This window comes from Anomalospiza imberbis, chromosome 4 (genome assembly GCF_031753505.1).
Source record: "Anomalospiza imberbis isolate Cuckoo-Finch-1a 21T00152 chromosome 4, ASM3175350v1, whole genome shotgun sequence".
Classification (NCBI taxonomy): Eukaryota; Metazoa; Chordata; class Aves; order Passeriformes; family Viduidae; genus Anomalospiza; species Anomalospiza imberbis.
In genome coordinates, this window is record NC_089684.1 from 16,694,506 (window position 1) to 16,955,146 (window position 260,641).

The window sequence follows — 260,641 nt, forward strand, 5'->3', positions numbered from 1 at the left end:
AGGAACTCCTCCAGATGGGTTTTGAAGGTCTCTAGAGAGGAGGACTCCCAGATCTCCCTGGGCAGCCTCTTCCAGTGCCACCAATCCGGTTAATTTGCCTCAGTATTCCTTTACTGCTTGGCAGCACTATATGTTGAGGGTCGCTGCTGCTGTTCAGATCCATTTTGGTCTTAAGCAACTCTTCAGGTGCCTGTTGGATCTCTCATGGAATTACACGGTGTTTGCAAAAGAGAAGTGTAGAGCAGAGCCCAGAGACAGTTGTGAGGGTCACACGGTTTTAACATGTATGTCACATACCCTTCTAACTGCATTTTAAAGTGCTTTTTTAAAAGTCCCTTCTGCTGAAAAAAAAAAAAAGCCCCCTCAGATGCCTTAATTACAGGAAAAAACAGTTGTTAAACTAGTTCTGCAAACCTCAAGGAGAAAAATAAAGTAAATACTCTGCTAACAAGGTTTGCGCAGGCCCCAGATTGCATCTGGTTCTCCCCTTAACAATCATACATAGTAACTCACACAAACACTGGCAGCATGGGACTTGGTCAGCAAAGGCTCATAAATAAAAGCCAAAGAAATGACAAGAACCATTTTTAGCCCTGCACTGAGATAACACATGAGGACATTTGGGACCTTCGTCCCCAGCAGCAGTGGGTCACCTGCCCAATGCCCTTTCTGCTCAGCGCTTGGAAAAGCTTTTCCCACCAGAGGCCATTCAGTTTTGACTGGAGGTGCAGGTGGGTCTCCACAAAAGAAGTGCCGACTCCCTTCCTAAAGGAGAAGACTTTGGCATTTGATGTTGCACAACTGCCAAAGTATAGCCGGCAATGCAGCCTTGTCTCCTGCCCACATCCTACTCTTTCTGTCTTCTCTTCCCTCTTTTTCCTGCTCCCTAATGGTTAGATAGGTCTTTTGTTTTCCACACTGTGTCCCCCTGTGTCTTTAATCTTATTGCCTGGGCTTTCCCATACATGGGCAGACGAACACTGTGGCACCCCTCCACCTGTGTCCCAGAGCACCCCAGGGCTTGCAAAGAAACCCAGCCTTTCAAAATAGGAATGGCTGGATGTTTCTCTGTTGGCAAACATGCGTCTGTGCTTGGACAGGTGCCTGAGTACCTGCTTTAGAGAAAAAGAACAATACAATGGTGTAAACCTTATATGACAACCCCACCCAGGGGCTGCATGGCACCATGAACATGCTGTGCATTCAGTAGGGAACAGTTCCCATTACATCTACAACTGGTTCCAGTTGGAGTACTCGTTAGAGCTGTAGACTAATATTATTTTAACTTACTAGCTTTTTCTTGGTGAGTTTTTAAAATGTTGTGCCAGCATGAGCTGATGATTTTTTGCCTGTCTAAAAGTTAACTTCATTTTCAGTGCCTACAGGAAGGGATCTGGCTGGACATAGGTTGGGGTTTAAAGGGAAACGCCTAGACAGTCTTGGCTTAGCTAAGCAGGCTTAAAAATGTTAGGTGAGAGAGTTGGCCTGAGCTGCAGTCCAGGCTCGGACAAGACTCTCCCCAGAAATGCTTCCCCCTTGCTCTCTGTAAAGCAAGGAGCATGCTTTTCAGCTGTGGAAAGGGCTGGGGAGCAGGGGAAGTGAGGCTTTCTACAGTCATGGCAGAGCCACTTCTACCAAACAGCCCAGCTGAACACTTTGCTTTCTGGAGGCTTTTTCAGATGCAATGGGCAGGACTGGGAGGAAATCAGGGCCGTGATGCAGATGGTGTGATTGCATGGGGAGATACTTGTTGTGTAACAGACATCAGATGGGAGCAGGCAGCCTAAATTACATCGCTGCTCTTGTGCCTCTGTGCATTCCTTTACCAGCAAAATATGCCCAAGACTCTTCCTCATATGTGAGATGGGATGTACATGATGCCATGTACATGGATATGCTCCTCAGGCAGCCTTGGGAATGTCACCAACCACTGAGAGCATGGGTGCTCGGCAGCACAGGGCAGGGCAGGGTGGGTGGGCAGAGCAGGAGAGAAGCAGAGGTGGAAGCTTTTCCTCTCAAGTAAAGCTCCAAGTGACTTTGTAATCGTGAGAGGGATGTTTGGGCTCCTCTAGGCTGAAATACCTGCATCTCTTGGCCTCGGTTGCTCAGCAGGACACTCGAGAGCCCCGTGTCTCACAGCACCCTTTGCCCATTCTTCTCTCGGCCAGCTTGGCGGGTGCCAGTCCCAACCCGCCCAGGGAGGGTTTGCCTCGCTCCGCAGCCTGGCGGGGGCTGCGCTGCTCCTCCTCCTCGCCCACAGCGCTGCCTGCAGCGAGCGGGCTTGTGACACAACTGTGCTCCCTGGCAGCTTGGGCATTCCTCACACCGCATCCCTCGTTGTCTGGTTGTGTGCACACCAGCACCAGCAGTTTTCGAACTGCATCCGACCTACATTTAACACCTGCTTGCTCCTCTAGTCTGACTGCAGACCCATGGGTGAGAAGCAGCTCGGTGTGAAAGGGGAAACAAAGGCTGCCGGCAAGTCCCCGCCGGCCCTCTTTGATGGGCTATCATGGTACTTTCCTGTTCCTCAGAAATTTCTGACTAATCTGGAGCGAATGGATTCACCCCACTCGCCGGGCAAAGCAAACAACTGCTAAAATATTTGGATGAGGAACTTCGACGATGCACTGGGCGGGGGGGATGGTCCAGCTTGTGAACCTGGTGCAGCACCCCCTGCTATCGGCAAACGTGACAGTGGTCTTCAAAGCTCACAGACCTACTGATGATGCTGTTTTCCGGCTAGAGATTTTTTTGAGGCTGTAGACATACTTAGTATTCATGCAAAACAAATCCCTGTGCTGTCATACTTTAAAATCTTTGACTTGTTTTTTCAGGAGTAGGATGTGCTGCTGAAATATTTATTTTTACTGTTTACCTTGCCCTTGAACTACAAGGAAACAAACTACAAGGAAAAGGAGCTGAGTTTTACCTACAGCAGTCTGGAAATACTGCTGTAAACTTCTGCAAATCATAAAGCACACAGAAATTAATCCAGCCATTACATTGCCATTAAATGCCATTACAAATCCCCATTACTTGCAGCATGGGAATAGTTACTTGCCTTTCAAAAAAGATGTAAGACTTTAGAGAAACACTAGGCAAAATCAATTTCTGGGGGAACTGAGCCCAGCAGAAGACTTTATAGTATGCAATCATATAATTTGCAGCCATGTATTGTACCATATGCAGTCAATGCTCAACGTAAGTTGAGCATATTTAGGTATTTCAATTAGGTGCAGTTTGAGAGACAGTATGCACTGAAGGTGGTATAGTTTTCTTTTAAAAGCCCCAGGAAAGTGGTCAGCTCACTCTGGAGTGTTACCTTCACCTTGCCATCACCAGCAAGGAAATCAGCCGTGACAAGCCCTACTGGCATGAGCTGATATGCCCATCCTGCGCTCTGCATCAGGCTCCAGTGGAGCTCAGGGCCTCTCCTCACCCTCCCCAGTGGCGTCCCTCCCCTGCCAAGTTCCTCTTTATCAGCCCCATGGCTACACATCCCCACACCCGCTCCACACGCCCGAGGCCAGCCCTATCAGCAAGCGCAGCACTGGGCAGTCCCTCCCGATAGAGCTACAAATCCCAAAGAGAGATTGAGAAGTGATAACGCCTTGCCTTGGCTCATCTCCTCGCCCAGCTAGCTCATTCCTCCCCAAAGGGCAGCCTTTCCCCAAACACCCGCTGCTGGGCCACCAGGCCGTTCACCAAGGGCTCAGTCCCACGCAGGCACAGCCAGGTCCTTCAAACCTGAGCACACACCTATGTGCTCCAAACACCAGCTCATGGGCGAATGCACAGGGAGGGGAAAACAATTAGCGAGAGAGGACCTGGCAGAGTATAGCCATAAAAGTGTGCTCGGTTGCCCGCGGGACAGCTGAAGATAAGCAGCCCTCCCTTTTCTTCCCGGCATTCGCTCCGCTGCCTTGCTTAGCCAGCCGGCGTTCTGGGAGCAGCACTCTCCCTCCATCTCAGTGTTTGTGTAACTCCCAGCAGAGCGGGGCTGCGATCTCCGCCGGGGCCCCTCTGCATCATTAGAATAATAAAACAGTACGGGAACAAGAGTTTCTCTCTTCCTTCTGGTGACAATTACTGTCATGCGCTCCACCACTGCATGCTCCCCCCCGCCCCCCCATTCCTAGCAAAGATTCTTAGCGCAGATTGTGAGTGCGGCTCGAGCTGGGCTGAGCCTAATTCTTTTAAAGACTAATTCAGCCTGATAAGAGTGTCTGGGACAAAGCCTGCCCTGGCAGCGTAATTAAAGAAGTACAAATTGTTTCTAAAACCACACGCTGGAAGAATTTTTACAATTAATGACCAGTTGTCTCTGCTGGGGCTTGTCAGGGAGGAATCGCTCTCGTCTTAGGCGCCCGATCTGGGTCAGCAGCCCATCCATCGCCTCTTTGAGGACGGGAAAGCGAACAGGCAGCGGCACTGCCCCAATAAGCTGTTAATGACACCGCACTCATTACTGCGGATAACAAACATCTTGTTTCTAAGCAGAATTTTTGCCAGCTCGCTTTGACTTTCTAGGCTGTGATTAAACACAGACAGAAAAATAGGGTGTGCTTACCTGGCCTACTTTTATTCGTTTTCCCTCTTCTCATGCATTTTTGATTGAAAAAATCTGCATGGTAAAAGAAGCATCTATGTGATCACACAGAAGGCTTGATGAACATAGGACAATATTAAGTTATTTTAATGGTGCAACTTCTGAAATATTGACAAGAAAAGTAGCATGGTTGAGTGATCTATTAAAAAAAACCCTGCTTGCTCTGGAATCTCGAGTATACATACATATATATATATAGATATCTCCCAAACTCCTCTGTGTACTGAAGAAGAAAGGGTCGTAAATATTTTTATTTTAAAAAGCAATGTTACCATTGTGGTATCAATCAAATGCTAGGTAATTTAAAAAATATGCTGATGTGCTCTGTCCTTTCCTTGCCCTGCTCTGCCTACATTTTTTAGCACATACACTGCATCCACTTGAAAGCGTGGTGGATCCTTGCACACAGCAGGATTTTGCAGTCTCCTGCGGGACCCACCATGTTACAATAGCGTTCAAAGCTTTATAAGCTTCATTTAGTTTCAGCAAGCCTGTTGGAGCATTGTCTGTGCTTAAAGAGGCATTTAAAACTAAAGCAAAGCTTTGAAAGCTTCAGAGACAATGACGCTGGACTCCCTAAACCCATGAGTTCACTGCACGGTTTGAAGTGATGGCATCATGTAGAAAACATGACACGCTGCTCTGAGAGCCTGGCAGTACCTAGGCACAAAAGAGGAGGGGGAACAGAAAATCCAGGGTGCACACTCAATTTCTGCCACTGAAGGTCACATGCCTAGACTAAAGGGAAGAAAAACATTCTAAATTATTTTCTGCCTTTGAGATTTGTACCTATGTATATTTATTCTCTCGTTCTGGAATGATTTCTAAGCCGTTGATACGTGTGTTTCTAAGCTGTTACAAATAAAAGAAAACAACAGCCAGAGCACACAGTAAAAACAAGGGAGGATGCAGCAGCCATGCTTCTACAAGATATCCAGCTTTTGGTCTAGGTGGTTTGCACATCCCTGGACTGTTCAAAAGGCAGCATTTAATGCAGAACTACACTACCTACAAGCTAAGGGAAAGAACATTAAAACGGGCATCAGTAAAACTGTGGTTTCCTGAGCAGGCACTATTTTTTCAATGTACAAGCCTGCTTGTCACCATTTCTAGGCAAGGGCATGCAGTGAGAAACTGCATTGGTAACATCTCAAGGCAAGAGGAAAAGATCCTCTTGAATCCCAAAATTAAGCATCCACCCTACCCATGCCACCTCATTCAGGTGGTGAAGGTTCCAGGTCTTCTTGGGCTGCAGTGGCATGAAGTCCCCATTCCTGCCTTGTCAGGCTTCCCTGGTAAAACCCCTAGTGCTCTTGATCACCAGGGAAAATGACAAGGAGAGGCAGACCCCCACAAAAATAGCCATGATCTGTGTAAAAACAGCACCTTGTGGATCAAGTCAGCTACAGGATGCCCATAAGTAGATTGAAAGGATAGTCTGTAGCAAACAGGTGTAATAAATACCAGCTTTGTGAAAAAGCCGTGGTGCCTGAGCAGGTTTATAAATGAAAGAGTAAAATAGGATTTCACAGCATGATAAATGCTGTTCAGTAATGGCTGGGCACACCTCAGCAGCACTCAGAGACCATGTCATGTCTCGCAGGCTGCATCTCATTCCTAAGACCACAGTATTTCATTGGGGCACAGCTGCAGGCAGAGCTCGATGGGCTGGAAAAGGACATGGCATGAGCCATGGCAGAGTTACCATGTGCCTAATTTTCAGTTTCGATAGCTATAGAAGGTTTTAATGGGGGTAAAATATAGTCTTGTTTAACCTCAGTCCTCAGCCCAGCAGAGCCATTTTTCACTGCAATTGAAAATAATGAAAATAAACTAGTTGGAGGCAGATAACGAGCATGGGAAATTTGAGCTCAAAGGGTTGAAGGCTGGACAAAGTGTAAAGCAACTGGAATCAGTTCAGTACCTCAGCATGTCAGAAGAAAAGCATAGCTGTCAAGAATGCAGCACTTCTACATGTGTGCAGATGCTCTTAAGGGAGGAAGATGCACTGATGACATTGAAAAAACATAGCAGAAAAGTAAAGCACATTTCAAAATACACCCAAATTGGAAACAGTACTGTTAGAAGCTTACTAAAACACAGTAAAATATTGCTGTAACTCTTTTTTAAGTCCTGAAGTGTTACTATAACAAAAATAAACATGCTGATGAAATATAAGAGAACAGCAATGTCAAACTCCTGGAGAAGTGAATGGCAAATTTGCCAGAGCTGTGCTTCCAAAACTGCCTGCACAGCCCGGGATCCAATGGTAATGGGTCACAGATGTTTTCCTTTCACAAAAAGAAGTTGAATGTGTTTATTTCTTTCATGGTACCGGCTAGAGGGCAGTTAGGGGAGCAATTGGAAACCTGTGAGTTGCAGTTATTTGATTGAATAATCTGTTTGAAAAAAAGATGTTGCCGTGCAAAATTATCCTCCCCCCTCCACCACCTCCCTGCCAGTTTTGACAGCACATAAGAGTTTCACTTCCATACAAAACTGAGAGGGAAATTTAGGTAACCCAGAACTATGTAATGTGCACAGTCTGTGAAGCACCAGGGATTTTTCATGCCACAGACATAAGGCCACCTTTTTTTTTTACACACCCAAAGAATCCAGAGATCGGGTTGCTGCCCAGCTCAGTGCCAGGGCACCAGGATGCACATGCAGGTCAGGCTCTCCAACTGGAGCCAGGTTCCCTGCCTGCTAAGTGAGAGTCGCCATGAGGAGGGATCACCTCTGGGCATGGCCAGACTTCTTGGCTCACCTATCTACAGAAAACTTGTGTGGCTGCAGCCACCAGTTTCTCACCAAGTGCCATCCCCCAGCACCTAGCTCTTTCCTCCTTTAGGGAAAAGAAAAGCCACAGTATGACAAAGGAGAAAAGAAATCCCTCCCTGAGGACAAGGGGTGCTATTACAAAGCCTTCCTGATCAACCCAAAGCACTGGCGTTTAAGAGCATTCAGGTCAGGGGTGGTTTTAATGTGGGATGAGGAGAAGCACTGCCTTGCACCCAGGCTGAATGGACAGCACTGGCGGGTGACAGGGTACTTAGAGCAGTACAACTCAAATGACATGAGGAGAAGAAAGCTGATGGTTCCCATACTCAACCCACAGCATGAACAGTCCTTTCTGGATACCTACACCGCATCTCATAGCACTTCTGCAATACAGGATACTGAAGTCCCCTCCAGGGGCCCAGCTCCATCACCACTGAAGTCAAGCATCATGTGTAAATGTGGGATGCTTCTTCAGGGGTGGCAGGCATGGCTTACAGACAGTAACAGACAAGCTTTCCTCCAAGGCACAAAATAGATATGAACCCCCACCCTGCTGACCTGGAACTGAGTGGTACCCACAGACACCTCAGCCAAGGGTGGAGAGGCAATGCTGGGACAGGAACCACCAGACTCCCCTCACCTGAAATGGTCTGGTTGCTGAAGTAGTCTCTGCAGAAGACCTTGTCACGTGGCAGACCCCAGAGCACCTTGGGGAGAAGGGAGGCCCAGGCTGTCCTGGGAAGAGCTGAAAGAGTAATTTTTTTCTCTTATTCCTATAGCCAGGAATCAGCTTAGATATTTACAAATTTCTAATCCATTTTTGAATGCTGCTTAGAGAAGTGCTGCAGAGAAATCAGGAGATCTGGACATTTTGAAGACTTATTTTGTTTCCCAGGGAGCAACTTTAGGCTTGTCCGTTTCTTTTCACAGAACATCTGCAATTCCCTGCAACTGTAATTTCTATCATTGTCTTTTGAAAATGACACTTGTACAGCCTCCTTCCAAATAATTGCAGGAACTTTCTGTTCATTAGGGGAGCATATTTTCATTGCACAGGTCTTCACCTCACAGCAGCTCTGCCCTTTCCCCAGGGATGTGCAAGCATTCAGCTGCTGTACTGACAGCCCAGGGGCTGTGGCCCTTTGCTCACCAGCTATTCCCAGTGGCATGGCTCTCACAGCTGGACAGGAAGCAGTTCAGCTCCAGCACAGTCTGGATGAGAGGCCATGCACATCGTTACCCACAGAAGCTGGATGCCTCATTCTCTGCCTGCTGTGCCAAAAATGTACTCTGCCAGGTGCCTGAAGGCCATGCAGGGTGTTGCTTTTCCAAGCCTGTTGTATATGCTGAGTTACATTCAAATGAAATGCAACTAAGCTGCTCCTCTACAGGCCTTGATAAAACATCAGACCTCTGAAAACGACACATCTGCCCTAGGAAATACATTTTGGTTATTGCAATTAATTACATTTTTACATCCAAAATCTATTTAGTTTTCAGCAAGAAATCAGAAGATGGCTAACACGAAGTATTTCCTTAGATTCTGCCATAACAGCTATCTGGTGGCTGGATAAATGCACAAGGATATGGACTTTCTTTAGGACATTGAAGACAGCCCTACAAAGAGGTTACCAATAATAAGTTGTGTTTCTATGTAAAACTGTTAGTCTTTTAACATTCAGAACTCCAGCTTTGCTCTCAGCTTTCTGGAGCATTATTCCTTATGCTGCTGACTGCACACTTGCACTTACATGTTTTCTTATTTTTTTGGCTCAGTGGAGCAAGCAGTCAGCTTTTCCCTCATTCCTGAGGGATATCAGGTTACAACGAATGTTGTTCTGCTATTATATACTTACCCAGTGGCGTATTAAAAATGCATATTTTCCATTTGATTTTTCTCCTTGCCAGAGTCAGGTTTAAGGCCACTTTTCTTTTCCCACTTGCTAGGTACTGTTAACAAGCAACTAGCTTATTCCCAGAGGTAAAAAGGCAGGCAACAATACATGCCCTGTTTAACCCCAGCTGGGGCTATAGTCCCTGCACCAATTCATTTAGACTAAGGAAATTTACAGCGCATCCCTGCAGCTAAACTACTTTTGAGTGTATTAATTTTTGGAGAAGTGGCAGAAAGATGTACATATGGAGTCTGCCTGGTGGAGAGCCAGCCTCCTGCAGCTGTGTGCACTCCTGCCCTGCCAATGCACAGCACACGCTCCCACTGCAGGTCCCAGAGGGTCTCAAGTCCCTGCTGGTGGGTGCCATGTCCCATGTCCCCCCTCCACCCTGCCCCTGGGCCACGTGGGAGCAAGCTGGCAAGTGAGAGGCCATGGATGAGCACTGCTGCTGAAGCTCTGGGCCACCTTGAGGGCCCTGTCACTTGCAGACTTGTTCCAACTTTGAGATATATTCAGTCATTAAAATTGAGCAGCAAATTCAAAATAAATACAGCCAGAAATACAGCGCAGGCTTGTTAGAGCTGTGTGCTGGAGCCTGTGGGACAGGGATTTTCCTCACCCACCACTGATATTGTTCAGTTTAGCAGTTTCATCTAAGTCCCAGAAGAATAAAACCAGGATAGAATCCCAGTGGATGGTTTAACTCCCCACAGGCATTATCCAGCACTGTTCCAGCAGCCTGCACCGCCACACAGAGCCCCATCGAGGAGAAGCCCAAACGCCACAGTGCCAGCATCTGCCCATGTTTTCCCTTCGTGTGATTCCTGCTGTGGAGGGGTGGTTCATCAAACTCACATTCCCAGGTCAAGGTACTGAAAACACATGGGGCAACCCCAGTACCTCCTTCTCAGCTCCAGGCTCTTAATGTCCAGGAGCAGCTATGTGTGCACTCATCAGTACGATAAAAACCCCAAAACCTTACCAACTGACTTTTTTTCCTGGTTCACAATTAGGTTAAATACCTTGAATAATTAAGTAGAGCTGATGCTAAGAATATTCTTTTACAGATAATGCTAGAAACTGGTAATATAGGAATCTCAAGAGGCAATTTAATCGCTATCATGATTCCCTGTAACACCAAAAGGAGGGATGCAACTGTTTTTCCTACAGCAAAAAAAGGGCGAAAGGTTCAGCCTGAAAATACATTTGTGGTATGGTAATTGCCATGTGTAAAGAGCATGAACTAGAGGATTACAAAGACAGAGAGGGACAGTAAATCACATAGATGTAAAAGCATGTTACCACTCAAGCTAGAAATACTCCTTAAAGGAATTACATTGTCTGTTGGCATATTTTATTTCCTCTTAATTGAGCATATCAAGAAACAGATCACTACTCAATGCAGACTTCTGATTTGGTGCCTCACTGCTTGGATTTGTCTGTGGCCATACAATTATGGATTATCAAAATCAATTAAATGTCTTCACTAAATAATTACCTTAGCAACAGTAAAAAAAATCACCAAAAAAAGTCATAGAAGAAAATGTTCTGAAATTATTTATATATTTATTCTAATATGACATACAATAGCAAGGAGGACAGGCTGATATTTCTAAAAGGATAGTTTTTTGTGCAAATAACCAGAAAAACATGAAGTAAAAAGCTAGAATCTTATATTCCCCACAATTCATAGTCCTAAGAACCAGAGGTTAGGAGTTTGCATAGACATACTCTAACTCAACCCACAAAAGGACTCATCTAGTTTTTATGCCAACTCATCAGTCTTCAGCTGGAGAGCTGGGCTATCTTCCTTAGCTTTATCCACACCTAAGCATCCAATTCTACCCACTTGGGAAAAATTCAGAAGATTTTCTTTATTATACTTAGCATGACAAGCATGTGAAAACAGAGGATGCTTTAGGCTTCTTTTCTCTAAGTCTCCTAGGAAACACTCCCATTCCAATCAAGAAAATATGGGGAAAGCATAATGGATTAAATTTGAAATCTAGTTTATTTCAATTTCTGCTTTTAGTAATTGAAGGTTATGCATCCATCTTTCCAAAGCATTAAACTAATTCTCAAACTGGAAAAAGATATGACACTACTGTCAACTCCAAAAACAGTTATTCTGAAAAAAAAAATCTACTGCTGTTGAGACCTCAAATCCTGCCCAATGTATTTTGGGCCCTAGAAACAGTAGTAAGCAAAATTACATTCATCTAGTTTGCATATCCCTGCTGTATTCTGAACCAGGCTCAATTGCTCCTGCAGAAAATGATGATTTACAATCCTGCTGTCCTTAACAACAGAAAAATGGGGAAAAAATCCCTCACAAAATCTCCCTTATCTATTTTAATCCATCTGGTAGGGAAGAGACCTGAGACTAACTTACAGAGATTTTTAGGCTCCCCATGAGTTCAGTAGAACTTGGTCTCCTGAAGAGCTCTGAGGAGACACAGATGCCCAAATGTCTCGCATGGCACTTAGCACAGCTATACTCTGAACCCCCAGGGATGTCCAGGGACAGGAGCAAAAGATGCTATATTGTGCTTAAAGCATGCCAGGAAAACTTTAGTTGAGAAACTGCACTGAGGGGTAAGATCTTTCTCTAAGTTTGCAGGTAAGACTGAGGTATAAGTAAAATGCAATTAATTTCAAGAAAAAAAAAATTAGCAAGACTTCTTTATGGTGTTCATGGAAAGATATGTTCAGGCTGGGTGCTTCCATAGGCCAGGCTGCAAAGCAACTGTACTTTAAGTGGCATTTGACTGAAGCACATTTTCCACAAAAGCTATTCAGTCTCGAAGCCACCTGATGCTAAAGAGGCTACCTTTTCCCACAGCAAGCTAAAGCTAAAGCTAAAGCTAAAGCTAAAGCTGCCTCTTGTATCTTGCTTTGACACCGAAAGCTGTTTCTGCAGCAAGACATGACAACACATGTAGAGTTCAAGACTTGTTTGCAGTCTCTGTGTGACTGATCTCTGATCACAGGTTTTCCTCAAGAGAAGCTCCACACTATAGCACAGATCACTGGGCTGTGCCTTGGCATCCAGTGCTCTGGCTGAAAGGCATCCTGAGGCCGAGCTGTGAAAACAAGTCAGCAATAAAAAGGGAAAGGTGAGAAGCTCGCTATCCCACAGCATCCTGCATAACACAGCCTCCCACACCTGCTGCAGAGAGCACTCCAGCCAAGTTATTCTGCTTTCATAAAAATCAGGTGCAACTCAAGAAGCTTTGGCCAAAAGGTTAAGATAGAAGCTACATGTCAAGGAATTCTGGAGCACAAATGTCACAGATTTTTATCTCTGACGCAAAAAGTAATGATTTCAACTCGAGAGGCAGAAAGGAGTGGAAGAAGGAAATTGTAGGGGTGAAACCTTGAGCACACTTGGTGGAGGTGAATGGAGATAAGAATCCCAATTCCCTAGAGGCAAAACAGGGTTCAAGCAAAAAGGGAATTTTACTGAGCAGAGGATGCCTAAAAAGGAAATTATTTTCCTCCTTTTCATCAACAGAAAGATTGTTCCAGCGACCGAGTTACCATGGAAACCAATTTTGAGAATAACAAGAAAGCATTTATGGTACAGAGCTTATTTTAAAGGATGGCGAACCATCAGCATCCCATACCCCTAACGGAACGGATAACCTGACCTGATGACCCACAGAACTAACACGACACATTTTAAAGTGGCATGGAATGGCAGGGCTAAATGTAAGAGTCACAGCTTCCAATTGCTGTACTTTGATGACCTTCATAGCCATGAATATGGGGCTCAAAAGCTTCTCCCAGGTTTAGCCAGGCTGAGTAGCACCACATCTCTCAGCATACGAAAACCAGAGACAGGTGAGCGCCTCCTTTCAAGTTAATTCATGCAGGCTGGCACTTTCTTCTGTCATTCAGTTCTACTATGAAGGAACAAACTGAAAATTCAGTTGTCAAATTCAAGGGCACACGGAACTGGCTGAATCTAGGAGGGCAGCACTTCTGGTGCCTTTACAGTCACCAGTTTTGCTTATTCCTGCAGCTGCCACACAGACCGAGCAAACTCAGAAATGCCTGCTACCCAAGGTAGGGCAGGGAGAAGGCTCTCTCTCTTGTTAAAATGTTGACTTCAGAGTAGAAGTCATGAGGCTTTTTTCTCCCACTCATCTTCAGTCTTTGGTTTGCTTTGCATTTACTTTATATTTTACTTTTATTGCTTCTCCTTGCACTATGGAGGCTGAGGGATGGGAGGCTGGCCACAGACTTGAAAAAAGACATAAATGAACAGGAGCTCTAAAATAAAGGGAATAAGGTTCTACTGGCACTGCCACAAATATTTTTCATGCAAGGCTATCAAAATCTTTCCAGCTTCCAGATAGGAGGCTGTTCTGTGCACACAAGCAGCCAAGGAGCAGTATCTCTGCTCACAGCCACCCGCAGCACTGGAGAACAACCTCGCTGCCCCAAGTCTCGGGCTAGCCTCTAACGGCTCAAGCCCAAGATAAGATGACACCTGTCAGGTGGAGCAAAGACAAGAGGCAAACCCCAAGCTTGATGAGAAAATACATTCACTTAATCAGATCTAGATGTTTTTTGAAGTACTCAGAAATCAAGCAAGCTGTCAGGACTTCAATGCAGCAATGTTTCTTTTTCAAGAGGACAGAACCTTCTGAGCAGAATCATTCTCTGCTGGCTTCTTGGCAAAACTTCTTTAATTTTGGTAAAAGCTAAGACCACGTGTCCCACTATCACTGCTGCTGTTCGTACAAGAGGTGACAGAACTGTGCAATTAGCACTGGCATGGTGTATGAAACAAAAGCCTCTGAAATACATTACCTTGAAAAAAATTACATGATAAAGTAGACAGCTTGACACCAAAGGGTTTCTTTCAGTAACTCCATAATACACCTGCAAGCCTGGTCCTCAGAATTTTTTTTTTAAATTTAATTGTAAATTATTGCTTCCACTATTGCATACTAGTTTATTACGCAAAAGCACCTATATTAGAGTATGACTATTCACCACTCACTTGCCAAGATCAGCATTTGTTAGGGTAAATTTGTCAAAAATAAAGCTGTTCTAGAAGGGCAGAGAGGGGAAATGCCATCAAAGGTGGATCTAAGCATAGATCTTGTGCTTTTTAAGCAGTGAACCCTCCCCCCTCTGGCCCTATTCTAGGATAGAGACATGCTAGGCAATAACAGTAAAAAGCCAAAAAACCTTTGCAAAAACTCATTGCGATTGTTTTTTCTTCTATCTGCTCCCTATCAAAAGCTGAATGATGCAGTTGGGGAGTTGGTATAGAAAATCAAGTCAGGAATCAAAACTTTTCATTATGGTGTTGTGATTTGGGAAGTTAATTCAAACCAGAGGTCAGACGATGCCCACTCTGTTGGCTCAAGACTGACAAGGGAAAAGTCTAAAAAGAACCAAAAAATTTGACATTAAATTTCCTTTTTTCATTTCCCCATGTTCCTATCCAGTTATCAATCAAATTTGCATAGCAGTAAAGGCAATGTAACAGAAAATTCTCTTAGTTCCAGTATAAGCATTGAAGAAAGAATAAACATGAAAACACACAACCCCAAAATGCAGATTTTAGATCATACCTGTGAAGTGTAAGACACCTTATATAAGACACCTTACCCTGTGACTGAAGACATATTTCCTACTCAGACATGCATGGTTCTCTTAGGTTTGTACAATCTTCTAATGATTTAAACAGTTTATGACAAGGAAAGGGCTCCTAGATTTTTTTGTTGAACAAAAATCTTCAACAATGTGATATCCAATTTTGAACACAACATTTTAAATTTTGAAGTTTTGATTGTGAATCTGTTTTCATTTTTATCACCTCCAATCTAAGGTAGCTTCTATAAACAGCTTGAAAGTACCAGAAAAGGTTGACGGATTACAAAGATGGATTTGAAGCTGCTTTGTCCAATGCTTTGTTTGAAAAAAAAATTACTTATTTGCTGAACCTCTGGATGGTAGTTACACCAAAAATGGAACACATCATCCAGGCCTTCTAAAATCCTCCAGAATGCTAGGATCAGCCAGAGGCATTATTTTGCATAGCTAGTAATGATGATACAGGAAAGCATGTGATTGACTTTTTTACTCTCCTTTTTTTTCTTAGCAGGAAGGGAAAGAAAGAAAACATGATCATTTTTCTCACTATAGACTGCAAAAAATGAGAATTTTTTTTTCTGCATCTTAACATAAAAATCCCATCTCCAGAATGCCAATGAGGTGCAGCCTGAAGGAAGGTGACATGATCAAAGGTGTCCAGGTAGAGTGGGATCCCTGTAAGACACAGCTTCAGTATGCAGATGGTAACTCAGGCCTTTTTCAACTCAAACACAACCTCTTCCATCACTGGCTTTCTCTAGAAGTCATAATTTTAAACAGCTTTTTCTTTTGCTGCTTCAGCAGCAGCAGCACAGCAGAAGTTAGTAATCTCACCTGGAAAAATGTGCCCCTTGGACCAGTTACAGGATTTACTTTAGCACTGGCTGCCAGACCAGTAAGGTTTTTTGAAACAAAAGGGTGGAGTATATTTTAAAATTAAGTTTTTCATATGGAAAGGCTCATCCTTTCTCAGAATAACTTGGGTTTTCGTCAAATACTGGAAACGTAAAATTGCCCAACAGGTTTTGCTTAAAAACTGTTCCTTATAAACACTTCAGCAGGAACATTTTTTTGTAAGGAAAATTTTTCTAACTAGGTTAGGTGCGACCACCACATAGCATAAAAACTGTTCATTCACTTGTGAGGCGTTATAAATGAGTCTGAAGTGACATTGAGAAGTTCAGTGGTGCTTGTGGTGGTGTTCACAGATCCTTCTGCTCCCTGGTCTTCTTGACATGCAACCTTCTGTGCATACAGTTTAAAGAGACAAGTCTAACACAGAGAGAGAGATGCTTCCCTTCCCGTATGCCTGTGCACTGGAAGGTGTGTGCTGACAGCAGTGTCAGCAGGAAGAGGAGTAAGACAGACAACCATCTGTACAGACTGCAGCGCTTCGCTTGTTCAGCCTACGTGGTTGCCACAAGCAGATCTAAAAGGGAAATGACAGTGGAGGGGTGGAAAACACCAACGGGACAAGGAGAAAAAGAAGCTGAAGAGAAAGGCTATCCTTGTTGCGGAGGCAGACTCCTTAGGAACATTAATATTTACACAGGAACTGTGTCTAGCTGGCAGTTACCTGCTGCCATCATGGAAGAACCCAGTCACAGGTGTGACACCGAGGATTAGTCGAGGACTTCACTTGTTGAAGTCACCTGTTCCTTCCCATTGAAAGGATGCACACACCATCCCATCTCAGGCCCAGCAATGCTACCAGACCCTCACATAATATTCCATCACCATCTTTGATATCTTTCCTTCCTTCTCCCACCCCCAGCATGTTCTACCCCTTCTCAGGTCCCAGAAGTGGTAGGTGGGAAAGGGAAAGCCTGTATTTACCAGGCAGGCAGCCAAACAGAAGAGATAAATTGTGAGTTTGTACAGGGCCCCTCAGAGTAAACTTAGCTGAAATCACTGGGTAATTTAAGAACAGTGGGAGGGAAAGGGAGAAGATAAATGACAGAAATATATGATCATACAAACCTTACCTCTAAAAGAAACAAGGTGAAGATAAGCACCAACCAGATCACCTGACTGGTGGAAACATGCCTGGGTGACGGAAGGACTCTCTAAGGAGCTCTTGCATTGAAGTTCTTAGTCACCATCACAAACTGGGTTTCTTTTCCCCTCATTCTCCCAAGAAGTTTCAGTTCCACCTCTGTCACGTGATTACAGCATCACTGTGCCATTTGTGTCAGAGCCCAGATTTTCCCTTTTAATACACCCCCAAACAGCCATGACACTTTACATGATGCATTAATGAACAGTTTAGCAACTGATTTGTGTCAAAACCTAAACTTTTGTGACTGCTAACATTTAACACTCTACAAGTACCATAAAGAGAGTCTTAGACCTGATGCTTGGTGTTGTATAGAGCACGTGACTGGCAAGATATAAGACAAAGAAGAATGGGATGTTTCAGGGCAGATACAATCAGCACCTTTCTTTAAGTAAGGTTTCCTAGTAGATCAGGTAGACATAAATATTTTCTCCTGCATTTATCTTACTTCACAGTGGCCAACCAACATCAGTCCCAAAGAGCAGGCCTATCCAACACCTCAGCCTAGCACTGTAAAGATAAACTCTCATGAGATTTTGAAAAGCTGGACCCGGTACTGTTCAGAGCTACAGACTCTACTAAAAACAGGTCTGATTTTCACCCATTGCACTAGTAACTGCTTTAATTATAAACCTGAATTGTAGCAAGGGCTTGACCTTCTGACTTAGCTATAACAGTTGAAAACATTTACCTTACATGGGCAAAAAACCCTATAGGGCACAAGAAAGAGAAAAGAGGAAGACATATACATAAAATAGCTGTGACGTAACCACAAGAATAACAGTAGAAGTAAGCACTTAAACTCCATTGTTTTCTTGCTAGATTCTTTAGAAATATCTCTGATTCTATCTCATGAAAACTCTGAAAATACAACTTGGGACAAAAAATCAGCTTGAGTGTTTTCATTTTTGCTATAGGCTAATAGCAAAAAATTCTCAGAAAGAAAATAATTTTAACTGTTACTGACTTTTAACTCAGCAGATGAAAGTCCCAGCTTCTCCTAAAAACAGAAGTGAACACACGTCTCAAACCACACAATCCTACGTGGTTCCATATTGTGGGATTTAACAGTCTGCTGTATATCTTTTTAAGAAGCTTCCAAAAGTGAACAGATGCAGCAGGCTCAAAGTATCTTGGAATATACAAGATACACAAATTGTCTCTTTTTCTCTCAGAAAGGATCTGGCTTGGCTTGTCCTGTTGAAATCCACCTCTGCTAAAAATCCAGAATAACGAAGAGGTAGAACAAAATAAATCTATTCCACTAGAGGAGTAAGAATCAATTTCTGGTAACGTATCACCTCTTCCGTTCTTCTCTTCAGCTGAGAAATTTCTGTTCTGACTGTTCTAAAATTGTGTCCTTAGAGAAGCGGACATAATCTCCCTCCAGGTTTGCTAACCAACACTAAGGAGACAGAACAGAAAATAAACTGCTATGGCATGTCTACGTCTGTTCTGCACCTGTAAAACAAACTCAAAAATCTAGAGAAAATTACATTGCTAGAAATTCCCTGCAATCAAACCACCTAAGTTTTGTGTCCAAAGCATAATGGCTGTGTTTGACATTTTTAAAGCCAGCTCATTCTGGCTAACTGTATTATCTCTAGGCAAATCTACCTCAAGTACAGTTATTTAGATGGTATTTATTAAATTTAAAGGTTTTACTACAGTCCACAATGCCTCTACCCTACAGACAGGAAGCCACAATATTGCAGCTAAACTTACATAGCTGGTCATATTCGTTTCCCTCTTGAATTTGGAAAGGAGCCAAAGCAGTAAAGTCAGTAAGAAACCCTCATCCCCACAGGTACCAGAGGAAGTCTTGGTGCACAAGCTGCAACGGACCATAAATTACCTGAGGCTCCTTGACAAGTAGAAGGTCAGCCACATGAAAGTGATTCTAACAGGCAAAAAACATGAGTAAGTTAATGCGCTCAATGCTCCTTCATACAAACAAGCCTTTTGAGACGTCATCATCATCTTTACTGTATGGCAGTTATGCGCTCTTGAACACACATGTGCCAAGGAGCTTCTCACACCTGTTAGGTGGCACAGAATAATCACTCCAAGCATTTAGCAAAACCAAAAAAAAATACTCACTTGAGAGAAATCTCCTAAAAAGAACCAAAAAAATGTGCCTCTTTACAGTTTCACAGCACAAAATTTGAGAGCAACCCAACCACCCAAGCTACAAGTGCATCAGTAGTTTGGCTTGGCACCACAGGGAGCTTTGCTGCACAGGACCCCCTTCCTGGGGCAAAATCCAGGCCTGCTCAGGAACACTCCCACACTGCACTCAGCTCAGCACTACCTACTTCCCTTACGCCTTTACCAGTCAGCAGCTGTACTCAATGTTCAGCATTGCACAAATTAGGAATAAAGTCCTTCCAAACACATAAAAGGAAACATCTCCATTGCAATTTTAAGCATAATGATATCTTCTTATGTGCCAGGCATCCCATACATTTTCCTTAGGCAATGGATAGCTTGCTATGCTATCTCTATGAGAGGAAATCTTCCACCTGTTATTTTCCCAGTAACTTTGCTGTCTTCATAGACATGAGATGGCAATAGCCAGGGGCATACCTGAAATCCTTGGATTTTAACTGCTAGGAACTTTTGCTTGAACTAGCTTGAACTGCTAGGAAACTTTTTAATTGAAAGGTCACAGGAGACAGATTTCTGGGCACATTTCCAGATAAATGCCACATTTTCAGCAATGCTCTCTCATCAAATGTTACATAAAAGGTGGACAGACACTTTTCAGTGACAGCTTGCAGCAGGCCCACCTGCCTCCTAAAGGTAAAGCTTAAATCCTCCAGAGCTGTACAGCAGAAATGCCATCTTGCAATCCAAAGCTATGGAAGGTGAACACGAGTCTCCACTGTCTACCTCTCTTGCTGCAGCCATGCTCTGATCAGAACTAGAAACCTGAAGCTGATACAAAGTGAGGTGCTTTCAGAAACTTCACCAAAAAAATGAGGTGCTTATAATCCGTTATTATTTTGGCTGGCTGCGCTTTTAACCTGAAATTGAAAAATGTGCATAAACCCAAAAATGCTCAGTTTTTAACAGTAAATTGAATTCAGTCTCTCACATTCCAGATAGACATCCTAAATCTTGGTGCACAGTGGTGTGAAGGGATTGGTGCTCTTTGCTCCCCCTTCTATGCAGACACACTCTTGACCAGATCACCTTTCTCAGTGTCAAATCCAATATATTTTCTGGAACAGATTCAGCTCCGTTGAACTAGTATTTTCCAACAACAAATATAATTTTGTCACTAAACTTACAAGCAGTTCTAGCAACACAATAAAAAAATTACCCGAAACCAGACGTCAGCCTTTCTACTCACCTCCTTACTGCCTCACTGTTTTCCATTAATGGATTATGCCTCTTTTCTATTTCATTGGTGAGATGAGGGAAAAATTCATCCTACTCCATACTGTTCCCAGTTATTCCCATTCCAAAGCCTTCAACATGTTTAAACATAAATCCCTGGAGCTTCTAGCTCTTAGTACTTATTACTCCCAGTTAAGCAAAGGAAGAGTTAAATCCAGTCTCAAGACTTTGTAGTAATTATTCCCTATAACCTCTGTCCATGCTAAGTCTGTCTCACAGAAGAAACCAAGAGATTTACTATCTAAAGAGTACAAGAAAAAAACACAGTAAAAAATATTTTTAGTACTTTATTAACATTAAGAAAACCAGCAAATTGAAGGATGGTCACCTGTGGAGAGGATTCACATTTTAATAGCAGCTATGAATATAGAATAAACTATGTACAACTGTGTCAGCCATCAACTGTACACTAATCAATATAATCCAAATCTTCTGGGATTCCAAAACCTTTATCTATTCTGCTCTCTTCAAATCCAAATTTACGCTTGGCCCAGGACTTTATTGAAAAGATGTTATCTGTAAACAGAATGAAAAACATTCATGTTGAGTATTTAGAAAAGCATGAATTAAAGTCTTGGCTACAACAAAATCCTTCCATTCGCAGTGTCTCTTTGTGTAATGAAAAAGGTACATCGTGGGGAACGTCATTATCAAGTAGATTTAGAACAGAAAATATGAGGCTTTTGTTAATAACCTCCAAAAAAGAGGAAATAATTTACTTAGCACTGAATAAAAATTTGTTATCTTTATCTTTTTTTGCTCATCTTTTACAGGGAGACTGAAAGCTACAATTACAGTGTAAGCCTGCTATAGTGATGAGGTAAGTGTGAATATGCCTAATAAGTATTTTATAAGTCCTTCTTCAACTAGACACCTACTATGTGACTGTCTACAGCTATAAAAATTTGATTTAAATTTATTGTAAGGTCCTTTCTAGTCCTTACAGTGTTTCTTCAGACACTGTATTTTTTGAAAGTTAAAAAAAAGACATTCAAGAAGCTTTATTTTAGTCAGCACTTCTCTTTTAGCATCACATTACTTTAACATATACATTTTGTTCAATTTAACATGGTTTTCACTGCAGCATTTACTGAAACTCATTATGTCATTTTTAACACCCATAAATCGCAGCATTCCTTAGGAGAGGAAGCGTTCCCTGTCTCTGCACAGCTTAGAGATAGTTTTCTTTTCTTTAACCATCACACATTTGGTTTTAAAACTGTCTCTTCAAAAGAAAAATATGCTGCAGCATATAACGAAATTGTCTAATTAAAAAGCAAAGTACTTTCTACAGGCTGAGGCACAGTTCCTTTACCTCATTCGAGGCCTTGCGAACAGCCTGTCACCAACGGCAGAAAGCCCTGACAACTCCCAGAATACATAATTTTATTTCCCCATATGCAGTAAACAACCCAGATATAAAATAATAGTCCAAAGACTAAGACAATGATATCCTGCTGCACTTGGCACAACCAGTGATAGCAAGCAGTCCATCAGTAGGAGATCTACTCTAGACAAATATTATAAACAGTAGTCTAAATGATTTTTAAAAACCATAAGGACATACAAGTTGTTTGCTTTGCAAAATGGGAATGAATACAGCAAAGCTAAGCAACAACAGAAAATTGAGTTAAACTTCCACATGAATGTCATCACAGTAACATTCCTTAAAACTATGCATCATTTTACCTGTCAAAACTGATCAATTAGTTTGAGAAATACCTACTTTGTATCAGCATCCATCACATGGTAGCAGCAAAAAGATTCCACAAAACATTCTACTCTTTAGAAAGAAATGAACATTCAGAATAGAATTACACTCTTTGAATATCTGGCCTTGACCATTTCCAACCTCTATTGCTTTCCTCATCTTAAGAGATTTTAACACATCCAAGGAAACGAGTTGTAGGATTTAACACAGTGTACAAGACAGCACCAGAAGGACAAGTCTGTTATGGCATATGAAGTATATTCAGTAACTAAAGTGAGAAGACATATTCTTTTTGTTGAATCATAATAGCTTTATAAGTAAAATATATTTCTCTATGTTTTTGTAAGTGAGGACTATCCTATGTCAAATCCTAATCAAATTTAAAGTTCTTAACACTGAGTAGGTCTTTTACTGAAACTGCTCTAGTATGAAGCTGTGTCACTGCAATACACACCAGTCCATCTGTTGGCTGCCTCCTTGGCCACTTGGTTTGTTTGGCCTGAAACAGAGAAAAACACCAACAACAATAAAACATACATCACAGTAAAATCGTAACATAGTTTCAAGGCACAGAGACTAAATTTTTTTGATGTCATTTTTATGGAACCACACAATGTAAGGAAGTTATTATACTGCTTCCAAACACTTGTTTTACACTTTTAAGATTCCAGCAAGCACAAAGCTAAGTTAAAGAAAAAGAGGAGCAGAGAGCATAAAAGACACCATATGAACAACTATAAGTTTTTAAAGTGTATTTTAAAATAAAATAACCCCAGTTTGGCTTGCCTAGGGGCTTAACTGTCTTCACCAAGATGGGAACTAGATACATGGCCTGAAGATACCAGAGGCAACAGAGATGGAAAATATTTCATAATCCTCTCTCTATACATAAGTAAACCATCACAAGGGTATGCATGACTCTATATAGATAAGGAAAATGACAAGGCAGCAGTCTATCATATGAATCCAAAAGTTTATCATATAGCTCTGGAATGCCTCCATGGCTTTGAGAACTCCCTCAATGAAATTAAGACAAAAAAATGTTTCTGGCTATTAAACTTGGCTTATGTCCCTTAATGCCATTCCAGAACTAATCACATAATAGTAAATTACCATTACTACAAGGAGGTTTTGTACTGTTTCCACAAGGCAAAACAATCAAGAATAATTCCTCTTAGATCACCTTGCTCCCACTAAAGTAAGTACTGAATTGAATCAAGCCAGTTAGGCTGTAACGTGGGAATTTAGCAGAATCATTCTGGCTCTCACGCCTACATGTAACTTAGTTATTCCCAGTCAGTCTTGTTAGTACTTGCATGATAATACTCATTTGAATGGTCAGCATGAAACTTGTCTCCAGGGTACTGAGATACGAATACATGATCAGGTACCCATTGTTATACACATTAAACTTTAAGCAAAATCAAATTATGTGGAAAAAGCATCTGCTAGCACATAGGAAGGGAAGTACTCATTATTCCAACCTTAATGCTCCTGTAACTGATATGAAAAATATTTACATTGGAGTAATATACTATTTGAAAACCAATACAGTTTCTAAAATTGGCCTACAATTAGAAAGTCTGAGCACAGCACGAAGAAAAGCAAAAAAGATGAGCAAAAAATGAGTGGGAGAGAAAATGGTATTTTTGCTTGCTTGCATGCATCAGAAATTCAAGTTGTTCCTAGCCTGAGAGAGATATTTTTTATTTTCTTTGTTGAGTGCTTGTTGCCATCCCCACTTGGTCAGTTCCACAACTGGCAGCACTGACAACAAACTTGCAGCTAATGGCATTTGGGACAGTACCTAACTTAACCCTACTTAAAGCAAGTCTGCAGAGTAAGAGTTTCCACTCATCAAGACTTTGTGTGTGTGACCCATGACACTTTCCTCAGCATTTTTCTAAAATTCTACTGTAAAATTTGACAGCTGTATTTGACTCCAAGTAATGAAGTCTGAAATGAAGTGGAAGAAACTGGAATGGCATTAAACTCCATGGATCCAGAGTTGTGAGGTGACAACATCCTGGTGGTGGGTGAGCCAACCTATTCCACAGCACCTGCAAGGTCTCAGCAGAAAGCTCAGCTTTCCTGGAAGCAGCTGACCACCACAACAGTGGCAGTATGGTGTCCTGACACCCTGCAAACACTGCTCACGTGCGGTAAAATATACATACGTGACCATGCGCTCTGAAAATGTGACTTCACACCTCTGTCAAAGAAAAGACTGAGGTGACGACAGACATAGGCTGGACAACAAGTTAGAATGGCAGTCACTGCCTATAACCAAGTTGTGGCTAGAAATGAAAACATGGTAGTGAGAGCAGGAAACTATAATGGGGAAATACACACAGACAGACAGACATATAATCCCCAGTGTTTCATGGCTACAGGTGAATATTTAGCTATCTGAAGGCAAGGTTTAAGTCCCTTGGGATCAGTCTTAAATCTTGCCTATGATTCCACTGCATGATCTTGTGTGTGCTGAAACCAATGCCATGCCTGGAAGAGGAACAAGAGACAGGCTTTGATACTTATGGATCTGCATCTCCTGAAGACACCAGCACCATCTGCATCATGGCCAGAACCTTCCAGAGACCTCCAAATCCATCACAAGAACTGACAGAAATGAAGAAACCTGCACCTTCATTGCTTTCTGGAACTCTTTTATAGTTGCTTGTTGGGACTTTCATTGGTTGCATCATCTGTATGTATACATGCACAGAGGATAAGGGAAAGCAGGAATAGTAAAGCAGACAACCCCCAGACACAACTACTTTATGTATGGGTGTAGCTAACTCAAAGTCATGCTACTTCTGACTGCCTGTTCTCTAGCTCCAGGGAATCACACAGCCAGGTTGGTTTTCAGACTGCACTGAAAAGAAAGCTGAAGATCTAAAGATAGCAATAGCATGGGAACTCAAAAATGCAGACTCCAAAGCAGGATCAGGACACCAACTGTGTGAAGCTGTAAAAAGGAGAAACTCAAACACAGCACTAAGAGCAACTGGCTAATTGCCAAAACCATCACAACCACGGAGTCCCCAGCTTGGCTGGAGTCCTTCTGATCCTCCTGCTCACTACAGCTGCTCTAACTGAACTTGATTTTTGGCAGCTACTAAATAGTGCTCCAGTACTGAATCTGCACAAGACAATGAAAGGCCAAATATGCAGTAGAGGTGAGCAACAGCGGAGGCAACATTTTCCAGATGCTTCCAGATGTTCTCATTATCATTAGGCTCTAGTTACAGTCTGTATCTATACATCTGCATATAGGCTGACAATGTATGTGATTGCTGTCTGGAACCATTTGTTCTGGACATTACATATTTATTTCACCTATGTGACAATGAATCAATAGACTTTCCCACTCCCATGTCTGCAGGACACAAGTAATTTATTTGGCTGAGGCACATACCTGTATCCTCTGCTGACTAATTTCAGGCACATTTGGCATTTTCTAAGAAAGAAAATGGAAGCTTGCATTTTTTGTCTCCAAAACTGAACAAAAGCAACCACTGTATGTACAGCAATGCAAGGCCCAGGAGCAGCAAGACTCAAAATGCTGGTCTGCTATGTCAGCAAAACACAGTTGGAAATATGCCCAAAACAGTGAAAGGCTACAGGACAGAGAGTTATTTTGACCAGTCCTCATTAAAGTTTTTTTTCCCCCTCAACCTCAAGTATCTCTGGAGAACTGCAGAGAACTCAAAAAGCCCAGATTCTGGGAGCTGAACCACTATCCCAAGCATCTGTGATTGTCCTTATCACAGGGACAATCCCCTCTATCCCCACAGTGGAAAGTAAAGGTATGGAAAGGAAGGTCCAGCCACAGTGAATGTCTAAAAAGAAAATGAGGGTGGGTTGGAAACATGCTTTTCAATGCAGGTAAGTGGCATTCTACCAGTGACCTGTAGGTATTTTGGAGCAGGCCAGGAGACAGAGTTGACAAAAGGGCATGTGGCAGCTGTCAGAGGTGCACCAAGAAGCTTCTAAAGCAAATGGGAAGCACCTGGTGAGGAGTCAAGGCCAGCAGCACAGAATGTCAGCACAGCAGTGTTTCTAACAAATCTCAGTAGGCATTATATATTGACTCAAGTCACTGTAAGGCCACAATGTTTCTGATCTGACTCAGGAAGCCCCTACAGTCTTTCTCAGCATATTGCGGAACTACAACCTCCTCTTTCTTCTTCCCCCAGATTCTCTCACTTTTTTCACTGGAAGGGGGAGATGGTTGAAATAAAAAAATCCTATTTTCATTCCAAAATTGAATGGCCAAAAGCTGTAGAATTCTCAAATACTTCCACATGGCAAAAATCAATTGTGATAGCAACAACCACCACCATCTCCTCAGAAACATTTTCCAAATGTACTTTAGGTTCTTCCTAAAACCTTTTTAAGTCTCACACATATCATTAAGGGAACACTAAGGATACAGTCATGGAACAGTACTCAAATTCAGACTGTAAAGGCAACATATTATAGTTCCAGTAGCTATAGTAAAAGAAACAAAACAACAACAAACAAATGGCCAGAACCAGCTCACAACCACCTGAACTAGTAGAAATTTGTTAACAAAGAGCTGTTCCTTTCTTTGATCTCCTAGATCCTACTCTGGCATTTTCTGGATAACTTTAAGGACTTCTAGGTCCAGGAACCTATACTTGCCTAGGATAACAAAAGCTAATTGTATTTATAAAGCTTACACACTTTGGTGCCAGTTTTGACCTACCACAACTAATGCCACAAGAAAATTGTATGGACTTCCTCACTTAAAAGGCCCCTGACTGCAGTGGGAATTAGCACCTTACCAAGGGGAGAGTCACCCATCAGCCTGTAGGATGTTAGCAGATACATGCAAAATACAACTGCAGTCTTCAGCATGTGGGTGAGGGAGTAATTTTACAGCATGGATCACAATTCCTCTGCATGAAACACAGGGAACAGCTGCAACTGTTCTCAGGGACCAGGGAGAATTATTAGCCCAAAGATTCCCAATCTCTCTTGTGAAACTGGTCAGGGTAAATTAAGTGCATTAAGTGGATTTGAATTCCTGTAATAAATATGCATTCATTTAGACTGAATTCAAAGATGAAAAATAGCAACTACCATAGGAACTGTGTGTGAACTTGAACCTCCCATGACTCTGGATAAGTCTCTGCAGAAGGCAGTGGATAATCATTCTCCTGCACATAGGTTGCCATTGCTTTCCGGAAACATTACCTTGTCATCATGACAGTGACAGACTTGTTTTTCTACTTCTCCTGGGGCAGCATCTCTATAACATCCTGTGACAGAGTTTCCAAAATTTTTCCACTAATGAAAACATCTCATGCAAATAAAGATCCCATCACCAAAGGCCAGGGTAGAAGGTGAGCATAGAAATTATACACTTGTCATCCATAGAAAGTACAAAAGGTTATTGCCTAGTAATTCCTACCCACATGTCCATTCACAAACTGACACCACAGACTCTGATCAAGAGCCTGTGGCTTGCCATTGGAGACTATTTATGGCAATGATGTGATGAAGTGGCTTCTTAAGGTCCATATTTAAGTATCCTTGAGAATAAGTAATCTACAACACTATCAACAGGCTGAATTGCAATGTGGCAAGAAGAGCTTTAAAAGAATGTTTTGTAACCCGGTACCAGGCAGATATCCCTACACTACTGGAAATCTTTATCCTCCTTCATGCTTCCCAAAGAGGCATTTCCTCTCACAAACAGAATAAAGAGCTGTCGTGTAGAAAAGTGATAGCACATCAGAATTCTGTCAACTCCTTTGAATCCAAAATAACACATTACTCTTCCCCCAGACTCCAGTATCCTTCCTACACAACACTTTTCCTCATGATATTAATCAACAGGTCACAATGCTTCAGAATTCATGACTAAATTCAAGTCAACGTGTAAATATGATTTCTCATTTAAATGGCATCACAAACTCAACACAACTTTTTATATTGACTTACTTTAGACACTGAATAAAGTTTCAGCACTACAAGAAAAGGCACTGACAGTTATGAATGCTACCTACTGATCTACAACTATTCTGAAAAACACAAAACACAATATAAGCTATTTGAGATAGAAAAATACTCAAGAATATAGATATATGAATTAACTAAATCAGCATTTCTGCTGCAACATCAGTGTATATATGCTTGAAAATGAACCTGCAAATAGTTACCACAGTGCCAGTCTTGTCTACCTGGTGAGACGCAGCAATGCACAGTAAAGCCACTAAGAAGCTGATCCACATTGCTGAGAATATGCTTTTAAAGGGTCTGCAATCTCTGTCAGTGTGTTTGAAAAAAGTGTCAAGTCTCATCAGCAAAAAACTCCCTCTGTCCTGCATGAAAAGGTCACACTGTCAAATTTCATCAGTCCGTACACAGGGTCTCCTTGGAAAATGTCCAAGAGAATTTGTCAGAATTGCTACCAAAAAATTCCTCTACGCAAGACATGCTCTTGCACTTAAGTTTACTGTGTTCATGTATCTACAGAAAAAGACCATTTACCTTTCAGGTGTTGTACTTGAAAACCCACGCTGAAATCTTAGTTGCACAACTAAAATACATCAATTTTCATCCAAAGAGCAGAGGGAAGCAAAGAGCTTGCAAAACAGAAACAAGCACACCAACTTGATTCAGGGCGAATTCAGGGCTCCCTGACACCACTCTGTTTTTCTTGTACTGAACAACCCTTCCTTCCCCATTCCATTCACTAATAAATGTCACACCTTCAGCACAGCTAAAGGAACTTACACACTTCTGAGCTGCTTAACTGTATTTCATAACTGTATTTCACATCCCAGGGCACCATGGTTTTTGGCCAGATGTGGATTGCAATCTGCTATGACCTCACGTGTCACAGCCGTTGTAGAGAAGAGTCTGGAAGGCATTGCAAGAGGTTCTCTGGTCTTTGTCACCACAACTCAAGGCATGTTCAACTTTACCTATGCCATTTCTGAGGTATTTGCTGCCTGTTTTTAAGGTTTCCAATTTTCTGGCCCTACAATTTGAGGCTATTACTTTTTGCCATCTTCTCCATGAACCCGAGTAACAGGCTATTCCTTTTCTTTTCTTGAGGAGATACAGATATGCAAAACCCACCAGGAACCATCTTCTTTTGAGCCCCATTTTTGTAAAGTTTTTTTGTCTCTTAGAATGTGATTGCTCAATGTCCTTTTGCTCTACTCTGAGCACTTAGTTACATGAATATATGAATGCTCTGAAATAAATTGGGTTATATGCAGGTCTTCCCCAACAGGTAAGATATCCAACACTGACACTGTGTTACAGCTGAAGCCATGCTAAAGCCTTTAGTGCCATACTTTCTGCCTTGAGCAGAAAGATTATCTCATACATCTAATTTGTATCTTAGTATGGGAGTTTTTCTTGGCACAATAAAAATTCTTATATTCAACCTGTAAACTATTATAACTCTGACATCTTTTTTCAAATCCTTCTCCCTTAACCAACAGCCTCAGATAATTTGTGTAGTACAATATCCTTGAATACAGGTAACACCCTTCCACTTGCCACTACTGAGTGCTCTCCAGTGTTTATTAGACCATCTTTGCAATTTGTCATGATCATTTTGAAATCACACTGTCTTTTGTCCATGCAGTCTCTCCTAGTGTCATCATCTGCAAATGTAACAAAAGAACATTCTCTATTGTATTATCCAGCTCAATAATATAAACACTGAGCAGATGCATATACATGACAGACCATATTACAAAGCTTCATCAATTCCACCTCCCTTTCTGATACTGAATTGCTCACGAACTATAAAAAGTAGTTTGAGATTTCACACTACTGCTGTTTCATCAGGATTGTATTTCCCTACTTTCTGTAAAATAGTGTCATGCAAAACTGAGTCAAAACACCAAAGACAAATTTCCCTCAATTTACAAAGATCTCATACAGTGGCAGAGAGAAAAACTGTTGTTCTGGGTGTTTCCAAATTAGTTTTCTGTTCTGAATTTTTCTCTGATATCCTGCTCTTTTCAGTGAAACTAGCTCATATGACATTAAAGTGAGAAGGGAAGAAAAACCATTGGAAATACTGTCATATGTGCCAACATTAGTCTTGCTCTTATACAACCTACCCTGCAAAATCTTCCGTTAAATAGCACAGAACAAGGTATCTATATTAGGAATATTCAATCATAACCCAGATAAACCCATAAGGAAAACATAACATACTATCCCATAAAATATGGGAGATATTTTAACATAAAAGATTAGCAACACATTTTTTTAAGCAAGGCCAGGGAGACCTCAATTTAACAGTTCTGCATGTAGCAGTAAAGACTATGAACTAAAATCCACAATACCCTTCCTGACCTAATTTTGCATGTGAAAGTCATGAAAAGATATAGACCAGTACATTCCTATGAATATCACCATAACTTTATCAAAACAATCTGAATGAGTGCTACAACTAACCTAGCAGGTCTAACACTAGAAGACAAGCAAAATACTTACTCCACAAAAGCCTTTTTGTTTCATATATAAATGGATCTATAGATTAGATGCGTTCATCACAGCACTCCTAAATAGAAGACTGTCATAAACGTAGCCATAAGCCAATTCACTCCTAAATAAAAGAGTGTCATAAATGCAGCCATAAGTAGCCATTTTCCACATCACAAATTTTATCAAGTGTCTACCATTCCCAAGCAGCTCAACAGCTTTTGCCATAAGGATTTACTGGCAGAGACAATAAAGCTATTCCTACATACTTCACTTATGAGCCTCTCACTTTAAATTTTTTTCTGTCATTCCAATAGAAGAAATAAGAAACAAAATAAAGAAAATTAACATAAACATGTCTTGTGAGTGTTCTCATTTGATTTAAAGAAAAAGTAACCTCCCAGAGTGGCAAATTCAATTAAGTAGGGTGTTTGCTACATATATTATCTAAAGATTGGTCCTCCAACTGCATTCTTTCTGAGTGTCCAAGAAAAGCCCCACTGACAAAACACAGCTTTTTGCTTAACTAGCTAAAATGCAGCTTCATTTTAAAGCAAGTTGGCTTAAGTTGACACTCCTTAAGAATAGTCTGGCTAGAATGCGTTTGAGGTATAAAACACAAGTATGCATGAGCCTAAATATTTAGGACAATTTCTCATTGCAGAGTAATCTCTTATCTGAAGACCAAACACAGAGGCATTCTCTGAAACGCAGAGAATAAAGGCCTTTCGCTGAAAGCCAAATGACTCTTCTGGACTTTAGCTTTCCAGCTTCAGCCAAAAGCCCCACATTTTACTTCAAGCTTTGTGCCTTAGGTATGTATGTACGTACAGACACTTCTTAAGTTGTCCAGTTTGACCTGGTGGTCCTTCATTAATTATTCTTCATGGCTCTTATATTTTCCTTTCTTTTTAAGTGCCAAAAGCTACTCACTTATTTACGTAGTCCTGTTGCTTCCTCATTCAGGTTTTTTCAAATCCATTTTCTAGCAGTTCAATTAATTGCAGAGTTCATGAAAATGCCCTTATGAATACTTGTCACCTGTTCCTAGTTGATCAGAAGATCCCTGGTGCTCTTTTGAGACACTACCACACAACAGACAATTCTGTGAGGTACATGACAAATGACCACTTGTATGAAAGTCTTGTGAAGAAGGCAGTGAAATATTTCATCAGATTTTCTGGATAGACAGATTTCAAAGACCTCGGGAGAGTCCATCACAAGACACGGGCATCTACACCATCAGTTCCTAACTTGAGCTGACAACTTGCTTTTATCACTGGTGAACTTCAGCACTGGAATGAATGGCCAAGGTGAGAACTCTTTAACTTGCTTTTGTCAGGGAAGGTCCTTAAACCACTACATTACAGCCTCTGGCAATCACAGTCAGATTCTGCTTAGCAATTGTTTCCTTAGTCAAGGACCAGCCTTTTCAATAGCTTAAATGCGAACAAGTCTCCTTTGATTTTCAAGATTAAAAAAAGAAAAATAGAAGGGCTGAAGATAAAGGAGCAGGTACTCTGCTTAAACTGGCAATTCCATCCAGTTTCCTATGATTACCAAAGAAGATTGGATCAGTAATCCAAGTACACATTTGTAACTCCATTCACTAAGTACCCTGTTCCTTTTCTCAACTTTATTTAACAGCTAAAATTTTAGCATTGTATGAAACTGTATGTTCATAGCACTGTATGAAACTATGTTTACACAAGTACATTATGTTTATACAAGTACATTTATTATTCCTCATTTTTCCTAGAAACTAAGTTATGTTTAGTTTTCATAAGTTTGATTTATCTTTTAATGTAGTTTTTGAATAGAGTAAACCATGTCCTTTTGTTACTGATGCACATCTATATGTATTCTGGTACTTCATGATGAAGAAGGAAAAACAGTGTGGGTGTGTGAGCTGTGTAGTTTTGTTTTGATTAGTAGCAGATAGCCTGCAAGTTACATACATGAACATCCATTGTCTATTTCCTATCACATTCTCACCCAGATTCTCTGAAGATGAATATACTAAATAAACAATACTCTGAAAGATGAGACTAACTAAAAAAAAGGAGTTCTTGCTTTTATAACTATTATTTTTCTACGTACTTTTAAGTAAGTGTCTGTATTCGCTTCAAAGAAAGCTTAGTTTAACCCACTAAGATGAACATAAGTGTGAGTGAAGACACAAGTCTAACATCAGCAGAATGACTAATTTCCAACTTCAGGCCTTTGTTAACGGCACTGCTGCACAAACTGGAAAAAGCACAGCTTGTCTCTCAGATGCCAGGTGCATATTTCATGGTCAGTAGCTAGGAAATATCCTCCTAATTGCAAACTGAACATACTGCATCTAAAGGTGATTAAAAAACCATTTTCTCTAAAGGCTTCATCTGTACACTATTGGTCTTGGTGGCAACTAGAGCATTCTTAAAATTATTTGTAGACTTCCACTTTTCCAAGTGGAAACATTAAATTTTTAAAAATAGATACTTAATAGTTCATTAGCTGATATTGCTGACAAGGCTTTTTAGTTTAAACCACCTTTCTGACACGATTTCTGAACAACAGTCCATCTTTGAACAACAATCCAGTAAACTCCTTTGTAAATTATTGGCATTTTGATGCATCTTGAGTAAAACTGATGCAACTCATTTTAAAGTCTCTCCATTAGCCAGGATAGTCCGATCTTCATTTCATTTCTTCACTACTTTTTCTCTTCTGAGAACAGGAACTATTCCCAGCATTAGTAAGAATCCCCACTAGAATCTAACACTTGGTACTAAAGTTTTTGCAACATGAAGTACATCTGCATATGTAACATATTTTCAAATTGATTTAACATAAGAGGGTGTACAAACAAAAAAACCATCCCCCAAAAACAACCCCCAAATTAGGCACGCCAAAGAATCCACTAGCTAAATCAATGCTAACTTTTCAGCATTCACCCTTCAGATATTAAGATGGATGAAAAAACTGAACAATACAGAACTATTTTTTCATACTGTCTGTATACCCTGACAATTCCTCAGTTTGTCAAGCTAAAATTTTCATTGTTTAGAAAAATCAGAATTAGAAATTTTTGAAGGACCTAAAAAGGGAAAAAAAAAGACGCTTTCAAGTACATATTACATATAACATGGTATTTTCATGGTAATCATGTAAATAAATGGTATATATAAATAATAAATAAATAACAAATAACATGATAAATAACATAACATAAATAACATAACATAAATAAATAACATGATATTTTCATGGTATTCATGTAAAGTCTGGATGTTTTACCCAAATTTATTTTCACAGAATCATGTAGGTATTATTTTTAGAAAATTATCTAGCCCTGAACTGTACTGGCAGTGATGCCACTGAGATCACACATTCAGAGACCCAAAAGAATAACTATGTGGATATCTGTAGACTGAAACCGTGTCCATTTGAACCACTTGTCTCTCTTCTAACAGGATAAAAACAAACAGAGAGAGCTAAAGTAAAAAGGTTGACACCAAAACTGCTACATGTGTTGTATCTGGTAGTTTGCTAATTTTTCAGAAAACAAGTTTGCCTAGACATGTTCAGATCACTGTTTTAAAGGTAAAAGCCTAAGACATAAAAGTTATCAGTAACGAGACATTCTAAAAACATGCTAAATCAAAAAGGAATGCTGACAGGCAAGATCCCAGACCCCATAAACATTAGCAATCATACCACACAGAAGTCACTGCAGTCAGTATGTAACTATTTCTGAAAGAGCTGCCCTATCCAAAGGCACACAGTAACAAAGCATGGCTATTGTTAAAAAAAAGCAAAGGCCCAACTTTGTTTTAATAAAGCATAAACCAACATTCCTCTTATTGCAGTGAAAGAACAAGAAGTTTGAAATGCTAGAAATGTTTATTTTACAGTGAGCACTGAAAGTGTTTAGTTGTTTCCAATTACAAGCTGACCAGCAACTCAGAGGAAAGTCCCTACCATTTATACACTTATGCTGCCAGACAAAATTTTCTATAAAATTAATTACAAAAAAATTTTATTAGCTCCCTAACACCTTTCTCTGGTGCGCAAAAAGAATTAAACATATGCAGCAGGGTAATCTTGATGTTAGGTGGAGTTTTTTATTTTTCTGTTGACTTTATGAAAATCTGCATAAATTATGGACTATTGTAAGCTTGCACTCTCCATGGCTTTGTCATCTACCATAGCCTTTAGAGCATCTAGCAGCATCACGTCTCCAGCTCTGCATACATGCATGCCATGCCACATAAGAGACAAATCTCTCTACAACGGCTGCTCCTCCATGAGAATATATTCCAGCCTACATAGGCATGCCTCAAAGGTGAGAAACAACGATCTTGTCCTGCACCATCTGAAGTAGGATCACAAGGTTAATAGAAAAGTATAAAATCCACTATTTGTTTGGCTTTTTTTACTTCAAACGATTCTTGTCAGTTTTACTGCCTTTGAGAAATAATTTATTAATCAATCCTAACTCACAGAATGTGTCTTAAACAACATCACCAAGTGGCAAAGAGAAATTTCTGAAATGCAGAGGTCATTAGAAAAAAATTCATATATTTTGCTGTTCTAGATATATTTTTACAATATTGTTCCTGTAAAATGGAATTATCTGAATATACCCACAAGACCAGACTATTACGTAGCTTCCTCTAGTGGTCAGTCCCTAAATCTTGTTGCTTCTGCTATTTACTCTAGTTACTTGTTACACACAAATTCTGTGTTCAAATGCTGTAAATTTGCGAAGGCATTAAAATTTATACTGCAATGTACTTCTAATACAAAAGCCAAGGAAACTAAGCCAAAACATAGAGCAAAACATTTCTTAGTGACACTAAAACAGTGAACTAGCTGAACAGCGAATTCAGCAAAAATCAGAGTTATTAGTTTTCCCATTTGCTCCCTTGTGAATATGCATTATAATATATTTTGTTACATGGTCAAGCTTGACTTTCCCACCATGAGATTCAGGAAGCAAAGACAGATGTTCACTTTTTAGCTGAGTCTCAGATATTTGCTATGAATCATTCAAACTTTTGTTTTGACCCTGAAAATTATGTATATGTGTGTGTGCACGTGCACATTTCAGTGAGCCTTGCTGCTGTGCAATTGGTTTGAAGACACAGCAAAGCATTCACCAAATTTGGAAGCTACGGAAAACAGACAACAATTTGATATAGCCCTAAAATACTGCAAGAAGAATCAAGGCAGCTCTGTCATATGGGACGAGAAATTAACAGGATGAAGTTTTACACTGAGCAACAGGGAGATTTCCTTATAGGTTGAAGTCATTAAGAAGGAAGAGAGAAAACCCAAAGGTAGAAAGTGACAACTGCCCATTACAAAATATATTTTACTGAACAATTCCACTGTTAAAAAGAGTGTGATTACATAACGCAACAGACATCTGTGACTCTAAAATAAGGTAGTTAGAAATCTGCTCAGGTGATTTAACTGAAAATAATCCCAAGGGTTTTGTTATTTAAATTGTACAGAAGTAGAAAATTTGTGAATGAGTAACTTTTATAATAAGGTTTTCTTCTGTGAAACAGCAGCAATAACTTTTATGTCTAGCTGAATGCATTCCATTGCCTGAGATTACTGGCTTCTTACTTTTGCCTTTGTACTTTTCTGCAATCTGGAACCAAAAGAAATGCCCCTCAACTTTTTTTTTTTTTCCTCTTCCATAAAGCCTGTCAACTTCCATTCAGCTTTGACAAGGACATTAACTCCCCAAAACTGACACCACCATTTATTCACTCATACATTGCCAGCAAGAATGCACACTGCCAGTGTAGCAACGCCTGACAAAACATATAATGAAAGAGAAACTTTTAAAATTAAGTTCAAGGACAAATTAATTTTGAAACACTACTGCATATTCCCCTGGGAAGCCTACAGGTAGCTCAACAGTGCTAACCTCACAAGTTCCTTAAATGCTCATCCCTCCATCACAGAAATTCACATGGAGCTTCAACACACTTGGACAAAATAACCCAAACCCACAACATACAGACAAAAGACAAGGGCACGACTGAAGCAACTAAGTATTACATTTCCTTCCTTTTCTCTCTTTCTTTTCAGGATACTAGTCTCCATGTTGCCAGCTAATGCAGCTTGCCCTAGCATTGCAGCTGTGATTTGCTCCCTCGTGCTGTATTTAGGAACATGCTCACTGTGACTGTTTCAAAAAAGAGGCTCTCAAACCATTCTGTGAGATGCTGACTGTAAGTGTACCTCAGCAGTTAAAATACCCGATGCTACACATCCCTCTGCTGTTGGTATCTGCCTAACCTCATTCATTTTTACAGCTGGAATCAGCTGGAATGTGTCTTCTCCTCAGGAGAGCAGGCAGCAAGGGATTTACAGCACAGTAACTAACCTCAGGTCTCAAGTTTGCTTATTCCCTGGCATACCACTACATCCTTGGGGAAAGATAACACAGCTGACAAAAAATGCCACAGCCCCTCAAAATAAATAATATCTGTCCAAATTTGGAGAATGCTGCCGACTCTGTTTATGTTCCTGGCTTTCTCTCAGAAGAGCTCTAAAGCTGTGGACTTTGTTAGTAAAATAAGGAAGGAGAAAGATTTAGCCACATCTCTTTTCAGAAAAAGTTTTGTGACTGTTTCTTGTCACTTTGTAACAGCATTTTGGCATTGCAGCAACCTGAATATGCAGTGGTGCTCGGGTAGCAATGCAAGAGCCTAATAAATAAAACATGAAAGCTGCAGTAGAGAAAATTCAATAAAATTTCATGCATGCTTTTCATTTTTCATGCTAAGGATCAGAATATTAAGTGCATTTCAGTGCCAAATTCTGTATTAAAATCACTCATCATTCTCTATATTCCATTAGAGTTAGAAACTCCAACCAAAACCCAGCATGTCAGAGACAGTACAGTCAGTCAAGAGTGTGATAACCTACATTTGTGTAAGTGACAATTAAGTGTCTCTAATGAAATGCTTATGTTTTAAATAGGCAAGACAAAGTAGAAAGATACCCCTCTTAACAGCATGGAACTGAATGTAAATGGGAGCTAGAGACTCCTCTTCCTAGACACATTCTAGAGTACAGCACAAGTTATAGAATTCATATGGTTCTGGAAAGGATGATCCTGATGTTAATTCTAAAGCATCAGAGTATTTTAATTATAGGATTGTTTCTTGACTGCTTAGGTGGTGGCAGAGTAAGTATCAATAAACCTCCTCAAATATAACAGAACAGAACCTGAAAATAAATGGTCAGTGTATCTGTTTTGTATGCTCAGCTTTAAAAAGAAAAGCAGTTATCCTTTGACTAACCTCTGAATACCAGATTTTAAGCTAAAGAAGTGCAGACCTTTTCAGGCAAAGGATCACTTTAAACAATACACAACTTACGCATCTCTTCAACCACATCTGGATCACATTCCCTGTATTTGTCTATTTCTGTCTTTAGCTGCTCTTTTTTCTGCCGAAGGGCAGCAAGTTCCTTCAGCAGAGCTGCACGATCCACCTGAGGATTCAAAGGATGTTGGGAAATACAAAAAAAAAACCCAAACATTAAATATAGTAATTATCACACAAAGTTTTTTAAAAAATAAAAACATACAAATTAAAAAGCTGCTTTCACAACTGCTTTCCATCTATAAACCACTTGAGCATTTTATTTTATTACATAGAATTCTCAGTGACACTAAATAATACTGAACACCAACTGGAAAGAAAAAAATTGTGGCCAAAATGGATCAACAAAAGAACAATTTTCTACAATCGTTGAACCATGTTTTAACAAACTCCAAAGAGATCTCTTAATTATTTGGCTTAAAGGTTAAGCAGTATTTAGGAGTGCTAGTCTTGCAATTAAAGATGGCATTACAGAAAAACCTACCGCCCACTCTTCTACAAACTGAGATGCTGTGTATGAACACCCTCTGAATTTAGTTGTCTTCTTTCTTTTTCCACACCATTGAAGAGCAATGGTCTCAAAAATAAATTCAGACATTTACGACATGGTAGTCTTTGCTAGGATTGTACACAATATTGACCTCAAAGATTCTATCGATCAGTAAGAATCTACAGACACTGACTCAGCATGAGCTCTCCCACAGCCAGCTCAGCACATACTTCTAAATCAGTCTGTAGTTACAAACACTGGAACTGGCTGATATTCAAATAACTCAAGCTAGGGTAGCCTAGAAGGGCCAGATTGCATGAGTTGGTAAACCACTGAGATTTTACCAGTGGCAATCTCCATGGTAACCCAGCAGCAGTCTGAGATGTTTGTGGATTTGGGGTTTTGTTTACAGTTATAGGGTTTCTTGCCCCACCTCAAACTTCCATATTCCCAGTGCTTTTGCCAACAGCTCAGATTCAGCATGTTCTGAAAATGCAGAATGGAAATCAAGTTTCCAGATCCTGAGGTACAGAGGTGAGATGCTTGGAGACCTACATTGCAATCTAGATTTTTTAGGACTTCTTCCTGATGTATAATCAGGAAGGAAAAACGTTGGAAAAATCAGCCAGAACAGGATTTCCAGACCAATAGCTTTCTGTAGGGCAGGCCACATGCTGGAGAAGCCCAAAGCCGAAACAGTTTGTTTGAAAACATGACAAGCACAACTATATGAGAAACCTGCCTGTGATTCCTGATTACAGATTGTTGCAAATGAATGAATAAAGAATCCCCATTAAAGACACTGCCAAAAAGCAGGTTTTAACTGAATTTGTGGAACTGCAACTTTAACAGAGTTTGATGGTAAGGTTCACTCTATTCCTTACTAGATAAATGAAACATACGTAAGGGAAACCTAGAGTGTTTCTACAAAACAGTTTGGATGTGAAGATTTGGCACTTTCCTACAAAATTCAATTCCTCCAGAAAGCTTCTGGCTATGCGTGTTTATTGGAGGCTTAAATAGTTTTAGACTGAGCATCTCAATGCAAGTCAGCAACTCAGAATACCATACAAAGTATTTCTAACTAGTATGTTGGTTATGACAAATATGAAGCCTAGATATATTTTTTGCAGTATTATCAGCTTCAGCATGCAAAGAGCACCGGGCTTACATGACTGCTCAGAACAGTAATTTAGGAATCTATATTACAAATAAGTTGAAAAACACCCAAACCAACATTTAAGTTTGTAGTTACCAGATTTGGCAGTTCAGCAACTATTGGCAACTCTGGTACACACCTCTGGGTAGTTCAAGTTTAAAGATATTTTTAAATCTGAAAATACCTGGAAGTACTCATTAGTATTTACAAGAACTAAATACTTGTAGCACTATTTCCTTGTAGGATTAACTCCCCCCAAAGCAACTTACAGTATCTTCACGTCCAATTTTTGATTTTTCAATGCTTTTTTGTAAAGCCTCTTTTTTCTGACTGCTTTCAGCAAACTGATAAAACAAAGAACAAAATCAAACTTTTTCAGTAACATATTAAACACAGCTATAAAATGTGCATACATATTAATGTATTTAAATAAACAAGTGGATATGTATTTTTTAAATACATGTATTTAAAATTTAAAATACATGTATAACTTATGTAATAAAAATAAAGACAAAATAAATACAAAAGTGCCCAAATATAAATCTGAGGCTCTGAACTGCAGAGAAGAATTACAGGAAACAACTTCAGGTCTAAAAAATTTTCTTTCTTGTGGCACATAATCTTGTTATATACTGCATGTTCAGCATGGGACTAAAATCCTATTTCATACCATAATCTGGCATCTCTATGCAAAGGACCCCGTAACACAGAGGCTTTGGATCTGATGATCTCCTTTGGTCCTATTCCAGCTGTCGCTATTCAATGGAAGCAGTGACAAAAGCTGCAGCAGGTCCACCTGCTCAGCGGATACCGGTGTTCCCAAAGTCTGGTATGCCACTGGCACGGCCCCAATCCCTTTTACATGCTGATGAACAGAAGCCTCTGTTCAAAGGCATGTAAAGCTATGGCCCCCTTTTACTGTGTGGCCCTTGCACTGCTAGACCTCACAGAGATCCCTTCCTTCAGGCCTGAGGCAGAGGAATATCACAGCACTGGTGTGAACAATCCTTCCATTTTTCTGTTGTATCAGGAGAAATATTTTGCCAAGAGACATCTCTCTCCATTAACCTGACACCCATCTTGAACCAGGCCTTTCCAGTTTGGTTGGCAGTTTTCCAGAGATACTTTGGAAACTCTTAAGCTGAGCAGGAGTAGGACTCGACCCTCAGGGACACCATACTCAGCATCAGACAAAGCACCTTGAAATATTAAATGAGATTAATAAGAATGAAAAAAAAATCTAATAAAATATAGTTGGGAAACCAGTTACTGCATTGAAACCAACACAAAAGAAAAAAAAATAAACAATAGCATGCTTTTTGAGTACCCTTTGTTTTAGTTTTAAAGCTAAAGCACCAATCAGTATACCAGTATATCACATTAATCGTGAAAAGAACAGCTGTCAGAGCTCAACTTTTACTCTGCTCTACCCCAAGATCCCACACATGAGTCCTCCACTTCTACATTCCCTTTCTCACTGAGGATCCCACTGAGTGCAAAAGCATTCCCAGATATTTCTTGCAATCCCCAGCCTTGATAATTTAACCATATTGTTAAAATCATGCAGCTGATATAAATACATTCATGCAACACAACTCCTTTGGAGGTATAATCACATCTCAATTTCAAACGTTTGGTCCATATTTTCAGAATATTAAATGTAAATGTATGATAAATATCAGGCAGAGCTTACTGCCAGGTCTTGGAGATCAGTCATAACAGTAAAAAGAAACTCCATACTGGTGGTCCATAAAGATTAGGATACAGCCCAACTGCAGCTCACTGGGTTTAGTGGTTCCTTTCACAACTCAATTTTTAAAAATAATTACTCTGTGTTCATGCATGTGTGAGCATGCATACAGACAAGAAAGTCTCCTTTCTAAACGAATGCTTTAGTTTTCTTCAATTTATATAGGAATTATACTAATGGTAAGGCATACTTCAAGGAAAAATATGTCCAGCTGTTTACTTGGTGCTCTCAGTGTGAGAAACCACAGAGGCAGCATAGGTTTCACTATGTGGCTTGAAGTACACCAACATCTTAATTCTGGTGGCTAGTCAAGAGTACTCCTTCCAGGCTTTCCACAAAATTCTTAAAAGAGGTGTGTTAGTCCCCACATGATGCCATACTAAACAGAGGTATACAGTTCAGAAGAGGGTAAGTACTTAGATGCAGTTTGCAGTTCATTAAGTCCAAAGAAGACAAACCCCAGAACACATCATTTGGCATCTCTGAACACAGGATTTTTCTGGAACAAAACCCACAGAGGAGACAGAGAAGCCAAGGAGCTAACCTAGACCCTTATACTGCAAGTGCAAAGAAGCCAATGCTGTCTGCAAGAGAGGTCATAAAGGTGTCACTTTTTCTGGTTTGTTTTTTTTTCATACTCATTAAGTTCTTAAAGAATGTTTCTGCTTTCTCTAAAATGGATGTACAGAAGGAGCTCTCAAGGCAGTGCAAATCATAGAAGCTGGTTTCCAGCATGGAAGCACCCAATAAAGCATCTTATAATTTTCTTGATCCTTTATATTCCACATTATTTACTAATGCAAGAGACACTAATGACAAATTATGGGAGATAAAGGAATTTCTTAGATTCTGTCCTACACAACATGCAAGGTTGCCGTGCCATGAGATTAGAAGACCCTCCTTTGCCTAAAAGCAAAGATGATTTTTACATAATCTCATTTAAGATACTGCTTTCTTAACTCACAGATTTTAATTGCTTGGGTATTTTTAGATTTTTAAAGTATTCTTTAATTATTATTTCACATTAAAAAATTTCTGAAATAAATTGACACCTCAGCTTTTTGTGTATTTCTATGTCATGGTGGTTATCCCCTATAACAACAAATAAAGGCTGAGGATACAGAAAGGAATAGCACAAGGAGGCAAGATATAAAAAAAACCCTAACACAGGACAAGGATTCAAAGGGTGAAGAACAGATGGCCAGAGTTTGTACAAAGAATCTATGACTACGGGAGAAGTGGAAAGGCTTGGATAGAGAGGTGGGAGCACAGCTGAAAATAACTATAATGAAAGAAGGAAAGATGGCAAGGATAAAGGAGTCAGAGGAAAGACGGATACACATGATACAATAATTGAAAGGCAAGTGCAAATGGCAAATGACAGTTTATAGGGCATTAAAAAGAAAAAAAAAAAAGCAGAACATGCAAACATTGCGTATGTATGATAGCAGACAACCACATCTGGACAAATACAGTGACTTATTTTCCCACTCACCAGCTGTAGAAAAGCCTGATTGCAAAAGAAGCACAGTAGCAAATGGAATATTTCAATCCCTGGAGCAACTTTGGGGACATTTTTCAGGGGAACTGGCAAACAATTTCTCAAGGAACATTAACCACTCCCAAAAGCAGAAGACTGGTCCAGAGATAAAGATACTGTGTCCCCTCTATTATTTCTTGAGAGATCTCTGGGCTGACACAGGAAAAACGTTCTGCCACAAGTGTAACTGACCACAAGTGTAGGTGTGGTGATTAAGTACAGATATTCTACTCCACTACAAAGTTTCGTGTCTTCAATATGACTGCTCTGAATCAGCACATGATTAAGCAAGATGCAAGAAAGCAGCAAAAACATCGTCTAGGGGAAAGAAAAAGGAGAGGAGACTAAATAATTCAAAATTAAGTTAAAAATGTTCTCCACAAGAGCATTTTCCTGTTTTCAAAACACAGTTGGAGCCTGCAAGAAGACAGTTTAATGAAGAAAGTAATTAGCACCTATAAAATAGGAGAGTTGGGGAACAATTTCTTTAGTTTACAGACCAGTGTGATCAATTAAATGGCTAGCCTTAGACATTAATTCAATCCAAAGTCCCCCAAAAATCCCCAAAAGGATTTTTCCTACTCTGCAAAGGCATCACAATGTTTAGCTATACATGTGTGCAGCAGTTTGGGTGTGCAAAGTGCTATGTGCTGGTGACAACCACCAGTTCCATCACAGAACCTGGAGTCTGGTTTGTATCAAAGAACACAGATTAGACATTCTCACATAATTTATAAACTACTATGAACACATTAATACCATGGCTCCACTTCAGCAAGCCACTGATGTACATTTGGAAGAGGAACGTTTAACCCCAGCAAACAACAGCAGCAGGTTTCAGTTCCATTCCTTCTTAAAACCTGCCTGATAGACTTTTATTTTAGAATAAAAAACAACCTTTTTTCCTCCAGCAGAAGTTTTTGTTGGTCCTATGCCTTCTGATTCCCTGTTTTTAACCACTCTAACTAACCACAAGTACCCCACCAAACATGTAGCTTGTCTCACCAGCATATTAAATATCTACAAACCTAGTATAAGCCATGCAAACCCAGCCCCTGGGTATGTTCACTGGCCAAGAATCAAGCCAAGGTCTCACATGCTAACCACCAAGAGTGCTCACAGCTGTTAACTCACTATCATTATGGTCTGAAAGAGAAATACCATCCGTTTGGTTTTCTTTCAGCCAAACACTCAACCAAAAATGGTATTAAAAACTACTGCTCTTGTGATCACCACTCACTGTGGCACTACAGAAGAACTAAAGACATCCATTTTTAAATTATTTCTAACTTGCAAAGTTATTTGCTTTAGGTTTGAAGCTCACTGTGCCTTGTTTCAGGCTAAAGGCAAGGCTAGTTTGCTTTCGGCTTAGACAAAAGCAGCTCAAGAAGTTTAGGGTAACATTAAGCAGTAGATAGGTATATTTCTTTTCTATGTGAAAACTAACTCACTACTGAAAAACTTAAGTAGAATTGACAGAAGACATGTAGAGAAAGTACTTCAAAGCATTCCTCTAGATTTTAAAGAAAGAAAATATTGAAGCTAAAAACAGACTAATAATATATAGAGAGGAAAAAGGCAAAGATCAACAGCCAAAAAATAATCTGAAAATATTGAAAACAGATCTTTGGGTTAAAAGAAAGGCACAGAACATTACTAAAAGAAATCACTTAATAATTACTGTTGACTAAAACTTAAAGAGGAAGAAAAAAATCCCGAAGGGCAGAACACTGAAGTGCAGAACTGCTTTCTTAAGTACTACACTAAACAAACATACAGCTACTCTTTTTACACACACAGTCACAAATCCATGCTTCCCAGTTTCCAAATACATGCAAGCAAACTTTGCAGCCAGCTAATCACAGTCACAACAGCTTGGAGAGCCCTCCTGTGACCTGCAGTACTGTGGCTTCTGCTGTGACCTTGGGATGTCCCGTATCACTCATGAAATGCCATTTCTCCATAATGCCATTTCTCCATATAACCCACCCAGTGAACCGAACTACAGTAGGAGCAGCCACCAGGCCCAGTGGGACCTCAGTCGGGGATGTGATAAACTCTTAGTGAGGCATAAACAGCAAACACACACTCACCACATAAACACAATTAAGATCTAAGATCTGAGTCACTCTAAGTCATTTCAGCAAGTAGGGATTTGTATTTGGTGGGACTTAGAAGGAGCAACTAGCAATAGTTCAGGAAATATAGGTAAGAACAAGAGTAGAGACCAAAGCAAGATAGGGTAAGAATTTTTTACTCATAAACTGAAGAATAAATGAGATTTTTTTCAGCAAGAGAACATCTGAAAATGGAAGGAAAACAGACTATAGAAAAAGAGAACAGAAAAGTTAGGGCCCACCATATTTCTGTATTCGTAAGAACTTTTTTTTTTTTTTAATACTGCATTATTGGAAAAATGTTCAATTCAAGAACTCTCTTCTCTTTATACATGATATAAATTTTACCATAAAAAGATTTTTAATGCAATCTTTGAAAGAGTCAATTCAAAAAGTTGGTAGAGGATAGGGAATAAACTTGATTTTCTGGACAAAAAGGATCACAGAATTGTTCAGGTTGGAAAGGACCACAGTGGATCATCTGGTCCAATCTCCCTGGTCAAGCAGGGTTGTCCTAGAGCATATTGCACAGGATTGTGTCCAGATTGCTCTTGAATATCTCCAGTGGGGGAGGCTCCACAACCCCTCTGGGCAACCTGTGCTGGTGCTTGGTCACCTGTACAGAGACCTTCTTCCTCATTTCAGGTAGAACTTCCTGTGCTGCCTCGTCCTACTGCTTTGCACCACCAAAAAGAGCCTTGATTCATCCTGTTGATAGCCACCCTTTAGATATTTATACACATTAAGGAGGTCCTCTCTCAGTCACCTCTTCTTGAGGCTGAATCAGCCTGGCCCCTGCAGCCTTTCCTCGTAAGAGAGATTCACCAGACCCTCACCAACTTAGTAGCTCTTCACTGGACTCCTCCAGGAGCTCCATAGCTCTCTTGTACTGTGGAACTCAGAACTGGATACAGAACTTCAAATGTGGCCTCACCAGGACTGAGTAGAGGGACAGGATCACTTCCCTCAACATGCCGTTCCTAATGTACCCCCAGGATACCACTGGCCTTCTTGGCCACCAGAGCACACTGCTGGCTCAGGGACAGCTTGCTATCCACCAAGTTCTCTGGGTCCTTCTCTGCTGAGTTGCTTTCCAACAGGTTAGCCCCTAGCCTGTGTTGGTGCATGGTGTTTTTCCTCCCTGAGTGCAGGACCCTGCATTTGTCTCTGTTGAATTTCAGGAGATGGCCAAATGTAATTTTGGATGGGACTTGGCCTTCCAAGTCTCATTTCTACTTCTCCTGACCACCTCTCAATACGCACTCCAAGTGGCCTGGCCTTGTTTCTGTCTCTGGTGAACTTCTTTTACTTGAGTAATGACAGCAGTTCTTTATTCATCTATGGTGGTTTCTTGTGCCCTTGGCCCAACTTCTTTCTCATTAGGATGCATCATTCTTGAGCCTGGAGGAAGTGAGCCTTGATGATAACCAACTCTCCTGGACCCTTCTTCCCTGCAGAGCCTGGTTCCCATGGGATTCTTCCAAGAATATCCCTAAAGGGGCTAAGTTAGCTCACCTAAAATCCACGGTCATCATCTTGCTTACTGTCCTGCTACCTCTTCATCCAACATTGAACTCTACAATCTTGTGGTCACTACAGCCAGGGCTGGCCCCAGCCTTCACATCCCCACAAGACTTCCTTGTTGTTTACTATAAGGTCAGTCAGCACATCATTCCTTGTGGGATCCTCTACAACCTGTGGCAGGAAGTTATTGTCAATGTTTTCCAGGAACCTCCTGGACTGCTTGTGTATTGCTGTACAGCTTCTCCAGCAGATATCAGGGTACTTAAAACTCCCCCACAAGAGTCAAGGCCTGTGACTTTGAGACTTGCTGCTAATTGCCTGTAGAATGCCTCATCCCCCTCCTCCTCTTGATCAGGCAGCCTGCACCACATACCCACAATATTGTCACTCTTTCTACTCCACCCTTTTATCCTGACCCATAAACTCTTGACTCCATCATCATGCTCATTAAGACAAAGCTGAACACATTTCCTTTCCCCCATAACACATCATATTTGCTATTCAAAATTAAAGGATGACACACTGATTATTTTAAGTAAATAACACTTGCTCCAAAATATCATACTACTAATCCTGCCAGTGTGCAACTTCTGACTTTTTTAAGAGGTACTAAAGAGATAACAAATGTGAATTTTTAGTTTAGTACTGTAAAAAAGTCAGTGATTAAAAAAAAGTATCTGACACTCATGCTAAGCACGTGAAGGTTTTTTTCAGGGGACTAAACTGAAAAAATATCTGACTCACCATACAACTGTTTGACAAAGCACTGCAAAGACTCAAAAACTATTGTTAGATCTCTGCACTTATAAGCAGTATTTCTACGTTTTGCTAGAGCATCTATGTGGGAAATACTGATTTAATTGACCCTCCCACAAACACAATTCATTTCATATTAAAATATTAAATTTAGGTCTATCATCCTGATTTACTTAACATGCTAACAGATGAGAGCAAGATGAAATATCATGCAGTAAATTAGGCACGGCTCTGTTCTCAGGGCATGTTGAATATGAGTCCTTTTCCTTTTGGCAAATAAAATAAAACATGGGGTATTCAGAGGAAACAAATGAGAAATTCCCCCTCCACAGGAATCTTCACCCATCCACATGGGTAACAAACATGATGACATTACCTGCAATTATTTTAATACTATTACTATACAGCAAATGCCTCTACATTAAAAGTATTTTAATTCAATTATTTTCCATGTTTTTAGACTTGCCATAATAACTAAGTTAATTTAGAGAAAATGTCTTGCCAAGAGCTTTTGTTTTTGCTTCATTCATTTGCAACACCATTTGATAAGTAGTGGTTACGCAACAAAAAATAACTGCTCAAGGCCAACCTCCTTAAAAGACAAAAGGTGAAAGAAACAGTTGTGCAGACTCAATGAAAGAACTGAATTTCTGTGGCTGCTTTCAGAGTTGGCGTAATTGGCACGACCTGAGGGACAGATGGCCGTCTACTCAGATACAAATATCAAGTATGCCCCAATCAACTTAAAAAAACCCCAAACCAACAAAAAACCAGCTGAAACACCTCATTCAACACTGTTTCACAAATGCAAGCAACCTAACAAGGAAAGCTGAAAGAACTTCAAAAGACATTCACATGACTGACAGAACTACAGAAAATTTTCATACCTGGACATGAAGGATATGCTTGCTACTGAATATTAGGGTATAAACCTACAAAGTCCAAGGTGGTAGTTAATAGCTCTGTTCAAGACAGGAAAAACACAGAAAGATATTTTCTCTTTGGGAGAGAATGAAGAGAAGTTTTAATTTTTCCCTAAAGGGTTTTTAAAGACTGCTACCTGAAGCAGCTGGGCCATACACTGACAATGTCTTCAGGGACTAACTGGAGATAGGCACAAGTTAAAACACAATATTCATGCAATATTCCCCAAGCTCACATTCTGCTTAAAGACTTTAAAAACCAAATCAAACTTTATTCCACAGCCTTCTAGAAATGCCCAAATTCCACACTGAGATATTATCAGTAAAATAATAAACCTCAGTAAAATACATCTATCAAACTTCAGAGTTTTGACAGCAGTTTTACATACTCATGCTTTATGCCAATTTTGTCATTTTTAAGTAATGCTTAGACAGATCACCAGTCATATCCAATTCTTGATACAAAGAAGAGTCTTTCATGAAACTATCATGTGTTCAAAAATAATGAGCTGTTTGGCTGTGACAAGAAAGACCTTTTCCTCTACAGCCTCCCTGCATCAAAATAGCTTAGCACATTTTGGTTTTATACTGTTTTTTTTGTTTGTTTGTGTTGGTTTGTTTTTTTTGTTTTTGTTTTTTTTTTTCTTTAATTTTATTCCTTTCAGAAGAGGAAAATTCTATGAAGTGAGACTTCTATAATTACTTGCTGGTAGCTCATTTGTGTATGCATGCTAATTTTCTACAATAAAATACGCTATATTAATTGAATTAAAAGATTTTAAGGTGAAAGTCAAAGTTTGCATTAAATAGGACTACGATTCACTGTCTCCAAACCAGCTTTGAAAGTAGTATTGTCTGCCTATCATCAGGCTGGAACTTTCTGGCATTACAGTACAGGCAAACTTCCAGACAGCACAGAACATTTAAGCCTTTAAAGTTTCTTGGGATGCTGGTTTTCTGCTGATCTGCTGAACTGTCATTCCCACCTGCCTTGCTGATCATGGAGCACGGGGAGATATGCAGGACTCCGTCTCTGCCAGACCTGACTGCTTCTGCAGTGAGAGCCCTGTTTTTACTTCCAGTTTCTTTTCCTTTCAGATTAACAATTTCACTGCAATGCCAGGAATTGAGCCAGCAGCCAGAGTGCAAACCTCTTCAAAAAGGTAAACTGTGTGATGATATTACCAAAAAAATTCAGTGTCACACACAACCCTGTTTGAAAAGCCTAGTGGTTTTCCTGCAATATCAGAATAAATATCAATCTATTCTTTTTAGTATAGTAGGAATCCTCCTTCAAACCTACATTAAATTCTTTAGAGTTATTACAGAGAGAGTTTTTTAAAAAACTGATCTTAAATCATGCCGATTTTACCTTATGCTCATCAAGGAGAGGAAAACCTACACTTCCCAGTTGCCATCATGTTAGATACATATTAAGAGTAAAAGGAAAAGCATGAAATTCAACTAATGAACACCAAATTATGAAGTTTCTTAATTCCAACAGAAGCCTCCAGAGCACTGGTATTTTTAGAAATCTGCCATGACAGCAGTAACTAAGCATACTCTCCAGGGCTTTGTAGCATGCCATAAAACATAATTCCAGAAGGCTCTAACAAGCTACAGCATTAGAAGAGTCTTCTCTGACGGTTATTTTAAGACACAGTAAATGCAGAATCATTTTAAGATAGCACCATTTTTCAAGTGCAAGATGTAGAAGTAACAAAAATTGTGGACTATTCTAATAAAATTGTATTGGCATTTTCCAGGGGACTAATAGAGGGAATAAGCCTTACAGGATCAACGAACAAATGGGCATCGATGTAACCAACATATCCACAATGTTTAAATTATGCAAATTCTCAGCCTCTTGCTCTTATTGTTACAGCTCCCCCTGGATGGTTTGAAGAGAGTTAGTCATACCATACCAGCTCTGCAGTAAGCCATTTCCTTATGAGTCTAGTCCTTCAGTTCAAATAAAATGTACAGGTCAGTGAAAGCCAGAAGGCTGAACATGGAAAGAGTCACTAATTGTTTGTTGGGAGAGTAATTACTATGCAAGAGAAATAAAAAATGTGACCCAGCACAGAATGGAAATCACCCGGCTCACTGGGGGTGCAGACTATCAAAATGGTCAGGGCAATCCAAGAAAGAATATCTAACTAAGTAGAAAGCTAAATAACATGTCCCCAAATAAGAGGGGAAAAAAGGAGGCCCAGCATGTATATGGGAAGACTGCTCTAACAGCTTAGTCAACACACTGGGATCCTGCCTACACATTACAGAATAACAGAATGGTAAGGGTTGGAAGGGATCTTAAAGACCATCCAGTCTCAACTACCTCTGCCATGGGCAGGGACACGTTCCACTAGACCAAGTTGCTCAAGGCCTTATAATGGCATTAAAAGAAAGACCTCTTCAGCCATCAGAATTTTATTTTTCCTGGAAAGGAACAATTTATTACATTTTCTGCAACCTAATAAAATTAAATTGCAAGCACACATATGACTAAATTAATGAATGAGAGAAATGTCTAAATAAGTAATTCCTAACATAAGTCACACATTATTTGCAAACGTTCTGACTTCTGGTTCTGCAAACATCGTTCTCTGGTTTAGAGGACAATTCTTTAACCATGCTATCTACTCACTAAAAAAAATAAAATATATATGAAAAAGATAGTGCTAAGCTTTCTAAATGTATTACAGCAAAGCCTAAGATAATGATAAACCTTAAGACATTTTATGCTTGCAAGTCCTTTTTTTTGATAATAGACAAAGAATTTTTAAAAACACACTGAATACAGCTTTTCAATGGATAATGTGAAAATATCACACTGCAAAAATAAACTTTCTATCGAAAGCATTAAGCCATGGATTCCAAAGGTATTCCACAGGAACAGCTCATTACTGCTGAGAGGCAAAAAAATCCCAAAACAGTGAGACCCTGCATTCAGAACTATCAGAAGCTGAAAACTGCAAGAGACCTGAGGTGCGTGAGGACCTCTGCTAAGAGCTGGTGCTGTACCATCTGCTGAGGACATTTCTACAAAGCAATGCCAAAAGCTTGCTCCACAGAACTAGGTCCCACAGGCTCTCTCTGCTGATGCAAAGCTCCATCCAAGGCACAAAACTTGTCCAGTATCTACAGCAACATCACCCAACTTCAAGCACCATCAGGCCTGCTACTCTTCACTGCACATCTGTCATGTCCAGGGATTTGTACCTCAGTTCAGGATTGGTTACTTTTAGTCAGCCACTGCTGAGCACTTGCAGTTAACTGCAGTCCAGGATCAACCTCCAAACCATGTGGAAATACCCCGACAATTGAGTGAGTCAATAGGATGAAGGAGGAGGCTGCTCACACTGAAACAATGAGACAGAAGAAGTTTCCTGAGCTTCAGTCAGTAGTAGAAAGCAGATACATTCAGCAACTTTCCAGTCACAGTATTTAAGGAGTAAAAATATATCCAAAAGGATAGAAATAAACCAAGCTGCATCTTCAAACAACTTTCTGATGGTTAAAACGCAAATTTTTTTGGTGTGCATTCTAAACAAAGGCGGCTCTCTACTTTTACTTATGTTGTCAGATACCTTCAGGAGGCTTCAAGCCAGATTACTCACAATACGAATATTTTTTTCCATTAACTATTTTCAAACAATGTGCTTTCTTAATATAAGCATTTCCTAATACAGCATTCCCTTCATTGCTTTTTTGCTAAAATAAATTCTTTCACTTTTCATATTTCAATGCTCATTAGTACAAACAATTTAATACATATGAAGTCACTCGACTTCAACAAGTTCATTCCTGGCTGGGGGTGGGGCGGGAACACAAGGTTGTTGGGGTTGTTTTCTTTTTTTTTTTTTTTTTTTTTTAAACCAGATAGCAAATGTGAGCCAAGATGTACCCAGTTCAAATTATCCCTTTGGTTCAATATATGAGTCATGAGAAGTGAAAATCCTCCTTTTACCAATCCCTAGGGCAGGGATTTAAGGAACAAAACATCAACTAATCTTTCCTATCTTAACTAACACTGGCCCAATGCGATGCTTAGTGAGAAAAAAATTGCTATAAACTCTCAAGTCTCTTGGTCATGAGTATGTTGAAGCAAGCACAGGGAACAGCACAAAATGTGCATCCTGTATCCTGCTGTAAAAAAAAATTCTGTTCCATCTTTGTTGCAGTACAAGGTGACACCATTTTGTTCCCAGCTGGAACAGCAGCTCTAATAGTTTTATTAAACTTTCCCTTGCAAAAGCCTCAGAACACAAAGGATTGACTCACAAGAAAGCAACACCATGAGAAATGAGACAAATAACACAGTGAAATGAACAACACCACACTGAGGAAAGGAAACTAACTGGTTGTTTTCTCAAGGTACTGGACTGCAGAGTTCATAGTACTGTCAACAGTCACGCTAACAACCACATCTTTCAAGTGCTTAGTATTTCAGGTCCCTCTCAGCACAGATACAAGTGTTTTGCCCAAGACACAGATGAAAAAATGAGAGAAAATCTAAGCTGAATCTGTTTATACTAAGGCTACATCAAAAAGATTTCTCTTTTCCTCACTCACAACTGTTATACCAAGAATAAACATCTTATTTTGTCAAACTATAACTGATTATAGTTAACTCCAGGCTTCTGAATCCAACAGCCAGAAAAATATCAGAAGAAGATCTCATCATTTCACCTTTTCTTATGGAAGGAAGACTAACCCCCCAGTAAAGCACCAAAAGTTCTCTGACAGGTGAGGTTGCATTAACATTTTCTCCATTTATAAACATTGTTAAAACATTATTTCTCAGTCCACACCCTCACACTTGCTTCACCCTCTGATACCTGCACCAAATCTAACCAAATGCAACTTCCACATGCAAACAAATGTGTGTATAAACCCATCTCACCAAAATGCAGCTTCCAACATTTTTCACTTTTTCAGTGGTCCTCTTCACAGATGCATAAGCATAACCAAGAGGTGAAGAACAAGCACCTGACAGAAGGCATAAACCTTGAGGAGCAACCACGCCACTGCAAAACAAATCAGTACAAAATCCAAAGGGACCTACTTAGCAATTCTCACTGTGGGAGCTATTGGAGGAAATAGCTCTAGCAGATGCTACACAAACTAAAGACATTTGCTATCCTTGCTTTTCAGAAAAACAGGAAGAGCCCCATGTAGTAACTTGGGGTTAGAGGGTACCACCAAGATCCTAATTAGATCAGCCTCATATATAAGTCAGGGATTAGTGCCCCTTTCCAAACACCTGCCTCCACAAAAGCAAGCCAAAACATGGGTGAGGAGGAGCAGCTGTCAAAAGAAACTTTAACATTGTTTTTAATTGTGGTATCTCCGCACACTGATCATGTAATAAAGCCTTCCGGAAAAAGTCTGGAGTATACAGAACCCCTGTGAAGTGCAACTTAAAACATCCAGACATAACTGGCTTGATCTTCATTATGAATACCAAGCCAGACTTCTTTGCTTCTGCATCTCCAAGATGGGGTGTGGCTTAATAATCACTAAAAAATCTGAAACAAAAAAAATGCATCAAGAACAGCTCCTTTAACAGCCTCCCACAATCACAAGTTCTGTAAAATGCAGAATGCTACGAGCAACCTGGCTGTGACATTTGGAAGCACCAACACATGCAGGCAAAAGCTCCTTGTAGCAGGCCCAACTTGTCAAACATAAGTCTCAGTGCTGTGAATTAATAGGGGAATTTGCATCATGAAGAAGCCTGTTCTGTTCCTCCACATTATTTTCTAGTGACAATTCAGCATTTGGGACCATTCCTTTCCCTTGACTATTTACCCATGCCCTCAGGAAACAAAGATAATGCCTTCTGGGAAAAAGCCTTAATTGCAGCATGAACTGAAATGCTGAATTTTTAAACATGCTTTAAGTAAGGCAGCCTGATTCTGGCTTTTAACTGCTAAACAAAGAGACCGACTCATGTAGTTAACAATCAATCTGGACAAGACACAGAGAAAACACATCTCTCAGCATGCCACAAGCTCTATATGGAAATGATCAAAGACAAGAAGCATGCAAAAGAAATGGTACAATAGCTGACTCTTTTCCTCTGCTTTGTATGTTCTGACAAGAAGTTTTGTGATAGTCAGTACCTAGATTTAGAAGCCCTTAAGAAAATCTCTATGTGTGCACATCAAGAAGAGTACAAACACCGAAAGAGCTAATTTGAACTCACAGACAGAACCTGTTATCATCTTGTAAAAACGTTCAGAGAGCTTTTCATTGAAAATGCCACCTTTCCACTGTGTCAACAGAGAAGTTATTTTCAGCTAGTGAAAATGCTTTTCCCTAAAATACTGAAACATTTCCAGTCTTATCAGAAAAGCAAGGTAATGAAGAGAAGTACTTCTGAAGACTCATAACATCATCTAAAGAGAGCTCTCATACCAATAAGCCCATATGTCAGGGGCAGGGCTTGGTTTGCAAATAAGGTTCCGGTAATGAAATTATTTCTGGAACAGTTTTATATTACAAAATTGTTCATATCAGAATAGTATATTTCTACATAAAAATAACATCACAAATCAATAACTACATGCCTATTACACTTTCACAATAATAGATATGTTTGTGTAAGTGAAAGTACACTTAAAGCAGTTCAGCATATTTTTGCAGCCAATTCCTGGATACTTACCATGGAGCACACTAGGCAGATTCTGCAAGACATTCCAAGGAAGATATTCATCAGGGTATGCCAGAGATCTGCTTGACCAATTATGTTCAAAATTCACAATGGGACTAGGCCCAAGGGCAAGGACAACAAATATCAACTCCTTCTTTCAGCTACTTGGTTATAATATGGAGCATGAGCAACAACCAAAAGGATCCAAGAGCAAATCATTTGCGTTCAATGAAACAGTGGCACCAGAGAGTTTGATGAACAAAGCAGGAGTTCTGGAATGTATTTGCTCAGTTTCTCAGGCAGCAATTTATGTGCTGGCAGAATAAGTAGTCTTGTCTAAAACTTGTGTGAATGTACTAATAAGTTGAGTAATTTTACTAGGAAGTTCAGTTCCAACTCAGTGCAGAGTTAAATGAATTTGTTTTAGACAAATAAAACTCCACTGGACTATGAGCCAGTGCATTGCTACTACCAGTCTATAAAAATTAATTTAAGTCCAGTTGTGCCAGGTTAAGTCCATGCCTGAAAATAGTAAAACCATGGTCAGCTAAGTCAAACTCCCTTTTCAATTCAAGGCAGGGAACAAAGCAATCTTCTTTTGATTATTTTGATATAACTGTATACATATAAAGAAATAGCTGAAGTTGATAACACTGTACATAAGACAGCAATGCCTGAGATTCATTCAGAGCTATGCCTGAATAATGGCTGTAAAAATGTTCAGATGCTACCAGTAAATCTGCTTTAATTCAAATGATTCTTTGAAGAAAGAACATAATGCTGAATAATCACAGGAAGAGCTGGTAGTGCTGTGGTACAATCACACCACGTGGTCTCAAAAAGCTCATTTGTTCATCTTGTTATCATATACTCCCATGGCAAATAAACTGATGAAAGATGCTTTTCAACTCCCATTAGAAGCAGAAAGAAAGACAGCTCCCAAAAAGTAGGAAGGAACCAGATCCACAGAACAGCAATGTTGCAACAAAAGAAGCCCTCCTCTTCTGAAGAAGAGACTCTCCTCCCCCTGTCCTCTGCCCTGGCAAGGTCTCCTCAGGAACGGTCCAGACTCCTGAGTTCTGGGCCTGTTCTGGGCTCCCCAGTTCAAGAAAGACAAGCAGCTACTGGAGAGGGTCCAGCAGAGGGCTATGGAGATAAGGAGGGGACTGGAGTATCTCTCTTATGAGGAAAGGCTGAGGGAGCTGGACCAGTGCAGCCTGAAGAAGAGATGACTTCACAAAAGACAGGGGAGCTTATCAAGGACACCACCCTTAAGGACACCACCTTAAGAGCAGGTGTCCAGAGGATGGAGCCACACTCTTTACAGTGAGGGCCAGCAAAAAGACAAGGGGCAACTGGCACAAACACAAAGTTCTATATAAATAAGAGAAAAAACTTCTTTCCTTTGAGGGTGACAGAGCACTGGAACAGGCTGCCCAGGGAGGTCATTGACTCTCCTTCTCTGGAGATACTCCAGATCCACCTGGACATTATCATGTGCAACCGGCTCCTGGGTGAACCTGCTTTGGCAGGGAATTGGACTAGACCTCCAGAGGTCCCTTCCAACACCAGCTATTCCTTGATTCTGTGATTCATGACCAACTTACTCTATCGTCTGTCTAAAAGTGCAGTATAGGATTACAGAAGTGCTCACAAATTAAGCCACCAATAAAAGCAGATGAAAACACAATGGCCTAAGTAGAAACCATTGCCTCACCTACTCAGGTTATGCATTCCAGCTGTCATCACTTTTAAGGTATTACCTTATGATAGCCTACATTATATAAAAGACACAAAAACATGCTACCTTTGAGTCCTTACATGATACATTGCATCATGACTAGTATGCTCTCAGCAGCAAGTAGAGAAAAAGTTTTCTCAAGCTCCAATAAGAACCTCCAAAGTTTTCCTGAGGTAACAGTAAGATAATGACAATGCCCTACCATGAGTGACAGATAATTCCTATAATAAAATCTGTGTGTGTGGACATGCACATTTGAACATAAGAGAGATATAAACAAGAATGACAAGGGGGTATAAGAAAAAGCAAACCCATTAAGATGGGTATTTTATTCAGACAAGTATTTTTCATAAAACAGATTTACCTGAGACTCTAACTCCTCCAATTTACGCTTCCTGGCATGAAGAGCTTTACTTGGAAAAGCCCAGAAATAATTGGAAGTTCCAATTCTATCAGTGTCCACCATGCCATCATCAACAAGGCTTTGCAGAATCTCCTTCACTGACATCGAGGCTAACAAAAGAAAAAATATAAAATCAGAACTGCATAGCAGTTGGACTATGGAGAATTATGAATACCACAATCATCTGTATTCTCCTCCAGTGTCAGCTAGCTGGAAGATTTCACAAGGACAACATGCCCAAAGTTTCACTTGAAGGGATGAATCTCTCTGAAACCAGCAGTTTGCTCCTAAATGCTGCTATTCTGCACATCTGCTACCAGATGTTTGCAAAACACTGCTCAGGAGTTTTGCACAAAATACATGCATGGTACACTACAATATCATAACAAACCCATGAGAGGTGCCTGAGAATTTGTCTTGCGATCTTAATTCTAACTTGGATTAAACTTGTTTAAGTCTCTTGATTGGGAATGTAATTATATTTCACTTTGTAATGCTTAACAAAGTATTTCATAGCAGCAGAGGCACTAAAGCCATCTGTCTACAGACTGAGGAAGGACAGATTCTGATTGTAATTATATTCACTTCCCATACAAAACATCATTTATACTCACAAGCATCAACATTTCTGAACACAACTGATCATTTCCTTTCAGACCTGTGGTATAATTCACCATTTTAAAAAAATGGTACCTGTTCAACAAAGCTAAGTAGTTATGTTATCCTCAGGTATTGCAGATACAAAGACTTTTGAGCTTAATTATGGGTTTTGGTACCTGATGTACAATTTCAAGACTACAGGGGGCCCGTATCTTTTGGAAGCTATAGGCTGGATGCCAGGATGGGAACAGGTTAGTAATTTTTCTTTTCAGAGTAACTAGGGCTTGGGTTGTGTGGCTAAATGCCTTCATATGCAGAGACAGGATGAATTTGGACTATTCAAAGGTGTTAATGGCTTTAGAAACTCTAAACTCAATTTTACTGCAAATTACAACTAAACATATGCATTGACAAACCAATCAAGACAGCACCACATCTCTTCAGAAGCCCACTAATGCCTCTGTTAGCTGCTGACACAACTGAAAATCTCTGCTTTGTGATATTCACATCTGCAGTTCTCTCAGCAAGTTCATTTACTCTTGCAGTGCAATCAAGATATGCTGGAGAAGGACAGTGGTAACTACACAACATTATGCTTTGCCTCCCTTTTATCAATGAGCATACAAGGAAAACTAATAAGGAACATACAAAACAATCCAAGAACATAGATAAATCCTCTTGGACCTTATCAGGAAGGCTTTTCTAAATAAGACAAACCCCTTCCATTTATAGCTGTCCAGCCATTTTTGGAGAGGAAAAGCTCAAGAGCACACTGTCCATGTATATTTGGACTAGCATTTTAAACATTTGTGATATTACTGGCAGGTATTTAATACCTGAGTACAAACAATGATTTCCTACACTGACAGTCACTGCAAGTCAGGCAGCTCAGAGCCTAAGCAAGCCCCCATCCCATGTCACTTTTAACACTACAGCCCTGCCACTGACCAGTCTCCCATTCTAGCTACATTTTCTGTTATTAAAATTACAAACCTAAGATTGTAGCCAGGAAAATTTACACTGTAGGACCTGTCCCAAAAATGATTACTTGCTCAAGAGAAATAACTTTTATAAACACTTACTAATCCCTTTTTCTTTTGGAGCAATCTTCTCTAGATCCTTCAACTGGAAGACATCTTTCTGTTCAAAACATGAAAGACATTTCAGTTCCAAATGACAGCATCATCTAAGCCTGAGTGTTTTTTACACTAAATCAATGCCAATAAAATCAAGTAGGAAATACACTGTATGTTTTGGTTTTGCTTGGGAAATAGCCTGCATATCCCTCAATAGAACTGGAACATTCTGAGAATTAAATAATAAGAAAAGCACTATTATTGTAATAAGCCCTGCTCTTTCCTTTGGTGATATGAAGTCATCATATTTCATCTAAAGTTAGACTATAAAGCCCTTAAATCCCAGGTTAGACTGTCAGCACAGATATATCATATTGCTCCAGTACTCAAGTGTCACAGTATTTTTTCTAAAAGGCAAAAAACATGGTGTATTACATGTGCCACCAATACAATTGTAGCTCAGCTTTTGGATCTCCAGGTTTCTTCTCCCCAGGGACCCTTTCCAACTCTGCTCTCAGTTTTTCTAAAGCCCAGATGTCTTCCTCCTTCCATAAAAAGCAGTGAGATACTTCCTAATTTCTTGCTGTCCCCTCTTATGGTAACAGACTCAAAATGAGAAGATGTGCATAGGTAGCACATGAAGAATTTAACACCACCTGTGCATCTTCATTCCTTGGCTCCACCTGGGGATAAGCCACCCGATCAGAAGTTAAATGAATGAAGTTTTGCCCCTGTAATTTTCACCCTAATGTCACAGGGCATCAGCGAAATGCCTGCCAGGATACAGAGTTCAGCTACATCCCCAGTTAAGCTCCTTTTAGGACCTATTTCCCCATCAATGTAAATGCAGGACAATTATAAGTTACTTACTGTTTCAAAAAAAATCTCCATCATGCGGGCCCTCTTCTCCTCAAAACTCAGACCTTTTTTCTTGGACTAGAACAGGAGAAAAAAGAAAAAAAAAAAACAAACCAAGACATTCAGCCACTGGAATAATTAGTATCTGCTCAGAATTCAAATCTATTTACCTGTAAGTTATATTTGCCACCCTTTGCTCCTTGATACATACCAATCCCAAAATATGTACTTATACCAAACTCACACAAATGTTTAATAACTCTCACAAACATAAGGAGTACCTTCTGTTTGGTTTGGGTTTTTTTAAGAACTGCTTTCTGTGTTTTGATACACAGACAGTAGTGTGAATTGTAGGCCATTCGGGTATTTTAAGGAGATAAGGAACATTTTAAGGTATGACTTTCTTCAAAGGTCCAAACCAACTTCATAATTTCGAGGTCACATTTTTAAAACTCTGCTGCCTTTATTTCTTTTCTCTCTGGTTGTGTGACCAAGCATTAAATAACTTGGGTTGAACTACAAACAAAAGGCAGAAATGGCTATGCACAAATAGCTATCAACAACACAAAACTGAGAAACAGTCTCCTCTGGTCACTTTCAGAGATGCTATTTTGATATGCCTCTTATAAAATCAGGATATAAAATATTTCACAGAGAATTGGAGTTTTATTAATAGCCTTCAGCATAAGTCTCAACAACCCAAAAGCAGCAGCCACAATGTGGTGCCCCACTCCCTGATTCACACGCTGTGTGCAGCTACAAAAAAGGGAAAGGGGGATAGAAAAGGCCAAATAGGATGTTGGCAGAAAAATGTCCCATTTTAAAAAACAAAACAAAAAAAAAAGGCACATTGTCGCTTACAAATCAGTGGAAGTGGGTAGACTATAACGAGAAACTTTGAGAAAGACACAGTTATGTTTCCAAGTTTCCAACAGAAAGGAGTCAACACCATTTTTACTTTTTTAATAGCTGCTTCCTTCTTAAAAAAGAACACAATCAGGCAGCACACAACACTGAAAACATATACCAAGAGCAAAATAGCCAGACTGATTTACTTTTAAAAAACAAATGTAAAAGCTAGCTTATGCAACTGCAGTAATACAGCAGGAGACAAAAACAGACGCAACTCAGTAATATATTTAACAAAGAGCACCATTAGTACTTTTTAGGTCCTCTCCTCTTTTAGCCAGCAATAGCCTAGGTCAGCACTGCTGTCTCCTTCGATGTCAGTATATTGCAGGATTAGAACCTGGAGCTGCCGTGAACATTCAAGTTGGAGCATGAACAGAAAGCAGACGGATTTAACTTCCACCTCCTGCCTTCTCCAAGAGCCCTGACCCCGCCAGCAGCAGCAGGAACAAAACGCGCAGGCACGACGTGGAATGGAAGTGGCGTTTCTGGAAGCATGTGCTTGTAGCTGCGCCCCTCGGGCGCCAAGTTTCACACCGCCTCTCCAGCAAACAGAGCGAAACAACGAAGCCAAGAGCACTCTCGATGCAGGTTATTGATTTTCACGTTAATTCCTACCTCACTGGCAGGCGTTCCCCACCACAAATATTAACCACACCACGAGCATCCATTTTGCTGCTGCGCCCGCAGGCAGACGGAAGAGTGCGGCGCTGTGAGCGCACTCGGGCACACAGCGATTCGCTCTGCCCGCTCCCACCTCCCCGCAGCCACAGGCTCAGCCTGGCCACTCCTGGGCTCCCGTGTCTCGGGGGGAAGCAGCGGGCACCGTGCCCACCTCGAGCCACAGCCACGGGGTTATGGCCACTCCTCCAGGTGCCGGCTCGTTTACATCGCTCTTCAACAGCCCGAAGGCTGCACCCCCAGAACCTGCACCGTGGGGCCTCCCCGGAGCGGGAGCCGCGCTCCCCTCAGAGCAGGGGGCACAGGGACAGCGAGGCGCGGGCGGCCCTCACCCGCCATCACTGCGGTCGCGGCTCCCCCCGCAGCCTTTGCGGGCGCCCGGGAAGGAAACCGGGGCGAGGCGGAGGGCGGGCGACCCCGCTTACCATGTCGCGGGCGGCCGGCGCGGTTTGATTCCGGCGCCACCGGGCGGGAAGAGGCCGGCGGGAGGGAGGGCAGGAGGGAGGGAGGCCGCGTGCGCAGCGCCGCCTGCTGCCCGCCCCGCCCGGCCCGCACCGCCCGGCCCGGCCCGGCCCGCACCGCCCGGCCCGCACCGCACCACCCGGCCCGGCCCGGCCCGGCCCGGCCCGCACCGCCCGGCCCGCACCGCACCACCCGGCCCGGCCCGGCCCGGCCCGGCCCGCACCGCCCTCACCGCCCTCACGGCGCGGCGGGGGTGGCAGCGGGGTTTCGGCCACGGCGAACGTGCGCGTGGTTTTTGTATGGTGTTTTGTTTTGTTTGTTTGTCTTGTTTTAGTTCGTCCCTTTGGTTTGGGTTGGGTTTTCGTTTGTTGGGTTTTTGTGGTTTGTTTTTATTTTTTTTTTTAACCTGCCGGGTGGTGCCGTAGAATGAAAGTGAGGGCACAGAAAGAACATGTTAACCGTGATCTAAGGCCACGTGTACTTCCTTCCTACCGGCCTGTCACAGGAGCCACGGCCGTGGAAAAACAAAGCCCTCGCCGCCCGTGGAAGGGAAGGGCCTGGCCGCATCTGGTGTTGCTTGCGACAGTAGTTCATGGCAATGGCTGTTCTAGCAGCTTTAATTACTGACGGCTTGTTTCAATTATTATTTGTGTTGTAAATCACTTTCCTTTAGCTGCAGCAAGTTCTGGAAAATTGCTTTGCAACAGCAGTGGCTTCATATCTGCCATACTAAATCAAGAATTTAAATTCAAGCAAATGAAAATGTGCAAGCTGAGATGTTCAGGCATTTTCTGTGAATATTTTCGATGCCTCTTGCAAGGTGACCCCTTCCCTGAAACCTGAAGTTCTTTTCCGTGTAGCCCATGATCCCGTTTCTTCTTGTGCACACCAGTGTATTACTAAAAATGAAATGCAAATTAGAAAAGACATTTTTAATACAAAGCTTTTTGTTCTTTCTCATGTGCATCACATTTTCAACTTGCTAACTCAGGATGAAATCTGTTGGTACACCCCCTCATCTGCTGTTGAGGGCTCATATTGTGTCTCCCTGCCTTCCATTTCCTTTGGCCAGCCCTTAAAGTGACAATGTCCCCACGCTCCCTGTGACAGTTCTTTTCCTCCTGTCACCCTCACCACTGCAGTCCAAGGGTCTGGGCCCCTTCCTGCTCCTTCACAGCCTGAAACAAAACTGAGCTCCGCTGTGTTTTCTACTGCTGACAAGCAAATGGCTGCTGCAACATTTGCAAAGTCCCCATTGCAGCGTGGGTTTTCTCCGAGCGACACGTATGAGTGGCAGGGTGGATGTCAGAGCTGAACATGCTGCCTGCAGTAGAGGAAGAGGAGAGGAAGGAAGCGTTTTCAGACGGGCATTCACTTTTGATGTGGGCTTGGGGCAAGCACCTCGTGTCTTCTGTTCAGTACGCATGAGGCAGCAGTGCTCCCATCTACCCATTACTTGTGAAAGTAGACTGGCAGCAAACACCCAGGTGTCACCCTCAAACACAGCACATGGCTGGAGCACACACCTGGAACCACAGCTGGAATGCATTCCTTGTTTTAGAGGTTGAATGTGATCACAACAACCCAGAGAGCCCATCCACCTCCAAAACATGCTCTTGAATGAGGGTGGGGTGAGTGGCACAGCAGGTTTTCTCTGCCCATGGACCCTGGGTGATGCCTTAAGTTTTAGCTTTCATATTTTCCAGATTCTGTACTGCATTAGTATATAACTCTGCACTTCATATAAAGTGTTAGCAAGTTGGCCTCACAGTTGAATAAGACAAAACAATCCTTTTCCAGCCTGAGAACTAAGGACACCATTGCAGCTTCCATCCCAAAAGGTATAAACAACAGCAAATTGAGGAGAGCAATCTGGGAGGATGGGACTTCATAACCTGAAGCTGTAACTGGTCAGTTAGCCCCAGTATATAAATGGACCAAAACTTATAAAAGTGTGAAAACTTGTGACTTAGTGTCCATCTTGGGTGGAGCCAGGGCCAGGCTCTTGTACTGCCCAAGATGTGTCCTTTGAAGGCCTTTTAATAAATACCTACTTTATTCCTTTAACACTGTCTAGCCTCTGTTCTAGGTAGCCTCTCAAGGTGTCATGGGGACAGCCAAGCTCAGCTGCCTCAAGTGCCCTGGCAGCCCTGAAGCCCTTTCACAGTGTCAGGAAAATCCACAAACACCAGAGGTTTATGTCCAAAAAGGAGACAGAGGAGTCCTGCAACTTTATTCAAATAAAGGGAGAATCCACCGGGGCACACGCCTGTGGGGTTTTCTCTCTGGAGGTTTCAGAGGACACAGCCTCCTTTTATCATGAACTCCTGGCCTCGTGTTGCCTCTTCCTTTCCCCACTGGCTGAGGTACTCGGAAGGTACAGCCTTCCTGAACTGCCTACCACATATTCCCCCCTGTACCTACTATTTCACCCCAAAGCTCAGAAACTCCAGCTTGTGCAGACCCGTGTTTGTTTCAGGAGCTAAGCTGTCAGGGCCATGCAGCAAACCCTCTGCCCAAAGTTAGCACAGACATTAAGACCCATTTCAAACATATTAACACCCATACCTTCACCCAGTAAATTGTTTGTAAAGACATCAGCTTTCCTCTCCACAGCCACATCACTGGGTTCAATTTGCTCTGTAATACGATGTTCCCTAACACCTCCCACATTTTGCAGCACTCAATCAAAACTAATTAGTTGAAAGGCCATGGGGTGAAAGAGGTCCCAAACAAAAGGGTGTATGTCATGCTTTGTCATTTGAGGGATGGTTTTCCATTACTGCAAGAAGTGGAATAAATGACTCCTAAAATAGATGAAGGCCTGGCACTTTTAATGGGCTTCAGAATGTCTAAACGTGGTATTTCACAAAACTGCTAGTCTTATGCTATGATTCTAAAAACAAGACAATGGATGGAAATACAGTGTAATGGAGACTCATAACTGTGTCTTTCTGTTAGAATATTGTTCTCATTTTCCTGTGATTTTCTTAAGCTTTAACAATTTGGGCTACATTTTCTATTCTAGGAGTCTGACTGAGATCTTTAAGTACTGGTCAAAACAGTTTTCCACTATTCCTGAGTTAGAGAAAATACAGTGCTTTGTCAGTGTAATTATGCTTGGATGAGATGAAATTTGTACTCTCCTTAATTTTGCTCTTACAATTGACTGTAGCTGAATTACAATCAGAAATTCTGTTTTGAAAGGACGAAAAAGTGACAATGGCAGAAAGCTTAGCCAGTAGAGAATGAAAATTGTCCTAGTTTAATTTTGTTCTTTTCATGCATATGTGCCATAGCACAGTCTTAATTACAAGAGCAATTTTTTTCATAAGGGAAGAGCTCAAGTCAATTATGTCAGGAAAATTAATCCACAAACAACAGAGTTTTATGTCCAAAAAGGAGACAGAGGAGTCTTGCAACTTAATTCAAACAGAGAGGCCATAGGGCATTTCCCATGGGGTCTCTCAAATTTTTAGGGGACACAGCCTCCCTTTTATCCTGATTTCCCAGCTGTGTTTACCTCTTTTCTTCCCCACTGGCTGAGGTACTTGAGGTACAGACTCCCTGAAACACCTAAGACCCTTTCTAATGTATAACCCCCCTCCATCTTTCTTTTTCTTTGTGTCTCTGTTCTTTTTCTCTAAATCCAGAGATTTAGCAGAGTCTTGAGTGAGTAACAGTATGTGTCAATTTATGGAATTCCTATGGAATTTATGGTTTCCCCCATTGCTTCTTTCACTTCACTGTATCTGGCCTTATGTACCATCAGGCCCACAGTTTGTAAAGACACCTCCTTCTCATTCCTTTCCAATAGCAGATCACTTTTTCTCTAGAAGAGTAAGATCAAGCCTTTCGAGTCCTGTGGCTGCCTCCCACAGCTCCTGTATGACTGACAGCAGTAGAGCTTAAGCATGGAGGACAAGGAGTTGCTCACCCATGGCGGGTGATACCAACTTCTCTGGGATCCAAGTAGTCTGTCATAGGCCATGGCCACACATCAAGGAGCGATATGATCCATGAGTATCCCATATAGGCCAGTCTGTGGCATCTGCTGCCTCATTTCATCCTTGAATGAGCTTTTGGACTGTAAGCAGGTGTTTTCCCTACAAACATTTAACCCTTGAGTGAAAAACCCTTGGTGAGAAATGCTAGCTGGCCCTCCCCCAAAACTTACTGCTTCCATAGCTTTGCTAGGCAGAGCTGCTGAAGTGAGCATCATGGTTATCCTCAAAGTAAGTAGCTCAAACACTAGAATTTTGGTCACAAGGCATTTCTCTGAAGGAACAAGGCATTCATATGCCTAGCTCACAACAAATCTGAGGGCAGCAGCCTTCAACTGCATGTAGCAATGAGCAGCAAGTGCTGGGTATCTCCTGCACCAGCTCAGCTGGGGCCTGCCTACGGAGAACATCTGTCCACAGAAATGACATTGACTGTTCCACTCCACTGAGATAGTTCAGTCTGGTCCAAATTAGAGAGCATTCACATGGATGGTCAATAAAACTGTGGGCAGAGTTAACTGCAGAGCAGCACAGCTGGATGTGAGAGACAACATCAGCTTAAGGAACAAGGAAACGTTTTTGAACATACAGTGGCATGTTAAGGGGTACCACTCTAAAGAGAGAAAGCCTACCAAGGGTGGCTGCCCAAAGTACCTGCTCCTTTAGCTACTTTGGCCCTATTCTCCCTGACATTGTTTCTCATTGGTGAGACTGGGTTCTCTAGTCATAATTACACAATTGCTAAAAGATTCTGCGCCTCATTTAGGTATTTTAATAAGTACCACAAGAGGGTCAAAGAGGAAGTTGGCCATTTACTGCAAATATTTTCTGATAAACAAGTGTTCCCCAGTATTAGTGTTCGGCCTGTCTGATTTTGCTCAGTGGTGAAGAGCCTCTGCTCTAGTACCCCAGGGAACAGAAAACATTTCTAGCCTATCAAAAAGACAAGATTTGGAATGTAACAAGCATCTTACCTACTAAGCCCAGTGGTTTCAGGCTGTCCTGTGCTATTGCTTCTATTCTTCATGACCTTTTTTTACATGGGAAGGAACAAGTGCTCTGCAACTCTGAATGTCAATCCAACACTGCTCGGCTTCAAGATGTGATGTTCTTTTAGCTGGCAGACAAATAAAGCCTTTTGTAATTATTTGAATTTCAGGGCAGATAGACAAGTACATTAGCACCAAGAGTCTATTTGCTGAGTGTGTATTCATCTGGAGACTGACAGAAAACAAAAACTGATCCATTACATTGTACTAGGTTTGTCTTTAGGAGAAAAATGAGGCCTCGAAACATGGCTGCTGACACTCCATAAGACTTGCAAGAAAGAATAAAACACATATTCCTCTAGAGGGTTTAGGGGAAAGATCCACAAAGATGGACAGCTGCTCAGTATTTCAGCTGTCTCATTTCTGACTGTCCTGCCAGTGAGCAAACACTCATCACTGGGGGTTTCACTGACCCTGCTAGTCCCCTCCATTGAGGTTGCATTCAAGCCAAATGATGTATCTGAAGATTCTGTCTTACTTTGTGAGCAAGTTTCCAGTCACACTGAGTTCTCAAATGATTCCGGTTTGATTCAGTTCTCAGATGATTCAGTGACCAAGAAGACATAGGAACTATGTGAAATTGAAGCTTGAACTATGTGAAATTAATACAGGCTGGAAATTTGTTCTTACAGAAACAGAGTCAGACTGAACTCCTAAGGCAAATTTTCTGTTCTCCACAATAATTTAATTTGGTTTTCTGCAACACACCATTGAAAGATTATATCACAGCTCAGCTAAAAGGTACTGTGTACCTGTGATGCAAGCAGAGAAGCTTACAGCTCTTAATCTTACTGCCACCAATGAAAATCTTAATTTTGATTCCTGGACTGAAGAAGGAAGAGAGGAACAAGGAAGCTCCAACTCTGCACCCTCTTCCCAAGAACAAATCAAGTCCCTCTTTGCTCTATGTCAACATAAAAATTTAACACCCATGAAAAAAACACAGTTTCCTTGGATTGTGACCTCTGGTGTCAGGGAAGAAAACTGGAAAAAATTACCTGTCTTCCCTGCATTATGGGGTTACTTTTAGGGACAAGTGAGTATAAGACATATGAAAAATAAATCCTCAAGCATGATAATAACAGAGGAAACAAGCTTTATTTTTATTATTTGAAATTTTTGTGCGTGGTAAAGGTACACATTTGACTCCAGTTTTCCTACATTTCCAAGACAGAGTAATTTTTTTTGTCAGCTAAAGCATTATGAATACCATGGCACACAGGAAGCTAAAACTACACACACGCACACACACGCACACACACACACAAACACTTTGATGTGCATCTTTCATCCTTGACCTTAAGGAGAAAAAGTCTGTATTTAGCTTCATTGGGATTAAAAACAAACAAACAAACAAACAAAAACATCATCATTGACAACAAAAAACAAGTGAGAAGAATATTTCATTATGAGTGTCAAGAGAGTGCAAGGTTTACATATACACAAAACATATATTGACTTACAAAGATGGAATGTACAAAAACTTATAAAAGAACATGAAAAAAAGAACTGCAAATACTCCTAGAACAGGAAAGCTGCAGCATATCGACTGGTAGAGATTTCTATCAGGGGTTGCTGCCATACACTATGCAACTTAGGGAACATTCCCATGTCATAAAGCCAAAGAAAAAAGTGTCAGGGTTAAGGCTGTGTTGCTCACAAACATCGACTGAAGTGCTGTACATTCGTCAGAAATAAAATGACCTGTTAGGAACCTTCCCACTCCATAGTACAAAAGGTATTTTGTACACTTCCCACAAACAGGTCAGAAAATCACTGCTTGAATTCTTGAAGAAAAGTTTGACTTTACATCATGATTTCATAACGAGCTGTCTCCCACAAATGAAAGTCATTTCTTTAGAACAAACACAACATATTGGGCACTTATAGTTCTCATTAGGGCAACACTAGATCCTTATTATAAAAAATACTGACATAAAATCAAAAGCCCTCTAGCTTTTACAGAACAGATGAACATTTACTAGTAAATAGCACTCCATGAGGCAATTGCTTGCCTAAACCATTTTCCTTTTCTGTTTCAATACACTGGTGCTGGTTTAGCCTATGTAAAACTCTCCTATTGTTTATATTGGATTTATCTGAACAGATCTTTTTATTCTATTCACTGAACAATGAAAATACAGTTGGCTAGTTTGTCCTAAAATGCTCCATATGACACAAGATCTAATAACATTTTGAGATTACTTTTGAGTTGAAGATTAGTTAAATGAAGCAAATTCTTTCACCATTCATGCTGTGCTGCTAGTCAATTAGCATTCCAGGGAAGTTAAGGGGACATTTGGTTATACCTGAAATCTGGCAGCAGCGTGCCTATAAAGCCTTTAATAAACGCTAACAACTCAGCAAATCACGTAGTGCAATTCTGACCTTCCCTTAATTGGATGAGAAAAAAGTCTGCCAACTTTTAAGTGCAGAATTTCTGCTTTGGTTGCTCTTTGTAAGGTTTGTAAACCAAGCATTTTAGCGAAGTTGGCTTCAGAAGCACCGTAAAAGCAATGTGTTTCTCAGTGCCAGGCAGATAAGGTCAGACCTTGGAAGGGAATGCCTTATGCCACTAAATTTGAAGTTGAGCATTTGCTATCAGAAATAATTTCAAATTCATGACATTCTTTAGGTGCTGCTCTGCTGATGATGTCTGAAAATCCAAAAGACTACTCAATTTTCAGAAAAAATCCACAGAACTCCTAATAGCTTTGATCTGGGTTGTGAGGGGGGTTATGTGCAGAATTCACTTATTTCATCAGGATGCACTGGGTTCACAAGGGTTATCTAAAATCCTGGTAAACAATGCTGGACCAAAGGACTGAAAAATTTATGAAGTGTATACATGAAATAGCACAGTCTTAAGTATCTTTTCTGATATATGGGTTAGGATCTGATTTTCATGCTTCTCAAAGTACCTGACAACAGAGATTTGGCAATGTTTTCTGAGGGGTAAATGTGCAAGCTTAGTAAAATTGTATTCTAAATATCCATATTTGGAACTAAATATGATAACTGACAGCCACAGCAGATTTAAAAAAAATTTTATCTCAATCTGCGCAACTTCTTCTCTCTATTACTAAATACAGTTCAAATGTTTTTTCTTCAATGATGTGCCATTTAAGGGTCTTCCAGTGTCAGAAAGTGTTATAAGGACACTTAGAATGAAAATTTGATCTACAGCTTTGTTAAACTTTGATAGGACAGTTTATTTGTAATAACTGAGACACCATCTTCAGAATTTTAGGACAAACTCAGTTCAAGCAGAGGATATTTTGTTCTCTTAGTAATAACAAACTTGAGTTTTAATATCCATTAATGTTACCACCAGTTTCTTAGCTTCATTATACAGTCCTTAAGCTTCATGCACAAAATATTTATTCCAATGAACTAAGGAAACTTATATTTGCACGAGAAATTTTAAATTGGTTCTATGTGCAAATAACAAACAAAGGAAAGAAGAGGAAAAATCTTCAGGAAACAGTAATTAAAAACCAGACAAACCCATTTAAGAACCTTGGGGTCTGCATTTTTACAAGTCAAATGCAACTTTAGAAAAAAACCATTAGCTTTTCTCAAATTCATCAGAACAATCACCTTACATTTTAGAAATAAGACAAATACTTATAACAAATTTATCAAAGATTTCTTTCCATTTTGCAAACATGCTTAAAATACTCCCTTGTTTCTGACCCAATGCCCTTTTGTTTAACGCTCTAAAAATGAGAAAATAAAGACAGCACTTCCCAGGCTATTGTAGGCATTGGCAGCAAGCTCACAGCTCCTCAAACAACACTTAAAAGGGAGCACCACTCCATCTATATAGGCTACAGTAGCAACTCAACCTTTGACCACTGGATATAGAAATAAGAATAAAGCCAATGCTACTTTAGGAAGACAAGTTCATACTTAGAAAGCCCCCAACAAACCAAACATTAAAAACAGAACCATGCCTGTAAGAATTTCCAGTTAAATTAATACTTCAACAAAGAACACAGTAGAGAGATCTGGCAGAGGAAGGAAGGTCATTTTTCGGAGTACTGCCATTGTCAAACATCATACATACGTTCCAGTTTGCTGAAATAACCCACATTTACTTTTTTTTATTTTTATGTCAATCGGTCATACATACATACATACATACAAACAAATTGGAACAAATCTCACAGTCCTTGTTTTGTCTTCTAACAAAATTCCCTTTGATGAAGGACTTCAGGAATTGGTTCAAATTCATTTTTATTTGTAACGTATATTTTCTCACATAAAAACGAATAGCTTTGGTAACCCTTGGCTTTCCTATACAACCTCTGTTTACCACAGTTCCTTTGGTTGTATAATGTAGGTCCTCCACAGGGTACTTCTCTGGCTTTCTGTCCTGTGTGAAGCTGCATTTTATTTTAGAGGTTAATACAATGATTTGCCGTAAGGAAACATGGCAATGAACACGTACGAAAGAGTGGCACACATGAGGTTAATTGACTTGACATTGTAATAACCCTGATCCTAATGAACTAGTTTGGTGTCAGAAGGTCTGTGGTTATACAGAAATTCCTCTCCCACTAATGTATCATTACAATTAAGTTTTTCCAGAGCTTTAGAAATGTCAGGTCTCTGCAAAGTCCTTCCAGCACACTGAGCAAGAGGAAGAGTGAAAAACGGCCACATGAAACAATCCTTCATTAATTCCACATGAGTAGGGAATTTGCATTGATTCTCATAGTGCTAAACACTGAGCTGTGTTAGGTCTGACGGTTAGAGCTAGACGGATTTTGTGAGACTTAACCTTATACTAAAAGGATCTACTTGTTATACACAGTAAGACTGAAGAATGTTAAAAGTGTAATACCTACCATGATAATGAGATCTAGAAGATTCCCAGGATCACCTCTGGGTTAAATAACATGTAAGAATGATACTTCTTTAAATGTGGAAGCTCTGAGCAGGAGCTATCCCTTCGCAGTCATCAAAAAGCTTTGGGGACTTTCCCCAAACTTTTCTCATTTTTGCCTTATTATTTAATTCCAGTTTCACAGGATGCAGTTTGTGTTTAATTTCACATTGTCTTTATGAATTCAGTTACAGAGGATTTTTTTTATTAACACTTACAACAAAAATTTCAGTGAGAAACATAAGAGGTGCAAGTCCTATGTAAACAAGGTAAGTTTGGAAATTATGAGAAGTCCACAAGAGATGCCTTTGTTATTAAAAATAAAAACAAAGTAGGAGATATCCTGCACTGGATCTCTAGGACAAGTCTTTTCTTAAGGGTGGGTGATTATCCATCTCCAGAGCTCCTTGCTACTGTAAGTATCGATAGACCTTGAAGCAGTGATTTCCAGAGTCTGCGACTACAACGTGGCCATCTGAAGTAAGAGCCAGACCTTGGGGACCATAAAGGGGGTCAGCAGAGGTGTTAATGTAGGATAAAAATGATCCGCTTCCATCAAAAACCTTTGAGGGTGAGAAAGCACAGAATACATGTTATGAATAAAAAAAGAAAGTAACAGACACAAGTCTATTTTCAGTTAGAGTGTTATACTTCTCATTTCTGAAACAGTTGACATACTATAGAAGAAAAAAGGGTAAAATCTGTTCTGTTCTCATAATATGCAAGACTATATATAAATGTATGTTCTTATTAAAAAGAACTAATTATAGCTGCCAGGATCTTTGGCAAGAATTAACACACAATGAAATAATAAGAATAAAAAATAAGAACCTCAGCTGTTCTTGTTCTAAAAATAGTCAACTACAATAAATAAAACTTAATTGGGAACTCAACCAACACCTTGTTTTCCTAACAAATATCACTGTTGTGGCTAGCCTGATTCTTAGGCTCCCACACAGAAAACCAGGAATTTGTTTATCCTGTTGACAGTGCTTCCTGAGAACAACTCAGAAGCAGCTCCCTCAGTTTTATATTCAGTGGAAATAATACATACACTTTATTAGGTATTCTTTGGCAAACAAGAAGACCTTGTGATTAGCACTTAAAAGATAAAAAGACTGCAACTCTCATAACTTGAAAGCAGAATAATTTCTCAACATTTAAAAAAAGATGATAAAAATCTGCTGCATTCACCTCAAGTCATTTGCATTTTCATATTTTCCACTATGTCTCTGATTTTCTGTTATGGTGATTATAAATTACTATAATCTCAGCAATGCTTGGAAGTCTCCTAAGTCATCAAGGAACTTTTGGGGAACTACATGGTCCCGAAATCCTTGGTCACAGTGGCCGTCAGAGCTGCCAGCAGCCACACTGAAAAGCTGACAATCTAACACCACCAGGTCTGAAAGTGGACAATGAGGCATATAAAGGATGGTGTGAGAAACCACATCACTTCTAATGCTGATGGTGTTTCTTGGGCAGTCTGAAGGCCAGAGTTAGCAACCCATTACATTTTTTTTAATCAAGCACCTTTGAAGTAAAGAAATTTCTACCTGTATTCGGCTGTTTCCCCAATCTGCTACGATAATATTTCCATTAGAATCTACTGCTACTCCAGTTGGTGCATTAAATTGCCCATTTCCTTCTCCATTTGATCCAAACTTCAGCATGAACTCTCCCTCCTGGTTAAAGACCTGTATGGGTTAAAACAACAACCTAAATATGACATGGTATCAAGTATTAGTAATCTAGTACTACCAGTTCACCTGCTAATTAAAGGAGGAATTGAAGAATTCCTAGGAACACACACAAGATGGGAGAAGAGGTGCCCATCTCTCCCTTCACTCCATTACACCATATAGCATTTCTTTTCTCACTTAAGATCTGATTCATCTCAGACATGGAGGCAAAGAGCCCCAGAATTCTTCTGCAGCTTGTGCATCTTGAACTGCAAAGAGCTGAATGCAGATGCAGCACTGGGTTCTTTGTTTCTTTGGAGCTAAAACACAATGGAGCAGATGCTCTCTTCTCTGCTTCCATAATCTAACACACATTGCAATTCATGGCATGCTGCTCTCTGTAGACAGTTCAACAACTGAATTCTCATTGATGGTAACAGGTTTAGACAGCAGAAAGATGGAGCTGATCAATGACTATTCTGTCAGTGACCTGGATGCACCAGTGGGACCAAACAAGATACAAAATGTGTCATTTACATAGTACACAGCCATCTCTAAAATATTTTCGTCCATCTTGGATCCAGCTGCAGCACAAGGTCCAGTGGTGTTCTTAGAGATTTGATTGTGGCTTGCACAAGAAAATGCAAAGACCTGACAAGTGCCAAGTGCACACTGAAGTGCTGATAAGGTGGAAGATGTCAGGGAATTACTGTGTTCTTGAACACCCACAGTGAAAAGAGAAAAAAAACATTTCGGGAAGGAAATTAATGAAGTACCAAGTTAGCGCCTCAGATGATTAAAGAAAATAATAATAAAAAATAGCCAACTAATGAAAAAAATAGACAAAGATATATTGCTCTCTCCCTGGGCTGAAGTGACCAAATGAGAGAGAAGCCTACATTGCACAGGATTTTCCATAAAAGATGCCTGAGGGAAGGAACATCCTTGAAGGTTAATGGGGGCAGGAGAAAAATGTTGCTGAGTGAGCTTGCTTAATTCAAGACACTGGTGGCAGGAAGCAGCTTTGGGACTCATAAGAGTGAAATGAATTTATTTACCTATTTATAAACTAATTTATTATTTAAAAGAAGATGTACTCTCTGCTCTCAGATTATAAAGTCTCCAGAGTGTCAACAGTTATATGTACCAATTTAGAGAACACTACAGAAATAAGAATCTCTCCCAGTTAGTACCAAATTGTAACAAGTAACATTTGTATCCCATTGAGTCACACCAGAGACAGATGGAACACTCTGTTCTCATTAGAAATGTAATAATTACAAATCCTCTAGGATGCCACACTTCTTACATTTCTTCATTTGCTTTTTTTTCATTTCAGTTTGCCCCTTGCTGTTAAGCTTCTCCAGGCATTCTTATTACCAGGCAAACCTTGCTTTTGGAGAGGTAATTTATGGAGTCATAGGTCTCCTGCTGCTTTAGGGCTCCTGCAGCAGTCTTGGTTTGTGTGTTGTAATCCAAACCACAAGCTGCTACTTTCCTCACTAATTCCAAAAGGATACACAAGCAAGGTTACTATTCCAGACCTAGGTGATTCAGCACTGCTCAGGACACACAGGTGTCTATGCTCAGGCAGCAACTTCCTATTTCAGGTGAATATATAAAATTTATTTTTTCAATTAGAAACAGTGAAGAACTAGACTGAGGGTTCATCTGTGTGTTCAGTCAAAATAGGCATTAGGTGAAATGCCAGGGATATTATTTTGTTGGTGTGTGGGACTGACACACATGTCCTGAGAGCCCAGGTAGAACAGCATCCTGCCTCTGTCCTCCTGCTGCTCTCTCCTGTAGAGGGAGGGCACAAGAGCACCTGCCGGAAGTGTAGGAAAGGAAATACCTGAGAACAAACACACACGGGTGAGGCATTTCTGAAGTGGCCTGTATCTCCTTCACAGACATTTGCCAACACATCTCAGCATGTTTCCTTGGTTTAGTTTATTACTGGGACAAACAAACTTCCTATCATACCATGACTTTAACAGGCTGAGAGTCAGGAATTCCCATGGGTGTAAGGACAAGTGGCCAGTTCCTCCCAGTGCAGGAGGCACTTAATGAAAACCAATAATTACATGGGTTTTAAGAGAATCAGGTTGTAAAATGGGTCCAGTACTCTTAAAGCTTATAGGTATGGAATTTAAAGACTGTCATGTATCTTTACTTTGTTATAATTTTACAACTAGAAATGTGGAAAGCTTTTACTGGGAAATTCAAAAGCCAAACTTTTAAAAGACAGAACACAGGGTCAGTAAGAGGTTTGGCAGACGGCTACTAAAAATAAGTGAAGTTAAATTTATTTATGTTTAAGCCATTGAATTAGAGACCATTATAGTGACACCAAAGCAATGCACTGCATGCAAAGTTCTCTGAAAGTGCTGTCCCTATAGCAGAGCTATGTCACACTCCTTATATGGAGTGTGATCTCTTTGGTTTTAACAATGCATTGTTTTCCCCAAGAAAGTATCATAATAAAATTAAAATGGCAACTTTCCAAGTTGCCATTGACAGTACCTTGACAGAATGGTTATGAAAATCTGTTATGATAATTTCATTGTTGCTGTTTACAGCTGCAAAATGAGGACCTGCAATGCAGAACAAGAAGAAAAAATAGTAATGCCATTAAAAGTATTGTAACTATGGTTAAATTAAAAAAAAAAAAATCAGCCTGCCAGCATATTATGTTTGGCTTCTGAGCAATAGTAGTCCAAGTGGGAATACCAATTTCAAATTAAGAGTAATTTTACTTCATGGTTTTTTTAAAAGCTCAGAAGCTTTTTGCAAACACAAATAATTTCTTTTTCAACCAGTTGTCAGCTATTGTTACCAACAGGCATTGTTGATTTCTCCCTCTCTTGTATACATATCACTATGCAGAGATTTATGGGCTTATTAACAAGACAAAACATGAAGTGCTTAAGCATAAAGTTGTGTATACACTGAAAATTGTTATCAAAAACGTTCCTGTAAATTCTTAATTGAAATATTTTATGCACTGTGTGCTCACATCTTACAAGCATTTGAGCTAACAAGTTTTAGGATAAATAAAAAAGTTACTTAGAAGACCACTGTCAGGGGAAAAAGGGCACTTTTTGCTTTACATTGGGTATTGAAATATGTGTGTAAATTTGAGAAAAAAACAAATGGTAGCTTGAAAACAGGCAAGTACCCAAATCCAAACATTTGATGCTATTTTGAGTTACTGAACAGAACTCAGTTTCAGTTTTCACAGTATATCAGGAAAAACTATTAAAAAAGTGAAAAAAATTGCATTGAAAACATTCAAGTATTGATAATTTACCTGTCTTCTGTAGCTTGTCAGCAAGAACAAGTAATGTATTTCTCAAATGCACTGTTAGGAAGTATGTGCCTACTTATTTTCAGGAGGCGTTTTTGCAAATTTTTCGAATGAAAAGAAATTGAGATACCCAGAAAATTTAGATGTGTTAGAGCTCAAGCTCTCATAAATTATATGTATTATGCCATAACACATTGCAAGACATCTCAGGATAAAAACACATTGATGCTATTCCTCTCTTTCACTGTGAACCAGTCAAAACATCAGACCAATGAAACTACATACTAAAAATGACCCAACACCTGTAAAATGACCTGCATACCTAATTTTGCATCTTTATTTCAAATTTTGAAAGAACAGCTATTCACTTAAAATGTATCAGTGGGGTTGCTCTGTTTTTTAAACTTAAATGCATGTTCTACGTGAAAGACAGCATGTGCAAGCAGTCAGTTGAATATAAATGGCAATTTCCCCAAACTTACAATGGCTGTTCCATAACTCTGCCTTCCTGATCTCAATCTTAACACTACCCCATTACACTCATTTTCTAAGAGATACCACTTAGGGCATTGGGATTTGTGTGTCTGATGATTGGAAACACAAAGCACAGCATCTGAGCTGACTGTGGTGAACAGCTTAGTGTGGCAACTACAAAGCACTTATAAAATGCTAGTTAAGATCAGTCTTTCTTGGGTCACTGATCTGGAATGTTTCCAGGCATAGGGAGGTCGATGAAACAATCTGGTTACAGTTACATTTGCACAACAGATGTTGCAGTCTGCCTGACCAATCAAGCAAATAGGAGCTGTATGTCTAGCAGAACCTCTCCCCTGGAGGATAAAGGAGTAGATTACAGCATCTTCAACATGCTCAAACATCATGCAAATGTGAGCAGAAGAGGCAAGAAAAGGGGATTTACATATTACCATCAAGTGTACCTGCAAACTGCTTGTCACCATTTCCTCGACTTCCAAACCTGGTGACTATTTTCCCATTTGGCTGGAAGATGAAGACACAGCATGCTTTATTGTCCACTACAATGATGTGTCCATTACGATCCACAGAAACGCCTTTAGGTCCCATGAGCTTTCCAGATCCAATTTTGGCCTAAAAGGGAAAACATGGAAACCAGGAAAATATGATAGAAATTAGTGATAGAATTATCAAGATAGAAATTAGTTAGTACAGTTTAAAAATTGTATTACAGGCACAGAGAAGAATGGAGAGGCATTTTTTCATAAAAAGTTGGAAGCAATAGTTTCTGTCAGCTCTTACCATGTACTTCATAATTTTTTTCTTCAGCTCAAAAAAAAGTCTGCTTTCTGTATGTTTTTTCTAGACTGAAAAGTCTGCAACCACAGCATCCAAGTCCAAATAAGAAATAGAGTCATCAGATTTGTGTGACTTGATAAACCTGTCAGAAATGCCTGTGTATCCAGCATTAGGGTACCAGCGGGACAGGCAGACAAGCAGAAAGGAATTTTGTCTCCTACTGCATGCTGTTCCCGAGTCCAACAACCACCTTGATGGACAGGGAGACATCTTTATCACTGCCTGCATCAAAGAAGTCAGAGTTCTTGGAGCATCAGGGCTAGGTGGGATATAGGCTATGATGTCCTCTGTAGCCTTTCTTGGGTTAGTAAGACACCAGCACCTTCTGAGTGCTCTCAGAAAGAATTTGAGCAGAGCTAAAGCTCAGACTAACCTCTCTGTCTTCCACTAGATTCCACGTGAGATTGCTTCACTTGCAGCTTAGACACATGAAGTATCAGCTGAAAACTGCAAAAGGGAGAGGATCATGTTGCCAAACAGCAAATGAAGCAATCTTTGAAACACTAAACAAATCAAAGCTTGTTCCTGTCTTAGGTAAATAAAATTATTTCCATCATTTTAAATAGGCCTTGTGATTACCAAAACCATCTGCTGGCATAATCAGCAACAGGAGGGGAATTGCATACAATATTTCACTGGAAAAATGTTCAGTGGACATGAGATGGATTTCTTATTTGGAAAGGCTAGAGACCTGTCAAATCCAAAAATGCTAGAAGCATGCTTTAGGAGATTTAAAAATAAGGGATTCTTAAAAGAGGATCTAAGCAACAGAGCAAGCAGAAACTAAGACCAAGCCTTCAAAGAATCCATGAGCTACCTGGGCATGTACCCAAGAAGACTCTAGGATCACCTCACAATCCAGTCTGCATTTTTCACCATTCAGCTCTTTTTTAGGCCAGGATTCTAGAAACTGTTTTAATCTACATAAAATCAGTTAAGATTTGACCTCTCAGTTAAAAAAGGTTGTAAATACCCAACTGTTTGCATTGGAATGAAGCAACTTGCATTCTGCTTATAGACCTTTTTTTTTTTTTTAATTGATGGACAGATTTGAAAGCACTTATTCAGGCTGGTTTCAAAAGTCTGTACTGGACAGACAATCCACCAGACAGGCTATGTTGAAATTATGGATTCCAGAACTTTCAGATTCTGTAGTAATTTGTGATAGACACATCCTACAAACTGAGGTTCATATCTTGGTGAAGAACATACTTTTCTGTTTGCATTGGAATTTAAATGAAATATATACTAAGATATTCATCTTATTTATGAAACAAGGCCATCTTTCACCTCACTGCCTTTGCAGAGTGAGACAGTTCACCCCCCAAGAACAAGCAATGCTGGGAGTCATAGAATCATTTCAGTTGGAAAAGACCTCTAGGACTGAGTCCAAGCATTAACCTAACACTGTCATATTTACCATTCAACTGTGTTCACAGCTACCACATCTACTTCTGACTTCTCTGCCCCTCTCCCCTCTCTCCTGCAGTTGGTGAGTAGCAGTGGGATCGATTACAAGGCATTGAGAAAAATCCATTGGCTAACTAATTTTTCTCATGTCCCTGATGTTTTCAAAGCAAACAGAAGGAACTCTCCTAGCCTTAAGTAAGTCCCATGCTCCTATTTCACACTACATTCTCGTAGGTGGGGATGCAAGTAAAAAATAGGAATGATCCTAAAATAAAGGCACCTGGGTTCTCTGAGGATGGCTGCTACTAAGCCATTACACAACCTTTTTCAGTCTCCAGTAAAGAAAATACCAGGGAGTAAATCATGCAGCTTCAAGACTATGCTTAGCCAACATACAATCATCCTGCGTCAGTTTTATGTTCGTGTACATATACTGTTATAAACTGCAAAATATTTAGGCAAAATCTACCTAATTGAATCATGCTAAAATAGCCCCAGGAAAAACTATTACAAATTATTTTGTGTTTGCCAGGGGAAAGATATCAGCAGATCTACAAAATGTATTCTGTTTGCAAAACAACAAAGCAGCAAAACCATAAATCAAATGCAAATCTGTAGATGTATTTCCTTTGGGGTAATTAAATCATATTCTCCTCTTGCTTTGGGATGCCCATGTGGTTGTTTGCTTGAGCACTGCACCACCTCCTTACCATCTTTCCAGGATTCCTATGGAAAATGACTCAGACTCTTGAGTAGAGTCTCTTCCTGCCCATATAAACACATATGGAAAAATATAACAAATAAATCATGTACTACATTAATGGGCACTCAGTGCTAGAGAAGAGTAATAAAAATCACTATTCTTGGGCCAGGTTTAAAATATAATTTGCAAGCAGCAATAAAGTATGCCCAGCTAGAGTTTGCAATGCTTTTTAGTAAAAATCTGTTCCCAGTTTAGATCAAAATATGCTGATGACACATTAATGGATCTGGCTGAACATATTCTTTGTATGTTTTTATTTCAGAAAGTTTCTTAGAACTATAGGTTTGATTATTTAGAACAGAACATTATGAAACCCAGTCACTCCCATTAAGTGTATGAATGGAAGTATTTTCAGGCTTTTTTCCCATTAGAAATAAATACAGTATAATGAATTGTGTAAACCCTTAATACAAATAATGTGTTTAATTGAATTCAGTCAGGGACATTATGTCCCTTATTTTATAGGCTCTTAGGAATTTAGACTGGTTTTCAAGCACGTGTTTATAAAAGTCACCCTACCAGGTTGGAAAATATTCTACTGTCAGATATTCCTAGAGGCAAAAAAAAAAAAAAAAAAAAAAAAAAAATCAGCTAGCCTACCTAAAAATTTATGAAGACTTTTCCACTGTAGAAGTAAGCATGTTAGGACTAAGTTTAACTTCACCAAACTTGCTGCTGTCTGAAAGGTTCAAGATTGTCAGGGATTAATTAAAAACATTGAACAAACCATCTTTTCCTGTTTGAGAACCTCTCTAATAAGGAGATACAGCTTTGTCACACTTTGCAATATCACACAGCAAGTGGATTTATTCAAAATTAAACTGTGACTGTTTAACCACACTACCTATTCCCATCAGAACATGCAACCAGCTTCAGACAGCTCCTTCCTTTCCTTCCTTAATTCTACTAGTGAGGCAAGGAAGAAGTCTGACACATAAAATGTTTCCTTTAATGTTTTCGCACTTATCTAAACTTGATCGTAACTTGACTTGCAGAGCCCTGTTTGTTTGATAACAAGCTTGTCATCTTATATATAGCTCTTCAAGACTAGAAAGAAAACAATTCCCGTCTCAGAGGAACAGGAATCATTCTTTTGGCTCTGTTGTTCCTTCACTAGGTTTGAACACCACCTGGTGAGGAGCTGATACAGCTGCTTCACCATGCCCTCTCTCCTTAGCCTAGTGCTGTATCGGCTGCAACAGTTTTCTCAGCAATTTCAGAGTACTTGACAGAGGAAGCCAGCAATGTTATCTGCCTTTTACAGAAGAAGAAAATAAAGCACTGGGAAGTGAAATGGAAGATCACTAGTCACCCATGAGATCTGTGGCCAGAAACATAAGCCCCAAATCCTAAGACCCAATCTGAGTCTATCATATCCAGGATAGTACAGCCCTTCCTGTGAAGAAGCTCATGTTTTGGTGCAACCTTAGACTGGAGTTTGCCCACCTCTGCATTTATGTAAGTTTTACAGCCGTGAGAAAACAGAACTCTGTCTTTTTTGCTGCCAGAACTGAGGAAGGTGACACTTTTCTGCCTGGCAGTGGAAGTTGCCAAGGGGAGTCAGTCCAGTGCTGTAATCAGGGACATGCCTGGGCCTGGCTCCAGGGAAATTTGCCTTATGGCTCACATGACTATTAAAATTCCACTAAGGGAGAGTGAGTATAAGTAGATACAGAAGGAAGGGGACAACATCAAAAATAGTTAGATTAAGCTCAAAACAGCTCCCTGATATTGCTGAGTTAACAACTAGCAGGCCACCTGCATCAGAGGTCTTACACAATGACTAGCAGGCACAGTCCTCTGAAGGCAAATGCCATTATCCCTTTCTCTCTCTCTGTTATTTCAGCAAGTGCTGCCCAATTTAATCTGACAAGGCCCCTGTAAGAATTACCACTGCCAGCACACAAGAAATTACAAGGCTAAAAATAGTATTTTATACCATTGTTGTTTCATCTCTCATTTAATCAGTCTAGTCCCAAGAGCTATGAAGTCTGGTGCATTAATTTGTATTAACCACACAAACAATGCCAACATCACACAGATTTTGCTTTTTTTTTTTTTCAATCCAACAAAAACATTGACTGAAAACAGATCTATGCTTTACATCAGAGGAACTACATTAAAAATTATTTTTTTTTCCAATACCTGTCTCCCTACAGGTAGTATATCACACATAGGGTCCTGGCTTCTCCAGAACTTTTTCCTCCAGAGCTGGCACCACCCAAAATGCTGGATTTCCAGCATATCTTAAGGCAGCAGGAAAACAAGCCCTCCATGCTCTGTGTGTCCAGTTCACATTAAAGATGCTAATAATTATTTAAAACACACCTAGGATAATCAGAATATTTGGATTCTTAACTAAATTACATATTTCTTTGGGTTTGTTTTGGTGTTTTCATTTCATTTAAGGACTTCAGCTAAAACTAAGGTTTTCCGGTGTAGCTGTACATTTTCAAAATTACTTGACAAGTAAAATCATATTCTCTCTGCAAATGCAAATAATTTGTAATTTTTTTTTACCACTTGCATTACATTTTAATATTGTTTTATTTTAGGTTTAAGTCTATATATGATCTGGATACTTCTCGAAGCATACACACTGGTTTCTCAGATGGAGGTCACTGAAGACTATGGAAGCACAATCATCTATTTGCATTTGTCACTTTGCAAAGACTATTTAGAGAAGGGTCATTTCTTGCTGCACACATGAGCAGCTCAGAACCTGAGCTTTTTGGTCATTAGGCTGCCAGAAAATTAGCTAAACAGGCTGTATCTGTCCAATGCCTTGCAGGTCCATTATCCCCATGACCAGTGAATACTTCTTGCCTCTGCCAGAAGTGGCTCTCTCTAATGTGCATCACCAGACTTGGTATTATGCATTCAGAGAACAGCACCAAATGAAGGAAACCTTTAATTCTCTCTAGAACGGCACTCTAGGACTGAACCCAAGCAAAATAAATGTTGCAGGTTGGAAATCATCAGTGTAGTATAGTAGCTGCCATCTTATTTTATTCTCATTAAAGGGATCAGAGTTGCTATGAAAATATGAGGTTGCTTTCCTTAGAATTTCTGATTTCTGAAACCTACAATATCATTACTGTCTTTCAGTTTTTTCAGTGCACAACATACCAGCTGGAACATTTCTGTCTATGCTGTAGCACTGAAACAACACCCTGGGTTACCCTTCCTTGCTTTTATTACCAACAGGATCCTCCATAAATCATACACTGTAATTGCTGAGAAGTATGGAACAAAAGAGGAGGTCATCATCAGTCTGCAACCTTCTTTTTCTCCTCCGTATGTCACTGAAGAGCTTCATGTACTCCTTGTAAGATTTTGTGTTTTCTGTCTGCATACATCTATCTGCACACACCCTTCTGTACAGAGTACTAATGATGTGAAGGTTGTTGAGCTAGTCCAACTAGCTTTCCTGGCACTTGCTGTCCTCGACCATAAGTTATAGAAAGGCATCTAAGCACCCAGTATGGAACATGTTGTCTCTGCTTGATGTAACATTAGCATTACTGCTGTGATCTCCTCCTATTAATTATACCATATGGCTGGGTCAGGGGTTTCCACATCACAACAATGGAATTTAGACTAAGCTACAGCCAAACTATGTAGTTTATTGAAAAATAATGTTACTTTGCATTCCTTTGTAAGACAGAGAAAGCTCAGGAGAATTCACATAGTAACTCGTACCTTAAATTTTCCATCTGATGAGAATATGCTAACCCATTTGTTGTCATAGTCTGCAATAATGATGTCACCACTGGGATGCACAGCCACTCCTGTTGGCCGCTGCAGCTGGCCAGGAGACCTTCCTCGTATGCCAAAACGGCTTTTGAACTGACCATCATTGGAAAATATCTGTAACAGAAAACAGGAATTTTAAAATTATGTCCACATATTACCATCACCTATTTCTTAGAGCTTAGATTTTAGCAAGTCACTAATCAACACTATAGTCAGGAAGAGAGAGAGCCACATGAAAACCACTTTTACACAGTCCATATTTGAAAGTTATATATCTAATTTAAGAAGACCTTAATTAAAAAAAAAAAAGAAAATCTTATTGCACTGTTTTTTCAGTGATCTCAAAGTACTTCACAAACATTAATGAATTAGCTTCTCTCAGGGGGGAGGGAATGGTATTATTCCCTTACTAGAAATGAGGAAACTGAGGCACTGAGTGACTCGGCCACAATCAAACACTAAGTCTGTAGAAAACATAGGAATATGTCCAGTGGTTGTGTCCCCAGACCAGGTAACTAGACACTGACGTTCCTCTGAAGAGGCTGCAAATTACAACGCATGAGGGTGCTGATGAATATTTGATTCTGTCTCTTTGAAAAGGCCTGGAAATGAGTTCTCACAGCATGTGGCTTGCTGGTTCTCCCATACAAGAACAAGCAACACTCTACTGCTGCTGTGTTCATTGCTACCGCATGGCAGCCTGGAGAGTGATGACAAATTGTTAATGGTAAAAAGGATATATGGCAAACAAAAGAAAAAATGCAGCTTGGTTTTCACATAGGTTTCAGAAGCCAAGAAATTATGGGTGTTGGGGTGCTACCACAGAAAAGATTTGATTATATCAGAAAGACAAGTCAGTTAAATAGACTAAAAGCCACTTGAAAATGACATCTACTTTTTTTTTTCATTTGTACTTCCCTAAAAATTGTATTTGTGGCACCTTGCTCTAGATTTACATCTGAAAACATGAGAGTGATAAAATTTACAATGTAAAATTATATTTACAGAAAGGCATTTTTCCAGACTATTGCACAACTTATTTTTTCATTCATTGCCAAACATCATAAGAAAGGGAAAAAACCTCTGATTATATACTAGATATAGTATAGATCTGAAAAAGATAGCTGCAGGTTATGAAGATGGAAAGTTAATGGATGATAAATTAAGCATCCCTTGTATTTTCTATATCTGCCTGAATTGTACAAAATGTGTCTGAGACTAGAAAAAAGGGAGAGGTGTGGGGGCAAGGAGAAAAACACTGAAAGTGGCATATTCTCATACTTGCACACACTGGTTGTTACTGTCTGCTATTAATATTTTTCCATTTGTAGATGCAGCTACACCTTGAAGATTTGTAAATTCCCCTTTGTTTCTTCCTTTGGTGCCTAAAATTGAACACAAAGCACATGAGAAATCAAGTTAGACAGGACTAATCAGTTAGGACCCAAATGCCAACACATGCAATTATTACATTTCTGATCAAAGGATTTCTATTTTGAAGAGTTCTTCTCACTGCTACAACTTCAAAGAATCCTCTCAGTAACAGATACACAATTCTACTGACAAGACAGAATGGTTTAAGGGACTGTTCTCACTCTTCAGCATGTGTCACCCAAGCCCCTATTAACATTAATTGCCTCTTCAGCCTTTCTAAATCAGTGCTCACAAATTGCCTCTTGCATGAGGGAAGCAGTAAAAGGTTTTTACATAAGCAATGGACTTTTTTAAACTGCAGATTTTTATTCTACTGAAAGGGGGAGTACATGGGAACATACAGAGAGGGGCTAAGATAAGAACTTGGACAGATGACATGGTTTTAGCTAAGTCTCCTCAGTGAACAGATGGGATAGAACATATCACTTTGGATGGAGCTGTTTCAAGACAGGGAAGTTTCCTATTCCCTCATATATAGTTTGCAGTCATAGGCTTCAAAGATTCCCTTAGCAGGGAGATTGAGATGAAGAAATAGCTTTGAACGAATGGGACTTGTGGGCCAATGAAGACCAACGCCTGGAGACTGAATGCTTCTGGGGAGACCTTGGATTGTTCTAATAAAGCAGTGTCCACACACACGAAAGTCTCATTTTAACCCAGGATAAATGCACTTGTGAGTTACATAGAACTGTAAGTCTTTTACCCAGTGGCTTAAGGTGATAAGGAGTTGTAAAATGTCAAATTTTCACAAAAGTTCATTAACTTTAGGTGGCTTATTACCTAGATGTTTGTTCTGAGACATTCCAAGGGGCATCACAGAGCAAAATGGTGTCTTTAAAAGATCAGCCCCAAAGTGGCTGGTCCAAATTACACCTGGAACACAGGAACAGGATCCAAAGTCCCTATTTGTTTGTAAAGGAGGCTCAAGGATCCTTAGAAAATACTCCAGTTATGATCTTGGACTCCAAGGTTATTCATAATAAATGAAGGAATCCTGAAACAAACAAAAAAAGCCCACCAAACAACCACCAACTCTCTAAGCTGTCCTTTCGAAGACATGGATACAGTGCTGTTTTTCCCGGTGAAACATTTTTACAAACATTCACTGCCTGTGTATCAGGCATTAATTGGTTCCAATATATGGTTTTAACTGAAAAACTTGTATTTCATTTTAGTCAGTCCAAAATATTCTGGAGCACAGTGATTCCAACTGTTCTGACTGTGACACCTAATATGAGACATATATATCAGCTCTAATCTGTATTTAGCTTTCATCAGGGAAGTGAATGCTTGTAACAACCCTTCTTTCTTCTGTGGTGATGGCTGTGGGATACATATTTCCTGTCACTGGCTAACAAGTAACATTTAATTTCTCTGCACTCAAAGCTGCAGAAATGTCCCTTTGTTTCAAGACTTATTTTCTTCAACTCCATCCGCTTCATCCTCTAAATGTTTCTCAGTTTTTGTACTGCAAGGGAAAAGTACATATTCAGGGAATAGTGAGTTACATACCAATTATATTACCCATACTTGAGTTATTTCTGTTTATTCTTTTAATAAGCAGTGCCTGAGGGATGCATGCAGCAATTTTTTTTTCCACCATATGCTAATGATAAGTTTCCTTCTTGCTTCTTAGCCAAAGAGAATGGATGAAAAGAGAGAAGCATTCCTTTTACTACTGAGAGTAAAGGGAAAACATTTGTTAGAAAAGAGGAGGCATAAGCTAGAGCATCTGGAACTAACTAACACAAACTTTATGGAATGTATGCTCTTTAGCCTTAGAAAAACGTTCTTGGAAGTCAAGGAATTTTGTTTTTAAAGATAAGAGACACCTATATAAAGAGTTACTCAGAGCGTTTTTCAGTGGAACCTTGTAAATATACATCAAAGGAAAAACTGAACAAATTGCCCAGGAATGTCATAGCACAGTGTGTAGATGAAATTCAACTCCATGCAATGTCCTTGTATCTAGCACTCTGCAGGTATTAAACCTATCACCTAGCTCCTAATCTGCATGCAGGCCCTTAGACAGTCCCCTCTGCAATGGCAGAAATCCCTCCGAGGAGAAAACTTACTTCCTAATGTATGTTCAAGAGGAAATCAGATAACTTTGAACTTTCCATTTTGAGTAATTCACCATGCCAGCAAAGATCTGAAGCCAAGTGCAGGCACTTCAGATGATGAGAGGAAAACCTGTAGGAAAGCGTGTCAGCCTCTGGAAAAGCAGGCTTTTGCTACTGACTCTGCAATACCAAAGGATGATAGCTCCCCTCTGTAAGCAGAATTTCCTTCCTTATGAACATACCTGCCTAAGAGAGAGTCTTCAGCAAATCTTTTACTGCAAGATACTACCCCCTGTATCAAGGCATTTCATGTTTTGTCTTTTCTCCATCATGGGCAATCATATGTCCCTCCTTAGCCTAGGGAGGCACCAACATTTCAATTGCACAGGGCTGGAACCAGTAGGAGCCTCATTCCGGTGTTTCCCAAGCAGTCTGGTTAACAGATGAAAGCCTGCATCTTTTGTGCCCATCGTTATCTCCCTGCAGTTCTGAGTTAGTGCAGAGCACAAAGGAGGAAAAGACAGATTTTACTACAAGCTGCTGGGGACTGGGAGAAAACAGGAGAGATTTCAAAAGGAGAAGACTGAACAGAGTTATTGGGAAGCAGATCTGTGGCCTGTGGAATATCTCCTTTTATACCATTTTTGTATACAGATAATGATCAGATTTGTTTTAGCCCTATCTAATTCCTTCTGGTATTACTAAGCATAGCCTGCACAAACCAATTAATTTAGCTTTCAACAAAGAAAGTGTACATTTTCTGCTCAAGACGATTCTAGCACACATAAAATGCTTCATAATTCAAATCTTTTACTCTTGAGCAATAGAGGTTATACTGAGTCTCACCAAAAAGAAGAAAAAAAAAAATCTAAAAGCCCAGTAACAATGATAGGAGATGTTAAAAATAACATCATGTAACTGTAATAAGAATCTGCTCTTGAAGTCCTAGGATTCTGAACAAACTTGTATAATGTATATTTTTGATGCTCATAGTAAGAGAAGGAGTATTTTTTGCTTTCCACATTTTACCAATATGAATAATAACCCCCTGCTTGTTAACCTAGATTCCCCAGCTTCCAAAAACATAAAGAAAAAACATGTCAGTGTGTCCAGGAGGAAGGGAATAGATTTAGAGACAAAATCAAATTGCAGAAATATTACAGATTATTGGGAGACTTAAGAGGTTCTAAGTGGCCATAACCTGTTGTGTAGGTACCATTTCTTTCTTGCCTACAGCACTTCAAATAATTTTTCTTGGACTCTTTCCTATGTGGTACAGAAAAAAATAAAAAGGGTAAAACTAAACAGCATAGAAAGGTCTACATACATACTGCAAAGACAGGCATCAAGGAGTTTTCTTGTTTCCCAGTTTCATTTTTTTTTCCTCAGAGTGCCAAAAGATATTTAATCAAATCTTACACATTATGAGGCTGTGATGCCCCCTCTCATAATAGATGCAGCTGAAACAGAAAAGTCTCTGTAGTAAAACTGCACTGAATTTTTAACCCTATGTGTTTGCTGTAAAATGAATGTCAGTCTTTCTAATCCAAGTTCCAAAATAAACTTAAGTTTTAAAATCACTCTGCTGGTTGAAAGCACATTGTTTGTAGCTTTAAAGAGGAATGAATAATTCAGTAGGAACACTGGCAGATATGCCCACACACTGTTGGTAGTGAAGATGGACTGATTTGTGTTAATTTGCTTTTACATTGCATCAGCCCCTAAAAGCTTGGCCAAGACCACCTCCAAGCCCTGCTTGTGCAGCAGAGCCCCTGTCACCACAGACAGGTACACACAAGCCTAGGGGTAAGAGCAAATCAGAAGTTCTTTGCTGCCACAGCAGCCAAACCTCAAATAACAATAGCCAAATCCAGGCCAGGTCTCTGTTGACAGCACATCAGAACTATAATGGGGGCTTTGCCAGCAATGTGGCATCAAGAGTTCTTCCCTCCCTGTCCAATACAGCTATGACTGCAATGCAATGTAGGTCTGGCAAAATGCCACACTGTCCCATCACAATGCCATAGAGTTCACAATGAGCATCAGAGGGATTGGAGCTAATAAATGAGAAAAGGAAAGTCAATTTTCCTATTACTAGGCATTCCTATTTCTACAGCAGGAAGGCTTGACCAAATGACCCAGTGTGGTCCCTTCCAACCTGATTTCTTTTGTTATTCTGTGAAACACTCAATCAAGAATCCCTTTGCTCCCTCTAAGCCTGCTTTTTAAACTGCACTAAAGCTATGATTACATAGACCTTGTTTGTGATTTTTTTAATGTGAAGTAAATTCACAGTAAGGCTTCTATTTGCTTTCAGCATTTATCACAGACCAGAAGATGACATTCACACCTAGTAAGGAGGCTGACAGAAGTTCTGTTAAAGGCTTTTTTTTTTCACATTAATGTACCAGCTAAACTTAGATGCTCAGCTACATGACTGAACAGACAACTAAACAGTCCAACGAAAAGGAATATTGGAAAATTGAGCTTTCTAGCAGAGGGCCAACTCTCCATCTGGCTGTATCTGATGCCAATTCCAAATATAAGTAAATGAAGAAAAAAAAAAAAACAGTTAAAGTGGGAAATAGCACTACTACTGCTAAATGGTGTCAAAGAACCCAGTCACGAAAAGTGCCAAAAGGGGAAAACTACTAAGTCACACAGCACAGCCTGGCAGAGCTAGAACACAAGATGGGGTCCTGGACAGAGCAGTTGATGACAACCATGCCTCTTAACCCTTCTTCATGGAAGACACCAGGGAAGGGGGAAGTGACTCACACTGTGAATGCCCCTCACCTGCTCAGCATGGGTCTAAGGCACAAAAGCAGGGTAATGAAAGAAAGACTTCCCTCTCACTTTAGTGAGAGGAACTACATCCTACCAGTTGTAGTTGTAGCAAAACCATTGGGCAACAATTATTTTCTAGATTATCATAAGAACATTCTTGTTTGCATTTGTATAGACTTAAGGACATGCTACGCAGATCTGCATGTACACACTCTTAGAGATTACACCTGGTTAAAAAGAATAATAAGTTGAGGATATAAATTGTTGAGAGAAAAAAAAAAGAGAATACAGAAAATACTCTGCTCCTGTAAATAATGAATTACAGAAATGTATGAATGTGTAGTCAATAATTTGACCGTGGAATGTCTGAAGAGAACCACATGCCATTTTAAAAACCACAAATAACACAGCATTGGCAGAAGATACAATGCACACATCCCCATGAACAAAATGCACTAATGTTGTATTAATGCTATCTCTTGTTAATACTAGCAGAACAATCCCCTGCTAGCAGCTGATCAATTTATTTGTGCATAAAAGCCCATACATCAGCATACATACAACAGCACACCCCACAGACTTGGATGCCCAGAGGAATATTACAGTGTGATTCTCCAACACAGCTGTACGAGCTTCTGGCAGGCCAAATAGAAGATTTTTGTTGCCCAGTTTAAAATACAGGGCCAGGGCTGTTAGAGGAATTCAACAATGGGTTCAAAACAGAGATACACAGTAGTGTTGGAGAACAGTGATAAACTTTACATTACCTCATCAACAAACGAACCAAACATTAACTTTTTGAAGTGAACTGAAACTAGAAGTAAATGAACCCCATGAAAGCAATCCTTGTGAAAATATCAGGAGTTTTACCTGCCTCAATAATTTTGCATATTTTCTAAGAGTTTAAAACCTTACAGCATCACAGCTGTGACCTTCAGACAATGAATACATAAGCCCAAAGAAGCCCAGAGGAACATCTCTTATGTAGGGTCATTCTATGAAATGAGTAGCTGAAAACTGAACACAAAATATTACTCTAAGCTCTGTTTTTTCTATAAAACAGTGATCCATATATCCCAAATGTGGACATTCCAAGAGATTTCATGGAGCAAAGCTCTGAGACATGGATAGCTCTTGTTCTAATGAAATACATCTTCCTGTTTTGCGTGGTGAAGAAGGGGAGAAGGTAGAACTCAAAAATAAAGCACATGGTCATGGTTGCATCACAACAGAACTAAAAGGCTCTGCACTTCTGGGAAAACATTTAAGACTTCTAGAGTTCATGGTGTGTTGGAGAGAGCAGTTTAAACAAAACCACCTAACAAACAAGACCACTACCAACAAAAGCCAAACCACACCACTAGTAGCCAAGCCAGAAACTGCTCACTAGAAGCAAGGGTTACAGAAGCAAAATTTATGAGCTGAAATTACTTTAATCCATACCAAAAGCTTTGCAATATGAATATTAATGATTTTTAAAATATCCCAAATCAAATGTATCCATTTCTCAACTGAAATTCCAATTCAATATTTGCTGCAAACTATTTTTGAAGTGTGTACTTCCAAAATATACATATAAACAAAAGTCAAGAGGCTTAATGGTATTATCAAGTTGCTCTACTTACAGCTTTAGCTTTACAATAACTAAACTTCTTCATTCTGTTTCCCTGAACTATTTTTAAGTATGTCAACAGGCAGCCAAGTCACCTACCTATTCTGAAGATCAAATCATCTTCAATGGGATTCTCTTTTCTTTTGCCAGTGCTGTACATGCTCGCAGGTCTTTTCACAGCCTTCTGCTTCACATGACCACTGCCAGGAGATTTAACACGTCTCTTAACCCCTTCAGTGGTAGGAGACACATCTGCTGACCTGACCACTTTAAGTTTGAACGGGCTGCCCTTGATATGTTGATCATAAAGTCTCAGTGACAAAGTGAAGTCCCCTTCTTTCTGAACAGTATACAAAAATTCGTAAGTGCCGTTTTTGTTGTCAAGTATTTCTCCGTCCGCCACACTGCCATCAGGCGTGCTCAGTTCAGCAGTGAGGTAAGCATTCCCAGATTTACAGAGCTCCCCATCTTTGTCCTTGGTCGTGATGGTAACGGACATGGGCTGTCCAATCACCGTCTGCCTCAGTCCCTCACCGGTGGCAACTGTTTCAGAGGCAACAGCGTTGGTAGTTAAAATAGTCCCCAGGTTGTGAATGGACTTCTTCAGGCCTTCTGTTTCCACTATAAAGTCCAACTGATCATTTTCTCGGGGCTGCAGCGGAAAGTCCCGCTCGGCCAGTTCGTTCAGCTTGTCACTCATCTGCTTCTTCACCAGCAGCACTTCAGTTTCAGTGCCATGGTTGAGGGCTTGGGCTGTGAAGTTGCTGCAGCTTTTAATGCTTTCCTGTCCTTCTAGTAAGGTATCCAGCTGTGTCTGGAGGACCTGTGTGCATTACCAAACACCAGATTAGCATCATGTTACAAGACCTATCCCAAGAAGATGTAGCTTCTAAAGGTCTTCGTAGGAACCAAATTTATAAGGTCTTATTCTAGAGTTTAATTTAAACCTTAATTTTAGAAGAAGTAGCACACTGATTGCCAACCTGTATTTAGAATACAATACTGCAACAAAAAAAATACCCTGGTTTGGGCGTTCAAGACTTTACAGGCCCACAGTCACACTAGATTGAATTATTGCCCCATCTGTCTTGTCTTGTTTGGGTTTATTGTTTTTTTCTGTTTTGTTTTGGGGTTTCTTTTGTTGCTTGGTTTTGGGTTTTTTTGAGCAAAAGCCCAGCAACAAATGTAGAAGTTTGAACTCTACCCCATCTAACTCTCAGCAGTCACAGTTAATGAGACAGTTACTAGAAGTGAGTTGTGTTCACAGATGCAGAGATATTTTGCAGTCATGAGGTCCATTAATAAGAGAGGCTGCAAGAAACTTCTTGATACTGTTTCTTGAGAGCCAAGGGAATCTGTGGGTTACTCCTCTGTGGAGATGAAGGCCTCAATACCTGGATGCACATCCATCCTGAGGAAAAGTGGGATTCCTGAACTAAATAAATGAAGAAAGAAAAAAATCTCCCTAGCAGAAGGTAAATTGATTTCTCACTTTCAGCAGGCAGGAAAGCAAAATATACAGAATGGGTTGTGGGTAGTGGAAAGAGCTGGAATGAGTACCCAGAAATGTTGGTGAGCAGCAAGTAGCCACTACATACTTAAGACTATGAAAGAGCTTCTATTATAGGGTCAGTTCTGGCCCTCAGTGTAATATCCTTAAAACAGTATTGACCTCAAAATTGCTAGGTGTGGGATGGGAACGGGGCTAACTTTTTTTTTCTTAAAAAAACAATTTTGCAATGAACTGGAAAAAAGGATCCCTGGATTACAACAACCTAGCAGAGACATTCATGACAGTCAAGAAAACATTGCAGCTGCCCCCAACAATCTCCACTGATAAAATCCCCAAATGAAGGTACTCAGTCACACAGTTGGTATGTTTTTCCTGCACAGAAGAACTATGGCACAGACATGACTAGATTAGAGAAGTTGTTTTGTTAACCATCACTGGAAAGTAAATATTTTTGAAATATTTCAATTGATGTAAAGTAAACTTAAAGACTGGGTGTATTTATTGCTATGAAATACTCCTCCCTTGCTGAGATACTCTATGTAATGACACTGAATTCTAAAGGTATTTTTTTCTGAATTTTCCAAAGCTTTAAAATTTTCATCCACAGGAGAAAATCCAGGCTCATGTGTTACTGCTATAGGAAAGTGATAGCAACACAATATATTTTGCAATTAAAACAGAATGAACAAATTTCAAGACTATACTGAAATTTCAAGTCATCTGCTTTTCTAGGCACACAAACTTCTCAGGATGGAATACAAGGCATTTCTAATCTGTTTGTCTTCATTCAAAGACATAAATAGCATAGAGAGCATAGTCAATAAGGTCCCAGGATGACAAAACCCCATATGCTTCAGATAACAGCCCACATACTAAAAGAAAGACAATTTGCAGCTATGTTTTAAAATGAATACTTTAAGACAGTTTTCTTTCATTGTAAAAATGGAAAATATTAAATCCTAACATAAATAATATTTAAAATGCACGTAGAGTATTTTACATCTTACACTCTTTCAATCCATTGGACAACAAACTGAACTGCCAGCTTTTACTTCGTAAAGGATAGCCTTTTAAATTTTTTATTTTTTAAAAGTATATGATAAGAATGATTGTATTTGCAGAACTACTAGACATTCAAAAGTAATATCCAATTTCAGTTGGGGTTATTTTTACAAACAGGGTAGATGCCTCTTTTACTGCTTATGTACAAGTTCATAAAAATTTGATTCTCTAATGCTCACAGTTATTAAATTATTTTAAATCTCTTTAAATAACAATAAGATAATTTAACATCATATTCTAGTTTTTGTAGACTTTGTACACATAGAGAATATATTTGTTTGCTATGGAAGTAAGTGCGACATCTTGAATACATTGTGACATCACGAATACATTTAGATGAACCTGGGATCTTAGTCAACATTATTGATGCTCTCTGTAAGCTGCTGCTTAGCTCTGGAGTTGACTAAATTCTGTGCCCCAACGGTTTTGGGCTCCCAATGTTCCTAAAAGTATGTATGTTGTGCATGGTAGAATTCCTCCATTTCCACAGGCTCTGCAATTCAGCACCTTTCTAATGATCTAAAAACATCTAATGATGTTTTCAAGCCTATTCAACATCCAGAAATGCAGTATTCCTCCACTTCAGACATCTGGAGATGCTCAAGCTGCTCAGTAATGGCACTCTTGAAACTCCAATTATTGATGGGATTTTCTTTTAAAGGCAACTTTCATGGAGAACTCTTTCTTTATAAAGCAGAGAACTGATGCACAGGCAAATAAGGACTAAATTCTTTCATCATCCTGATTCAGACCTAATGATCCTCAAAAAAATCTCTACCCACCAGGCTACAGGCTTTGCTTTGGTTTCTGTTTTCTTCCTCTGAAGCTTGGTCTACAATATAGAGGGAAAACCATTCAGATAGAAAGTAAAAGAGTGAATACAGCTCTGCAATCTATTACTCTCCTCATTCCCCTAAGAAAGTGCGATGTCCCTCCAATCTTTTTGTATTCCAACAGGTGACATCTAACATGAAATAGCTTACCACGCACTGTAAAGAAAAACAGTGCTTTGAAGCAAAACAGGCAGCCTTACTCAGTTCTTCAGGATAAATTGTTTGGCCTGTATCTTCATGCTCATCTTACAAGGCTGGGCACCCCCAAGTAAGGTTCTGCAGCACCTGATTTCAGGAAAACAAATTTCTCTGGATCTCAGACATGATTTATCAAATTGGCATCCTGCATCATTTGTAAAAACTGGCTGATTAAATTAACAGCTTTGCATTGAAACAAAACATGCATCTTACTTTGTGTTTAAGGCCATAATTCACTTCCAGCTCCATGAGCAGCACACTCTTTCGCACATTTAAAGTCTTCTGGAGTTCATCAAAAGTGGAATGAATGTCATCTACAATGCTAGCCTTTTGGTTGGTTAACTGGTGTATGATTTCAGATATAAAATGAAGTGCTGAGTCAATCTCTGGAAGCCTGAGGGAGGAATTAAAGTACAAAGATTGCTGTTTCAAAGGTCGTTAAACATTGGCCCTTGCCCTGGTATCTTTTGATTAAACTCTCTCAATAGCAGACTGTCTTTAAATTTGGTCATTTCCCAGAATTAAGTTCATTCCTTTTATAACCACACAGTGGGTCTGGTCTGATAAAATAAGGCTAAGCCACAGTCCTCCCCTGTGCAAATCCATTAGACTTTAAGCATTGCCAACAATGAGGCCTTGGATCCTCTGTCCTTTATGCTATATATCTACTCAAGAAGATATAACCAGATTTATCCCACTTATCCTTTTTTTTTTAAGCAATTTTGCACCATAGTGTTTGTACCAGTCTTTTTAACAACCAGCATTATTTATTTAGCTATTAAATTGGACATTAATACTGTCCATGATTGGACAGTAGCTTCCTCCTTCGCATTTTATGCCCCTTCTTTGCACAACACTTGCATTTCTAATGGCCTCTGTTTTGTTAAAGACAGATAGGAATCTTTTGCTCTTTTTGCTCACCCCTCAGTACATCCCACTCAATGGATTTTTTGTCCTTATGTTAGCCTCACTATCCCCATTTCCTAGGTAAATATCCAAGGAACCAGCACATTAAAACATCTACGCCGGTCAGCACAGGAAGCTTGTAATAAAATTGAAAATGGAAAAGTGTCAGTGGGGTCTCCATACCTTTTGTTGACAGCATCCAATTGAACCTGGAGGGAAGCCTTGTGTTGCTCCACCACATCCTTGAGCGGTACCGTGGGATGCTCTGCATGTTCTCCCTCTGTGCACTCCCGGCACATGGCTGTCTCACAGGACTGGCAGTAAAACTCCATCACCTGGAAAAGTGCACAGCTCTTCACTCAAACATGGCAGCAGTAACATTACTCAAAGCACACATTACTGAGTCTTGAACTCATTTATTAGCCAAGCTCTGAGAGAAAGCTTCTGTTTTCTTATGCACCAATAGTTTGCTGCCTAAAAGATGGCCGTTATTCTTACACATTTTATATCAAAATGCTCATTTAAAAGCATTTTATTCTATCATAAAGAGTCAGAACAGCAGCCTGTGAAGAACACTAGACATCATTGCTGGCCTTAACATCATCTTTATACTGTGTAATAGTAAACTTTGGTGTTTCTCTTACATACTCCATGAAACAACTCAAAAAAACAGGCAGTCAACTACCCTCACTAACTCAATCCTTAGTCTTCCCATAGGGTCTGCTAAAGAAAGTGTAAACTTAGGCTGTTTTTCATAACAGGGCCACTCTTGAAACACAAACTCAATGGAAATCACCAAACAGCAAGTTTATTTGCTAGAGGAAAGCACCCTAAGTGAATCAACACGCTGCAGGGAAAAATCGCCATATCCCATTACTAATCCCTTAAAACCATTAAAATCTCATTATCTGAGATTGTAATTGGAGTGCTGATCTACACTTGAAAGAGGAGGAGATTGTTTCAACCTGTTAAGTACCCAGCAAGATGCTCTTTAGAGATAAAAACAGATCTTTACATGTATAGATAACCCAAATTCTAAACATATTCATGAAGGGAAAGAAACAGAGAAGTCCTGTGCCCAAAATCACATGTTAGTCAAAATAATGCACATATATGCAAATCTGGCATGAGACTTTCTTTTACAGCTAGGAAGTCCTTGGGCACAAAGCATTTTAGGCTTATTAAAAAGGATATAAGGAGGTTTTAGTATATCCTTCAAAGCAAGACATTGGCAGCTCTTTTGCATTCAGAGCACAGCATCAGAATCTTGAATAATTCAGCTGATGCTTCTGGCACTCAGAACGTCTTGCACAAAGATGGTTGTGCTGGAGTCGTTGGTTGATGAGATGGTTGTGTAGAACCAGCTGTTTTAAGGTGAGCAGAGGGATTTGTAACAGTACCGTGAAAAATAGCTGGCTGCTCTGAGGCATCTTGAGAATTAAGGAGGGGGAAGCAAGAACCATGAACAAGGCTGTTAGCATTAACAGATATTTTCCTCTGATAAGCTCCTTTCCATCTTATTCCCATTCTTCCCTCTTGTCTCAATTCACAAGATATGGGATTCACATGCAGTGAGGGTTTAGTCATTTGTCAGCCACTCACGTAAGCTGAGAAAACTTAAAAGTTGATTCAAATAACCTGTGTAACATCAAATAGATCAGCAACAGGAAAAAAAAGTAGACCTTCAAAACAATGTCAACCCTCACGAACACTACTTCAGTCACTGTGAATTTAGCAGTCTCATTGTAGTAGATCCTCCGAGGCCTGATAGTTACTTTGGTAGGCACTGTGATGTGATGCATTCTTACAGTGCATAGAGGAAATCAGTTAAACAGAGGTTAGGATTTAAGTTCTTTTCAAAAGCTTCAAAAGTCTGCAATCAGAAGCAACCAAACAGAAGAATATTTTAATAGGAAATTCTGAAATCGTCTTATATGACCAAAAAACTAATTCATTTCTTTTGCATGTGTGTCCAAAATTCATCTTTCTGCCTCCTAATAATTTAATGCTTAGGTTCAAGATATTTCAACCAGCCCTTTATTTGTTCAGTATCTTTATCTTTGGATACAGTGATTAGAATAATTTAGTATTTCTGTTTTCTACTGACCACCCCATAATAAACATCATTATATTTGCAGCCACATATATAAGAAAGGAAGCATCTCATTGGCATAAAGGTTGTTCAGCCTAAACAACTTTCTTCCTCTTTATTCAAGCACCAGGCAAACACAGAAGCTCAAATGATAATAGCAAATATATCACAAAGACCTAATGTGTATCTCTATATAGAAATAGTTGTCTTTTACTTAAATTCAAAAAGTTTTGAGAGAAGCAGCTATAGTTGCTATAACTATAGCAGCTATAGTCTCACTATAGTTTTTGTATTGTGCATAGATGAAGGAGAAGGAAAACCTAATAATACAATTCAGCCTTCAACTGTCCAGATAGGCTGATTTCCTAAGATCTTTTTTCCTAGCATCTCTTAATCAGGCAAGACTGATTTCTAACTACAGACAGACAAGTATCACTGGCTTTTTATCTCTCCCCTCTGTGCCCAATGTGGGCATCGCATTTTGTGACACTCCCAGAAAATTTTTCATTGTGACAGGTTTGCCTTACAAAGCATCTCAGAAAATGACATTTGCCTCTACTTTCCAAATACAAGAGAGCTTTTGGGCAGGATATACTGTTAGCATCCAGCACTGGTTTCAGCTGTATTTCCACCAAACTCAACGAGAACATTCCCATCAGCTGTAATGACATGTGAATTAATACCCACTGGTTCTGAAATCCCATCCAGCAATTCCCACCTTAAACCACACCAGCATATTTCAGCATGATGTAAATAGAGACCCATGCACATCTCACTACTGTAATTCAACTGAATTTACAGAAACTTTTAAAATCGCATAATCAAGGATGCAAGTACTTCTGAACTAGATTTCACAAAGCTAAGACACACTAATTCCAGCCCTTCAAAGTTCAGGTCTTGAACAAAAAGCTCTCACCAATCACAAGCCCCTCTTCTCTAAAATCACATTTGAAAAATCACATTGCTCATCCTCTGCTTTCTATTTGTTTGAATTAAATAAGCAGTCTACAGAAAAAGAATAAGTCAGCTCTTTGCCACCCACCTTCCTCATGTCACACACACACACTTAATTCCTCTGTCCCAGGGCTAGAGTGCACCTTAGCTTTGTATGCTTTGGCTTTCGGAAGAATGTAAGTTTAAATTACCTGAGGGTACCTCCGAGATACTGGATAAAATTTAGAATGTGGGTTTTTCTCCCTCCCTCGTCACAGCTTTTGCCTTACCCACAGATTACACTTTAATGGGATACATGAGTAAATTATATGGTAGGAAGTACAGAGATGAGGAGAAAAAAACAAGGATTTAAAAGGTAAGGTATGAAGTAATTTCATCAGAATAGCAAGGATAGGTAATTTTTTATTTTTCTAAGAGAAGCATACAGACAATAAGCAACAGCTCCAAAAGTTCAGGAAGTGTTTTTTGTAAGCAAGATCTTACGCCTGTCAAGTTGCCAAGCTATGCTATGATCTTTTGAGAAAAAGCTAGTCAGAGTTAAGGCATTCTCTCTTGTTAAAAGGGTTGAATTTAATACTGTGTATCTTCTCTTGTTACACTCTAGAGGCAGAAAATACATTACCCCACCTTCTACATTGTGAAAACATGGATCCTCCACTCTCAGCTGGTTTTCAGTTCAAATTCAAACAAAACCCAAGTATAGACATTTCAGAGGCTACACCACTCATTACATACAATGGAGTCAGAATTTCATTGCCTTCCCTGTGCTGGCTTCTATACCTGCCCCTTAATGATTCTAGATCAATGTTTCAAGTCCAGAATGCTTTAATACACAAGAGCTACAGGTGTTTCATAGCTGAGAATAAAGCCAATTTTATTTAAATGTGTAGGCAAAAGATAAGAATCTCCTAGTAAGTTCAGAAGTTCCATATGTGCCCTATTACCCCGATTTAACAAGAACATACACTTGTGCTCCATGTTGGGTCAAAATGAGAAAGCATTTTTTTATAGTTCAGGCACAGGTAACCATCTTTTGTATTAAGATACTACAAACTAAGTTTCAGTCTTCATAAGATCACACAGAACAAAGATGCCACAACAGAGGATGGGAGGATGTGCACAGAAGGAATAAAGTAAACATACACACATATTGAAAATATGAGTTATGGGAACTGGGAAGGGAAAGTATCTAATCTGCATGGCCTGAGGAAGGTTAAGTTACAAGCAGACAGGCAAGCAAATGATAAAGTATCTCTGCATCAGTTTCTATCTCATTTTAATCAGAGAGGTTTAAGTCCAGGATGGCTGAAATAATTGAAAAAACTTGTTTAATCACAAACTTATTTCCAAGCTAATATGAAGAAAAACTGGTAATAGTCAAAAGAAATATATTTGATGCAAACAGTAAAAACACAATGTGTCTGACCCTACCCAAAGCAATATGTAAAAATAAATGGAGGGTGGATTTAGTGCAGAATGACTGCTGGTTTTGTAAAGGCATTCTCCTCCAGCTGTCAGCTCAATCCTTTTTCACTTCCTGAAGCTCCCAGTAAAGTTTCTAGCTGCCAGGCACTTAGAATCGTAGAATACCCTGAGCTGGAAGGATCCTACAAGGATCATCAAAGTCCAACTCCTGGCCCTGCCAAGGACCACCCCAAGAGTCACACCTGACTTGAGGTGCCTAAAAGCATTGTCCAAATGCTTCTTGAACTCTGGCAGGCTTGATGCTGTGGCCACTGCCCTGGGAAGACATTCTGGATGAAGATGTTTTAGATATTTCCGAATATCTAACCTACTTGCCACACAGCGCTCGTGTCCTGAACCTATGAAGCCAGCATAATCCCATTTCCTCAGGGGGGCCCTGTGTACCCTAGCAGCCAGACCCACCTGGCCAGCCCCAAGCAGCTCTGCCCAAATCTTACCTCAGTTCCTCCCATCACAAGGACTAATGTGTGCATTTAGCTTTTCATTTCTTAGCTTCACAAAGCTTTAAATTTGAGTCACCCTCAGGCTATCCCCAACCCTTCCAGATACTTACTGCAGCGAGAGGATGTTCCCATCACACACTACTCAGCATCCTAAATGGCATGCTGTGTTTCAAGGCAAGCCAAGTTAGTTTAGAGGACTTACAAATGCACCTTTCCCTATAAAAGAGTTCTCAGAGAGGTATAAGGTGGCATGTTTTTGATTGTAGACAAGACAGGTTTTTAAACACACCCAAAAAATAATCAGCTCATAATTTAAAACAAATATCACCTTAATTTTGACCTTTTTCTGCATTTCTCAATCAAATGGCTCCTATCAGAATTGCTATGTCAGAAAACAACTATGATTCATTTTAAAGAGAGCAAATAAAATGCAAACAAAAACTAGGAATGCATTAATCAGTAACCACTACACACACATAAGTATAGTACACATTAAAAAACGTTACACCAGTTATTCATTAATCAGAGAGTCCAACATCAGTTCTACAAGTCCACCTAATTCCATCAGAGAAGGAAGGAACTGAGCTATTCCTCTATTACAGTAATCATTATCTATCAGCTGAATTACTCCTATACAACCAATGTACCTACACTGAGTATCAAATAAAACAGTCCCCAGAAAGTTGTCTTAAACTACTGACATATGTTTCTTGGCTTGCATAGAAGCACAACATTCAGTTTACAATACAGCATTGCTGAGTTTTGTAGTCTCTACTTACATGTTTGCATAAGCTTAGCCATGAGTCAGGAGCTCATAAGCCTATCATGAAGTTACACAGGTTAACACTGAAAATTGTGAAGTAAGCAGAGTTAGAGCTGTTCTTGCAGTAATCTGTGAATATTAACTCAGTTGGGGGTACCTGCCAATGAATATACTGATATGATTTGAGGATGTGTGTGAGGACATGCTAGGTAAAAAGAGTAGGTGGAGGGAAAAACAAAGGAGCCTCCAAGAACTGATATGAGAGAGCCACAAAACACTGCAGATAAACAGAAGCGTTCTGTTTCTAGCCTGTGCTGATACAAAGCATCCTAAGCTAGGACTCACCTTTATTTGGCTCTACTTTAATATGTTCACATACCTTTTGGTACTGCCCCAATGTGAAGGTTCAGTAAATCTCATAAGGTCCTTGTCACATATTGCCAGACAAACATACAGGTACCCACAGCAACAGTTGTTGCTACAAGTACGAGGGCTAAGGAAACCCAACCCAAAGAAGTACAGGCACAAGGTTCAATACTTGCAGGACAATAATTCTGACCAAATGTGCTAAAAGACATCATCATGATGATTGGTAAGATGATTGGTGAGATAAAGTAACATCCTGACTACTTCAAGATGCTCGACTAAAAGTGTTTGAGTTAACTTGAAGAATCACTTGTCTTTTGCTGATTTATTATAAAATCAAAGAAACAGTGTGATTACACTTCCCTTGCTTTCTCTTTAGAAAAAGACATCCATGAAACCCAGACAAGTCAGCACATATCAATACCTGCACATAGCACAGGAGGCCGTCTCACTTACATTTCCATCATGATTGGGGCAGGAGAGCGGTTTGCCTGCAGCAACAGCAGTGACCGTCTCCAAGATGGAGGACTCCTCAATGCTGTTGTCCGGCGTTCGCTGCAGGACATCCATCAGGTTGGTAATAAAGAAGTTGTTCTGGAGTGCAGAAACCCCTTTCTCTGGCAGAATGGAGGTCTGGCGGCACACGGGGCAAGAAAGGGTTAAGCTATGGGCTGGAATGTAATTCTGTAAACACCTATGGGGAAGTAAGGTGGAAGGAGAAAGAAAGGGAAAGTATCATCAAAGAGGGAAAAAAAACCCCTTTCATCAGTTAAAGAGCTAGTTTGAAATAGTACTACCCCTACTTATAAAAGCACATCAAACAGGCTTCTGAAGCAAAAGTGGTTATGGGGAATGATTTTTCTTCTAAATCTTTTTTTACTCTGCCACATTAAAAAAAAAGTTCAATAAGCAGCCATCATTAAAAGAGTTACATGCCTTTTTTTGAGATATTCATGCAGTTGATCATGATTTCAGACATCCTGCTCACAGGACATTTCATGCAGTAAAAATTTTGAATTTATCTGATAAAGTCTGACAGACATGAAGTTGCATCAAATATTTGAGCCTGTGCCTTTAACTGACTAACCGGTGCTTGACCCTTGTCTTTCCAACAGAATCTCTTTTAATAACTTGTGTTTGTGGGTTTAATGTTTCAGAGGTAAAACATGGTCCAAATAAAACCAAAGGAAATTTTTTCATCTATTTCGATTTGGGAAGTTATTTGGCAGCTACCCAAAATCAACAGAGCTTTTTTTACAACACTGGGAACTACCTGCTAGGTTATCAGAGTTTATGTTAAGGGGAGTTTTGGAAGAAATTTTTGTTTGTATTTGATTGGGAGGGTGGTGTTGGTGTTTTTCAGAAAAAAAAAAATTCACAGAGTATAAACCTGACACAAAAGTTCAGCAATCCTCAATATGCACAATATGCAGCAGGCTGGCCTAGGTGAGACTTAAGGCCACTTTTGGCCTTAGAAATTAAGTTAACACCTGGCTGCGCATGCAACATACAATTACATTAAATAATCCATAGTAAGTATGGTCCTGTAAGCAGAAGAAACTTTGCAGAATGCAGTTCTTAAAGGGAGCAGTGCTGCACCAAATTCCTCATAGGATGCCAACTGAGAAAGTGTGACCTCACACAGCTCCACAGCTCTTGTCCTTTTAAAAGGGTTTTGGATGCACCACTCTTCATCTTCCCCTGGCAGCCCTCCTCCTGACCCCCCAGAAAGGGCTCTGTGAAAGGAAAGCTTAGGCTTTGCACATCAGCACTTCACTGGAAGAGTTCTTCCATCTTCTCTCCATATCCAGATCAGCCTAAGAGGATTACAGTGAAAACCAGAAGCTAACCTTAGGTTTTACACATGAACAGAAGTCAGGAAACATAAGACATGATTGTGAAAATCTTGTCTCACTGACTTCAGTAAGAGTTTCAGTGCTGTCTTTCTGAATGCTGGGATTTCCTGTTGTTCTACAAAAGACCAGTTCATCTGATACAGGCAGAGATCTACATTTTTCTTTCACCCTGAGCAAAGCTAGAGATTCACGCCACAATTCTTGCTAAGAGGTGGAAATCTCCTAAATTAAATAAGTGTTCACACCACATACCATTTATAAACATTCTCCTGCCATTCAATAGACAATCCAGAGTTGCATCCCATCATCAGATTAAGAACTCTAACCACTAATTGTTCAGGTAACTTTTATGCAGGTGCTGTATTTTCTCCACAATTTGATGGATAATGCAACATTAAAGTACCATTATGCATATTCAGTTCTTTCAGCTGAATACAGTAAAAGGCAAGTTGCTGGTTTATCACATCTCTTTCCAGAGAGTTTCCCACTTCAGTCAACCAAACTGCAGAATAATGAAGACATTTAATCTCAGGTTATTAATAATGCATATATTATGTCTAACTCTTGGACATTAAAGGATGGGATAATTACTTATCGGCTTAGTAAATCAACAAAGAATTTTTAAAATAGTTTCTAATTATATGATAACCAGAATAAATTTGAGACCATTAACTAGAGGTCCAAATTCTGGCTATCATCACCTTTCACACTGTAGTAACCGTATTAATTAGTTTAATTAGATTTACTTTTTGTTTACTCATGCATAAAGGGAATGTATTCCAAATATGCCACTGCTGTCTCTTCTTCCTGCCTGCCACAAATGTGTTATTCTACACCCCTGCCTCTTCAGCTTTCCCAGACTTTATCATGCCTTAACACCACATTTACAAGTAGAGGGAAAAGTCCCTGTCCACTAAAGGATGCCTTGTCCTCTGCTTGCAGCAGGACACAAATCCAGAGTTACCAGCATGAGGAAAGGACTTACCTCTCACAGAAAGTGTGCAGGCAGGGAAGTACTTTGGGGTTCTTGTAACGGTCCAGGCATATGCTGCAAATCAGAAACTGCTTGTCAATCTGACGGACCACAGGACTTGGGATGTTGGAGCCTTCACTGGCCATCCTAGACCACTGACATATGGGTCCTGTTCCCTTCTACCCTGCACAGTGCTGGAGCAGAGTGAGGAAAAGAAGAAAAGAAGAAAAGAAGGAAAATGGCTTATAAACTCCATGAAATAACAAAATCATTGACTGATCTACTCATGTTTTATCCTTATGCAGGAATTCATACTTCCATATAAAACCAAATCAAGAAAGAATGAAACTTCTAATATGGTTTATCACAGATGACAGCAAGAGAAACAGTCAGCAACATGTACAATACCTCTGCCTGAGCATTCTGGAAAAGCATGCTGACTCTAGACTGAAAGAGTTACGGGGCTGTCTGGTTTTAAAGAAAATCCATGATAAAAAAATTCTTGAGCCAATAGGTTCAGCCAGTGCTAACAAACATCAGATTTCTTACATCTACAGCATCACTGGCAAAATGCTCAAACTGGAACTGCACCAGCCAAATGGCTGCATCACAGAGTTTGAGAATTATTCACCTAACAATTTTTTTCCCTTGTCGGTGCTGGTATTGCCAAAAATATTGTAGATTTTGACTTCAGGAAACCCCCAAGAAGGAAGCTCCAGAACCAGCCAGCCCCCTGAGAAGAGAATGCTCAAATTCAGCATCACCAGTAGGGATGAGGTAGGCACAATGAAAATCCTCATGATAAAAGAAACAGAGCAAAGAAGAGGCAACTGATAGCCACTGAGAATCGGCAGCGGTACAGTGAAGGATACATGAAGCACATCCAAATAATAAATGCAATAAAAATGTCATTCTAGGCAGAACGAGTAGTAAGTATCATGTTTCTAGGACTGAGGATTCTTCATAATCTGGCATACAAAGCATGAAATAAAAGGCTAAGAAAAAAGTCTACTAACTGTTAGAATTAAAATCGCAGGTTAAAGAGATGGCAGCAGGCTTGGAATGCCTCCTGTCCTGGAACAAGGCACAGGGAGAGAAAAATGTAGGTTCTTTTCAGCTGGAGATACAGATTATAGCCAGTAATAGAATAAAATGTGGAAAGAGAAGACAGGAGGAAAAGGATGGAAGCAACCACAGAAAAAAGTAAACTGCCTGCTAAAATAGTTTAGGAAAACCTGGCAAGCAAAGTCCCCGGCAGGGTGGCCCAGCAGGAACTCCTCTCCATCAGCACTTCTAGCAGGCTGAAGTGCCGGGAGGCGCAGGCATGACTGTCGCAGCACTGAGTTCTGCCAGACCTCCCGCACCCACAGCAGAACCGGGCTCCTCTCCTCTCTGAGCTGCAAGCCCAGCTGGGCTTCTTCTCTGCAGGTACACTCCCCTAAGGAGTCTAACTTCTCCCTAAACAATTTCTACCCCTTTTTAGTTACCCATTTCAGGCAATTTGAGATCTAGCTTGAGGGCAGTTCAGGCTTTCCAAGACAGAAACAACAAGCCCTCTGCGGATCATGCTCAAAGGTCTCTCAATTCCAGAATGCTTTGCATGACCTGTGTAGCATTTTATTGTTAGTGTTACATTAGGTCTTCTTCCTGTGCTTGAATGAATGGCACACTAGTCTGTCAGAACCAATGCTGCTCTTCCTGAGCTGCGTACTGAGCCATACCGGTATGTTTTACTTACTACACCGAGCAAGGGGCTATTTCTAGGATAATGACAGTGATTACGGATCATAAGTCAGCTGTGCTGGCTTCCCTGATAACAGGTTCCTGGGGCATAGCCTCGGTGTTAGCAAATACAGCAGCATGAAGTTATTCACACTTCAAATACCCAACAGCAGTAACTGATATTCAATTCAATGGGAAACACTTATGGCAGGCTCTTTTGTTTCCTTTTTTTCTGAGGAAGGGGAAACTGCAATGATAAAAATTGCTCTAATACTCATATCATGTTTGCTCATATCATGACCCAAAAATGCATGATTTGTGGATTGATATTTGCATGTCTTTTTCATCTTTTTTAATACTTCAAAAAAAATTTCTTTCCCCACAGTAAGATAAAATGTATTACATAAACACAAATTTTCTTCCTATTTAAATGCCAAAAATCACACAGAATAAACCTTAGGAGATCTATTAGCAAAACACGTTACTTTTAAAAAGCTTGAGTTAAAGGTGGCTTTAGAAGAAGTGGAACCAAAATATCTGGCTTTTACAAAACAGGGTAGAAAGACCAGACAATCAAATACCCATTAACATATTCATACATTTGGCAGCATAACATGCAGAACATCAGCATGAAATGAACATAAGTGTTTAAAAAGGAAAATTCATTTCACCGCTTACAGAGCTGTGTTTGTCTCCCACTCCCCAAATGTTAGGGGCAGGGACCCAAATAAAACAGGGAAGATAATCAGAAGCAGAAGGATTTCTTATCAAAAGCATGGTTTCCAAACTGGACACACCAACAGTATAATTTTTTTGTTATAGACTGAACACATACTGGGAAAAGCTGTACTTAAGATATGAAAGAATAGGTCTCCAGTGAATGCTACCTGTTATTTAACAGAAGAAAGTCCTCTAGCAAACAGGTATTGTCTGTATTTCATCTTTCCCTTATCAAGTAAAGCTACATCAGTAAATAGTGCTTGCACAAGAAAATCTGCTTCTGGCTGAAAAAAATATTGATTTAACCTGTTTTTCTTCTTAGTTTTGCACATTCCCCCAAAGTCACGACAAAATCAAGTAATTCTTAGCATTTCATACACAAATCTCATGCCAGCTACTTTATTTTTCAAATGCTCGTGCTTTAGGCTTCGCCAGTGAAAGAAACCATTAATGATCCAGAAATAAGTGCTTTTAATACTCTGTATTTTGTCTGAAATGCAGCAGGCCATGACTGTCATTTATCCCCTATGTTCACATAAATCAGATTTAAAACATGCACCTAGAAACAGAATTTCATCTGTACATTTCAGGCTTTGGCCACTGCCTGGTACAACTTCTCACACAAATAGTCCCTTTAAAAAGATCTTTTGAGAATGAGATTTGCAGGATTCTGCAGCCTCTCTAAGGCAATTCCACCTTTGATGTATTCTCGATGAATGTGATGTAGCTATGAGAAGGATGATTTTGCTCATTTCCTCAATGAAAGCAACTGTACAATCAAAGACTATTTTAAGAAAATCTGGAGATTTTAGACAATGTTTTTGAATTTCACCAGAGTATTTTTTCTGATTTACTGCTATGCTTGCAGCAACCTACATTTTAAATGTATTAGCAGTGGAAGATTTTGCAAAGTAACACTACTTTTACAAGAAAAATGTTCCTTTTTTTAGCAGCATCTTCCAAGCTCAAAAACTACCAGACTGCTTTTCAGAGGTTCATTATGTCTCACAATCCAAATAGAGCAGCTAAAGCGTGAGCTTCGAAAACAGGGCTATCACTTTTCCATGTAGTTACACTTCGTAATTTAAACGTGCAGAGCTAAAGGACTAGGAAACATTGCACCAAACAAGACATAAGCCCCCACCTATTTATCTGTGACACAAACATACACACGCTCAAAACTAAATTCGGGTTCGCTAAACCAAGTGCAGTAAAGGGTTCTGAAATTTACTCCCTTTGTCGCCTTTTTGAGGCTCAAGAATCGCGATACTCCCAGCCACTCCAGAGACAGCATTACTCTTTTTCCTTCTGCTTGGAGATACGATTTTCATTTTAAATAAACTGGACCGCAAAGAAAGGATAAAACAATGGCTCTCTAAGCTAGTGGAAAGCTTTGCCCCGCTATGCTATGCATGCATGCCTTCAGGAAAGCCAGGGTGCGGCCCCACCCATATGAAAGGAACTTCCTATAGCACTGGAAAAGGGGTGGAAAAAAATCAAGTTAGGTATAGCAAATAACAGTTCCAGAAGAGCTGTTTCGGGTAAATAGAGACATGTAATAGAAAAATGCACCCTTTCTACAGGTATCCTCAAATGAGCTCCGGAACTCATGACAATTCTCTATTAGTTTTCCAGTCGAGAAAAGACATTGAGGAATCAAGTAACTGTTCACTTCACAGGATTTTATTCCTAAAAGAGCAGAATTCTGTGTTACGATACACTGCTGTCTCTGAAATCTACCCAGCCAGAGCTGCAACTAGCCTGAAATACAGCCTGAGGAGAACAAATTGCTTGCAGCTTATTCATCCTCTTCTTATCAATGGTATTCACAACCTAGAGGGTCTATTCATGTACTATGAATGAATAGGTTTCCAATGGCAACGTTTCCAAAGGAACAGTTAGGCCTCCAGAGCCATAAGAAAGGGTGGGGAACCTCAATAATGTTGCTTCAAGGACTGGGAGAGCTGAGGCTTTAAAGTCCTTAAAACACATAGATCACCTGTCCACAGTCTGTAGGAATAAAGAACAGATTCAAGCCATTTCTAGCAGCAGCCCCCAGATTAGCCAATACAGAACACACTGAGCAAATTAATAATCAGAACAGCCACACAGTCCACTTGTGTAAAAGGCCTGATAAGCTAAATTTGCATTCTTTCTCTCCCACTCTTGCAATCAGCTTAGTGCCTTGTTTAAAACACAGCAACCCTCTTCATTCTTACAGCATGCAGAAATGTAATGAACAATCAGGGGCCAAACAGGAGCAACCCAGCAGCAGCCACCAGGAATAACACTGAGCAAACTTGAGCATTTCAGACCTACCCATCTTTGTAGAAAAATAGCTTAATCAGTGCAGTGCTGAGGATAAAATCCTTGCAGGGACGGAGCTGCAGTTCCGCAGTAATCCAAACGAACAAACCATCATCTGTTAATATTTCAAGTCTCACGCATAAAACTGCTAAGGAATCCCTATCACAGCACAATCATTATTAGATGCACAAGAGATTTGTGCTCTAAGGAATGATGCTCCATTCCATGAAGAGGACAGGTGGAAAGAAAAATGGAAGAATAAGAGGAGGCCCAGTGAAGTCGTCATGAATTTTTTTTCCTCCCTGGGTCATTTACAAGTGGGAGACCCCTTCAGGATTCAAACCAATCAATCTTTATTTAGCACATCTTTTTCTCACTCAGCCTGTGTAGAAAGACTGCAGCAAATGGTGCAAGGGATTGTGGGATGGGGATGCAGCAGAGAGCTGCAACCAGATTCGCTGGGTTCTTTTTTTTTTTCCTCCCTACTCAGCAATCAGCTGTTCCGAGGCTCGGAGCATGGCCATTGAATTTGGTCACCAGAATGTTATTACAGGATTAGCAGGCGGAGACAGCTACCACTGTGCATCTGGCATGTCAATGCCGCTAAGAAATACATATGCAAATACTACTCACAAATCGGAAAAGGATTTAACTCTGAAGGACAGAGTAAATATTACATAACATCCATTACCAGGACAGATGCCAGAGATAAAACGAAAGCACTTTCGTTTATAAAGTTTAACACTTAATGATTCCACTCAGATTTTTCCAGGATTCTGGGTTGGAATGTAATTTTTCCCTGCTCCAACTTTTAGAAGCAACAAAAGACCCCACAAACGCTCTTTGTCTCTCTCCAGATGTTTAAAGCAGAAGCAAAAGCCTCTCCAGAAAAGTGTGCTACTGACACACAAACCAGCAGCAGCTTCTTCTACTACAGAGCCATATATTTGATCTGACTCAGTCTCAAGTCAAATATTCAAGGCAGCAATAGTAAACTCATATTCAAGGAATTTGAGAATCAAGGCTAACAGACTGTTCAACTTTTCTATAAACATGAATGCAAAGGTATATTATCATAGTTAATCTATTTACTTGCTTACATTTTTTTTAATTCACAGATCAACTCTGATTTTACTAGGCTGTTACCAAAGAAATAAAAATCTTGGTGCCTGCTATTTTTCATCTATGCAGAGAACCTTGTTAAAAAGATGCTTGTGAATACACAGACACCACTAAGTAAAGCAACACAGAATTAGCTTTGTCTTCCAGTATAACAGCTGGTGGGTTTTGCAGACAAGGTAGCATTTGCATCTCTAAATACAGTGTATCTTTTCTTTTGAAAAAAACAAATCATATGCAAGTATTTCAGCTAACTGAGGCTAACAAAGCTCCCCACAAATAAAGGAACACAAAGCACCATTTGCATCAATAAGAAAACACGTGGGGCTTAAATACTCTCTTTGCTATCCTGACTTAATTAGGACAGATATAGATATTTTAGAAGTTTAAAATGTTGTCCCAAGCTCTTTAAGCACAGAGTCCAGATAATATTTATTCCATTCTTGAATTTATGCGTTAGGTAGTATTAATAATCATGTAGTGTGACTGAATTGTAATCTAAACTCCTGTTGAAAATACAAATTCGGCACACATCCTTTACTTTGCACTTGGCGATCATTTAGCCAGATCATTTTATGCATCAGGCAGATCCAGCCTGGTTTCCCTGGACAATATGCCCACAGGGTAAAGGCATGTTGTAATCCAGTTTATAACCTGAAATGAAACATCAGGCAGCGTGTGTGCATGTATTAGGATTTGGGGTGCCTGTGCCAAAATACTGCCCCTCTAACTCCCTTAAAATGTGCGGAACTCAATCAAAAAGAGAGCACAAGGTATGTTTCATTTTAGCTCCAACATTCAGGAGCAGCAGGATTCACAGTTTAAAAGAAAGCCAGAGATTTCAGGCATGTTTTTGGAGAGGTAGATTTTTTTATCTTTGGTTCGGGGAGTTTTTTGGTTTTCTTTTTAAACTGTCTGGGGAATCCCTATTGCAAAGAACAAGCAAAAGATTTCACTCCCACAGCAAGAAGATGCAAGGCTTTTATTTCTGCCAGTGGAACAAAGACACTTAAAACAAAAATTAAGTGATAAAATTCAGGAGCGTCACCCCCAGAACTGAAGTGGAAGACTGTCGGACAGAAGCATGCAGACATAATTTAGTCGCTTGCTTTCCCTTGCTCATTTCTAACACTGCATTTACATACACTAAAACAGAATGACCAGTATCACTCAAATTACTATTTCCATTTATAGTCAGTAGTAAGGACTAAATACCCCTCAGAACTGACCCCATAACATACCTCATGGCCAAAGGAGACTGCTGGAGCCACAGCTGCAGCCACTCTGATAGGGAAATACACCTCCAAATGAGAGATTCCTTCAAAGTGCTGTACTCTTACAATTAACTCGGAGAAGCTGCCTGCTGACAATGAGCTGATACTCCACAAATTATCCTGCTTCTTCAATAGAACAAAAACGTGCTACTGTGGCAAGGAAACTGAGACAAAATGCATAGCATTTCCCTGAGATTTTTCTTGTTCCGTGCTGATATGTGGGTTTCTTCTCCTTAGTGAGGAGGAAATTGGTTCAGTCTTGCACTTTACCCCCCATAGCAATTACAACCAGACTCATTCAAATAGGTTTACTGTATGTGTATTTCTTTTGTGCTGGGAGATGGGGGTGGGGGTGGTCATTATATGCTTTGTTTTGTTTGTTGTTTTTCTGGTTTTGTTTAAAAAAATAAGCTACTTTTCCTCAGAAAATTGCTGCATTTTATTGTTGCTGTTGACTTATCTGTGTCACTGCTGACTACAGAAGAAAGGTCTGGAGAAGAAAATATATAGTACATGCCATCTTCATAGTGCCATGGAAGAGTGATCTAACTTCTGTTGTCATCCTCTGTAAATGTCCTGGGTTTTGAATAACTTATGGTTTTCCCTGTTCCAAACACAACCTGAATTCATTTTCTTAGGGAGGCCATGATTAGTAAGCTATCAAAAAACCTCACAGTTAACTTACAGGTAGATACTGATAATATTAAATAAGTCATCCAAACACTCCAAATTAAGATTAATGGTCTGCACTGAAGCCTACACTATAAACTGACTTAAGGGAGAATAATCTAGCTCACCCTGCTGTACAAAAGAGATTTTAAGGTCAGCAGAAAAAAATATTGGGTTAGTTCAAACTAAATGACCAGCTAATATAGTCCTGGCAATTCAGGCTGACTGAAAAGTAAGAGATGTGAGCGACCAGAAATCAATTACCCAAAGCCAACATGTTGGAAATGAGGATTAGTTTAGGAACACAAATATAGGATAGGATTGTCACCAGAGGACACAAGGAAAAACGAAGCACCACAGCTATGGTCATGATGAAGAGACTAATTTATTTCCTCTGACTCCAGTCATTTATAGTTCTCAAAAGGTGCCAATGGATTGGAGGGTGAACGTGCCACCTCTCCAACGACACTGGACAAACTACCAGTACATCAAATTTCTCCACGTCTATGAAAGAATGCAAAATAATAGGTTGTTTACAGAAAGTTGTGTGAGAAAGTTTTCTACAAGAATGTAAACTCAGAAGGCTTTAGAAAATCCTAAGAAATCAGGGTGACATAGGATGGGCTGTTACAGCCATCACACAGCTCCACACATCCCTAATTTGACCCTGGTGCCAGGAGAGCAAGTGGAATGAAACAGCCAAGCTTTGTCATTGTGAAGCCATGCCCACAACCAGGAATCAAGGGGCCTAAGCCTTCCTTAGGAGCCGGTGGCCTTTCCCTTTCACCACTGTGGCTGTGAACCCACACAGACCCAGCAGCTTCTGGAGAGCAAGTGCAACTTCCAGCCCTCACTCCACATTCTCCAACAGTCCAGGCTGTAGCTCACACCATCTGAGAACAGCAACAGCTTCCTCCCACTGTGGGTTTGTAGCCAGAGGGCATGTCTGCCCCAAAAGGAGCTCTGCTAGGTCCTGGTTCCTTCCCATCAGCCACAGCCATGAGCCATGGTCACTCCCTCATCTTATGATCCAGCAGAGCAGATGCTTTTTCCCAAAGCTTGTGATCCAACACAAGGGATTTGTCATAGCCTGGGAGGCAAACAACTTGAAAGGTTTGCCTGGGATGTAATGCTGGCCTGCTGGAAACTTTCCCAGCAGCCCAGCACCCATCCTCCTATGACTCTGCCACGTTCTTTTATTTCCTTCTACCTTCTGCTTATGCCTGGTTTAGCTTGCCAAGGTTGCGGCTTTTGCAGCACAACTGCAGCACGGCTGGGACAGCCTGGCCTCCCTGCTCAGCCAGCCTGAGCCTTTCTGGCAAGACTGCACTTCCTGCCTCTCTCCATCACTGAAGTTGCAAGTCAGGCAGCACCAGACACAAACTGCTTTTCTCCCCTCCGTGTTATTCTCTCTCTTCCCCCTATTGCCATTGATGTGGCACTGCAGCCACCAGAAACAAGCTCTGTATTCTGGCATTCCTTCTGCACAGCAATGGGCTGACCTTCAGTATCACTGTCAGATGCAGATGTCATGAATTAGATTTTTTTAAAGTAGTTTTCAGCTGCTGAAGGCACAGGAATAACAGGAATAGAAGCCACAGCTACAAATTAAAGCCTTGCTTAATAGTATTACACATTTAATGGTTTATTCTTTTTTCTTCCTCCTTTCCCCATCTTGTAATCAAAGCTTACAAAAGGGTGAGACCCTGAAACATGGGTGGACCTCTTAAGACATCAAAATACTAATGCTTCATGGTCCAGTTTGTGGAGGGAAGGTTATGACTGGCATCTAATACCCACGTTTCTTCTCTCTCTTCATCCCCACAACTTGTACCTTCTCCACCCCTGCTTGGAGATGACTAGTCCTGCTTCTATCCCCAGAGACCCCATCTCCCAGCTGTCCTGTCCTTGGATGGAGAGGGGACCTACTGGTGGCTGCACTGCACACACCAAGGGACAAGTCTGGCAGGTTAGAGCTTGTGTGATCACACAGTCATCACCAACTGAAAGGTTATTTGTCTGACTCAGGTTTTCAAGACTTCTTTTTGAGTCAAGGCCTTGCACAATAAATTCCAAAACAGCTGGAACACACTAAATTTACTGCATGTGAGAGGACAATGCATGAATGGGCATCCATGAATCCTCAACCAAATACCCCAAATTCTCAAAAATGAGATTTCAAAGAGAAGGGGTAGGAAATGAATGGAAAGGACACACCAAGGGAAAGAACAGGATAAAAGTATCAGGTTAAATTACAGCATCAGAATTGTAATTTAGGGCCCTTTCCATGTTTTAATAAAATGTCATATTCTCAGGTGAGCTCCTAAAAAAGTCAGCAGTAAGGTATGTCAAAGTAATTATTTCAGGGACTAGATGTTGTACAGTCATAAGTAAAAGAATTTTAGATTGTATACTTGCCACCCAAAGCAGTAAGTCAGAGCATCTCTACTGAAAAAAACCCTACCCTGACTACCAGTACTGTTACTACCACCCTTAGAATTGCACATTTTTGACTCTCTAGGTCTACCTGTTTTGTGAACAGACAGGTCTCTGTTCAGCCTTTATAGGTACACAGGCTCGAATAAAACCAAGCTGAACTGACAAATAATTAAAACTGCATATCAAAACACTACCACTTCCATAAACAACTGCTGTGAAACGTTACTTGAAATAAAAGTGCTTCATGAAGACTCCACAGTAATTACTGTTAACACTTCCAGGTGCAGGAAAAGAGGCAATAGAGCAAAAAGAAGGAGGCTGATCAGGAATCTATTTGGAAAAAGGTCCCTGGTCTTTTCTACATACTGTTAGATATAAGATATGCTGAAAAATGCTCTAGGCATTTTCTTCAGAGTTGCTGAGCAACAGGGAAAAAATGCAAGCAGAAAATGCTCAGTGCTTTTGATACTGAGCTGTGTGATGAAAATTGTAGAGACCATTCCCTCCACTTCCTCCTGAGACTGGATCTGCCCCACGCTGCATGCCCACTGCAGCTCTCACTTTAGCAGAGGTAACACACTTCAGGTGCTGGAGTTTAGTCACATATTCTCTGATGACCACCAGGAAGTTACTCTGCTGTTTCCATTTAATTCAGTAGGATTCTGGTGAACTAGCATTAAGTTCAAATCAACAAAGGAGAAGGTAGCACTCGGCAATCACTACAAGCCATGTAACTTCTTCATAAAATTAACTAAGGAGAGTGCCAACCCTTTAGAATGTTTTTCTTGCAGTCTTCAAAACTCCCACTCCCAATCAAATATAACAGATGAAACACAAACCAGAAGGTAAAGAAACTCAAACCACCTTAGGTGTCTCACAGCAAGAAACAGGAGATAGAATCTAAGTATTAAAAAAAGCAAAAATTGAGGCAGAAAGGGAAGGAATTATCATCTTCTTAGCACAAAAACACATTCTTGGGCTAAGGACTAAGGAGGGAGAAAAAAGAGCCCCTCTCCAGCATGTGAACAGCCCGAAATCAGGTTCACATCCTCTGTAACATTTATATTGTTTAAATACAAAATATTGGTTGCTGCCTCTCCATATTTACCTTAGCTGTTGAACAGTACCCACCTCATTTTCTTGTCCACAGCCCAGCAGCAATGTTAACTTCTGTATCTGCCAAATCTTCTTCTGAACCAAAACAGCTTTCAAAAACACAGCAATAACTCTAAACATGTATATCGTCCTTGGGTTCAGAGAAAACCTTGCTCAAGCATTAAGCGGCAGGCAGAAGTTTACCCAGGCAGGCTCTTTATGTTGGCAAAAGTGCAATGCTGAACTTTCACAGCAAGTAGGTAAACACATAGTTATGTGCAGCAGGTAGTCTGGCAGCACTAGCAGTAGTGAGAAACAATGTCAGGACAACCTTGGCAAAAGGAGCTCTGTGGGTTTTAACAATGGTTGTGGGCACAGGAGCTGAACAGACCAAACAACCACAGCAAAAAGCCATCTACAGCTCTCGGTGGGAGCTCAAAGTGCACAGAGCTCAAGCGTGCCAGCTGTGACGCTGTGTCCTCCACCTCCACACTCACAAGGACACTCTATTTGACTTTCCAGCAGTCAGTTCCAGCAGTTCAAAACTTGGAAACACCCAATGGCTAAACTTCACCCAGTAAACATCCCAGTCCTCAGCAAGGGCACTCATTTGCTGATTGCATGCCAGTGCTCCTATTTAAACAACTGTTGTTATTGGAAATAGCTGAAACCTTTCTACAGCAGGGATTAAGTGCTCCCTGCACCTTGTGCCTTGCCTGCAGGAATGCACCAATTCCCAGCATGTGCTTCCACAGCAGTTCTACCACAGCCACAGTAACATGCGTTATCTGCCTGCAATGTTCACCAAACCCCTGTGTGGGCAGGATCCCCAGACAGTCCTTCCATGCAGCCGCTCTGGCTCAGCCCAGATTTTCCTCGAGCTTTCTCCCCACGGTACAAGATTTTATACATGACACAAAGCTGTCTGCCTTTACCCTTCATCTCCAAAAACAACTCACCTAAGCTTCCTCTTAGACATCTCTTGCAGGTTCAGGCCAGATGCCCAAAGGCCCTTACAGGGCATTGCCAGGATGTTCATAAGCAAATGCTCAGCTCTGATGTAGGTTAGATTTGTGCAAAAATTACATTCTCAGGAGACCTTGTACATACACTCCTGCATGAATGTCAGTCTTTTCAACTGGCACCACAACTTAGGAAGCAACAGCTAATGAAAGAGGAGAAAAGCAGAACCACTCATATGCACAATTTTAAGACTCTCCCAAGCTGAACTGAGATATACAGGACATTCATTTCTACATGAAAACGCATCCACTTTACATTAGAGGAAAACCAGTCCATTTTTGTGTACATGACAAGCAAATTAGGAGACAGTATAGAAAACTATAATATAACAAACGTGAATGCATCTGTCTGTTTAAACAAAAAAAGGCACTTGGGAAAAAAAATCTGGCATCAGGAGAGATAAGAACAATAGTGTCTTAAATCAATCACATTATCACTTGGATTGTGATAGCACCTGGAGATCTCTTTCAAGTACCAGAGCACTGCTGCAATAGGCACCTGTGACACAGCATACAAGCTCCTTTACAAACATAGGTAGCCTGTATCTAGGCCAAAAACAGACTGTCGTTATGTGACTGCATCTGTGACACTAAGTACTTTCTACACTACGAAGTAAGTTTGCATAGCCAGCCATCAATTTAGATAAGGACTATCTTTGTAAAGAAAGAGGCTGAAGACAGTGGCTTATATAGCATGAAACTCTTGCAGTTTCATAGGAGCAGATCTTAGCATACTCTTTCCTTTGCAAACTCTATCAGTGGATATAAACTGCCTGAGATTTTAGAAACAGTCCTTGTGATAACTGTGACAAAATGCACCATGTTTTTTACTGAAACAGATTATACATTGAGAAATCCTAGTGGAAAACCAGTTACAAACAGGACATGAAGACAACCCTACTTCAGGTACTGAAGTTCTCTGTTGGGATCCATCCCCATACAGGCCACCAACTGTTGGCATCAGTGCTTGGCACCAATAGACCATGGATGGGAACTGACTGTCACTGTTAGTTTATTATCTTACTGTAAGACTTCTATACCTTCTCTCTGTGAGCTCTCACAGGCAGCTCCTCACAACACTGACTCCTTTTCTCTTTCTTCTGCACAGCTGCCTGACCCTTTCTGTCCCTATCACTACTGCCTGACCCTTTTTGTCCCTAGCAGACATACTAACCCTTACTGTCCCTAACATGAACACCTGACCCTTTCTGTCCCTAGCAGTACATACCAACCCTTACTGTCCCTAACATGAACACCTGACCCTTTCTGTCCCTAGCAGACATACTAACCCTTACTGTCCCTAACATGAACACCTGACCCTTTCTGTCCCTAGCAGCACATACTAACCCCTGCTGTCCCTAACATGAACACCTGACCTTTTCTGTCCCTAGCAGCACATACTAACCCTTACTGTCCCTAACATGAACACCTGACCCTTTCTGTCCCTAGCAGACATACTAACCCTTACTGTCCCTAGCATGACCACCTGACCTTTACTCCTCACAGCAGCACAACCAACTGACTCCAACTCTCCTCTCACCCAGCTAACCCACCCTTTTATAACACCCATCCTTACTGGACACAGCTGCACCCTATTAAGGGCAGGCCTTATTGGACATAGCTGTGACCTATTAAGGACAGGCTGGTTCCTACTCTTTGGTAATTAGTACAGCTACAACTCCTCAAGGGTGAGATTGCCTTCAGCACTATCTCTGTTCTCCTACAAATCCATCCTCCCACACTTCTCCAACTCAGATTCCACAATAAGCAGCTCTTAGGATGTATTTCAAATAACTTAAATGCTTTTGGAAGGTTGATGAAACAGTAGTCATTAGGTTTTTGGCAGGTGGAGTCCAGTTGAGTTAAATTTTATTCACGATGTATTGTTTCTTCAGTATTTGTATCAATTGCTTCTTACTATTCCTTTTTAAAGACCATAGAGGAGAAGCCTCTTTTGTGGACACCAGTAATGTGCTGGATAATTCTTCACCCTGTAAGCTGTGAATCCCATTGTCCAGGATGCTGCAGTTGTTAATATTTTACAGACATTCCAGGAGAGTGGGACAAATGGAATTTATTAAATACATAAATTTATTAAATACACCACCTCTACCAGGAGCTGAATTGGAAGCACAAATCATTGAAAACAGAAGATCATTCTGAAAAGTACCACGATATCTCTGATTCATTCTTGTGCTCTCATGTAGGCATCTCCTGCCAGCAACCATCCAAATTATAAGGCTAGGCTAGATTTACTTTTGATTTGACCCCGAAAAACCTTCAAATTACTCAGAGCAGACATCACAGGAGCCGTCATAGTAGCCACTCCCTTTTGGCATAGTTAATGGCCATGAATGGCTTTACAGGGCTGCTTCTATCACTTTGCAAAGCTGGGCCATTTAGGGATGTCAGGTGAAATGAATCCCTCAGACATCTGCCTTATTACACCACTGTTGCATGAGGAATGCCTCTCAGGGCCACAGAGTAGCTTCAGCAGGTACACTCATTCCAAGTCATACAAACAAGACTTCCAACAATGGTGAAAGACTAAGCAGAGTCTCTGCTCTCCAAGCAGAGAACCCTTTTATAGTGAAAACAATAATAACCAAGCACTTCTTTTCCCCTTCCTCTTACCTTTCAAAATATACTTCATCCTTAAGAAAAAGAAGATACTTCCAGTGATACTTCCTTTTTCTGGTTTTTCTGTATAAGTACTATTCATGTATAGCTATTATATATTATATAATGTGTACAGGTATTATTAATGTATTAAGCAATGTCATAGAGCTTGGGGAAATGATGCCTTGATCGCAATCCTGGTTCTTCTCATTTAAAAGTTGCCCACCTTCATCATCAGAGGTCCCTTCAGACAGTGCACATCTTCAGAGCAGGCTGTTCAGAGAATAAAGGCCACCATTCAGGAGCACAGATAAAAACCCATCCCAACAGTTAAATATGGAAAGAAATCTTCCTGCTTTTACAATTAACTGTATTCAAGACTGTGTAGTATGTCAGCTTCTGCTAAGATGAACAAAAATTTTAAACTGTGCCAACAGAGGAAATAGAACTACTTTTTTTTTTTTTTTTTGCAAATCCACCTTAATATACACAAACATTTTTGCATGCTCTAATCTAGTCTGGTTTTTAACTAAGTTTTATAGGATGGAATAGTAAAATCTAATTAGAATGAGGAAGCTAAAGGATGAGGAGATTCTCTGCCTACACAGAACAGGTAGTGCAGTTCTTATAGAAAAAGCCTCCAATACTTTGCCTTCTTTTTCTATGTAATAAGGGGTTGCACTTATCTCTACTGAGAGGTTTTAAGTCAAGGATTACTTTTGTAAATTATTGAAAAATTATTTGTCTTTAATTAGGAACTAAGTATCTCAGAGCATGTTTGTATTTTACAATCTAAATTTATTTCCAGCTGTTTTAGATGCAAAACAAAAAGTTATCACTGCTTATTTGATAAATAGAATGAAATCTTCACGGTGCAACACTTTCTTATGTTTTCTGAGCTGAGATACACAAATACCAGTTGTTCCCAAAACTACTCAGAGCCGACTAAGAATTACATAACAAGAGAAGAACCGGTTCTTTGAAGAAACTGGGTCCAATAAAACTTAAAAGCCCTTTGGAAAGACCACATATTAACCCATAATGTGGTACTGTGTCAGAGTAACACTCAAGAGAAAAAAACATCATCAGATGCTATGAAATAATCTGTGGCTCTACCTGACATGTTGGCCCTAGTACAATTCAGCACAGTGTAATTACTTGAATCACAGAATCACAAGGTTGGACGAGACCTTCAAGATCATCAAGTCCAACCCCTTCCCTAACACCTCAACTAAATCGTGGCACTGACGCCACATCCAGTCTTTTTTTAAACACATCTAGGGATGGTGACTCTACCACCTCCCCGGGCAGACCATTCCAGTACTTTATTTTGATATCTAGTCCTTTCCAGTTCTAGATATCAAATTAAATCTGCTTTCAAGATAAAAAAACAACTAAAGAAAACCAACTAAAAAAACCTAAAAACAAAAACCAGCACCTGCAGAGGCTTATCTTGTGGGAGTTAATCCCTGAAGGTTTACATTAACACACCAAAAGAGGGATTACAGGAGAGAAAGTTGTAGAAGGGAATTTCATGAATACTGTTTCCTCACTGGAAAAGGAACAGAAAAAGCAAAACCAAATCAAAAAACCGTGTGCATGCAGAGAAACATGGCAGCTTTTCCTCTTCATGAGTTTATGTATGCTGTAAATGGCTTGTTCCTCAGTCCTGCATTTTCATTCCTGGTGGTCATTTTAGTTCCTGAGGAAATTTTAAGTAGAGGGATTTACAATATTTGCAACTTACAGCTGTTCACAGAAGAACTGGGGGGTCCCAAAGACATCATTGAAACTGCTGACACCTGCTCTTTTGGAAGTCCCATTTCTCACAAAATATGCAAGCTCTCTAATAGTACAGATCATGGGCCAAATATGGTCGGGGCTAAATATGGGACACTTACTGTCTCTCCAAGGACCACTACAGAGATTAATGCATTCAGAGGCATACAAACCCCACAATTGTTGGGACCTTTTCAAGAACATTTCCAAGTTCAGCACAATCTTTTGAGTGCAATCTGTTGTTGCTCTGTAAGTAATTGTTTCAAGTGAATTTGCTCAAGATTCCATCACTGCTTCAGAGGGCTTTTGTTCTACAAAGGTGAAGGAACATTTTGCACTTTTGTGTTTTCATACTATTCAGAGTTATGTAGTTCAAAATAATATGAACACTGTTATTTCCTTGCTAAATCAACTCCTGAGCACTTCACAAAACTGGTAGATATCACACACCTTCAAGCTCACAAATAACCAGGTCCTGCTGAGCTTTGATGTAGGAGGAGGCAGGAACAGTACAGATCCTCACAGGGACTAAAACTTTTTTTAAGCCATCAGTCCAAGCATGACAAATTTCCAAATTACACATTCATTGAAGGAGTATCCTCAAATCTAGCATTCAAAACCCATTAAAAAAAAAAAAAGAAAAAGAAAAAAAAAAGTGGGATTGTCACTCTTTGTTTCCAGAACTACAAGAAAAAAATCAAGAACAGAAGCTCATGGCAGCACAAAACAAATAGCTTTCCATGACAAAAGAACAGAAAGTCACCCATAAATAAACTGATCATACACATGTTTAGGCAGACTAATAACACTTAGACAAATAAATCCATACTGGATTAGGAGCAAGCAAATTGCTGAACAGTCATCTCAAGCATTTAAAATCTGATCAAACATAATTGCATCTACTTCAATCCGTATGTCTCTTTCACAAAGAGCATCCACCTTGGCATAAGGACTGAAAATCACCATCCATGTAATTAACTACTCCTACAGTGCATCCAAAACTGACAATATTCAGATGGTTTTAAAGTGAGACAGAACGAATAATAATTTTACACATAAGTAAAAGTACTGTCCATAAAAAGCAGGGTTGTTTGGAGTTCTTCCAGGGGAATATTAAGTATGTATGTGATTACAGTAAATTTTTAAGTAATTTCTCTTCTCCTAGTGTCAGGGCATATTCTTAAGTTATTACCACCTAGATTTAATATTCAACAATAAATCATCACAGCCATTTCAGCATGAGTTTCTTTTGATGCTTGTGTTAGCAGGGTCACCATGTAATGTAAGAAGTGCCAGAATACAAGCTGCTAACATTTTTCACGTGTCTATGATTAGTCTCTTCTTAATTTAGCTGTGCCTCTTTTAACCCTACTGCAACTAGACAGTGGCCAGATGGATAGATCCAGCCAACATCTACCTGCTATGTCTACCTGTTCAGTACCTCAAGAACTGTATTTCATTTGCATTTCCAATTTCAATTCTTCCTTTTGAATGAGATTTGCCTCTGAGTTTTTGTCCTAAAGTCCAGCTAGCAAGTAGGAAGGCTACCTGGTTGCCAGCAGACTTCTCAGCTGACTAGATCCTTGGCTGTCCCTACACAGAACATTAGTGACAAGTTACATCATCTGTTTCACTGTATGGTATTCCAGTTATAAACTGTTATTTCTGATCAAGCTACATTACTGACTTCCAGCTAAAATCACCTTTCAAAATAAGTGATGTCCAATCTAAATATAACCAGGAACCCCAATTATTAGGAGTGACATGCAATATGTCTACAGATTGTGGACAGAAAATGTTTAGACAGTCTGTGGTAGAAAAGCAAGGCAAATGCCTTTAATGTTACAATTTATACAATAAATATTTATCTAGTTAAACCACAGAAATAAAACATGGTCTTTATAGAAATAAGACCATTCAGAAAGTTTGACATGAAATGCCATTTTCATTTCTCCAAAGGCCAGCCTGAGCTTTGTTCAGTGGAAGGCATTCTTTATTTCAGTTGATCAAAAACAAAAAGGAAGAAAAAAGATCTAGTGCACAAAACAGGAATTCTTCCAAATTTCATTTGTTAAGTGTTTGCAATCAAGCAGCTTTTCCCTCTACAGACATGTTAATACAAACCTTACAACACACCAAGGGACTGCCTGCAACCCATTCATGTCACATAACAAACAGAAGAGCATGTCCAATTCTAACAGAAGGATCATGTCTTGAAAAGTAACTTATCAAAAATGGAGATTTAGAGAGGTGAAGCGCATTTATGTGACTGTTAAGCCCTGTTCTTTTCCCTCCACTATTTTAAAAACCTCTAAATAGTTCTTTCCTTTCCTATATTTCTTTCAACAAATATTGATTTTTGTTTTCAGTCTAGTTTTTTTAACAGCTCATGCCATGCATTTCACATGGTTAGCTCTCCCCACCTTTGGATTTTTATCAGGAAATATTACAGAAAACATAAGAATAACCTGCAGTCTCTGGAAATAGCATATAATTATTGATAAGTATAATTTTGGTTGAAGGTGTCAGCCAAGTGTAGCATTTGCAACAGTGGATTGCAATCTGGCAGTCACTGGATTTCTTCAATAACTGAAAAAGGCAAGTTCCTATGTTACCCATATATTGAAAATATGGATGGGCAGAATTCCAGGAGAAAATTTTTAGGGCTTTGGAATTAGTAGCATTTTATAATAGAGAATACTGCATTGTCTGTAAAACAACTAATTAAATCTAAAGTGTTATTCCTTTATATAATGCCATTGTGTTAAGGAACATTCTTTATAAACTGACCTTATTATTTGCAGTAATATATGCTTGCTGCTGTGTATAAAAAAATAGTACTAACTAGCTGCACTTGTATCCTCAGACACATTTAATTCTGATGAGACAATATGCTTGCCAGCAGATCAAATCAAATGCTTTTACATGTGGCTCAAGGATTTATCCTAACCTACTATACATTGTGCCTTTGTTTTTATAAAAATAGTTCATGTGTCTAGACACAGTATTACATGTTTCTGCAAAACTGTGTATGTTTAATACTTTATGCAGATGATTAAATTTCAGCTTCAGTATAGCAATGTACAGCACTTTGTTCTCTGGATTAGAACACCCAGTTCCTTTCCAGTTAATTTAATTCCTCACTTTTCCTCAAAGGAATCAGGAGCATCGCTGTGTTTACATAAGCTGTCCAAATTCTAGTTTGTTATGAATTAATGAAATTCCATTATCAGGCAAAGACAGGCCCAGCATGCTTTCATGATGGCTTCAAGCACCAATTATCTGGGATTTTCCAGTAAACAACCTCAGCTTCAAGCTAAAACCAGAACTGCCAGAGAAAGAATAGTATCATGGGCTGGGGAAATCCCCCAGCAGAATTATCATCTTTGTCCAGGTAAGGTCTAATGTTCCAAACGTTGTGCATGCTGCTGGACATAGCAGAATTAAGACAGCACCTGCATGTGTCACCAAACCATGGACACTGCTTGTCCCAAATCTTGCCTCAAATGCAAGATTTCATCGAAAATCAATGCCGTGAAAAAGTTGAACGTTTAAGACACACATACCCCCACCACTCCTCCAAAGCCTTAAATGTATATGTACTTCTAATTTTTATTCTGTCTAGAAGGATCACTGTCTCCCTTAACAAATTACATAAAGAAATCAAAAGATATTTCCCAGAAATATCTTGACTGAAATAATTGTTTGCATGATTTTGATCCTTCCCTCTTCCCAGAAACCCTATAATCAAATCTAGAATTGCTTCTGTCATAAAACACAATTAAAAGTTTCCTTCTGGCCCTCAAGCAGTGTTAGAGATGCTCCTTGAACCAAAGTTCTGTTTAGCCTTCTCCCTGAAGAAAGAGGTAATTATTAAAGGTCTATCAAAGCCATTTCTCATGAAAAAGGTAAATCTCAAGAACTGAAATGAACTCTCCACGAAGAAAACACAAACCTGTTCTTCATAACCAAATTGTGGGCACTGCAGGTCCAGATTAGACATGGGAGTGTCTTCCTCACTCAAGTTTGTCAAATGCTTTGCTGAGATGTTTGAGGAAACTTTTAGTTTATGGTAAACAATTCTGGATGAGGGCCAAAGCACAGGAGCCTTACTTCATTTTGTCAGCAGCTAACAGTCTGATTCCTCCCCCAAACTCTCTGAAAACAGGGAACAACCTCCTCTTTCTGCTGCCTTTGTTTGTGAGCAGGATGATGCAGTCCCAAGATCAGGTACAGCAGCTTTCCAGTACCTTCTCTCTAAAACCATGCTTTAGATATCATCCAGAAAATTATGGGACTAACTTGAAAATAAACAAGTTTATACAGATTTTAACAAAACAAACTTTTTAATGTGCTTTTCAAGCCCTACAGTTTATATTCCTAAGTTTATTAAAAATATTCACATTGTCTAGAAGCTCTCATTAGTATTGCTCGTCAATGTCATTTGTTTTCACTGAAGAAGCAATGTGGAATTTGAGGAAAAAAACTTCTGATTATTAGATCATAATAGGTGGGCACAGACTATTTTCTAGATAATAAATTCCTTGCCCACAAAAACAAAAAATCCAAAGCTGGAACTTAAGGAAAGCAACTTTTCTTAAGCTACATCCTTATCTAAGAAATATTTATTTAGTCATTGCACTTTCACAACAATTTTCTCATTCGTTCCCTTGTAAATGAACATCTATGTCATTGCTTTAGCCTGATAAATGTTTTGAGTTCAGGATGATTTTCTTGGTCTGTTTCTTGCTTTATTCTTAGTATAATACCTGGTATATTATCTATAATTATACCCCTTGTTTTTACTTTACTATCAATCTGCCTGACAGTCTGCCTAGACTGCATTTTGAAAATAGCAAACTAAACTAAAAGGAGAGTAATCAACCTACCTCACTAACCCATGGAAAGCTATGAATCAGGTAATGGCTCAAGTTACAATTTACAAAAGCAAAACAGAATATGGCAACAATAATGTCAACTTCCAGCTTCAAAAAAATGAACCACTGTGAAAAGTAAGCTGTCTCCCCTAATTAAACCTTGGCATTGTCCTCTCAGATTTACAGAGTCATTATTTTGCTTTTTATAAACATCACTATTTCTTTCCAAGGCAAAATCCTTGGCTCTGTTTCAATTATTTCTTTTAAATATTAAAGAGCAGGAAACATTTGTTTTCCCTTGTCACATCCTGTCTTCTTTACATAGCATCACACAGTCCCCTTTGAAACGCCTGCTCTTAAGGCAAGCCTGACATGCACAGCTCAATCAAAACATTTGCTATTGTCTTTTACCAGCTACAAACAAATTTCTGCACAAACACTAAAAAGGCTTAAAGGTTTCGACAGCCATCCAAAGCCAAGCTAACACGACTGTCAAAGAAAGGCGGTGTCAAACTGCTCGGCTTCCCCACTACCACTCTGACTTAAGAAAGAAAAAGACAAAACAGCTCGCTCACTCACACAGCAGAGCTCCTGGCAAGAGCTCACTGGCTATAAAGCAGTGGCTTTATAGAGCAGTGGCTCTCACAAAATACTCGAAAGCAGAAACAGCACACGAATATTTAGAGATGAGTGTGAAAGGGTAACTTACATTATTTAGAAAGACAGTGGAAAAGGACTGCTGCAGTTTCTTCGTTATTTTACACTGCTCTCGGCAGAGCAGACAACCAAAAAAGTTCACCTAAAGAAATTCCTCCTTTTAATTCTCTCTCTCCCCGTTCATTTACTCTGGAGTCTCTCAGCCTGAAGTGATCCGACAGTCAAAAGTTTGTCCCCTTGTATTTCCGAATGATATGGCCGACTTTCCTTGGACACATACCAATGATGCAGTAAAAATAGACAAAATGGGGGGGAGGGAAGAAGCAATCTAGCTTGAGCCTGAATCTTCTTAACTCAATGTTTTCTGTAAAAGCTGCTCTTATGTCAGAAGATCCCATTCCTACCCTAACTTGCAGAGCACTCAGTTATCCATCTGGTTTTCATAAACTGCAAATTACAGGCAAACCAGGGAACGTACACGGTCCAGTTTTAGCAGAACTCCCCAAGCATCGGCCTTACAAGTAACCTGAGGTACAAAGGCTTTGAAAATAAACAGCTGGCCCCACGCCGGCAAGCTCTCCCGTCTGCAGATGCCGGCCGCTCCGCCAGGCAGCGCCCAGCAGCCCGGAGCACCACCCAGCACTGAGCAAAGTGGCAGCCGGGTCCCCGCACTCCCCGCTGTGGAAACAAACCGAGCTTGCAGCCCTCCCTCGCTCCCAGCACAAACAGCCCCTCTGGAAAGGGGCAGGGCATTTTATGAAACCGTCAACGGTTTAGCAAGTCATTTAGAACAACCTGGTTTTTATAAAATAGGGACGTGACTGCTGATCCCCTTACATCCTCTAAATGTTTCCAGGTGCGAAGGAAATCTAATGTGTTGGTAAGTTTTGTTGTGTTGTTTTGGTGGGTTTTTTTTTTCTACTAAGACAACTCGGAGGCAGTGAACAGCTGCTGAATAGGGACCTTCTAGGGTGGTTCAGGCCATTCATTGCCAGAATGAACATTTTACCAAAAGTAGCAGAAGCAAAGTTTTGATATGCACCCCATGCAAGTCCATGACTCAAAGCCCCCAAGTCACCTTCAGGCCCTGTTTTCATCTATTTAAAGGTCTAGTGCCCTGATTACATTCAAGTACCAAAGGCTTAAGGAGTCATCTATATTTTTGGATACTTCATGGCTTTTGTGTCAGGACTGAAGAAGATTCTTTTCCCAATAAAAATCAAGAAAAAATTTATGGTGGATAAAAAAAGTTTTGCCATTGCTTAAAATTAAAGTTGTTATCTGTATGTTCTTTAAAATAGCAAGTTTTATTTAGTTGTTAGTTTTAGCAGCGGACTTTTTCAAGCTTTTCTACTGGGAATAATTTACTCTGCTTGAACAATGAGACTCTGAACAAGACAGCTTTCACTAAAGCATCGGTGAATCAGTACAGTGAGTCATTAACAAAATAAAAACACCATTGTAAACACTCTGACTAAAAGTCCTGAGCCTTGTCACTTGCTCAGTTTTTCATCTTGGCACAATCAGGATTGTGTTGATTGTCTGCTCATTTGTACCTGGATCCAGGACTGACACAACTGGATTGTCAAAGCCAAAAGCAACTGAATGATTTAAAAAATCCCAAAAACAAACAAGCAAACAACAATAAAAACAATACCAAACCCAAAAAGCAAGGCTCTCTAATCAGTAGATGCAAAGGAAAAAATTATGAATTACTTTTTTGTGTTTATTTTTGCCTGTGCTGTCACAATTCCTTCCAGTAGTTGCATAACCCATTGAATAATTTCCGTCACATCAGGTACAGATCCCAAAGGTATTATATTCCTACAGCTTTTGTGAAAAAAGGCAGCTGTCCAGATGAGTGAAATACAATCCAGTGATCCAATGTAAAAGGCTACACGTGACCTCAGCTGTATTATTAGGCACCAGGGCACCCCACACAAACAAGAGATCTATGAGAACAGATTCCATGTGCCCTACAGCTCAGCTGCTACCAAAGTTGGACAACTTTGCCTACATTCTAGCATTTTTCCTCTCTTCTGTTCTCCTGTCAAGGTAGTAAGCACCAAAACACACAAAATGCACAGATGTCAGCTAAAGCAAATAATAGCATTTTTTCAAACAGCAATAAGCAGGGTTTGGTAACAGTTGAGTTTTTCTCCCAGTTAGTAATAAACAAGTGGGGTGAACTGACTAACTCATGTTCTTAATAATATTTCCCATGATACCAAAGAACTTGATCCCTGTAGAGCAGACTTACAGGTTTGAGGAGAGAAATTATTTCATGGGCCACAGCAGAATAGTCCTTGTGTGGTTTTCTGGGCATGCAGGTGTCTCCCCACTGTACAAGGGCAAGCTGAATTACTGCTATCTTTGGAGTAAGAACACTTTTTTTGGTGAGACATGGTAATAAAGAGAAGAGTAACTGGAAATAACCACTTTCAGTTTGTGATGCTTTTGCTGACTGAATGGTTTTTTTTCTCCCAAAGGAGCAAATGTTTTAATTCGCATTGATCTCTCAGGTGGTCTTCAAGATATCTGTTCTCTCAAAAGAACAGTCCATTTACATCAAAGGTGATTTTCACAAATAGCAATTCCTGAAGAAAACCTCAAAAAAATTCAAGATTTAAAAACAGATCAGTTTTAAATGACCCATCATTTTCCAGGTTCTGGGGATCATTCTTACTCTATCTCCTTTTTTTTTTTTTTTTTTTTTTGTATTTTTCCTTTCCTCTATTATCTCATCCCTATGAGGTACCAGTATCCTACTGTCCAATACATAGCTCCTGCCTCCAGGCAGGCCAGCTGTGTGTCCCCTCACTGCTGCCTGGATCTAAGGTATTGTTTGATGTTCACATTCTCACACTTGGTGAATTTGGGGGCAGTCAAGCACCATGTTCCTACTGAGCACAGGGATCTTGGTTTTCTGGAGAAATGGAGATGGAAGATATTCATCACTTTAATGGTGAGAAAATTTACTCTAGAAAGCTTCATATCAGAAAGACTGCATCAAAGAACAAATCAGATAGGAAAAACAACTTTCTAGGAGCAATTTGTCTTCTCAGAAAAATGACAGCTTCCATTTAGGATATTTTCAAATGCCTATACAAAACTACCCTGTTATTTTCCATATTAATTTTTCACCAAGATCAACTATCTTAGCAATATTAGCAGGACAAGAGTGGAGTAGGATGCAGCTTAGATACTGATTATGCTGATCATGTATCTTTACATGTAGATGCTTGAAAGGTTTTTTCAAACACCATTACGTGTTCCTTAAAGCAAGGGAAGTGTCCCTCCTCAGTCAGTGACAGGTTGTGACGCACAGGAGATGGCAAAATATGTATCTCTCTTGGTCTGAACTCTGCTTCCATCTAGTCTGGTGTGGTTATACTGGAAGCACAGCTTAAATACTGAGAAAGTGACAAGTGAAAGGTCTTGGTTTGGTCAAGGATGCACCTTCCATTTAATTTGAATCTGTGAAATTACCTAAATGATAGAAGCTCAGGATGGTAGATTAACAAGCCTGGGTCTCACCCCAGGTATATGTTCACCTTTGGTTTTAACACTAGACCACTTGGTGTAGGACTTTAAATATGTTTATGCAGATTTCCAGTCAGTCACAACTGAAGTTCTAGATGAGTCTTCTGATGCAAACAAGCTGGCAGGCTTTGTACCTACTGAAAGGTACAAAGGTCTGATAAACTGAGACAAAACTACCCCTGGAGGAGTTCAAGGTGAAGTTGGGTCTGGGTTCAAATCCTAAACTTGTATTCAGTAGGTCGGGCTTCATGTATTTTATCATAGCACTTCAGCTTGGTGCCCAGTGAGTTGAGTTCAGCAAAAGCCTGTCCCTGTCCAGAAAGGCACATAATTGTTAGCTGATCTTCCAAAGAGATATCATGTGATAATCCTTTGCTGCCTGTGCCAACTCTTAGATGAGAATGGGGCTGTTTCAGTTCTTTTGGTATTTTTTTCATGATGTATCTATATTGCTTTATAATGTATCTCTTCCACAGAAAGAAAAAATGCAGCTCAGACAAAACCACAATGCATCATAACCTTGATGTCATTGTTGGAGAAGCCCCACAGCTGCTGCTGTTTTCACTACTGCCTGCAGTAGCCCCTGGCTGTCCCCAGAAAAAAAAAAAAAAGGAGAATAAGCATAACTAAGCCACTTTTCCCACCAAGTCTCACTATTACTGCAGGGATGTGGGCTTGCCTGGGGCACATGAGCTCATTCTGAGCACACTGGTGATGGAGACATACACAGCCTTTTCCCTTCTAAGTGAGATGAAATGATGATTCCTTTTTCCCACCCAGAAATCCACAGAACAGGAGTTAATGGCTGGATATTTCATATTCTTTAAGCAACTATGCAATGCATATGCCCCAGCTGTTTTCATCAGAGAAGGTCAAATATTAAAAGAACACGATTTCAAAAGACAAACATTGGACTGTTTTCAAAGGCCCCTGTTCGCCTCTGAGTGCACCCTCACGATTCTTACCTCACACTGAGGCACTTGCTGAACTCCCAGTGAATAGATACAGTTCACTGCCTGACAAAAAACTGCCCTGTGAAAAAATGCATCTATTTTCTGCAACCTGAGAGAGGTGAATTAGCTCATAGGTGTCCACTGAGTGCTGCAGACATCATGGACTGGAGCAAGGGAAGAAAGACAACTGCAAACAAATGCTCAAGCTTCTTATATACCATGTAACAGCAGGTAAGCCCCACACTCCTCCTGACTGTAGTCCTACTTCAAGGTCTTCAGTCACACTTTTGTGGCAATCATGTCCCGCCCAGCTCACATTTCTGCTCTGCACTGCTCTGAATCATAGCTTGCTACTCTGAGAAATTAACCATGAGCCCTGGCTCCTGTAAAATTGTACTGTCTCAGTATTACTGGTTTTCACAAACTTCCATTCATGTAAGCTTCCTTTCAAAAGCAAGTATCCTGGAAACACTGATGTAAAACATTTTCATATGTCTGCATTCATGAAAAGTTCTGAACCAAAAGTAATGTGTCCAAATCCCTCTTTTTGTTTGAAAACATCATTCATCCAAGAATCAGAAATGTTACCATGTGACTGGTAACACAAAGAAATGAGCACATGAAGACTCACAGCAAACAGTTCAAAAGCAGCTCTGGGCCTGAAGTTGGTTCACAAGATATTTGCTGAACACTGGACACTTTGTTTACCAAGAAAAATAGAAAAGGCTACATTTCCTAAAGAAAAAAAAAAAAAAAAAAAAGCTTATATATTTCTTGGCTTAGTCTTTCTCTGATCTTGCCTGGAGCTATCCCCCTTTACAGCACACAAAAACTGGTATGTGCCTGGTTTACCCAGGACCTGTCCTACTTTCCTGCCTTCAAGTACAATAAAGAGGAAAAAGAAAGTATGTTGAGACCTTTGCACTGAAGAACCTGAGACTCCAGGGGAAAACAAAGAGCCCCCTGTCTCTCAGCAAACACTGGGCTGTAGTGAGGAAGACAGAGACTAGGAAAAGAATACAGCAGGAGCAAAGAGCTCTGGGGAAGCTCTTGAGGACTGAGAGGTAGGGAAAACAAGCATCTTAAATGGCATGGAACACAGAGGTTCAGGAGGACGGGACATGGGAGGCCAGGGAAAAAAGGTGCCTGTACGACAGGAAAAGAGTTGTGGCAGAAATATGAAGAGCCTGTGAACTTTGTGAGTGAGGCAAGGGGCACAGATGACAGGGAGAAGCTACATGCCCTCTCTACACAGGCATGAGCTGGAGACTTGCACTAAGGATGAGGGGCCTGAGGCTGGAAGACACTACAAGCCAGAGTGAAAGGCTGACAGGCTTGAAGCTGAGCAGAGCTTTGGGGCAGGTAGGGAACAAGACTTTCTCAACTGAAACTATCCTTATCTACATACCTACATGCATATAAAAGATGCTGTCCCTGCTCCATCCACATGAACACCTCTTCCCACTCTTGCATCCTCTCTTTTGCAGCCAGAGCCACATCAGGCCTGGCTCACATTTTTCATCTATGTATTGGAATGTGACAGTGTAAGATCTTCCATAGCCAGTATGATCCAAGGAAATATTTTGATGTAGCTCTGGATCCCAAAGTATATATGAATGTTAAGCATAGATTTCAAAGTGATAGAGAAAAGTGGGTATCAGGAGAAAATTACAGGGAAAATAGAGAGAAGGAGACATTTCTTCAGACGGATGGTCTCAAGAAGGCAATGTCTGAAAAGTGCTGAAAGTTCAGTCATTGCAATGCTGGAGTTGACATTAACCTCATCAAATACTTATCAACTTGCTCTTACACATTTGAAAACTGAAAAGAAGGCCAAAGGTATCATGCCAAAGTTAAACATCCCAGTCATAAGCAGAAATTAAACCACATATATGGGAAAAGACTGTAATTCTCACAGTCCCATTTCAGTCCTTAAGTAATCAGCCTCTCTATCACCTTCAGCAAGAGTTTTGCCAGAATAAGACCTGCAGAATTCCATGCCAGGATATTAGTATAAAAAATGTTAACTTTTGACAGTAAATTAAGGGATTACATTAGGGAGCATTAGGTAAAGTGTCAATTGAAGATACTGCATAAGAAGAAAGATGTCAAGAAGAAAACAAGCCACAGTATGATTTCATTTTGTGAAAGAAACTGCAGTGCACTCCTTGAATTTTAATGGATACAATGCTTCTCAGTTTCATATGCTGTGAACGAGCAGTGATAAGAGGAAAAGGCTGATGACAGCCATGATAATTTTTTTAGACAGCAGCAACGAAGAAGAACACAGCAAGCTACCCTCTTAATTAGGGACATTTTATGCTACAAGCTAAAATTGCTGCTTTATTAGACCTTTGGGCAACTACACAGACAAAAAGAAGGAAACTGAAATACTTTAAAGCTTCTTCATGGTAGAAGAAACCATAGCATCTATAATATTTCCTGCCTACTTGGGCACATACTGGGATACAATTTGCTTTCTGGGCCAGAGAGAGGTGAGTTAGAGAGAGAAATGAGCCATCTGGAGGCTACAATTAATATACCAGTCCTGTATGTACCCTAAAAGAAGGTAGTTTGCACAATATGCCTTTTACACACTGTTAAAGCAATGCAGAGAGCTTGTTCTGTAAGCCAGTAATTCCAGTAAGAAGAAAGTTTAGGGCTTGCCAATGGAGTCCAAGGAAACATCTTTCCAGCAGGAGAGCAGAGCATAGCCAGTGCAAATGCTGGAATGCCACTGAAGGTTGTGTCTTTCAGCATTGCTGGCTAGCACAGAGGCTAGATACGTCAGACAGGAGGGAGATGAAGCAAAGGAACCAGTGTAAACTGGTAGACATTGATGATTTAAAGGCAGCACAGACCTGAAGACAACTGACCCACTGCCATTCACTCTCTGTCACAGGCAAAGAAGGTAGGAAGTAATCCCTTTTTTCTGTCTTGACCCAAGTTTTCTATTATATTTCAGGCAGGCCACCCTACAGAAGGAGACCTGTGGCAAATACCTGGTTGACAGACTTCCTCTATTCTCCTGGGGTGAATTTTGCACATATAACCTGCCTAGCAATCATTTTCTTTCCTAAGGGCAGTACCTTTTTGTGGCAAGCACATTTCTCTCTCTCTCAGGATTTTTCATAAAGGTACATAGAGAGAAATGAAAGAGAAAACAATTTCTATTTCTGCTCCTTGTTTTTCTCTTGTGGAATGTGTTTGGAGAATTGTTTACCTAGAGTGATCGCTTGGTTGGATCACAGTGGATTGTTTGGGCCTGATGGCCAATCGGATCCACTTGTGTCTGGACTCTCAAGAACAGGGTCACAAGTTGTGAGTAGTCAGATATGATAGTTAGAGAAAGTAGCATGTAGTTTTTAATATCCTCTTTTATATAGTATATTAATGTATCATATCATAGTTATAATAAAGAAATCATTCAGCCTCCTGAACTAAGTCAGACATCATCATTCATCCCATTGGGTTTGCCGACATCTACAACACCTTTTCCAAGTAACATCACCAAAATAAAATGCACACATTAGAGGAAGATCCTCTGTTCTTAATGTATAAGTGAGACCTGGGTATTACAGCCCTGCTGCTTTTTTAATAGAAAAGGCTGCATGCTTAGCATTTTTCATTTTTTCTGAACCAACCAGTGTGTTCCACTTTAGTGGTAACAACATCCCTTACCTAGCATCTAATACCTAGGAAAAGGGATCTGGGGAAAAAAAAAAAGACACAATGAAAGATTTTAAAAGATTTCATAGGCATGGGTGAAAACTGAGGATATCAGACAGAGGGTTCAGATTTAAGAGAAAGGACAACTTACCCAAGGAGGCTGAGGAGGCAAATTTCAGCCTTTATCCCTATGGAGACCCGAGTTCTGATAGTGAGTGATTCCCTATAGAGACCTGACTTCTGATAGCGAGTGATTTTACAAGGAAATCTATCCGAACCTGACAGAAGGCTGCCATTGCTTCTGTCAGACCTTCAGACTTTTTCTAGTTACCTGACAGTTCAGTTTCCTGGTCAGACTCAAGAGAGCTGATGGAAGGGAGACACGTACAATATTTCACTCACAGGCTGTCCCTTATCATAACCTTAATTGATGTGTGTCAAGCATATAGGACATATCAGCAGAGCACCTGCTAATAACAAACCTTGAGGCAAAAAGTACCCTTAAAGCCTTCTGCTTTCACTGAAGATTCAAATGCCCAGTGTCATGAATTAGAGCTCCAATAACTCAAAATCCTTAGTAATTTAGAGAGTTGTTCCTTCCCAAGATATTGATCCATTTTGGGAGCCGGTCTGACATTCCCAAGGGCAGTGTAGGGGAAATACAGTGGATCTAATAATCTGGTTACTATATTTGCGAAATACTGGTAAGAAGTCAGGGTTTCAGTCAACCCCAAATTAATACCTTTCTTCCAAGTTTTGAACAACTGAACAATAGCTATATTACAAGTGTGCCTGCAGACCAAATACTCAGCCACAGGAAATTGCTGGCAAATGCACCTACATGAACCAGAGGAAGGAAATGAGCCACAGTAAGCAGTTCTATTTCCAGCTTCCTTGCAGATTTTATATCCTTTTGTAGATTGAGCATGATATGGTTCTTTGCTTGCCAGGCCATCTGAAAGCTTTGTTAATGAGTATTAGTAAATAACTTTGTTTTCGCAAACTGCCTACCAGCTCAGAATCAAAAAGTGCAATTACAGCTTATTCAGTTCAGAGCAGTTCTTTTATGAAGGATGTTGATTCAGCACCTTGTTTTAGCAAGCCCTGTAAAAACATCTTCAAAATTATCTCTCTGGGAGGAAAAAAAAAATCAATTTTAATTTTCTGCCTGTTTACCCTGATGCAAATCAAACAAGCACAGTCTGCCACTTCAGAGCCAGCCATGTTGTGCTGAGCTCGTGATGCACAAGGGATTTCTTTCTTTAGTCAAGAGACAGACAATGTGGTGAGCATATTGATTACTCCTAACTGTGTACTGCGAGGGCACAGCAACAATTCCTAGGTGCGTAGTGTATCTCATGGCTTTCATTTAACTACTGAGATCCTGCTTTCTTAATCTATAGACAAAAAGCATCTTTACTAATCAAGGCTTAGTATCTATCTGCTGCTTAGTGCAACTGACTGAAACACTCTGGCTTGTATTCACAGCCTGGCACAGAAGCAGCTTATTGCAGTAATTAGCTTTAATTCATACACTACCACACATGCACTGTACTGCTGTAGAGAAGGCTCAGACTGAACAACCATCAGCATCAAGACCCACCTAAAATGTACTAAGTACAACAGCTGCCTATAATTTGATGTGTTATTAGAAAGTTTCTGTCTAGCTGTCTCTTAGCTGCTTTCTAAACATAATATTGCTTGACTAGCACTCTGCAATCCATAGCTCATTGAATGATACAGTCATTAAGATCCTATAGGTGAGTAGGATTGTTGTGCCAAAAGTTTCCAGGCTGCACCAGGGCTGTCTGCGGAAGCAGTGCACAGCCCCAAAACACAAGCAGCACAGCAGGGACAAAGGCACAATCCCCAGGGTATTTCCCTATTGGGTCCATCCACAGGGGGCAAGCTAAACAAGCCGAAAGGAACATAGCATCAGGCCTTGCTTTGTTTTTGCTTTTATTTTTTTTTATGAGTCAAGGCTAATGAAGATCTAATTGCAACTTACTTTCCTGTGATTTTGAATAGAGGAATAATGAACATGCTTATTTACAGTGACAGGCACCTTTCTCCCCCTCAGGTATCTTGAACTCACAACCCGAGCCCCAGTTACCACACGAAATCTACACACAGACTTGCCCAAACTTCAGGAGCAGACTAGGTCTGAGATTCTGCATTGTGGCCAGCTCTGACATGGACATTAAGACTTTCTTTGCCGGTGTAAATGATAAAAGACAAACACTAAAAAGTCCATGAACATATCCAGTGCAGGTGTCAGTTGAAGAATACTGCCCAAACAGGCAATATTTTATTTCAAATTTGGAAAATTAGAAAGGGCATACTAAAGATGCAAGAAGTCATGCTCATTTCATCTCTGCAGTCTTTTGCTCTGTGGAGTTGTGAACAGTTCCCAGTAACAGTTCCCAGTAAACAAAGAGCACTGAAATCTCTGACCATTACTTTCTTTTTCTACTGCTAGGTATGTATCTTCAAACATGACAGCACCTAACAGCATTTTGGGGAGCATTCATTTTATAGTATTTCATTTCCAGACATTTCACACTTTTCCAAACCACACTACTCGTGACCTTGCAAAAATCGCTGCTGTTTAAAATGAGACTGGATGATCAAATACTGTAAATGCCTCTAAAAATACGAACTAGATGCAGATTAAATTGTGTATATATATATAAACCTCAACAACTTAGTAAGTTTAAATGGGTTGTGTCCTTATTAACTTCTTCCTTTTTGTCTTCTAGGAAGGTCTCATTTGAGATTGAAATCTTGTGGTCCCTGCAGTCATGACACTGCATACAAAGTAGCTGCTCTTTTACTTCAGACAGAGGAAATGCTTTAATAGCTGCCTCTCTGAATGACAGCACCTACCTGCCTTGCTAAAACATGCCCTTAGTCTTACGAGAAAAGCCACAACAAGACAGAAGGCTACTTACTAGTGTTCCATAGAGTCCAGGCGGGAGAATCAGAGGCTGAAATTCACTGTGCCTCTGATGAGAAGATTTAGTTCCCAGCAGCATTCAGACAGTTGGTCCCATTACAGCCATCGGGCGGCTGAGTTAAAGGGTGGCCGTGCACAAACATAAACAGCTTGTCAGCAGAAGCCAAAGAGGCGGGCCTGCCCTGCCAGCCACAATGCGAGCCAATGATTAGCTCCTTCTTCACATTCTGGGTGTTCAAGATATTGAGTTTCATTCTTAAGCAGGGGAACAAGAGGGACTGACTGGGAAGGGCTAAGGCTTTACGGTTTACTGCTAGGCATTAAAATGCTTAAAGTGGAAGGAAAAACAAAAATCAGTAGATCATTTCAGGAAAAGCACACATTTGCTGTATATTCATACAAACACTTCTAGGCAGGCATCTCCAAGGCACAGTTTCTTTTAGGTCAATCAAACATACAAGCAAACAAAAGACCTCTAAATTAAATTTAGTTCATATTCACTGTATAGAAGTTTCACTTGCAAAGTCTCTAATTTTAATTCTCTCCATCCTTTTTCTTAGTCTCATCCTTCCTAACATGCTTTATGTGCTTTATTTGCTGATAGTGGCATTTCTCACTTCTCTGTCACAAATGTCTTACCCTGACCTTCCTGACCTGACCCTTCAACCTTTATTGATGCTCCTATGATTGCTTCTCTTCACCTCCATCTTAAACTGCTTGTTCTTTGGGTCCTGATCTCCTGGAAAGAGCAGAGTCACAACAGAGGCAACTTCCAGTAAGGTTCGGTGAGACAAATTATTGCTGTCAAAAGAGGAGGTGTCAAGTCTCCCTTCTCTTCAGCACTACACTGTGCCCTCCTTGTCTGTTCCCCCATCTTTCAAGAAAGGCAATGTAGCACAGAAGCAAATGCTTTTCAGTCAGTTTACTGATCTTAACACAGAGACAAAAGAGGTATTGCATGGAGTAAATACTCCCTGAAATACAAGCTCCTTCTGATCTTGCCTCAGTCGTCTATGTTCCCACCTGTCTGCCCAGGTTCCTCTCTCCCTTTGTTGTTTGAATTGAATTGTTCCTAGTTAATTGAATACCCTGCTTACAGCTGCTGATCCCATTTCATCCCAGCTCTGTCCTACTTTTTTATGCCTCTAGTTTGGCTGTAAGGCCTGTCTGCCACCAAAATCTGTCTCATCAAGTGTTCTATAATAACTCAATGCATAAATATCATGTTTTGTGCTCCAAGCCTCAAGCTCTTTGAGCTCTTTTTTGCTATCCTCTTTAAAAACCATGCCATCTTTTTGGCTTTCACTGTTTTTTTTCTCTGACCTTTCTGATTATTTCTTCTCTCAGCATCTACTCCTCCCTCTCTCGCACTCCCAAAGGCACCCTACTTCTCATTATATTCTATCCAGTTTTTACTATTTGCTTGTGCAGGCTCCTGTACCACTTTATGTCAGTGATTTACGAGCATCCATTTGTATTTTTCAGCTTTATGCCTTTCTCCAGTCCCATATTTCACCCTGTGTTTTAGGCATATTGTATTAAATGCCCTGACAGCTTTGAATTTTAAGATCCTTTTCTGGGGTCAAATTAAAGCAGTGCAATCACACTACATTCCGTGTAGTCTTGGCACAGGTCGTTTCTTTCCCTCTCTGCTTTGATAAAGGAGTTGAACTCGCTGCAGAAGCAGATGCTGGAGTTAGCACCTCGTTCAGACGGGCGGGGGTATGGAAGCTCTCCGGCTTCTGCTGACAGGCTGCACGAGAGTTCTGGCACAAAGCGCTGCATCGCAATGTGCTCGGGTCACGTTTGCAAGTTTTTCTTCACAGTGAGACGTACTAGACACGTTCTTCAATGACATCTCAGATTCTGATGCAATCGCACAGCTCCATCAGCTGCCACCCAGGGACATAACATACACTGCCTCTACTTTTGCCCGGATTTCTTACTTAGTCTGTGCTATCCACACCAACACCATTATTTCACCAGAGCTCTTTTCCAGTATTTTTAACCTGTAAATCTCTGCCCAGGTCCACCATGTGATCACAGTATATGATTAATTATTTTGATTATTGAGCCTGGAACTTACTCCCAATGCACCTGCCTTGCTTTCCACAAAAAATTCAGCAACTGAGGTAATCTTTTATTCCATACCACAGCCACATTGCCTACACCTCCATGAAAGCCATGCTTTCATGTCTTGAGCTTCAAGGCCTTTTCAGAATTTCTCCTTTATTACTGATCCACTCCCACATCTCTCTTCATCACAAGGCCTGGCTTTTCAGATTTCTCTCTTCCTTACAAAGCTCTCTTTTCTTACCTTGTCTTCTATGCAGAGAATGCCCTGCTTCATGAAATCAAATTACCTATTTTTCTTTCTCTTCTACAATCTACATGTCACAAAATAATGTATCAGAATGAGAGCAGGAGAAACAATTAATAGGTGAAAAGTCACTCCAGAAAGAGAGATGTTTCATCAGTGTATATAAAATATATGTGCTACAAATCTTCTACCATCATCTGCATGTTATACCATGCACTGCATATAAACTACCATATAAACTGCATGTTATGCACCATACACTGTTAGATTTTTTTTATGGAACAGGATAGGTATGAAAAGCCCTTGATGGATATGGATCAAGTGCCCAAACACTGTACATGAAATTGTGAAAAGACTGCTATGAAAAGACTGTTTGTAGATGCACGAGAGAAAGCAAGCTAGCTATTGCATTTCTGATTCCCATGGAAATTTATTTAAGATGCTAATTCAGTGTAGCCACAAATAAAGAAACAAAAGAAAGAGCAAGAATGAGCTGATTTAGTGGACTTTGTTGAAAAGGCACACTTTAGACAAAGTCACCCTGGGTACAACTCCTCTGACTCCAATCATAGCATTATGCCAAGGATGAAGCTGCCTGTTTATCCTTAAGCCTGGCATGACACAGGAAAAGTGTTACCAGCACTGCCAACAATACTAACCCAGGCACCGGCTAAGTGTGATGGCCAAGCTGATTTAATAACTTACTTTTATCAAAAAGGTTATCCCTCTCTCTTTAACGCCATTCCTGCTGCACAGGCCTGTGTCTCTCTCACACGTGTTGCAGGAACAGTGTGAAAGCTCACAGCCCAAATTTGTCTTGCTGGATATGTTTTTCAGATAGGTTAATGATCTGACTCAATATCCCTGCCATGTTAAGCACCCAAAGCGCCAGTGGAGGGAAACAGTAAACATGTGGCTGAAGATAAAGAGGGAAAAAGGTGGAGACCAGAATCACCACCTTTTTTTTCATATGCAAAAGATGGCTGTCATCCCCCCAAGAAGCTTCCATCTATCCTGGGGTGAAACTTAAAACCATGACCCCCAAATCCATGCCATTCTTGAACACAAGATCCCAAAAGCTGATTATTCCCTTCCAGCTCAGCATATTCTATGATTCTATGATATGATTCAGCAAAACTTTGCCCATTCCCTCAACTGCAGGCTCCATGGGTGTCATTTTGGCTCTGTCCCTTTCATATTACCATCCATGCATCTGGCTTCTATTATTTATTGTTTGCTTTCCAAAACTGTTTTTTTTTTTTTTTTTTTACTATTTTGTGGCCTCACTCACTCTGCCCTTTCTTCTCAAAACAAGCTCAGCTGGATGCTATTTTGCCTGTTCTTTGTATCTCCCTTTGGGGCTAACAAGGAACCTCAGGCTCCCTGAGGCTCAGGCTGTCCAGTCGGTGCCTACATTGCTGCTGGGAGGAGACCTGCCATGGTTCTCCGGCAGAAGCCACAGATGCTGCAGAATAGAGTGGAGTGAGATTTTTGTCATGTTTTACTGGTCTGCTTTATAAAGGGGGTTACGAGTATTCCCAGCAAAGACACCAGCTCAAGCAAGGGAAGACTTCAGATAGTGACAAAAGTGAAACTGTGTAGCTGAAGTGTCTCTTTCCTGTTAAAAAGGAAAGCAAATGGCACTAATGGGAAGGGGAAGAGATCGTGTGCAGATGCACCACATTAACATATGAGACTGCAGTCAGTGGGAACTTGGGTTTAGTCCCAGCTCAGACCATGTGTGTTTTGAACTTCGAGCTCTTGGACCACTTCCTAATTAGAGAGCAAGTGACACACTGTGGAACTATTTAACCCTTTGGTGGTGCCTCCTGATGTGTAGCGAATGCCAGAAGAGACTCTGGGGATGTGTCTAACCCCTGGAGGCCACATAGACTATAGGACCTCTATCCCTATGCTCCAAATTGCTTAAGTGAAACAACTGCTATCAGCATCTCTTTTCATGGCTCCCTACACAGATAGGTCAGGCTTACAACTATTCTTTCCTGTGCTTGCTGGAATCTCCTCCTAATGTGCCAGCTTTCCATCCAGAACCTGCCTGTCTCCAAGACAAAATAGTTCCTTCAACCTCATCAGTAATGCTACACCAAGGATCAGATCAAACAGAGATACCTGCCGCAACTTAATAGTGTAAATAAAACCACACTAAACCAAGAGACCTCCTCTGCTTCACAGGAGTGGAAAAGCAGCAGAGCATTATCAAATTGTAACTGTAACTAAAAATACAATTATAGCATTAGGAGCTGGGTGGAAAGAAACAAGGGTTATACAGCTGATGTACATCAACAGCTGTCATGACTATCACTGGTGTTCTAGTTAGATCTGTACTAGTGATTTCATTTTTTATATCCCTTTGTAATGTGGTAATATTATGTCTTACCTATTTCACAGAAGTTCTGTGTGGATACAGTTACAGTTCTTTGAAGCTCTCACTGAAGACATTTCAGACATAAAAACTGGTTTTATTTTCACTATTGACTTAAGAAGTAAATAAAATTTGAAAGCAAATAAACATGATAACTACTTTGGCAAGATACATTTTTTTTTAATTTCATACCACCTCAAAGGTCATTCATTTCAAACACAACACAAATGCACTAATAAAAAGAGATGCATCTCCAAAAATGCATGCACTGTGGGTAAAGATTAACTTTGGCCCTGTAGAGCACAGTAAACCTACAAGTTTAAAGTCCATCCAAGGAAGTTTTCTCCCTAGCTTGTTCGTGTCCCATTTCCTGGTGAGAGATGTTTCATAGGCTTCAATTGCCATACAGTTCAGAGGAGGCCTTTCAAGTACAAGCTACTCTTTGCACATGCCCTTCATTCCCCATTCCCCATTCAGTTGTGCTCTACCTTATTCACAGACCAATGGCCTCAGGTCTCATCTCACCTGGAATTTGGTAGCCAGAGTTTTTGAGCCTTAAGGTTTTTCTAGATGGAACTGTGCCAGCAAGGTAGCAAGAAGTATCAAAGCTACCTCTGAAATATCTGTCTAATATATGTGCTGGTAAAGCAGGAGAAAACTCAGTCAAGAAGCAAGGCAAATTAGCTCGTCTTGGGCACCATGCTGCCATAACTGGCTTCTACATGCCAGCTATAAGCTACCTTAAGCCTTGCTATACAACACTACAAGCATTTTTCAATTAAATTCTGTAAATTAATCTAGACACAACATTTAAATGGCACTGTTGTTATGGGGCGATTCATGCACTTCTAGAAGGGTTTTGCAAACCATGCTGAAACACCCCTTATCTCTGATTAGGTTTAGAGTCCGAAAAAATATTTCAAAAGGACAGATGCTTTGGCTTTGGAGCAGATCTATGTTCAGAGTGTCAGGTATGCTGACAAAGAGCCAAAAAAGAGCCACAGACCCAGCAGCACACACATCCATCCTAATTTTGAATTACAAGACGACTTGTCTCCAAGGAGTGCTTTCCTATATACCAGTATAAACATTTCCAGTGGTATCTTTGGCACTGACAAATTCCTTATTAGGTATGGCCTTTGTCACAAGGAAAGTATCGCCTCTCCAGTTTCTCGCCCCTCTGTGGGCTATGTTCTTGCTCAGACAGAAGAACCCAAGGGAAATATCCAAAATAACTCTTTTGTGAAGACCTTGCTGTTATACAACAAACAGACAGCATTAATTAGAAGACTGCCTTCAAGATAGCTGTGGTTCCTGCTCCCATAAGAAACCCTATTCGTCATGAGCTCAGCAGTAAATATTCCACTTGTTTCCTTGGCACAGAACCAAATTCCTGCATCAACTAGAGCAAAGGATGCTCAGAGACCAAGAGGGATTTGCCCATCACAGGAAAAATGCTCAGATTAGCGATGCAGTGACCTTGGTTCAAAGAAAGCACTTTAATACATGCCTTTCTGTCAAGCATATGAGAACTCCTGCTGATTTCACTGTCACATCAATGAGGTCAGCCATGGATTATCCAGGAACTAAAAGGAATTAACTCCCTTCACACATACGCACCCCCTAAATAATGGCCAGAATGGTCTGTGCCCAATGATGCAGATGTGACTTGTCCCTCCCCTCTCTCAGAGTGAATCAGGAGTTTACCTCTCCTTGAATAACACTACTGATGCATTTTATGCCTTCTTGCTGAATAAGAGTGAGTGGGATACCAAAAAAACCACTATACCCAACTTACTTCTACATCCCCTTTCTACCCAGCAAGCCTAGACAAAGCGTGTCAGCTACCAAGCATGCAGAAACACCGAAACAATTTAACTGCTTGAAACTGCAGAGGCACAACAAAGGTCAGAATTATTCATTTGAACAAAGAAATCCAAAGAGATGGTGGTGTGTCCTGTATAAGCCTGCAAGCAAACACAACAGTCCAAGTTTTCGGTATCCTCATATAACAGACTAGTAGTAAGAGAAATTTTAATGAATTCCAGGTGCTCTCAAGTCAAGTTCCTTGTGACTCCCTATCCCCCCCAAAAAACAGGGACATACTAGTTCTCAAGCAAGGCTCTGTTATAAAGGTATTTTGAGCAGCAGGAGAGGAAAAGAAGACCTTAATATTAAAGATACTACAAACCTCAGCCATGCAAGAGAATTCAATTAAAATATAAAAGTCCCCTTGATCCAAGTAGCAAAAAAGCTAAATCTGTCATGTAATCAGAACCAAACCACACCCATGTCTGGATTAAATTATGCCGTGCCATTTTACAGCAGCCTAAGAAAATGGAACTGGGGGTCAAATAATCCTAGAATAATTATTCAGTCAGTCACACATATAAGAACCTGGGTAAGAATGGATAATAGACAACATCAGCAGACTGAGCATACAAAGGTTCTAATTAAAGGCAAGAATAACAACAAAGAAGTCCATAGATAAATGGCTCACTTCAGAGTGATAGCACCTACCACAAAATTTCTGTATCATCTACAAAATTCAAGCAAACCTACAAAACTAATGCATACTGAAAGGATGGAGTTCTGGTCAATATCTGCTCACTGATTTGAAAAGAAATGGAATTCATGGAATGCTAAAAGTCTTCAGAAATACATATTTTCCTATGAGTTCTACACATATTTAAAACAAATTCTCCATAAGAAAGTATTTATATGAGATTGTATGCTTATATAGCAACTGTAAAATGAAAGTGAGAAATCTATATAAGAACATACTTGTAATTAATATGAAAGTATAAAGGACATATAATTAATTATTTATTCAATGTGAGTAAAAAAATCAACCAAAATACATATTTTTTAAAATTGAAAACAAAAATGTCTAGATACGTTTCTTGCAAATGTTAACTGGGGAGAAGAAACTTGAAATCTTTCGAAATATTACCTAGCCAGCAAAGGAGCTTGGAGATATTGTATATTTTAGCTCTAGCAAATAAATAAAAATGTATATGCAAAAGTAATGCCAATGCTACCCAAATTAGTAAGGGTTTCCTGAAGATATATAGCATGAAATTAAATTATAGTCTCTACAACCTGCATCCAGCATCACTATGGTATTTTTCTAGTAATATGAAATCAGTTCCATGTCAGTCTTGGGTTTTTTTCCTATTTAACAGAGGTTTTTATGAAAAAAGGGCCACTTCTTCCAGCATTCATTCTTCTTATTGCTCTATTCTGCCTCATTCCTTGAGCAAAGATTCCCTGATTCTGTTAAAACAGCCAGAGCTGTCCAACTGCAACATAGTGCTCCACCAGGGCCTTTGTGTTGACCTGGGCTACAACATGGATTAAATTATAGCTCACACACGGTGACTCTATTTTGCATGCAAGGAACAAAATCTGTGTGAGGTAATACTGCATAGAATCCAGGGTCTAGATGAACAGCAGATCTTGAAAATTTGTGTGCATTCACTTGTGCTTTTCTGCGTGCTTGTCAAGGTCAGCAATGGGGCACATTTAAAGGAGGCTTCTTGCATTGAAGGGATTGTTATTTGCTTCTGGTTGCTTTCCGACTCAAGCTCAAGCTGAGAAAGACCTCACAGAAGGAGGCAATGATTATTGCAATGTAATTGCTAAAATTCAGCAATTGCTTAGATTCATGCAGTTATTTTAAAGTTATATTTCTTGGTCATCTTAAGGTCAGGTGAAAGACATAAAAAACTACAAGTCAGCCAGAAAGGAAGCTTTTCTTGAATTCATCCCACTGGCATCCACAGGTAATAGATATGATGATACCAAAAACCAAACAACATGCAAACACCTTGATATTCCAGTGGATTCAAGAACATTGCTGTCCACATTACAGAATAACAGATCACATGTGCTCTGAAAAGCAAATATTTGGCAGAGTCAAAAATCAGTTTAACTTGTGAATGAGGAAAAAAGTTAAACTTTTTCAGTAGCATTTCAAAAAATGAAACTGAAGATGGTCCAGTCTTTTTTCTTTTCACTTCTTTCCTCATCCACAGTAACTTCATACTCCACAGCAAGTTCCAATATCACTTTTGAGAAGGGGAAGAACCCACAGAGATATTTAATATCATCCTCAACAGAATAAATTACCATTTGGGGTGTTTTTCTAAGAAATCTTGTTACAGCTATACTTAGCAACCTCCTTGCTACACAGAGGTACTGAATACCATGATGTTTGCCCAAAGCAGAATTTTGTTGCTAATTGTGCATTTTAATACTATAATTTATAAGTATGGTAAATTTATATTTCTCCATTTAGTGACCCTATTTCAGCTGTTAAGAGATTGACAGCTTTTACTGGCTAGCGTGAAATTTTTCATGCTAGATGTCTGCCTCATTAAAAAAAATTGAGTTGTTTCTGAGATCAAGATTAAGAAAAATCAGATTGCTTTGCATGACAAAAATTCAGGTGTGTTTATTTGAGAACTATGAAAAGCCTTAGCTTTTCAGTAGCAGCCTGGATACTAAACAATAGGGAGAGGCTTTAATCCAATGACTCTTTAAACATTACACGAATATGCGCATTAACCTCACTGTGACCCAATGCATACCCACTTAGAAGATGAATTTTTTAGTGATACAGGCAGCCTGCTTTCTGTCTTTTCCTAGTGCTTGTGTAGCATCCCTTAAATACAAACCTTGCAACAGAGGAAGATATTAAACCACACACATCCAATCCAGTTCAATGAAAGACTAAATTCACAAGGCACTGAAGGAAACTCTGGTATGAGGAGAAGTATTCCCATGGGCAGCTCTCTCAGAAGGCATACTGTCCTACAAAAACTCTCCAGTATGAAATATGCTGGTTTTATTGCATACTGTACTATTTCCTCATTATTCCTTCCTAATTACAACTATGGTAGCCAGATCAAGACCTCACCGTGGTCAAGCAGCATGCTTTGCAGGTGAGCAATAATAGAAGGTCTTGGTCCAGATAAAGCCAGTGGAATCTATTCAGTGAATGATGCCAAGTGAACAGAACAAAGAGACTGCCCTGTCACTGTATTTCCCCAAGTTGGCTCTTAGTGGGATCATACTTTGGCTATAGCAAATAAAATGGCTAACAATTGTTAGCAGCAACAATTAAGCCATTCATTGTGCCTTTTGGAGAATGATGGATGGAGTTTCTTGTACCATCCTCACCCCAGCTGCACTCTTTGTCAATTCCTCCTTCATGGAAGTTGTGTGATTTGAGCATCTGCTCTGAATCAGTAGATAAACAAAGTGCTATGGACTATGGTATGTACACATACCCACTGACAAATAGTCCTGTGAAGAGACAGCGACCCACTGACCTAGGGAATTGCCCTGACAGTGTGATAGGCAGCCCTATACCTACTTTTAATCCCCATACCTGATAAAAGCAATCAGCTGAAGGGATCTCTTTATAAAGGCACTATATTAACACCTTTATTTAGATAGTTCGTCAGAAGCACAGATGACAGACATAGTGATGTTGTACCACTTGTTGCTCTGACAACACTCAAACTTTCCTCAGTGACAAACAGAGGGGAAGAATATTTACAGGAAAATGCTTTCCAGATGATGTGATAGGGTCAGAGTAGTGTACAGTCTCTGCTGCTTAAGGATCTAAGCTATTTTTTCCCAGCTCCATAAATCATAACATCAGTTCTGGTTTCTCCTAGGGTTAGCTGACTGAGGATCAAGAACATCAGAAAGGGATTTTTTCTTTCTGCTCTCCATAGCCCTTGCACTTAGATGTGTCTATCTGCCCTCACATCTTCAAGAATAAAGCAAAGAAACATCTTTCAGAAAACATTTTAAGGACAGAACCATTTTTAAAAAGTATTACTGTAAGCCAATGGTGAGGCCTTTTGTTGCCCCAAAAGGACAAACTCATACTTCCCAAGAAACAGAAGTGTTATACATGGTGGTCCTCCTCTACCTACACTCTCTGATGCTGAACAAGGTATGAACATTTCTGGAAAAGAAGTAATTAACTGCAATTGTTATTTCAGTGCATGAACAATCAAGGTCAGAACCAAAGCAAATCATCACATGTCTCCTGATAATTACAGTGAAAATAATGACTTGTTTTCTCATCAATAATTATTGATTCCTAGAAGACTTCTGATGTCATAGCATATAATTCATTATAAGCATTATACAGTGGCATCTATGTTACAAGCTTCACTATGTTAACTCTCAACATGTTCTTGAAAACAAAAGAAAAGCTGAACAAATTCTCCATTTCTCATTTTAAAGCATACACTATTCATTTTATAGAGAAAAAGAGTACTTTGGCCATTCTACCTAATAGGGACACTGATGGTTGGAAGCCCACTTAGGGTAAAATTTTGCCATGGGAATATGCAGTGAGTTGCATTCACTTTTAGGATGGCTATGTCTTGGCCCAAGGTTAGTAAGTATATTGTCCTGGGAACTCCAAACATACTAAAATAATTTGGCTGTTAGTTATCTAATTCTTTAATCAATTTTCAGCCTCATTGCTTTACTTTTACATAGCAATTACTACTGAATAATTACAAATCTGAGGGCCACACATACTCTAACAAAGCTATGGTAACCTATGGATTTCAGGTATGTCAGTAGGGCAACACTCAGAATGCCAAGGGAGTTGATGTCAGCTTCCTCTTTCAAAAACCTAGCCATGACATCCAGCAGGATCTACTTCTCTGCATTCTGCCAAAATCACTTGTTTCAGTGAACCTGTTTCTGAATAAGAACAGCAGCTTCTTCATTACCAGGTATTCAACAGAGGTAGCTCAGTATCAGTCTGCAAACTCTCTACTTTCTTAAAAAGGGCTCTTGTGTGAGTGAATTCCCACTGAATTGAGGAGTAGGGGGGAAACAGAATAGAAAGGTATTTAACTTTTTTCAGTTGCTCCCCTAGATAGGTAAAGGGGACTCAGAAGTACTGAAGCCTTTAAATTAAGATGACCCATGTTCCTAAAAGACAAACAAGCTTTAGTGATTTGGTTATTTCTGATTTACTGTCTTTAAAATTAGGTCATTACTTTTAGGAATGCTTTGAAATAAATGAATGATGGGAGAGGATTTCAGAATGTTCTTAACAGTAATCCATACCATTCCTGGGGATAAACTGTTTTGTCTTTGACCTTCTAGCTTATCCCTTTGGGAATCACATTATTGTCTCATAAGAAAAGAGGCACCCATCTTAATATTCCTGGCCTAATGAGTTCTGCAAAATCCTTTTAAAGAACTAGTTAACCAGATTGATATACTACTGTTTTATCCATCCAGATCAAGCTGGATTTATGATTAATTGCATGCTTGAAAATAATATTTCAGACTTTTATTCATCATTCTCTGTAAGAAAAAAAAAAGTCAGTTGAGGAGTACAACAGCCCTTCATGTCTGTTAGCTTGCATTTGTGTAGATCTTTTCAACTGCTTTATGGAAGGAACAACAGTGACACTGTCAGAATAAATTTAAATTTCATTTTTAATATGTCACTAAAATGACACAAGTTGTCGTGTCAATGCAAAAAGAGATACCATAAATTATAATTTCAAAGTGAAACTTAAAAATCCTAGGTACAATTAAAAAATTCAAGGTACAATATCTTTTCAACTGCGATTTGGCCCTCTGGGATCCTTAGATTTTTTTATTCCTGCATATACAACTAGTTTATCACTTCAAAAAAAAAAAGGCTCTTAGAAATCAAAGTGGTTTGTGTGATATACATTTCCAGAAAGAATAAATATGCCTTTTGGCTTAGATATGTTGATTACGTCGCTCGGTTAAGTTATAGCTTGTATTCACATGCTACAGCCTTGCTTTGTGAAAGATGATCTGAAGAATGTACAAATTGCACACATAAAATACCTTCAGCATGGAACAGTGTGTTATAATGGGGCTTTGTGAACTAGAGAGTTGTCCCAACTGATTTCAGATGGCAGTTTAGTCCTAGTTTATGAGTATAAAACCTACTGTGTACCTTACACCATATCATTCAAACAAAAGGTAGCAGAAAAGGTGATGTTAAAAGAGGTATGACTGCTCCTGAAATCGACTTGTAAGATGGATAAGGACCACAGTGATGGGGAAAATTTATTTTGTAGAAAATGCAGATGAAAATTCTCATCTGTGAGACTTTCATCTCACCCATATTGTGATCCTCACTGTCCAACCCCAGATCACAGTACATCGTCCATGCGTCAATTAGTGTGTGATGGTCATGTGTCATGCTGCTGCTATTTCATGTGAATAATCAACATTGAAATTTAGATTTTGTAAATAATCAAAAGTAAACATACTTCATTAAATAATGAATATTATTACCTTAGTAATTAAGTTTATAATGAATCTTATTAACTTAGTAATTAGCAATAGTATCTTAACAATTATAAGGGAAATCTTTATTGGTGGTCCAGAAATATTTTGTAATTATAGTCATGTTTTGGTCAGTTGAGTTAATCTCAATTAATATAATTCATTAACTTAATACCTAAACACTAACAGCCTAAGGGAGATACTTTAAGTGAACCAATATGACAGCTTTTAAAAAGGTCACAGTAAGTGTATGCCATTCCCTAATTTTAATTACATGCAATTTTAAGTTCATGTCTAAGCAAATTCTGATATCCTGAAGACCAATTCAGATAACCCAGTACCGACATCTGTGATCTGAATTCAGATAAAGATCCAAACAAGAAAGGTAGTAAGTGAGTGCAAAGAAGGTTTTGATTTATTTGTAATAGAGCTTGTAAGTAGTCTGGGGGCAAGGATTACTTTCTGTTTCTGTACAATACCTAGCTCAGTAACAAAAAAGGTATTCCTAGATGCTACAGAAATAGCAAAGTGTAATAATATAAATGCAGACTGAAATGATAATGCCATTGATGCAAGTCAGAATTTCATATAAGGTATACTGACAGATGTTTAATGAACTACACTGAATCAATCTGACACAGCACAGTTCTTAGGAAGCAACCAAATACTGCATAATTTGATTTAAATGAAATTACCTCTGCTGCAGTTATTTTTCTCAGTTTTTTTCTTCAAGCAAAGCTCACAGAAAATAGCAGCATCCCTACTTATGTTTTTCTTTAACATTATCAGATGATTAAATAGACTGGGCCTACATGTGGTTTGTCATTTGAAAATCAAAATCCAAAACTCAGCCTAGCTATCTGAGCTATGTTAAGTTACATTAACTGATGCCTCAGTTACCTTTTTACTCCTCAACTGGATGAGCATAATGTTGTTCTTCCTAACAGATTTTTACATCTTAGTAATTCTCAAATAACAGAAACATTTGTGTGAAAGCAGATAAAATTTTGAAGACAAGGAAAAGGAGAAAGGGAGGGAAGGAGGAGGGATTAATTACTGTAAGATGTTTATGGGAATTTGTCCTTACCTAGTTCATTTGCCTCGGAATTCTTCTTGTAGGGAATTAGGAGAAAGGAGGAGGGATCACAGAATACTAACTGGAAAGAAAAGATGAACATGGATACATATCCTTTCCTATAACTACAGCAGAGACAAGGTGATCATGGAATGTAGTGCTGCCAGTTTTAAAGAGCAGAGGGGGGAGGAAACACTTCCTCTATGAGTAGAAGAGAAGAACGCTAAAACAAAATTAGAAAAAGCTGCTTGCTTGTAGTAAGAGAAAAAAACTTGGAATGACACAGAACTTCTAGCTTGAAAGGGAAGGAAGAAAGGAAAGAAATACTGGAAGAAACTATTTTCCTTTTCAGCATCTTGGTAAGTAGCAATGGATTTGGCACTATTAAATCTAAATATTTAATGCTTTGCAGGGGTTATCCATGTTGGCAGCTCACCCTGTGCTTTGCAAGGAGAATACTGAAAATTCTCTTGAACTGTGGCCAACTGCAAACCAGCTGGACGAGACTGGTCTGGTGCAGTTACTGGTGTTCCCCTTCCTACTCTCCAAGAGAGGTCAGCCGCAAGGTGAACGGGTTTGTTCCCTGATCAGCCCTGCACACTGCCTGCCTTTCCTACAGGCCAAGGTAAAGCATCAGGCAGTTTCACACCTCCCAGAAATGCAGCAGGGCTGAAATCAACGAGGCCCCCTATCAGTGTCACTGATCTGTTACCAGGGGTAAAGGTATCTGAGAATCTGACACACCAGCGAGCACGGGAATGCTCACACCTCAGTGCCTTCAGAGAAAGTTACAAAGCATCGATGCATGCAATAGCAAATGAGATTTCAGCTCAGGGCTGCAGAACCGAGAACTGCAGGGGATTGTTTAATATTCAGTGAGCGCATGCCTAAAAAGTCAGTGCACATGCTATCAGAATTTCAGCATCCTGTGCACATCAGTGAACTTTGCTTAAGCTTCATCAGGATCCATTTACATTCTGGATAAGCGATTTGGGAGGAAAACTGGTATATGATGTAAAGAGCAAAATTAAAGGCCAAAACTTTCTTTTGGGGATATCTGTCAGGAAGATGTCTGAGCAGATTTTAAATAAAACACCTCTGAAATTTTTCATCCATGTCCCAAATCTTCCCAGAAGAACTTCTGAAATTATTCAGGACACATATGAATAATTTCTTTATATTTGAGAGACTTAGGCAGAGGCTTTCAATGCATAATCCAAAGAAGCAGTGTATTAACTGTCTTCAGCTGAAAGCCTGCCAGATGACTACCCTTCCCCATGCACATGGCATTTGATGCCTGCCATTTTAATATTTTGACATTTTTGTGAGAGACATTGTCCTGAAAGGTCACCACTTGTCTCAGCAGCTGGTTGGCTGCCACTGAGGCTTGGGAAGCTTAGCTCAGCAGCTGTCATCAAAAATGACCATTTTCACAGCTAAGTTTCAGGGAAGCTATGAATTTATGTCTATGGGGGGAAAAAGGAGACAAGAGGAAGGAAAAGGAAGCTTCAAAATCAGCTTTTACTTGCTACAGTGAAGACAGGTATTTATACATCTGTAAGATGAGGCTGAAGTATTTCAAGAGCAGCTTATAAACACAACAGTCACCAAATACCTGTGTTACAGCATCATTATGGGTTATACCATGAATATGTTTAGTCCTGTGTTGCAGCAAACTACACACATATTCTCCTCCCTAGTCACTTAATGGCAGTCACCTGTTAACTGTGCAAGTGACATTTTCACATGGCTCATGAAAAGCTGACAGTACCACTGGTCCCTAAGAAATAACAAAACCCATAAATAAAGCAAGAAACATGACATAGCAATTGAAACAAACCGGCTACAGCCTGCATTTCTTGTGTAGTTATGACATTTATACTTGGTACTGATTACAGACTGTTTTCAAGAAGCAGATTTCATTCACAGCACAGTAAGAATCCATTAGCCATCAACTCAATAGGACAATGGCAATACAGAAGCTTTGATTTAGAAAGGAGAATAAAAACCAACATACTGCTTCTTCATTGCTATGAGACCAAAAAATACACTGACAAGTATCAATTTTCTTCCTTACAGTATCACCACAACACTGAGAAACCTTCAGCTCCACTGCTTCCCAACCACCTTACTATCCTGTCTTGATGCTACTGTAGCAGATAAAGATCGTTTCATGTACAGACAGAATGAGATGGGTGAAAAACATGCATTGCTCACCGTGCTATCTTCATTGTTCTTATTAGGTCAGATGCAGACTTACTGGTGCCCCTTATGATGACTATTTGTTTGTGCTTCTGATAATAAGGTACTGTTGAGTTCCTTAATGAGAAGTCCCGGTCTGCATTTATGGATTTTTAAAAAAAAGATTCCAGGTGAAAAATACCATGGAAAAATTTTCTTCTACACGCTCACAAACCATCTCTTACTGCTGAAGTATTTTTCTTGCTGTGTATCTAATCTAAGCAGAAAAACATCTCTCTATAAGTACATCCTGCATTTGCTGGACTTCTCCCCTCACAGAAAAAATGGCAAGCAGACATCCCCAAAATCAACCAACACAACTGCAAACTATTTGTTCTGGAAAGCTTTCAAGCATCCCTTTCCCTCAGCAGTTCTTCCACTGAAAGCCAGAACAATACTGCAGAGAAGCTTCCCCTGTCAGGATGTTTTCAGCTTTCATCTCTCTGCTTTTTCAAGCAGAAGACTAAGGTAGAAACCTTAATTAGCAATCTGAAAGCACCACACAGGCAAGGAATACTTACATTTGCAACTGTATTTGTGATATTTGCGCACTGATCCAGCGACTGGTGATTACAAAGAAGAGAAAGAGCTTTTTAGACTGCCTTTCAACTCTTGCAGCAGTGAAATGAAGGCTGCTATCTGAAAGCTACTCATTTTCTATATGCTGTGCTCTACTTGCTTCCCATGTGCATACAACACAGCTGCCAGATTTAATAAGCATGTCAGCCTGCTTTCCCCAGAAAACAGCAGAGAGATGACAGGATGAAGTAGCCAGAGCATTAATCTGTAGTTATGGCTGCACTAAGCCTTGAATGAATGTCACAGTTTTATTGCCCTTGAAAAAAAAAAAAAAAAACCAAAAAACAAACAAATGAAGCTGTTCATGAAAAAAATAAGTGCAAAAGGATTTCAGAAATGTTAATCCATACTTGCTTCAGTGATATTAAAGTACATTAAAGACATTTCACCTTTTTTTTTTTGATCAGTTAACAAATCCCAGGACTTGAGATTTTTTTATTCCTTTAAGAATACATTTTTCCTAGATTTCCAAGTGTATGCTTGTACCCCAAATAACAAAACCATTAACTGACAAATTAGTTAAGCTTCCCTTCTGTTTCTCTCTGGAAGGAAGTATTTCCATACCTGTTTGTCTTAGCTGAATTCTTTCAGGCAAAAGAAAAGTTAATAAAAAAGAGGGGAAATTCTCTTTTACCATTTAAATTCTCCCACGAACAGTGGTTCCTAGAGCACTGGACTTTAGGATCTGCTGTGGTCAGTTCACTGCCAAGGTGGAGCATCGCAGTACCTCCAGCTGTAAAACCAGTTCCACGAGAGGGAAGGGCAGCCAGACTTTACATGACAAGAGAAGGTGCCACTCATGCAGTCAAAAACAACAAACTGAAAACAAACCCGAAACGCTCGGTTTAATCTGCAACAGTGCAGGGATGCCGCAGAGGTCATATGACATCTGTGCGCGTCTTTTTCTCTCTCTCATTTATATTCCTTTCACTTCCCTTGGAGGCACCTTCTCAGCAGGGAGTGGTTTCTGTGGAAACTACGGACAGTCGGTTTTCCCCTCGGAGAAACTGTTACTATGGTAACCTTACATAATGTATATGGCCTAGATTCTTTTTAAAAATAATCTAACCCTGAAATTCTCATTATAAAATTAGAGCTGATTTGTCTGGGGGGCAGGAAATACAGTTATTTTAAAACTGCATTAGAAATGTTTGATTAAAAAAATCCAAATGGTGTTACAAATTAAATGAGAGTATAGGGGACATGTCATTGCATCAGTCACAAAGACAAAATAATTTGCAAATGCCAGTAAACAAGGTCTATTATTTAGCACATGTGGGAAGCAAGGAGGAAGGGAAGCATATACTTGACATCATGGCTCAGTGCAGCAATCAATACTGCATCTTGCAGAGTAGAAATTTGCTCTCTATGTTTATTTTTCCAGCAACCAGGACCTCATTTAATTATGTAAGCTCAAATAATGCTTACATCTACCCCACTTAAAACTGATATATCAGCTTCAAAGTCACTTACCCTACACTATGAAATCATGTTACGTCAGAACTCGAGGAAGTGCCTGAAAGGAGCTGTGTGAGTCAGTGAGGCGTAGCATGCAGCAGAGCAGAAATAGAGAAGGCACACTGCTGTTTATATGACTTTCCTCTCAGCTCAGAGACACACAGCCCTGGTGGGGAGGGCAGGGCAGGTCTGTCAGATAACATCAGGGACAGGGCGATGTTAGGGCCCCAGCAATGGGGCTGGGCAGGGTGAACCTTCTAAGTCAGCAACTGACAACCTGCCTGGTTGGGAATGACATGAAGTGGTAGCCACATCACAGATGTTTTGTGACCCCGGTGAAACAGGTAGGTAGATGTCTCCCATCCTTCCTTTACCTGCAGCCACCCTTGGAGATAACCCTTATCCTGGTTATACAAATCAAAAGTCAAATAGTTAAGAAGGCAAAGCTACCTGTTTAACTCAACACAAAATCGGTGATTTCAGTTTGAACAATACTGTTGGGAAAACTTCACTAGAATCCTACCTTGGAGATATCTGTATTGTGACTCAGTGGATTGATATCTCTCCTGACCTGTCAACCCAGCAACTGTTATTAGCATGAACCACATTAATATACACGGAAGACATTTCTTCTGACTTCTCCTATTCAGAAGATGAACAAGAGATAGCATCTGGCCTACAGAACATTTCCCCAAAACTTAAGCAAGATCCTCCTTACATTCTGCAGTGCAAAGGGGGCTCTCCAGGTGTGACAAAGCAGGCATGAAGCATTGCTTCAAAGCCCACAGCATTTACCTTTCTTGTGTGGAGGACATACTTTTACAAAAGAGACTCACACTGCCTGAAGGTGAAGTGTTGTTTGGGATGTGGCTTCTCCAAACAGGTATTCAAGACCAGGGTTTCACAAAAAACTTGCTGGTGCCACAAGTAATTGGACATATTGTAATACAAAATCCCTCAAAGAAGTTTCACTGCAATGGCCAGAAGTCCCTGGACTTTTAAATTAAAGTAGAAAACTGTTCCATAAATTGCATTGAACACCCAAACCCTCCTATAGAGGAGATTTACTCTGACAATCACACAGAGCAGTATTTTACCAGAGGCTGTGCACACAAACACACATTTTTGTCTGTGAAACTCAAGGGCTGTACAAAGATGTGAAAGCATTAAACATACTCTCTCCTTTACACAGAAAAATGAAGATTTGATGCATTGTGTTACCTTCAACTGGGTTTGAGGAAGTTCAGTGTCAACAGGCCACAGTCTAAAACTTACATGACTGAAAATTTTATGATTTATCAAGTATCACATTCCTAGACAAACATATTACACATCAGTCAGGCCTCTCTGGCATTTGACTTTTAAACCTCAGGGCTCTCATGTTCTATCCACAGGACATACAACCACAAAGAATTATAATCAATCTTTTCCTTTTTAAAATTAAAAAAATGGAAAATATTTTCAACAAAACGTCTACATCCATTTCTGAATTAATCTTATATACAAAATTAAAGAATAATTAGACAATGTCTAGTGAAACATATATTTAGTGGCTCTAGGAAAGTCAATATATTCAAAAAGAAAAGCAATAAAATGAAAAGATTCCTTAAGCAGATTAGAAAGAGCTGAGCTGTCACTTAAACTCATGTAATTCTGATATTTTGCTATGTAAAACCATGAACTTCAAAGAGTACACTGCACAAAGACAGCAACAGAAACAAATTGAAAAATGAATATTACAACAAGGTAAAGCAATGAACCTAACAGCTTATTTTTTAAAAAGCAGGGAACATCTGACATAGAATGAGAAGGCTCAACTACTTTTCATAGTTGTGCCTAGTCTTCCAACACGAAGAAAAGCACAGCACAGTGAAAGCCAACATGGTTACATGACTTCTGGTCTGAGCTAAGTAACATCTACCCAGCTCCGTGTGGAAGCAGCATGAATTTGGAGTCCTCTCCTTTACCTACATAGATAGTCTGTGAGTATCCAACTCGTGGACACTTGTAGCTTCCTCAGGCTAAGGACAGGGTGTGTGGGCACACAGCTCAGGAGTGGACATTTCACTAGTGCCAGTGTGCTTCCAGTAAGTTAACATACAGCACTTACACTTCTTAGCTCAAACTCCAATCATGCTGTAAGGGACCTGCTTACAGCAGGTCTGAGATACTGCTGAGATCTGCTGAGATACTGCTGAGAAGGCAGTTAGACTAACAAAAGAAAGATCTGCATTCATAGCAGGACTCAGGCACAAAAGATGTAGCTGTAACCTGTGAACTGGCTGTTAGTTTCCTTCCAGCAGGGAGTTAGTTCACTCTAGTTCAAGCTTCTCGTGACAGCTCAAGATCTGCAAAAATGGCCTCTCAGCAAACAGATTCAGAAAAAAAAAGTAATTGAGTCGTTATGATCTGCACATTGTTTGGCACACCTCATGGAACATGATAGGAACTCTACAGTCTACCATACAGCTAAGAAAGGCAGACTTTTAGTGGTTATTTAAAATGTCTTTCACCCATTCCATCAGTATTTATTATGTTTTCCACATCTTTTCCCATGCTATTACATCAGGTTTATGGAAAAATATATTAAAAACACAATATTATATATGACTTTGCTCAGAGATAGAAGTGTCAATAGAAACCCTTTGTACAATATTATGTAAGTTATTCCAGAGGAAATCTCTTTCTGCACCACCTCAGTTAACTCCATACCAGGCTTTTACACAGACAGGTTACTTATATTTCTAGGGTACTGACTGCTCATCAGATTTGCATTGCTTTTGATACTACAGTCTCTTCTCTCTCATGGTCCTATTATAGTGAAAAAGTCCTACTCCCCATCTACTTAAATTGACATGCTTTGGATGAAGAAAAGAAATCTTAGCAGTAAATAAAGGAAGAGACAGATTCACAAAGAGGCACAGGCAGGGGTGTCAGCTCCTAACCACAAGGTGCCTTGCAGTCTGCAGATCCTCCTGCCAAGATTTCTGTGCATAAGCAATCCACAGGAATGACACCCACAAAAGCCAGCACATTAGCACAGAGCTGTCTAACTTAGCTACTGTGAATGGTAAGATATTAAATTCTCTCCATGAACTAGGGATCCTCATCTGGACTGCAGGAAAATGCCTGTCTCCAACTGGAATTCATACATACTCATTCTCTTAAGTTCCCTTTCTTAAAAAAGCTGAGTGGGGAAGAGATGAGAGCCAGTTACTGTACTCAAAAGATGACAGATTTGGGCTCAAATCTTCTAGCAGCCATATGAAAGCAAAACCAACATTCCCTAATTTAATTGTATCTTTTTAGGTTATTGTAACTTTGGAATCCTCCTGAAGCTGCTGCCTTGCTATTAGCAAATAGCAAAGGAAATGCGGGAGAGAACAAAGCCCACTGCGTAGCCTGTAGTCAGGCTGTTGTTTAAGGCACTAACCTTGAAAGTCCAATCTCTGCCTCGGTAATTGGCTGTTCATTAGGTGTGGAATCAAGTTTCTGTACCCCCGACGGCAGGAGCTGTTTTGCTGGGCTTCGACAGGTGCTTTCTGAGCTCTGCCAGACTAACTGCTTCAGAGAGGACAGGCACAGTGTCTTTTGTGCCTAAATATGATGGAGATGCCCAGCTGCTCAGCCCTTGCTGCTGCTTAGCATTTCCAGACACCTGGGTTAAATGGCAGCTTTTGAAGGCTGACATTCCTGCCTGAAGTATTTAAGGCGGCCATTAGGTATTTAAGGCCATGTCTACAAAAGTGGGTGCAGGGCCACCTGAGCTGGCAGGGATCTGCATAGTGACTCATAAAACAGAAATGCCAGGGAGTTCAGCGCACAAACACACAATCTGGCTCTGTGCATGGCCACTAACAAGCCTTTGTGTTGTGCACAAGCCTGCACTCCATTGTAACTGTTCCAGATTGAGGGCTTCTGAACTCTAGTCTACCCCAGAGAGCAGGCAGGCCCTACATCTGGCCTCAGTCCCTGCATGGATCTTGCCTGAGTTCAGCCAAAGAACAGTCATTATGGGGATTAAAACTAAACTGATTTCATCTAGCCTAAAACACACAGGAAACAGTTCAAAGGTGGATTTCTGCCTGGGTTTCTCATGGATTTCAATTTTAGTTAACGCTTACAACTGCAGGCCTGCCTATTTCTTTCCTTGTTTTAGAAGCACAGATCATTGCCAAGGCTCTGGTAGCCAGGCCAGAAAATAGTGACAAATAGCGTAAACTGATCTGGCAGGCTTCATTAAGGGCAGATTAAACATTGACAGTCCCCAAGGTTTTTGTGATATGATTGCATGACATGGCCAATGAACTAGTCACTCCCTAGGGTGAGAAGCAGAGATGATGTTCAACTGCCTGGAGAGTGGAACATAGATTACTCTGTGAAATTACATGGTACGACAGTGTAAGATACAAAGCACCATCTCTGAACAAGGTGCTTCACCTCAAGTAAACCTTGTGACTTGCTAAATAAAAGCCTGTCTATTGCAAAGACAGCTAAGCAATGTAGAAAGAGAATCAACAGACCTGCAAAAAGCCAATACAGGAATTTAACAGTCTATCCCAAGTCAGGGTATCTTGCCTTTTTTCCTATGCAAAGACCATAGCTCTCATAATTTAAGATTTTTTTTTTCAATAAATATTTGAGAATGGTCCCTCATTTACTGGATGAAACACTATTGTATCAGAATGTCAAATCTCTGAGTTGTCTGTGTTTATGGCAAGGTTGTCTCGAATCTAAAATGGTCTCTTAGTTCTACTATCTTCTAGTAACCTGATGATTTTTCTTGCTCTACCAGGAGGATAGTGGGTTTGGAAGTTTCTAATAACAAAGACTGCATGACTGCATTTCCCTTTCTAGTCCATTATATTCCACTTTCAGATTTTCTTTTACATCACCAGACCAAATAAATTGGCCCTACTTGAAAAGTTACCACTTAACATCAAAATGAGAATGTTATCTATCAATCTTTCTTCGTAGGTCCAGAGTAGATAGAGTTAGAAAGAAGCTTCGCTGGTTCTATACAGCTACACCACAGGAGGCTGCATTAAGAAAATGATACACAGAAGAGTCAAATTTGTCACTGAGCAGAAATTAGAAGTCTAGCAGTATAGAAATCATAGAACCATAAAGGCTGGAAAAGGTCTCAAGTCCAACCTTTGACCAAATACCACCATGACCGCTAAACCAATAGCACTAAGTCTACCTGGTTTTTAAATATTTCTAGTGACTCCTCCACTTCCCTGGGGAGCCTGATCCAATGCTTAAACCCTTTCAGTGAAGAATTTTTTTTCTAATACCCAACCAAACCTCTCATGGCAAAACTTGAGGGTATTTTCTCTTTTCCTGTCAGTGGTTGCCTGAGAGAAGAGACCAACTCCCCACCTCACTACAACCTCCTTTCAGGCAGTTGTAGAGAGTGATAAGATTTCACCCTAAGTCTCCTTTTCTCCAGGCTAAACACCCTCAGCTTCCCCAGCTGCTCCTTACAGGACTTGTGCTCCAGACCCTTCATCAACCTCAGCGCCCTTCTCTGGACACACTCCAGCACCTCAATGTCCTTCTTGTAGTGAGGGGCCCAAAACTGAACACAGGATTTGAGGTGAGGCCTCACCAGTGCCAAGTACAATGGGAAAATCACTAGTCCTGGTCCTGCTGGCTACACTATTGCTGATGAAGGCCAGGATGTCACTGGCCTTCTTGGCCACCTGGGAACACATCTGACTGGGGACAAGTATCTCAAAGCCATTCACCATCAGGCAGCTTTCCAGCCACTCTGCCCATAATCTGTAGCACTGCTTCAGGTTGCTGTGACTGAAGTGCAGACTCAGCAGTTTGCCCAAATAAAACTCATACAGATGGCCTCGACCCATTGAAATGAAAAGTAATAACCTCATCTGTGCCTCACTACTTTATCCAGACAGGCAGGAAATTCAGATGCATAATCAGTAGCATTATAATCAAAAAGTTGAAACAATTCTGCAAGCTCCCATAGAACAGAGGGTTTCTAATTCCAGCAGAAAATTATATTAATTTCCATGTTTCTCTGCTAAGACATGGATTGTATCTACTGACATAATTTTGGAAGAGTGAAAAAGTGCTGCTCAATGAGTCACATGTCCAAAGAGCACTGCAACCAGGAGGCATAGCATGGGTTCTTAGCTGTGTCATGGATTTAGTCACATGGAAGACCTGTTTTTCAGTGCTGCAGGTTCTGCCTTTAACATCCATTAGTGATTTCAACCACATCTGGAAAAGTTTTAATGCCATTATATCTAGCAAGAGCCTCTTCAACACAGTACATGCAGTGTCCTGTTTGAAGTGGTCTATCCTGCCTTTATTAATAAATAAAATTGTTTGGTTTGAGTATAGTTACTGCAGGACATAGTAAGAGACAGCAGGTGAAACTGAGGTGCTGCTATACACAGGGGAAGGTGGACCTGTAAAAGGGAATTCAAACAGCCTTGTCCAGTTTCCCCATTCTCCCTGCATTTTAGTACTTTGACATCATCAACATAACCAGCATTCACAACTTCTCCACTTATCCCTTTCAGACCAGAGAGGCCAAAAAAGAACAAGAAATAGTTACCTTTAGGTCTCCTGCTTCATCAACTCAGCATGGAGACAGCTTGTCACTTGCTCTGACACCATTTGTGCCCTAGAAGTTCTGAACTGAAATGGATGTCTCCATACTCCATGGACATCCAGAGGGAACTTTCTACAGCACTGTTTACTTGGAATGTCTTTATAATTGTTAAATACAAGGAAACAAAACACACAAACCAAAACTATCTACCAAGACAATTCTATTCCAATGGAACTGATGCATCCAGCTAGTTAAGACTTTTTTATGGCTTTACCTCCAATTTAGAATGAGTTGAGCAACTTTCTGGGCATGTAGGATTCCAAGGGTAATGGAAATTATAAAAGCACTCATTCAAAACACTCACCAGCAATCTTTTCCAGCAGTCCAGTCCAAATCAGCTATTTCAGTGGATTACTTATAATTTAGGAACCACACACTATGCCATGCCTAAAAAAATAAATTCCTAGAGATAACTAGAATGCTTCAGAAACCACTGAATTAAGACAAAGATTGTTGCAACAGGGAGGACAGAGCTGCAAGGATGTATGTTAGCAGTATCTTTCATCTCTTTCAGATTTTGAAGAAGTCATTCTCCATGTACCAGTTCCTTGATTTCTAGAGGTAAATGGGCTCTAGTTTGGTGGGAAGGAACCAAAAAAGTCAGTCTGCTTCTATGATACTTTCCTAGAGATAATTATTTAGACACATCTCAAATAACCCCAGTACCTGAAACTAAAATTTCAACTCTTAAAAGTCACAAACTTCCTCCTGTTCCCAGGCTGAGCCTGAAATCAGGGAACAGAAAACAAACACTTGGTTTTGCAGCATAATGCTCTCATATCCACTCCAGAGATGTGATTGTGACTTGATCTGCCAAGCTTTTTTATGGCAATAGCTTTCATTGTATCCTTCAGTCTGAAGTCAGAGAATTGAAAAATACCATGACTTGTTTTGCCTTCTTCAAATACAGTCCTGCTGCAGTGGATGACATCTATAAAGGGGTCCTTGGTAGAAAAATGTGATAATGTGTGGCTTTCGACTGTACCTTGGTTCCTGAAAGCAAGAAAATTTTGACAAGCTCCTGTACTCACTGTTTTCTTTTGGCTACTTCTATGTTAAGCCTGAAGGCACTTCACTGACCCCATACAGTGCCTAATACTGGTGCCTGAGCTTAACTTGTTAGGACCAAGCACAATTTTTACACGCACTGACAGAACTGGAATTCCTGAAACAGATATTACATACCTAGAGCAAGGCACTGGTATTGATATTTGAGCACTTGTCTCAAATTATTAGTTTTACTTCTAAGCAGATTCACAGTAGCATTTCAGTGTATACAGAAACACTCACTCTATTACTCAAGGATATAAATTTTCCATTACAATCTTTGCACATGCTGCATGCAGACATGTTTCTGCTTTCTCAGCTCAGATGTAGTACCATATGCATCTCAATATCTGTGTGCTAGGAATATTAGATCCTTACTGATCCTACTTTGCTGAAGAACATCATGCATCCTCTGTGTAAAATAAGTTTCCCAGATTCTGCTACAACAGCAGTATGCCCAAGCAAACAACTGCTCTAACAGGATTCATTACAGACAAAATTAGATTGAAATCCCATTGTTGATTAGTGAAAAAAAAAACCCAAATTTCATTTTAATCAGCATGAGCATCTTATTTGCTTTGTATTCCTAGAAAATTAAATGTGCTGGGAAGAGTACACATTTGTCAGGGAACAGCCTGTCTTAAATCTCTGTTTTGAGCAGTTAGTGGCAACTTCTCTCCTTTTTAAATTAAGGAAACTCTTGTACTATTTTCCACAGAAGCATCATTTTCTTGCTATGAACTATCTGCACCTCTCTATGAAATACTTTGAGATTAACATTGAACCAATCAATAGTTAGGTTTAATTAAACTTGCTACTTTAATTACATAAGTTGTTGCTTTTAGAGACTTTATGAAAACATCAGAGATGAGAAGGACACTTTCATTTCATGCTCTCTCAACCCCCTAAGCCTTTCAATAATCCCTTCAGTACAGATGTCCATTCTGGTACCAGGTGGCTTGATGGCTGTACTAGAGTCAATTAAACCTGGCCATCCTGGCCACATTCAGGATTACTGACTACCAGAGAAGGTCACGGTCATAAGCAATGCCTAACAAACAACTGGCTGCTGGGATCTCTTCTACGGAGTCCACCTTTCTTTTCTTACCCTATCCCTTCCTTTAAGTGCAAACAATGGATACATAGCTATTACTCTGTGTTGCTGGGCCACTTGGAATAGAAATTGTACTACCATCTTTTGACTGTAAGGAGAACTACACCTTTAGGAAGCCTCTCTTCTATAGTAAGTCTCTGCAGGAAGTGATCTTTAATCCAATGAGTGAAACATATAGATCCATTTAAATGTGGAGACACAAGATGAACAGTGTAGTGTGTGAGCAAAGTCCTTTACCAAAAGCAATCTGGTTTGAACATATTCTTAAGGCCCATAATTTTGGGCAATCCATTTATACCCAAGAAAAAATACATTAACAGTCTTAAATGTGTCAGCTCTGGTGTATCTATGTCTATTTCACATGTCTAAGCAAACTGTTTGGAAGCAGCCCCATTATGACATCTCCATGTTTCCTTTGGCACTTCCAGCCTGTGACTACAATGTGCTCAGTTCTTGGGCAGATCAGTACAGATTGAAGTTGACATTAAATACAGACTCGTTGATGATCATTAAGCAGTTTATATTTATCTCAATTCAGAAGTGACAGTACCACTTATGGAAATACACAGTGATCTATGAAAAATTATTACAGTTCCTAGGGAGATTTCATACCGAATCAGTTAACTATCCTTACTGAAATTCTTAGAACCAAGGATTCTTACATTTCTATGCCTAGACAAAGTTCTTCTGAAACAAATCAGAAACACTTTGGAGATGCTCATAACAGGTATTCAGATGTTGGTTATCCTACTCAGTGCTCGTACACAAAATTGGAATATTTTGAAACAAAGTTAAAAGACAATACTGATATTTATGGGCAACTGCAGATTCATTTCATGTATTTATAAAAGGTAAATTCCAAAGCACTGCAAATAAGCAAACATATTTAAAATCCAAAGCAATATGTTAAAAGGTACACTCTCCTTTTGAAATTAAGAACAGTTTGGGGAGTGGAGTGTTTAATAACATTCCTCTGCATAGCAACAATGATTCTACTGGATATCTGACAACAGAAACACTGGTTTAATATCCTATGATCTAAGAGCAGCATTTTTGCCAGTCCCTGGAAAGAAACCACTGGCATTTTGGGTGTGCATTATGGCATGTGTGGTTTAGTAGTGCTTAACCATTTTATAAATTCAGGGAACATTTTGGTTTCAGTGAAGTCAATGGGATATTTGCTAAAGGCCTCCATGGATTTGGGCTTTCATACCTAATATTAAAGAAGAGGAACTGTGGTCTGAGGAAGAGGAAAGGAGAAAGTAAAAAAGTTTGGTTTTTCTTTTCCATTGCAAACAAAAAAGTCACAATAAACACTAATGGGTAAAATCCAAGTTTTTGGTAAGATTTTTTCCACCCCTATCAATTATGCCATGCTGTACAAAGTTTTTAAGCAACTCTCAATCAATTTATCTATGTAGATACACAAAGAAATTGGAAAACAGTACATACATGTACACAGGCTAAAAAGTCAAGATAGGTGTAGTTTTTCATTTCCTTCTCTCACTAGCATAGATCCACTATTATTCAGTCCCATGTGTGTAGCTAGAATTACAAAGGGTAATAAAGAACAGAGTAGAGATACTAATTCAAAGACCTTTTTCTGATCTCACACATAACATTATTGAGCTTACAAAATAGTGGTGAGGGGTCTTCACAGTGACATTTAATTCTGATCTTTGATCTAGATCCTCTGTAAGAGATCATATACCACAGTACTGAAGTAGCTAGTTCCCTCACACTGGAAACCAGTGTTTATTCCTGCTAGATGGAGCAAATGCATCACTGCTAAATAATTTTAAAAAATCACCTTTTATCTGAAAGCACCTTGTATATTCCATACTCCTCAGCAGCAATGAAAGCACTCCTTCCCTCCCCCATGACTCCCTTAAATTACATAGAATCTAGTTTTATCCTGGGTATTTATAAATAGAGCATGACAATTGTTTTTCTGTAACTAGTAACAATGTTTCTTTAGTTGTACACAGCACCTAAAAAGTTGATCACTGTAGTAAATCCTTTCCATCTGCTGGTTCAGAAAATAACTTGTCACTGGATCTCTCAAGGACTGAGAACACTTGATCTCAAATCTGCTGTCTCAACAAAGGGGCTGGTTATTGTCATGATGAGCCTCAAGAACTGGAAATGTACCTAACTTTTGATCTCTCTTACATGCCTGTACCTGGTAGCACTGTTGGTATAAAGATATGGCTTTGTGAAAAGCTACGTACCGAGTTTTGTGCATCATCAGTCAGATGAAAGAAAGCTTATCTCACCAATGTGATAATGATTAGTTTAGAGTCCAGTGAAGGAATCAGCTTGTATGTCATCTGGAAAAGAGAATACTGTCTAGCTAACATCTGAAATGCATCAACAATAAGGTGAATGGTTACATGTCCTGTATAAGAATATTTAAACTGACCCTGAAGAAAGTGATGAATTACAGGAAAACATTAACAAAAAGAGGCAGAATGTTTGAACAGAGTTCCAAGAAAAGTTTGGCCACTTACCACATGCATGTAACCCATAAATATAGGGTTTTTTTCAGTGACATTTAAATGCAAAGTAGTGGGCTTTGTCCAAGAATTAAATCCCAGCCAGAAAGCACCAAAGCATTCTGACAGCTTGCTAGCTGAAGATGAGCTTAAGTAAAGGTGGATATCAAGATTTGCTTTTATTTCTTTTGGCTTGCTTACACACCTACCAACTTTGCTGTCCATATTTGGCTTATGTAAATATATTATCCTTTGATTTATCTTATGAGGGATTTAGGTTAACTGGCAATAAATACAACATTCTGCTCTGATGGGCATGGATGATCATGAAGACATGGGTATTGGAGCCATTTTCAAAGTGCCCAGTCCCCAACACTATTAATCATAGAGTCAAGAAAAAGTTAGGAGGACTTCCTTTTTCTAAGCTGTTCTGCCTGCTGAGAAGCTGGCAATCCAGTGTTAGCGTGGAGAAAATGTCATCCACAAAGATTAGCACTGGATGGAGATATCCTAGCATGCAAGAGACCTGTAGGGAGAAAGCCAGGACCATGAATCAAGCCTCATCAATGATTCATGACTTATGACTCCATCTGGGCCAGGCAGCACCAAGCAAGAACCTGATGTGTACATGTATATTCCTAAACTGTATCAGAAATGTTTGGCACATCCCTCAAGACTGTATGTTCCTGTTCCTTGCTCAGCAATGACAAGAGATACTTCTCCTTCTGGAAGAGTAGTTAGCAGTCCTAACTCCATTGTATGACAAGACTGTAAAGCAGGCAACAATTCCCCATGCATCACTTCTTTAAGGGCATTACTAGCTTGCTTATGATCACTGTTCTTTCCTAAGATTTTTCAATACAATACAAGCATTCAGACAAATGGAAAAACAAAGTTTTGTAAGGTTATGTGTTGCAGGGTTCACGAGTTGCAGTTGTATACTCTGTATCATGTTTGATTAGAGAGGTCTTTTCTAACAATTTTGGACTTTCCATTTACAATACTCAGCAGAAATATTTGTGGTGACATTTGAAAGTGCTCAAAATGAGTATTCCTTCCTATTTCACTAGGATCTCTGCATTAGACCTCTGTTGAAAAGACCAATACAAGCAAAATAAAAATAATTTGCATAGAAAACTGATGACAAAATAGCAGTGTTCACTGCATGGACAGCAATATTTCATGATTTTTCATTTCCACAGAAACACTTTTTACATGCTCAATTACTGGCTGGAAGTGAATTCTAAAATTTCTCTACATGCCACAGCATGAAACAGATGACCTACATTTGATCCTAAATGCCTGGCAGGTCTGCATTCTGATATGCCTTTGTCTCTCATCTAATTTTTCTTTAAAAACTCAAACTTCTTTTTGAAATGTGCCTACCTTATGTATATGTTTTCAAGCTTTTATTCTATACCAAAAATACCTGGAAAACAAGATGACAGCATAAGGAAAGAAAGCTACAGTTATTTTAAAAAGTCAGGGTTGGCAGCATATTCTGGAAGATGCCAAAGGGCTTGTGGAATAAATTCCATTTGGCAAGTTTAGAGAGAAAATAATCCAGCTGCTTTCAAACACCAAATACACCACTAAAAAGTCTCTAAAATTCCCGAAACAGCTTAAATCAACAAAACATACCATCCTCCTACACAAAACAAAAACAGCAACAGAAGAACCTCAAAACACTCCTATTTATATAGACTTCAATGCTAGCTGAAGTATGTCTGTTCCCAGCAGTCTGTCAAAGAATACAATTATATGTAACAAAGGGCATAGAGTTGAAGGATTTTATGATGCTTCAGGCTATTGCAAAGTTAGGCAAAAAGATGAAAGCAGTCATGCTGATGAGGCACCTGGGATAAGAAATCAGGCTGAGCCATGAGATGATCGGTATCCTTTGCAAAAGCGCCTCTATCCACTTGAATACAGCCTTGCAGTGACTGTATCGTTGAACAGGAGTTACTGGCTTAGTGTTCACTGAAGTTCACTGTGACCTTCTACTACATTTAAAAGGTCTTTGAATCAGATGCTAAAAGAATAAGCACCATCTATTTAGGCATCCTCTTCCAAATTTAGGTACAACCTGTTCAACTCTTTCATACATGCACATAGAACACACTCCTAGTAAAACTGGAACTTGGAATTACCTAAGAAAGGGAGTATCTCCTTTATTGTAATAGGAGAAAATACCCAGAGGACCCTCTGCAGAAATGGCAAGAATACTATCCTTTTAATTCTAAAGAGAATCTGTATTTTCAGGCAGTTGTTCCTTGTCATTGTTCCTTCAACAGAATATCCACTGGCACAGTTTCCTAGCTCTGCTTCTTACAGCCACGACCTCATGGCAGAGGTTTATACCCTGCACAATCCAGCAACTCATGGGACTGCACTCCAAAACAGATTTGCAAAAAGGGTTGGCCCTAGTGAAGTGTGAACATATTTTATTTCATTTTAAAACTGAATGATTTTACAGAAATGTTTCACAGAAAGTTTGAAGTCAGCCACACAAGTGAAGGTAAGGTAGTTTCCAGTAAATAAAAGACAAGTAAGCCACTGGAAACTACTGACAGAATACTATTTGGGGACAACAGTCTGGATGTCCAAAATGCTAGCATAGTGTCCTATGGAAAGAATCCTCCTTGTAGGTAACTAATAATCAAAGGTAAGAAGCAAAATGAATAAACATTCTATTGAAAGTTTCTTTCATCTCTCCTTATCTCCTGATAATTCTACAGTTTGTGAGGAGCTTTGAAACTCACATTGCAAGGTGGTAATTTCCAGCTAGTCTTTAAAAAGATAAGTATCAAATCTAAGCAAAAGCAGTTCAGTAACTCTGCAGTATGAAAAATAAACACAAACTTTTCCATTACTAAACATACACACAAAGAACATTAAAGAGACTTGCGCTGAAGTGGCTGGAGATAGAAGGCACATATTTGGCAGGCAACATGACTAAATAAGAATAAATGGATCCACATTTTCCAAATAAAATGGGATTTACTTTGACTGATCTGCTGCAAACTAGTCTTTTTGTCCTTTATCAAGTGTTTTCCCTCAGCTCGAAAGGAAGCAGCTAGGGAAAATCATGCTGTGCTTGTGTACAATTAACTTAGCCAAGCAATGAAACATTCAAAGAAGAAACAGAACAGCCCTGTCTGGGATATGCAGATTTGTGTTCCATGCTTACACAGTACTGAACATCCAGTATAGTAAAAGCACCGTAGCTTCCAATATCTGTGTATTTGTTATATCCTATTAACATGTCAACTCCACAGTCTCTGTAAAAAAAACCTGAGTTAAGTACAAAAACCATAATATCATAGAAAGTTCTATTTGGTAATGAATATTGGCACTTGGGTTTCAATACCCAAAGTGATGCCTATGAGTGCCTAGGGATAAAGTTGTTTATTTGTTATAATTATATATTATATTATATATAAGAACCATCCCACTATAGAGGGTCTGTGTAATTTTTTGCACATTATCTCAGCCCTAAGATTTCACATGCTCTATTGGACATTTCATCTTACATCTTCTCCCTGAACATGTCTTTTTCCAATACTCTACTTGGCCTTTAATTGGCCAGCAGTTGCATTGTCAGGAAGAGAGCAAACAAACAGAAAACACCTTACTTATATCACTTTTCACGTCCAGAGAAGGGCAATGGAGCTGGTGAAGGGTATAGAGAATAAGTCCTATGAGGAGCAGCTGAGGGAGCTGGGGTTGTTTAGTCTGGAGAAAAGGACGCTCAAGGATGACCTTACTGCTCGCTACAACTGCCTGAAAGGAAGTTGTAATGAGGTGGGGGTAAGTACCAATTTGAATTGACAGGGTTTATTTTCCTGCATTAGGATAAGATACTCTAAGAAAGTTACTTTAAAAATTTAAAACACCACTTTCCATACTGATGAAGGACTAAACTGGAGTTTTACCATTTTTACTTAAAACCATATTGTTATATTGCAAGTCTTGTTCTGAAAAGGTCTTTTCATAAGCATTTATGCTAAGATGTCTGAGGTACCTGAAAAGAAATCTTTTGGTCCCAACAAAACCTTAGCTGAAAAAGCAACTCCTCTTCTACAGAAATGTCATTTTTCAGCTAGAAACAGAGGAAGTCATTTCCAAAACCATTCCTTCTATGGCCTTCACTGTGCTGGAGAGTAAGAATATCATCTAACTGTAACCTTGTTCCTGCCAACAAAAATTAGACTGCCCATTTAAAGTGAATGAAGGCTTTCAGAAGTTCAAGTTTCCCTCAGTAGCCAACCCTGCTAAATGGTATGTTTGCTTCTGGCATGCACTTTCCTAGCAGTAACCAGGACTAGTGAAACACAAAGCTGTGTCAGCAGGCAGAAAAGCAGAAGCCAGTACATAGAATATTAAACATTCTTCATTATTAATTAACACATTTCTGTAAGTGTTGACACTGTTCTCACATCTTTGAGGTCCAATCCTGACATCTTTGCACTACAGTCGTGCACCTGACTAGCATGGTATACACACAAAAGAAGAGCAACGACAACAGTGGAGGTTTCAGCTCTGATATTACTCAGGCATATGCAGAACAGAGTCTTGTGCTGGTTCAACCACCCTACAGTAACACCTACATTCAGCCTGTCTCAAGTTGTCTGGGGCATCTTTCCTTTATGTTGCAGGCATACCCATATCGAGGAAGATACAAATCCTTGGGTGTCAGGCTCTCTGGATCATTCACTATACCATCCAGTAGTGATAATTAAAACATCAGATCTTTGTAGAAAATGATATTTAAAAAATACAGCAAACTTCTACGTGACTTTGCTTCCCAGGAAAATCAAATATAAGTATTTCAGTATAATAGCTGATCAACCAACTTTCAATAGAATAACACTTGAAATTAACGCCAAATCTATGTCAGTTCTATTCTGTTTGAAAATCTACTTTTTCCTTCTTCTAAAGAATTTCATTTCCCTTTTTGCCAGAACTTGTGCTTTGCCTTAAGCTAGTCAAAATACCCAATTCTTTATAGTTCTGCATTCTTCTCCTCCAGAGACATTCTTCTGTCAGCTCAGCAAGGCCTTTTTCATTATATATTCTCTTTTTTGCTTTATTTTCCTCCCAAGCCCTCTCGCTTCTGTGCTCTTATTTACTAGATACAAGCATATTTTATATCTCCTCACTATTACTTTCCTTGGGTTTCTTTAATCCCATCTATCCTATTTCATAAGGAATACACTCATATTGCTTACTTCTCATCTCCATGGAGTTGTCAACTTGTTCCATCTCTTTTTTTCTTCCAGTCCTTTACCTCCTCAGCCTTATATCACCTTCCTCTGTTCCTAACACTGCCAAACTGATAAATTGTTTCTTTTGTCCACAGGCTGTGGACAGTTGGGCAGTACTCATTTCTTCAAAGTTAGCATCCATTCAGGAAATGGGGTATTTGTAACTCAGATTAAAGCCAAGAATTGCTGTCTCGCAGCTCTTTGAGACCAAGAAGATGCCACTATGGATACAACCTGCTCTTAGGAGACTTAAAAAATCAGGGATTACAACATTTCATCAACATTAACCCTGTACTGATCTTTAGAACAACTGTAGTTAAAATTTTCCATTCTGATTGATGTAACTTGAGTGACTACAAATTTCATTTGTTTCAAAAGCCTGACCTCAGTCCTGTGAGGAGTCACTGGCTATAGCAGTATGATAACAGTCACATCCAGACTCATTTCTAGACAGGTCAGGGAGAAGCAGGTGTAAAATCAAATTAGACTCACTTGGCAGAACAAAATCGAGAGGTCAGTACTCATAAGGAGAAAAACTGCAAAATCATCATCTTCAGATAGAGCTTGCTTAAATATTCATGGAACGTAAGATATCCATTGGTCCCACAAAATTTCAATAATTAGAAGGCACCATAAATAAATTGTAACAACTAACCCTAATGACAAGCATACATATGTTTTCCTCTACCTATGTTTATCCAATCAAACCAGCACAAAAGCACACATTAGATGGGAAATTATCTCAAAAGCATGAAAAAAAGTTTACAAATTCTGACTTCCCAGACCAGGACAGGTACAGAGGGCAGAGTCACCATTAGATGAAAGCTACTGGTCTCAGCTTGGCTGGGCAGGAGAGGAAAAAGAGATGCTATCAAGCAAAAGCAGAGCAGCTCTTCAGACAACAGGTAGTTTTTAAAAGAGTTTAGGATCTGGCTGTGGTCTTGACATTTGGTCTTAATGAGCTGGACTGAACTTGCTCCAGCAGAGCTGTGCTTAAATCTGCTTTTCACGAGGGCTGCTATCCTGGTCTAATTGAAATAATTCCCCAGCCTCCTGTAATTAACTTGGGTTTGGGGTTTTGCTGTGAAGACCGCAATTAAAAAGCAAGCTTCTTAGTGGTAGCAGTATTGTTTGTATTACAACAGCACCTCTAAAACCTAGCCATGGCTCACAATTCCAGTGTCCTGAGGCTGTACTGACAATGAAGAAAAATAATGCACACCACAAGATGGAAGCACTGCGTCTTTCTCCAGCTTGGCAATATGGCTCAGCATTTCAAGTTTGTCTCTTTGTGGACACATTCCTGTTGCCCACTGAATACTAGCTGGGGAACCAACCCACAATGCTGAAATATTATTCATTATCTATCCAAATATGAAGCCACCTTCCTCAAGGTAGGGTCTGCTGCAGGGAGAGCAGGTGACTGCTGTAGGTGCTTACATAGTTCCCATCAGAGCAGCACTGAGGCGGCTTACTGTCCCTCATATACTCATCATTACAATGCCTCCTCTGTAAAGAGGTAGCCTAGGTTCTCAGAGACCTTATTGACAAAGCACATTGCCCAAGATTTAAAAAAAAAAAAAAAAAAAAAGTAGGAACTAAATACATTTTCCTGGTGGCCACAGAGCTTGCTATTCTCTGAATGACCTTTCCTAACATCACACTAGGTTTGCATACCATATCAAGTTTAGATACAAATGTTTACACAGCACATCTAATTTCTTTCTTTTTAAAAAGAAAAGTGTAAGGTAGTGGTATGCTATCAAAAGATCCTGAACACTACAGGGCTTCATAGCTTTAAAGGACTGAAAATTATCTTAAGACCTCTCTATTTTCTTAACAATGTTTCATCTAAAACAGTCACATCATTTCACAAATAGCTACTGTATAAGAGTATTTGCACTTGCACAGCATTTCCTCCACATTTTTTTATACAGCAAGCAAAATTTTATTACCCCGTTTGAGGGGACACTGAAATCCAAAGAGAACAAATAAAATTTCGCATAGTAAGTATTCTGAGCTGCAAGAAAGCAACCCAGCATTAGAGAAACGTCATGTGAGTCCTCTGGCTCCTTTGTCATGCTTGACATGCATGTCATGCTTGACATACATGATCTGCTGGGCTGGAGCTCCAACAGTCATAGACAGGCAGCAAGTCTGCCAGTAAACACACCATGAAGCAGAGCTTTAAGCAGTCAGAAAAACATTGCTTAAACAGCAGAAAGGGAAGAGGTGGTTTGAAAACCAGCAAAATACTCCATGCACAATGATGAGCCCATCATGAGCCCATGATGAGCCTGAATTTTTAATGCAGTCTTGTGAGCTGAGACTGTCCACAGAGGAATAAGTATTAGGTGAAGGTGGAGGACTAAATGGTAGCAATTTGGCCCATTTAGGTCTTAATTTAAGGAAGTTCTTGGTACAAACCAAAGTTTACTTTCAGTCTGGGTGCCTCCCAGATTTTGTTTTCCACATGACTGCTCTCCCTACACATAGAAAAAAATATTTGAGCTGACTGGAAAAGCTTTCTCTTACTTTTCAATTCAATGCTCAAACATTTAACTGCTCTTTCTTGTCCAGTTGCATTGGTCTTTGCTTTCTTACATTAACCCCCACGCACACTTCCTTGTCCACCATTTTTGTTTGTAGTTTCTAGAGAAGAAACACTATGAACTAAAATTGTGGTGAATCGAGGAAATAACAGTTCTAAATGAAACAGTCTAACACTTTAAGAGTCAGACACAGGGAGCCCTGATCTGAATGCTAGCCCATTCCTTTATCTAACCATTCACCCCAGAAGATAACTATGCTAATCATATCAGAAAGCACAGTGCTGCAAACATACTGTGGCTGCATATTTACTGGGAGGCACTTGAAGAAGTTACTTGCACAATCATGCATCACTGGGTTCAAAGTAGAGTTTAAGTGCTGCTTATGCCTTTCAGTTCATATCCTGTTATCTTTGTCTGCATACTAAGAAGATTTTGTATCTCCAGACCATACTTCATGTCTAGTAACAGGTTAGCAAAAAAACCTACAAGGCTATAAGAAAAATATTTTACAGCTATATTAACCTGAATTCTCCATGCAGTAAAACATAATGAAACTGCAAGAATATTCATTACTATTCAAAATATTTTTGTATCTATATATTTCAGGTTTCAAACCCAAACATTTTAAAAATAACTGCTTCTTAAAAATGAAACACTTGGTAACTTAAGTGTAATCTTACTTTTTGAATTTTTTTTGCATATAAAATACTTCAATGCTTTTGTAAATGAATCCCAGTGATAATGAAACAAATGCCATGAAAACAAACACAAAGTAGCTTATGAGGCAAAAAAAGGAGTCACTGCTTAGTTAAGCCATTTCATTGGTGAGCATTTCAAAACAAACAAAAAAGTGTTGTACTACTTTCTATGTTCAACATGCAATTTTAAATAAACATGCAATTTTTCTCCTATGAAACTGTAGACAAGGAGAGCTCAAAGACCATGAATTATTTCTCTCATCAATTTGTGACTGTCTCCAGTGCTGTTTCTCTGCTTTCAGACCAAGAGGAACAGGCAGATTTACAGACCATGCTCAGCTGCAGACAAGAGGTAAATAAGTTTGATTAACCAGAAAGAATTTGTTAAGTACCTACCTTCTCATTTTCTTGGATCCAGCTCCTCTGCAGTCTTCAGCCTTGCAAAACTCTCCCATTCTGTGTGACCCCACAAGAGACTCTTGAGTGATTCATTGTGGCAAACTTCCTTCTGTTCAGCTTCAGATGGCTGAGGTGGAAAAAAATCAAACAAAGGAAAAAATAAAAAGTGGAGGCACTGACAGGAGAAACAAAAATCTTCTTAAGGAACAGTGGATCTGGTTAAGGCAGTCTGTTCTTCCACCATGACAAAGAGCTAGTTTAGTGATTATTGACTTTGGCTGTAGGTCACTAGGGTGCTAATGCCAGGCAAGGCAAAAAGAATCTTGTCCCTTGATAGGATTTAAAGGTAATCTTCAGGAGAAAGAGTGAGAATAGCTAGTAGCATTCGGGAGTGTGATTGCTAATCCAGTAATAACGCATGATTGATTTATTAACTGTTTCACTTGCAGAAACAAATGGAAAAAGATTCTGCCAACAATCTGCCATTCTTTGGTGGAGACCACAATGTCTGAATCCCCTTCTTAGAGCAAACATGTGGCAAATGCTGAGTTTGTGTGTTTCAAATTGAGGGATTAATTTCATTTTAATGCATAATCCTATATGCTCACAGAGGAGAGAGTGCTGCAGAGAATTTTTTAAAAACATGCATAAATGTATCGAGTGTGTTATATACATTTATAGACAAAGAGGAAGAAATATTTCTTCATGTATTTTCTCTCTTGTTTATCACATCACCAGTAGCTAAAGAAGGTCACATGTACAAAGTTAGCCATTACTGTTTCCCCTACTTCTTCCCGTCCAGCACTAAATCCTAATTCCAAGTATGACACTGCCACAAAAGCAGCCAAACTGCATGGTATAGGTTACACATTGTAGGTTACTCTTCAACTGGACTATGGGGCCTTGAAGAACACTGGAGCCTCTTACATAAGAAAACATTATTTATTTAAAAAGGTTTACAATCTAACCAATCACTCCAGGGAAAGAGCTACATTAACAGCTCAGACAAAAATCATTCATTCACAGCATTCTGTAAATTCCCATCCTATAGGCACCTATTTGCATGTTGCAATGATACATGCAGGGAAAAGACTTTCTGATTTATACAGTGGCCCAAGTACAAGCATTAAAGGCAGAAATTTTCACCCTGAAGGGCCAGGTGTGCAATTTTCAGCTGTCACATACCCAGGTCCTTTACCACAAATAGCATAGAGCCTTTTAAGTTGAATTCACGTCCCACTTTCAGGGTTCTTCCCTACTCAGGTATCCCCAATTACATTTATTCCCTATTATGGCTTTAAGGGAGCACTGATTTTGAAAAAAAAAAGCTATTAACATTTGCATTATGTCTTCATGCCAGAAGAACTTCTCTATCTGAGTTGTCAATTAAGTTGTTAATTACTTTATGTACCAGATACCTCATAAAACAAATCAATATGCAGGTTTTGGTTCAAACAATCTGCATTCCGTATTACAAAATAAGTGAGACTTCTTAACTGTCAATAAACAAAATAAATAAAAGAGGCTAAACCAGAAAGAATATGGGGTAGAACAGCCTACAAAAAAGCCAAAATTTCTCTAGGCCCTTACCCAGATCCATACAGCCAGAGCACTTTGCCTGGATGAATTCTGCAGCAGCTAAAAAACATTGCTGAGCCTTCTACCACATTTTTAGCTCTTCAATTTCTGCCTTCTTCATTTAATGGAACATGTTATTAACATCTAAATACAACCCACTGCTCTTCATAGAGCAAACCCTCCGCCATTCAGCAGTCCGTTTCCTGGATAATATGAACAAAATTGGCTTGAAAGTAGGTAGAGTAGCTGGCCTTAGGCCATCAGCTGCACAAGGTGTGCAGCCAGAGTGACATTATATGAGATCTAAATAGAAGCATCGCCTGCAAAAAATCTAAAATGTTAAAGATTAAGGTCTCCCCAAAACTGGGTCACTCTCTTTCTTTTAAATGAATGTCCTAGGGAAGACTTGAGTAAGAAGCTGTGAAGAGTGTGCAAGTTGAAAAATATTTGCATACTGGTGCTTTCTCAGCAAGTGCTCTCACTTGCACTGTGGGCAGTTTCACTGCTGATTTAAGAGCCCTGCCTAATTCTGCACCTTGCCTAGCTTTGGCTTGTACTGTGTAATATCATATTGTGCTTCATCTTCACAATTAATCTCAATGACTTTTTCAGACAGATTTGGACCCGTCCTCTGATAATTTATGAATCCTGGAAGCTGATCTGGGTGTCAGAACATCTACACAAATAATGTATTTGCTTACCTTGGTTAAATAGTGACCTTAAAAAGCAGTATAGAAATAACAAATTGTCTCAAGATGGCCATGTGTCATTAAAAACTGGGATAATGGCATAACATCAGGAAGCTTTCCCTCCACTTCACAAGCCTGATTTTATCTAAGAAAGGGAAAGGACTGCAAATAAATAGCCATGGGATATCTTAGCAAAGGGAGGTACAAGAGCAGGGTGCATTTCAGGTGGAACAAAGATTTCAAGTCAGTGAGGCAGTCTGGCCTGTCACAGTCTAATGACAGGAACCTCACAGGGTAACAGGTTAAGTCAAGTTGGAAAATTATCCTAATAATCTGGTTTCCCACAAAGTATATTACCCCCAAACCCAATTACAATCCCACTATATTTTCTTTAGTACAACATTATCTGTCAAGAATTAAAGTGATTTAGTAGGTATGTAACTATTTTTTAGAAATTGACTGAAGTCTAAATTTGATTAAAATTTAAATAAGGACTTGCTTACTTTTCTTCTCCAGTACAGATAATATCTTTTTCCTTACTTAGCTGGTACACATTCGGCACCAGATTAATTTAAAGCACTGAGACTGTATCAACTCTGTTCAATATCCTAAAAATACCACACTCTTCTCCCCTTTTCCCCCCATGCTAATAGAAAGTAAAATAGCCTTTTATTGTATTACCTTTTACTTGAAGTCTCCACACAAATTGTTCCTTCAAGGCCTTTAATGCCTTCAGAGGAGGAAAGTCATAAATATCCCTTGGCTGTAATGCCTGATATTTGACAGCTCATGCTGGCTATTCTAGGTCAGTACCAGAGTCCCTGGCAGTGCCACCAATCTCAAACACATAGGCACAAAACATTAAATTAACCAACATAAACACTGTAATATTTCAACACAAAAATATTCAAATGTTCTATTCCAGGACTCTTTATATTATATAATGTATATTCTATATATATAATATAGAATATATAAGATATATTGTATTGTATTCCAGGACACTATATATATATATGTACATGGTATGTCATGTACATGGTGACTTTATCTTTTTGTATCAGTCCAGTCATAGACTTAGACGTGTTATTTCTACTCAAAAAATCACATAGGAGAAAATAACTTTGTGCATTGCACTGAGTACTGTACCACCCCAGAACTGCAGCTGGGTAATTTGCAGCTCACTCTCAGGTCTGAAGGATTACAGTGACAGGAAGAGAAATTAAAAAGGTTGTCTCACAGACCTGTCAGTTTCTTTCTTACAGAAAACACTGCATCTTCAGGGTTGAACAGTCTTCGCACATAAATCTTAACAGCTCTGTAAACATCTGCATGATGGTTCATCAATTACCCTTCCTTGCCTTCTGTCACCAGCAAATTTTGGGAAGTCCTTGTTTCACTCACTGGAGAGTGATTTTTCTGAAATAAAAGTCTATGTCATCTCTTTGTTCCCCATGTAGAAGTAGAATGAAAGAAACATGGCTAGTTGTTAATCTAATTAATTGCCTTACCAGAGACTTTTCTTCCTCCATTTTAAATGCCCTTTGCTGAATTTCACTAGCTCCCTGAAGTCTTTCACATTTGTCATTGCTCAGTGCTTTGAAGCTGCACCATAATGCAAGACAGGGCAGAGATATTGATTCCACAACCAGCCATCCCAGGATGGCTTTTTGAAGCAGCTGTATATACATTAAGTCCTAGGGACAAACCTTACTTTTTTTCCAAAGGGCAGCTTTGAGTCTGATTGTGACCTCAAGACTGTCCACATAAATGAGAAATTATTTCTATTAGCACTGAAGAACAGCTGAATTGGAGGCTGGGTTTAGTGAGATTCACACAAATCACTCATCACCCTTTCAGGCAGGACCCTTTCAATCCTCATTCTGTACAGCAGATAAGCAGCTAGCTCACATCACCCTGACCTGCAGCAGGGGTTTCTAGACATAAGAAAAGAGGTGGGGGAAGGAGAGAGAAACAGAATTATGCACAGAGAACCCTACCTGCTAGTCAGGAAGAAAAGACAAATCAAACAAAAAAGATCCGTGACCCAGAGGAGGTTCTCACATTACCATTTACAAAATGTTACAGCTTTGATCTCTAATTCACGTTCTCTTATTCCTCCTCCTCTTTTTACATCAATGAGCAACTGTTATCCCTTATCTTACTTGGAGCTAGAACTGTGAGTCTGGGGAGACCAGATCTTTGCAAAGTGCTTTAGCCTTTTGTGGCAGCATTAAAAAGACAGATTTCCATAACTGCATTTTTCTCTGGGAGCAGGATTCCTTTCCTGATGCAGCAGGTAGTGCTAGCCCTCTATCATAAGGGAGCACTCAGAGACTCTGGACTGGAAAAAAGTGCAGAGTATCAATACATATATTTTAAAACCCAAGAGACCCACTTCCCTCTTCTCTTATTTTAATGTAACTGATAGAGTTTCCCAGGATCTTCTAGAATAACTCAAAACCCCAAACAGTGCTTTTTGCTTTAAAGTCCCCAAAACCAAAAAAAACCCAAAACCTTAACTAATCAACCAACCAAAAAACAACCCCCTCACACCTGCAACTGAAATGTTATACAAAAAGTAACCTCTTTTTCTTTAGGACTTGCAGGGCCAAATTCTGCTTAACACGGCAACCCAGGCAAAGGCTGAGAATCAGTGAGTTTGACCCCTGGCATTTTATTCTCTGCAACAATCCAGCAAAAGGTCACGCTTACAAAGATGTGCCTATTTCATCTGTGATATGGTTGCACAAATAAGCATGGGAGAGAGAACGGGAAAATGTCAAGAGAAGAAAATTTTCTGAGAGTCGACAAAATTCAGGAAAAAATATAGTGAGGATAGATTTTGTCTGAAGAGGGGCTAAACAGCCCTCATTTCAAATAAGAATGTAAGATATTTGATTTTCCTGCTGATTCCTTTATGTTGTGACTTTGAAAGCAAGAGGAAGGGTATACAATGCAAGGGGGCAATGTTTCTTCTCCTATTACACAGGAGCTATTCAAGGAAGGAGAGCAAATGAGCTCAAATCTATGCTTCACTGCTCACAGCATTTGCTGACTGGCAAAGCTACTGAGTGAAAAGGTTTAGAGGTATGACATCCACTGGCAAGGAGGAAGCTCATCATCTGCCTCCCTTGCAGCTGCTGATACTCAGCAAACACACTCCTCCTCTGATGTCAGTGGTCTAAATGAGGGCCATATTCTAACTGATAGTTTAATCTCAGGAAATCTCTGCTGAATTATTAACGAGGCTCTGACTCCCACAGCAACTGCACACAGCTCCTCAAGCACAGAGGAGATTCACCAGCTTCTGATTCAGGCAGGGAAGAGTCTGCAGCTATTGAACACTGCCGCAAACTTACTTTCAAGACAGATCTGCTTACATCTGTTCATCACTACCGTGAACCCTCACTGAACAGAAGAATATTCTCCAGTCCCTCAAGAAATTCGAGCTGGGCTATGTCAGTAATCATTACTAAGTGAACAAAATGCCATCTTGAATAAAAATACTCAGAATAAATGAAAATACTATAACAGCATTTCATCTTCCCCTTTACTGTCTGGAAAGCTAAAATCTCTTCAGCTTTCAGAGTATCTTGTGGATATAATAATTTTATATATCAGTGGAAGACTTGTTCATTACTCATTTGCCTCTATTACCAAGTGAATTTTTTTAGTCCAAAAGCCAGACATCCATTATGCGGGCTGCTAAATGATTTACACTGACTGAGCATGCCTGGTATGCGGCTCTTGCAAATTTTATATGCTGGCAGTATGGAGAATTAATGCTTGCTGATTATGCTCCAAATAGCAATGAAACCAATTACCTAAGCCACTAACTCCCAGCAAGGAAGCCAGAAATGCAGCTATTACTTCTGTACCTTAAAGTAATATTTTCTGTTTGGATCTAAACTACAGTAATTTGAAGTAAATGGGAGATTCACGTTAGTGAAGAACACATCCACTAGTTAAAATCACCTCTTTTAATAATCATTGTTAATTCCTTATGCTCTAGAGTTTGTATTCCAGCCTAAGGCTTTAACCCACACCTGGTAAAGTAGACAAGAATCCAGCTACTCTGGGAATCTGAGTGACTGCCAGTTTGTAGTTACCAAGATAAGAAGCCTGGAAAAAAGAGTAATTTTCAGAGAGCAACATAAGGACACTTCTTAATCATCTTGTGGTGAAAACATGACTTCTATCATCCAGAGAGCCAGAATGAACTTTGGTATGAGGAATGAGTACTAATGATTGCAGAAGAATCATCCAAAAGGATAAAATCTTGGCCAAAAATAATATGTGGAGGTTACTTAGTCAAAATGTTTTTCACACAGGGCTAAGTCCATGGGAGATATTGAGATCCTGGGTCTTGTCCACTTGAGGGTCAATGTGGATTGAGCGATCACATCTCTGTCTCTGTTTCCAGTGCTCTGCCACCGCCATGGGAATGACATTTTTTCCATGTCACAATGGAACTTTCCTTGTGGCAACATTTCAACATTGCCCATTATCCCTTCACTGCACACAGCTGGGCACACCAGCTTTGTACCCTGTAACAGAGCAGAGCCATCACCACAGGCACCCCATGCAGAGTAGTGACAGCAGCAGGCCTGGGATATGGGTGCAAGACCAAAAGGACATTACCACCACAGGAAACAGCTGCAGTTCTACAGATTGGGAGCAGCTACAGATTTAGCCAGGAGCTTCACTTAATAGCTCATATTGCATTTCAGAGTTCTGACGCACATGCAATTGACTGACGTCACCACACAGCCCTGCATCCAACATGCTGCTGAGTCTGTGCTTCAGGGAAGGACTTAAAGCTAGGACTGGAATAACAGGAAAATCAGGGGAGGATGCAGAACAAGCTTATTCTTTTAGGTTCGCAAAGCACCTGTCATACAAAACACTTCTCTTTTTCATGAGCACAAAAGTCACACCTTGTATCACAGAATTACATGAAAAAGCCAAAAATTACCAATATGACTGAAATCATACCTTCCTCCTCTTGTTCAACAACCACACTGTGAAGACTAATGGCTAAGTGACCTTCCATTTCAATCAATAATGAAATTGCTGTCTATAGTCAGTAAGGTTTATGCTCCTGTTCCAAACTTCTAGGTATACCCACAATTACCGTCACCACTACAAACCACCCTGGTGCACACCTCGAGAGACTAAGCACAGATGTAATCTCCTAAGTTTAGCAATATAATTCCAAAATTTTAAAACCAAAATTTTAAAGAAGGATTTTTGATAATTTAGATCTCAAAAAAAATCCTAATTAAAAAAAACAAACAACCCAAACCCCCCCTCTCTAATTAACTCTCTATTTTGCATGTGTGAATCTTTGACCTTCCAAAACTCTCAAATTATTTTTATAGATATTAATGGATAGGGCTAAGCCATACTGTGAAATCCAAGATGAATGCCTGCACCTATCTGTAGGGTTTGGTAATGGCAAACAGTGCTCACTGCTGAAACCGAAGTTTCCCAGTTAGCAAAAGGTACAGCTCCAATTGCATTGAATCAGGCAAAGCAGAAGGAAATTAATTATGAAACTCCTCTTTACAAATGAGATTTGAGGATTCAATTAATATCCCTTTCTCCTGGAAAAAAAGATAAGATTATTTGGAGGATCATTCTGGAGACCAGTTTATCTGCCCATTCTCTTACCTGCCCTACATCTTTCAGCCTACTTTGTGCAGTGGCTAAAAGGGATGATATGAACAGATGGCTGTTTGCTCTGATAACTGTGTCTGTTACTAGTCAGATTAATTGGTTACAACCCAGTTAAAGATTAGAGTCTGGTAAAATGATACCAGCAGTCCCTCAGTTACTCTTTACTGTCCATATGAAGAAAATAAAATACACTGGTAAGAATGAAAATGGAATTTCAATACTTGCTAGGGATTATGCAAAACACATTGCCATAGAAAAAGTATAGTATTTACCGTTCCAGACTACGATTTTAAAGAGCATAAAATTTACAGGAACATGAAGGTCAAATAGAGGTTTAAAGATCCAAGATGTTCTTGTGGATCAACAAATCAGAACAGTATCAGTGTCATGATTATTTTTCATTTATCCAGGCCTTTGGCATCAAGCTGCTTATGAGACTTAGGGGCTGCAGCAGTATCTAATTTCATACCTCTTCTGATTACATTGAGAAGAGATTCCCCGTCAAACAACTGGGAACGTGCCAGGAGACTGAAGCATTGTACTATACTCACTGAAGAGGAGATTGGGTTGACATCAGTAATTATAACCCTCAGTGCATGGCAAGATAATGGCAAAAACCGTGCAAGGCAATCAATAAAGAATGAAAGGACGAGAACATAAGTAGGGCTCGCCTGTCCGATTATCCAGGAAATAGACACCGGCTCACAAACCTGATTGCACGCTCTGAGACTGCGGGATTGATTACCAGTGGTTATCAGGGAAGTGCAACAACTTCCGTAGAGCGCTTGACACAGAGCTGCAGGGCACTGCGCTTTAAAAGGCAGCACTTATCCTGCAACAACGAAAGCACAACACATGCACTCAGAAATGGCTAACTTGGCAGACTCACAAAGATGCTGGGGAAACATTATCAGCTGAGCCAGTTTCTAGTGGGGTTCAGTAGGCTTTCATTCTGGGTACACAGCCCATAAAAAGAAGTCTCGTCCTCCCTCTTCTATGAAATAAAACCGTACCTAGCATACATGATTGTACATCTGATGCATACACATGTATGTTTAACATCCTGAGACTGACAAAGAGTAAAATAACTTAATAATAAGTAAGTTCAGCTCAGTAATACATAGCACTCAAGCAAATGCAATACAATAAATGTTAGAATAGCAAGCATAAGCCTTGCAGGACAACAGTATATTCTAGAAAGCAAAGAACTTGAAAAGAATTTTTAAGATAAAATTAAGAGACTACAGACACATCTGAAGAAGCACAGTGAGTGTGCAGCACAGTCTCTGTTTTTGCACTGTGCTGCAGGGGAAGGTAGCAGTGGAAGAAGAGCTTGTTTCTCAGATCTTCGATTAAGCACTTGGGAGGAGGTTTAAACCACAAAGAAAAGTTGAGAGCTCAAGAAAATTGTAGGAGAGGCCTACGGAGCTCCAGCTGTTTGGGCTATCAAAAGGAAGACTAAAGAAATTAATCAGTTACAGTATATAAATCCTTCAAAAGGAGAAAATTAAATTAGAGAGATCTTTAACACAGTAAAGAAACACACACACACACACACACACTAGAAAAACTCTGTAGTTCAAGCCAAGAAAAATAATTTGTGAAATCAGACAAAGGTGTAATCTACAAGGTGATTAACCAAAGAAGCAAGGTACCCAGGGAAAGTTTTTTCATCTTTGCTTGGTGTTTACAAATCAAGACTTGATCTCTTCATGGAGAACAGAAGCTTGAGTCTGTCTCTTCAGACTAAGGGGGGAAAACATTGAAATTCTACCAAAAGCACCAGTTCTCAGCCTGTGGTGCTCACCTGTAGTTTACTTCAGAAGTTGCATGGTCTTGGTCTCGCTCACAGTGCTGAGATCCAGCTCTTCTATCAGTCACCAAGACGCCGCTAAGATTCATCCTCTCCCACCAGCAAGTCTCAGGTTTCTTTACTTTCCTCACTCCACGCACCTTTAAGCAGGTTGGTGAGCAGGCATGACCATTTATTAATGCATGTCACGAAAGACAAAATTTCGTTTCCAAGCAGATACCTAAACCCCGAGTGAAACACACATCACCCTCGCAATAAACAGCTCTAACATAGACTTTAAACGGCTCTCAACCCCAGCCTCATCTCTTACTCTGCTACACTGCCTGTGCCATGCCCTCCGTGTGCCTCGTCCTCCCTTCCTCCCACGTAAAGTTCGGGAATTGCGGGGATTCACACGCCACGGCTGCCGGCCAGCGGGGAACGGCCCTCGGCCGCACGCCCGCCGCGAGGCCTCTGGCGCCACCCAGCGGCGGTCCGGGCGGGCCGGGCCGTGAGGGGCGGGCTCCGGGCCGCCAGCCTGGTGCCCCCGTAAAGCAACATTTTCCTAGCAGCACCTCCCCAAAGAGCCGGCAGCAGCCCTGTGGGGGCGTTCACGCCCCAGGAGCAAAGCCCCAGGGCCGCCCAGGGCCAGCTGGAATAGAGCTCGGCTGCAGCACACTGCCACACCCCCTTCGCTAATTAACCCTTGGCCAGGCTCTCCTCTCCCCTTAACGAGCAGGAGGGAAAAAACCTCCCAAGTGCTCTCCGAAGAGCTCCGTCAATGCCATCTGCTAGCGGGAGGCGATGCGGAGCGGCCGCCTCTGCTGGCTTTCCGTGACCTTTCTCGTCGCCGAGGCTGCAGGCGCCCGTCAGGGCTGCCCGGGGCAGCCGTGCCAGGCACAAGCTGCGGAGTTTACCTGTTGCTAAGCATGAAGCAGCCAAATCGAGTTTTCTCAGCTTTCCCTTCTCTCAGAAATTCACTGGGGGGAAATGGTTTTCTTTTAGTTCTAGTACTCAACCCAAATTTGACAAAAAAAGTCTAAGGCAGCCCCTCCTGTGCCCCCAGCTGTGAGAGCTAGGCCTGCAAATTTGATATATAATTTTTAAAAATGCAATTTTTTTTTCTCAGAATGTCTGCCAAAGCTTAGCGGTAGGACCACACTGAAGAGAGTGCAACAAAAAGATGCAGTAATATCTTCAGATGTCCTTGGATACATTGCCTCTTTCAACCACTTAAGTGATATAATGAGTTAAATGAAAGCATGTGTGGGGTTTTTGGTATTACAGAGCTGCTGCTTACACTAGGTGAGCTAACTCAGTGTTTAATGTAATGTGTCAACCTCTTGACTCTTTCAACATCTGAAAGAACTAAGCTATAAATTCTAATAATGACTAACCTGCAGACTTCAAACTTGTTCTGAATTGGCTCCTCTTCTCTGTCTTTTCCATTCGAAAGGCACAGCCTTTGCTCAGTCTCTTCCTGGAGTATCCTAAATCCTCGTGCTGCTTCCCCACCTGCAGCACCAGCAAGCCAAACCCTTCCTTCTCTTATGTCTCCCTACCTCTATATAGTTCCATCATCTCATGCTACAATATCACTTTGGCATAGTTTTGTTTATATCTTGTTTTGACAGCAACGAACTCATCATTATGCTCAGGAAAGACAGCATCTCAGTGTTTCACAGTTGCTTTGTTTTGTACATCCTGTAATCTCTATTACAGGGGTTTTTTGGTTACTTGCAAAGTGATCTAATAATCTTATTGCATCGTTTTCCTCGGGCCTTCGCAAAGCCTTTGGCTTTTTAGAATCCTCTTTCTAAATCCTGAAAATAGCTTTTTTCTTAGCATTTCTGTTTGACACTTGCTTTTTGAACTTTACAAGTGTCTTCCTTCTGAAGAAGGAAATGCAATTACGTGCTCGGGAGCAGCCTGCCCTCATCCATCTGAAGGGACAGCCTGCTGTGCTAAGGAGCATTTTTTGTAAAGCTATTTTTCTATTGGCTTACAGTGTCAATGACCCAACAACAACTGGCAAAGGAGCTGTTTATTAGGTCTCTCCCTTGCAAATTGCTATTAATCGGCACACATACCTTGTACCCACATGAAACCTTGCTTGGTGGGCCGTGTGGGTGGACCTGAGCCTGCATTCCTGCAAATACTTGAGGGCACAACCTAGTCACATCCTTACAGTTAAATGTTGTATTAAGACACATTTGAGAAAAGTGTACATTTCAGCTAATTTTTGTCTCAGTTTTACACACCTTTAAAAGTATTGCCCACCTTGTCATCTCTTGTTTATTCGGTTGCCACTTCAGTGTTGCAGTCTGAGGGAAGGTCTGCTGGATACTCTCTCAATACACATTAGGCAAGAGCAAGTAATAAATTGAGTCATGGAAACCTCTTTGGTAGGATGTCTCTGGAGGTAGGACAAAATATCATGTGTCCTACATCTATAAGAGAAGGGCTCAAAAAGGTGGTTTTTAATTTTGATTGCTTTAAGGAAAACGAAGATGGGTTTGATACATGTCTGACTCTTAGAGTTGCTAAGCATGTAATAATACCCCCACTATGCAGAGGAAGCTGAGACTCGTACATATCTTCAAGCCCATGTACAAGAGCAGTAGCACTGCATTCCAACACTGAACTTGTTATCTCTAGCGCTGGTTTAGAGATGGAGATTGGAACCTTGATTTCACTTAATACATGACTGACAGTGCCATTCTAACATCAAAATCCTCCATCCGCATGCTTTTAAGGAATGAGGAGCCAGAGCCTGTCAGGTGGATTAGCCATATGTCAACTCCCCAGTGCACTACTGCAGAGCCATTGTTGATCTGAAAACTTGATCTCAGGCCAAAGGGAACAATTATATAACCTAGATAGCTGAAAGGTGAATAGTATAAAAACAAACAAGAAAGAACAATTATCCTTACTTACACATGTGTACAGTTTACTACAACTATTAGGCAATCAAGACTGTCATATAATTGTCTTTTTTTAAATTACAAAAATGATGGAAAGGTTGCAGTAATTAAAAAGTACAGGCAATATGTTGAAAGGTGATAAATTATATAAAGGCAAAGTGAAGATGAAGCAAAATCTTTACAAGTATTTATTTAATTGCTTCTCCACAATTTAGATAATTTGTGTATTTGCTGTTTGTCCATTCCTGACTGCTGTTATCAAGCCAGTGTGAAATTGGTCAGAGGGCCAGAGAGCTGTAACAAGAACTTGAATTACCAGTGTGGAAGATTACTTTAAAAATTTGTGTCAAGTCCCAGAAAAGCCACAGGAATGAAGCTCTTCACCAAAACAGATTACATGGGCAAGTTCTATGGCAGATGCCTGAATTGTCATGAACATCCAAAGCAAACTTTGGAAAACTGACAACAGAAGATAAAGGTCCACTAGCATTATTCCTCCCACATGGTTAAAGGAGACAAACGTGCAATTAATTCAGCTTATTTATTAGGACAGTGCCTAGGGCCCCTCAAGGTGGGGCCTCATTATGTTAGGCACATAAAAGCAGAACAAGCCTCTGCCCCAGAAAGACTTATACAAGTATATCTCCTTGAACAAGGCAAGAGAGAGGAGGATGAAATATAAGCTGAATGAAATAGCTGTCAAAGGGATGTTAAGATAATACTCTAAAGCACACTGGAAATTATTCTAGGAGGAAAGTGTCTACCTAGGTAGTTTGAAAGGTCAGCCTTTCCATACTGCCCTAAAGAGATCCTCCAGAGATCTGCTACAGAGCTTGTAGCCACTGTCAAATTCCACAGGAAGGTCTCCAGTCCATAGTAAATTCTTAGGCCCTGCCTGATCCTCAGGGCTGATTTCCCACAGAATTATTCCTGGGAAGCTAATGGTCCCTGTGTTTCAAGGGTCCTGGCATCAAGTCTCCAAACCTACATGCAGTTAAATACTCAACATCTGGACATACACTCTTGTACCTATTGACTCTTGAGGTATTATTTGCAACATATGGCTTGCAACCAATTTATTTGTATTTGCAGCTTCCTTGGATTTTCTTTTCTTTTTTTCATTTTTTCTTTCCCCTCAGAGATGCCCCAGGTTGCACAGCTTTCTAGCACTTTATGTGCACATTTCTGAAATTATTTTGGATTCATGGGACTGCTCCTCACTGGCACAGGCAAATTCTTTATGATAAGTACTCTTAGTAATAATATTTGCTATTTTTCTGTTCTTCCATATTTTCAAAGCATTGAACAAATTAACTATCTGAGCTGCTAGAAAAGCTCTTCTAGCAGCATTTCAGATTTCACAAACCTATACATTTGTTCTGTGGCCAAACTGTCAAGACACTGCAGTTCAGGTACAATGGTAACCTTTAGCTGAGAAATATCAGACTTGACATTGTCTCCACTTCGACGTTGTCTCCACTTCAGCATGTGTGTATGCATACACAACCCTGTAAGTTAGATGTGTGAGTTATCCAGCTGAGGTCACAAACAGTGGACACTATAACTGGGGTGGGGGGGCAGTTATATATGGTGCATAAAGACTGATTTCAATAAGAATAAGACTTGGTTTGGTTTAACGGCTAAGTAGGAAAGGACCCAAGCAAAAGACTAGTTCAGAGGGTGTTGTACACAATTTTGACTGTAAAAGCTGGTTCCGATCTGGAGGTAAAATGGCTGTCAGGCCTTCTTGCCAACGTTGACATTAACAGGAAGCACGGAAGCCAACGGATTGCGTGCTGGCCTTGAACTCATAAAGCCTGTGGCCCGCGAGCTGCTGGCTGAGCGACATGAGGTGTACTTCACTTCCCAGCACTTCTCTCTCCTTTCCCATCCATTGCTACTCTTTTAGATCGTGAGCTCATACATAGAGAAGCTGTTTTCTTATTCCATCTATGAACAGCAGAGCCCTGAGCTCAGTTGGGCCTCTAGGCACCAGGTTAATATCTATAATAATAGCGTGGTACAAAAAAACAAAGGCATAACAGTTTCATGACGGAACGCATCTCAGATGAGTTAATGGGTGCAAAGCACTTTGAAGTTGAAAGGTTCTGCAGCGTGTAAAAGCTGAGCATTGCTTTCATATGGATTTGTTGATCTCAAGGACTCAGGAAGCCACTCCAAACGTGCCTCTACTCAGCAAAGTGCTGAGTGTGAATCCCTGCTATTCACTCCATTCTCCAAATGGAGTAGTATGTCCAAGAAATTCCTATTTGAAGATGTCATTAAGAAAACCCATGTCATTATAAGCAAATATCTTAAGTTTTAGCACCTCTCTATATTAAAAACAAGCATCCCTGGGGAAAAATGCAAATAGGTTTTTCACAATCCTGCTGATTTTGGCATTACCCCTTCTCCACTGCTTTGAGTCACTCTCACTTTCTGGTTCTCCTACATTAGGTTGCCATGGGAAATATGAAAAGAAAAAGTGTTACAACCTGCCAACAGATTGACATGAATCTTATTCATTCTGGCTCCTGAAGCTGAGTTGACTTTCCAAGGTTCACTGAAGCCTAGCTGATCCCTAGCCAGGAATAAATGGCATTTTGTGACTCTATCCAGGCGTGCTTGGCTGAGCTCTTTCTGAGGCTGAAGCTGAGACCCAGCCCAAACATTCCTCAATAGATTTGAGACCCACACTGCTACTTTGGATCATGCTTGCTGTAGTTGCTGTCATACCTCAGCACTCCTTTTAGAATATTAAATACTGCATTTCAAGGGAGCAGTTTAGCTCAGGATTGAGGACCTGTCTCATGAAGTGACACACAGGCACACCCAGTGGTGGTCCCAGAGCTCATCTTCTGACTGAGATAGGATGCAGCAACTGAGCAAAACACCCCCTAAAGAAAGCAGAAGAGTGACAGGAAAACAAGGGACTACAAAGAGCAGCTTTGAGCCTAATTTTGGTAGTTCTGCATAATTTCAAGTCTTCTGCCCCTTTTGTGTATGTATTACGATAGAAAATCACAGTGATATGCACGCTTACGCATGCATCTACCGGAAAGGAGAAGAGCTGTAATTAAACACACCTGACTGACACCCACTGTCCCCACGGGCCGTGTCCCCTCCCACGGCCACCGCCATCCTTCCGAAGCCGGTGCCACTAGATGGAGCTGAGAAACAAAATTCCTCCCAGGCCATGTGCACAGCTGCATTGCCTAAGTCTCAAGTTGCAACTTGTTTTTTGCTTACTGGGCACTAATGTTGTTTCCCTGGACAGTTGATACAGGGACAAGCTGTGGCGAATTGTCATTGAGAGATTGCAAAACCACTCTCCCCAGCCACGCTGATTCACCCTTAGCGGAGGATGATGTCAGTCTGGGCAGATTTGGCAGCCAAAAATGAGTTTGGGAAATGAAAGGAGGGGCTTCTGCATGGCCCACAGTTTATGGGGTGGAAAAGCCATCTCTGTCATAACTTATTTTGATTAAGTAGGGAACAGGGAGTTCGGCAGCCTCTGCCCTTTTAGTGAAAACCCTTCTGCTCATCAACAGCCTCCCGAGAGCCTGGGAGACTGGAGGAAAGCATCTCTGCTTTCCCTGTGGTTACCTTTCCAGCCTTCCAGATGATCCGGTGGCAGCAAATGGGACACAAAACTGCTTGCCGTCCTTGTGGAGGGATTCCCTAGGAAAAGCAATTGTAAAATAAAACCCTATCCTCATGGTCTGGACGGAGCAAAAATTTCAGGGTAACAATCAAAATGCAGGCACACCAGGTGGCAAAGCACCTGTCACACCCATCCTGCATGGGGAGTGGTGCTGAGAGGCTGAAAACTGGCTCAGTGGAAATATGCCGCCCTGGGACAACCCACTTGAAAAAGTGACACTACCAGGTCTTGTTTACACAAAAGCATTGGCTGCTGTGCTCTGTCTCCATTTCTTTGGAGGCAGGCAGGCTTAAGTCTATCCTGCTTTCCACAGTGGAAGGGTTATCCCACTGTAAAGATGTTAGAATCATCCCATTTATTTTGTAAACTACTTTACTTATCAACGCTACCATAACTAAACAATTGTGGTGGTGGGAAATCTGCTTTGTAATTCTTTAAGATGTTATAAACAGAGGAGATAAATGAATGCAGAAACAAAAGGAGGAAAAGGTAACAAAAAATATTAGCAAATTGGGTAATTGTAACATCTAAAAAATTTTAGGATGCAGATTGCCAGGCTAAATTTTCATTTTATCTGTTGACAAATAGAATGGACTGCAGTGAGCGAGGAGCAGAATGCAAACACAACCACAGCATGTAACATTAAACATTATTTAGGTTTTGTGCTAAAATGGGAATAGATGGGAATGTGTTATGTGTTAAAATGGGAATAAATCTGGATTACAGCGAGCCCAATATAAACCGGAGAAACAATGTAAAAACAGAACCAAATCTTAGAACTTTGAAATACACTTCTACAAATTACATGGCCATGTGAGAAAAAAATTATTAGTAAACCATGGAATGAATCTGCAAATATAGTGTTTCTGTCCAAGTCTAACTGTATTATCCAAAATAAGCCTATTTTTGCATTTACCTAATCAAGTGCATCTAACTGCAAAGATAGAGTGTATCATCTCTTATTTTCATTATTCCACGTGTGTGCCATAACTTCAGTTTAAGATTACTCTAAAATGAATGCTTTCTTCATCCCAGCTCTTTAAGTGGCAAATCTGCAGGCAGACACCACTGAGGTGTTTTAACCATACATTATGCAGAGTGGGTAGTACAGCAATAGGTTTCTCTAATGGCAGCCAAGCAGCTAAGCAGTTGGAAGACCACATGCTGAGGTGCTTTGCAGTCAAGGTGTGTTAAAGCTGCAGGAAAGGGTGTGGTACACTCACAAAAGTGTGTCCATGGCCAAGGTGTTCCCAGGAACGTGGGGTGAGTCACCAATGTCACATTGCTTAGTTGCCTGTGACAGGTGACATTTGGTAGCTGCATTATTACTAAAGAGAAGTATGAGTGAGCCTTGCTACATGCAGGCACTGAAGTGTGATGTGAGCACCTGATGCTTTACAGAAAGCCTCAAAGGGCACACAAGACTAAAGCTGTAACATCATAGCCTGATAGAAAAAATGGGCCCTCTGTGCCTGGTAAGCAGCTGTGAGGAGATTAATAAATTTGAAGAGTCTAGCTATATATTACCCCACTGTAATGAACAGAAATAGCTTTTTAATAATTTCAAAGCTAATTTGACATTTAATTTCAGAAAGCAAATCAGTATCTGCTGTAGCTGAAATTTTATGTTGGGAAGCTGTAAAAGTAAAACTTATTTTTTCCTACCTTATTGGGCTTTAGGCAAACTTAGATGGCATCCTTAGCCAAGGGTAATTCATCCTTTGACTTCAGCTGTGCTTTGCTGACAGGCAAATGGAAGCTGTGGTGTGTCACTGTCACATTAAAGCCTCCTTGGCTGTGCAGAGGTTTCCCAGGTCCCACATTGCACCATTCCCTGTGCCACCAAGGAGGCTTCCCTCCAGACCTGCCAAGGCTTGTCAGCCACCCAGCATGCTCGCACACTGGCCTCTGGTCAGGACTTCCAGTTCTGCTGTGGCACCTTTTGGAGAAGGAAAACTCAGGTACCTGTGCAAGCCCAGCCCATCACACCTGTGGTGCTGGGGGAGCTGGACATAGATGGCCCTGAGCCCCATGCACCCCGGCTGGACAGCCATGGTGACTCTGCAAGAGCAGGTGGGTCACAGGGCTCAGCATACCAAAGCCTGCCCCAAGCACAGACGTGGCCTGAGAGGATTTGCAAGATTTGCCTATGCCCTGTAAGATACATGTGGTCACCTTGCACTTTCGGGGGTCCTCTCTGGCTCCTGAACTCCCCAGTTTTATTGGGCCTTGGAGCAGCTAGCACATGGAACCTCACTGCCCAAAAGCCCAGTTCAACCGCGGCTTATGGTGCATATGGAGAAGACCCTCCTTCATCCTCACAGGCACAAGGGGATGGTGGCAGCATGGCACTGACCCAGAGACAGAGCCATGTGAGTATCCCGTCAGAGGATCCCCAACTCCTGGACCCTCAAACCTGATGTTTTCTCCTGCACATCCAGGCTGCAGAGGTGACAACGAGCACTTTCAGCCACTGCTGGCCTGCTTGCTTTCCAGTGCTATGGAGACCATGTTACTGACATAAATCCGAGCTGAATATAGCCTCAGGCTTCAAGTCACATTAATCCTACTACAAGTTCATACAGTGTGGTGCAGCCAAGGAGCTTCATGCAAGAAATGGAAGAGGGGGGAGAGAGAAATAAAAAGGGAGCGGAGTGGTTGGCACCTGTGCTAGTGACATGGCAGAGACCAGTTGGAGGGTTTCTGACAGCGAGTTTCAGATCACCTTTCATTTCAAAGGCAATAATGTCCATGAGCTGCAGAACCTTACCCTGACTCGTGCATAAAAAAATCATGCATTAGTTTTGTTGTTCAAGGATCTTGCATCTCTGATGGAGAATGAAAGAGGAGAGCTGGTGAGTCACAGCATGCAGGGAGAGGTGCAAAGGAACCTGGTGTGTCTGTTTCCACCCAGAGCCCCTCACAGCACAGCACAGCACAGCGCAGCTGAGTACAGGGCTTACTGATAGAGTAAGCTGAATGGAAGGTACTTTTTTTTTTTCCTGAAAGGCAGTGGTTTGTGCTGGGAGCAGAAGGGAGAGAGCCTCTTTCAGCTGGGCAAAGACTGTTAACACCACCAAATCCTTGTCATATGGCCGTAGTTCACAGCACCTTCCAGTTAGTTATGGAACTGGGCAAATGAACAGGCTGAACTTGCCTACTAGCTGATGTGAGGAGAAAAAAGACTAATAAATCCCTTGTCCTCTGACAGGTTTGCACTGGTCCAAACTGATGTCTGGGCTCAGGTAGCATCTCTTGAGTCCACCCACTGATGGGAATAACCAGGGCACAGAGACATTATAACCACTGCCTACACACAGGCAGCTGGGACAGGGAGATGTAAAAGCAGTCTCTGCCCCATGGTAGTCACTGGCCAAAACTGTGAGCCCAGCCAGTCACAGGGGTAGCTGTGCTGCCAGTGCCAGACTGCTGCCATGCCAGTCCTCTTGGAAACTGGAGTTCAGTTGGGAAAAGCACTGCTCCTTGGCTGGGAGACAGGAAAATTTGGCTAAGAACTGCTGGCACGTGAGAAGATTCACCAGGATGAAATGGCAAAGCTTTGCTTTGACTCTGCTGCTGAGCTTACAGGTGACACTGAGGAGAGTTGAACAATCTGGAGACAGAATGACTTTTTAGGTCTGTCAGAAACAACAGTTTTTGTCTCAGTTTTTTTTCTTTGTCTGCCAAACTCCAAAATCAATTCTTCAGCCAGGAAAGATGTGAGGTCAGGTGTCTTTTCTCTGCCTGTATATTACTATTGACACTGTTCACCACAGTTTTAGCCCTAAACATGGTGTTGTTTTTTCCTCCCTGCCTCTTCTACTCTGCTTTATAATCCCCACAACCAGTTCCTGCACTTACCAAGGAGCTGTGTGTCCTCCTAGGACAGACAAGAGATTGGTTTTAAGTACAGTATCTGTTAGTTATTGTTTACAGTGAAAGCTTCAGCTTTGACCACAGACGGATGCAATGGCTCTGAGTGTTGGAGAATGATGAATTAACATAAATCTCTCAGTCATTTCCTTGTGTTCATCTGCTGTACATGCAGGCTCCAGGCCACAAGCTCCAGTAAAGCCTTCAGAGACAGACAGCAAAGGGAGATATGAATGACACACACACCCAGTTATGGCAAGCTGCTAAAATTAAAGCTGGTAAGTGTAGTGTGAGATGCCCTGCAGGTAGCAGGGTGGTGTCTTTTTCGTAGGACCCTTTCTCTGAGTAACATTGAAAGGACAACAGCTGTCAGGGAGGCCTCTTGCTGCCCTGCCTTTACATGTGAAAACATTATTTACTTTGCCAAAACAAAGCTGGTGCCTCTCAACAGCAGGAATACTCATGTCTACAAGTGCAAGGCCTGCCTGGCCTAGCACAAGGTATCTGTTGTGGTCACATCCAAAGACCCCAAATCAAGATCGGAGTGGGGCTGTGGTATATGCTGCAAAGCAAAGCACTGATGCAGGAAGTCCCATGCCACAATTTCCATGCTGATGTGGAACAGGACAGGGAGACCAAAAACTGGCTGCAGGTATGGTCATGGCTAATGGCAACTCAATTAGCCTGGAAAGCATGTTCTAGGAACAATTTGATCCTTCAAAATCACTTGTAAAGGAAACCAAACAAACCCTTGTACAAATAAAGCCAGTTAGGTTTAAAGCTATCCCAGTCAGCTCTCACTGTCCCTCATGGGCTCACACAGACTGTCACAGCCTTTGTGGCCCCTCTCTGTGTGGTCAAGGTGGCACAGACTGCTCCAAGCAGCCAGGAGGGCTGTGAGAGCAGGATAAGTGACACTGCAGAGCTGCCACAGAGCACATGCCTGCTGGTACCTCACACAGGGCTCCTTATGCCTTCAGTAACTCTGCCCCCACCAAAAATTGGGTGGAGGGAGCCTAACCCCACACAGCTGCAAGGTGGTTACAATGGGAATGCAAATTAAAGCCACCCATTTATGTAAACTACCTCAAAGTACTGAATGCAAAAGCAGATGCACAGAAACAGAATTGCAATACCAGTTTCAGGCAGGATCCACTGGAGCACCAGATGAATTATATACATATAGGATTTCAAAGGAGAGCATTAGGACAGGCTGAGCTCTGCCCACGTCTTAATGACCTGAATAGATTAGCCTCTCCCTCCTCACTACCTTATGCTATCTGGCTGAGGACTGGCACTGCAGAGATTTTCACCTTCACTTCAGGCCTTAAAGCAGAACTTCAGCTTTGAGGAGAGGGCAGGAGGCAATGGTGTCTCGCTGCATCCCAAGGAGCTCCCACCACCCCGACGCGTGTGGCTTATTTGCAGAGACAAATCCTGGAGCCAGTCTCAAAGTAGGAAACAGGCAAAGTGAAAGGAGAGAGAGCCTAGCTGAGTGCACTTGGGGTGGGCAAGCAAGGACAAGGGTGAACAGTGTCTAAAATGAACCTTTCTCTGGTATTTCTCAGGCATCAGTAGAGGAAAGTGAGAGAAAAGAGAATAAACAAAGGAAAGAAACAATGAAGAAAGAAGTATGATGTTAAATGGATGGAGAGTTTAAACCAAAAAAATACCAAACCATCCCAGGGATTAATGAAGGGCATAGAAGATGCCTCTGCACCTTGCAGTTCCTTCCTTACAAGCTTCTCCCAGATCTGTGAAAGAAGTGCCTGTTGTCCGGTGGGGGAAAGGCTGAGCACGGCTCCTCACAGCCTGCGCAGGGTTTCCGTGCAGGGCGCGCTGCCCATCCCTGTGCCGAGCAGCTCTGCCCTTCCGGAGCGCAGGTAAATAATCCCACGCGCGCACGCCTTGGGGCGAGTACATTTCTCCTGCGTGAATACAGTTTTTCCAAGTGATTAAGATAGTATAACCAGGAGTAAGGGACCAGATTATACAGCAGAGCTCACAAATTTCCATGGAAGGCCAGGAATGCTGTGCCACAGGTAAGCACTGCTGTCACCTCTTGTTTTTCAAGACTGGTTTCCAAAGGTAGTTTTTGGTTTGCGATAAACAGCCTTGGAGTCACTTCAGATTTATTCTCTGTAGATCATATCCATTGACTGTCCCCTTGTCAGGGTGGTTGGTGTCCTTATGACCCAAGCCTGTAGCCCCTGAGGGAGCCCTCCTGCAGCTACAGCAAACACGCCATCAGGTCTCCTATGTCCTGCATGCAGCACAGAGGGTCTGGATGGCTGCATACAAGAGCCCACCCCAAACCTCCTTGCGAAGCAGCAGAGACTTTTGGGTAGGGCAGACATAGGGCAATGTTAGCATCACTTAACCCAAGCAGGCAGGTTCAGATGAGGCAACCTGACACAATCTGTGTTTTACCTCTCTCTATGCCAAGAAAAAAGTGCAGCTGTTTGGGTTCCCATGGCATTTATTTTATACCCTTTTATCCTAAGCTCTGTGTTCTTTCATGTAATAAACAAATCACAAGTCTTGTTTTACATATCTTCACACATGAAATCTCTTTCCAATTCTTCTTATGCTTGTCTGAAAAGTGCCTGGCAAACTGCTGCATTAAATAAAATTAATTCAAGGTTGGGGCTTCTGTATCCAGAGCCCTGAGGTTTTATAGAGCTTTCTTTGTGCAACTTCTATTTCTGTCTGATTAAGCTATCTAATTCTCAGAGGTTAAGCTATCTTAACTGACTGGATACTGAAGCATTTAAAATGTAAACGCACTGAGTTTTAATCACAGTCTGCAGACTACACCTCTCTCTCCATCTGTATATATGTGGGAACTGTTTCCTTGTAATTTCTTGATGTTACACCTGCATCTAGTAGCGTCTCACATGCCACAATTAACCAGAGTGTGCTGGAGTGAAGCACAACGTGTCCAGGTGTATGGAAGTGAAGCTAAACATGCAGATACAGCAGCTAAGTTGACCCCATCTCCTCTCTGTGTCCTGCTACCCTCACAGCATCTTCTGTGTCAATACCCACACCGCTGGCTTGGTCAGGAAACACTGCTGCCAGCATGAAAGTCAGGGAGGGGGACAAAGGCAAAGACACAGCTCCCACAGTAATGCACTTCAGATAAGTGAGAGCTGCCAAGCTCTCCTCCCTCCCTCACTCCCTCCCTCCCAGTACCCCACTGTGATATTCAGAAGTCCTTTGATTTTTACATTTGAGAAAAATCCTTACAGAGGGAGTATTTCCAGTCTGGCATGGTGTGCCCTGGGAAAAGAAGACACACTAGAGCTGTTCTGCAGCTCTGGCCCATAGGGGTTATCAGGAAAGAGTGCAGTAAGCCTGATGCAACCCTCCAAATCCCAGCACTAGGCAGCCCAGGGACTTCCCAGGCCACAGGCGGCATTCTGCAGCAGCAGCTCTAAGAGGCCTCCATAGCCTGCTTTCCCATTAATTTGCCTAATTGGTTTTTGAACCAATGTATAGTTTCAGCACCTGAAGCATCCTATGGCAATGAGTTCCACCAATTAATTATGGCTGGGTGAAAAAAATACTTCCTTCTCCATGCCTTAAAAAAATATCTGCCTGATGATTTCATTTAACACCCCTTGGTTGCCTTACAAGCAACTGCAGCCATTCCTCCTGCTGTTTGTCACGTTGCAGACCTGTCGCAGCCCCGAGTCCTCGCTTTCCTAGGTTAAATCTGATATTCAGTCTCTTTTCATACAGATAGCATTGTGCATCTCTGATCATTCCTGTCATACCTCTCTCTGCCTTTTCCCATTCAAGTGCAGCCTGATTTTCAAGAGTGCCACACACCCACAATCCCGAGGTTGCTCAGTAGGAGCCGAAGGCACTGTGCCCTGCATCCTTTAAAAAATCATATTTGCTGCTGTGGGTTGTGCTTCAAAACTGACTGCAGCCCTCTCAGCAGATGTCCTGGAGGCCACATCGCTAACCCTGTGGAGGGCTGGTAGCACCATGCCTAGCTCCCAAGGCTTCTGCAGAGATCAGCTCCAAAGTGCCAGCCACGGCCAGCTCTGGCATTTGTTTCTTGGCACCTCTGTCACTAAGTTCACAAACAAGAGGTGACTGCCACTACATTTGTATTTGAGATCACAGGGACAATAGAGGTAATGTGTTCATTGAGCAATTGTGTCACCTCAATGAAATATTTATAGGCGCTTGCAATAGAAATATTGCAGATAGGATGAAGAAATTACCTCAGACAGGATCAAATATGCAGAGCTAACTGTAGCTGTGGACTTCTCCCACAAGATAAACAGGTGGCTATGGCCTTGAGGGAAACAGCAGGAAGGGGAATCCTGGCAAGCTATTCCTGTGCCAGGTATTTTTTTGCAGGGCTTTAGTAGGAACTGTGTCTGGGAGTCCCAGGATGGCCTTGCCCCTGCCTGCCTGCAGGAGCCCTGCCTGAGGACAATGCTGCTGGATCCCCACTTCCCCAGAGCCCCTCACCCCAAGCCCTGCACACCATGGGTGGAGCAGGCTTGCACTTATTTTGTGTCAGCAGTTGTTTGGAAACGGGACAGGACACAAATATAGGCACCGGTTTTGAAAGGAGAAGGGGAATGTTTACAAGAGCCCAACACTTAGGATGACTTCCTCTTGCTCCTGAGATGCAGAGGTGATTCCAGTCTTCCATCCCCTCCAAGACAACCACAAGGAAGAAAGACAAAATGTGGGGTAGAGAAAAAGCTATGATTCAAAGCACTGTGCACACCTCTTTGCATCTCTTGGGATAGCAATCCACCAACCACTTCTCCAGGCACTACAACTCCCAGGGGGCTGCAGTGGGCCAGGTCAGAGATTCTTTGCCATCTCTTGGCATTTTACTAGCTCAATGTATAATCCATTTCTCTTTAAGTACTTTGTTTTTCTTAAACAGCGTTGCTATTCCATTCAAAACATAACTCTGTTTATCCAAAACAAGCAAGGGCTGGTATCACACCCTGCCAAATGGCAACCGTGCTGCTGCTGGGTGGCACTTGACAGCGCTGAGCTACAGGTGACAACTCCTTTTTCCACTCAGTGAAACAAGCAAGGATATGCCCATAATAAACCACCACTTATCTATTGAGGCAGAGATTTTTTCCCTCTGGTTGCCAACATGGATTACAGTCTGAATCTTCCTTTTCTTTGCCAAAAAACATTTCCAGACATTTCCACCATTCCTTCTCTGGAGTTATTCTGCAAAAGATGAGCGAAACAATCAAATCATTGGCTTAACAGGAGTGAGACAGCTCTTCTTTTAAACAAGGGATTTTGATTGCACCCTGTTACTTCATCTCTTTAGAATATTCACTAGACAGAGTAATTTTCCTGTCTCTGAACAGTGCTAAGCTGTCAAACTCCTTTTCTCTGAGCAAAAGGTAGTGCAGCATCTTCTCCCCACGTGAATGCTTTTTTTGGAGAATAGAAAAGAAAAGGAGAAAGAAAAACACCCCCACTTCCCCAGTGGTCACTTTGAGGCAAGAAGAAAATCATGTCTGATCATGTAAAGTCCCAGCATCCAGGAATCCCTCCTAGCAGGATTGCCACCCCAGGAGAGCCAGCCATATCTGCAAGTACAATATCAGGAGGCTTATTTAGCTGCTAAAATAACCCCCCCTGCAAACATTCTTCCATTTAGTTTTAAACAGCAGTGGGGGCTGAAATTCAGCCTCAAATTCAGGACGGGGGCATGTGGAGGGTGAGGGATTGGGGCAGAGCAAAAAGAGATTACCCAGAGCCCTCCCTTGCAACCAGCACAGACACTGCCCATGTTGTTTGGTTAATTGGGGAAACAATGTCCTCTTTCAGGGCCTGCAGGTGGCTCGGGGCATTGCAGAAAAGGGACATTATAGCTTTCTATGATAGCGTGGTTGAAAGGTTTGGAGCCTATGTACAAAAAAGCCTTTGCTGAGGGTATTGCTGCTGCATCAAGTATCAATGAAAGCTGCATCTCTGCTGTTATGAATCCAATCACCATAGCAAATGAATGGGAAGCATTACGGGTAGCAAAATAGTATTTCAAGCTGCAATGAACAGCACCCAATTCATCAGTGAATAGCAGGCTTGGGTCAGTGAAAGAATAGCTCTGACTGAAAGAAATATGGAAGAGCCTTGAGCAGTCTGCAGGACCAGATGTGTGAAAGAAGTAACCGAAACTACAGGCACTTCTGAGGTCTCATGTATAGCCAGCTCCAAGCCAGGCAATCTGGCTGGGTATAGAGTCTGCAGCTCCCCATGTGAACCAGTTTACAGGGCCTTTAATATCACTACTCCCTTGTCTTTGGAAATAAGCTTCTCTAAAGAAGAAAAACAACCTGTATGCACAACAGCATTATATCCCTGCAGTTTACCTCCAAATGTCATCGTCAATCTTTCAGAAGCCAAACTGGCATGAAAAACATGAAGGCATTACCAGCATTTTTACAGTTAGGCGAAGTAAGGGCATGTAGTAAAGCCAGAAGCAGCACTTGGATGTCTCAGTTTCCCATCCCTAATCCTGACTATGCTGCTCCACCAGTCCCTGCTCATTTTTAGGATGCTGCAGTGATGAGGGCTGCAAAACCCAAAAGCAAGCCCTGTTTTTTTCCCACCACTGAAGCAGGACAGCCCAGCCTCAGGCTGTTATCGGTGGGTGCCAGGGACCCCTTGTGGGACTGAACACCTGCTTGCCAGCAGCCTCAGCCCACCTTTCCCCCTTGCCAGGGCTCAGCAGGCCCTGTGCAGTCTTTTCCTAGGTGAGTGGGATAAACCTGATGCTGGTGAGACCCTGCTGATGGCACCCTGCCCACATCTACTGCAAACTAAAGGGAGGCCTGAAAGGCCATGTTCTTGGCAGGGAGTTAATAGGGACTTGGGCTCTTGGCCCAATGGCTGCTAGTCCCTGACCTGCTGGGATGCTGTGGGGCTGAACTAATGCCAGGACATGCCCCTCCAGTTTTGCACTGCTTTGGTGTGCACACTGGACTTTTACCCAGAGATTGCTCTGGTTGACCTCTCTGTGGCAGATGCTGTCTTCAAAGAGCGGTGACACAGTCATAGCAAGACAGCTGATAAGGTTTGATGGCTCTTTATTTAGGGGAAATCCTCCTAATGATTGCCCAGGGCAAATAAGGCTCAGAGGCTTGAATTCCCAGAGGAGGCATTGATGCACCAGATCAAAGCCTGCTTCCCCAGCTGTCACCACAGAGGCATCACCTCCAGCCATAACAGGAGGTTATAAAAACAAGGTCTTTCCCTGACACATCCCAGGCTGCTCAAAGAAACCGCCTCCAAAGAGGGGAAGGTGAGAGAGACCCGGCTGCAAGCGCTCTGTGGACTTTAGGTGCAAGGGGCAGGCTCCCAGAAACACTGTGATGGGGGTTCCAGCCCCAGGAATGCACCAGAGCCATGTGGGAGCTGGGGCAGGGCAATACATGTTGCTGGGCTCCACCTGTTTCTTACCTTACCTCCTGTAGGCAGGGATGCATCTGTTTGCTTTCATTGGTACACTTTCACATAAGGGAATTTAAATCCAGAGCACTGTGAGACTTGAGTTTTTAGAAGTTCTGGGAGATAGTTTTTAAACCCATGGGGGCATGGGGTCCTGCTTCTGGTAGAATGATTTCTCTCAGGTGGAGGCTTTCCAAAAAGCCTTGCCACTGCTGACATCTCATAAGGAGCCTGACTGCAAGTGAGCACAGGCTACATCAGCCCACTTGTTGTAACAGACACAGGATTGTCTTGCAGGGCACTTTGTGTTCTCATGATGGTGGCTGCCTCTTGGGCATGGGCTGCCACTGCTGCTGGCACAAATCATGCCAGCCTGGTGTCAGGAACAGCTGTCAGCCCTGTGGAAAACTTGCCTAGTGCAGAAAACGCCAAACAGTTGTGTTAGTTGACATTGCTTTAATAATTTATATCACATTTTATAGCTGTTGAAGTTACAACTCCTTCAAGGTACTTCAGCATGAAAGACAGCAAGGTCCCTGCCTCAGAGACCTTACAGTCTAGTACAGACAGGTAAACATAACAAGTAGAAACATTAAACTTTAGGCAGGGAGTGGGGACAGGCTGAGGGAGTATGTACAGAAATTATCTTTGGCACATCAAAGAGCTGGAAGAAGTCCATCAGAGGAACCTTTAGGCTATTTATGTATTTCAGGTAGATAAAATCATGAATAATTAGTTCCTGCCAAGCTCTTTGCAGAATCAGGACTGAAGCAAAGTTTACAGAGACACTTTCCTGCAAATGTATGGCTTATGGAAGGGGAATACTGAATCCTCCCCAAATTTATTTTACGTTGCTCTCTTTTAACCAGTAACGAGAAAAGAAGTAACAGGCAGCACAAGCACACCAGCATCCTTCCAGGTGTTGGTCTCTGCCTGTGGCTATATGATCACGTTGTTTATTAGCCCAGCAACATCCTTAGCATCTTTCTTTTTTTCTTTCTTTTCACCACAAACTGTATTTTCTGAACTTCCAAGCTACCTACCTCCCCAAAACACCCTATTTCGAAGCCAAAGTTCCCACTCTTTAATCCTGCCCTCCCTCACCATACCCAACCCACGTTGTCTTCACTGAATCATTACTGAAAGAAGGAAGTTACACATCAAAGAGTGGAACAACTAGACCCAGCTTCAACAGAGCTCATTGTTGCCTCAGTTCCTGCAGCCTGACAGTCAACACAGGGGCCGTCCCACCAGTGCCTGCCTGCACCAGCTTCTCTGGACAGGGGAAAGGACTCAGACCCTTCCCTTATAGGCTTTCAAAATTCAAAAATATTGCAGAAACCAAGCTTTCCTGGCTGGAACACAAAGGCAGATAACCCACTTGTGCTACACTGTCAGGCAGTGGGACACTCAGGCCTCCAAGCACCAGAAACAGCCTGGGCACAGACCAGGAGGTGTTTCTAGATTTATTCTCATTTGTGTGGGCTCCCTTGAGCAGACACAGGACATGAGCTCTTTCCATCTCAATGCAAAAATGTATCACCCAAAAACTTACTATATGTAGCAGCACTGTAGCTGTTCCACTGCCAAACAAATCCAGCCAAGACATGTGATCAAATCAGAGAAGAAACCTGTGGGTCCAGAGCTGGAGACCCTTTTCACCAGACTGATGCAGGTCTGCCAGCCAAAGCCCCATAGCCATGATGTGGAGTGCAGGAACAGAAAAAAAGCAGCTCCTGCCCATCCTGCAGCTCCCAGCTCCTGTGCTGTCTCCCTCTCCCTGCAACCCCAAGCACCACAGCAAACAGCTGAATGAAAAAAGTGTTAAATATTCTTTTTAGAAGTGTTTTAAAAAAGTGTTTAAAAAGAAAGTGTTTTTTAAAAGTGTTAACCAACTGCAAAACAACCTGGTGAAAAGCATTGTTTCTCAGAGAGATAAATCCAGTTCATCCCATAACAGCTCCAGCGATCGACTTGTCAGGTTCCATTCTTAATCAGCCCATGGCAGCTAAGTTAGGACTCTTCTACTTAGTGGCAGATAATTGCAAGTGATTCCCACCGTTTGGGTTTTTTTCTCCTGCTGCTGGTTTTCTCTTGCTCAGTTTATTGGTAGCCGTCTCAGTTGTGGTCACCATGAGTCAAGGAGCTTGGTGGCATTATGGTATTTTTGGATGGAGAAGGCTCTTCCCAGATAACTCTGCTTCCCCACAGCCTGACCTCAGGGCACACAGAGATACGTAGGCAGAGCCATGCAACCCAACAAAATCCAGCCATAACAAGGCTGGGGTGGTGAAGGGGCAGACAGTGCATTTGCCTTTGCATGGCTGGGGGCACACAGGGCTATATTGAGAAGCTGCCTCTGCCTTAGCCGCCTGATAAGCTCTGAGATAATTGTGAAATTTCTTTTCCCCTCCTTTCTCTGCTTGTGCTCCCCAGAGACCAGAGACCTGCTCTCCTGAATCAGCTAGATAGGACCACCCTGTCCTTGCAGCTGTCCTGACACCTCTCCCCACCATGGTACCACCCACCGGTTACACAAGCCAGGATACCTCTCCCTCGCCATTCCTTCCCTTCACCTACAGCAAACACCCCCTTGTTTCCCTTCTGTTTTGACGACTTATCGATCTGCTGTGGCAAAGCAGAGGCAGATCTCCAACACCTCCTCCTCAGGCATGTGGATAACAGAGACAGAAACAGGGATAGGGCACAGCCTCCTCAACCCCTGCCAGCAGCTGCTGCTCTCTGCAGAGGGCATACAGATTACCAGACACAAAGTACTCCACAGTATATCTCACAAGGAGTTACAAAAGGCTTTTAAGTTACCAAATGTTCTCTTTCCCACTTATTTGGCAGTGGATACTATAAATCCATGGTACACTGTAGACTGCAGCTCTCTGAATATGGGGCCATCTAATTGCCCTGCTGGGCACAGAGCCCAGTGCTTTATACACAGCCATCCCCATCCCTTCCAACCTCCTCTGATAATTAAAAAAAGAATTAAAAAGCACCATATAAGTGAGAGGAATCACCAGCCTCTTAAAGGCAAAGTAAACAATCAGAGAGAGAAAAAAGTTTGTAAATGGGCTGACCAAGAGAAAAGGATGTTTGTTGCACAAATAAAGTGAGTGGGAGCAAGACTTTCCAGCCTGACTGGTGAAGAGATCTGTAAATCAAGACTTGAGCTCCTAGCCATGTATATGAATCAATTAAAGCACTCAATGAATCATTTATTTTCAACATAGGCAATCAGAAACAATGGTTTAATGTTCAATTGATTTCTCATTTGTCTTGCTCCCCTGAGTAATGATAAACAACTCACCCCTTACATGGTGCATGCCTCAACCCGACTGCTCCTGGAGCAGCTTCTTCTTCAAGGAATCACACTGGGCACCTGCTCCTACCTGCTGACATTTCACACCTCTTGGTCACTGCCTGCTGATGTCTTTGGCTCCGCTTGTCTCGTTCATTTCATCCCCTATGCTCTTCCCACTATGTTCCTCCTTCTTTCTCTCTTAAAAAAAAATTAAATAGCAAAGTTTTGTTTCCAACATGCAGCAGTAGAGCCAGATTCTTCACTAGGAAGCATCGGGATTCTACTTCTCAAAAGCTCAGAATATCAAAAACTGCCAGAAAAGCAGCATAGGTCTGTGACATAAAACAGTCTAAAGAAAGGAGGGAGTCTTGAGTATATTTTCTATTAGATACTGAATCCCTACACATTTTCTTCATCCAAAGTGCCTTTAGGTAAAGTAGTTTGTGTAGACCTCTGCCTCTGCCTCCTATTCTGGACGCCTCATGGTACATTTCACTAGTTAGACCCAGGCGCATCCCAAAAGGAAACCCTCGGTTCCCAATCTGGGCTATGCTGCAGTCTCAAGAAATTAAGACATCATCTGGCAGTGAGGAGTCCTGCAGTCACACAGTTAACTTTAGGGTGTGCCATTCACACAGCCCAGCTGGCCATCCTGAAACAAGACAGCTTGCCTGTGGCTGCTGACTATTCCTAGCGGATACAAGGCACCTCTGGGACCGAGCCAAGAGGAAAACAAACATAATCCTATTATGACAAATAAACTGATAAAACACAGGGGAGAAAAGAAATGTTTGGGGCACACTGAGCTTTCTCATCCATGAACACAAGGTGCCTGCAGAGCTGAGCACGAGCACTGATTTGGGGGCACTGGGAATAAGTTTCCTGGAGGTCCAAGGCCCCACCATGCTCACCCATGTGCTCCTCTGTGGAGAGGGCAGAAGGCAGAGGTGGGAGCTACACTGCCTCCTACGCCTGGCAGGAGTGTGGCCTCGGCTTGGTCACTGCTGAATATCAGTGCTATACACAGTGTGCTTCACCTCTGTCTGCCTACACTCACCCTGGAGCATCCCCTCCCCAAGGGATCTGCTCCCTGGCATGAGTCTCTGGGGCTTCTTTTTCCCTCCAGCAATCCAGGCAACCGACCAAGAGATCTTGCTTCTTTGTCTTTGCCCAGCCCTGTGTAGCTCTTCAAAAATCATTTCTGGCCATATTTGTTAATAAAGCAGGCCTGAGAGAGCTGCGGGATCATAAACAATTTGTTTCCTCTGCGCTCAGAACATTTCCAAACACTTCGGCTTTTCAGCCACTTCAGTGGAGAACATCTCAAACCACCCCCCCTTCCATTTATAGCCACAATTCAAAGATTTTAGCTCCTTTGCCCACCTTCTCATCTCTTAAGCTTTCAGAGAGCAGGGACAACCTCGGGGAACCAGCTGCCAGTGTCACCCTTCCAGCCCCCATAGGAGTGAGATGTGGAAAGCAGCAACTACCCCACACCCCTTCTGATGTACACATACTCTAACTTTTTAAAGAAAAATATCAGCATTTTCAAGATTACCCAACATGCTGCAGGGAAAGCTGTTGAGACACCTCTCCCAAAGTGTGAGCTTTGTGTCATTTGCTGCACTTGGGCAGCACCACTCACGCTGTGGTTTTGACTCAAAACAGCAAGCACAGCAGCTAAGGAAAGGCCTTTCAAAAGGCTCCAGATGTGCCTCCATGGAGCAGGCACGTCCAGAGTTCACCAAGCCTGAATTTAATGTTAGCTGCCTGATGTCATCACAATTGCAGCTCGCTTCCTTAAAATCCTGCAAGCCAGAACAGAGAGCTGGTATTCACTTAGGCCATGTTCAGTTGCACTCTTCCCCAGCAAAGTAGCTCTCCTGGGAAAGGTAAAGAGCCTTTTACCTGATAGCTTCCATCTTGTCTACAAAATCATTAGAGAGTTTCCCAGGTCACGCAGTGCATCCCCCAGGCTTCTTTGTTCTAGTATAGCAGCTCATCCCTTTTACCAGCTAAGCAATCAGGCTGCCATGCCATGAGGTCGACAAATGTTGAAACCAGAAGCTGAACAGACGAGGAAAACGTAGCAGGCCAATTTTCACAAGTATTTCAGGTGTGGTTCTTGATACCATTGGACCAACCTGCTGCTGAGAACCACCAGATTTATCCTTAGCTGAGATTTTCACAAAGCTTTTTCCGTGATGCAAGGCAACATCAGGCCTGGGGAAGGGAAAATTAATGGATGTGAGCTGGGTGGTGCTGTTTGATAGTTGACACTGAGGGACTCCCTTCTGGGATCATTTTCTTCAGTCCTATCAGTGCTTACCCCAATGATTTCATTATCTCACCCGTGCTGTTACATGTGGTTAGCCACCAACATACACCTAACAGAGTCAAGGAATGGAAAGCAGCTGCCAAAATATTACTTTGGGGATTGTCAGCACTATCCAATTAGCACCAACACGTGGGCATGCCTTGCCCAGGAAGAGGGATGATGGCCAACACTCACAGTTCAAGGAGCAAATATGTGCAGGAATTGAGCCCTGCTGACTGCTCCTTGCTGCAGCCCACAGGCTTCCCATGCATGCTTTGGAGCCAGCAGATGTGGCACCCAGGCATCTCTGGGAATAAATTTCCTCCATTTTCTCCTGAGATCTGAACTCCAGCTGACAGCAATAGAAGCAAGAAGCAGCTCTGAGCTGCCTCATTGTCATAGATGCAAATCCCAACTTCATCAAATACACCCCAACCTTTCTGAACCAAAAAAAAAAAGAGTTGACTTTAAATTTTTGTAAAATTATCAGCCTTTTACAACTTCAAGATGATTTTAAAAAGTTTACCAATTTTCTGCATTGCTTTTGATTTTATAAGACCATGCATTTAAAATAACTAGCACTTTTCATAGCATTTAAAGATTTGTCTTACAAGAAGGAGAAAAGGGTTATTGTCTTCTATATGTGAAATCAGAAAAGACCATTTGATTCCTGCTCAGAAATCAGCAATTTCTAAGAAATAACAACAAATCCAATTGAAATTGAAAACTGCCACAAATTAATTTTTTAGAAGAGGCAAAAGCACTTTATTTCAGCTAGAGAAAAGCTTGACTAAATCCTTCACCTGGGTTTGGCAAGTAAGTTCGAACCAGTATCACAGTAACTCAGCTCCATGGGCTGGACACAGTGTGCAAAGATTACATCGTCAGACTTCACATTGTGATCACTTGGAATAGGCAATACCACTTGGACAATCAAAAAAGGAGATAAAAACAGTCAGTGCAAAGGGAACTGCTTAAAGCTAAGTCCTTTGTAGATCCTGTGCCATATAGTTCCTTCTTGCCTTACAAGTTTTGTTATGAAAGTCACCTCAAATTAATTCCTTGTATATTGCAGTACCTTCCTTCCTTCCTTCCCTGCGAGAAGGATCTTTGCCCTGTTTGGTCCTGTAACGCTGAATCACATGCCCGATTAGGTCACCTGAAAGCTCTTTGCTGGGATGCCATGATCCTGGCTCTGAGAGCAGAGTTCCACATGACTTTATCCTTATTCCACTCAGCAGGCAATGAGATCATCCTTCTGATGGCCCAGGAATTGTTGCAAGTCCTCTCAGGCTGCAGTGATTCATGGGGAGGCTGCTGGAGGTGGCTTTGGTGGAGCATGGCACCCGTGACTCACCGTAGTGCTGGATAAACACCCGCGCTGGCAGGGCGCCGGCTGCAGCAGGGCTGGTTCCTGAGAGCAGTCGCAGAGTCCTTCCTCCCTCTGCCCCACTCCAGCTCCAGAGGGTGCAACTCCTTTGGTTGCCATAGCACGGGACTCTGCAATAACATCAATAAAGGAGAACGACCTAAGATGAGGCCACCTGTTTTACAGTCACCTTGAGGCACTGCAGCAAACATGTTGTGCTCAAGTGAGGGATGTTTCATTTCCATAGCACAGGGAACAGGAGCAATCAGGGAGCAGCTCAGCTCAGGTCTGCTCAAGAAAACAAGTAAAAAGACTGGGGGAAAAAGGAAAAGAAAGGGAAAAAAGAGTTGTCTCTTCTAAAATGCACCCTTAAAGAAAATAGTCAATGGTCAAAAAATGGTCAATGGAGGAACAAGCCGGCATAGCTGCCATTTGATCTGTAGGATAGCTCAAGGTTTCTCATCAGCTTTAGTGGAAGGGAAGGAGGGAAGGAAACCCAGAAGAAGAGGGGACAGAGTCAGAGTTCCCCTTTTAAAGGATGTCAGTAAATGAGTCATTACACATTATCACTGTCTCCCTAATTACGGAATGCTCAACACAGGCCCAAGGGGAAGGAAGAGAGGTTTACTGAAAAATACATATTCCTCACTTAGGGACAGGAGATCAGGCCAAAGAGCTGCAGGCCAGCTGCAGAAGACAACAGAGGTTAAAATCATAAGGTTTATCCACATCCACATTGTCCCCATCAGGGAGAAAGGAACAGCAAGTACAACAGGTCTGGCCAAAGACAGACCTGGTGATTTCTAGAATCATGAGGACTCTTACTGGCCAGATAGTGGATGCCTGGTTAAATAACCTTGTACACTACATTTGTAGTGTAACAGAGACTGAGCTTGAGTTACCTACCTAGGGAAACCACTGCAGGAAACACAGATCCAACCTCCCAGAGCTTCCACTGAACTTTGCTGTCGAACGTAACTCTGCTAAACAGGTTTCTAAATTGTTCCTGCGGGTCTCCCCGAGGCCAGCAGGCAGGCAGCACCCTGTCAGCCAGAGCCGCTATCCCGTGGCAGCCTCTGACTGCATGGAGCTGAGGGGAGACCAGCCTGAGGCCAAGAGCCAGCAACAATGCCCCCAATGCCAAAAGCCACCACAGCCTGCTGAGAACAAGGTTCCCCCATCCCATCTTGTCAGCAGAAGCACATTGGGACTCCATCTACCAGGTGTTTCCATACCCCACACTGTCCCTGGAGCACGGGCTGGCCCCAGAGCTGCTGTGGACTCTCAGTGGGGGAAATCACAACCCCTTCCTGCAAAGGCTTAATCAAGCAGAAATATGGTAACAAGAGCTTGCCAGTTTGGCACACAACATTGTAACAGATCCAGTTACCAGCAATTAGACACTCCACCCCGATTAATTTGTGCTAAAAATCCTATGACAATTTTAAACAGAGAGAGGGATTATGTGTTCAAACTATTTACCAAAGGTTGGGGTGATTTCTCTGTCATTTAAAATGTTGTATATTAAGCCTGGACATTTTATTCAGCGATATTTAAAGTACTTTCAATGCAACTTATTCAGAGAAGTACTTTCATTAAACAAGAGTTTAAACTCAATCATACAATGGACCTCTGTGATTAGCCATGGACCCCACTGCCAATTCATGCTGAATTTTTAAGCTACACATTCTTGCAAATCTCTGCTTTATGGTCTTTTTTAATACTGTTGGTTGCTTCTACAATTAGAAAACGTCTCCTGCTGTATTTCCATATGCCCTTCACCCACGGGTTGCTTATGCCACATTTCACATTATTTCAGATACTGTCTTTGTGCAGGGCTGGGGACACCACAACCTCTGGGACCCCACAGCCACAGGGCTGTGCCATGGGGCCTTGCTCCTCTGCTTGTTGTACAGATGAGGAACAGACCAAGATTTCAGGGATATTCCTCACAACTGTTTAAAGAGCTCCCCCTGCTAACACCCCACCCACAACCTCTGTGCCATATCTTCAGTTGGCAACTCATCTGTAATTTGTCTTGCAGGGTCTGATTTGGTGGTTATATTGTTTAGTAGATCCAAGTAGTCAGTGAAAATTGGTTACATACCTACTGCAAGGTGCACACAAAGAGGGCAGGGGTTAAGATTTGGCTTGCACAATTAATATTCTCCCTACTGCTATCTCCTTTGCTGCCTTACTCAATATGTAAGGTCCTTCAGAACATGAATTCTGATCTGGGACCATCTCCACTAGGATATGAACCAGTCTCATATTTTGCAGAGACCAATAAAAGCAGGAGCTGCTAGATGATCCAGCCCATGCTCCATCCAGTTGAGTTTCAAGTCTCTGGCAACAGATTGCATCAAATCCCTCACAGTAACTCAGGCAGTACTTTGCAGCAATGTAAAAATACTTCCTAGATTTCTTGGCTTCCTGGTTAGCTGCTGTTTTGCACACTCCATATGAGTACTTGTACTATTTGGGATGACCACAGCAGCTCTACTCTAAGTGTGAGGGTGCTGGTTTCCTTCATAAAGACACACTGCAAGAAAAAACAAGCATCAGAAACATCACGTTTGTCAGGAGACTTGCTGCTTCACAATGTACGCATAAAGAGGCATCCCATCCTGCAGGACACCAGTTAGTCATTGGGAACACTTACTGTAACTTACTATTTGATTTGGTCCTTAATTCCTTTAAGAAGAGGGTAAGCAAACCTCTGCCAGGAAAGGTTGAGCTGTTGAGCTCACAAGGGTCATTCCTCAGTTACCCACAGATTGATATTGGAGCTGCCAGCACCTGTCCACATTCATCTGTGCTCAGGTTAACACTGCTGGACCAATCCTCAGCCTGGCTAGTGAGCATCTCTCACCTCTCCTCCTCTTTCTTCATCCAAACTTCATCCAATTTCTTCATTGCAAATGTCCACTGTTCCCACAAGCCTTTGCAAGTTCCAGTGTTCTTTTTTTACCTCTGGTGTCCCTTAAGCCACAAACTTATTTCTTTCTTGCATTCAGTAGGTTGTCTGCTGCTTTTGAGTTTTCTCTCACATTTCTTACCAAGTTCCTGTCTTTTACTTGCTTTACTGACTTCACATCACCATCAGCCACCCCAGACAGGCTAGCATTAAAAATTGCAATATATTCCCAGCTTTCAAGCCATAGCCTACAGAAGACCAGCATTTTCCTTAGGGTTTTCCCATCTTCAGAACCCTTATTTCACTAGCAAAATCCTATTCCTCCCTTTTATAACTACTTTGGGCTAAGAACAACACCCTGTAGCCCACAGCAAAGTTACCTATGTGTGAAGTTAGCTCTTCTTGGAGCAGGAGGCTGGGCTGGGTGACCTCTGCAGATGCCTTCTCAGCTCAATTATTCAATTGCTTAGGCTATAACCTCCCGGGAGGAAAGACTGTCTTAAACAGGATTCTGTTCTTTTTAGAAAGAACACGTGAGCACCAAGTACTTGCAGCAATAAGCAGTGCTTATGGTATGAATATACTATGCATGTGTTCCAAGTGCTCTCCCTTTCACGTAGTGCTTACTAACTTTCAGCAGAAGGAAAATTGAATATATGCTCTTCAAGAGCTATCTCTGGGCTTTCATGTGCTCTTATAAAGTGGTTGTTGTCCTCACCCTGCCAGAGAACCCCAAAATATCCTGGAGCCTTAGTCCATACCATGAAAAGCTATGTGCAAATTTAAGAAACACGAATACAATTATTTTGCTCCGGTGCACAGGGAAGCAGCACCAAACTGACAGCACAAATGTATTTGCTTTCGGTACCAAGACCATGGGTGGGGTTAGAAATCACTTCACCAAAAGGCTTTTGAAACTGTCGTCGACAGTCTTTCATTAGGGCTTTTTAGACACCGCAGAGCTAAATTAGTCACACCTTTATTTGAACAGACTTTCCTCACCCACCTCTGCAAAATCACCCCATGTTCTCAGATTCTCAGCTCCCTCAGAAGCTGCTCGGCATAGGGGGTGAGCAACGTTCACAGGGAAAAGAGGCAAAGTTGCACTTCTTGGTAACGGCCTCCCCCAGCGACTCGCTTGCAGTAACAAGGCAAAGCTGCAAAATAAAGACATGCAAGCCTTAAAAGCCTGAGTTCATTTTGTTCCTCTATTCCCACACCTTCCTGGAAGCTGGCAGCAAAAGGTCTCAGTTTGCAGATTTTGCAGAGAGACGTTTGGGAAGGACTCACATCGGCAGAAAGAAGAAAGGGATGGAGCAAAACAGCCACTGGAATCAAGAAACAGAGAGAAAGCAGGATGAAGCAAATGGAAGAGTACAGAAAGCCTGCCACATGAAAATAAGATTAAGAGAGGGATGAGTTATTAACGATGATGGAAAATTTAAGAGGAAGATGGAAGATTATAAAAAAGGAAACAGAAGTGGGAGAAAACAGTCATGGGACATATAGGGGTAAATACAGCTGTAAAAGGGTGGGGAAAAAATCAAAACCACATTTACACCCATTTTTCTTCCTAACAACAGGGATTAAAGATGTGCATAGGGAATACGTCTGAATCAGTTTAAAATGCTGCGTGAGAAACACCAGAAACCAAAACATGAAGTTAGCAGCGTGTCCTATTTTCAGCCCCAGAACTCAAGCGACTCCAGCAGTTCTCAGACAATTGCTTTCTGCAATTTTTTCAGCAGACATTTTCAGTGGAGTCAGGCACAGGGAAGTCCTGGTTTCTCCTGGAGACTGTGGTTTAAACCTAGAGTTGCCATAAATAGCAGACAGAAAGGTACCTGTAAGGGTTCTGAACACTTGTCTCCACTTGTGCCTATTTGTTGTTGTCACTTTCTTCCTTGTGCACTTTTCCCTATGAAGCCCACAAGTTACTGGGCTTCAGTAATTCCTAACATCAACTGAGCACATATCCACCTTAGATATATATTTAGTTCCTTCCCACAACTTGTGCTAGCCCACCTGAAAGATATAAAATTTTACTCTTTTGAAGAAACTACCAAAAGTGCACATAGGGAGTCAATTAATCTGTTCCCCAAACCTATAGAAAAGGACCACGAGGAGCAAGCACCAGAGAAGTGAAGGTGCTAGTAGCTTTGTATCCCTCAGCCCTGCGCTTTACTGCTCTCTCTCTTGGTCACCTTTTTACTTCTAATGACAAAGAAATGGAAAATTAAAGGGAAATAAAATGAATTATAAAAAATTATTTAGAAGCGGAATCAAATATTTTCTAGCCAGCTCCTCTTGGTTGCCCAAATGAACATTGTCTGGGCTCAGTTGCTAGGGTTTGTTTTCAGAGAAGAGGAAACAATCACTGGGATGTATTCTGGAGCTAAACAGAGTTCTTGCTTTTATGCTTATTTTGCTGCTGGATCACTGCAGCCACTGAAAATATCTGCTGCCCCTGTGCAGCAGAGAGTAATTTGAAGCTAACAGCTCTATTTATGAGTAAAAGTCCTTTTGTTTAAAAAAGACAGAAACCAAAGTAGGTAGAGTTTATATCTTTGCTCCACTTGACCCACCAGGAAGCATCAAAGTTTCTTGCTTTTTTTCCCCTCCTCTTCCCAACAAGTAGGGATAGAATAGGACAAACAAGGAGCTATTGTTCAGACCTGATCAAAAGCAGAAGAGGCACATCTCTGTTCAAAGAGAGTCTGTCTGCTTCAGATGGTGTGAACAGTCTTAGAAACTCATGTAACTCTCTCCCCTCCGTGCACACAAGGCCACCCTCGCTGAGCATTTGCTCAGCCACTGCCAACCTCACTCTGAACAACAGCACTAAAGTCAACCTGCTCATATCTCCAGTGCTTCCATGCTGAAAGTAAGGACATCAGCAGCTGCAGATTGAGGATTTTTGTTTTCTGTTTTTTTGAATCGGAGAAAGTTGACAGCTGAGGCAACCAGTGCCTATCCTGCAACCTCAGCCTTCAGGCTGAAAAGGCATGGAACCAATTATATGGCAAGGAACAACCACTGGCTTGAAACTATTTTTCTCTTGGAAAATAGTGGAAGTATTTGATGCCGATGGTGCTGATCACGCACCTTGCAGCAAGTACCTTCACACGTCCTTCGCCTCAGTGTCACTTTCTTTTCGGCTTGCACAGAGACTTCTTCAGCTGCCAGCTTTAACGACATACAAGATTTCCAGAATGCATCTTTCAACCAGGGGAACACAACAGAGTTTTTAATATCAGCTTGCAAGTAATAAAAAAGTAACGTATTTTTGGCTATTTAGATAGTGACGTGGCTAAAACAAACTCCTTTGTTTCCAGCAGCTGTTAACAATACCTGTAGGGAGCTGTTCCCAAGGCAGTTATCTCTGGCACTAGCAGCAGGAGGATGTAAACAGCATGTATCAAGTTAATGGAAAACATTGCGCAGCCAAATCTGAAAGGAGCAGTGTTAGCTGGGCCTCTCTCACAGGGATTACGTTCTCACACACAGCAGCGGGCAGGCCTTGCCCCGGCTGCGGGCAGGGCTGGCCAAGCAACGCAGCCGAGCCGGAGGCGCCGAGCCCGGGAGGATTGTGCCGTGAGAGCCCCGGGCTGGGAGCGCGGGGTCAGCGCCCCGGGAACACCTCCAGCACGGAGCTGGCTCGGAAAGGGTTAGGCAGGAGCCAGCGTGTGGCTGTCTGCATCCATCCACACAGACCGACCCTAAGATTAGAAAGATACTGACGGGTTATTTTGAATGACATAGTCCAGGCTTGTACACTGTGGGAGGTGTGATGGGAACCCTTTCTGTCTTTCTTGATAATTTAATGAGCTGTTGTAATGAGGGATCCACTGAGCCCCTCATTTGTATGCAGTTCCCACATGAGATGTGAATATTAAATTCCTCCAAGTATGAATCAGCACTCTTACTCCCACAACTTCCCTCTATCTCTCAATCTTCACCAGCTCCACAGCTCCAGATTACCCTCATGGTCCCCTGGGCTCCCCCACTTCACTGCCACCTCAGCAGTGACCAGAGGAGATTGATGCGCCCTGGTCACAGTCAGAAGCATCAGCCACTCAGCAGAACCAAGCGGGAGACAAGGTCTCGGTCCTTTCTTGAAAGCCAACTGCAACCAGGCGAGGGCCATGCCCTGCTAGCCTTTGGGAAAATTGTATGGCATGGGAAATTTAACCTACAGGGCATCGCTGTCTCTGACACCTGGTAGTTTAAATAATGAATTGGTAATTATAAACCCTTTTGACATAAAAATGAAGTTTAAAAAAACAAACTTTTGAGACACACCTTTTGATGGTGAAGGGTTTTCCCACGTAGATTCCACCAGCAGCCGTCACTCAGCACTGGCAGACAGCAGGTGCTTGCCACTCCAAACGAGGAGAGACACTCACCAAACTAGAAAAGTCAGGGGCTAAACAAGTTTGCAAAAAGCAGCAATTCCAGTCCAGAAATGATTTCCATAGCAGAGAAGAGGAAGTGTTCCCTGAGGACAAGGAGGCTGGCTGGATTTTGCTTTTTTACTGCTGAATAGATGTTCTTTCATATGCAATAAAGAAGCAAAAATAATGGGAGAATGGGACAAAACTGAAAAATTCAAAATTGCAGTGCAAAAGTCACCACACGCTCCTGCAAAACAGGCTGTTCTGTATTTCCACAGTCCTGGGAGCTGTAGACCAGAATTTCTCAATAAAGTGTGCTAAGCTCAAAGGCATGAAGATAGTGACAGATCCAGACTTGTTAGTGCCATGAACATTTGTCTTGGCCACAACATACAGCGTGTACATGAAGTGCTGCATCTACCATCTAATGCCTCCTATGTTATACCCAAACCTGTGCAGAAAGTCCCAGCCCAGAAATGTTCAGAAACTGCAGTTCAACTGCGTGTCTCAACATAAGAACAAACCCAGGATTTCAAACACCGCGATTTCTGCTGTAGAGTCCTTCCCACAGTCACACATCCAGACTCAGTTGCCTGAGATCTCCAGGACCAAAGCCAAGAGTGTAATAGAAAGGAGAAAGTACAAACCTCATACCCAGCAAATGGGAACTTTATTAAACTACCGAGTTACTCCGAAATGTATAAATGTTCCATTAAATACAGTTGGTTTTCTTTTACACAGATTTATAGAAATTTATTTACATGTTCCAAACACTTAAATTATTTTTCAAGCTTACTACCAATAAAATTTGTTGGTAGCAAATTTCTTTAAAAAAGAAAGGAAAAATGCCAATCATCTGCTCTTGCAGATGTGCATATATCCACACAGATACAAATAAGAAGGGAGATGCTTTTGTATCTAACCCACAATGGAGGCAGTATCCAAAAAGCTTATCCAAAAAGAAAAATATTTGCCCTTGCAGAAAGTGGGCTCTATAAATTCTCCGTGTGGGACAGACTCAAACAAGAGGCCCTGTACAATACTTTATGGTGTTTGGGTATGATGTCTGCATAAAGATTGGCTGGTATGTGGGAGGAGCCAAAGGGCCCTTGCCAGATTCAAACCTCAAAGGTAGGTGTCCCTGATAGCAGCCCGTGAGAAGCATGTGAGCTCATTCTCATTGAATTACACTCTCCCAGCATAGAGGGATAGAGCAGACAAACAGATCTAGCACTAGTATGTCAATGCCGCTTGTCTGAAGAGATTCCCCTTTTGTTTTTTATTTTATCCTTAAATGAGGCTTCATTCGTAAGTGAATAAAAGGCAATTCTTTAAATAAAATGCTGAGGAGAACAGCACTTTCCCCACCTAAATACATTCCTCTTGGGAAGATGTACAGCATGCTGAATGAATTTTCCCTCATTCTCTGTATCTTAGTCTGACAGAAATTAAAATTTGTATCTGCAGGAAAAAAGGGCTGTTTTTACTTCACAAAAAGCTTAAAAAACCACATTTGAAGCAACCAAAGAACTCTACAAAAACATTGTCATGCGTAAGCTCTGTGTTTCATGCTAAATATTCTTGTTGACAAGGAGAAGGAGTGGAGGAGGAGGAGGCAGGGAAACTAATGGCTCAATCAGAGCCATTGCAACATTCAAGTAGTTTGGTAGTATACAAACCAGTGGAAACATGGAATGGTAAGAAAGTGCTCGGCACTACATTGCAGCCTTCAAGAGCTGAACTGCAAACATCCTGATATGTATCATAAATATATGGCACTTCTGTATGACCAAAAGCTAGCAAGTTTGCTTGTGATCAAAACAAGTCAGAAGTAGTCATCATGCCAATGGCCCTTCCAACAGGCACAGCCTCCAGCTGTGCTATCCAATGCAGCACCAGCCATATCCACTTGTGCATGCAAGACAATGCTGCCACATTCTTGGAGAACAAGCCTCCTGCCCAGCAGAAAGCCTTCCCCAGACACACATACACATTCATAAAACATGCTATAAATTCTTCAGGGAGGTTAAAGACAGCCATAAACATCAAATGTCTTGTTTTACAATTTTTTGGCCAGCAGTTCCCAGTCTGTCCAATTGCCAGCAATGGACTTTGCAACAGGCAAAAAGAGCTCCCGAATCCAAGGAATTGAAAGCAATGGAAAGCACAATCACCCAAGTTAATTTCAGTACTGTTCCACAAGGATTCATTTTGACATCAAATAAGAAACCAACAAGCACAAAGGCTTGAGTCCTAGGAAGAATCTTATGTACACAAAAAAACTGGCCTTAATCCATGATTCTGTCACAAAGTGTTTCATCTCGTAGTTAAAACTTCTTAAAACTTTTTGGCTTTTGGTAACTTTTTTTATCACAAATGCAAAGATTTGCTGTTCTGCTCACATTCCATCACAGTAGCTTTAAATACATTCAAATTCATAAAAAAGGATTTAGACCAGAACACAGCTACTTGCCCTTTTCCAACAGTGTGCCGTACTTCAATAAGCACATGATGCCATGTATTGGCAAGTTTAGTGTTTTAAGGAATTTCACTACACAGACATCCAGTGCTTGGACAAGTGTTCACATTCCAAGGTTAAAAAAACCCTCTCCCTTATTTCAATAATGGCTTCAGGATTTTACCAATTGTGGTTCGGTTTGCATCCTTCAGTTTAAGAGATGCCTTTTCCACTGTTCCCAGTTCCTTTGGTGCAGGCTCTGCTTTCATGCTGACAGCTTCTCCCTGCAGGATGCTTCTTCCAACCACTCTGGCACTACTTGCTCTCTTTAAGGTACTCACACTGTTCTCCTTTGGATTTGGATCATCAGAGGTCGCTGCTGGCTTCACTTTAGGCAGCCTCTGGGACACAGACCTTGTGATGGGTGGAGGTCTGGATGAGCTGGATAGATCCACTTTTGCACGCTTTGAAGAAGAGGCCACTGTGTTCCTTGCAAAGTTTGGGACAGCAGGTGGTGCTTTGGGAATAGTGACTGTGGCAACCTTTGTGTCATCTGCAGGGGTCTGGGGTTTTACACTGGAGCGACACATTTTTGTTTCATCTGTCTTTGATTTGACATTACTCTTAATGGGTTTAGAGATTGGCTTCTTGAGAGCAACTCTGTCCCTCTCGAAATGGGCACTGCTTGAGGTGACAGTGCCCCTTCGTAACTTTGGCTCTTCCACTGACATGCTGTGCCTGTAGGGACTTCTTGGCAGTGTGTCTGTTGTGCCTCGAACAGAGCTGCGATGAGACAGCCGATTTTCCACTGTACTGCTTTCACGAAGGGCTGGCTTGGCTTCCGGCTTTTTCACGCTGCTGGGTGCCCTGTTTGACCGAGAAATAGGCACCACTTTCCTCATACTTTCATTCTCAGAGGCATTCAAAGTTCTGACAGGTCTGGAAGGAGCTGTGTGGCTAGGGCGAGTGCCACTGGATTTTGTGGAGCTTGGAGATCGGTCTTTTAGAGAGTTTGTCTTTGGTCCTACTAGATCTTTATTTTTTATGGGTTTTTCTTTAGGAAGGATGTGCTTGCTATCAGCATCATCCTTATCATTGGCAGAAGTGTGAAGAGACAGGTCCTTGTCAGAGGTGGAATTCGTGTTTGAGAAGAATGATCTAGCCTTGTGTTGAGCATCATTGCCAGAAGAGCATGCTTTGCCAGGCTCACTTCTTATTTCGTTGCCTGCTGATTTAAAATCATTTCCCTCTTCAGAGTCCAATGTCAAAGAACAATCAGTCGTGGTATCTGACATGTAGCACACTGGCCCATCTTCCCTACTTCCTGAAACACTTGTATCCATAGACATAGGGCTGCTGCTGCTGGGCTCTAAAGCTTCATTCTTGCAACCCACTGCCTTGGCTTGATGGTCACGGGCCTCTCTGGAACTCCTGCAAGCTGGAGGCAGCTCATCATCAGCAGTGCTCAGAGAATGAAAGCTTAGATCATCCAGAGTCTCCAGGTCTGTCCTGCCAGCATCCTCTAAATATATTAAAGGTGCATCTTCTGCAGGCGTTGCTCCTTGAATATCAAACTTACGTAACCCTTTAACAAGTTCACGCTCCTCAATTGCAAGGGCCAGAGCATTTACATCTGTGGACTCCTTGCAGGACACGTTGGAAGTGTGCAAGGTGTAGTCTGTGCTCCTCTGTGAGTAATGGGCACCAGGACTGGCTGAGATGCTGAGGTGACTGGGCTGAGCTGGAGGCACCTTCCCTGGGCCACCACTTTTCACTTCCATTTCAGACTGTTGGTGTAAGTGCAAGGTATTTAAGTTGAGATCTCTTGTTTCTTTGGATTCCGTCCAGGCTACATTAGGTTTTGCTTGTCGGGTGTTTGCACGGGGAAGGCTGTTAAACTTGTTTGGATCCTCATCTTTGGAGATTTCCAGGAAACTCTGCAACTCCCTGTCTGCAGTGATCCCCAAAGAAAGTCGAGAGCGTCTGGAATTTGTGTTTCTGTACAAAAGGCTTTGAGGCCTCTGCTGCAAGAAGGGAAGAAATTCTCCAAGTCCATTTTTAGCCAACATCTCTACATCATTTTCACTGCTGCTCCGCCCAAAGCTCCCAAGCTCTCCAGCTGCCCAGGATCGACGCTTCTCCTCCAGCTCCTTTCGCCTTTGCAGACTATGAAGCTCCTGGATCTCTCGTTCCCTATTCTCCTGAAGGAGGAAAATCACAAATATGTCTCAGAGGACAGTGTCCTGTGCATAAGAACAAAACACACTCCTTCCTCTCTTCCTTTACTTCTTCCCATCGAAGTTAGTTCCTACTGCTCCCACTCTCAACCTCCAATACATACACATGCATGAAATCACCGTGGCAACCACAGCCTGCAACCATTAACCCTACGGAGAGCAGCTCCCTGCATAACTAATGGGACCACACATCCATCTGGTCAGCATATGCAAAAAACCCACACCAGCCCTTGCAAAGACCAACAAATTGACCCATCAAACCCAAGCAGATGTCACATCTTAGAATTACAGAATATGCTGAGTTGGAAGGGACCCAGAGGGATCACTGAATTCAACCCCTGGCCCGGGATAGGACCATCCCCAAGAGTCACACCATGTGCCTGAGAGTATTGTCCAAACACTTGAATTCTGTCAGGCTTGGCACCGTGACCCCGGACAGCCTGTTCCAGTGCCCAACCACTCTTTGGTTGAGCCAAAGAGTTCCAGATTTAAGTCGGAGAGCATCAAGTCCTCACTAAGTTTAAAGGTGGCAGTGTTCCCAGGTGAGTAAATCTCTATCTAATCTAATCTTTACATCCACATTTTAAGACAAATTTGTCTGACCAGCACACGGCCAATGCAGTTTTTCCAACCTACCTTACTACAACTGCAATTGTTCCTCAGCAAGTCCAATTTCTACACAGTGATACTTTCCTCTACCATTACAGACTGAAAATTTTGTGAAAAGGCATTGCTTAATTGCATATGAAAGCAAATAGAAAAGTTAACACAATGCCTCACGATACTTAGACATCAACTGACACCACTCAAGGACCATCAATCAATGTCTCACTTCAATTTTGGATCTCATAATCACTGTCGGTTTCAAAAACTGGCAACTGTAGTACAGAAATTGCCCAGGGTAGGATGGAGACTTTGGCAGCTAAACTGAGAGATTTTGGTTCAGGAAGCCATAGAAGAGATAGTTTGAATTTGAAAGACAACACAGTAAACACTTTTTTACTAAAATAATTAGCAGTGATTTACTGTGAATATCATCATTTTAACTATTACCTCTAGGCTTCAGATTTAAACCTAACTGCACTTTTGGTTGAACTTTCTGGGTTACTTTCTGAAATGAAGAACTTGGCTTGCTGCAGCCAGTACAGCTGTAGCAAAAGAAAGAAGGAAGAGGCTAATCTTGACAGGATTCAGAAATTACATGATTTTCCAGCATGTTGTTGAATCTGGTCTAATCAATGACACACTGTTTTAAAAAAATCACACCTTTATTTGTCTAAAGCTCTGTGTAGTTTAATCTTTCCATTGTTGTGACAACAGAAGAGCTGCACCACTAGGAAAAGTCACCTGAAAGCTTTCAGTAAACAAAAGCCTAATGCTTTGGGATGAATGGATTAATCTACACCTCTTAAAGTGGATTTGAGACTACACTGGGCTCTGAAAGATAGGATGCATTAGAGACCTAAGAAACCTTAACATCTAAGAAAGGAAAAAGAAAAAAACTTGCATTTCAGGAAAAATGTTTGGCAGGAAGCTTTCTTTCACAGGTATGGAATTACAGAATGAATTCTTGCCAAATGGTAAAGCTCAACTTTAAATATACCACTGTCAAGAGAAATGGTTAAAAATAGTTGCAGATATTAATACCATATTCCATATTAGAAAAAGAATATTTTAACCTCACCCAGAACATGTTTTAGGAGATTTTATTCAGATGAAAAACCTATTTTAAGCACATAGTTAGAAATGCCAAAAAAATTGCAAAAAATATTTAAGCATTTGAAATATGTGCACATGGCCATGGTGGTACAAGCCATCTTTTTAGACTGTTGGATGTGCTGTCTGCACATCACATTCTTTTGTCAGAATTGCCATTTTTATTCTAAATTGTTCTGGTAATGTTGTAGGAACAATGGTCAAACCACAGTTAGCAAGCAAACCTTCTCAAAATTTGTAAGAAAGAGGCTAATTTGTCATTTTTTAGAGTGTAGCTGCTTACTACAGAAAGGGGACCTCAAAAGTCATAGCTATCCAACAACCACTTGTAATATGTGACTATGAATGAAATCCTCAATCCCCAATATTTGAACATATATGGATGAAGTCACCTCTTGCTAAACTGACTGCAATAGCTATCACCATTTGGTTTTATACATTTGTACAACGTTCACCCTCCTGTAACTGCGTGTTGTCTTGGGTGGTAAAGGTTAGGCAAACTAATGGTACAACAGGTGCATTAGCTGAACATCCTCTCAGCTTGCTCCAAATTGAGACTGTTCTTTCTGAACCAAAGCCTTTATCCAAAGTGCTGCCAAATGCAGATTGCAAAAGGGCACTGATCCTACTAATTCATGCTATTTATAAAGACCTAAGAAATATCTGTAACAATAGACAGACTTTGCTGCACCAAAACTGTAACCAACGCCAGTACTGCTCTTTCATCTTTGTACATTTCCTGAATTATTTAGGACCAATTCAGGGTACTCGGCAAATGAATGCTCACACTGGGGATAAGGTATCTTGCTGCCATAGGCCTGTTTCACATCTTAAGTTTTCACCCACAAAAAGCCTTTGAAAGGACCAAGTAGCATACACAGCCCTTACTTTACTTGGTGAAGTGCTTCTAGCCATGTAGAGGAAGGCAGTGGAGAGCCTGAGCTAGTGTGGATTCAGGCAGGTACATCCAAGGAATGGTGTGCCACACCTCAAGGCCTTTCCAACTATCCCACACTTCTAGGTCAACGCCTGAACAGCGAGCCATAGTCAGGAAGGCTGTGCAATCTATCTCACAGCTCAGCTTAGCAGTCACCAGCCTCCTCACCAAAACAGAAGGGAGGGGCCCACTTACAAGCACACTAAAGAACAACCCTGATGTATCACCCCAGTGGTCTCACCCGCCTTCTGAAACAGAAGATGCAGAGCAGCAGGCTGCTCACAATGGCCATTTCCTACCTGGCTTCTGGCAAGGAATGCTTCCAGGAGTGCAGTTTTCTGTAGCCATTTGAGCAAATAGATCAAATACTACAAGATACTACAAATGACCCTCAAGCAGAAAAACCAACTTAATTCATGTGAGCCAATATCCATTTCAAAACTGTGAGAATCTCATTCAGCACTCTTACCTTAACAGATGTGTTGAATCTTATGCAGAAGTCCCTAAATATCTGGAAACATTCATCCAACTTCATAGTTTCTTTGTCTTCACAGAAAAAGTCAATGAGAGCATTTCCCTCCTTTTGCAGTTCTCGTTTCTGGTGTTCAAGCTCCTTTAGATGCCTTACAGCAAACTGTAGCAAAAGCCATACACACATGAACCAGACAGAAAAATTAAAGTCACAACAGGTCACGTATATATTAAGAACTTATGAAATTCATGTTCCAACCTAGAAGTTGTTACAGAGCCCAGGAAATTAAAATTTTGAAGGAGATCTCATACTAACAAAAGGACACATGCCATTTCAGCAAACTGAGTAAAGAAGGCCAGGAAAAATGGATCAATCAAAATGTACATTCTAGTGACTAGAATGGAAACCAGGAAAAAACTCAAAAGCCCTTGAACAAACTTACTGCTTTAATTTTTAGATGAGTAAAATCAAAGACCATATTAGAACACTGACAAGACCTCTTGGGAGCTCCTGAAAAGCTCCTCATTCCTTATTTTCCCATTTTTCCTTCAACCTTCAACTAAGCATGAAGGATTAATTCCTCCTCCCCACTTTTCCAAAAACATACATGAACTGATTAATGGATATACACCACAAAATCAATTCCTTCCTAAGGTGACCCTAGACCACAATAAAAAAGGTTTTCATGCTTGAAAGGTAAGGAACCACGGAAAATACATATATTTTAAGACATCCAGAAAATGTTCCCCTAAAGTGAATCGTAAGTATAGAGCAATGCAGACGGGATGGGAGTAGTTTAGTGGAAGAAGATTCAGGAGGAAGAGAATAAGGCTGTGATTAGACTTTGAGCAGCAGAACTCCTTAAAACACTTTGATCAGGTGCCCTGTCTCTGCTATCTGCATCAGCAGCTATATACTTCTATTCTTGCATGATCCCACATCTGACACCACCTGTAGCTCAAAGCAACCTGAGAAGAAAAGTTAGTTTTTCAGACAAATCTCTTCTCTAACTCATAGTCACCTAAATATTTTTCATAATGTAGCACTGGGCTGGGAAAATGCAGCTGGAGGCACTGGTGACCACTTAATCAAAACCTGCTTTCAGGAATTACTTGGAAAATTATACCACTAGGATAGGAACAAATATGACTTGCTAGTCTTAAGAAAAAAAAAAAAAGAAAAAAGGGGGAAAAAAGCCCACAATAAAAACTGAAGATAAACTGGACAACTGATAAAAGCGTACATCAAAAAATAGTTCCTCCTACATATTTCAGGAATTTATTCACAAGGGTGAAATAATCAAAGCTGACTTTTAGATCAGCTTGGTTATCACCTGTGATTTAGAAACAAAATCCGGAAGTGTTTATGCAAGGTATGCATTTGTAAAATTATTTTTTCCCCAACATTTCTTTTGGAATGTGGCCTAAACAAGGTTGTAGTGTTACATAAAACCACCTATTAAATTTTTAAAAATCCCAAACATGTTAAAACATAACTTTAAAGAGTCTGGGTGCAATGGATAAAAGCCAACAATTCAGAGTGAATGAGGACAGGTATTTCAATCTTAACCTGCCCCTTTCTTCATCAGCTTTTCATCTCCTGAAAAACTACAGGGACTATTAAATACATTTGCAAGTTGAAAATCAGGGCGGGTTAAGTTTCAGATCAACACCTGCCTTCTTACTCTTAATAATTACCTGTAGTGTGAAACAGAAAAAATAATTTAATTGAAGCATAATATGTATTTCTCGAGGCATCACCACATACTCAGAAAATACCAAGAACTCTGCAAGGTAAGTTCTATATACATCCAGGTCTGTAAAGTCACTTAATAAAACAAAACAAAAAAAAAAAAAGAGAGAACCCACATGGACATAATGGTATGGCTTTGAATAAGAGACTCCGTGTTAAGGGTAAATTAGTAGAGAAAAGAGTCCCTTAACCTTCCAGCTTCTAGCAATATCTCTTCAGTCACCCAGCAATCAAGATTCATATGCACTGCACACCCTCAGCTAAAACTGATGTGCTCCAGAATAACATAACATGCAGACATTATATTTTGGGCAGCTGCAAAGTACAAAACCAGAGACCACTCCAAACTGTTTTATATTTTAACTACTGATCTTCATCAGTAACTTCGCACGCACTAAACACGCTTGCCTAATAAGCCTTGGGCAATGTACACTCAATATCCCTCCCTGTAAAAACACAGCCCTTCCAACAATCTTACTTGACAAACAGCATGAGGCTGGAACACCTTTGTACAACTGACAGGCTAGGCATATTAAAACAGTGCTTCTGTTTATTGACAGGTCCACACAAATTACATTCAGCTGAGGAATGCTGCTGTATTCAGGCAACAGTAACACATTAACACAGATATCCTACGAACCTGGAGAAAGTTTTCCATCTGGTGAAAGAGTTTTGGGTCTCGTCGGATGCTGTCTTTAACAGATCTTGTCTTGACAGACAGCGAGTGGAGTTCTGCTTCTACACTATCAATAGACAACCTAAAAATAGAATGTACAGAGAATGTTTATCAAAAGAGAAGGAGTGGCCCACAGGTTAGCCACATCATGCTGCAAAAGTGGATGCTTTACATGAGGTGCAAACAGGCTATCAAACAAGACCTGCCTGTTCAGGAAATCTTTCCAGAGTAGACACTGAAAATTAGGAGAGAGATAAGCACATTTCTTCTTATTTGCAACCTGAAAAGATTCCCATGAGGTGTGGTTTCATTATTAACTCCAGCCAGTCCTACCCACCTAACCTTAGAAAGGTTACTGCTGCCCTGCCTCTGGAACACCTGTCCAGGTGTTCCTTTTCTCTCCTGGTGCCTGTCCTAGCACTCATTTTCGTGATGGCCAGCCATACCTGTGAACTGAAAATTAACCTAGGAAAAGGAAAAAGCCAGTTTGTTCCAGATGGATCCTTTGCTTGGTCCAACTGACTACATGACTGTTTGAGTGCAGGAGCTGCCACAAAAAGGGTGCCACAAGAGACAGTCAGCCAGGACTACTGATTTTGGCAGTAGCATCTGGCATCATGAAATTGCACATTACACTCTTCTTCTTACACTCTTCTTCTAAGCAGTCACAGCAATGCAACCCACACAGTCTCAACCCCGCAGTTACAATATTTCACCCTTCTACTAAACACCAGCAGTGAAGCTGCTGCTGTGAAAAGGGAACTCAGAAACTGAAGATCACAGGAAAGACCTCTGATCTGATGTAATTTAAACATTCTCCTGGGAGACCCACATTCCATATAACATGAGTTCCCACCTCAATCTCCCAGTCACTTCAAGGGTAAATGCTTCTAAACCTATGGCATTTCCTTCACAAGAGAACTAAACTTTGCCTAGGAATTGAAGCAGTGTAGCTAGCCAAGTGATAAGAACTAACAACTGTACACATGCTCCTCCTAAGGCTGTTTCACCAGCAGCATTGACTTTGAAACACTAAAGCTGAAGAACTTGCGGCAGCCTGATTGAAATGCACATGGCAGCAGATGGTGACACATGCGTAAGTTTGTCAGTACACACACAAATTAATATAATGTGTGCTGGTTTTTCTCTGCATGCTTCATCTGGAAAGTTTAGTTCCCTGTTTTGGGAAAACATCGTGTTTCTGCAACTAAGAAAGGCAGTAGAAAGTACAGGCTACATTTTTCTGCCTGTGAAGGAGGAAGAGGATGGCCTACAAGTAAAGAAGGCAAGACAATAAAAAATAAAGAACATAATGGTAGTTGTTTTAACATGCTCTAACTGGGTGGATTTATGAGCAACTTGTACATGACAATTCTCTCTAAAGACCTTCCTCATGCCCAGTGGTGAGGTACATATTTAATTTTGTTTCATTTTCATGTACAGAGTACACTCCCTGAATAGACTTCAGCATGAGTTACAACAGAAGATTTTCAGTGTTAACAAATGCGATCAAAGAACAAAGTGGTTAGAAAATAAATATCACCAAATTTGGGACTCTGCCTGTTTCTTTCCTGCTTGCCAGGGGGCTTGGAAAGCTATGTTCCCCAGCAGCCCACATGGCAAAGTGCCAAAAAGGTGTGTGGGTTGGATGGCAGAGAGCCACACAGGTGGTCCCTCAAAAATTTTCTGATTAACTCAATGGCCACTCCTTTCCTCAGAAGATTTCAGTCTTTTGCAGACATTACTTAACCCTCCATCGGATCTAAGAAACTGGATCCATTTTGCAGCTGGAAAAAGAATGTAAATAGATTGCCCTAAGCTCAAGAGTAAGGAAGTAGCAAAACTGGGAACAGAACTTCAGCATTGCTAGCTTCCAGGTTTCAGATTTAGATCACACTGTCTCACAAAAGTAAACACAGTTACTGAGGTACGAATCAACTTCAGTTTAAAATTATGCAGCTTCAGACTTCAAACTGAAAAAATGCTGACCCACAAATCCTTCAGATTTTCCAAGCAAGACAGCAAATGAAACCTCAAAAAACATCTAAGTGAAGCCAGGGCCAGCACCTGCCCTGGTACCAGATTTGGAAAAGTACTGTAGCCAGATCAGAAACTGATGGAAATTGGTTTAAGGAAAAAGAGTACCATACTTTTAGTTCAATCCCTTGAAAGTAATGAACAGGTACATGTATTTGACAGAGACAGAATTACCAAAAACCTATGGAGATCGTGTAATAAAAAAACCTCATACCTGAAGGCACATTGCAGGCATACTTCTGCTAGTAAATGGAAATGAAGACCTCAAAGCTACAGTAAACATTTGTAAAGATCTGGTTTTATGCCAAGACTTTCCTGAATAAGCCTCATTGCTTCACTAATGAGAAAATTCCAATTTCACTCTAACCATAAGTTTTCAGTTTTCTTTTAACTCACCTGGCGGCATCATGAACACTCCTAATTTTTTCTGAAAAGTTGAGAAGAGCAGCATCTTTCTTTTGGGCTTCCTGAAACAAACAGAACAAAACCAAAACACACACAATCCATTAACATTCCACCACCATGCCAAAATCCCTAAGTCTGGCAGTTGTAAAGCTTCTGGGAGGGCACTTAAAGGTTTCTCTCCTGCACTGTTTTTCTTCCCATTTAATCCTAAGACAACTGAGTGGAGGACATCCCTTAAAGAAAGGCAGGGATCAGAACTGCAGATTTTAAACAACAGCTTCCATTTTGCAGTGTAAAATAATAGCTCCTTCTGCCAGTGAACACAAGCCAGATGTATTAATAAGGAATGTCAGGGAAAGAACAATTTACTGATGCCATTGTTTGAGCAGATACGATGCTTCCTGCACAAACATCAATTTATACCCTATTAAATCTCTTAAGCCAGTTTGTACACAGATAACCAAAGTCAAATAGATGCATTTAAATTCTCTCCCTTTTAAAATCAAAAAGTTTGAAAGGAAGGAAAAATAGCTTGAAAATGTCTGCAGCAGCTTTAAAAAACACACATCAGTCATCAAGAGAGGGGGAAAAAAGCTATCAAGAAGGCTGCTCAAAAGATTCAATGGGAAGACTGAGAGAATTTTTACCAAAATAAGCCACTTGCACAGTGTAAGAATTTGGGACAATAAGAGAAAATCTACAGTGAAGAAGTTTGATGAAGGCAAGTTTCTACATGATATAAAAACTAAAGCTTTCCATGGGGTTCCAGATAGGATGACCAGGTAGAGGTAATTTTTGGTGAATTTTGTGGCAGGAGAACAAAGGTGAAAATTAGATCAAAGCTGTGAGAGTTGCTTTTTTTGGAAGCACATGGCCCCTTATATTGTGTATCAATTAATGGACCTATATTTGTAGAAGTTGCTTATACCAGCAAAATAGAGTTTCTATACCAGAGCAACAAAATGCAGCAGACTCATCCCAGGTTTGTTTGCTTTCGTGTCTGCCAGCTTGAGCAGTGACGACAGTTTAAATCCAACAGCATTGCCAGCATAACCTCCCTAAAAAGAAACAATTTGCAAAAGAGCATATGAGAAGCTGAGGCATGACAGAGCACTGTAGTACTAACAAGAAAGTATGGCCCACCAGGCATCTCCCTTTAGGATGTCACTTACCGCATTCATAATATTCCCAGCCTGAAGGACCAAGTGCAATATGGAATGCAGCTCCTCACAAGTCATTAACTCTGTAAGGAACAAGAAAAGTGCTGTCTAACAATTGTTTGTTTAGAAATATAGTCAGTTACCAAGCTCCTCTTCATCTTGAGCTTTTTTTTTTTTTTAATTTGACAAGAAACTACAATAAACTGAAGAGGTCGTGGGAAAGATAATTGTACTATATAATTCCAATTCACAAGCACAACCGACAAACCTCAAGTGTATGTTCAGACCTTAACTTAGCAAGTGTAGTATTTCCAAGGCAACCTCCAGCAGCTAAGGAAACATTTGGGGCCTCATCCTGCAATGTGTGAAGTGTCTCATGTAAGTCGTTAAGTATCCTCACCACCTTCTAATTATTCCAGTGTGAGGCAAGTGTTCTGGACCCTGCAGGATCCATTTGCCATCTGCCAGGATTGGATTTTTGAACAGCTACTCTTTTTTTAGGAGACTCGGCCATAAGGTCTGAAAAGATAACAGGCAATGTTTAAATTTTCCTTGCCTATCCCACTCCCACTATGAATCATCATTTTATTTCTGTATGATTATCAACTCAGAGCAGCATTTGTTTTACTTGTCATATCAAAGATGATTTAGCACAAAGCTATATTCAGTGTGACAAAGAGTCACATGGAATAAAACAGCCTTTTAAAGTTTTCCGATCACACAAGCCTGGTTTGTATGTATGTTCATTTCTTTGCAAAAGGCACAGTACTGTTCTGTCTGAATTCATACACCTTTTCACCCAGCCACATATGAGCAAAAAACAATATATGTGCAAAAAAGAGTATATGTGCACCAGAGGGATTGCCTTAGAAATAAGATGTGGAAATTCAAAACTGTAAGGAGTTAATAAATGTGGCACAGCAAACCAAGCAACTCCAAGTTTGCAATTACCCATACGGCGAGAAAATCACTATGAGCTGGTTGTAATGTGAGGTACTATATGTTATCCTAATGAAGAAAATAGAAGGTGGAAACCTTTTGATTGTAGTGTAAATACTTTTAAAAACTATCTCGGTTCCAAGTCCGTGTTCTGTAATTTATCCTGCATTCAGCTGCTCAACACAATACAGTAAAGAATCATTTTGGAAGCCCATAGCCCTTACACATTTGTATTTCAATACTGGCAACCTAAAAACATAGAAATAATTAAATAACCTTTGATGTAACAAGCTAGGTCCATGGTGAGGAAGCAAGGAGGAAGAGAGAGGACAGAATAAATAAGAGAATAGCAAATTTCACAAGGCCAAGAGGAGAAGGTAACTTCTAAAGACTTCACATAGTGAGAGCCCGCTCGGCGTCACTGTGACATACATCCATTTGCAGGCTAGATGGCTGTTTAGACCATCCTAACCCTTAGTGATTATCAGCATTAAAATTGAAGTAAATATTCCCTCAGTTTAATTACAGGAAAGAAACCTAGGAGACGGCAACAGAAAAGGAAGCATAATTCCTAAACAACTTCAGGCTATCAACAAACCCTGAAGTGAAAAGACCAAATGGAGAAGAGCACATGACAAAGTGGACTGAACATAGGGAAAGCCCAGTCAGTGATTTGCATGACTGGCCTGATGCAGGTGCTGGAGACCAAAGTGTCTCCTCTCTGGAGGGAATTAATTCACCAGTTTACATACGTCTTGGGTGAAGGACATCAAGGACATTAAGGTGTGGCTACTTTTATGCATAACATATTCCCTTACATATGTCTGTTGCTCAAAACACAAAGAACAATGATTTAAAAGAGATCCTAATAAAAGGCCAAACTCAGACCTAATCCTAGGTACTGGACACTTTCCTGAGTCAATGAGAAGTTCAATCCCCACTGGTGGGAAAATGCTTTTTTCCCCTTTGCTTTCACTTGAAAGGACTACTCTAATCACCAGTGCTCATAATTGAATATTTTAATTAGTGCACCATTTTATACCACTAGAAACAGTCTAAGCAGTGATCTAGTAGCCTGTCAAAAAATTTCCAACATGAAATAGGAATTTCATATTGAGGAACAGGACAAAGAGGCACTCAAGATACTGTAAAGGGTCAGCATTAATTCCAGTTTAACTGGAACCAGGAAATCAACTATTTCCTTGCAGAGTAGAAGACACCACATTACCCAACAAATAGCCATCTGTAGCAGTTCAAAACTTGAGAAATGTAAAGAGCAGAACAGGTATGTAGAGAAACATAGAGAACAAAAACAGAAAACCAAGGAACAGCAACAGTATTCTCTACAGTAAAGACTTTAACCTATCAATACTGCCATCTCAAAATGAAGTGGCCTATAGAGAAATTTAGAAAATAGTCTTTTTTTCTATGGATCTCTGAAAGAATAAGCAGAGAGGTGTAACAACCATATTCTATCAGAGTAGTGCAGCAGAATGGTGCATTCCACCAGCAGTGCAGGAATGAGCAAACTGTACTCAAAAGATGACATCCTAATTTGGTCATAGACACTTTTGCTTCTGTCAGTTTAAGATATATTACTTACAGGTTTTGAACATGAATTTGTTGCTAGGGTACCCAAAGTCTCCAGATTTTTTGATTTTGGAAGCAAAGATCCACCAGGCACACCCTGATGGCATTTGTCAGAGGGGAGTTAGCCTCCTTTTAATAGCTAAGGTACCTGAAATTCAAGCTCTGGTCTTCGTAATGCAGACTAATTAACATGCTAACAAAAACAAGAGTATTAGGCATGTCCCAACATATTTAATTACCTTTTGTTGCCCGTCTTATAATTTTCATGTCATCCTGTAGAGAAGCACAGGAGGGTGAGAACTCCCTCTCCAACACCATGGCTTCAATCCTAAGAGCATAGCTGGAGTACACAAACAGGTTTAGAACTGACAGCCAAAGAAGAACACTTATCATAAACAGAAGAAACCAACTCTCTCCTTACTTTGGCACCTGGATTAGTAAGTACATGAAGGAATCAGCTTGAGACAGTTTTGATATATCTCCATCAAAGGCTTTTAATTTCTTTACCTAGAAAAGAGAAAAAAACACTAGCAAAGAATTTTTTGAAAGATCAAGATTAACCTGACTTTGGAAGGCAACACCTTGAAAAGCAGTAAATTTAAATGAAGGCATTGGAAAGTCCACCCAGTGACTGAATGGTTTCATTGTCCCAAGATCCTGTAATATGCACACACCCCAACCATTAAAAAAAAAAAAAAAAAAAATTAAAAAATAGCGTCACTCTTCTCCCAAAAAACTAGCTACACAGTCCAGCAGCAGAAACCATGATGCCACAATTCTGATTGGTGATTTTGATTTCTGATCAATGATTGCTTTCATCACTATGTTTAGGATACTGATGATGATCTGAAAAATGACCCTCAACTCTTCAAGAACTGTGATGTACACTTGGGCAGAGTATAACAGTGTTCAGAATATCCAGCATAGGACTGCCTAGATCTTATTGGCACAATACAACTAAACTTTAAGTTACAGGGTTTTTTTCCAAGATACTTGCTTCAACCATTTCCCCTAAAATGCTCTTAAGGGGTAAACTTCATTATCTTGAGTTTGTATTTTTTTCACTAAGATGAAATATTTTAAAGATAAATGCAATCTTGCATTTTAAGTAATTTGTTGTCGGTACTCTCAGTGCTCGGAGGACACCATTTACATGCAAAGGAAATACCACTGCATTAATTTTGTCGATCTTCCTTCCCAGCTCCACCAAAATCCATATATTTGCATGATCTGGAAGCCACTGATCCACCCACATACTCACTATATGTTTATATAGAAGAACTGAAAAATACATGCACATATGTTTAAGCGTAACTGGAATTTCTTCCACATCTTCCAACACAGCAACTGTGTCCAAAAGCAGAGCTCACTCTCAGTTACACTATTTCTTTATTTGACCACCAAGTTCTCACCCAGCAGCAGTTATATGTTTCCACTGATTTACACACAAGCCCATCATCCTTCCTTTGTGTAACATCACACTTAAAGCCCATTCACAACCACATTTACACAGATGGTCTTCAGTTTTAGAAAGCATATAAAGATATTGGAGAGAAGGGCACTACATCAGGGCCTCAGCAGTTACCCCACTGCCATGATTTAGCAATATATCCACAGGTTTTGTTAAAGAATCAGCCTACACATTAATCACTTCAGTTATTTTTCTGCTTTGACAGCAAAAAAGTATCTGATCTGTAGTGGAAGACAAATATGCTAAGCTAAATCAGGGTTCTGAACTAATTGAAGAAAATGATTCTTTGAACAGCTTTTTTCTGCTTTATTCCCATTTTTTTCCACACCAGAAAAAATAGAAACGTTGAGAACACATTAAGGAAGAGAAAAACACAAGTTAAACACAGAATGGAAAATAATTTCTTTTCAAATTGAAAACCACATCAACAAACAAATGAACAGGGAAAAAAACCTAACAAAACCTTATGACCAAGAAAGAGACCTCTAATCAGAGAGCAATTTTTATTCAGGCTATCTGGCTTCCCTTCCTAACACGCCCTCCCCCCCTCCCATTTAACTTAAGACACTCAGACTACAGCTCCCCTTCTAAAGATAAACAGCATACCCATTTTTTTAGGCCTGAGAAAACTCCCAATTTACTGAGTAATTCAAGAAGTCTGCCAACAAAAAAACAGGAAAGACCAGACTTGACATTCCTGATAATTCTAAGGTGTTAAATGAGCAAGAAACAAACCCAAAATAAACACTTTTTCTACATCATAAGTGGGGAGTGAGAGATTGTATACTATCTCAGTCTTGAAAGGTGTTCTTTAACCTAGCTTCCCAAAACTAGTGGACTGCAAAAACAAATCTGCAAATTCTCCTCATTTCAGCATCTTGCAAATATCGGAGTTTGCCTGAAAGATACAGGCATTCAGATATGGGAGAGAGGGAGGAAAGACAGAAAAGCAGCCCACCAAAAAAACCCACACCACCTCACCAAAATCAGATCATGTAAGCCACAATTTAATTATAGGAAGATGCAATTTGAGGACTTAAATGCACAAAAACTGAACAAGAGATCCTGAGACACTCACAGGACTTATTCATGCTACCAGTACTATATTTAAATATACTTTCAACAGTAAGTAGAAATCAATGTTTTCTATGTGGAATTTTAGTTTCATATGCACTGGATGAAATCCTTTCTTCTGTCCTACTAGGAAAAATGCCTGGAGTCATATGAGTGAGTACTAAATCCCAGAATTAATTCAGAGGAGGAACATTCCTAAACATGCACAACAGAAGACATTGACAAGGCTGCCTTCTGATGGGTAGGATGGGGTGTGAATGTCACCATGCAAAAAGCTTTGGGCAATAGTCAGCCCAGAAATAAGTCTGTGTAATCAGACTTGAAACAAAGGTGTGCTCACCACCCAGTTCCACTTTTCCCAGTCTACACCAACCACCTTAACCCCCACTGCCTTTTCCTTAGATATCCCAAACTACCTTTGTAAGAAGCATCAAGGCAGCTCACCCAAGAAGCCCAAAACCCAAGGATGGTGGAGAACAGTGACCCATTCCACAAGCAGCCAAAACAGGAACATCACAGAGTTATAAGGTCCTTTTCACCCCAGAATTCAGCAAACACAGCATGGTTCTCCATACATGTCTGAAGTTTTTCACATAGAAGACTAAATAATCTGCTAACTTGGCCTTAAAATAGTAAAGAGTCTGGGAAATAGCTAAGGTAAAGATAGGACAGCAATTATTCTCTGTTCCCTTTTTATTAATAATTTCATAATTTAAAAATAATTCTCACCAAGGAAAAAAAAAGTTACTTGACTTTATCAACACTACCAATAAACTAAAAAAAAAACTTCTGAAACCCAAAGCTAAAAAATTACTAGAGCACATTTTGGATGTCTGTCATTACACATTTCAAGGGAGACTATTCAAAATCCCATGGGACTGCCTCTACTCTCTGGTGCCAGGGTTGTCCAAGTATTCTGGAAGAAAACTGAGATTCTCTGATGGCTCCCAGAAGTGGGAGTCAAATTCAAGTACCAACTGCAGCCAGGAGCTGCAAAGAAACCATGGGGATTGACAACAATGTTCACTATTCATCATGTTAACAGATATAGTAGATGGGTTCAGAACACAAGAGAGCTAAAAATGTAGCTTATTATAAAATCATAATGAATAACCCTATCAGTTCTGCCCTTGGCCTCCTCTCTTGAAGCACAACAAAACTTTTCCACAAGAGTAGGCAGCCACATACCGAGATATGGCAGTTTAATGTGTATATGCAAGAGAGCATAATTACATTGTATGCTCAGTTCTGTATTACTCAAATTGGGCGCTGAGCTACTAATTTAATTTTTCATTATATTTGTGTAAGGAATATGCATTTGCACTGTCCATGCATGCCCATGCACACTCAATCTGATTTTAGATACACAAGGTTCTCACATATATAATTTGCTTAATTTTAAGAACAGTTATGAAACATAGGAAGCCTGATCTTTGATTTGCTTTGTGAACAATTGCAGTAGAGATGCCCATTGCAAGTATGCCATTATACCTGGCAGACAAGAAAGCTACTGTATTCAAGTTCTTGGTAATTTTTAAGCTACCAGCAGCACGTCTGGTGGGAATTTATTTTATGGCATAAAACAGGTATCTTGCAGGATCTTGCAGCTATGCAGGATCTTTGAAGAAGAGGAATAAACATTTTCTCATGCAATGAGGCACGATGGGGCACAAGCCAGGGCAGTGGCAAACCAGCAAATGATAAAAAGAAAGGGAGAAAAACCTGCAGGTAATCATAAAGAGCAAAAAAAGGAAAAGGAGATTAAATGGTCACCCCTATAAAGCACTGGTTGAGGAAAGGAGAAGGCATTTAACTACAGACATGGTTTGAAAAGCGTAGAACTGACAGAAACAGTTCCAATAAAGCAGGTGATGGATGACCAGGGTTTGAAATCAGAGTACATGAGCAAAGGACAGGCTTGAGACATTATAATGGAAGTTAAGACATTGTGTTGATAACCTGGGAGTGCATGTATGTGGGTGAGCTGATTACCAGTGTGATATCCTCTCTTCTGTATGTATTTAAAGTACAAATTCTGGCTATCCTAGCTCGTTAAACACTGGACTCTCAACTTTTGCCAGTCTGGGCCTGTTGAAGAGCGCAATAATATGCACATAAAAGCAGCTAAAAGCTTCTTCTCTGCTCTAGTCAGGATGCCAGTAAATAAAAGCTGTCAGCCATCTCAACAGGGTATCATTCAGAAATAACTAGGAATCTTTTCAGAAGTGATATAGCAGAGAAGACCACTGCTTCAGTCAAGGTTCCCTGTAAAAAAAAAACAAACTGAAAAAAGGGATGAAGCAGAGGAGATTCCAAATAGGTGTTTCTTTCTCCTTACAAAACTGCTAAGCACAGTGTGGTACAAACAGCAGGACTTCTAAGAAGGCTTAAACAAAATCAGTGATCTTATCCTAGTTGGTCATGTATTGAGAATTTTTCTAAATTTGCTTGGCTTTTTTTCTAACCACTCTATAGTGGCCAGGCCACACACCCACAGACAGCCTCAAACAAAACATTGAGTAGAGCCTTGCAGCAAGCACCATCATGGTCAGCTTGAAGTATTTGTCAAGTTTTTCAAATTAAACATTTGAAAATACCCAAACATTTTAAGTTGTAGGACAGACTTCGCAGCAGTGCCAAAATTTCAATAATAGTCTTATTCAGTTTGAGAAGAACATTCAGTAAGGAGCCTGTATTTGCCATTTACACGCAAAAATCTCCACAACTTTGATAGCTGTTGGGATTTTTCATAGAAAACAGCTAGAAAATTAGTAGTAGTGACACCTATTTCTGCATGCAAACAGAGTTGCCACATTACAACAGTGTAAATAGAATAATTTTAAAGACAACAGATGTTAAATACATTTGTTGGCCCAAGGACCTAGCCTCCATTGTCAAAAAGCTGGAATACCATCAGGTGCTTGAGATACTATGAACTGAAATGATCTAAAATATGTCACAAAAGTCAAACAAGAAACACGGAGCACATTCAGGTAATGTGACAACACTTCTAGATAAGATACAATTGGAGTACAAAGCTGGTGCTTATTCACACCAGGTAAACTGTAAACTCAAATTTCTTGGTAAAAAAGAAGAAACAAAATAGTCCAGAGTTGCCCTTTCCACTGCTATGATGAGGAAAGGCACTCCCCTCCCTCCCTCCTTTCACTTTTACAGACTAAGGATTTATGGAAAAACAGAAAAGAAAAAGCAGAAGACATCTCAAAGCACAGTTACTGGTGCAGAGCCTACAGAAGGCACTTGGCCCTCATTCCAGCTTGCAAGAAACCTGTGCTTACAGGCAAATGGGTCTGCAGATACCTGAGCTGCTGGGAAGAGCCTAAAAGAGGAACTGCAGAAGCCCACCCATGGCTGCACCAAGACAGTGTGCCCTGGTAACTGAATAGCTGCTAACCTTTCAGGACCTGAGTGCTGAAGTCTCTGCTCAGAGCAATTCTCAACTCTTACAACAACAAAGCAGGTCCTTAGGAGAACAGGAAGTATCCAAAGGGCAATCCCAGGGAATCCTTGCTGAGGATGGGTGCAACATTGTGCAAGGACAAGCCGATGCTTTGACAGCTTGCCAAAGGCATCTCATGTGATATGACAAAAAGAAATTAGGGAGTATTAAACAGAAGAGGGAACAGCAGAAAAAATAACACCACTCCACCGGGTATCTCTAGTGGTTCTGGATTATTTCTATGTGGGGCTGTATGCTTCTGATGCCTTTCCCTTAGCAAATGGTGAATCACTATTCTAGGAGACAGACTCAGTCTAGAAGGCAGATAATAAACTAAGAAAAAGTAAGGGGATATAACAGAAGAACAGTGAACATACATTTAGAGAAAAAATGGTCAAAAAAAAAAAAAAAAGAAAGAAAGCTCTGAGGCTCCTAAAAAAACCAAATTTTTTAAACTGTCTACACTAAAATTTTAGAAGCCACTGTAGTAAATGAGTTACTGGTCCCCCTTATTCTTTGCCCACACCAAGCATGATCACATAAAGGTATGGAAACATTTTTTCCACACCAGCAGAAGCATCAGGCCTTACATTCAGGATTTTCTCCATGTTTTGCCTGCCACCACCCAGCTAGCTCTCAAGGGGAAAAATCCAAAAAAGTTCAACAATTATGAGAAGAGTAACAAAGAGAAAGGGAGTCTTTCCTGTTTCTGATGCATGCAATTAATCAAATACATACAAACACTTGCACACTGGAAAGCAGCCTCTTTCCAGCCTTCCCTTGGGAATAGCAACAAATCTCATGTCTGATGCCCCTTAATTTCTAATACTCTCCTGTATCATAGAATATCTTCTATTAATTTCTCAAGTGATTCCTTAAAAGCACTTCTTAAATTCTCTGGCCCCACTATCTTGAGGGACAGGCCTGTTGCCAAATCTGTTGTCAAATAAATAAACATGCTTTTTCACTCTTAGCAGTACCTATTGGATAGCTAATGCATCTAGTTGAGCATTGCAGACAAAACTGATAAAATTCAACAACTTACAATTGTAGCTGAATGACATTTATGTCACATAGATTACACTAGCTGAAAGATTTTCTATTTGTCATAAAATATTAACCAGATCTAAGCCAGAAACAGGAAAGGAAGAAAAAGTACTTTTATTTCAGACTAATTTTATGACTACATGCAAAGTTAACTAGGAGTCACTCCCTTTCAAGTTAGTATTCCACTGTTCTCCTCTGACTTTCAGAGGAAGGAGATAAATTCTGTTTATATAATGGAATATGCAGTACTAAAATGCAAACAAAGAGGGAAGAAGGAATGGTTTTGAGGTCCAACAACTACTGTCATCTATTTTCTTTGATTGATTACATTGTAACTTGTTGATATCCTCCCAACTCTAAGAGATATATTAATCAAGTATACTAATGTAACACAATTTTTACAAGATTCTCTGCAAAGGCAGCTCAATTTAGGGTCATAAATTTGACAGCATAAGACTGTAACATGTTCTACTGATGACTGGATCCAAGATTTGCTGCTGCACAGAGGAAACAAAGTGCTTTGACAGTATGACCTTGAAGTGGTAAAGCATGTGAGTTGAGGTTGATCTGTATGTGGACCTTAACTTAGCAATTTCCCAAGTTCCAGCCACTCACTTTGATGTGAAGCACCCAAGCAATTCTAATGCTAATTTTCTCAGGTTTGTGGTTTACATTTCTCTCAAGTGCATACAAATGGGTCAGTGCCAACAGTGAGCAGGCAAGGAACTGTACATCATTAAGCAGGGCTCCCAGGTCAGTTGATGAAGCTTCACCTCTTTAATCATGTGAATAGACTTGAAGTCTGGGACTAGGAGGGGAGAAGGCTGTGCTTGGATGATGGTCATATGGTGATGACAGCAACATTGAGAAGGTACTGCTGGTAATTCTGTGCCTTCTAACATGTCTCCTTCAAGCACTAAGCCATGTTAGCAAATTCCAGGGTGCTGAACATTGGAGCTGCCTTTCTGCCCTATTGAAACCCAGTGACCAGGCCCAGAAACAGACACAGATGAACCAAGCAGGCAGTGAACCAGAAGGCAAAAAGGCAGTAGCACAGGGCTACCAATATTCAACTCACAGGCACTGCAATGGGAAGGCAGGAAGCAGGTGCCAAAAAAGTGAAATTTGTTTGCTTAGAATATGCTTCAATTCTGAATTTTCTAACTCCCTAGAGCAGTTACCTGCACACAGGAAGGCTCCAGGTCTTGCTGTTTATAGGACAAAAGGGACATCATAAAAACAAAAGATGCCTTGTCAACTCCTTAAAAGCAGGTGAAATTACTTGATGTGAAGGGAATGACTATATTGCGCCCTCCATACCACAAGTAAAACGAAGATTAAACATTTGCACTCAGTGGTTCCCTGTTCCCTCTTCCCTAGCCTCAGGAAGGCATTGAGATTCCTCTTTTACAGAGCTTCATATTGGAATCCCAGTCAGTAGAACTCTACAAAAAATAAGTTCCACATAAAACCATTATTTACCTCCTCTGCTTCTGGTAATAATTTAAGAAATTCATGTAGCAGTTCAGAACCATAGGGCTGACTTCTTCCATGATAAATATCTTCAATGATGGATTCGGCAGACCTTGAAAAAACAATTGAGCACACATATTTCTAACACTTGCAGGGCGAACAGATACACAGATTGAAAAAACCATGCCTGGCCTACTCAACAGAGTTATAAAGAGGTTGTGGATGCATCAGTGTCCACAGCAGCACTGCTCAGACACCATTTTCAGTGATGCCTTTACTGACAGGCAACGTTATCAGTGAATACAGACCGCAGTGAAACAGCTCACTCTTGAAAACGTTGCTCCCATTGCCCCTTTCTAGTTGTTTATAAAGAGAGGAAGCCAGCGAAAGGCAGCTCACAGGCAGTGTTACATGAGGTAAAAGGGCTTCCCTGAACCATGCCTGAAAACTCACCTCAACTGGTTAACATCAGCAAACTCTGTTTAATGCTAAGTCATAAACACACTCAAAACTAAACATATTAGAAAACAAATTATGTCAAATTACTTTTGAGAAAACTGCATAAAACTGCAAACTCCACAAGGAACAGAGCACAATGTATATATTTTATGAGAACTACAAAGAATTCTTACTTTTTGAATTGTTTGAGAAATATCCCAATGTTCATACTTCGTTTTGCATCCAAAATGGAAACCTGAGAGAGAAAGCAAGCAAGATTAATCTAACAATACTTAAGAAAGCATATAATGCAGATATAATTTCTTGAATTGCTTCAGATAACTGTTTGCACCAAATTCCAGGCCAAATAAACATAGAGTCACTTCTTATCAACAAAGCTCATATACTACAAAACTAGTTTTTACCAGGGAAATATATAGCACACTCACATCACCTTCCTCCAAGTGAAGCAAAAAATTCCACAGCAACATATAAGAAGGAAGGAAACAATATTTATATTTCATTACAAATGAAATATAAATTATTCATTTCATTCATTATTCTTCTCGCTTATTTCATAGTCCTGCATCTGCAAAATGTTGCTTATCAGGTAATACACTATATTGCATTTAAAGGCCCCAAGGTTAGTGAATACCCCACTTCAAAACCCATGTAAATTCAGGAGTTTTGTGACAAATGTGAGGGTGGGACTTCTAAGCAGAGGTCAGGTGCATTACTGATTTAAGTCATGCCAACTAACAGCCACACTGACTCAGGGGAAGATAAAAAAGTCAATCTTGAATCAAACCCTGAAACACGTAATGATCAAATCTGTTTTCTTACCTAGAAGCAAACAGAAATCCATAATAAAATAAGCTCTCCCAGGTTTGTATTTCAAAGTTGGTTTGCTCTATCATCTTACATGTACAATTCTGAAGATTAGGCAGATGGAAAGAAAAAAACCTACCCCACAATATTTCCCCTTAATTTTGTAAAAAATTTTAAATTCAAAGTACCTCTTTTATACTAGTTTTTCTTCCTGTAACAGCATACAAGTTTAAACCTGAGAGGTTTGCCCTGTTTTAGCAAATTGTGTCCTTAAGGTTAAAATTTTACCACAGCTATTTTGGTGATAACAGCTACAAAAGTCATGAGATTTACAAGGACAAGAGATTGTTTCACCTTAACAGTTTCACCTGACGGCTACAATAAAAGAGCTCAGTAGACATAGATGTTCAAGACTACTGTTGGACTTGCATGTGTTTGTGGTTTTGACAACTGGAAAGGCATTTTGACCTTTGTGACAGTGCTCAGATTAGAAGTAGATATATAAATGCAACATTGGCATTATCATGAAATTGAATTAGCCTGCAGTCAGCTGGTGACAGTGAAAATATAGGGATGATTAATGGGCTATCCTCAACATACACCCAGGAGACAGCCTCTTCGTCTGCTGAAAATAGTGAGACACATTGAAAAGTTTTCTGAAATCCTGGAATTTCCTCTCTTCTGAAAACAGTGAAGACTAGAAAACACAGGAAATATCAGCATATTAGTTTTAATTAGATGATTGGTAGCCCAAAGCCCTTCAGTTTTAGCATATGCAGAGATAAGGGGACAGATTGTGGTTTATTCTCCTGTTATCTTAAGAGTTGAGAGGCCCCCAACAGATCATTAAGGAAAAGCCCCTTAACGCAGGACAGGTTCAACTATCTCTCCCCCTGCAGTATCTAATCTTTCTCAAATGTTTTACGGCAGGGACCTCTCTCTGACCTCTCTAACTGTAGCTCCAGTCTCCAATTGCTCCGGTCACCCCTAATTCTCTGGTTTCTTCATACTAGTTTAAGCCTATAAGCTTTACCATCATTTGGCTTTTGGTTTGTTTGGGTTTTTTAAGCATATTCAGAGTTAATCTTGTGTATATTTTTTAAATCACAGTCAGTAACTGTTACAAGGAGACTGATCATCAGATGAGTAAATCTTTGTTTTCCATGGCACAACTCAGATTTACAGTACAACTTCAAACAAATTACATAATTTTTTTTAATATCTTCCCTCGAAGAAAGACAACAATGGGGAACATATACAGCTGCATTTGTCTTATCAGCACAACAAAAAAAAAATGTCACAGCTGTACCAGGATTTTACATACACTTCTTGCTCTGCATATGACTGTACTCTATTTTGTCTCTGATTTCTTGTTTAACCACAAGTTAACCAATCAGAACAAGTCTCACTTTTTGGTCACTCTTTGCTTAGTGTCTACTTCAAGCTTATTAAAAGTGTTTGGAACTGCTGTCATTACATAACTACCTTCAAGGAGTTTCCAGATGGGAGCACAAGGAGGAGAGAAGGGGAACCTGGCAGATACTCCATAACTACAAGTTCCTATTCCTTGCACACGAATACACTATCTTCCATCCCACATTCAGCTGCATATTAGATTCATAACTTCAGCCTGAACATCTGCTCACAATGTCTGCTCTTCTCCACCGAGATTTCATTTGATTTCGTTCATGCAGAGCACTGTCTGCTGTTGCTTTTTACCCTTTGAACATTCCCACAGCTTTTTCTAAATTCCGCTCAGTCTGCTCCTGTCTTCTGTTCACACACGCTGCTGCCGGCACAGCACGTTTCATGTCTCTGTTTACCACCCGAAGAGGTTTCGAAGCGCTGTCCACCAGTAATACCCCTGGACTTCTTGACTTAAAAAGTTACACTGGACTGTAATTGAGAATTGGGAACAGGCATTCCTAGTCCCACTGGGATTCTCCATAGCAAAAAAACCCTCTCATATGGTTTCTTATGATTTACTTTAGATGAATTCAGGAGAACTTTCTTCATTCTCATCCTCTACTCTGAAACTGGAAATACTAAAATTCTCTCAGATACTTTCCACTATCTCCACACCTGCACTTTACAAGCCCATGTAAAAAACATCACAGGTCACTTGCCATCACTTGCCACATCTACTTTATAAACAGTGCAATCTCTAAACCAAGGACAGCAATTCACTCATTAATCCACTTTTCATCCCCAGAAATACTCAGTTGTCACGGTACTATGAGAAGGGGAAAATTAGCCTGAGTACCATGGTGAATTTGTGTTGATGGTAAGAGGATATCTACTCCTGAGACCCAGCATGAATTTGCAATCAGAAAGATTCAGAGGAGTGTTCTGGGAGACACAAAAAGACCCACATCAAAACTGACTTTGTAGTGACTGGAGAAATGCAACAGAAGTTTCTTGCCATGAAATCATCAATGAGGAACACAACAAAGCAGATTTATAACAGATCAGTAAAACAAAACATTATAGGTTTTCTTTGCCTAAGAATAATGGGGTTTCACATGTTGGGACACAGTTTACAAATTACAGCAAGCATGGAACAGCCTGGCGGCTCAGGTTTGGTGCTGAAGGTTAGGAGGGATATAAATAACTTCCTGTTTCAGCTTCCACTTCACATTACAACACAGTAAGCATCATCATTCCAGGCCTGCAGTCACAGTGCAGCCGAGTGAACCTAGCAGCTTACTAAAGGGCTGTCCCCACTCTGTGTCATCCTCCCATGTCACCTTCCTAGCCTGCTCTTTCCCTTAGGCAGGCACTGGTACTCATCTCATTTGGTTCTTGCTGTTAATTCTTCTCTAGATTAACAGGTTGAATCAGCTCTGAAGAAGGTGGAATAAGCATCAGAGCCAGCACAGGGAAAACAGAGAAGAAGAGGGGGCAAGAGACATCCTGTTCCCTCCTTCCATCTTCCTTCTCTCTCCTCCTCTCACTGCCCCTTTGCACAGGTTCTGAAAATCACTGCATCCTTCTGCAGAGTCACCAAACCTCACCTGAAGAGCAGAAACTACTCCAGTAGAAAACAAATTAAGAACCCCACAGCACTCTGCTGAGCTGCTTATTTAAATATGTTTACAGAGGGTGCAATGTGTGTATTACATTATCCAATATCTGTCCAGAGCCAGCGGACAGGTGGGGTGAGGTGAGAGACAGGAGCAGAGGCACAGTTTGAAGGAGAAAGCAAGACCAGTTCCTCTGGCTGACAAGAAGCTGTTCTGCCCACTCCACTGCCAGTGCCACTCCACTCTAACTATAGCCTGGGTGAGTGCCTGTTGTGCCACACTGGGACACCACTGAAGGATGGGGAAAGTAAATTGGCGTGTAAACTTAACCTTGCACCCCCTATTTTTCACAGCCTCAAATTACATGGAACCATAGGGCAAATTAAGCCTCTAGTCAAGGAAACATGTTAATTAATCTCCTAAGGGTTTGGTGAGGGCTTGTTTACAAAAAGGAAAGCATTTGCTGTAGGAGTTTGACTCAAGCCTCAAAAGGGACTTCTGTTATAATGATGATGTTACATATAAATTCCCTGTATAAATCACTGTCGAGTGAGGAATTAAAAGGACGTGCAGTGTTGTAAGCGCCTACATGCATAGAACTTTTACCAAAACTGCTCATGATTTCATAATCAATAATGATCTCTAGCAAAGGTATGAAACCCCAAATCTCCTCCACAGTCTCTAAGGCAGTGCCCTCAACACCGGCTGAAGAGTGCTGCCATTGCACCTCCCTCTTGGTGCAATGGCATAGCTTCACCACTTCCACTGAAGCTACACCATTGCACCAAGAGGGAGGCCATAGGGACAACAGAGCGCTCTCCGGCCCTGCCCTTCTGTACAGCACTTTGGACACACGCTGCTTTTTTCAGATTTGGATCTAAGTCAAAGTTGAGTTTATGCACTTGAAGTTGTCTTGAAAATTCATTGCCGATATACTATGCCAACTAGGCTAATTCCACTACGTAAACATCTAAGAACATTTTTCTTTGTTAGACCATAAAGCACTCTCTAAAATCAACTGCGTTGTACACAAAAGGAACAGCGGTACTGAAACACAAAATGCCTTATCCACCTGCCCCTGCTGGTTTATGAAACGGCCACAAGCAGAACTAGAGCTCCCTCAGCCCCACACCAACGCTCCCTCCACAAGGTCACGCTGATTCCACACACCTCAGCCTGCCCCCAGCTCCTGTCAGCCTCTGTAGGTTTTACCAGAGTGAGCTGAGGATAACCATCCCCATTGAGACAACCGACGGCAGCCGACAATCGATGGAGTCCCAAACAAGGCCTGTGCTCCCATCTCCAGCCCCTTGCTGAACCAGGCCTGCGGCAGGGTGAAGCACGTGAGCTGCTGCCCAGCTGTACTTCCACACTTCCAGTAACACACAGCTCCTCAGGATTATCTCCTTCCCTCCTTGCTAAGCAGATAGGACTGCAAAGTCCATTAACACATAAGAAATTGCTCACCACTGACACACTGCTGCAGCATGCTTGACAAAGCTTAGCGAGTGAGTGGAACATTTTGTCACTTAAGTGGCATCACTCAGAGGCAAGTCCTGCTGCCTCACCACCTGCCCCGTGCAAAGTCACCATGGGAGCCCTGAACCAGGGTGCACAGGCATCAACTCCAGACAGACGCACAAAAACCATAACTTTCAGCAAGGCAGAGTTTTGTTTCCAAGGCACTGCATCTTGGAGAATCCCTGGTTTTGCAGACCTCTGATGTTAATCTCTACCACTGCACGAGTTCTAGATCACACTGGGGTTTTCTCTGACATACCTATTGTACACCGTGGGCCACACTGAGTTTATGAAACTTATTGTCATATTTACTAGAACTACATCTTTATCACACAGCAGTCCTGAAAGGGGGAGCCTCTGAGGAAACGCAGGAGGCCAGAGCTCTGTACATCTGTACTCGGCACAGGAAGTGCACTCACTACACTCCTGATTCAAAGATGAACATAGCCTGAAAACAGCACACAGGTTAATGACTACCTCTGATGATGGCCACAATTACTACTTCCCGACATCAGGGTTTCAGAGCCTACAAAACACATGTCTTCTTAAACCTTAAATTTCAATATGTACAACACGCATACTATCAGTGCATTGGTTTCTCATCTTGTCCCTTCTGATCTTATTTTGACATCTCCTGAATCCTGCAGGATATCAGCAACTTCATGTCCTTTTTGTCTCACTAAAAATTGATACATTGTTACATCTCTTAACCCCCATGCCCTCTGTATTTTGTTTACAAGCTAACATACACAAGCTAACATGCAGACACACACTAGTGATTAAATCTGCATTTCAGCCCTCCAATTACTTCAGAGAAAGATCACTTGAGACAATTCAATTCAGACTTCACAGAGAGGCTGTCTATAAATGGGGATTTAAGAACTAGAAAAGCTACTTATCACTTCCCTGGAAAGTGTCTGAACCTGAGAGTACTTGGTACAGGTACTCTTCACCACCAGAACAGAAATCAGTGGCAATCTTGGGACCTTCTTGGAAGGTTATCTTCATGTCCAGAAAAAGCAGGGAAGATGAAGTTTTTCTCAGCAGGAAAGTCATGTTCATGGAAGTGGAAACTTTAAAATTATCCAATAACAAATACTCTTAATCACTATGTTATGTTCTATATCCTTGCTGCCATACTGGCACTTCCCTTCCTGATATCTCTAGGATATTGTGGGCATATACAGCATTAACCCTTGCAAATAGGACTCCTGGTACATGTTTGCATGTACAACATCTTGCCTGCATCACAGACACAGAGCAGGAGTTGGATAGACAACACAATTTTGTTCCACACTGGAAACTCAAGGGCTATCCAACATGAGTAAATACAGATGCTTTCAGCTCCCTCTGCTTATTCATATTTATTTTAACAGGTGATCAAATCACAGCACTTAGCAAGTTAAAATAATAAAACACAGTTAGCTCTTTGAAAAATAAATATGTGCCACTAAGAACAAAGAGCTTATGCTTCCCATCATTCCCCTCTCCTTTGAATCAAGACAAATTTGCCGTAAGGATGAAACATGACAGAGAAAAAGGCGAGGCAGAATTCACATCAACTCCTACAGTAGTATGTAAAAAAAGAGGTTTTACTTTAATTCTTACCTCCTCTTTAGTCTCTTTAAATGAAGACTTTAAAGATCGGTTTCGGGAGTCCTGGGGTTTGGCTTCCTCCTGCTGCCCAAAAAGTTCCTCAATTGTCTTCGTATCAATTTGATACTGTGGTCTTGCAGCAATTGTCCAGATATTGTTTTTACCACGGACTTGTTCTTCAGGGATAGTTTTCCAGAAAAAGCTCCGCATTCGTTTTTTTTTGCCGTGGCTGTCGTGCCCATTTACCAGCTGTGGAGGCAGAGGTATGCTGGGGCCAGGCAGCGGAGGAGGGGGTGGTGGTGGGGGCGGCATTCCCGGGGGGAGCGGAGGGGCTGGGGGAGCCCCTGTGAGGGGACATGGCGCAGGGGGCGGTGATGCTGCAGGCTGAGAAAGCTGAGGTGCTGTCGTCGTATCCTCGCTCATCAATCCCGTTGCAACTGGAATAGCCCCATTTTCTTTATCATTGACCAAGGAGAGACAATTCATAACATGCATTTTACAGCCTCCCCCAAGGGGAGAGTGTTACTTCCTCGGATGGGTTTGAAACATTGAACAGTCAGCGCGGCAGCCGCTGGGATCGCGCCCTCTCAAGCCCTATCTGCCAGCAGCGGCAGCACAAGAGGGGACTGTACCATCTCCACAACCTGTGACAAAGGACAATAGGGACACTCAGATCACACACATTGGACATTGTCCCTCGCACTGAAAAGACACCAAAACTGAGGTACAACAGCTATCAAGTTTTCAATCCAGAATGGAAATTTAGTGAATCAAAAGCCTTTCACAGAGCAATTGTTTAACATTTATCCACACCAAGATTTCAAACAGCTTCAGGTACTTAGATTTCAAGAACATATATAAACACAAGAATGCCTCTAAATCACCCACAGTAGGTATCAAAACTACCTATTAATCTCCCTTCAGTGTAATTTTGTAAAAGAATATATTTATCTCAAATTATTAAAACAAATATTATTCCACTGCTAATTTCAGGTATGCTTTTAAAGCTGACTGCACACAGTACTAACTATGGTACTGGATTAACTGCATCAAACAGACCCTGTTTGAGTCCTCTAAACCCATGGCTCAAATCCAAACTGCATTAAAACAGCTAAAAATTTGCCAATGATTTAACAGTCTACCCTAGTGTACTACTTTTTTTTGCCTTTGCAGTTTTCACACAAATGTCAATAAGAGCAAAAATAGTGTACAGTCCCTAAAGTCACTGTGTTCGCTGAGAATGAACTTAAAAGTATTACTGGTCTGGCTGCACTACCTCCCAAAATACACTCAGAGAAGAAAAACCACAGTTTGATCGAGCTGTCCTTTATAATTTACTTCAGCATCCAGGTTAACAGTGCCTGTTCAATAACAGAGAGAAAGGACAGAGAAGCTGGTAGGAGGAACAGGACCCTACACATCCTAAGCATTGCACATATGCAAAGCTTTAAATACTTCGGGAAGTTTTAACCTCTGGATTATCTCATAAAGCAACAGGAATCACAATGGGTTTTAGCATTTTCTTATACTGTTACCTTCTAAATAAAAATGCTGTTATTAGCAGCAAACCTTCAGGTAAGAGCATGACTTCCACAAACTGCACACTTTTGATAAGCTGAGTCTATTGAAACAGATTTGAGTCATAAGTCTCAGAGAAAAACTAAAGTGTTTCAAATACATTCCAATGAGGAATCCTATGATTTTATGGAAATTTGGAAGCTATCTCAAAAAAAAATATTTGGGAATTTACAAAAAAAAATTAAAAATTCAAAGATGGCACGCAATTCAAACTTAGATAGGAGACAGACAGCCCCTGAGCAAAATTCAGTCTCAGGAAAACTCACCAGAAAAAGCTCAAGTAATGCACTGGCACAAGAACAATATCAAATGAGAAATTTGGCACTGACTTAGTGGTATGCCTCCTCAGCAGGGTTCACACGGAGCTAATAGCAACCCCAATCAATTTGACATTGTATAATAGTGATGAAAAAAACTTCACTATTTTTGCCAGAGATCCATCACTAGACCATACATGAACAAACAGATCCAAGTCACAGAAACAAGCCTTAGGGCAAATTCTCTCTTGGTCTGCAAGGACTCAGCCACTCACAGCTTCACTGAAATCAATGGACAACAACACAAAAGTATCCACCATACCTTTTCTTCTCAAAACCTTGCTCAGGTAGCAATGAACTCCTCTCTCCTGCTTCAGATTTTCCAATCTCATACCTTACATTATCCGGGCATTTACAAGAATAGAAAACATATATAAAAACCTGTATGAGGTTTAAATCACAGGCATGATGGAAAATACTTTAATGGCATGGTAAAAAGGAGAGAAGCTACAAAGAAAGTGGATCAGGATAGAGTGTTTCAAATTTAAGTCAGCATTAATACCCAGCTGCTATTACAGGGCTCTGCATGTTCACGCCTCTCCTCCCAAATTCATGATCATAGAAGCAGAGAGGCATAAAAAAGCAGGTGCAAGGTGGTGGAAGGAGATTAACCACTCAAAGCAATTTAAGTGTTGCATTAATTTAAAGAAATATTCAACTAGGAAAAATACTTTTCCTCCCTACTACTTATTTAAAAATGAAAAATGTATTAGCTAGTTTTCCACCATCATACAAAGCAGTATTCAACATTATTATTTTTTAACTTGGGTTCCCACACATTCACAAAAAAAAAGACAGACAGACTGACCGACCATGCTCTAGGCAACATTCAAGAACCTCATTTTGAGACTTTCAATAAATCTATATGCTTTAGGAAAAACGGGATCAAATCCTAATGGAACAGAGTTGTAGAAGATGAATCATCAGAGTCCCAGCACTAACACACAGGAGTGGAAAACGACTGATCTCAGACTGAGTGCTTCTGTGCGAGACAAGGGACACTCCTAGTGAAAGGAGTGGAGAAGGCACGGGGAAGAAAACATCCCAACCTAGATGTAAAGATAGATAGAACAGGAAAAATTGTTTTCAATCCAACGAGCCCCGTACTGCTTTAGATGAGGTAACAGCCAGAACCAGGAAAGGGGAGGAATCAGCCTTTGGAAGGAAGGCATGAAAGGAAAGGCACAGCATAAAGGCTGGCATTCAGCTTTGTTTTCTGACAGATCAGCACGATCCAGGTGACAGAGGTCACCTGCTTGTAAGAGGATGGCGGTCTCAAGTTACCAGATACCAGGAGACTGGTCAAAATTCCCTTCTCATGCTGCCTCTCCAGAGGAGCGGCTCAAAGCTGTTCCCAGCGGAGGCTCCCACCACTGCCGTGGGTGGGAGAGGAGAGAAGCTGGCAGCCAGGACAGGTTCTGGGCTGCTTGCTGCTATCAGCAGGTGCCTCTGAGCAGGAAGTACAGCAAGAGGAGGTGGGGAACAACCAGCCGTTCCAACTGGGAGCTACAGATTACCGAGACACGCTGGGACTGGGATGTGTAATAGAAGCCAAACAAAATTTTAACTCCTCAGGAGCCTCTCCACACTTTTCAAAGGATTAAAGGGGAAAAAAAATGAACCAAAGAACAAACGTTTAAGACGTGGCAATTATACCTCATTGTTGCACGTTTGTTATCCAAAACAGCCGGAGAAGCACCAAAGCTCTAAAGTAATGTCTTTACTGCACATTTTAATTGTGTCCATATTTGGCATAAAAGAAATATTTTATTTCTTTGTCACATTCATTGTTTTAGCCAAGCTAATCTAACTTGGAAATGTAATTTAAAAGTTAGAGGGTGGGGACAACTTTCTCCCCAGGTAAGAGAAACACTCTAAAGTAATTTGTTTCTTGCAAAAAAGGCAGTTGCCACTGAGACGGACACAGATTGTGTACACATACACAAATTAACAGGTGAGGTGCAGGACACACCGAAGGGCATTTCATAATTCATACTGCAAGACATGACTGACTCCCTTTAACTCACACCTTATGTTCTCCCCTACGCACGTTTCTGTATCAAGAACCCTCCAAGTTCTCATGAGAACAACGCCGAGCCCAACCACAGCACTTGGGTGTCTGCGTCTCAACAAAAACACTACAAAAGGCAAAGGGAGCAACTAGCTGCTGACTGCAGACAGAGAAGCTGCAAACGCCGATAACCATCCCCTGATCCTGCCAAAATCTGCGGGTCACAAAGAACACGCAGCTCACGCTCTTCAGCGACTTCGCACTTCCCCGCTCAATGCATCCCACAAAAGCGCTGGCACCGCGTCCCTGCCAGCCGGCCCGGGCCAGGCAGGGACCTCACGGCGCTTGGCCGAGGGGCTCGACTCCGGCTATTTTTTGTTCGGGTTCCCGGGTGCCGCGCTCAACCCGCCGCAGGGAAAGGGCTCCCACGGGAGGAGCCCTCGGCCCCACCGCCGTGTTCTCCGCCCGGACCAGGCTGAGGCGCCCTGTGGGGACCCTGCCGCCGGGACCACCCAAAGGGCTGCGACAGATCCTCACTCCGTAATTCCCGTCCACCGACGCCGCAGGCCACGGGGCACCGCGGAGGGCGCCGGCGGCTCGGCTGCACCCGGGGTAACACCGCGCCCGCTGCCCTCCGGCTCCCGCCGGACTCCGGCGCCCGAGTCGCGCCCTGGCCCGGCGGGAGCGCCCCGAACCCGCTGTCCCCCGCAGGACGTGGCGGGGGCAGCGCTCGCTCCGCCGGAGAAAGCCGGGGAGCCCGGCACGGCGCCCGCCCCGCCGTGCGAGCGGAGCGGCGGCAGCGGCTCTCCCGCAGTGGCAGGGACCGGCCGGGCCCGGCGGGAAGGGGAGCCCGTCTCCCCGGGAGCTCTCCCTCCTCCTGCGCCTCGGGAAGGCGGCGAAGGACCCATGCAGGCGGTCGGCGACCCCCCTTGCACTGCCCGGCCGCGCCCCCCCGGCTGCGCGGAGTCCCCGCCCGGCCCGGGGGTCCCGGTGTCCCCGCTCACCTCGGCGCCCGCGGGAGCACGCGGCGCAGCCCGGTCCGGTGCCGCCGCCGCTTCCTCCCATCGCGCCCGGCCCGGCCGCGCCGCCGGAGCGCGGGGCGGGGCAGCGCAGGCGCGCCCGGGCGGGGCCGCGGCAGGTGACGGTGCTGGCGGCGGCCCCGGGAGCGGCCCGGCCGCGGGGCAGCGGGGCCTCGATCCCCTCTGCCCGGCCCGTGCCACCGAAAAGCCCGTGCGGGAGGAGAGCGACCCGCGACCCAGCGCCGGTGCCGCCGCCGCGGCGAATGGAGATGCGCAGTGGCGTCTTCGGGGGCACTGGGTCTAAGCCAGCTCCGGCTGGGCTGCTCCATCGACACATCCAGCCATCACTGCCCGCACGCTGTCGCCGCACTCACAGCAACTATTTCTATAGGAACTGGACAGCCTTGCTCCCGGCAGCGCGCCCGGCTGAAAGAACGGGCTCCTCTCCACGGCTGAAGCCTTTTCGCCCTCTGCCCACGCTCCCGAGCAAGCGCATCCCTCGGACCATCCCGCATCCCTCACCGCGGCGCTCCTCGCCGGCTCAGCCCTGCAAGCTCGGGGGAAGCAGGCAGGACGGGCCCCTTGTGACTCCAAAGCGGACGGTGTGAGAGAAGTGCAGATGAATTTAAGATGTGATCACAGCCCTGGGTTACAGCGCTCCAGGCAGCAGCGCATGTGAGTTGTGGATGCCTGAAAGCCAAAGTACCGTTCACTGATAAGACAGCAAACAAATACAAATGGTTCTAAAATATTTCATCAAAAGATTGAATCCTATGTCTAAAATAAAAAAAAAAAAAAAATTCCCAGGAAGAGTAAAGGTGAAGAACCTCAAAGTCAATTAATAGCCCACACACCTGAACACTACTTTTTACAGAAGTCAAATTCCAAAGGTGGAAACAGAAACTCTTCCTTTCCTGAGAAAGGAGGGAGGGAGAAAGAAGAAACCTCACTTCCAGTCCCACTTAATAAGCCACTAGAGCTTCTGAACTGAGCACAGGAGAGAGAAAACATCACCTTGACACAACCAGAGATGGGAAGGCAAGAGCAGCAGGACAAAATCATGTCTTACCTGAGTGTGTAGCACCTCACCTGTGCTATTTACTCTGCTCAGGTGTTGGGAGGCAGGAACCAGAGGAAGAATGGGAGACCAGGTGGCCTCCTCTGGCCCGGGCCTGGAGCCCAGGCCCATGGTTGCCGAAGTTACACCATTCCTGCTCACAGTTCTGCAGCCAGAGATGCAACCTACTGGTCTGGCAAGACAGCCTGCTGTAGTCACCTCAATTTAAAATGTAATATTAAAACAAAAGGAAAATTTAAGGCATGTAATGCCAGAACCCAGTCATTTAAGCTGAAAATTCACTGGCTGAAGAGTTCAGCTGCAGTAAAAGGCAATTCCCATCACATGTCTGCTTGGCAGGGTTAGCAGCAGCTGGAGAGGACACCCTCAGCTTTGAGCCAGCGTGGACATTCCTCGAGAGTGTCAGGTCAGCCCTGAGGTCATCGGCGAGGAAGCGCTTTGCTGCTTGGACTGTAACTGCTTGTGCTGGAGCCAGAGGGACTTGTTTTCATTGCTGCCAGTCATGAGCACAAATGTTCTCTCGAAAAGACGGAAAGAGCAAGCCAAACAAGAGACTTGCATAATGGCATTGTATTTAAAAAGTCAGAACCCAAACAGGACAGCAGAGGACCTGGGAGCCAGTCCGGATGTGAAGTTAAACTCTTCACTTTTCCTCACCCTGTGGGTTTGTTCTCCCTGAACTTTTCCAAAACACGTTAGCAAATAATTTTTAAAATTTTAGCTGATTTTTTTCACCTAAACATGTAACACTCAACAGGCAAATATTTTGCCCACACGGCTAAAATGAATCTGAGTTATAAACAACTGAAAACTGGTCTTTACAGTAGGAAGTATTAGGCAACTTTAATAATAGGTAGATCAAGCAGCCCCACCTATAATAAACACCAAATGCACCTCCCTAGAACAGATAGCATTTAGATGAGTTGGTATACTACAAAACCAAATCATACTGTTAATTTTTTAAGATTTCTAATTATTGAAATGCTCAAGACAGTTTTCAGGAGGACTACTTTTTTAAGGCTTTTTTTTTTTTCTTATGAGAAGTAAAAAACCACCTTGTATTTTGTAAACTCTGCTTTCCTTCAGAGCACAGAGCTTCTAATTCTTTAGGCTGAACACAAGTCTAATGACTGAACAGATCTAATGGAAATAAAGCAATTTACACCACCTGAAAAAAGGTGTCATCTTCATTACAATCCCTCAATTCTACAGAGTTTGGATAAAAGGAGGAGAAAAAGTTAATTGTGGCACTCCTGTTACATTACAAACAAGTTATATTTGGGCTCAAAATTAAGCACTCAGTTAAGCTCTCAGAACAAAACCCTGCAATTAATTACCACCATCACATAAAACTAGCATGATGCATATGCATATGTAAGAAAGGCAAATCAAAACTGAACAGGCAACACTAGTTTTTAGCATTATTTATCTCTTAAGTGCTTGAATTTACAGCCCTTAGTATTTTTTAAAAGGCAGCAAGATGTATAATTATTTAATTAGCACACACTATTCATTAAGTAATAGGAACACACTGCTGATAGCTGAACTGCTCCTGACTGAACCAATGGATTTATGCTGCCATGAACAGCAAGAACAGGGAAAACCTGAACTAAAAAGTAGTTTCAGGTTTATTCTGTTCTATATCTGATCTCTGCACTTAATTAAGAAATGTTATCAGACAGCCACACTGGGACCCATCTCAGTCCTACCAACCAGTGTTACACAGGAACTCTGCAAAGATTCTCCTGATCTCTTTCTGCTCCTCCTGGAATATCAAATACTCTTTTTCCTCCAGTAGCTATTCTCTTTAAAACAGTTTCTCATCAAGGGATGAGTATGAGTCTTTTTGCTCAGAAAACAAAGTTCTGTTCACCTACAGCCACTATAAAATGTTGAATGCTCACTTTATGCTGAGAACAAGTCCTTTACAGAAATACACCACCAAGAGCAGACAGCACAGAATTGTTGCTAATCCTGCTCCCTTCTTACACTTTTTTCTTTTTTTGTTAGAAAGGCAGCGGAAGTGTCAAAGGCAATGCTTCTGTGCCAGCACTCTCAGCCACAGGAAACAAAAGATTGGACAACCACAGACTGAGCTCTTCTGTCCCCAAGGCCACTGCAAAGCAAGGTTCAAACACTGCTGCTCCGTGCCTCAGAGCAGAGACCCTGATGAAAACAGCAACACATCGCTTTCCCTTTCCACTGCTTCTCCATCAATTTATGCCCTTCTTCTCCAAGGCAGGCACAAGCCATCTTACCTGCTACTCCTACACTACAGGGTAAGCTACTTCCTTCACTCCCTTCAAACTATTGCCATGATGACAAAAACATGTGAACACCCCCTATCTCCCTGGCCATTTGGTTTCCACACAAGACTCGTGGAAATCAAGAGCAAGGACATTGGTGAAAACAGGTGTAGAGAGGTGAACAAGAGCACTGTCACAGAGAGAGAACTCTGTTTTCTATGTATCCCTACCTTTAACACCAGCGCAACCGGACAGAACACAAAGATGTCAAAGAGCAACAAACACTAAGAAATGAAACATCAACCAAGCAGCAGTCAAATCCTCTGTCTAATAAAGATCTTCTAGTAAAAAAAAGCCTTTCAATTTGACACAACTTAGCAACAAGTAGTTTGGTTAATTTTAGGGTGGGAGCTAACCATGATAAGATTCATCACTAATATAAAAATTTTTGTGACTAGTACAACCCTTACATCAAGCATGCAACATAGAAAAGATAACCAGACTATAAAAACCTCCCAAACCTAAATATAATTGCAGATGAGGAATGCTAAATAATTACAATACCTTTCACTTCTTGTAACACCACAACAAGGAACAAGAGCAGATAAGCAACGCATAAAAAGTGAATATGCCCCCCATTCAGTTCAAAACACATTTGAGGCGAACATTTAGCTTTCCTTTTACATTACTTTGATCATTTTTGAAAGGACAGACAGACTAGAGATAAGGTTTCTGGGAAAACCATTTGACTGAAGACTGAACAAAAAGCTGTTACTTTAATGATGTTAGTGTATTACTATACTCTGCCTGTGTAGATCTCTTTCCAAATAAAAATACAGATATATTTTGTAACCAGAAATATTCTTTTTAAGGGGCTTGTCAAAGCATGAAGTAGGCCAAAGAGCATTTTTAGAGCAAAAAAGCTGTTTGTAGAAGTCAGATAAACAAAATAACATGAGCAACAAGTTCC

The 260,641-nt window shown here is 40.9% G+C and overlaps 3 protein-coding genes and 3 long non-coding RNA genes across 20 annotated transcripts; 1 reads left to right on the forward strand and 5 right to left on the reverse strand.

Annotated features, from left to right (window-relative positions):
• Positions 1–20,690: 20,690 nt before the first annotated feature.
• On the reverse strand, positions 20,691–61,684 carry MND1 (meiotic nuclear divisions 1). 2 transcript variants are annotated; one of them, XM_068187250.1, is made up of 8 exons: positions 61,562–61,684; positions 59,559–59,624; positions 58,695–58,752; positions 56,974–57,122; positions 39,870–39,944; positions 37,946–38,060; positions 22,525–22,569; positions 20,691–20,875 (listed from the first exon to the last, which is right to left on the reverse strand). In XM_068187250.1, the coding sequence occupies exons 1-8, from the start codon at positions 61,562–61,564 to the stop codon at positions 20,769–20,771; spliced, it is 618 nt and encodes a 205-aa protein (XP_068043351.1). In that variant the 5' UTR covers positions 61,565–61,684; the 3' UTR covers positions 20,691–20,768. The 2 variants fall into 2 exon arrangements, with proteins under 2 accessions (XP_068043351.1, XP_068043350.1); XM_068187249.1 differs by lacking the exon at positions 61,562–61,684 and adding an exon at positions 60,813–60,968.
• A 6,046-nt stretch (positions 61,685–67,730) lies between these two features.
• On the reverse strand, positions 67,731–156,389 carry TRIM2 (tripartite motif containing 2). 13 transcript variants are annotated; one of them, XM_068187255.1, is made up of 13 exons: positions 156,107–156,389; positions 106,152–106,209; positions 105,148–105,326; positions 102,763–103,000; positions 96,387–96,538; positions 95,511–95,691; positions 91,791–92,514; positions 85,077–85,180; positions 83,742–83,909; positions 77,461–77,641; positions 75,751–75,821; positions 73,099–73,239; positions 67,731–72,105 (listed from the first exon to the last, which is right to left on the reverse strand). In XM_068187255.1, the coding sequence occupies exons 3-13, from the start codon at positions 105,279–105,281 to the stop codon at positions 71,953–71,955; spliced, it is 2,247 nt and encodes a 748-aa protein (XP_068043356.1). In that variant the 5' UTR covers positions 105,282–105,326; positions 106,152–106,209; positions 156,107–156,389; the 3' UTR covers positions 67,731–71,952. The 13 variants fall into 13 exon arrangements, with proteins under 13 accessions (XP_068043356.1, XP_068043353.1, XP_068043360.1 ...); XM_068187252.1 differs by having other exon boundaries at positions 105,148–105,329; XM_068187259.1 differs by lacking the exon at positions 156,107–156,389 and adding an exon at positions 109,897–110,784.
• On the forward strand, positions 94,639–94,971 carry LOC137472289 (uncharacterized). Its single transcript, XR_010998099.1, has 2 exons — positions 94,639–94,715; positions 94,813–94,971. It is a non-coding gene; the product is annotated as an uncharacterized lncRNA (long non-coding RNA).
• A 20,772-nt stretch (positions 156,390–177,161) lies between the features above and the next one.
• LOC137472288 (uncharacterized) lies at positions 177,162–187,717 on the reverse strand. The gene is made up of 2 exons (XR_010998098.1): positions 187,048–187,717; positions 177,162–177,272 (listed from the first exon to the last, which is right to left on the reverse strand). It is a non-coding gene; the product is annotated as an uncharacterized lncRNA (long non-coding RNA).
• LOC137472290 (uncharacterized) lies at positions 181,111–187,032 on the reverse strand. Its single transcript, XR_010998100.1, has 2 exons — positions 184,888–187,032; positions 181,111–181,756 (listed from the first exon to the last, which is right to left on the reverse strand). It is a non-coding gene; the product is annotated as an uncharacterized lncRNA (long non-coding RNA).
• A 32,046-nt stretch (positions 187,718–219,763) lies between the features above and the next one.
• On the reverse strand, positions 219,764–256,488 carry FHDC1 (FH2 domain containing 1). 2 transcript variants are annotated; one of them, XM_068187266.1, is made up of 12 exons: positions 256,333–256,488; positions 251,435–252,066; positions 244,649–244,710; positions 244,026–244,128; positions 235,913–235,998; positions 235,731–235,831; positions 232,975–233,045; positions 232,753–232,860; positions 231,794–231,864; positions 229,325–229,442; positions 226,930–227,094; positions 219,764–223,771 (listed from the first exon to the last, which is right to left on the reverse strand). In XM_068187266.1, the coding sequence occupies exons 2-12, from the start codon at positions 251,915–251,917 to the stop codon at positions 221,726–221,728; spliced, it is 3,414 nt and encodes a 1,137-aa protein (XP_068043367.1). In that variant the 5' UTR covers positions 251,918–252,066; positions 256,333–256,488; the 3' UTR covers positions 219,764–221,725. The 2 variants fall into 2 exon arrangements, with proteins under 2 accessions (XP_068043367.1, XP_068043368.1); XM_068187267.1 differs by lacking the exons at positions 251,435–252,066; positions 256,333–256,488 and adding an exon at positions 249,773–249,841.
• Positions 256,489–260,641: the final 4,153 nt, after the last annotated feature.

What these genes read in the sequence shown, in the direction of transcription:
- TRIM2 (XM_068187258.1), bottom strand. Translation starts at nt 105,281, where the DNA reads ATGGCCAGTGAAGGCTCCAACATCCCAAGTCCTGTGGTCCGTCAGATT. An exon ending in CTGCACACTTTCTGTGAGAG is followed by an intron (nt 103,001 to 105,147) that starts GTAAGTCCTTTC and finishes ACTTCCCCATAG; the next exon opens with GTGTTTACAGAATTACATTC. An exon ending in CATCAGATGGAAAATTTAAG is followed by an intron (nt 77,642 to 83,741) that starts GTACGAGTTACT and finishes TTTCCCTTTTAG; the next exon opens with GCCAAAATTGGATCTGGAAA.
- FHDC1 (XM_068187266.1), bottom strand. Translation starts at nt 251,917, where the DNA reads ATGCATGTTATGAATTGTCTCTCCTTGGTCAATGATAAAGAAAATGGG. An exon ending in AGATGGAAAACTTTCTCCAG is followed by an intron (nt 227,095 to 229,324) that starts GTTCGTAGGATA and finishes CTTTTGCTACAG; the next exon opens with TTTGCTGTAAGGCATCTAAA. An exon ending in GATTCAACACATCTGTTAAG is followed by an intron (nt 223,772 to 226,929) that starts GTAAGAGTGCTG and finishes TTCCTCCTTCAG; the next exon opens with GAGAATAGGGAACGAGAGAT.
- MND1 (XM_068187249.1), bottom strand. Translation starts at nt 60,953, where the DNA reads ATGCTTCCAGAAACGCCACTTCCATTCCACGTCGTGCCTGCGCGTTTT. An exon ending in GTTCATGCTCCAACTTGAAT is followed by an intron (nt 59,625 to 60,812) that starts GTTCACGGCAGC and finishes CTCCTGTTCTAG; the next exon opens with TCCAAGAAAAAAGGTCTGAG. An exon ending in TGGAGGAGTTAGAGTCTCAG is followed by an intron (nt 39,945 to 56,973) that starts GTAAATCTGTTT and finishes TTGTTTTATCAG; the next exon opens with TTTGCTGAAAGCAGTCAGAA.